The sequence below is a fragment of the Odontesthes bonariensis genome, chromosome 18 (genome assembly GCF_027942865.1).
Source record: "Odontesthes bonariensis isolate fOdoBon6 chromosome 18, fOdoBon6.hap1, whole genome shotgun sequence".
In the NCBI taxonomy this organism is placed as follows: Eukaryota; Metazoa; Chordata; class Actinopteri; order Atheriniformes; family Atherinopsidae; genus Odontesthes; species Odontesthes bonariensis.
In genome coordinates, this window is record NC_134523.1 from 26,223,482 (window position 1) to 26,480,020 (window position 256,539).

General features: G+C 42.7%; 5 protein-coding genes across 12 annotated transcripts; 1 reads left to right on the plus strand and 4 right to left on the minus strand.

Moving 5' to 3' along the window:
• The first annotated feature begins 958 nt into the window (after positions 1 to 958).
• On the plus strand, positions 959 to 44,749 carry LOC142367085 (zinc finger MYM-type protein 4-like). Of its 3 annotated transcripts, XM_075448997.1 has the most exons (30): positions 959 to 1,380; positions 2,577 to 3,447; positions 4,718 to 4,801; positions 5,617 to 5,825; positions 10,517 to 10,682; positions 13,231 to 13,428; positions 15,218 to 15,368; positions 15,455 to 15,528; positions 15,739 to 15,837; positions 19,361 to 19,593; positions 21,466 to 21,646; positions 23,225 to 23,419; positions 25,442 to 25,592; positions 25,777 to 25,892; positions 27,610 to 27,756; positions 27,854 to 28,004; positions 29,103 to 29,269; positions 29,921 to 30,056; positions 31,082 to 31,186; positions 32,419 to 32,456; positions 32,556 to 32,673; positions 32,810 to 32,934; positions 33,102 to 33,261; positions 33,588 to 33,859; positions 33,944 to 34,073; positions 35,023 to 35,174; positions 36,439 to 36,553; positions 36,637 to 36,885; positions 36,980 to 37,109; positions 44,111 to 44,749. In XM_075448997.1, exons 2-30 carry the CDS (start codon positions 3,160 to 3,162, stop codon positions 44,286 to 44,288), a joined length of 4,518 nt encoding a protein of 1,505 aa, XP_075305112.1. In that variant the 5' UTR covers positions 959 to 1,380; positions 2,577 to 3,159; the 3' UTR covers positions 44,289 to 44,749. The 3 variants fall into 3 exon arrangements, with proteins under 3 accessions (XP_075305112.1, XP_075305114.1, XP_075305113.1); XM_075448999.1 differs by lacking the exon at positions 2,577 to 3,447; XM_075448998.1 differs by lacking the exons at positions 959 to 1,380; positions 2,577 to 3,447; positions 4,718 to 4,801 and adding exons at positions 7,049 to 7,247; positions 8,036 to 8,225 and having other exon boundaries at positions 5,711 to 5,825.
• A 12,526-nt stretch (positions 44,750 to 57,275) lies between these two features.
• On the minus strand, positions 57,276 to 64,114 carry illr4 (immune-related, lectin-like receptor 4). The gene is made up of 8 exons (XM_075449704.1): positions 63,992 to 64,114; positions 63,010 to 63,070; positions 61,882 to 62,004; positions 60,527 to 60,604; positions 60,201 to 60,251; positions 59,851 to 60,002; positions 59,613 to 59,737; positions 57,276 to 57,679 (listed from the first exon to the last, which is right to left on the minus strand). The coding sequence occupies exons 2-8, from the start codon at positions 63,038 to 63,040 to the stop codon at positions 57,490 to 57,492; spliced, it is 750 nt and encodes a 249-aa protein (XP_075305819.1). The 5' UTR covers positions 63,041 to 63,070; positions 63,992 to 64,114; the 3' UTR covers positions 57,276 to 57,489.
• Positions 64,115 to 66,876: 2,762 nt separating this feature from the next.
• Positions 66,877 to 149,754, minus strand: LOC142367381 (uncharacterized). Its single transcript, XM_075449346.1, has 49 exons — positions 149,657 to 149,754; positions 148,290 to 148,410; positions 145,611 to 145,767; positions 145,294 to 145,486; positions 144,091 to 144,162; positions 141,887 to 141,979; positions 141,725 to 141,778; positions 137,641 to 139,546; positions 137,468 to 137,560; positions 135,213 to 135,326; positions 133,004 to 133,154; positions 132,529 to 132,721; positions 128,860 to 130,714; positions 127,912 to 127,962; positions 125,518 to 125,889; positions 125,331 to 125,401; positions 125,065 to 125,223; positions 117,841 to 118,001; positions 117,134 to 117,314; positions 116,333 to 116,527; positions 115,076 to 115,238; positions 114,069 to 114,118; positions 113,775 to 113,983; positions 109,792 to 109,957; positions 107,006 to 107,203; positions 98,424 to 98,574; positions 98,265 to 98,338; positions 97,956 to 98,054; positions 93,583 to 93,815; positions 91,551 to 91,731; positions 90,002 to 90,196; positions 86,199 to 86,349; positions 85,898 to 86,013; positions 83,974 to 84,120; positions 83,726 to 83,876; positions 82,069 to 82,235; positions 81,281 to 81,416; positions 80,150 to 80,254; positions 78,935 to 78,972; positions 78,718 to 78,835; positions 78,457 to 78,581; positions 78,129 to 78,288; positions 77,437 to 77,708; positions 77,223 to 77,352; positions 76,122 to 76,273; positions 75,300 to 75,414; positions 74,968 to 75,216; positions 74,744 to 74,873; positions 66,877 to 67,516 (listed from the first exon to the last, which is right to left on the minus strand). The coding sequence occupies exons 1-49, from the start codon at positions 149,693 to 149,695 to the stop codon at positions 67,339 to 67,341; spliced, it is 10,590 nt and encodes a 3,529-aa protein (XP_075305461.1). The 5' UTR covers positions 149,696 to 149,754; the 3' UTR covers positions 66,877 to 67,338.
• Positions 149,755 to 150,035: 281 nt separating this feature from the next.
• On the minus strand, positions 150,036 to 199,202 carry LOC142368134 (zinc finger MYM-type protein 4-like). Of its 5 annotated transcripts, none has more exons than XM_075450208.1 (27): positions 199,088 to 199,202; positions 185,824 to 186,469; positions 183,451 to 183,561; positions 183,071 to 183,147; positions 182,766 to 182,912; positions 175,966 to 176,198; positions 175,278 to 175,461; positions 173,605 to 173,808; positions 173,203 to 173,353; positions 173,004 to 173,119; positions 170,250 to 170,429; positions 167,186 to 167,336; positions 166,936 to 167,108; positions 166,716 to 166,860; positions 166,215 to 166,313; positions 166,086 to 166,123; positions 164,511 to 164,667; positions 164,071 to 164,183; positions 162,555 to 162,780; positions 160,426 to 160,668; positions 158,968 to 159,077; positions 158,705 to 158,882; positions 156,671 to 156,822; positions 155,511 to 155,625; positions 155,173 to 155,421; positions 153,342 to 153,471; positions 150,036 to 151,221 (listed from the first exon to the last, which is right to left on the minus strand). In XM_075450208.1, exons 1-27 carry the CDS (start codon positions 199,181 to 199,183, stop codon positions 150,975 to 150,977), a joined length of 4,671 nt encoding a protein of 1,556 aa, XP_075306323.1. In that variant the 5' UTR covers positions 199,184 to 199,202; the 3' UTR covers positions 150,036 to 150,974. The 5 variants fall into 5 exon arrangements, with proteins under 5 accessions (XP_075306323.1, XP_075306324.1, XP_075306321.1 ...); XM_075450209.1 differs by lacking the exon at positions 199,088 to 199,202 and adding an exon at positions 191,039 to 191,282; XM_075450206.1 differs by lacking the exon at positions 199,088 to 199,202 and adding an exon at positions 190,110 to 191,004 and having other exon boundaries at positions 182,766 to 182,888.
• A 31,451-nt stretch (positions 199,203 to 230,653) lies between these two features.
• sfpq (splicing factor proline/glutamine-rich) lies at positions 230,654 to 254,235 on the minus strand. 2 transcript variants are annotated; one of them, XM_075449154.1, is made up of 12 exons: positions 253,256 to 254,235; positions 252,259 to 252,447; positions 251,853 to 252,154; positions 251,675 to 251,770; positions 250,799 to 250,995; positions 250,569 to 250,653; positions 250,315 to 250,426; positions 250,157 to 250,205; positions 248,506 to 248,603; positions 232,628 to 232,676; positions 230,849 to 230,959; positions 230,654 to 230,761 (listed from the first exon to the last, which is right to left on the minus strand). In XM_075449154.1, the coding sequence occupies exons 1-10, from the start codon at positions 254,084 to 254,086 to the stop codon at positions 232,650 to 232,652; spliced, it is 1,986 nt and encodes a 661-aa protein (XP_075305269.1). In that variant the 5' UTR covers positions 254,087 to 254,235; the 3' UTR covers positions 230,654 to 230,761; positions 230,849 to 230,959; positions 232,628 to 232,649. The 2 variants fall into 2 exon arrangements, with proteins under 2 accessions (XP_075305269.1, XP_075305268.1); XM_075449153.1 differs by having other exon boundaries at positions 232,628 to 245,392.
• Between the last annotated feature and the right edge of the window lie 2,304 nt (positions 254,236 to 256,539).

Consider the following 256,539-nt stretch of genomic DNA (forward strand, 5'->3'; position numbering starts at 1 on the left):
GACACGCAGGAGGTGGATGAGTGGTCTTTTCTGTTTTGAGAGATGATGAAAAGTTTGGACTTCTGTCTTACTTTGCCTTTACTGGACATGTTATCATTACTGGACATTGGACAATGATAACAGCTGCACAACCTTCCACTGTTGTATAAAACCTGTTACAACATCTGCTTGTCCTTTGGTTAAACCTTCACTGTGAACACTTCAGCTGCTCATTCTGTGAATGACCTTTAATGTGATTATTGTTTCTAAGTACATAGTGTTTTCATTCAGTTTACTCATATTCTTTGAAGCCCGGTTATTATTTCATTAAATGCATTAGACGCCAAAACGGACCTTTTATTTTGAAAGTGCCTCTGTTCGAAAACATACTGAGTCGGTGTGAATTGTGAAAGTGCCTGGGTGCCGTCTGGTACAATATAAGATCAATATTGACACATACGGTTCCTTTTGTGGCAATGTGGATGAAACAATATGTCATTTATTTTGGGATTGCACCTACTCTCATGTCTTTTGGATTGACCAAAATAATTTCATAAACAACTAAATTTACAAACTGAATATCCAGCATGTTTTATTTGGTCTGACGTAAAATGAGGAAAGAAATCCAGGAAATTTTATATATCAACCCTCTATTAATATTTGCTGGATTTCATATTCATTGTACTAAATTTACAGAGTCCTGCCTCCAAACTTTATTGTATTTAAAGCACTCTTTTCATCCTTTTTAGGATCTTTGAAAAATTTTATAAATTCTGAAGCCAGCAAAACAAGAAGGTTATGTGAAGAATATAATTTAATTTGAATCCTATACCTAGAGCTCTTTTATTTCATTTATTTATTTTTCTTTCGCTTATTTTATTTATGGATCTCTAGTTTAAAATTGTGATCGCGAAAACAATAATAATGTCGCCTCTCTTGACGTCACACTCCCGCGCCACTAAGACTTGTTTTGCTAGCATAAATGCTAATCGACATTAGCTGAGCTCCTGGTTGTTCTGTGGTCAATTCACAAGTGTTAATTAATCTAAAAAGAATCTGAATCTAATCTAAAAGAAACGTACTTGTGTGCCTTATGTTGTCTTTGATAATAAGTGTGTTAAAGCTGCTTATTTGTTATAAAAATAATAGTTAAAAACTATGGCATACAGCTCTTTATCAGAGATTTAAAATGGGTTATGAAAACGTGATTTTCATGATTGCAATAGCTAAAGAATACATGATTTTAGTTTGTATAAAAAGAGGGATAGAAATGTTTTTTGCTTGTTTTCCTTTTTTAGCTCTTACTGTGAGTTCATGAGTGAATATGGTTCACTAAAATAAAACGCTATGAACCAGCAGTCAAGGCCTATGACCATCATCAGACAAAATCTACTGCTCATTGTAAGTAAAACCGATTTGTTCATTTCTTTGATCATGTGATGAGTGTGTTCATGTAAAAGTACCCAGTCTCCACGCACAGTCCAGTTTATATCTGGTTTATTGATTCGCAGTAACAAGATTAAACAAACTTAACATCAGCAGTTTACTTTGATGCGAACAAGCTGCAGGAAACTGAAACTTCTTAAGCCAACATCTGAATGATCCTCAGATATTTAAACGTTTAAAAGCTGCAAAAGTAATGAGAAGAATAAGAAGATGTCATCATGTCTGCTACTGGCATGGCACAGCTGGAGGAGGGCTGAAAAAAGCTTTCAACCAGAAGGTTGGTAGTTGGATCCACATGTTAAAGTGACCCCAAAGCAGGACCTGAACCCCAGCTGCCCCTGATATGTTCATTGGTGTGTGAGTGTGGAGAAAAACAGAGCTGCATACTGTATGTAGAGCGCATATATATGATAAGAAGCACTAAATGAGCGTTTATGAATGATAAAACACATTTAAAGCTCTTTGTAGAACCTAGTCAAGGTTAGAAAGGTGACATATACTGAAAATACTTTTGAAACTGGCCTAACGATGGGTATCAATATGTGTTTTAACTTTAGTTTTTTAGCACAATGATTTATTTTATTCTTTTTATTCTGTACTATTTTGCAGCAGACATTCGATCCTGTTGTATTGTACTGATGCTTTCAGTGCTCTGAGAAAACAAATCTGAATCAAAACATTATTCCCAGCAGAGTATTTTGCTTTTTTTTAATATTTGGAACTTTAAATGTCTGTACTGAGATTATTTGAAAGACTTCACACACATGAACTCCTACCAGATCCTGCTTCTTTCTCACAAATACTTTTGTGAGGCACATCGCAGAATTTATCAAACCAACACTTCAGGTTATCAGCTCCTGCTCGGTTCCCCATCCTCACACAGTCCTGTCCATCAGGACTTTCTGCACTGTTGTCGGGCTGGCCAGGAGCCCAAAACGTTAACTTAACACATGAAGAACAAAGAGCAGGTTGAATAGAAACGGGTGACTTTGATTCTGGAAATGGACTAAAATGTTTTCACAACAATCGAACCATGTGTCCAGAGGTGAGCGGTCCACCCACAACCATCTGCCTTCTTCCTCTGAGTCTGTCAGTCCGATCCAGAACCTGTCCTCATTTTCCTCCATTTTGTCTCTTACTCTAATCTCCAGGAATCTCTGAACAAGGAAAGTTGATGGAAGTGACTCTGTGAGACTTTTCTCTGCTGAGATGAAGAAACATACGTGATAAAATGAGACCTGCTCCTCCCTGCTGTTTATCTTCACCAGGTCCTTTACGTCGACATTCATCTCTGCTCTTTATCCTGGAATCTTTCATGGTGCTGAAATAATAGCACTTTCCTCCATGTCGCTCCCAGACTGCCTCAGCAGTCAGAGTTGAAAATCATTCAAAGAAAGAAAAAGGTTAAATCAGAAGTTAGTTCAAGTTTATTTAAAGGGGATAGAGAATCCAAATCATCTTTTTCACGTTTTTGGTGTTAGTTCTGAGTCTCCCCGCTCTGGGGAGTACACACGAAGTGCCAGCAAGTGTCAGAACCTCTGTTTCAAGTACTCCCCCTTTTTTTGAATTGCCGCCAGAAAATGGGCCAATCCGTGTTTGAGCATTAAGTGACGTATCTTTTGGCGCAATCGCCACCCCACACCCAAATCCACAGCCACCCCCTTTCAGACACGCCCCTTCAAAATGAATTATTTATAATGTTGTGCCCACCCATTCCCACCTGGAAGAGGAGCAATGGCGAGAAACAGAAACAGGTGTGCCTTCCAAGGCTGTGAAAGCGGACTACGATCGTTACATATTCTTCCCCCGGAAAGCAATGTTCGCGATCAATGGCTTTTATTTATATTTAACAGCATCCCCAGTACATACAACCGCCGACTTTTCCTTTGCTCTGCGCATTTCACGGAGGAAAGTTTCACAAACCTTGCACGATTCCGAGCAGGCTTCAGTCAGAATTTAATGCTCAGTAGAGGGTCAGTTCCGACTTTGCAACAAAGTCAACCCCAGCAATCAGTACAGCCTGTAAGTATCACATTTTATTTTGTTTTAAATGTGTGTTGTGCCATATTCCTGTTGTAAGAATTGCACGTTAGCTCTGGCTTGTTCATCTAAAGGGAATGAGCTAACCCCTTAGCAGCTAGCTATTTGCACTATTATGCAGGCGGTAAGTAAGGCTACCTTTACACGGAAACGATCTGAAACCAAAACGCAAAAGTGGCGTTTCGTTTTCACTTTTAAATCCGCATTTAGACGAGCGTTTTAGGGTGAAAATCTGCCTGCATACGGAAACGCAAAAGTGTGTGACGTTCCATATTTATCGATGCAGTAAACACGCCAGATGGCTCCCACCACTGTGAAGTCCTCCCAGGTCTCACCCATAGCTGTCTAGGTCGCCTGCTCTCTCTATGAACTTCAAGAATTTCGAGAACGTAGTTCATATTTTTGGTCTGTTCTTTACTACTCTCGCTCATCATTGCTGTTAACTGATGAAATGACTCTTGAACGTCAATTACCACGAGTTGAAAGTCCGCAGGGACGGACATGTTGATAGCCTACTGATGTGTTTCCCACGGTTTTCTGGCGCTTTTTTATGCTTGTCACGTCATTTCTATGTGACGAGAGACGCGGTTTTGCATTTTCATCTTTTACACGGTGGTGCGACAGTGGAGCGTTTTCAAGAATTCCACTCTGGAGGGCGGTTTCACTTTTTTGCGTTTTCATGCCCCCAAAACGCCGTTACCATCTAAACGATATATAGTGCATCCGCAAAAAGGTTTTGCGTTTTTAACCCGTTTTCGTTTCCGTGTAAAGTGCCCCTAAGCCTGCAAAGGCCAGCTTGCTTGTTTCAATGCATAACCTTTGGAGGTCACAGTAACCAAAGTAAAACAAAACAAATTAAGCCAAACTAAAATGTATTACTACACAATAGGAGGGGGCTTAGAGAAGCCATACGTTCTCGACTAAGTAACCTCGTAGCAGGTGGTTCAACGCTAAACTAGCAAAGATTCCGTATCAAACGTCTCTGTAGGAAGTTGAAGAAACGCACGGACGTGCCAACAACCATGTAGCAGCTACTTTAGTTGGTGACCACTTAGTTGGTGTGTTGGTGACTATCTGTCGGATCGTTTTTAATTATCATTATTATTTTGTGACTGGACTTTATGTCACAACCAGCCTCTGGCTGACTTCATGTTTGTGGGCGAGGAACAAGATTATCACTCAACAGCAATGTTGAAACAGAAACGTGATCTGTTAAATAAGTTAGTGAAGATTGCTGTCGTCTCGTTTTCAGAGTGCTGCGACGTATCCCTGGAATAGAAGGGATGCCTCAACCCAGACGGATTCGCTGGAAACATGTTTCATCCCGAACACAAAGGTAGCACGATGAACAGCAAAGCCTTTGAAATAATATAGATTTATTTTTGTATTTATTTTGCCTTGAGTATGAGTAAAGCATCATTAATAGTACAGTAATATAGCAACATGCTAATATTGCATAAATTACAGTACAAATATACAAAAACATATACCCTACCATTCAGAAACGTCTAACTGGAGTCGTAGCACTGGTTGTGGTTCTTCTTCTTCTTCTTCTTCTTCTTCCTCCTCCTCCTACTCCTGCTCCTCCTCCACTGATTCTGGCTCGTACATATAGGGCTGGATCCGCGAATGGGCCATGACTATTTTATATACCTTAATATTATTTTATCGTATCTTATATTATAGGATATCTAATTATTGGTAATTGCCAGTAACAGTCAACCTTACCACCAGGGAAAGTTAGCGGATACAGTAGGAGTACTTTCTTTTCAGTGAGAGCAAGGGCAGCCAATCAAGCAACGGCAACCGAATAGCGCCAACACCTACCTGCATTTCATAATGAGGTTGCCAGATAAGCTCCGAAACGACGCCAATAAGGGCAAACGACGCATTCTAAACCCAGCATAGTAACATAGCTGTTTCAGAGAGCCTTTTAGGGAGGTTCTGAGCCATTACAGACCCAACCAATTTATTTTGGGCTACATATCACATCACAGAACAAGGATTAATGCCCCATTCAACCTATCTCAGCTACTTTGGAGAAGAAAAGAAGCCTCCAGAAAACTGTTAGTACATTTCTGGAGCTGGAACAAAAAGCTGACATCACAGTTCATGAAGCGGACATCTAACCTCGTTGTGTTTGACACGCAGGACGCCGGAAACATCGGCTCATCCGTTGCCGAATCCAACAACGCACCGGCGCTCGTCATTTCCGACGCGGACGTTAAATGCTGCAGCTGCAGCAAAGACCTGCTGGAAGGCTGCCCGCTTTACCAGCTGCCCAGCTCCAAGGAGGTTTTCTGCTCCGAGGCGTGCGTCTCTGAAAGGGATCCCCACAAGAAATGTCACAACTGCTTTCAGTAAGCCCAGCATCTTTACAGGCTTCTTTTCTTTATTCAACTGACTACATTTGCCTTCTCCGTGGGGACAATTTGCAGATGTACGAAATCTTAAGGTTTGAAAGCTTGTTTTAGATGCCTTTCACCATGCAGAGTAATATATAGAAATATGAACTATGAATATGTTTCCCTTAACCCTCCTGTTGTCTTGCGGGTCAAAAGTGACCCACGACCATGTTTAGCTGTAGAAAAAACACCTTAAACTATCTTTTTCCAACTTGAAATCTTATGACTTTTCCTAAAGGGACCCCATCATTAGAAAAAGTCATACTTTATTTTTGTTTATGCTTCCATGTGGGCTTTACACCACTAGGGTACAAAGATTGTCTTATGGGTCATTTTTGACCCGTGAATTATAAAAACATTTAAACACCAGAAAAAAGTTCTTTTTTTTTTCCCCTTTCAATATAATTAATTCAGAAGTAATTACTTGACATTTATATAATAGCAATAATAAACCTTTATTATGTGAAAGAAAACTGAGAAAACAAGAAAACTGTTGGTCCAACTGACAGTTGGTTTGTGGTAAAAAAAAAAAAAAAAAAAGTGTAATCCTGAAAACTGGTGATTGTCTTTTTGTATTGTGTAACAAAAAATACATGATAAAAAATGTATTGAATTGAGTTGAATAGATAAATAACAGGTGGTTTCATCATACAAAATAGATTTTGGATAAATTGAGCTCTTTTCCAAAACGCGATAAACGTCAAATTAAAAAAAAAATGACTTTGTCACGTCATCCTGCTGCATACCGAGCCTACTCACTGCTCCATAAATGTTTCTAACCAAATTGCTACAAATCCCTGTTTAAACTGTACCGAAAGGTGTCATTTTACTCGTTTCGAATCACAGTGTGACATATCCTCTCAGCCAATCAGAGTGTTCGGTGAGCATTCCAGTCATGGCGGCGCACTGAGGATTGAGGTAAATCTTGTTGGTGTAAAAGAAATACATCGGACAAATGGATGTTTTGAATGTGGTTAACACTTTTGAAGCTGTTAAGCCCACACCAGGTGGAAGACGACGGGGTTTAAACAAAGACAATCATGAACGCCAACAAACTTAAGAAAATGCGCTACTCAGGTGGAGGACGAATTCCCGCCATTGGATGTACACACACCTCAGCTAAATGCTTTTGCCAAGCAGAGAGATTGACACCCGGTGACCTTGTCATGAATTTTCAGAAGTTTCATGACAAACCTAATAAAGTGGAACAGGACGGGGCACTTCTTCACCTGATGTCAGTATCTGAGGTAAAACGACAGCGTCAGAACGACGAAAACCGACAGAAGGAGAGGAATGTCACCGTAAAATACAGCCTGCTGTGTGATGAGCACCCCAACAAAGTGCCAGTTTGCAAGGCCACATTCCTGTCAGTTTTGGGTGAGTACAGTTTTCCTTTTTGGAATAGTTGAAATCCGTTTCGTATGCGATTTTCCTTTGTAGTTACACTGACGGGTGCGCACAGGTGCGTAGCACCGGTATAAAATTTACAGCTGGTGCGCAGTACCGATAAGACAATAGGTTTAATGCGGCCCAAAAACCCACATTTGAAAAAAGTAAGGTCTGCTATTTAAGTAGAAAACACATACAACCACACAATGCCAATTGAGACAAGTGTCCTCGTATGAAGAAACACCCAAAATAATCATGCAGTGACATAGATCTGTAGTGTACATGTTTATTTTGTTTGTTTATTGCTTGTTTGCGGGTGGGGGTGGGGGTTTGGAGCACCGGTAAGAAACAAAAACTACTTTCACCCCTGTACACAACCCTTTATTTGTGTAGTGGATGGCTGAAGCCATTTCTAGAAAAAACTTTGCTAACTGTGTGTAAGCTCAGGGGTGGAAGTTTTCATGTCTTACTGGTGCTACCTCAACCCATGTGTGTGTGTGTGTGTGTGTGTGTGTGTGTGTGTGTGTGTGTGTGTGCGCGCGCACATGCATGCATGCATGCGTGTGTGTGTGTCTCAAAAAAACTCAAAGGTTGCGAGACAATGCTCTAGACTACTTGGCTAAAACTAGGCTACTTGGAACATCAAGATGAGTGTTTTAAGTTGATTGTGTGCTGGGCTATGTTTATAGTGTGTGTAAAGATTGTGTATATATTTTGGTTTTACGTTGAAGTCGATCAAGTAAATTAATGAAGTTAATTCATTAATTTACCCTCAGGAATCAGCAAAGACCGGGCCTCCCGGGTTGCCCGTTATTATGCTGAGACTGCAGAGGCTCGTCCGGAGAGAAGAGGTGGTGCGAGAAACATCGATGGGAACGGCAATAGAACACAACTGATCATAAATCACATCAAGACCTTCACATGCAGGGCCAGCCACTATGGGCGGAGGGGAGCACCTGGGCGCAGGTATCTGCCAACTGACCTGAGAGTGCGCAAGATGCGCAAGCTCTTTGAGGCTGTAAACCACGCACACACAAGCTACTCCCTCTACTACTCTGTTTTTGCCAATAATTTCAATCTTGGCTTCAGCCACCCAGCAACAGATGCATGTTCTGATTGTGCCAAATACAAATTCAGAATCAAAGATCCGAATATGACCGAAGCAGAGAGGCAGATAGAATCTGCATCATTCATCTTGCGTTGTCGTAGAGCTCGTGTTTTCTATGATCTACTAGGCAGAGTTGCGAATGATTCTGTATCCGTCTGCTTTGATATGATGCAGAACCTGATCCTTCCAAAAACTCCAATAGGGCAGGCCTACTACTTTCGTCAGCTGTATCTCTACCTATTTGGTGTTATTAGACACCATGGAGAGAATAGTCACCAGCCAAAGGAGGATGTCCATCTGAATGTGTGGCAGGAAAATCAGAGTCCCAAGGACAGCAATATGATTGCATCTGCATTGAATGACTGCTTCACAGTTCGCCTTGCCAGTCAAATTCGCCGATCCAAGGGGCTTCGGCTCTTCAGTGACTCGTGCTATGGACAAAACAAAAATATGACCATGGTCTCCATGCTCATGGAGCTAAGGCAAACCTTCCCCAACCTTTGCATCGAGCACACATTTCCAGTCAGAGGGCACAGCTATCTCCCTGCAGACAGAGTTTTTGGCAGGATTGAGCAGAAACTCAGAAGGATCGACACAATTCTCCTGCCACAAGAATACCATGCCTTCCTGCAGCAGTTTGGAAATGTGTACGTTTACGGCACAGACCGGAAGGCTTTTGATTACAAGTCGGCTACAAAAGAGTGCGTGAAGGCGCAGAGAAGCTTCAAGATCAGTGAAGCACGCATGCTGGATTTGAGTACCAACAAGGTTTGCATGAAGGTGGCATACAATGGGGAGTACTGCTTCCACAGTGTGCTGAAACGGGGCAAACGGTGGGCTGACCTGAAACCTGCCATTCTTGCAAGCCAAACCACAGTGAAGGAAGCAAAGAAGACAGATGTGGTTGCACTCCTGAAAGCAATAGGTGTGTCTGAGGCAGTGAGCGCTTTTTATAGTGCTGCACTATCTGATGTGAATGAAAACGCTCACCAGAGTGACGAAGACCCAGAATAAATTCCTACAATGTAGTGAATGAATGTAATGCAGTATTAAATTTCATCTGTCTTGTTTTCTTACAAAGGTTATACACTTCAAGCAACGTTGCAACTTTTACAGGTTCAGTACTTTTGAATGGACTATTTAATGTATTATCAATGTTGATATTGTTATTTCATTACTTTTCATAATATTTAAGGTGACATTAATGGTTTCGCACTGAATATTGCACTAATTGGCCATTTGTATGTGTGTTATTTTTTACTGTGTCTCTTGTGGACAATCTTAATGAACTGTTTGTGTGTGCATGTGCGTGTGTGTGTTAGCATGCTTTAGTTTAGTAAATGTAATGGAGTATTACATTTAATCGGTTAGAAGGGGGGTAACTATGGGGGGTAGCTACCGAATATTGAATGTTTTTTTTTATCAATGTTAATATAATTTAATTACTTGTTATAGTATTTAAGATGGCACGTTCAATGTTTTGCACTGAAGATTCCACTAATTGACCATTTGTGTTATTTTTTTACGGTGGATAATCTTAAAACGTTAGATTTCAACATAAATTAATTTTCATTACTTCATTATTTACAAAACTTGATTTTATTACACGCTGTACAATGTGAGCTCATGATATTGTATGTTATCTTGTTTTAAAAACGGACTGAAAAAAATGAATGGTTTTATAAAATTTTGAGCAAAGAACACATGGTGGATATGTAGTGGAGAGTGGATATATAGCATTTTGAAAAGAAATATAATAAACTTTGGATTTATAATCATTAACATTCTAGTTTGATTTGTCAATTATTGCTGATGGTGTTCAGACTGACCCAAAAATGATTTTTAACTATATACTTGCAAAATATGTTGGTCTGGGTAAATAATTGTTCTTTATCTCAAAACAATCACAATGGATATATAGCGTTTTGGAAAAGAGCTCTTCGATTTAAAATTCAATTAAGTTGCTTTATTTTGGGGCTTTGGTAGGGCGGGTCATTTTTGACCCGTAGGACAAAGAGGAGTAAACAGAATGTTAAGAGTGCACAAGGGTTAAGATCAGAGGACTTTGCTGAGCTTCTGACCCATCCTGTGGAAAACAAACAGCCAACCTGGTTGTGGGTTTAATTCCTCCCTCTCTTCCCCTCTTCAGGTCAATAACGCGGCCTCAAAACATCATTCTGGCTCCGGTGGATGATTCAGGAACTAAGAGGGAGCTGTGCAGCCATGCGTGCCTCTCTTCTGTCGAAACCAAGAGGAAGATGGCTGCCGCGAAGCTGCTGCACGACGTGTGCAAAATATGCGCCAAACCCGGCCTGGTGAGGAAACTGGAAACTTGGCTGCGTGCTTTTTATGTGTTGGGTGATATCTTAAGATTTAGGGCCAGTTTATCTGTAGAGCTCAACTCAAAGTGCTTTACAGCTTCATAAAATCACAAGAAGGCAAATAAAATCATCTGCTGAGTGCAGATGAAACACTTTCAGGTGTCATATGCACAGCTAAATAGAACTGTTTTCAGCCTGGATTTAAACATCATCAGAGCTGAGGCCTGTCTCACATCTTCTGGAAGGCTGTTCCAGATGTTAGGAGCATAAAACTGAAACGCAGCCTCACCTTGTTTAGTCCTGACTCTGAGCACCAGCAGGAGTCCCCTCCCTGAGGTTCTCAGAGCCCGAGTTGGTTCATGTGGCTCTAACATATCAGAGATGTACTTTGGTGCTTGACCATGAAGAGACTTGTACACAAGCAGAGCTGTTTTAAAGTCTATTCTCTGAGCGACAGGAAGCCAGTGCAGAGACCTGAGCACTGGACTAATATGGTCGTATTTCCTGGTTCTGGTCAGGACTCGAGCAGCAGCGTTCTGGATGTACTGCAGCTGTCTTACAGCCCGTTTAGAGCCCAGTGAGCAGGCCGTTACAGTAGTCTAACCTGCTGGAGACAAACGCATGGATCAGTCTCTCTAAGTCTGGTTTAGACACTATTCCTTTGATTCTGGCAATGTTTTTTAGATGATAAAAAGCTGCTGATGTTACAGATTTAATGTGGCTGTTAAAGTTCAGGTCTGAGTCCAATATTACCCCGAGATTTCTAACCTGATATTGAGGTTTCAGAGAGAGCGTCTCAAGGTGACTTATGACACTTTCTCTTTGTTTCTGTGGGCCACAGATGATGATCTCAGTTTTCTCTGAGTTTATCTAACATTTAAAAGGCTAGATTGGACAAAAAATGTGTATTTGTTGCTTTCTTTTTGACAAATTCTGCAAAAACACTTCAGAATATGTAGCTTAGCATAAAAAAAGTAGATTCTGGAAGACGTTTACCAAACGGCTCCTCAGCGACAGGTCGGGGGGATCAAACAGGTGGAAACCAGATGGGTTCTGGAGCCAACAGCTAAACAAAACGAAACAAAACCTTATTATCAAAGCCTTTGTAAAAAGGAAAATGACAGTTTTAAAATCATTATTAGTCTGTTGAACCAACTCAATGACTTTTTAGCTCTTAAATGGGCCAAAAAAATTGAATATAAAGAAATGCTGTCAGTTTCAGTCCATGAAACGGTACCAGGACTGCAGCCAACGAGCTAAAAAATGGTCCATTACAGACTTAGGCTGATTTATCTGTGCATCCCTTTTTAAACCAATGAAATCACTGCACACACACACATATTTACCACAATTTTTGCCCATCTATCACAATCAATCTCTCCACCAAAGGTCCCTCTGCCAAATCATCTTTAACTGCTCATAGTCAGTTGCGAGAGAAGAAATAGCCATTTTATGAAATTGTGAGGCTTTTCGTTTTCTAAGTAGAAGTTTCATATAATCGCTCATCATATTATCAGTAATATTTTATGGCTTCGAGGTAATGCAACTCCTCATTTGCAAAAACTTCCTAAAGTTATCTTTTCCCACCAAATCAAATTTCTGCAACAGCTCATCATATGGCAAAAACACTCCGTCTCTAATGGTGCTTAAACCTCTGACGTGCCACTGGTTTCTTCCCAATGCATACATCAGGATTCTCCCACAATGATGAATATCTTTGTAGAGTATGTGTAAGTTTAAACATTGTATGTACTTTACTCCAGACATCCCTTGAATGTAGACGTATTGGATTTGTTTCATCCTCTGCAGCCTGCCTGTATCTTGCTATTTTAGCCATTTCAAAAGCTGAATAATACAATCTAAGATCTGGCAGGCCCAGCCCTCCTTTCTCTTTATGAGCACATAACTTTCTCAATTTGATTCGTGGTCTTTTCCCAGCCCATAGGAAACATTTTATAATATCATCCAGTTGTCTAAAGATGGTAGATGGTGTATTAATTGGTAACATCATTGCCACATAACTGAATTGTGGGACAATTATCATTTTCATAACATTGATTTTTTTTTTCTCCCCACAATGTCAATTTTAGTTTCCCCCACTTATCAAGGTTTATTTTCATCTTTTGAAGTAAAGGATTAAAGTTTAGTGCCACTATTTCATCTATATCCTCATGAAGTTTGATGCTAAGATACTTCATTCCCTGTCGTATCCATCTAAAATTTAACTTCTCCACCATGAAGCTCAGTTTTGAAATATATCTGAACACCTGTGGAGAAGCGGCTCAACCATAAAGACTCGATTTATTTACAGAATTTGTATTCTCAATGAAAAAAACATCTTAATTTCTATTGAAACTGCTTTCTTCATAAAGAGTTACTGGAACTCGAGCATGTATTTCAGTCTGAAGGGAAAAGTTTGACTTTTTACTGTTTTACTGGTTTGTAATACCACGAATAAACTTTTCTCTGAGCTTTAGATGCACAGACCATACAGTCAGAAAACTTCAGTTTGGAGGTTAACCTGCTCTCTTCTCGTCCTCAGTGCATCTTTAAAGTGATCGTGGACGGCGAAGGCCACGGACTCTGCAGCAGAGCCTGTTTAAGCCGGTACCAGGAGGTCCGCGGGTTTCCCAGCTGTGACGTCTGCGGCACCATCTGCCCCGACAACCGCCTCGTGGTGAACGTGGGGGACGGCAGTAAGACCATCTGCGGGGACAAATGTCTGGTGCAGTTCAAAGAGGTGCAGAAATAAAAGCTCCCGATCGTCTCTGGATCGTTGGTTTCTGGCTGCAGGCAGCATGAATCAGCAGCTTTGGATCAGTTTCCATGAACCGTTCATCATTTCTGCCAGAAGGCACGCGGGAGCAGGGTTAAGCACCAGTTTACATCTGATTTAAACTGCAGCATATCAGATGTGATGGCTTATTCATCCACAGCAATTTATCCACGTTTAAAAATATTTATTCATTGCCATCAAATGAAAACATGCTAATAATTTAGCCTAAATGTTAGCTTGAATTGGTAAACTTACTATTTTTATCTTTAATTTTATCCAATAAAGTGTCTGTTTGAGGAAGGTTAGTTTGATCTTATTTAAGTCGGCTTAAGAGAACTAAATAAATAAATGGATTATTAGTTTTTTTTTAAGAGGTAAATTATGTTTGAAACAGGATTAGTTTTGCCCCTAAGTAGTCCAACTTCCCCCGACTGTTATAGTTTAACGTTTCCTTCTTTGTCAACAGAACATTTTCGTATTGTATCGTACAAACGATACAGAACAGTCTAATAAATTTAAATAAATTAAATGAAATCTAATAAAGTCAGACCCTGGTCTGAGTCCTTCATGCGGCTCGTCCATTTATTACATTTTAAGACATCATTAGCACATCATTAGCCCATCCAGTGACCGATGCGGCCTGCATCAGAGGGACTAATGTCCCGAAGAAGAGAAGCGTCCTCTAAGACAAATAACCAGGGAATTAAGGGGATTTTACACCTCCGGGTACCTTCAACCTGGGTGTTAATTCTCAAATCTTATGGCTTTCCCTTAATATGTGCATTTAAGGCCCTTTAAGTCATTTTTTTATAATGAGAAGCTGTTTTTTTTTTTTTTTTTTCATTGAAGCTTTCTGATGATATAAAACACTGGTTTTCAAAGTGGGGGGCGCTAGGGGGGCCTCAGAATATTGGAGGGAAGATGAGGAAAAAAATGCAAAAATAAAATCTGATTTTTTTTTTAAACATCAAAAATAGTCACATTTTTTAATCAGTATTGTAAAATACAATTTATAATAATATATCATATCGAAATGTTATTTGCCATTCTTGTCTTTCTGATTGGCTGCCAGTCAAAACATCGTAGAACTGGCGGTTTGCGCCTGTTCTCAAGCTGCTCTGCTCCTCAAGCTAGCGTGTAGGTAGCTTAGCCAAAATGGACGGCCTAAGAACTGGCCAACTAAAATCAGAAAGTATGAGGCAGCAGACATTAAGTTTGGCTTTACAGCGTCCTCTGTCTGCCTCTCAAATGAGTGTTTAAAACCTTCGAAACTTCAGCGTCACTAGATGCAAAAACATCTGGGAGACTTCTTCAGACGTAAAGAAGAGCATTTAGTCAGGCAGTCTGCTGCATTCACACAACGAGCTTCTGTCTGTGAATAAAAGAAAGAAAATACCTTCTAAAAGTTGATGTTTCTTTACATTTGTAGCATTGTCAGTGGCTTGCAAAGGGGGTCCCCTACCAGAAGCTAATACTGTTCGGGGGGCTTTGGCATGGAAAAGTTTGGGAACCCCTGATCTAAACTGATACAAAACATCCTGAAGTTTGTTAAGAAGTTTCCATTTAACTTCCGACTCATTTCTAACCCTCGGTTTGTTTTCAAATCACAGTAAAGGTCAAAAATAAGAGCTGCGTGTCTGTATGAGATTCAGTTCACCGCTGATTAACTCATGTTGGTTTCCAAAGCATCAACAGCTGCCTGATGAGCATCTAAAGAGCTGATCTGGTGCCTGTTCTTAATCTGTTTTTGCAGAAAGTGGAGGCACATCAGCTCTGCCCGACGTGCCGCACGTCCCATCGGATGTCAGACATGGCTGAGAGTCGAAGCATCGAGGGCCCGTTGGACTTCTTCTGCAGCCACAGATGTCTGACGGCGCACAGAGCCCAGGCCTTCGCTGCGTCGGGTGTGTGTTCGTTTGTTTGATGTTGACCTGGATTATAGGTTGAATTTTCTAAAAGACTGATTTTTTTTTTTTTAACCGTGTTTTAGAAGAGAAGAGCCGCCCTTCATGTGAGGAGGATGACTTTAAAGATGTTAAACCACTGCTCCCGAGTCTGGAATGTGTGAGTATCGTCTGTAATCGCATCTTGGTAACTTCAGTCACTTCTGATCAGAGCATGAACATCTGTAGGGATGAATGGGATGCTCGGTGTAGCTGGTTTTATGCCTGATTAATAGAAACTGAGTGTTGAGTCAACGAGGATGATTAAAAGCTGTCTCTGGGCTCTCTGTTATAAAGCAAATAATCACCGGCGTTTTCACTCTTCTTCCAGATAAAGATAAAGGAGGAGCCGATCGATGAGGAGTACGCTAAGTGTGTCCCAGCCGCCGTACCCCAACAGCACCCCAAGGATGAGCCCAATGTGCCAAAGGTAGAACACACAACATGTGCTTTAGAAATTCATTTTAAATAACACGTTTCATATTTTAATTAGGGATCCGATCCGATATTTGTATCGGTACCGATATATATCTGTGACAATTGGCCGATCTTTTTTTTTTTTTTTTCCTCGTTCTTTCCAGCATTATGGCAGCAGAATTGTAATCTGAATAACACATTTGCTTTGCCAAGGGAAGCTTCAGCCTGAGCTTGAGAAATCTGCTTGAGCAGGTCACTGACACTCAGTGGGGTCACATGGCACTGAAAGGATCGGATTATTGGCTAAATTACAATCAGACTGAGTTATTAAGTGCATGTAGACACCTTAATCTGACAAGAAATTTGATCGGATCGGACCCCGAGATAACTTGGTTGAAAGTCAAATTAAACCTGCTTGTAGACGCTGAAGCACGTGGTGAATTAGACTTTGCGTTCTGCGCATGCTCCAGATGTTTTCCCGGGGTCGTGACCCGGAAGTCAAAGGAAACGATATTCCTGTTGTTGTTGTTGCCGTCAGAAACAAACAAACAACGCGATGGAGAATGCTCCGTTGGGCATCGAGTTTGTGCAACAAGCAGCTCATCACAGACCAAATGTAGAGGGACGTAGCTTCATCTTGCTCTGTGTTCTCCATCTTTCTCCAATGCCTGAGTTTGTTGTTGTTGTTGTTGGTGGTGAAGAGGTCAACAGGAAGTGGCTCTATTAGCAACAGTTGGAATGGGTACAGCGCCACCTATCATACCGGGGTATGACACGCTTTGTGCCTCTGATGCCATTCATACACCGCCATATATCCAAGGAGAATTACCCTTGCTCAACTTATTCTTGTTGTAATTCAGCCAATAATCTGATCCTTTCAGAGCCATGTGACCCCACTGAGTGTCAGTATGTGTGTGACTTAAGCCTCAACACAGCAAAATCTTGCTTTCTGCGCCCCCTAGTGGTGAAAAAACTTGTCAAGTTGGGACTACCTCTGATTTTTAGTTTTTTTTTAGTTTTTACCAAGCAAGAGAAAATGTACCGTATTGTTTTTTTTTTTCTCAATTTCAGCTCCTTTATTACATAATATTTTGTTTTACATTGAATTTTGAATCCCTAATTGCCCGGACTGAACCAGTTACACTTGTTATATTTTTATGGTTAAGATTGTTTTACTGGTGCACAATTGTTAAATAAATAAGTAATTCAGTACATTTATATCTGTTTTTTGTTTTTTAAGAAATAGGAAAGAAATGTTTAAGTCAAGTCTGATGTTGCCTCAAAGTCTGATCCCAGTCTTTTCCACACAATCAAATTTACCGTTTGTTACCTGTTTTTCTGTATCAGTATCGGATCGGCCGATACTAAACCTCAGATATCGTTGCATCCCTAATTTTAATTCAGAGCGCTTTTCAGTTACAGATGAAATATTTTAATGTGAGAAAATACATAACTACTGATGATACTGATGCTCAGCTGTGGTCTGCAGAACTTTGTCTTATGCAGTCTTAAGAGATCATACAGAATATTACTTTATTATCAAAGTTTGTTACTGAAAACGGAAAGAAAAATGTTTTAAAAGTGAAGTTTAGTGTCCCACAAGCTAACTGAATGTCTCTAAGAAAGAAAAAAAGCTACAAACTAAACTGAAGAACAACAGGAACACAACAGAATCTAATGCTGAGGAAGGAAGACTCAAACAAAATACCAGAACTTAAACAGGAACTGAACCAAACCACAACACAGAGATCAAAGCACGGCACTAAGAGTCAGCAAAGCAGAGCAAAGAGGAACTAAGAAACCAAAAGACAGAAAAAGAACAAAACCCACAGATCACGACAGGAGCGTGAGACATTATTTATTATTTTCACACAAGCCGACCGACGGAAATGAAAGTGTTCTGTAGTCAAAGCGAAAGGCGGTTCAGCAAAAATTAGTGTGGTTTTGACCAGGCGGTGTATTTGATGTGTGTGGTGCCTTTGACTGAAATAATATCTCTTTAGGCCGCTATGATTAAACATTCTTCAGAAAGCCCAGACATCCCCCTCCAGCTCCTCCTGGGGGATCCCGAGTCGTTCCCAGGCCAGATGGGATATATAATCCCTCCAGAGAGTTCTGGTTCTGACCCGGGGCCTCCTCCCAGGAGGCATCCTAACAGATGAACCACCTCAGCTGACTCCTTTCAATAGCCGCATTCCCACTGTAGCAACCTTCTGCAGTTCCTAGAACCTTTTCAGGAACGGGGCTGTTTTTTCCCGCATTCGGACATACAGGAACTCGGGACCATCGCCCTCAGTTCCTGGAACCATTTCAGCTCCTTCTCCTCAGCTGGGTCTGTTCTGGTTTCCATAGGAACACATCTGACGGAGGTGTTTGGTGGTTGGTAGCTCCGCCCCTTGTCATGTTGTCAGGCTGAAATGTTTCCTCATACGACACAGACACAACCTTGGCATGTTTAATAAGTTAAACTGACACGTTGTCCCCTTTGTCTGCGGCGCTCTGCTCTCCTTCCTTCATGAAACCAAGAAGTATGGCCTGCGCTCCATCCTTCGTCTCCTGACTCTCTCTGTGAGCTCTTCCAGCCTCCAAGTTAGACGCCCGATGTGATCGTCCATGATTAATATCACCATCATGCAGACCATGAACACGGTGGCTTCCCCGCTCTCCATGTTAGCTTCTTGGTGGTGTTTTTTTCTTCTCTCCTTACTTTTTTCGCGGGTTTTGTTTTGTTCTGTTTTATTGTTGAATGTGGCGCTAAAGTAACACGTCGCTGTCGCAGACGGTTGAGTCCCATCAGTCTCCATCAAGCAAACTGAAACAGTTCCCCTGGGGAAGGGCAGCTATCAGAACGGAATTCAAGGAGGACCGTTCTTTGAACTGCTCTGTACGAAAGCGGCTTATGTGGAAGAGCAGCGGCTCCACTCCGGATGGTGTAGCTCCTCCCCCTATCTCTAAGGCTCTCCAACTCACCATCACTGAGAACCAGATCCAGAGATACTGAAGCTCCTTCCCCTGAGGCAGAGACTCCTCCCCGACCCGGAGGGAGAACTCCACCTTCTTCAGGTTCAGACCCGCGGCCTCAGATCTGGAGGAGCTAACTTCCATCCCGGCTGCTTCACACTCAGCTGAATCGCTCCAGAGCAGCTGAAGGTCACGGCCTAAAGAAGCCAACAGAACCACATCATCTGCAAACAGCAGAGATGGAACCCTGAGGTTCCCAAACCAGACGCCCTCCTCCCCCCGACTACACCTCCAGATCCTGTCCATGAAACCACAAACAGGATCTGTGACCAGGAGCAGCCCTGATGGAGTCCAACAGGCTCCGTAAACCAGCTCCACTTGGTACCAAGAATGTGGGGAGGCTGAGTGTGATCCACCTGTACTTTAACAATAAGATAAAAAGTCTCTGAAACAAATACAGTGTAAATAAGCAAAGATATTATTCTTTGAACATAAAATATAAACAGATATTGTTGGTGCCGCTCAGCCGAAACTGTAAACATTTAAAATGTATTCTTGTGATCTGTTGTCATCAGGAGGATCTGAAGATCGACTCCGTCTTCTCTCTGATGGAGGACACAAAACCCACGGAGCCCACCTTCACCCAAATGGATCTACCTACGTCCTGCTCCACCTGCAAGGAGGTTCTGATGGACGGGAAGACGGTTTACCAGAGGAAAGGCCACCCGGACATATTCTGCTCCACCTCATGCCTGCTGAAATTCTACCAGATGAGATCCATGAAGAAGACGTGTCACTTCTGCCTGCAGTGAGTCGTGATGTCGTCACTTTGTCTGCAAAAAGACCAAAAATCTGCTCCAGTTCTTCAGATATCTTCCACTGTTGTTTTCTCACATCTCAAACTTACCCCACACATATTGAACTGTTACTTTTATGCATGTTTTACTTTATGTGACAGAAAAATTCCATGTTCGCCATCCGGTGTGTCGGCTAACGATCGGCTAACGTTGGTGGAGAGTGCAGAATCCCTAAAACTGCAGCAGCATATTGCAAAATGTTTATATTTATGTTTCTATATGACATATGTTATATGTTCTATATGTTATTTTATCCAAAAATTCTGCTTAATTCCCATAAATTCCCAAACTAAAGTCCCCCTGGAAAGTTTTTGGAGATTTATCGTGAACTTCCCCCCTATGTTGGCGGCTCTTTATTAAGCAACTTCTTGGTAATTGCTTTCTTACAAATCATCATCAAATCAAATTTATTTGTATAGCACATTTCATGTACAAAACAATTCAAAGTGCTTCACATAAAATAAAAGCATTGCAGCAGGGAGTGGAAGAAGCATTAAAAATACATAAAAGAATATAAAAAGAAACAAATAAAACAATTTAAATGAATTTAAAAACAAGCAACAGTCCAGATAAGTTCAAAGATATCGTGCAGATTTCATGCATAGACACATGAGAACAGAAATGTTTTTAACCTGGATTTAAAAATGTCTACATTTTTAACTACATTACAAACCACAGGTTGGTATTACAGTATAAGGAAGTACTCGACCCAAACATTTAGGTCAGATGCTTCCCTTTCCCGCTTAGTTTTAACGTGTGTAGTAGACGAGGTTTTAAACAGGAAAATCTTCTTAAAATAAGAGTTTCTTCTGAGATTTTCATGAATCCATAAAAACAATTTGAATTAAACCCATTTCAGTTCCTTCATCAATTCTTATATTTTCGTCAAAGTTGCAAACTCGTGAAGAAATCTTGTTTTTCTAAATCATGAGCTTCCAAAAGATACTGCACTGGAAAAAATGCCCCTCCAAAAATAAGTAAGAAAAACAACAAATACAAGACGTTTTTGCTTGAAATAAGCAAAAAGAAAATGCCAATGGAACTAGTGAAAATCAGCTTGTCAAGATTTCTTGAAATAAGATGTGATATTTATTACAGAACTTTAACATCAATTATCACAGTTATGCAGACGATACACAACTTTATGTGTCTCTGTCACCGGACGACTGCAGCCCAGCAGACGTACTGTGTCAGTGTCTGGAGGAAGTAAACACCTGGATGAGAGAGAATTTTCTACAATTAAATGAAGACCAAACTGAGATAATTCTGTTTGGTAGCAAAGAGAAGAGGGTCAGCGTTGGTAAATATCTTGAGACTCGGGACCTTACAATCACTGACCAAGTTGGTAACCTCGGAGTGTTGATAGACTCAGATCTGACTTTCAGCAGCCACATCAAAGCTGTCACCAAGGCAGCTTTTTACCATCTCAGAAACATCAACAGAATCAAAGGTTTCCTCTCCTAAACAGACCAGGAGAAACTCATCCATGCATTCATCTCCAGCAGACTCCATCACTGTAAAGAGCATTAAACATCTGCAGCTCATCCAGAACGCTGCTGCTGGAGTTTTAACCCGGACTAAGAGATCTGAACACATCACAGCAGCTTTAAAATCTTTACTCTGGCTTCCAGTCAGTCACAGAATAGATGTTAAAAGCCTGCTGATGGTTTACATCTGTGATATGTTCAGAGAATATAAAGCCAGCAGAGCTCTTAGATCCAAGGACTCAGGTCAGCTGGTCCAGTCCAGAGTCCAGACTAAACATGGAGAAGCAGCATTTAGCTGTTATGTAATCTTTAACTGATCCGTTCACGTCCTCTCAGGGTGATGACGCAGCCTCAGGTCGTCCTCCAGGCCCCTGTGGACAATGAGGGTACAATGGAAGACTTCTGCAGCCAGACCTGCTTGTCCTCCTTCAACTACAAGAGAAACATGTCCACGAAGATGCCCATCGATCCCGTTGCATCGCATTCACAGTGCAGCGTGTGCAGCAGATACTGCATCGTAAGCGCCGCAGCAGCAGTTTCACAGACACATCGTCATTAGGGCTGGGTAAAAAAATCGATTCAATCGATTTCATTTTAAATTTTGCAAAAGCGATTTGTAGGGCATGAGATCGTTTTTTTTTTAAAAATTTAATTTAATTTAATTTATTTTTTTTTTTCTTCCCATGAAGTTAACCCCAGTAGTCTCGTGCGTGATGCAACAGTGGCGCATTTACGTCCACTTGTCATTCAAGCGCACAAGCAGGTAAAACTCCGCTCAGCAGATGATATTGTCACTGCAAAAAGGAGCTGCCGAACACCAGATCATGTCAATGAGCTCCTTTTCCTGCACAAGAATCTCACAATTACCAAGTGAGAAAAAAGTCACAATAACAGGACTTGACTTTAGATCGTTTAAGTTTACTTTTAGTTTTGTTACCATTATTATTATTATCATTTTTGCACATTAAGAAACAATGCCTTAATGCAATTTGCAGTGATGGAATGTTGTAGTTCAAGTACACTTTCACTTGCAATTCCTTTAGAATTTTAAAATGGCACTTTTGAGACAGTTGTGTTCACAGCTGAAGTTTAAACTGTCCAATTCACAAGTTTGCACTTAAAACCTGTTGTTTATGGTGAAAATAATAGATAAAATAAACTACATTCGTATTTTGTAAAATGGTCTTCGGCCGGAAAAGGGTGGAATGCTCTCTCCGGGTCGGGAATGAGATCCTTCCCCAAGTGGAGGAGTTCAAGTATCTCGGGGTCTTGTTCACGAGAGAGGGACGAATGGAGCAGGAGATTGACAGACGGATCGGTGCGGCGTCTGCAGTGATGCGGCGTCTGCAGTGATGCGGCGTCTGCAGTGATGCGGGCTCTGCACCGGCCCGTCGTGGTGAAGAAGGAGCTGAGCCAGAAGGCGAAGCTCTCGATTTACCGGTCAATCTATGTTCCTACCCTCACCTATGGTCACGAGCTGTGGGTGGTGACCGAAAGAACGAGATCGCGAATACAAGCGGCCGAAATGAGTTTCCTCCGCAGGGTGTCTGGGCTCTCCCTTAGAGATAGGGTGAGAAGCTCGGTCATCCGGGAGGGGCTCGGAGTAGAACCGCTGCTCCTCCGCATCGAGAGGAGTCAGATGAGGTGGCTCGGGCATCTGGTGAGAATGCCTCCTGGACGCCTCCCTGGTGAGGTGTTCCGGGCCCGTCCCACTGGGAGGAGGTCCCGGGGAAGACCCAGGACACGTTGGAGAGACTATGTTTCTCGGCTGGCCTGGGAACGCCTCGGGGTCCCCCCAGAAGAGCTGGAGGAAGTGGCCGGGGACAGGGACATCTGGGTCTCTCTGCTCAAGCTGCTGCCCCCGCGACCCGATCCCCGGAGCAGCGGAAGATAATGGATGGATGGATGGATTTTGTAAAACAGTTGAGCCATTTTCATTATTTAAGAGCAGATTGAATTGAATCGAATCGAATTGAATCGTGATTAATCGATTCAGGACCTTATGAATCGAAATCGAATCGATTTAGATACCCAGCCCTAATCGTCATAAAAGCGTGATCCAGATTAACTGAAACGAGCCTCTGTCCTCCCGTAGAGCAAGCACGAAGTCATTCTGCAGGGCGTCGTCCACAAGCTCTGCAGCGACCCCTGTTTTCATCGTTTCTGCAAAATGAACGAGCTGTCGGTCTGTGAGAACTGCCGCTCCTGCTGCGACGGACGGCTCGAGATCATGATGGAGGGCGGCAACAAAACGCTGTGCAGCGAGGAGTGTCTGACCCAACTCAAGCAGGTGCGTGTTGAAGGTGGAAACGATGACTTCCAGCTTTCTGTGGAGCTCTCAAACTTATTTTCTTTAGAACAACACGGAACTATTTAAGGGATTTTTCTTTTAAAAACTCTTTATTTATAGTACAAAACATTGAACAATTACACATTCAAGGTCCGGGGGTGGTCAGTATTTTTGAAAGTCAGAATATCTTACACAACACGTTAAAACAGTTTCACTCATTGGGCCATTTCTGCCATCGTTTTTCACCCAGATCTTTTTGGAGTCGGATTGAGTCAGTCATTTGCTCCAGGACATGCAGTTGTTTTACAATGGCTGTGTTCGAAACCGCATACTACATACTGCATACTCATTGATCAGACAGTATGCAGAGCGTTTACCCACAATGCATTTCGCTCCTGCCCGAGCTGAAATCAGCCGGCCTGAAGCTGATTTCTCTTAAGCTCTCAACTCTGTAAACTTTAGCAACATTTGAAACATTTTCAGGCGAGAAAGTAGTCGTTTAGATCCCCAACGTGTTGAAAACCTGACAAAATACCGGCTATTTACAATTTTGTTCCCACGAATTCGGCGCTACTAAAGCTAGCCGCAGTAAGCAACGCACTTCCGGTTATTTTCACAAAATAATCTAATAATATCATAGGGAAAGTCATTACGATACAATTGGTGCTTTTGTTTTGAAAACAGGAAGTGAAGCTACCCTCGTTGTAGCTAGCTTGAAACTGCCGTTTTGATAGGAAATGACAATCGGCGACGTCACGTTACGTTGCATCTTGGGTAGTTTGAGTATGAGTAGTAACCTCATGATGCATACCCAACATTTCGGAGAATCTTGTATGCATTCGGGAAAAAAGTCAGTAGGAGTAGTAGGAGAAGTATGCGGTATCGAACACAGCCCAGGAGTTGGTGGAGGATGACTGTGTTTCCCAGGCTTTCAGCCACATGTTCAGCTCTTTTTCCCAACTCTGTTTCACATAGTCTGTTTTGTCCTTATTTAATGAGGTGATGCCGTGGTGTAACTTGCTTATAAAGGGCGGTTTATGGTCGGAAACCAGGTCGTCTGCGTGTGTGTCGCAGTTAACGCAGACATGCCCCCCCCTTACGCAGACACTCTTGTGCACCTCCCCAAAATTGTAACTCACCGCAGACAGCGCCGCAGATATCGTCGCAGGGAGGAGAGAAAGGAGCCCTCTGATTGGTCAACTCTACATCCGCTCTACACTATGCGTATTTCCGGTTTGCTAACCGGCTAATGGTGACGCTAACCGTGCTAACCGTGACGATTCTTTCGCCTCTCTGCCAGCTCCAGTAGTAGCAATATTTCTTCTATTTCTAGATCGATCAGATGAATCTCAATCAAAGTGCGCATTCGTCCAGTCGCCATTGTTGTTGAATGACCTCCGTAACCGGAAGAGAAACACGCCACCCACCACACCCACAATCCTAGCTTGTTCGTGATTGTCCTCTTGCGTTGTGGCGTGGAATTAACATAGCGCAGACCGCGCTTCAAAATTGGGCATAAATCACAAATAACTGCGTCATGTCTGCGACAAGCTCACTGCGACACACTGCTGCGAGAGTATACACGGCCCTTAAGTCCTTTAATATTCCCAGAGAGTTGTATGCATCCATAAGTATATGAATAACCGCTGGTGGCTCTGCTGGGTTACCGCTTTTCAGCTTTTTACTAAAATAATCACGAAACTGTAAGTACCTGTAAAAGTCTTGCCCACCCAATCCATACATTTGACTTAAATTGTTAAAGCTGTTAAGCTCCCATTTTTTAACAATTTTGCATACAGCAGTGACACCATAATAGGTCCATCGTTTATATCTATGATCTTTTAGTGCTGGTGTGAATTCAAGGTCATACGCTGGCCATCTAAGTTTCTGTTTTTGAAGTTTAAATTTTTTAAGAACTATTTAAGTGATTAAGATCCAGAAAATAAATTATTAAAAAACCATTAAAATGATATACCGGTATTTGTATATAAAACGATGTGTTATTTCTGTGCTTTTTGACAGAACATTCAAACACTGCAGCCGTGCACCATGTGCCGCACGGCGAAGCTCATGTCAGAGATGGTTGAACGTAAAACCAGCGAAAACGTGATCGAGCTCTTCTGCAGCAACAGCTGTGTGATGGCGTCCAAGATCCAGGCCATCAGTGCGTCGGGTACAGGACGATTTCAGAGTCGACACAGACGATCTTCAGCTTTTTACTTTAGTCTTCTGTGTCTCTTTCAGAGGCCTCCAAGTCTCTATTTTATCGGACTAAATATGATGCGAATCTCACTTGTTAGAAGACCTGAAATTTAAATCCAGTGAACTCTCTTCAAACCTCTCTTCCTCCTCCACAGGTGAACCGTTGAATTGCGACAACTGTGAGAAGACGACGCTCCCCGCCTGTCACCTCGCCATGGCAGACGCCTCCCTCAGAAACTTCTGTACTCTGACCTGTGCCATGGCGTTTAAGGTGACGAATCGTTTAGACTACGCAAGGTTGAAGTTGAAGGTTGAACTCTATTTTTGGTAGTTGAATTACAAAGTAAAATATAAATCAGCTGACAAACATGTAGAAAGCTGAAGAGAAGCAGAGAGGAAGGTGTGGTAGAAAAACCTTCAGAGCTCTCCATCAGTGGGTTGAGCTGTTGTTTCTGTAGCTTAGCAACAACTTTCGACACGCAGTGAGATGTTGAATGTATAATTATTTTTTTATTTTTTTTATTTTAGTATTATTGTTTTAAATTATATAGCTGTTGTATGTTGTTTAATTTATTCTTGTATTTTATTCTTTTAATTTTTTTAAATTATTTATTTTTATTTTATTTATTTATTTTTTTTGTGATCCTCCTCCTTTACTGTTACCGCTCTGTCTGCAGTCTCTGTGGCTGTGTTCGAAAAACTGCATACTATATACTACATACTTCCATTCTGCATACTGCATACTGATCAATCAAACAGTATGCAGAGCGTTTACCCACAATGCATTTCGCTCCTGCCCGAGCCGAAATCAGCCGGCCTGAAGCTAATTTCGCTTAAGCTCTAAACTCTGTAAACTTTAGCAACATTTGAAACATTTTCAGGCGAGAAAGTAGTCGTTTAGATCCCCAACGTGTTGAAAATCTGACAAAATACCGGCTGTTTACAATTTTGTTCCCACGAATTTGGCGCTACTAAAGCTAGCCGCAGTGAGCAACGCACTTCCGGTTATTTTCACAAAATAAAATACCCGTTGCCTTTTATCATAGGGAAAGTCATTACGATACAATTGGTGCTTTTGTTTTGAAAACAGGAAGTGAACCTACCCTCGTTGTAGCTAGCTTGAAACTGCCGTTTTGACAGGAAATGACGATTGGCGACATCACGCTACATTGCATCTTGGGTAGTTTGAGTATGATGCATACCCCACATTTCGGCGAATCTTGTATGCATCCGGGAACTTCTCGCATACTCAAACTCGCACATTTGGAAGTATGCGGTTTCGAACACAGCCCAGATAGTCTTAAAGCTGAGCAGAGAGCTGTTAGAGCTGTTCCTGCAGCCAGGTTTCTTCTCATCAGGGCTCCAAGCTCGTCCATTTTATCCACCAGTGATCTCATATTTCCCCTGATGATCAGGGGAAGAAATGCTTTAAACTTCCTCCTCCTTTCTCTCCATTTTGTTCCTGCTCTGCATCCCAGACGTCTCCTCTTCAACTTGTCTTGATTTGGGTTTATCATAAAACCACATGTTTAGATATTTCAGAGGAGACTCTGTACATGCGCCATCTCGCGTCAAAATGGAAGGAACAGCAGTTTTAAGGCGAGAACAAGTAAAAGTCATAAATTTGGTCTTTTTGTCTTATTTTTTTTTTAAGTTTAAGACCAATTTTAGATTCTAAATGAAAGCTGCAGTGACTGATGTGAAATTTTGTTTAAACAATCCTTTTTGGAAACTTAAGTATAAGTTTAAGAAACTCAAAAATGTCAATTAAAACCTTTAATTTCTCGGCCTCTGGTTGGATGAGTTGGTCTGTAGAAAGGAATCGTCCTCTGGGATTAAGAAATCGGGTTGGACTCCTCCTCTCTGTAAATATGAGCTGAGATCAAGTCCTTCCTGTTTTACAGACCTCCGCTGTGGGTAAAACCAGACAAAAGGATGAGAATCTCTGAAAGATGTTCCACATTTTTATTTCCTTTTCCCCCATTCAGGAGACACAGAAAGACTCGATCTCTGCTACCAACCCAGCAGGCGCCCACGACCAAACCCAGAGTGATTTTCACAAACCGACAGAGAAACTCTTGTGTCCTCAGTGTCAGAAAACCATAAAAACTGCACCCAAAGTCATCCAGAATAAGGTGCATTTGCGCTTTTATTTTACGAGGATTTGGTCTCTTAGTTGATCGTCTTTACCTGGTGAAACGTCGCTCAAAGTGTATCTGTGTTTGTGCGCAGGAGCAATTCCATTTTGTGTGCAGCCTGGCCTGTTCCCTGGAGTTTAGGAAGGTCAACAACATGATGGGCACGTGTGAACACTGCAACAACGCAAGAATCATCAACGAGGTGAAGAGGATCAACAACAAAGACTGCAGCTTCTGCAGTGACGGTAACGACTACTGGATTTTTCTGAGATTATTTCCCATCATGCACCTGGTGGAAACTCTTAAAACCAATGAAGTCGACAGATGAACAGCTTTTAGCCACAGCTGCATTTTTAACTGCAGATGAAACATTGTGACGTTGCCATAATGCAGTTAGTTTCTCCTCCTTTTGTTCGGTCCAACCGAACCGCACATTTTTTTTTTTCCTCATCGCCATGGTTACTAGTCTCAGCCACAGCTTCCCCTGCTTCCTGTTTGAACGTGACAACAGCGCACGTATTGGTTGAAAATGCAGAATCACAATAATATTAGCGCTGGGCAATGATTTAAAATTAATTAATTATTTAAAATTTAAAATGAATATAATTAATCACATGATTTCCCTGATTATTCACGATTAATTGCATTTGTACGCAAAATCCAAAAATTAATCCAAAAGTAGTGTATAGCTTTTAGCATTTAGTTTTATTTTAAATGTGCTGCCATATGAATGAAAGTGCCATAACATTTGTTGTGCAAACACACTTTTAACATCAGCATCTTTCTGTAGTTTTTATGTAGAAGCCTCGCTCCACTGTCTGTTTCCTTGAATGACTTGCTGCTATCAGTTGTGTGTTTTGCCTTTAAGTGATATTTTAGACTGGAACTACTACGCTGAGAAGACAATTCAACTTGGCTGTAAATACAGGAGTTTTTTTAATTTTTTTTTATTTTGAAATACGTGCTTTTATGTTGAAACAAGTGAAACAATAAGTAGCGCCGGTTAGCTCTGTGAGCTTCACACACAGACCGAGGAGCACCTGTAGTGGTGATGTTACCTGCTAGTTTCTTTTTATTTTAATGCATTAATGCGCAATAAAATAGTTATCGGCGTTAAATAATTAACAAGTTAACTCGTTATTATCGTGTTAACTCGCCCAGCCCTAAATAATATTAAACATGTCTGATTTTGTCGTAACTCACAAAACGCTCGAGATATTCCCCCGGACGTGTCTACAACTTCGTGCCGTGTGTGGCCAGCTCAGGACACTCAGGAAAATGTCTGCACAGTAAATTAAAATGTTTCTTTATTTTCATGAGAAAACTCCTTTTTCACCTCTCAGGGTGTAAGATGCTGTTTTATCGTGAGCTGGAGAAGAAGTCGGGGGAACGCTGTCATTCGTGCGCCTTCTGCCTCTCGGTCTCCAACGCTGTGGTGAAGGATGAAGGCGCCGAGGAAGACTTCTGCTCAGCAGACTGCCGCTCAGATTTCAAGATGCTTGTGAAACATGTAAGCACATTCTGACGTGCGCACACCCCACAGACCTCCTGCTTGCTCCAGATGGATTTTGTGTCATTTTTGAGAAGCAGATTCACTTTGGATTTATTAAAAATCTAGTTAAATTTAATTATAAAGCACATTTAAAGGCCAAAGTGCTTCACAGAGCAGAACATGCATTTAATACATCGAATGGATTCAAGAAAAGTATCAGCAGATGAATTGAAGAAGAAAATAACAGTTACCTGCCTCCGTATAAACAGACTTTTAAGCCGATTACCTGCAAAAAACTGCCGTTCCAAACAAGTCTAAGGACCTTAGAAAGTCTCGTTGGTCCTGCTTTTAGAATAAGTGGATTATCTTCTTTCCTAGATGCACTTACTGTAAGTCAGATATGACATTTTCTTTCATTTTTAACCATCTACGGAGACATGACGTACTTCAGGCTTGTTTTGCATCAGTTTGACCTACTAAGATTGCTTGAAATGAGTCTTTTTTTATCCTATTTTAAGGCTTTACCTGCTGTAATGACAAACAGTCTGAGCAGTTTGATTAAAATCCATTTTCACATTAACAAGCAACCAGAAATTAGCTTAAATGTTAGAGCCTTCTTGTGGTTCTGGGATCTGTGCTGACTCCTTTTCTGCTGTCTGCTCTCCTCAGGCGGCGAAGTGTGACGCCTGCAGTCACAAAGGGAGGCTGAAGCAGAGTCTTCCTCTGCTGGGAGACGTCAAACACTTCTGCAATTTGAAATGTCTTCTCCACTTCTGCAGCAAAAAGGTCCAAACGTTTGACTCAGGTGTGTTTGATCGCTCCTAAAAGCTCGTAAAAGTTTGGATTGTGTCAAAAATCTTCTGCTGAAATCTGATTAATATTTGCTGTTTAGAGAATTAACCTGCATGTTGAGACCATATTTCAGGTGATTTAAGTCTTATTAAGATGCAGTTCAGTTGGGCCGCAAATGACAAAATCTATTTTCAGAGGAGATACTGGAAAATAAATCAAATGTTCATATGAAATAATACTTTTAAATCATCATTAAAAAGCTCCTTTGAGTTGGGATTTTTTTTTTTATGAATCAGATCATATTTTCACGGACCGGCCTTTTAAGGTTAGAGCCGGATAAATACACCAAAGTAAAATGATACGACCAACACAAACACTGTGGTAGTTTGTAAATATAATAATAAACGTGAATCCACTGTGTAGTTCTATGTACCTTTTAGTTTTGAAGGCTTCATTGCCTCATTGGAGAGCCGGTCGCCGCATATGATGCATAGCGGGCATATTATGGTGTGTGGGAATCATCTGTCACCATAAATCCATATTCTAAGTAGGTCTCCTGGTTAAATGCAGCTTTCTTTTTCTTAGTGGTCATAGGCTCTTCTTCTGTCCCCTCACTGGGACTTTTCCCCTTTGCAAAGAAACTTTCCAAAGACGTCTGTTTTTTAGTCATTCTGCTAGCTTGTGGGTTTAATATTAGCGGTAATGTGTCATGTGACCGAGACGAGCATCTTGACACGAGTCAAGAGTGAGTCATAGACGGATGTAACGGAGAGAATTCGGTCATTTTTCAAAATAAAACATTGTTCAGACTCGGATATTAAATAAAACGAAAATAATGGAAGTTATTTATTCTTTCTGTGCGGCCCGGGACCAAACGACCCACAGACCGGCACCGGTATAGGACTCCAGAGGACTCTATAGCTTTTAGGGTCTCTGGTCTGCCAGAACATCTCGATTTTGGCTTCTTCTATGTTCTACCTGCTGTAAAAAATGTTCTGGGATCGGTCATCTAAATGACCGCTCTGTCTCTGCCTGCAGGGTCATCTTCTGGATGTGCAGGTCCACTGGACTCCTCGCCTGTCATCGCGAACGTCATCTCGCTGTCCAAGACTCTCGGTGGCTCAGCAAGCTCAGCACAGCTCGGTACAGAAACACACACAGCACCACGCTGCCATTATTCCACCTTAACATGATGCTGTAACAGGGAGGGCTGGTCGGTAGTTCACCTGCAGAAGCCAGAACCCGTCGAAAATATCCCATAGTGGAGCCCACAGCTCCACATGTTTGTGATGTTAAATGTTATCACACAACCGTTTTTATTTGTCAGTGTTTGTGTCTCCTATGCTACATTAAATCAGTCTTTGTTTGGTTCAGTGTGAACAACCAAAGCCGACAGCAGAGCTGGATCTCGGTTTAACCTCTAGAATAAATGGAAACTTCTCATAAAACCTGAGTAAATAACCTCCCAAATCTCTAGGTTGTCCTGGTTTACCTGTGAGAAACGTAATTTTCCATCCATCCATTCATCCATCCATCCATCCATCCATCCATCCATCCATCCATCCATCCATCCATCCATCCATCCATCCATCCATCCATTCATCCATCCCGGTGTTTTTGTGTGTTTAATGACTTAAACCCAATGAGATTCTACCTTTATTCCATCTGAAAAAAAAAGCTTTTTCTATAATGAAAAGGCTGAATGAACATCCTCCAGGCAGAGAGAGGGGGAACAACATGCAGCAAAGGGCCGTTCGATGCGGGACTCGAACCGGCTTTAGCGAGGACTATAGCCTCTGTACATGGGGCGCCTGCTCAACCCACTACGCCACGAACCACCCCTGTTTTATTATTTATTTTATTATTGTAAAGGTCTGTTGCTCACAGACTTTTATTTTGGAAAAGTCTGTTGCTGTCTGCTGCGGAACAGGAAAAGAAAGTAATCGGCGGATCCACCAAACCTGGAGAAGGGTACGGAACTTTTACTCGGCCATTTTCATTTTAAAGTTCTTCCAGACGGCGGAGTCGACAGAACCAAAGTCATCTGTAAACTCTACCAAGTTGAATTGTCTTCTAATACAAACGAAACAAAAGAGATGATGGTTGATGATGGTCTCCATCCAAGGTGAAGAGGTGGACGTAACTGAAAGAAACTGACTGCTCTGGAGTTGTTAAAAGAAGAAAGCTGCTGAATATTATGGGAAATACTGCCCATCCTCTGCTTCAAACAACAAAAGTGTGTTCAGTCAGAGGCTTCTTCAGTCAACCCTGCCCACAGTAATAACTCTACAGGATGAGTTTTATTTACATTGACTAAAGACTTTGTGGAATTACTAAAGTAATATTTGATTAAATCCAGTTCTGTGTCTCCACAGGAACTTTCACTGACATTCAAACCAGGGTCGTTGGACATGTGAGTTCACAGAGATGAGGCCTTAAACACAGTTTTAATTAAAAAGCTTCTGTTGAACTGTCTGTGAGAACAACAGCCTGGTTTCTGTTTGTCCTTCAGGCCAGTGTGCAGACGGTCTCCCAAGAACTGAAGAATAAATCTGTGCTCTGTGTCCCACTCGTCCACAACAAAGGAGTCTCCTGTGCTGTACGGACTGTTGAAACAGGGGTTCAAACAGGTGAAACACGCACCTGGTCAACCTCCTTTTGTGTTTAGTTACTTTGGATACCAACCAACATACACACAAGTCATGGTTCAAACCATTTTTTGTTGATTTTTATTGGAAATTGTGTTTGTTTTTTTGTTTTTTGAAGGAAATCTGAAGGAGAAAGGTCGTCATAGGGTGAAACTGGTGCCCGTCCCGGTGCCGGTGTACGTTCCTCTGCCCATGAACATGTACAGCCAGTTCACACCATGCCCTGTGGCCCTGCCCGTCCCGGTATGCAAAACACCACCGACATCAGCCTTTTCTCTTTGATTTATTCGTATGTTCAGGTTATACCATCAGAACATATCTTTGATTCAAAGACGGTTTTCTAAATCGTTCCTTTTTTTAATTATTTCTATCATCTGTCATCGATCATTTCAACATCCAAACTGCCAAAGCTGCCGGTTCCAGTGTTCCTCCCTGAGAGGCCGCGCAGCTCTGAGCCGGGGACGAAGGAGGAAACGCTTCCTGAATCCAAGGAGAAAGATGACGGGAACGAAAGGGAGGACGGACAGAAGGACGGAGAAGAGACTGAGGAACGATCTCCATCGCTTAAAGGTAATTATCTTTATGCGTTTAGCAGACGCTTTTATCCAAAGCGACTTACAAATGAGGATATAACATTACAGCTAACATCAAAGCTAGCAGTAAGCTACGTAGAAGGAGGTGATAGAGATGGAGGTAGGCTGATATTTGTAACTGAGTCTGAAATTATTCCCCTTTAAGGGGAAAGAAAACCTACCAGATAAAGAAGACAACAAGCTGAAGAATTGGTTTGTTTCATTTAAGAAATGTACAGACATACAAATACTGCGTGTTTAAAGCGCTGGATGCACATGCAGAGGGGGAGTATCCGTTGACATCGATCCTCTTTTCATTTTCAGCCCACGTCAGCAGCTACAGCGACGACTCGGCTACAGATCATCAGCCCGCTTCCAACAACCAGGAAGACTTCATTTCTGACATCAGTGTCGGCTCATTCAGTCGACCACAAGCTCACGAAATCCCCCCTCCAGATCCAGCACTGGCCAGTGATCGTCTCCCTGATCGCCCGCCTCCTTCGCCTCTTCCTGCTCAGCCGATGAGACGAGATCCTCAGAAAGCATCGAGTCCTGTGCCGAGACAAACTCAGGACAAAGGCCACAACGTGAACAAGGTAACAGCCGGACCGGTTCGCAGGTGTGGCTTCTGGTTTTTTGTGGAGTAATCTGAGCTCTCCTTTCTGTTGACGGGACGTCAGCTGCCGAAGAAAGCCGAAGAGAAGACGAAGCCCAGGAAGCACCACAGACTGAGCAGTCGGAGGGGAGTTGATGCCTGGAGGGAATGGATCAAGTGGAGAAAAGCCCAAACCAGCCTGGGCCTCGTTTCCTGTACGTTCTTCAGTTTTACCTTAAAGGGATAGTTTGCCTCTTTTGACATGAAGCTGTATGACATCCCATATTAGCAACATCATTTATGAACATTTTCTTACCCCCTGCTGCGTCCTGTGAGCCGAGTTCCAGCCGAGTTTTGGTGTTGATGAAGGTAGTCCGGCTAGTTGGCTGGGGTTTAAAAAATAAAGCGTCTTGCTTCTCAAAACAATATGCGTTCAACAGAGTAATACATTTGCATCACAAAATCATCCAGCCAGAAAAAAATCAGACCTCACAATCGTTTGCCGCTATTTTTGCCTCCCTTGATATCACTGCGTTCAGCCACCTGCCGACAGCCGCACCTGTTACGGTGTTTACTGCTCGGAAGCTGGGTCTACACAGTTTACACAGCAGGCATGCTCACAGGCTTTTATTTTGTAAAAGTCTGTTGCTGTCTGCTGCGTAACCGGAAAAGAAAGTAATCAGTGGATCCACCAAACATGGAGAAGGGTACGGAACTTTTACTTGGCCATTTTCATTTTAAAGTTCTTCCAGACGGCGGAGTCGACAGAAGAGCCGTAGTGATACGAAGGTAGAGAGAAAATAGGGCCAACCGATTGTGAGGTCTGACTTTTTCCTGGAGAACCATTTTGTGATGCAAATGTATTACTCTTTTGAACGCATGTTGTTTTGAGAAGCAAGACGCTTTATTTTTTAAACCCCAGCCAACTAGCCGGACTACTTTCGTCAACACCAAAACGAGGCTGGAACTCGGCTCACAGGACGCAGCAGGGGGTAAGAAGATGTTCATAAATGATGTTGCTAATATGGGATGTCATACAGCTTCATGTCAAAAGAGGCGAACTATCCCTTTAACCAAAGTCAGCCTGCTCAATCTGAAAAGGCATCGGGTCAGAAATGGTCTGCCACTTCCTCTAAAACTTCCTCCCTTCTCTCCATCTGTCAGCTCCTGCCGTGCAGTTAAAATCGGATCTTCTTCGGTGTTCTTCGTCCGCACTGAACGACGGTCTCTGCCTCTTCATCAATGAGGTGAAGCAGCTGCACGGAGAGCCGCATTCCCCCGACAGCCTGTTCTACCTCTGCCTCAGCATTCAGCAGGTACGACTGAACACACTCAGCATCTCTGCACATGTTCTTAGCTTTTCAGATCGGATTTTCATCCTGTCTGGGAACAATTTTTGGGCCGCAAACATGAACACCAGCACATGCACGGCATTAAGTCGCCTGATTTTTTTTTTTTTAAACTGTAAAATATCCAAATATTCACCCTGTTTCTGAAAAGATCATTTCCACTCGTGTATGTTTAAAAAAAAAACACTCAGCTTTAGTGACATCACAAAGTGTCAGAACTGTGTCCCATGTTTCCTTCTCCCACTGCTTTAATGGTATTCTGCTCTGCAGAGGGAGAAATATGCAGATCCCTTCCAATCTTTCTCTGAGGAACATTGTTTTTAACACATTTGTGGACAAACTGGAGATCCTCTGAACATCTTTGCTCCTCTCAGACTCAGCCTTTACCTCTTTACTAGCCTTAAATAGCCCTTTTTCCAACATTTTTGGAATGTGTTGCGGCCCTGAAATACAAAAATGGATGTTTATACACAAATTAAATGAAGCTGATGAGACATGAACATGAAATGTCTGAGTTCATGCAGCCTTTGATTAAATAAAAGGCAAAGTAAGGCTGTGTTCGAAACCACATACTACATAGTTCCATACTACATACTCATCGATCAGACAGTATGCAGAGCGTTTACCCACAATGCATTTCGCTCCTGCCCGAGCCGAAATCAGCCGGCCTGAAGCTGATTTCGCCTAAGCTCTAAACTCTGTAAACTTTAGCAACATTTGAAACATTTTCAGGCGAGAAAGTAGTCGTTTAGATCCCCAACGTGTTGAAAACCTGACAAAATACCGGCTATTTACAATTTTGTTCCCACGAATTCGGCGCTACTAAAGCTAGCCGCAGTTAGCAACACACTTCCGATTATTTTCACAAAAATAAAATACCCGTTGCCTTTTATCATGGGAAAGCCATTACGATACGATTGGTGCTTTTGTTTTGAAAACAGGAAGTGAAGCTACCCTCGTTGTAGCTAGCTTGAAACTGCCGTTTTGACAGGAAATGACGATCGGCGACGTCACATTACGTTGCATCTTGGGTAGTTTGAGAATGAGTAGTAACCTCATGATGCATACCCAACATTTCGGCGAATCTAGTATGCATCTGGGAAAAAAGTCAGTATGAGTAGTATGAGTAGTAGGAGAAGTATGCGAAGACAGCCTAAATGTAGGAATCACAGTTTTCAGTGTCGTACCCTCGTCACCATCTTTTGTTTCCCTGTTTTCTGTCTCTCTGTAGTATCTGTATGAAAACTGTCGGATGGAGAACATATTCAGCGATCGGATCTATCACAAGTTCAACGTAGAGTTCACAAAGATCCTGAAACAGTCCGGACCGTGTCTCACAGCCAGCGGTGAGCTGTTGTCCTGCATCTCTGGCTTTTTCCTGCCGCTGTTTTGTTGGCCACATTCATCGGTTCTCTGTTCTCTGCTGCAGGTTACATCTGCTCCTGCGTGGAGGAGGACTTCCTGTGGCAGTGTAAGCAGCTGGGGGAATACTCCCCTGTCACCATCCTCAACACTCTGCTCTTCTTCTGCTTTAAGTACTTCGGGCTGACGACAGTGGATCAGCACCGCCAGCTGTCATTTGCCCGCCTTAGGAGCTGCACCAAAACCAACGAGGACAACACCAAGACCACCGTCCTGCGCTTTTATCCGCCCACATCCTCAGACAACAAGGAGTCGGGTACCGGCTGAGTGTCACAATGAAAGATGAGACCCTTGTGTAGAGGTTATACGCATCACATTGGATCACATTTCACTTTGTTTGTGTTTTTCAGACGCTGAAGGCGTCCCGGCGAAGAAACCTAAATTAGATGAGCTCGGAGAGGATTTCCTGGAGATGACGGGGAACGCGGAGTACCTTCTGCGCTGTCCTGTCAGACTCTACGAGTTCTACCTCTCCAAGTGGTGAGTCTCTCACGGTTTGAGGTGTTTGTAATTTATGTTGAGTCACTCTGAGAATCAGCAGCGGTCCTGGCTAGATTTACGCCCTGGGCGAACCATCCCTTACCCAAAAAAGAAAGACTTCCCCGCCACCAACACAACAACATATTATATTATTTGTATTATTTTATCATATATAATCTTAAATAAAAAAGGTACAAAAAGATACCACATGTAGCTTACAAAATGCCATGTCAATATATATTAGAAATTATTTAAGTTATTTAATTCAGCATATAGCTCATAACAATCAAAATAATCCAGTCAGGACTTCTTGTTGTGTTGCAAACACAAACTGGACCAGGTTGCCTTTGGGTGAAATTAGCTGCATGACATGATGCCTCAATTCTAATTCTAGTTCAGCAAAACTAAGAATCAAACACAGTCGTGGCTAATAGCAACATGTTAGCAAGAGGCTAACAGATAGCCTATAGCCTACGTCACTCATAGAAATCTGCATCCCTTTATCTTTTGCCCTTTTGCCCGTTTCTCCTCTTCTTCTCTTTCTAAACTGGGCACCTGATGGCTTCTTTGGTCTTTCACCATGATGATGATCCATGATGACTCCACATTATTACCTTTGCTTTTCCCATTAACACCGTCCGTTCACCCGTCAATCAACCGAAGTCACGGAAACAAATTCACGTTGATGGCTGCACAGATTTTTTTTTAAACTTTTTTCAACATAACCCAATTAATTAAATGAAGGTTTATGGGTCTATGTTAATTTTAGGAATGAAATGCAGTTTGTTTGGATTGGAAGCAGTTTGTGTTGTGTGGCCTGGGATCAGTCTAACCCTACTGCCTCTTCTGACACACACAACCTGTATGACTCAGCAGCAAGGTGACGTGACAATGAGACTCCACTAACTTGACATGGAAATGAGCGGTAGTCTAGAAAACTGGCAAGTTTTTTTTTTTAAAGGCGTTTGTGCGTCCTGGGCGGTCGCCCACATTGCCCATAGCAAAAACCGGCCCTGCTGAGAATACTCTGCCTTCCAGTTGTCGTCTTCTTTAGCTTTTTGGGCCTACCTAACCTGTTTCAGCTCCATTTTGAGCATATTTTGTTGTATTTGTACACCTGGAACAGAAAAACACCTTGGCAGAAGTTGCCTGGGGAGATGTGGTGTCAGGGATAGATGGGATTGAGCCTGAGACGCTGAAAGCTCTGGACTGTGTGGGGCTGGAGTTGCAAACAGGATGGTGGTTTCCATTTTTAAGATGGAGGATCTGAGAATGTGATCCAACTGTAGGGGGATCCCAGGTGTTGGAGAGGAGGTTCTGACTAATTGTAGAACCTCAGATTCAGGAGGAGCAGTGCGGTTTTCTTCCAGGTCGTGTAACAGTGGAGCAGATATTTACTGAGGGGGTCATGGGTACCAGAGTGGCTTTATGGGCTGTTCAGTCCCCGTAGAACCAAAGTTAGAGCTGGTTCCACATTCTTGGTACCAAGTGGAGCTGGTTTACGGAGCGTGTTGGACACCGCCAGGGCTGGTTTTCATGGACAGGATCTGGAGTTGTAGTTGGGGAGAGGCAGGGCTCTAGAGTCGCACATGCGACCTATTTTCTCCAATGGTGCGCCTAAAAAAAAATCTCAGGTTACACCGGTGCAACCACCCGTTATAGGAAAAAAAAAAAAAAAAAAGTTTACGCGACTCTCTGTGGTTCAACAACAGACACAGACCCATATCTTGATCTAAACCAATCAGAGATAATGAAGGGCGGGACCCCCCTCCTGATTGGCCCGTGTACGTTTGAACACGTGCTTGCTAGTCAGACAGAGAGGTGATGAACCTCGGCTCGTCAGATAAACAGTGGATGTAGCCGCGAGTGATAAGATGAAAAGAACGATTGACAACTTTTTGGTTAAGTTAAGGCCTGATTCGTCCGAAAATAACCACAACCAATGCTCTGACACGGAGCCATCAACCTCCCACATTATGTCAGGCCCTGGTCCGGAGCTAGCATCAGATAATGAGCTAGCATCCGGAGCTAGCATCAGATAATGAGCCACATACGATCGACTCCGAGCCAGAACCAACTGAAATTAAAAGGGGTAAAGTGTATACATTTCTAAGAGAGTGGCTTGACCAGTTTAGCTCGCTAAAATACAGTAAAGCCGATAATGTAGTGCACTGCATTTACTGTAAAGTGTGGCAATAGTGCATTTGTGACTGGTTCTAATACATTTCGAATTGAAACGCTGAAAAAGTACAACGCATCTATGAAACACACTACCTGCTCAGTAATGTGCTGCCTGCCTTTCAGCGGCAGGCAGCAGCAAACACATCATCGGACGAGGCCGAGATGATAATCAAGTTGAACGTTGCCGACCATATTGCAAAAGTTCCCTTCACTAAGTTCAAGTCCAAAATAATTCTTCAGAAGAAAAATGGCTTGAACATAAACCCGACTTACAGCAATGTTGCGTGCGCGTAATTTATAGGAGTCATCGCAGATACATTGAAAAAAAGACGTCTGTGCTAATTGAACAGTGAGTACATGGCATTCCTGATCGTTCAGGAATGCGTCTTTGTGTACGACCGTATCTTGAGGAGAGGAAGACCGTTGAATATACTGATATATATATTTAACCCAACTACAGGAGTTGGCCATCCGAGGGGCATGTGACTGCAATGGAGGATAGTCCATAAGACATTGAGATGTTCAGTTTGAAGCCCTCAAAACACTTGCAATTTTAATTTAGATTTTCTTTTTATTTAATTTATCTTGAGATGTTTTAAGTTTAAATTTCAGGCCGGTGAAGCACTTTAAGCACCAACAACTTTTCAGTAAGTTAAGTTCAGTAAGTTTGTAGAATTGTGCTTCAAATAAAGAACTTTATTTTGACCAGATTGCTAGTTAATAGACATATATGGACAGCGATTTTAAAATAAATAAATAAAGTGAACCTGTAAAACTGCGGTGTTAAATGCAATGCGTTTGAAAATTTGGGTGCACCTAACTTTTGTGCTGGTGCACCTAAGAAAAAAAGTTAGGCGCACCAGTGCAACCAGTGCAAAAAGTTAGTCTAGAGCCCTGAGAGGAGGGCGTCTGGTTTGGGAACCTCAGGGTTAAATCTCTGCTGTTTGCAGATGATGTGGCTCTATTGGCTTCTTCAGGCGGTGACCTTCAGCTGCTCTGGAGCGGTTCAGCTTTACTGACATCTGCCATGGTCTTCCACGGAGGAAGTTAGAAGCATCTGAATGTCCTGATCATTTACTCACACAATCCACAGAGTTGCAGCCTTGGACATACTTCAGTTAATAATGCATGTATACTTAGAAAAAGTCGGTGGTCCGATTAACTAGCCAAGTATCCATGATTATTGAGGATAACCTAATTTATCTTTTGTCTCATGCAGGCAGGGATCTCCATGGATACAGAAAATTGTAATAACCTTTGATAAGAACTAGGGCTGGTCGAGTTAACTCGTTATTAGCCAGGGAGGGCTTCAGGCCCAGATGGAGTCTGTCCAAGGCTTCTGAGGGACTGTGCTGGTCAACTAGCAGTCCCTCTTCAGAGGCTCTTCAATATGAGCATTCAGATGGAAAAAGTCCCAGTACTGTGGAAAACTTCTTGTCTCATACCGGTGCCCAAATTAGGGCAACCGGTGGAGCTGAATGACTACAGGCTCTGACATCTCATATCATGAAGACCTTGGAGAGACTTCTTGTTCGTCGCATGAGATTGCAGGTTGCTGAGGCTCTTGACCCCCTCCAGTTTGCCTACCAGAAACACATAGGAGTGGAAGACGCGATTCTGTACATGTTGCATCGGGCATATGCTTATCTGGATGTGCCTGGTTCATATGTGAGAGTCATGTTCTTTGACTTCTCCAGTGCCTTCAACACCATACGGCCTCCCATACTGAAAGACAAGCTGCTCGGTATGGGTGTGGCCCCCTCCCTGACATCATGGATTATAGACTATTTGTCTGCCAGACCACAGTATGTCAGGATGGGGAAATGTGTTTCTGGAACACTGGAATGCAGTACTGGTGCTCCGCAGGGTACTGTTTTGGCTCCTTTTCTTTTCACCCTGTACACATCAGACTTCAGGTACAACTCAGAGTCCTGCCACATTCAGAAGTATTCTGATGATACGGCTGTTGTGGCATGTGTGCGCGGTGGACAGGAGGAGTAGTACAGGGACCTTGTGGAGGCCTTTACTGACTGGAGCAAAAATAACTGTTTGCTCCTGAACACCACCAAAACCAAAGAGCTGGTGGTGGACTTCAGGAGATCTAAAACTCCATACCAGTCAGTCTGCATTGATGGAGGGGAGATAGAGACTGTTCAGACCTGCAAATACCTGGGGGTGGTGCTGGATAATAAACTGGAGTGGTCTGCCATCATAGACGCAGTGTACAGGAGGGGCCAGAGCCGTCTCTTTCACAAACTTGTGAAAAAGGCTGGTTCTGTTGTAGGCAGAAGGCTGGACCCTCTCGGTGCTGTGGTGGAGCAACGGATGAGGAGGAAGTTAGATTCTGTGATGGAGAATAATAAACATCCTCTCCACAGCATCCTGACAGGACAGAGGAGATTGATTTTTATTTATTTATTTGTTTATTTTGCCATTTAGTCATTTATTATTATTTAGTTAGTAGTAGTATTATTATTGTTGTTTTATTGTTGTTAATTCAATCATTGTAAATATTTAAAAAATATATATAAAAATGTTGAGCTACTTGACGAATTTGAATTTCCCCCATTGGGGGATAAATAAAGTATTTTTCTATTCTATTCTATTATCGCGTTAACTTGTTAAATTTTTAACGCCGATAAATATTTTAGCGCGCATTGACGAAGGTTTTATTTATTTCTTAAAAATAATTTTTTTTAATAAAAAAAAAATTGAGGGGGGGGGGGGGGGTTTGTGCCTTTAATGGATAGGAAAGTGTCCAGAGAGACAGGAAGCAGGGGGCAGAGAGAGGGGGAACAACATGCAGCACAGGGCCGTCCGATGCGGGACTCGAACCGGGGCCAGCTGCAGTGAGGACTATAGCCTCTGTACATGGGGTGCCTGCTTAACCCACTACGCCACGAACCACCCCTGTTTTATTATTTATTCTATTATTGTAAAAGTCTGTTGCTCACAGGCTTTTATTTTGTAAAAGTCTGCTGCTGTCTGCTGTGGAACAGGAACTGAAAGTAATCGGCTGATCCACCAAACATGGAGAAGGGTACGGAACTTTTACTCGGCCATTTTCATTTTAAAGTTCTTCCAGACGGCGGAGTCGACAGAACCAAAGTCATCTGTAAACACTGCCAAGTTGAATTGTCTTCTCACCGTAGTAGTTCCAGTCTAAAATATCACTTAAAGGCAAAACACAAACCTGATAGCAGCAAGTCATTCAAGGAAACAGACAGTGGAGCGAGGCTTCTACATAAAAACTACATAAAGATGCTGATGTTAAAAGTGTGTTTGCACAACAAATGTTATGGCACTTTCATTCATATGGCAGCACATTTAAAATAACACTAAATGCTAAAAGCTATACACTACTTTTGGATTCAGTTTGGGATTTTGCGTACAAATGCGATTAATCGTGCTTAATCGGGGAAATCATGTGATTAATTAGATTAAATATTTTATTCGTTCCCCAGCCCTAATAAGAACTTTTACTTCTTTGTTTTTGGAATTAACATCACAGCTGTTCACCTGTTTAAAGGGGCACTAGGTAGCATTTTCACCTAAAATTATAGCCTTCAGGAGTTTACCAAAGGTTAAACAAGTCAATAGTAAGCGAATGAAGCCTGTCTCGCTCCCAACAGGGGTCTGTATGCTGAAAATCCCATATGTAACTTCTGCAGGAGCGACCCGCTTCTGAAGTGTCGTGATGTGCGAGAAGAGTCGTTTGTGTTTACGGCACTTAGCTAGGTACTGTATGCTAGCTGTAGTTGTAGCTATGTGTTCGCTTGCGTTGAAGAGCCAACACCAAGCGTTTCATATTCTGCCTTTCACAGACTGAATATGAAACGTTCGATGTTGGCACTTCCCATCTTTGTGAAATTTCTCCAAGCGTGATCTTGTTCATCTACCATAGTGACCTGCGTTTTAGATCGTGAAGAGACAGGTGATGACGGTGCTCTAATTCCTCCTGAGTTTGAGACGTAGCCTAGCTTCAGAAATACACGGACTGACCTGATTAGAATAAGAATAGCGTTTTGATCCGAACAAGAATTGTTATCTACAAATGAAAATTGATTCATTTGTGATTGTAATCGGAATAGTGTAGAGCTAGTCTGCGTTTATTGCGGCGTGTGTTGGTAGTGCCTGCGCACATCTGTCTCAGATGTAACTTTTGTAAGTGTCTGCTAATACAAAGGAATCACTCCACGAATACACCATGATGAGGGAAGAATCCCATTCAAGATCAGCAACAGTCCATCCATACATCCATTATCTTCCGCTTGTCCGGGGATCGGGTCGCGGGGGCAGCAGCCTGAGCAGAGAAACCCAGACGTCCCTGTCCCCGCGGCCACCTCCTCCAGCAACAGTATTATAGCAAATTATCTTGAGTTCTCTCTACAGAAAATCTCTGATTATAGTATCGTACGTGGGCAGTCTACACTTGTGAATCAGATGACCTAACTGTACTGACTAAATAACACAACGGCAGCATTCGCCACGATGTTTAGTTGGTGGGTGTGTACAGGTGGGCATTTTTACGACGGTGTAGAATTTCAGTTTGACCAATAGAGATCGCTATACTGCCGCTAAACTACCTTGTATCCCTTTAACACAAACATGATGAAGCTCAAAGACCATCTCATGCAGGTTTAACGATGTAACTGGAGACTCATCAAAATATGAATTCAGGGAATAGGAAGCATAACGTGTTTTTTGAGAGTCGTAACAAGACTAAAACACTATGTTTAAATACATACAGAGAATTATGAACAATTTAAAAATACTGCATGAAAACCTCTCAAACACTTTAAACTCTGTGTTTCATGCAGCTCCGAGTCGGTGAGGCAGAGCAGCGACCTGTTCTACCTTCAGCTGGATCACAGCTGCGTTCCCAGCAGCCCCGTGTGGTTCTCTCCCACCCCGCTGGATGACGTCACCATGGACGCCATGATCGTACGAATCCTCACCATCAGAGGGCTGCGGGTGGAGGACGTAGGCGACGTGTGATAGTCATCATAGTTTTTTTTGGATTTTTAATTTGGGCCTCGAGTTGCATTAGAAAAATGTGTCCTGGGTCAAAGAGAACAAACCCTTAACCCTCCTCAGCTGGCCTGAAACAGCTGTGCAGCATCTGTACAAACAGGTTTACAAACTTTACATCTCAGCCAGAAACAGGAGCAACTTATGGACAAAGTTAAGGAAATGAGCGTAAATTCTGAGTGAAATTATGTTCCATCTTGTCCTTTTTTATAGTTGATCAGGAATCTGCCTGAATATTTTTAGGCTTGAAATAAGTTTGAAATAAGTTGTTTTTTTTTACTGGCCAATGACAGAGTTTCTTCTTAAATTAGACGCGGGTGTGTTCTAGTTTACATTAACAGCTGCTTCTAATTTCTTTATTTCACTTCTGACTTAACTGAATGTTGTGATTTATATATTTTTTTCAAAATAAAATGATTTAAAAGCCCTTTTTGTCTTTTACTTTATTATGTGTTGCACCTGTTTAAATGTCTGGATATCTTCTCAGTGAAAGTCTTCGACTTAATTCTGATGATTTTCGACAGTGTGCTGACGTGTTTTTGTGAAACGGAAACTCCTCTAAACAGCTGATATCCAGCTCTCCTCTCAAAGTTCTAAAAGGTCTAAAAGATCATCATGGCGTCATCATCCAGTCAGAATAAGATGTTATTCTGCCTCAGATGTGAAGTGTGAAAGAAACTGATCATGCTGCTGTGAGGATTTCTTTGGTTAACGACCACGTGAACGTTCCTAGAAATGGACAATTTGTTAAAGTGGGGGTTTCTCCGCCAAAGAGTAAAAATATTTTTATTTTTAAAATACGAAATTAGCCCACATCCACCTGATCCTCCCCTCTGACTGTAGATTTGACCCTTAAATCATCATTTTCAGTTTAACATCACTCAAACTTCACAAGCTTTGAAGAATAACAGACAGAGAGAGAGAGAGGCTTTAATTACGCTTTTAAAGACTTTATCACATCTGTACACGTCTTAAAACATGTAAAATGCATGAAGTGAAAGAACGGACTGTTATCTGTTGAGTAACGCACATTTCCTAATATGGAAAGCCTTGTCGGAAAGGTGGGACGTTTGTATGTCGGAATGGCGGGACGTTTGTATGTCTTAATGGTGGGATGTTTGTATGTCGGAATGGTGGGACGTTTGTATGTCGGAATGGCGGGACGTTTGTATGTCGGAATGGCGGGACGTTTGCATATCGGAATGGCGGGACGTTTGTATGTCGGAATGGCGGGACGTTTGCATGTCGGAATGGTGGGACGTTTGTATGTCGGAATGGCGGGACGTTTGCATGTCGGAATGGCGGGACGTTTGTATGTCGGAATGGCGGGACGTTTGTATGTCGGAATGGCGGGACGTTTGTATGTCGGAATGGCGGGACGTTTGTTTGTCGGAATGGCGGGACGTTTGCATATCGGAATGGCGGGACGTTTGCATGTCGGAATGGCGGGACGTTTGCATGTCGGAATGGCGGGACGTTTGTATGTCGGAATGGCGGGACGTTGGTATGTCGGAATGACGGGAAGTCGGAATGGCGGGACGTTTGTATGTCGGAATGGCGGGACGTTTGTATGTCGGAATGACGGGAAGTCAGAATGGTGGGACGTTTGTATGTCGGAATGGCGGGACGTTTGCATGTCGGAATGGCGGGACGTTTGTATGTCGGAATGACGGGAAGTCGGAATGGCGGGACGTTTGTATGTCGGAATGACGGGAAGTCGGAATGGCGGGACGTTTGTATGTCGGAATGGCGGGATGTTAGTATGTCGGAATGACGGGAAGTCGGAATGGCGGGACGTTTGCATATCAGAATAGCGGGATGTCGGAATGGTGGGACGTTTGTATGTCAGAATGGCGGGACGTTTGCATATCGGAATAGCGGGATGTCGGAATGGCGGGAAGCCGGAATGGCGGGACGTTTGTATGTCGGAATAGCGGTATGTCGGAATGGCTGGACGTTTGTATGTCTTAATGGTGGGACATTTGTATGTCGGAATGGTGGGAAGTCGGAATGGTGGGAAGTCGGAATGGCGGGACGTTTGTATGTCGGAATGACGGGAAGTCAGAATGGCGGGACGTTTGTATGTCGGAATGGTGGGAAGTCGGAATGGCGGGACGTTTGTATGTCTTAATGGTGGGACGTTTGTATGTCGGAATGGAGGGACGTTTGCATATCGGAATAGCGGGATGTCGGAATGGTGGGAAGTCGGAATGACGGGAAGTCAGAATGGCGGGACGTTTGTATGTCGGAATGGTGGGAAGTCGGAATGGCGGGACGTTTGTATGTCGGAATGGTGGGAAGTCGGAATGGCGGGACGTTTGTATGTCTTAATGGTGGGACGTTTGTATGTCGGAATGGTGGGAAGTCGGAATGGAGGGACGTTTGTATATCAGAATGACGGGAAGTTGGAATGGTGGGACGTTTGTATGTCGGAATGGCGGGACGTTTGCATATCGGAATGGCGGAACGTTTGTATGTCGGAATGGCAGGAAGTCGGAATGATGGGACGTTTGTATGTCGGAATGGTGGGAAGTCTGAATGGCGGGACGTTTGTATGTCTTAATGGTGGGACGTTTGTATGTCGGAATGGTGGGAAGTCGGAATGGAGGGACGTTTGTATGTCGGAATGACGGGAAGTTGGAATGGTGGGACGTTTGTATGTCGGAATGACAGGAAATCGGAATGGCGGGACGTTTGTATGTCGGAATGGTGGGACGTTTGTATGTCGGAATGACGGGATGTTTGTATGTCGGAATGGTGGGACGTTTGTATGTCGGAATGACGGGAAATCGGAATGGCGGGACATTTGTATGTCGGAATGACTGGAAGTCGGAATGGCGGGACGTTTGTATGTCGGAATGGTGGGACGTTTGCATATCGGAATGGCGGGACGTTTGCATGTCGGAATGGTGGGACGTTTGTATGTCGGAATGACGGGAAATCGGAATGGTGGGACGTTTGTATGTCGGAATGGTGGGACATTTGCATATCGGAATGGCGGAACGTTTGTATGTCGGAATGACGGGAAGTCAGAATGGCGGGACGTTTGTATGTCGGAATGGCAGGAAGTCGGAATAGTGGGACGTTTGTATGTCAGAATGGTGGGACGTTTGTATGTCGGAATGGTGGGACGTTTGCATATCGGAATAGCGGGATGTCGGAATGGCGGGACGTTTGCATGTCGGAATGACGGGAAATCGGAATGGCGGGACGTTTGTATGTCGGAATGACTGGAAGTCGGAATGGTGGGACGTTTGTATGTCGGAATGACGGGAAGTCGGAATGGCGGGACGCTTGCATGTCGGAATAGTCGGAATGGCGGGACGTTTGTATGTCGGAATAGTCGGAATGGCGGGACCTTTTTAATGTCGGAATAGTCGGAATGGCGGGACGTTTGCATGTCGGAATTATCGGAATGGCGGGACGTTTGTATGTCGGAATAGCAGGAAGTCGGAATGGTGGGTCGTTTGTATGCCGGAATAGCAGGAAGTCGGAATGGTGGGTCGTTTGCATGCCGGAATAGCAGGAAGTCGGAATGGTGGGAAGTTTGCATGCCGGAATTGTCGGAATGGCGGGACATTTGCATGTCGGAATAGCAGGATGTCGGAATGGCGGGATGTCGGATTAGCGCAACGTTTGCATGTCGAAATGATAATTACTTGGTGACCTGAACCACAAATAGTTTTTTTGCACAACTACAACTGAAAGAAACCACAGCTCAACATGAACATTTTGTAAAGCAACGCAAACAGAGGCGGCTGGGACCACGTCCAACTTTTACCGGCACTTAGAGAGGAAGCATAGAGAAAGGTAAGCTAAGTGTAAGTGAGATTTAGTGAATACTAGCTAAACACGTTTGCTAACCATGTGTATATGCTTCAGGACACGGGTTTCATTTGTTTGCCGGTTATTTAACCCCTAGCTTGGCGCACTAGCATATTAGCACATTAGCTAATATGCAGTTAGCTAATGCAGTGTTAACTTTGTGTGAGAGTGAGGAGTCAGGACTTATTCCTACATTACGTTTTTTCTCTTGATAAAAATGAGGAAACGGGTGACGTAAAGCTATGTAGCTAATGTATATAGTTATGTTATTAAATGACGTAAACGATACTTGCCGCGCTCACTCTCCTGGATGAGAGTGAGTCAGCAGAGTAACTTTAATGCTCCACTTCTGTGAAGTTACACATTAAATATGCTTTGCCTGGCTATAAGCGTACACCACATACTTTAAGAATGCTAATTTTGGTGTTAAATACACAAACAAATATATAACTTTATATAGTCAAACACTAAAGCTTATGTGTGTAAGTGTTGTAAGTCTCTGACCTAACTGAAGAATGATATATTTACAGTATGTGCAGGTGGGGCCTGACACTTGTCATTACACCTCATTTGCCTTCAGACATGATGAGAGGTGTTTTCAGATTATTTGAAAGACTTCACACACATGAATTCCTACCAGATCCTGCTTCTTTCTCACAAATACTTTTGTGAGGCACAGCGCAAAATCTATCAAACCAACACTTCAGGTTATCAGCTCCTGCTCTGTTCCCCATCCTCACACAGTCCTGTCCATCAGGACTTTCTGCACTGTTGTCGGGCTGGCCAGGAGCCCAAAACGTTAACCTAACACATGAAGAACAAAGAGCAGGTTGAATAGAAACGGGTGACTTTGATTCTGGAAATGGACTAAAATGTTTTCACAACAATCGAACCATGTGTCCAGAGGTGAGCGGTCCACCCACAACCATCTGCCTTCTTCCTCTGAGTCTGTCAGTCCGATCCAGAACCTGTCCTCATTTTCCTCCATTTTGTCTCTTACTCTAATCTCCAGGAATCTCTGAACAGGGAAGATTGATGGAAATGAGTCTGTGAGACTTTTCTCTGCTGAGATGAAGAAACGTGAGGATGTGATAAAATGAGAGGGAACTTGAACCTGCAGCAGTGTTTCATACCTGCTCCTCCCTGCTGTTTATCTTCACCAGGTCTCCTCCTTTGCGTCGACATTCATCTCTGCTCTTTGTCCAGGAATTTTTCATGGTGCTGAAATAATAGCACTTTCCTCCATGTCGCTCCCAGACTGCTTCAGCATTCAGAGTTGAAAATCATTGAAAGAAAGAAAAAGGTTAAATCAGAAGTTAGTTCAGGTTAATTTAAAAGAAATAAACAAAAAATAGAATTCGTAATTAAAAAAGAAACATGCAGCAGCCTGATTTATGAATATAAACATTAAGATTGAAAGAAAGGCTCAACAATTGTAACGTCTGTTTTTTTCTTTGTAAATTTTAACATTCTTTCATTTTACATGACATGTAGCTGTTTCAGGATGATGTTTACATGTAGTTACGCTGTAGTAGGGCTGGGCGGTAAAACTATAACGCTTTATTGAGGAATAACTTTTCCTCACAAGCGATATGAAACATGGCCAATGTACTTTTCCATAGATTACATTCGTCCATTTTTCTTTTTAATTATTTTTTTTTGGGGCTTTTGTGCCTTTAATGGATAAGATAGTTCAGAGAAACAGGAAGCAGAGAGAGGGGGAACAACACGCAGCAAAGGGCCGTCCGATGTGGGACTCGAACCGGGGCCAGCTGCAGCGAGGACTATAGCCTCTTGTACATGGGGCGCCTGCTACCCACTACGCCACGGACCACCCCACATTTGTCCACCTTTTGACAGACAACACGAACAGCCAATGACAACAAGAGTTGCGCCATTCTGAACCAATCAGGTGGCTGGAATAGAGCCATGCCAGCAGCTAGTCGTGGCGTGTTTGTTTGTGCTGCTCCAGCCGTATAAAGAAAGAAAATGGCTGTGTTCGAAACCGTATACTTCTCCTACTACTTCCACTACTCATACTAACTTTTTGAGTTAGTATGCGAGTTTTAGTATGCGAGAAGTTCCCGGATGCATACTAGATTCTCCGAAATGTTGGGTATGCATCATGAGGTTACTACTCATACTCAAACTACCCAAGATGCAACATAACGTGACGTCGCCGATCGTCATTTCCTGTCAAAACGGCAGTTTCAAGCTAGCTACAACGAGGGTAGGTTCACTTCCTGTTTTCAAAACAAAAGCACCAATTGTATCGTAATGGCTTTCCCTATGAGAAAAGGCAACGGGTATTTTATTTTATGAAAATAACCGGAAGTGCGTTGCTCACTGCAGCTAGCTTTAGTAGCGCCGAATTCGTGGAAACAAAATTGTAAATAGCCGGTATTTTGTCAGGTTTTCAACACGTTGGGGATCTAAACGACTACTTTCTCGCCTGAAAATGTTTCAAATGTTGCTAAAGTTTACAGAGTTTAGAGCTTAAGCGAAATCAGCTTCAGGCCGGCTGATTTCGGCTCGGGCAGGAGCGAAATGTATTGTGGGTAAATGCTCTGCATACTGTCTGATCGATGAGTATGCAGTATGGAAGTATGTAGTTTGCAAGTATGTAGTATGTAGTATGCGGTTTCGAACTATGAGTGCTCCCTCTGAAGAAACGACGGAAGACGCAGCCCAAGACGTAAGGGATGACATCATTGATGACATTGTTGATAAGAAGGGCCCGAAAAGTTCGGTGGTGTGGAGGTATTTTGGTTTTTTAAAGGCCGACACCAAACAGAGTAGCGTGCACTGCTAATTATGTCGAGCACAGGTTCCAACAAAGACGGGGAATACCGCTAATCTGTTCCATCACCTGAAGCAGCGCCACCCGTCTGAGCACGGAGAATGCTAACTGTTACCAACACAGCCCGGAACAGGTCCTAACCTTCCCCTGATAACAGCGCCTGTGCAGCAGCAGCAGACCACAGAGTCTGCTTCATCCAGCGCCGTGTGACACAAAGTCTGAGAGACACCGTGATGTTACAGATGGAGCTTATTGTGCTGCTAAAGACATGCTGCCAATAAGCAGGGTGGAAAATAAGGGGTTCAAGTGGATGCTGAAAGTTATGGACCCGATATATATCAATATCGACTGATATAAAAAAAAAAAAAACACGACATTTGACTTTTGCCCATATCGCCCAGCCCTCGCTGTGGAAGTTGTGAGGCTACACAGTTTTGTTTTACCGGAACCTTTCATCAATAAAAAAAGAAGTTTATATCAGTAGGTTCGGGTTACGTTAACCTGGGTGAGTGAATCTACATCAACACATTGAAAACAGATCAGCATCTGTCATCTGCTGAATTTAACTGAAGCAGGTTGTAAACAATCCAGATTTCATCCAAAAAGAGTCACAAGTTGACGTGACGGCACTGAATGAGACTTTTAGACTGAACCTTGTGGAAAGTCTCACCTGAGAAATTCTTCCTCAAAGCTTCATTCTCCTCTTTCAGGGTTTGAAAGGTGTGATGGCTCTCCGAGAAAACCAAAGCTGATAAAGAAAAGACAGCAGTTAGCTCAGGTCACAGACTGATGGTGTTCACACAACTTTCATCACAGCGTGGGGCAACAAAAATGAAACATTTGGTCTTTATGCCAGATTTCAAGTGATTTATTATGTATCCGTCCATTCATCCATTCTCTGCCACTTATCTGGTTCCAGTTTTTGGGGGCAACAGTCTAAGCATAGATCTACTAGAGTTACTCAAGCCACCTTAACTGGTTCCTTTTGATGCAGAGGAGCAGCAACTCTACTCTAAACCCCCCCCCCCCCCCCCAAACAGTAGTTCATTTACAGTGAACAAAAAATCCATGAAATACACAAGAGCCTTCTGAACAAAAAAACAACAGCAAAAAGCCCAGATAAAAAGGGGGGGAACTAAAGAAAGCACAAAATTACTGATTACTGATCAGTAATCAAAATGACTGATTACTGATCAGTGGACTGAGCTCCTCACCTTTTCCCTAAGACTGAGCCCATCCAGCCTTAAGAGGAAGCTCATTTCTGCCACTTGCATTCATGATCCCATTCTTTTGGTCACACAGCTCATGATCATAGGTGAGATGGAACATTAGATCAATAGGTAAATCGACACCTTTGCTTAAAGCTCTCTTTTCACCACGACAGACCAGTACAGCATCCGCATCACTGCAGATGCTGCCCCAATCTATCATTCTGCTCCTTTCTACTCCCTCTCATGAACAAGACTCTGAGATACTTAAAGTCTTCCACTTAAGGGTAAGACTCACCAGCAAACAAGCCGGACTACTTTCGCCTTGACCAACACGGGACAAGAACTCGGCTCACAGGACACTGTCGGGGGTAAGTCAGTTTGAATGCACGACACTGGTTATGGTGATGCCATACAGACTCATGTCAAATATCCCGAACTATCCCTTTAAGGGTAAGACTCACCCTCAACCTGGAGTGGGCAGTCCATGCTGTTCTGAGACTTGGAGGTGCTAATTCTCATCCCTGATGTTTCACACTTTTTTGCAAATCGCCTCAGTGCCTCCTAGAGGTCTCCACTCGATAAAACCAACAAGACCTCATGACCTGTTAAAAGCAAAGCTGCAATCCTAAGCCGACCAAACAGGGAACCCTTCGACCCGTGGCTGTGCCTAGAAATTCTGTCTAACTTAATGTCCCTTTTTTGAAATATTGGTCAAGCCAATTGGTGGCACCTGATCCAACTCACCACCAGGAGATGATCAATTGACGGCTTAGCTTGTCTCTTCACCCAAGTGTCCAAGACATGATCAGAGGTCTGATGATATGATCAGCCTTCAGTCTGCAATCTAGGGTTTCCTGGTGCCAGGGGCACTCAGTCCAACAACAATACACGCCTCAAGTTCAGATGGGGCTGGCCATTCTTCCTTGTTCCCCTCATGAACATTCAAGTCCCCAAGTGGGACAACGTCCCCAGGTAGTGCTCTGTTACTCTCTCATCCACCAGGGAAAACTTAAACATTTGAGCGTACAAACGGGGCTATGAGTAAGCCAACATTTGCCTGCTGCCTCTCACCCAGGGTGACTCCAAAGATTAATAGGGTATTAATAAGCCCCTCTCCTGGAGATTTGTTCCAGAACTTCTGCTTTGCATCGAGGTGAGCCAGACTATATCCAGCCTGTTTCTCTCAATGTCCCACAAAGTTCAGGCTCCTTCCCCACCAGTGAAGTAATGGCCGATGTCCCAACAGCCAGTTTCAGCAGAGAGGGATCAAATTGCCAAGGCCTTCACCTTTGACTGCCACCTAGGGGTGTGTTTATGGGAATGTTTGACCATTCTTCCAGAAGTGCATTTGTGAGGTCATACACTGATGTTGGACGAGAAGGCCTGGCTCACAGTGTCCGCTCTAATTCATCCAAAGGTGTTTTATCAGGTTGAGGTCAGGACTCTGTGCAGGCCAGTCAAGTTCTTCCACACCAAACTCTCACATCCATGTCTTTGTAGACTCGTGTGTAGTTATGTTGGAGCAGGAAGGGGCCATCCCCAAACTGTTTCCCACAAACTGTTTCCACAAACTGTTTCCACAAACTGTTTCCCACAAACTGTTTCCCACAAACTGTTTCCCCAAACTGTTTCCACAAACTGTTTCCCCAAACTGTTTCCCCAAACTGTTTCCCCAAACTGTTTCCCCAAACTGTTTCCACAAACTGTTTCCACAAACTGTTTCCCCAAACTGTTTCCCCAAACTGTTTCCCCAAACTGTTTCCACAAACTGTTTCCACAAACTGTTTCCCCAAACTGTTTCCCCAAACTGTTTCCACAAACTGTTTCCACAAACTGTTTCCCCAAACTGTTTCCCCAAACTGTTTCCACAAACTGTTTCCCCAAACTGTTTCCCCAAACTGTTTCCACAAACTGTTTCCCCAAACTGTTTCCCCAAACTGTTTCCCCAAACTGTTTCCCCAAACTGTTTCCACAAACTGTTTCCACAAACTGTTTCCCCAAACTGTTTCCACAAACTGTTTCCCCAAACTGTTTCCCCAAACTGTTTCCTCAAACTGTTTCCACAAACTGTTTCCCCAAACTGCTTCCCCAAACTGCTTCCCCAAACTGTTTCCCCAAACTGTTTCCACAAACTGTTTCCCCAAACTGTTTCCCCAAACTGTTTCCCCAAACTGTTTCCTCAAACTGTTTCCACAAACTGTTTCCCCAAACTGCTTCCCCAAACTGTTTCCCCAAACTGTTTCCCCAAACTGTTTCCCCAAACTGTTTCCCCAAACTGTTTCCCCAAACTGTTTCCACAAACTGTTTCCACAAACTGTTTCCACAAACTGTTTCCCCAAACTGTTTCCACAAACTGTTTCCACAAACTGTTTCCACAAACTGTTTCCCCAAACTGTTTCCCCAAACTGTTTCCACAAACTGTTTCCACAAACTGTTTCCCCAAACTGTTTCCCCAAACTGTTTCCTCAAACTGTTTCCACAAACTGTTTCCCCAAACTGCTTCCCCAAACTGCTTCCCCAAACTGTTTCCCCAAACTGTTTCCACAAACTGTTTCCACAAACTGTTTCCCCAAACTGTTTCCCCAAACTGTTTCCTCAAACTGTTTCCACAAACTGTTTCCCCAAACTGCTTCCCCAAACTGCTTCCCCAAACTGTTTCCCCAAACTGTTTCCACAAACTGTTTCCCCAAACTGTTTCCCCAAACTGTTTCCCCAAACTGTTTCCCCAAACTGTTTCCCCAAACTGTTTCCCCAAACTGTTTCCCCAAACTGTTTCCACAAACTGTTTCAACAAACTGTTTCCCCAAACTGTTTCCCCAAACTGTTTCCCCAAACTGTTTCCCCAAACTGTTTCCCCAAACTGTTTCCACAAACTGTTTCCCCAAACTGTTTCCCCAAACTGTTTCCCCAAACTGTTTCCCCAAACTGTTTCCCCAAACTGTTTCCACAAACTGTTTCAACAAACTGTTTCCACAAACTGTTTCCCCAAACTGCTTCCCCAAACTGCTTCCCCAAACTGTTTCCCCAAACTGTTTCCTCAAACTGTTTCCACAAACTGTTTCCCTAAACTGTTTCCCCAAACTGTTTCCCCAAACTGTTTCCCCAAACTGTTTCCCCAAACTGTTTCCCCAAACTGTTTCCACAAACTGTTTCAACAAACTGTTTCCACAAACTGTTTCCCCAAACTGCTTCCCCAAACTGCTTCCCCAAACTGCTTCCCCAAACTGTTTCCACAAACTGTTTCCCCAAACTGTTTCCCCAAACTGTTTCCTCAAACTGTTTCCACAAACTGTTTCCCCAAACTGCTTCCCCAAACTGTTTCCCCAAACTGTTTCCCCAAACTGTTTCCACAAACTGTTTCCCCAAACTGTTTCCCCAAACTGTTTCCACAAACTGTTTCCCCAAACTGTTTCCCCAAACTGTTTCCACAAACTGTTTCCCCAAACTGTTTCCACAAACTGTTTCCCCAAACTGTTTCCCCAAACTGTTTCCCCAAACTGTTTCCACAAACTGTTTCCCCAAACTGTTTCCCCAAACTGTTTCCACAAACTGTTTCCCCCAAACTGTTTCCACAAACTGTTTCCACAAACTGTTTCCCCAAACTGTTTCCCCAAACTGTTTCCCCAAACTGTTTCCCCAAACTGTTTCCCCAAACTGTTTCCACAAACTGTTTCCCCAAACTGTTTCCACAAACTGTTTCCCCAAACTGTTTCCCCAAACTGTTTCCACAAACTGTTTCAACAAACTGTTTCCCAGAAACTGTTTCCCCAAACTGTTTCCACAAACTGTTTCCACAAACTGTTTCCCCAAACTGTTTCCCCAAACTGTTTCCCCAAACTGTTTCCACAAACTGTTTCCCCAAACTGTTTCCACAAACTGTTTCCACAAACTGTTTCCACAAACTGTTTCCACAAACTGTTTCCCCAAACTGTTTCCACAAACTGTTTCCACAAACTGTTTCCCCAAACTGTTTCCACAAACTGTTTCAACAAACTGTTTCCCCAAACTGTTTCCCCAAACTGTTTCCTCAAACTGTTTCCCCAAACTGCTTCCCCAAACTGCTTCCCCAAACTGTTTCCCCAAACTGTTTCCCCAAACTGTTTCCCCAAACTGTTTCCCCAAACTGTTTCCTCAAACTGTTTCCACAAACTGTTTCCCCAAACTGCTTCCCCAAACTGTTTCCCCAAACTGTTTCCCCAAACTGTTTCCACAAACTGTTTCCCCAAACTGTTTCCCCAAACTGTTTCCACAAACTGTTTCAACAAACTGTTTCCCCAAACTGTTTCCCCAAACTGTTTCCCCAAACTGTTTCCTCAAACTGTTTCCACAAACTGTTTCCCCAAACTGCTTCCACAAACTGTTTCCCCAAACTGTTTCCCCAAACTGTTTCCACAAACTGTTTCCCCAAACTGTTTCCCTAAACTGTTTCCACAAACTGTTTCCTCAAACTGTTTCCACAAACTGTTTCCACAAACTGTTTCCACAAACTGTTTCTCGAAACTGTTAGTTGGCATAAAGTGACAAAATGTAGTAAAATAAACACCTACGGGTGAAGTTTAGAGGTTTTGCATCAGACTGAAGACATGTTGTAGAATTAGAATAAAATACCAGAAACAAAATGCTTTTGTCTTTAGTGTCTAATTGAACTCTGCAGGAACTTATGATGATGTCTCAGATGTTCTTTGAGTATTTTGCAGACAGAAAAGCATCAAGACTCACCACGAACATGTCCTCGCTGCTCTTCAGACGCGTCAGGAAGAAATTCTGTGCGACGCCTTCGTGTTTCACAGTTTTGTGTTGAATGAACTTCCTGAAAAACTGATTATTTATAATCTTTATCAGTGAGGTCACAGATTATATATTATATATAATATATTTATATGTATTTATGATACTTTTTTTCATTTGCGTCCTGCTTAATATCAGTTTAATTCGTCTTTTTTCCTCTTTTTACCCACTTATTCTCTACAATTTGTGTTATTTCACATCAGGAATCTGCAACTTCTCAAACTACCAGGAAATAGTCCCCCAACTGTAATGTTTGAAACTCAAAAGAAGGAACAACAAAAAGCGTTTATGATCAAAAACAGTTTAATATATTTCACAGGTGACCCTGCTGTTGTAGCACAGAATAATGAGATGAATGAGAAAACAGATCAAACACAAAATATGATCAAAGCAGAAAGTTTCAGGATTCTTTCAACATGTTTGGAAGGAAACTTTAAATGTTTTTCCAAAAATCGCATCGCTGCACCTTCTGGATTCTGTGCCGAGTTTGTTTAATACTCTGAACTTTTCAAGGAAATTCATATTTTTATTTATATATTCATCATCATACTGATAAAGCCCATCTAGGTTTTGCTGCTTTCTCACAAATACTTTTGTGAGGTTTGTCACAGGACATATCAAACCAGCACCTCAGATCACCAGCTCCCCCTTTCTGCCCCATCCTCCCACAGTCCTCTCCTGCAGGATTGTTTCGTCTCCAGTTGTCCGGCTCGTTGAGGCTCCAAAAACTCAAACTAAGAGATAAAGAACAGAAGAAAAGGGTCAATAAAAACTGGTGACTTTGATTCTGGAATTGGACTAAAATGTTTTCACAACAATTAGTTTTTTTGTTTTGCAACACAGACAAACAAGAAAACTAATCTGTATCTAAAACCTAGAAATAACTCTGATGTTATGTCACAATTTAATATTGTTTATTTAAAAATCCCAGAGGAAATGGTTCGGCATCTGAAATCAACAGCTTGCACTCTGGACATAAATACCATCCGACTTTTTAAAAACTGTTTTTACCTCAGTAGAAAGCGATCTCCTACAAATAGTTAACAGCTCACTGGCATCAGGCATTTTCCCCAAGTCACTAAAGACAGCTGCCATTAAGCCACTCCCAAAGAAGAGAACTCTAGACGCCTCTATGATGAACAACTACAGACCTGTCTCTAATCTCTCTTTTATATCTAAGATTATTGAGAAAGTTGTATTTAACCAGCTCAACGACTTTCTGAATGAAAGTGGAAGTCTTGATAACTTTCAATCAGGCTTCAGACGTCATCACAGCACTGAAACAGCTCTGGTCAAAGTGTTAAACGACATCAGGTTGAATACTGATTCTGGTAATGTTTCAGTCCTGGTTCGGTTGGACCTCAGCGCTGCGTTTGATACTGTAGATCACAGAATCCTGTTGCACAGGCTGGAAAACTGGGTTGGACTTTCTGGAGCGGTCCTTAACTGGTTCAGGTCCTACTTAGAAGGCCGGAGTTATTTTGTTACAATTGGCAGCTATGAATCTGAGCGAGTGGCCATGACTTGTGGAGTCCCCCAGGGGTCAATTCTTGGACCTCTTCTGTTTAACTTGTATATGCTCCCTTTGGGTCAGATATTGCAGAACTTTAACATCAATTATCACAGTTATGCAGACGATACACAACTTTATGTGTCTCTGTCACCGGACGACTGCAGCCCAGCAGACGTACTGTGTCAGTGTCTGGAGGAAGTAAACACCTGGATGAGAGAGAAATTTCTACAATTAAATGAAGACCAAACTGAGATCATTCTGTTTGGGAGCAAAGAGAAGAGGGTCAGCGTTGGTAAATATCTTGAGACTCGGGCCCTTACAATCACTGACCCAGTTGGTAACCTCGGAGTGTTGATAGACTCAGATCTGACTTTCAGCAGCCACATCAAAGCTGTCACCAAGGCAGCTTTTTACCATCTCAGAAACATCAACAGAATTAAAGGTTTCCTCTCCCAAACAGACCAGGAGAAACTCATCCATGCATTCATCTCCAGCAGACTCCATCACTGTAAAGAGCATTAAACATTAAACATTACTGTAACGCTCTTTTAACTGGACTTCCCAAAAAGAGCATTAAACATCTGCAGCTCATCCAGAACGCTGCTGCTGGAGTTTTAACCCGGACTAAGAGATCTGAACACATCACAGCAGCTTTAAAATCTTTACTCTGGCTTCCAGTCAGTCACAAAATAGATGTTAAAAGCCTGCTGATGGTTTACATCTGTGATCTGTTCAGAGAATATAAAGCCAGCAGAGCTCTTAGATCCAAGGACTCAGGTCAGCTGGTCCAGTCCAGAGTCCAGACTAAACATGGAGAAGCAGCATTTAGCTGTTATGCTGCAAACAAGTGGAACAAACTGCCAGTGGAGATTAAACTTTCACCAAATGTAGACATTTTTAAATCCAGGTTAAAAACATTTCTGTTCTCATGTGTCTGCATGAAATCTGCACGCTTTCTTTGAACTTATCTGGACTGTTGCTTGTTTTTAAATTAATTTAAATGATTTTTTTTGTTTCTCTTTATATTCTTTTATGTATTTTTAATGCTTCTTCCACTCCCTGCTGCAATGCTTTTATTTTATGTAAAGCACTTTGAATTGTTTTGGACATGAAATGTGCTACAAATAAGTTTGCTTTGATTTGAACAATCGAACCTTGTGTCCAGAGGTGAGCGGTCCACCCACAACCATCTGCCTTCTTCCTCTGAGTCTGTCAGTCCGATCCAGAACCTGTCGTCATATTCCTCCATTTTTTCTCTCAGTCTGGCCTCCAGGAAAATCTGAACAGGGAACATTGATGGAAATGAGTCTGAGACTTTTCTCTGCTGAGATGGAGAAACATGAGGATGTGATAAAATGAGAGGGAACTTGAACCTGCAGCAGTGTTTCATACCTGGTCTTCCCTGCTGTTTATCTTCACCAGGTCTCCTCCTTTACGTCCACATTCAAGTCTGCTCTTTGTCCAGGAATATTTCATGGTGCTGAAATAATAGCACTTTCCTCCATGTTGCTCCCAGCTGTCCTCACACTCCAGAACTGGCTCATCTTCGAACAGATAACAGCAAAGACTTCACTGAGTCAGGTGGAAGAAATCAGAGTTCATGTTTGTGTGATTCGGAGGCAGCAGGAGGCGCCTTCTGTCCTGCAGCTGAAAACAAACTTCCTGAATCTGTCAGTCCATCAAAGTTTCTTTAACCATCATCAGAGGAAACGAATGTGAGAAAAACAAAATCCAGAACTCACTGGTTACTTGATCAGGCAGTCGACACGCAGGAGGTGGATGAGTGGTCTTTTCTGTTTTGAGAGATGATGAAAAGTTTGGACTTCTGTCTTATTTTTTTCCCCAGAAGCTCAGCAGAGAAACAACAGAAGTTTTGGATACTTTGGTCTCAGAAGTTGAGAACAAACATGAAGAGAAATAACTGAAAACACGTCGACATTAGTCGATTGCTGAATTAGAATAAAGAAGGTTGGAAACAGTCCAGATTTAATCCAAAAAGAGTCACAAGTTAAACTGACCCGATAGCAGTGAATGAGACTTTTAGACTGAACCTTGTGGAGATTCTCACCTGAGAGATTCTTCCTCAGAGCTTCATTCTCCTCTTTCAGGGTTTGAAAGGTGTGATGGCTCTCCAAGAAAACCAAAGCTGATAAAGAAAAGACAGCAGTTAGCTCAGGTCACAGACTGATGGTGTTCACGAAACTTTCATCACAGCGTGGGGCAACAAAAATGAAACATTCGGTCTTTATGCCAGATTTCAAGTGATTTATTACGTCTCCATCCATTCATCTACTCTCTGCCACTTATCTGGGTCCAGGCGGTCCTGGGTCTGCCTCGAGGCCTCCTCCCAGTGGGACATGTACCCAACACAATGCCAGGGAGGCATCTGGAAGGCATCCTGACCAGTTACTCAAGCCACCTTAACTGGTTCCTTTTGATGCAGAGGAGCAGCAAACCCCCCCCCCTTTACACTTGGCACAATGCAGTCAGACAAGAACTGTTGTCCTGGCAACTGCCAAACCCAGACTCCTCCATCAGATCGCCAGATGGAGAAGCCTGGTTGGTCCCTCCAGAGAACGCGTCTCCACTGCTCTAGAGTCCATTGGTGGCGGGCTTTACACCGCTGCATCCGACGCTTTGCATCGCACTTGGTGATGTGTGGCTTGGATGCAGTTGCCATGGAAACCCATTCCATGAGGCTCTCTACGCTCTGTTCTTCTGCTAATCTGAAGGCCACATGAAGTTTGGAGGTCTGTAGCGATTGACTCTGCAGAAAGTGGGCGACCTCTGCGCTCTATGAGCCTCGGCGTCCGCTGACCCCACTCTGTCATTTTATGTGTCCGACCACTTCCTGGCTGAGCTGCTGTCGTTCCCAATCGCTTCCACTCTGTTATAGCACCACTGACAGCTGACTGTGGAATATTTAGCAGCAAGGAAATTTCCCGACTGGACTTGTTGCACAGGTGGCATCCTATCATGGTACCATGCAGGAACTGACTGAGCTCCTGAGAGCGACCCATTATTTCCCAAATGTTTGTAGAAGCAGTCTGCTTGAATTTATACACCTGTGCCCACGGAAGTGACTGGAACACCTGAATTTAATTATTTGGATGAGTGAATAATATAGTGTAGCTCCTGGGATCTCTGAGCCACTCAAACCCTACCACCACAACACGACTGCAGTCCATAGAGAAGTTCTTAGGTGTTCACTGAAAAGAACACGAGTTACTAAAAAGTTCAATTAAATCTAAAATCACAAGAAACGTTATGTTCTGTTGTGTTTATCATCAGATAAACGTGTTCACTTGTATGCTCTCCTCCTCTCTACATTTGTTTTTATACCTAGAAACATTTTCCTGCTAATTTAATTCACAGTAAATCAGCCTCTTGTTCATTTGTAAAAATGAAGCAGTACGAACTCACAGAAACGGTAAATGACGAATAGAGCAGCTGCCAGCAGGAGACAGAGAACCAGCAGAGCCACTCTCTCTGATGCCAGCTTCCATCCTCTGTTTGGTTTTTCCTGTTGAGAGGCAGCCGCTTCACCTGAGAAGCGTTTAGAGGAGAATCACGCCAAAAATCAAGGGTTAATCTTTCTTAAATCTAACGTTATGGTTAAAACTAGCAAAGAAACAGGGATGTTGTCACTGTGGGACTCAGTTTATTTTACAACCACCCACTTCCACCTGCAGAAATGTTAAAACCAGCTGCTCCCACAAGGCTTTGCACATATGTGAAGTTAAATATCCCACGAAGACAGGCTCTGACCCAATTTAACCCCTGATCACAATTAGATTAAATTAAACAAATACACAAAACACTGCATTTCTGTTCTGATGACCGAAACTTTTGAATTGAGTCATTCACAGCAAACTTTGAGATGTCTGTTAAACTTCAACGAACCACTCTGCAGTTCACCAGCCTATGTGTGTCACCATGGACACAACATCTTATGAACCACGACACACTGTCGTGCAGTTGTGTGCAGACAGAAGAACATCGAAGTGTTTATCACTGTGCAGAATCTGGTTCCACTTTTAACTGATATCATATCTTTTCATGCTGATAACTGTGAAACAGGATGTTTGTTTGGCACTATCTGCATGATATTGCATCAAAGTTTGTTGCTTCCTCATTTTACTTCTTTGCCTCTTTTTGAAAACAAACTTTACGTTTATTTTCCTTCATTCTTAATTTGCTAAAACATAATGTGTTATTGTTCCATTTGCCAAACTTAAATCTAATAACGTAATGATGTATTATGACAGTAAATGGACTTAAATTTCAAACATTATTTCTCAGGGCCTGTTTGCCCATTTGAGGTGTCATTTTCTGTCGTGTGTGGTTGTTGTTCGTGTGATGAAGACCACTCAGATCTGAGTGCAGGTTCCTCTTCATCTTCCTGCTGATTTCCCACCTCTGACAGAGTCTGATAATGTGGTTTCCTTTTATTTATTGTGAGCTTTGACGTTAACTGTAATGTTATATCCTCATTTGTAAGTCGCTTTGGATAAAAGCGTCTGCTAAATGCATAAACATTAACGTTCGTACCTTCGGTGTATCTCTGTGGACGGATCATCATGCAGACACCTCAGAGTTAGTCCAACTTGATCTGAAACACAAACATATTTAAACCTTTCGGTATCAACTGAACCAGTTATCAAAAGCTTTTCAATTTTGTTTAAATTTCTGCTGAATAATGGTGAAAATATATGACAGAAAAATGTCAAATACTACACACACAGGGGGGGAAACTGGCAGACTTTTACTGAGGGAATATAAGGTTTAAAGATCCTCTGTTTGGCAAATTTATAGAGAAAACAAAGGCAACTTCTTTGCTGTTAAAAGCTACGTGTTCCTTATTTTTTTTACCACTTCACTTCCTTTCTAACCTTTTTTGGGCAATATTCGAGCTGTGTCAGACAACACCGGAGGTGGATATTAATAGGCTCCCACAAAACACTCAAACTTGAGTCAAAACTAATGGAATACTTGCTGTTTTATACATTTTTAGATTAATAAAGTAGCCGAGAATGAAAACCTTGAATATGTAATTTCTAAGGCTGAGATATGTTTTAACAGTCATCTTTCATCTTAAATTAAACCCTTTGAAATGTGACATTTTTTGTTTCTAAGTGATCAATTAAAAAAGTTTAATGTGAGACGCGACAGATGAACAGGGCGGGAAACCAAACTGATAGATATCACCGTAAAACTTCCAGCCGATTACTCACATTTTAAAACATATTCTGTTGTTTTAAAGTGTTCCGAAAGTCTGTTTAAAATACAACTGAAGTATTTTCTGATTAAATGTGCACTAATTGGCATAAAGTGACAAAGTGTAGTAAAATAAACACCTACTGGTGAATTTTAGAGGTTTTGCATCAGACTGAAGACATGTTGTAGAATCAGAATAAAATACCAGAAACAAAATGCTTTTGTCTTTAGTGTCTAATTGAACTCTGCAGGAACTTATGATGATGTCTCAGATGTTCTTTGAGTATTTTGCAGACAGAAAAGCATCAAGACTCACCACGAACGTGTCCTCGCTGCTCTTCAGACGCGTCAGGAAGAAATTCTGTGCGACGCCTTCGTGTTTCACAGTTTTGTGTTGAATGAACTTCCTGAAAAACTGATTATTTATAATCTTTGTCAGTGAGGTCACAGTTTATATTTTTGAAAACAAAGGCATGCAAACTTAGGAGGGTCTAAGGTGAAGAGAGTTGCAATTCAGTTTGTTCAAGAGGGGGAGAAAGTTAATAAGACGATAAGGAGGCACGGCAGCTTGGAGGATGCTTGTGATTGGGAGATGCAGGTAGATTTAGGAAATAAGCTTGTTGTTCCCCAGGAAATAGCCTCTACAAATCTAAGGCCTGATATAGTCTTGTGGTCCAGGAGTAGAATGAGAGTCTATTTCATAGAGCTGACTGTTCCCTGGTAGGAATTAGTAGCAGAAGCATATGAAAGGAAAAAGCTTAGGTATGTGGAGTTGGGGGCAGAAGCAGAGCAACGAGGATGGAAGCTTAGAATCTGTCCAGTGGAAGTAGGATGTAGAGGATTTGTTGCAAAGTCTGTTGTCTCATTGTTGAGGGAGCTGGGTGTAAGTGGACAGAGTGTGAGGAAAATAGTGAAGGAAATGTCAGATGAGGCAGTAAAGTCCAGTCAGTGGATTTGGATTAGTAGAAGCAATATCAGCTGAGGGACCAGCAGGGTGGGGGGCACTTAGGGTAAACAGACTTTTGGAAAAGCAAAGAAGTTCAAGATATTTAAAGGATAAGACCGGTTTTTTGACATTGGGCCCTTGATTTCACATTATAACATGATGTTCTACTCACCCCTGCTTGTTGTTGGTCATTTGGAGCTGTTCCGAAGATATTCGCGAGGCGTCTGGCTGCTCTCTTGAGATACTCGGCCATGAAACGGTTTCCTATGGGCAAGCTTATACAGGCACAAACTATGCTGTTTATAATTTATTAATTACTGTACACTAGCACTGATAACGTGGAGGTGCGTCGCTTACTTAAAAAAATCCGGGTTACTAATTTTGAATTTTAGTCGAATGAATAAATAGGCAGCAGGTCTGTGGGCTGTCTGTGGCAGTAGCACCACGAGGACGTCAGTAACACCCACTTTACGACAAAAAAAATCTAAATTACAGTAACCCGGATTTTTTTAAAGCTGCAGTCTGTAACTCTTTTTCAAGCATAATGCCTGGAACTGTCCGGGGATTCTGAAAGTAGTACATTAAATACCCCAATACAAAAAAAAATGAGTTCTCTAGGTCCCCTATATGTCCCGCTAGGTCCCTCCAAAGCCAGCAGGTTTGTTTACAAAATTGCAGACCGGACCGGTAAAAGGTAACCAATCAGGTTTACGAGCTGGGCTCTGCTGCCTGTCAATCACCGATTGTGCACGCGCGATACAAGGTAGGCTCGTCCCCACGCTTATTTATCTGGACTATTGAACTTCATTACGGGCTAGTCTACTTACTGTGTCTTCCATGATCGCAAATGACAGGTGAGTTGATGAATGAGGAGTCGTGTAAGCGCATCTGGCGTGCACGTCTACGTGCACGAGTTCTCATGTGTTTTGATGGGGCGGGACAGGAAGTTGAATAACTTTTTATTTTTCGGTTAAAAAATAAGCATTTCTTGCATTTTGCGACTACGGAGGTCACCGTTTTCAACTTCAAGCGTTCTGATAGATCATGTAAACTCTTAAAATGCCAAAAAGTAGGACTTTACATATGACAACAACAAATCCTGCAGACTGCAGCTTTAAGTAAGCGACGCACCTCCACGTTATCAGTGCTAATGTACAGTAATTAATAAATTATAAACAGCATAGTTTGTGCCTGTATAAGCTTGCCCATAGGAAACCGTTTCATGGCCGAATATCTCAAGAGAGCAGCCAGACGCCTCTCGAATATCTTCGGAACAGCTCCAAATTACCAACAACAAGCAGGGGTGAGTAGAACATCATGTTATAATGTGAAATCAAGGGCCCAATGTCAAAAAACCGGTCTTATCCTTTAAGTGGAGGGTGTGGCCCATGTGAGCATTCTGAAACCAGGCGGCCATTTTGGGTGAGTTGGCTTTGAGTGAGTTGTATAGGTTTGTTTTTACTGTCATTTTTAGTGATTATAGGACTGTTTAGGTGAGTTTGTCTGCTGAATCTGCTAGTGTGCCTTGTCCTGCCTCCACCTCTGGCACCCTCTATGCTTTCATTACCCCCTCCCAAACCAGGGTTTGCATCCCCACCCCGCTGTGACTGTGTAAACGTCCCGCCATTCCGACAAGTTTTTCCATATTAGGAAATGTGCGTTACTCAACAGATAACAGTCCCTTCTTCCAGTTCATGCATTTTACATGTTTTAAGACGTGTACAGATGTGATAAAGTCTTTAAAAGCGTAATTAAAGCCTCTCTCTCTCTGTCTGTTATTCTTCAAAGCTTGTGAAGTTTGAGTGATGTTAAACTGAAAATGATGATTTAAGGGTCAAATCTACAGTCAGAGGGGAGGATCAGGTGGATGTGGGCTAATTTCGTATTTTAAAAATAAAAATATTTTTACTCTTTGGCAGAGAAACCGCCACTTTAACAAATTGTCCATTTCTAGGAACGTTCACATGGTCGTTAACCAAAGAAATCCTCACAGCAGCATGATCAGTTTCTTTCACACTTCACATCTGAGGCAGAATAACATCTTATTCTGACTGGATGATGACGCCATGATGATCTTTTATACCTTTTAGAACTTTGAGAGGAGAGCTGGATATCAGCTGTTTAGAGGAGTTTCCGTTTCACAAAAACACGTCAGCACACTGTCGAAAATCATCAGAATTAAGTCGAAGACTTTCACTGAGAAGATATCCAGACATTTAAACAGGTGCAACACATAATAAAGTAAAAGACAAAAAGGGCTTTTAAATCATTTTATTTTGAAAAAAATATATAAATCACAACATTCAGTTAAGTCAGAAGTGAAATAAAGAAATTAGAAGCAGCTGTTAATGTAAACTAGAACACACCCGCGTCTAATTTAAGAAGAAACTCTGTCATTGGCCAGTTAAAAAAAACCAACTTATTTCAAACTTATTTCAAGCCTAAAAATATTCAGGCAGATTCCTGATCAACTATAAAAAAGGACAAGATGGAACATAATTTCACTCAGAATTTACGCTCATTTCCTTAACTTTGTCCATAAGTTGCTCCTGTTTCTGGCTGAGATGTAAAGTTTGTAAACCTGTTTGTACAGATGCTGCACAGCTGTTTCAGGCCAGCTGAGGAGGGTTAAGGGTTTGTTCTCTTTGACCCAGGACACATTTTTCTAATGCAACGCGAGGCCCAAATTACAAATCCAAAAAAAACTATGATGACTATCACACGTCGCCTACGTCCTCCACCCGCAGCCCTCTGATGGTGAGGATTCGTACGATCATGGCGTCCATGGTGACGTCATCCAGCGGGGTGGGAGAGAACCACACGGGGCTGCTGGGAACGCAGCTGTGATCCAGCTGAAGGTAGAACAGGTCGCTGCTCTGCCTCACCGACTCGGGGCTGCATGAAACACAGAGAGTTTAACGTGTTTGAGAGGTTTTCATGCAGTATTTTTAAATTGTTCATAATTCTCTGTATGTATTTAAACATAGTGTTTTAGTCTTGTTACGACTCTCAAAAAACACGTTATGCTTCCTATTCCCTGAGTTCATATTTTGATGAGTCTCCAGTTACATCGTTAAACCTGCATGAGATGGTCTTTGAGCTTCATCATGTTTGTGTTGAACAGGTGAACAGCTGTGATGTTAATTCCAAAAACAAAGAAGTAAAAGTTCTTATTAGGGCTGGGAAACAAATAAAATGTTTAATCAAATAAATCGCATGATTTCCCTGATTAATCACATTTGTACGCAAAATCCCAAACAGAATCCAAAAGTAGTGTATAGCTTTTAGCATTTAGTTTTATTGGGGGCCTAGCAGCGAAGCTGCGAAGGCACCCATTGTGTTAGTAGCTTTTCTTATTATTATCGATCTACTTTCTTCTGCAATTGAAGTCTATGGCAGCCCCATGAACGCTATGGTAAAAAGTTGTGAAATTTGGCACACGTAATCAGCCAAGTGCCAAAGCCAAAGTCAAGAATTTTCATGACCCAAGAGCTTACTCTCTAGCGCCACCAACACGCCAAAGTTCAAAGTGCATTCAGCCTAATAACTTTGGACAACTTGGTCCAAATTTCACAAATGAGGCATCGTTGGATTCCTTGGATCATGACGAGTCCAACGCATCCTATGACGTCAATTTGCGTATACTTAGATTTTCCGCCATTTTGAATTTTATCAAAAACCTTAAAAAAGCATTTCAGGTCACAGAGATTGTCCAATTATCACGAAACTTGGCACATAGACTCTTAAGACCAAGCCGCACAAAAGTTATCGTGTGGAATTTTTAATTAGGCTTCCATTTTTTCATAAAAGCCAATCAAACTCGAGGTTGACGCCCCCAAACCGGAAGTGAGGTCATATCTTGGCAACCATTTGATATTATGACGTCAAACTTCTAACACAGACTCAAGACCACTGCGGTAAGAGGCCCAAGAAGTTTGGTGACGATTGGGCAATAGGTGGCGCTATATGTAGCCAAAATGTCTTTTTGCTTATATCTTTGGACTCTTTGGTCCAAATGTCACAAATGAGGTACCAATGGAATCACTGGATAGAGACGGGGATAAAGCACCTCATGACGTCATCTGCGCCATCTTGGATTTTCCGCCATTTTGAATTTAATCAAAAACCTTCAAAACACATTTAAGGCCACGCCTATTGTCCAATCTCAACGGGACATGGCACATAGAATCTTCAGACCAAGCCACACATAACTTATCAGGTGGATTTTCTCATTTCGCTTCCGTTTGCCCGTGACAGCCAATCAAACTCTACGCCGACGCGCAAACGTGACATTTGGCAGAATCTCTGCGATCCATTGATGTATCGAGGCCAAACTTGCTGCATGGACTCAAGACGCATTCCTGAGCAGCCCAAGCCTTCCCTATTGTGCCAATCTGCTAGGCCCCCACATTGCTGCTTGCAACTATATTTGGGGGTCCTAGCAGCGAAGCTGCAGGAACCCATTGAGTTAGTAGCTTTTCCTATTATTATTAATCCGTTTCTGCTGCAATTGAAGTCTATGGCAGCCCCATGAACGCTATGGTAAAAAGTTGTGAAATTTGGCACACGTAATCAGCTAAGTGCCAAAGCTAATATCAAGAATTTTCATGCCCCAAGAGCTTACTCTCTAGCGCCACCAACACGCCAAAGTTCAAAGTGCATTCAGCCTAATAACTTTTGACTACTTGGTCCAAATTTCACATACAAGGTATCGTTGGAATCCTTGGATCATGACGAGTCCAACGCACCCTATGACGTCAATTTGCGTATGCCTAGATTTTCCGCCATTTTGAATTTTATCAAAAAGCTTAAAAAAGCATTTCAGGTCACAGAGATTGTCCAATTATCACGAAACTTGGCACATAGACTCTTAAGACCAAGCCGCACAAAAGTTATCGTGTGGAATTTTTAATTAGGCTTCCATTTTTCCATAAAAGCCAATCAAACTCGAGGTTGACGCCCCCAAACCGGAAGTGAGGTCATATCTTGGCAACCATTTGATATCATGACGTCAAACTTATAACACAGACTCAAGACTGCTAAGGTAAGAGGCCCAAGAAGTTTGGTGACGTTCGGCCTATAGGTGGCGCTATATGTAGCAAAAATACATTTTTGCTCATATCTTTGGACCCCTTGGTCCACATTTCACAAATGAGGTACCAGTAGAATCCCTGGATAAGGACGAGGTCAACAAACTTAATGACGTCATTTGCGCCATCTTGGATTGTCCGCCATTTTGAATTTAATCAAAAACCTTCAAAACGCATTTCAGGCCACTAAGATTGTCCAATCTCCACGAGACTTGGCACATAGAATCTTCAGACCAAGCCGCACATAAGTTATTATGTGGATTTTTTTTTTCACTTCCGTGTAACCGCGGCAGCCAATCAAACTCCATGCCGACGCGCAAATGGGACATTTGGCCGTATCTCTGCGATGCATTGATATATCGATGCCAAACTTGGTGCATGGACTCAAGACGCCTTCCTGAGCAGCCCAAGCCTTCCCTATTGTGCCATTCTGCTAGGACCCCCACATTGCTGCTTGCAGCTATATTTATTATTATTATTATTATTAATCCGTTTCTGCTGCAATTAAAGTCTATGGCAGCCCCATGAACGCTATGGTAAAAAGTTGTGAAATTTGGCACACGTAATCAGCCAAGTGCCAAAGCCAAAGTCAAGAAATTTCATGGCCCAAGAGCTTACTCTCTAGCGCCACCAACACGCCAAAGTTCAAAGTGCATTCAGCCTAATAACTTTGGACTACTTGGTCCAAATTTCACAAATGAGGCATCGTTGGAATCCTTGGATCATGACGAGTCCAACGCACCCTATGACGTCAATTTGCGTATACTTAGATTTTCCGCCATTTTGAATTTAATCAAAAAGCTTCAAAAAGCATTTCAGGTCACACAGATTGTCAAATTTTAATGAAACTTGGCACATAGACTCTTAAGACCAAGCCGCACAAAAGTTATCGTGTGGAATTTTTAATTAGGCTTCCGATTTTCCATAAAATCCAATCAAACTCGAGGTTGACGCCCCCAAACCGGAAGTGAGGTCATATCTTGGCAACCATTTGATGTTATGACGTCAAACTTATAACACAGACTCAAGACCAAGATGGTAAGAGGTCAACGAAGTTTGGTGATGTTTGGCCTATAGGTGGCGCTATATGTAGCAAAAATGCATTTTTGCTCATATCTTTGGACCCCTTCGTCCAAATGTCACAAATGAGGTACTGTTGGAATCCCTGGATACAGTCAAGGTCAACGCACCTCATGACGTCGTCTGCGCCATCTTGGATTTTCCGCCATTTTGAATTTAATCGAAAACCTACAAAAAGCATTTCAGGCCACTGAGATTGTCCAATCTCCACGGGACTTGGCACATACAATCTTCAGACCAAGCCGCACATAAGTTATCATGTGGATTATTTTATTTCACTTCTGTTTAACCGCGGCAGCCAATCAAACTCTACGCCGACACGCGAGTGGGACATTTGGCCGTATCTCTGCGATGCATTGATGTATCGATGCCAAACTTAGTGCATGGACTCACGACACCTTCCTGAGCATCCCAAGCCTTCCCTATTGGGCCATTCTGCTAGGACCCCCACATCGCTGCTTGCAGCTATATTTTTAAATGTGCTGCCATATGAATGAAAGTGCCATAACATTTGTTGTGCAAACACACTTTTAACATCAGCATCTTTCTGTAGTTTTTATGTAGAAGCCTCGCTCCACTGTCTGTTTCCTTGAATGACTTGCTGCTATCAGTTGTGTGTTTTGCCTTTAAGTGATATTTTAGACTGGAACTACTACGCTGAGAAGACAATTCAACTTGGCAGTGTTTACAGATGACTTTGGTTCTGTCGACTCCGCCGTCTGGAAGAACTTTAAAATGAAAATGGCCGAGTAAAAGTTCCGTACCCTTCTCCACGTTTGGTGGATCCGCCGATTACTTTCCTTTCCGGTTCCACAGCAGACAGCAACAGACTTTTACAAAATAAAAGCCTGTGAGCAACAGACTTTTACAAAATAAAAGCCTGTGAGCAACAGACTTTTACAATAATAAAATAAATAATAAATTAGGGGTGGTCCGTGGCGTAGTGGGTTAAGCAGGCGCCCCATGTACAGAGGCTATAGTCCTCGCTGCAGCTGGCTCCGGTTCGAGTCCTGCATCGGACGGCCCTGTGCTGCGTGTTGTTCCCCCTCTCTCTGCCCCCTGCTTCCTGTCTCTCTGAACTTTCCTATCCATTAAAGGCACAAAAGCCTTTTTTCTTAGGTGCACCAGCACAAAAGTTAGGTGCACCTAAATTTTCAAACGCATTGCATTTAACACCGCAGTTTTACAGGTTCACTTTATTTATATATTTAAAAATCGCTTTCCATATATGTCTATTAACTAGCAATCTGGTCAAAATAAAGTTCTTTATTTGAAGCACAATTCTACAAACTTACTGAACTTAACTTACTAAAAAAGTGTTGGTGCTTAAAGTGCTTCACTGGCCTGAAAACTTAAAACATCTCAAGATAAATTAAATAAAAAGAAAATCTAAATTAATATTGCAAGTGTTTTGAGGGCTTCAAACTGAACATCTCAATGTCTTATGGACTATCCTCCATTGCAGTCACATGCCCCTCGGATGGCCAACTCCTGTAGTTGGGTTGTGAAAGAATTTATGTACTTATGCTACGGGTATATATATATATATAACAAAGTATATGCTATATTCTACATGTTTTTTTATGAATTTTTTATGTTGTCGAGTTGTGAAATTATTTTATCAATGGAGAAATTGAGCAGCCTTGCTTTGTTGTCTACAGTAGTAGATCAACCCTCATCTTACTTTGAAGCTCCCAGATCAAGGAAGTGGCGTCGACGCAGCTTTAGCTGCAGAGAAGCTATCAGGCTTGTGTTGATAATAATAAACTCCTGGACTATTTTCAAACTTCCAAATGCATCGTTTGGTGAGTACAGACCATATTTGTACTACTGTAGAAGTTTGGTGTCATGGCATGTGATTTTAGTGTGGTAATTTTGGAGATACGGACCAGGATCCATTAACCCTTGTACGAAGCTATTCGGGATAACTCAGTAACTCAGCTGATGTTCAGCCAAGATCGAAAAAACTGCGGGTGGGCTACTTGGCTGGATATCACGGTTCAAATGACCCCAGGTTGAATCTACTCCGGAGTATCACTTTAACTTAACCAAAAAGTTGTCAATCGTTCTTTTCATCTTATCACCCGCGGCTACATCCACTGTTTATCTGACGAGCCGAGGTTCATCACCTCTCTGTCTGACTAGCAAGCACGTGTTCAAACGTACACGGGCCAATCAGGAGGGGGGTCCCGCCCTTCATTATCTCTGATTGGTTTAGATCAAGATATGGGTCTGTGTCTGTTGTTGAACCACAGAGAGTCGCGTAAACTTTTTTTTTTTTTTTTTCCTATAACGGGTGGTTGCACCGGTGTAACCTGAGATTTTTTTTTTTAGGCGCACCATTGGAGAAAATAGGTCGCATGTGCGACTCTAGAGCCCTGCCTCTCCCCAACTACAACTCCAGATCCTGTCCATGAAAACCAGCCCTGGCGGTGTCCAACACGCTCCGTAAACCAGCTCCACTTGGTACCAAGAATGTGGAACCAGCTCTAACTTTGGTTCTACGGGGACTGAACAGCCCATAAAGCCACTCTGGTACCCATGACCCCCTCAGTAAATATCTGCTCCACTGTTACACGACCTGGAAGAAAACCGCACTGCTCCTCCTGAATCTGAGGTTCTACAATTAGTCAGAACCTCCTCTCCAACACCTGGGATCCCCCTACAGTTGGATCACATTCTCAGATCCTCCATCTTAAAAATGGAAACCACCATCCTGTTTGCAACTCCAGCCCCACACAGTCCAGAGCTTTCAGCGTCTCAGGCTCAATCCCATCTATCCCTGACACCACATCTCCCCAGGCAACTTCTGCCAAGGTGTTTTTCTGTTCCAGGTGTACAAATACAACAAAATATGCTCAAAATGGAGCTGAAACAGGTTAGGTAGGCCCAAAAAGCTAAAGAAGACGACAACTGGAAGGCAGAGTATTCTCAGCAGGGCCGGTTTTTGCTATGGGCAATGTGGGCGACCGCCCAGGACGCACAAACGCCTTTAAAAAAACAAAACTTGCCAGTTTTCTAGACTACCGCTCATTTCCATGTCAAGTTAGTGGAGTCTCATTGTCACGTCACCTTGCTGCTGAGTCATACAGGTTGTGTGTGTCAGAAGAGGCAGTAGGGTTAGACTGATCCCAGGCCACACAACACAAACTGCTTCCAATCCAAACAAACTGCATTTCATTCCTAAAATTAACATAGACCCATAAACCTTCATTTAATTAATTGGGTTATGTTGAAAAAAGTTTAAAAAAAAATCTGTGCAGCCATCAACGTGAATTTGTTTCCGTGACTTCGGTTGATTGACGGGTGAACGGACGGTGTTAATGGGAAAAGCAAAGGTAATAATGTGGAGTCATCATGGATCATCATCATGGTGAAAGACCAAAGAAGCCATCAGGTGCCCAGTTTAGAAAGAGAAGAAGAGGAGAAACGGGCAAAAGGGCAAAAGATAAAGGGATGCAGATTTCTATGAGTGACGTAGGCTATAGGCTATCTGTTAGCCTCTTGCTAACATGTTGCTATTAGCCACGACTGTGTTTGATTCTTAGTTTTGCTGAACTAGAATTAGAATTGAGGCATCATGTCATGCAGCTAATTTCACCCAAAGGCAACCTGGTCCAGTTTGTGTTTGCAACACAACAAGAAGTCCTGACTGGATTATTTTGATTGTTATGAGCTATATGCTGAATTAAATAACTTAAATAATTTCTAATATATATTGACATGGCATTTTGTAAGCTACATGTGGTATCTTTTTGTACCTTTTTTATTTAAGATTATATATGATAAAATAATACAAATAATATAATATGTTGTTGTGTTGGTGGCGGGGAAGTCTTTCTTTTTTGGGTAAGGGATGGTTCGCCCAGGGCGTAAATCTAGCCAGGACCGCTGCTGATTCTCAGAGTGACTCAACATAAATTACAAACACCTCAAACCGTGAGAGACTCACCACTTGGAGAGGTAGAACTCGTAGAGTCTGACAGGACAGCGCAGAAGGTACTCCGCGTTCCCCGTCATCTCCAGGAAATCCTCTCCGAGCTCATCTAATTTAGGTTTCTTCGCCGGGACGCCTTCAGCGTCTGAAAAACACAAACAAAGTGAAATGTGATCCAATGTGATGCGTATAACCTCTACACAAGGGTCTCATCTTTCATTGTGACACTCAGCCGGTACCCGACTCCTTGTTGTCTGAGGATGTGGGCGGATAAAAGCGCAGGACGGTGGTCTTGGTGTTGTCCTCGTTGGTTTTGGTGCAGCTCCTAAGGCGGGCAAATGACAGCTGGCGGTGCTGATCCACTGTCGTCAGCCCGAAGTACTTAGAGCAGAAGAAGAGCAGAGTGTTGAGGATGGTGACAGGGGAGTACGCCCCCAGCTGCTTACACTGCCACAGGAAGTCCTCCTCCACACAGGAGCAGATGTAACCTGCAGCAGAGAACAGAGAACCGATGAATGTGGCCAACAAAACAGCGGCAGGAAAAAGCCAGAGATGCAGGACAACAGCTCACCGCTGGCTGTGAGACACGGTCCGGACTGTTTCAGGATCTTTGTGAACTCTACGTTGAACTTGTGATAGATCCGATCGCTGAATATGTTCTCCATCCGACAGTTTTCATACAGATACTACAGAGAGACAGAAAACAGGGAAACAAAAGATGGTGACGAGGGTACGACACTGAAAACTGTGATTCCTACATTTAGGCTGTGTTCGAAACCGCATACTTCTCCTACTACTCACTACTCATACTGACTTTTTTCCCAGATGCATACTAGATTCGCCGAAATGTTGGGTATGCATCATGAGGTTACTACTCATACTCAAACTACCCAAGATGCAACATAACGTGACGTCGCCGATCGTCATTTCCTGTCAAAACGGCAGTTTCAAGCTAGCAACAACGAGGGTAGGTTCACTTCCTGTTTTCAAAACAAAAGCACCAATTGTATCGTAATGGCTTTCCCTATGATAAAAGGTAACGGGTATTTTATTTTTGTGAAAATAACCGGAAGTGTGTTGCTAACTGCGGCTAGCTTTAGTAGCGCCGAATTCGTGAGAACAAAATTGTAAATAGCCGGTATTTTGTCAGGTTTTCAAAATGTTGGGGATCTAAACGACTACTTTCCCGCCTGGAAATGTTTCTTCTCAGAAAAAGGGTGAATATTTGGATTTAAAAAAAAAAATAAAAAAAATAAAAAAAAATCAGGCGACTTAATGCCGTGCATGTGCTGGTGTTCATGTTTGCGGCCCAAAAATTGTTCCCAGACAGGATGAAAATCCGATCTGAAAAGCTAAGAACATGTGCAGAGATGCTGAGTGTGTTCAGTCGTACCTGCTGAATGCTGAGGCAGAGGTAGAACAGGCTGTCGGGGGAATGCGGCTCTCCGTGCAGCTGCTTCACCTCATTGATGAAGAGGCAGAGACCGTCGTTCAGTGCGGACGAAGAACACCGAAGAAGATCCGATTTTAACTGCACGGCAGGAGCTGACAGATGGAGAGAAGGGAGGAAGTTTTAGAGGAAGTGGCAGACCATTTCTGACCCGATGCCTTTTCAGATTGAGCAGGCTGACTTTGGTTAAAGGGATAGTTCGCCTCTTTTGACATGAAGCTGTATGACATCCCATATTAGCAACATCATTTATGAACATCTTCTTACCCCCTGCTGCGTCCTGTGAGCCGAGTTCCAGCCTCGTTTTGGTGTTGACGAAAGTAGTCCGGCTAGTTGGCTGGGGTTTAAAAAATAAAGCGTCTTGCTTCTCAAAACAACATGCGTTCAAAAGAGTAATACATTTGCATCACAAAATGGTTCTCCAGGAAAAAGTCAGACCTCACAATCGGTTGGCCCTATTTTCTCTCTACCTTCGTATCACTACGGCTCTTCTGTCGACTCCGCCGTCTGGAAGAACTTTAAAATGAAAATGGCCAAGTAAAAGTTCCGTACCCTTCTCCATGTTTGGTGGATCCACTGATTACTTTCTTTTCCGGTTACGCAGCAGACAGCAACAGACTTTTACAAAATAAAAGCCTGTGAGCATGCCTGCTGTGTAAACTGTGTAGACCCAGCTTCCGAGCAGTAAACACCGTAACAGGTGCGGCTGTCGGCAGGTGGCTGAACGCAGTGATATCAAGGGAGGCAAAAATAGCGGCAAACGATTGTGAGGTCTGATTTTTTTCTGGCTGGATGATTTTGTGATGCAAATGTATTACTCTGTTGAACGCATATTGTTTTGAGAAGCAAGACGCTTTATTTTTTAAACCCCAGCCAACTAGCCGGACTACCTTCATCAACACCAAAACTCGGCTGGAACTCGGCTCACAGGACGCAGCAGGGGGTAAGAAAATGTTCATAAATGATGTTGCTAATATGGGATGTCATACAGCTTCATGTCAAAAGAGGCAAACTATCCCTTTAAGGTAAAACTGAAGAACGTACAGGAAACGAGGCCCAGGCTGGTTTGGGCTTTTCTCCACTTGATCCATTCCCTCCAGGCATCAACTCCCCTCCGACTGCTCAGTCTGTGGTGCTTCCTGGGCTTCGTCTTCTCTTCGGCTTTCTTCGGCAGCTGACGTCCCGTCAACAGAAAGGAGAGCTCAGATTACTCCACAAAAAACCAGAAGCCACACCTGCGAACCGGTCCGGCTGTTACCTTGTTCACGTTGTGGCCTTTGTCCTGAGTTTGTCTCGGCACAGGACTCGATGCTTTCTGAGGATCTCGTCTCATCGGCTGAGCAGGAAGAGGCGAAGGAGGCGGGCGATCAGGGAGACGATCACTGGCCAGTGCTGGATCTGGAGGGGGGATTTCGTGAGCTTGTGGTCGACTGAATGAGCCGACACTGATGTCAGAAATGAAGTCTTCCTGGTTGTTGGAAGCGGGCTGATGATCTGTAGCCGAGTCGTCGCTGTAGCTGCTGACGTGGGCTGAAAATGAAAAGAGGATCGATGTCAACGGATACTCCCCCTCTGCATGTGCATCCAGCGCTTTAAACACGCAGTATTTGTATGTCTGTACATTTCTTAAATGAAACAAACCAATTCTTCAGCTTGTTGTCTTCTTTATCTGGTAGGTTTTCTTTCCCCTTAAAGGGGAATGATTTCAGACTCAGTTACAAATATTTGGGCTGCAGAAGGACCCGATGTATGGAAGTTTTTCTGTGCCATCAGAGTTTGAATACGAATTTCTAATATTGAATTTTTACAGCATCAAAATCAGCCTACCTCCATCTCCATCACCTCCTTCTACGTAGCTTATTGCTAGCTTTGATGTTAGCTGTAATGTTATATCCTCATTTGTAAGTCGCTTTGGATAAAAGCGTCTGCTAAACGCATAAAGATAATTACCTTTAAGCGATGGAGATCGTTCCTCAGTCTCTTCTCCGTCCTTCTGTCCGTCCTCCCTTTCGTTCCCGTCATCTTTCTCCTTGGATTCAGGAAGCGTTTCCTCCTTCGTCCCCGGCTCAGAGCTGCGCGGCCTCTCAGGGAGGAACACTGGAACCGGCAGCTTTGGCAGTTTGGATGTTGAAATGATCGATGACAGATGATAGAAATAATTAAAAAAAAGGAACGATTTAGAAAACCGTCTTTGAATCAAAGATATGTTCTGATGGTATAACCTGAACATACGAATAAATCAAAGAGAAAAGGCTGATGTCGGTGGTGTTTTGCATACCGGGACGGGCAGGGCCACAGGGCATGGTGTGAACTGGCTGTACATGTTCATGGGCAGAGGAACGTACACCGGCACCGGGACGGGCACCAGTTTCACCCTATGACGACCTTTCTCCTTCAGATTTCCTTCAAAAAACAAAAAAACAAACACAATTTCCAATAAAAATCAACAAAAAATGGTTTGAACCATGACTTGTGTGTATGTTGGTTGGTATCCAAAGTAACTAAACACAAAAGGAGGTTGACCAGGTGCGTGTTTCACCTGTTTGAACCCCTGTTTCAACAGTCCGTACAGCACAGGAGACTCCTTTGTTGTGGACGAGTGGGACACAGAGCACAGATTTATTCTTCAGTTCTTGGGAGACCGTCTGCACACTGGCCTGAAGGACAAACAGAAACCAGGCTGTTGTTCTCACAGACAGTTCAACAGAAGCTTTTTAATTAAAACTGTGTTTAAGGCCTCATCTCTGTGAACTCACATGTCCAACGACCCTGGTTTGAATGTCAGTGAAAGTTCCTGTGGAGACACAGAACTGGATTTAATCAAATATTACTTTAGTAATTCCACAAAGTCTTTAGTCAATGTAAATAAAACTCATCCTGTAGAGTTATTACTGTGGGCAGGGTTGACTGAAGAAGCCTCTGACTGAACACACTTTTGTTGTTTGAAGCAGAGGATGGGCAGTATTTCCCATAATGTTCAGCAGCTTTCTTCTTTTAACAACTCCAGAGCAGTCAGTTTCTTTCAGTTACGTCCACCTCTTCACCTTGGATGGAGACCATCATCAACCATCATCTCTTTTGTTTCGTTTGTATTAGAAGACAATTCAACTTGGTAGAGTTTACAGATGACTTTGGTTCTGTCGACTCCGCCGTCTGGAAGAACTTTAAAATGAAAATGGCCGAGTAAAAGTTCCGTACCCTTCTCCAGGTTTGGTGGATCCGCCGATTACTTTCTTTTCCTGTTCCGCAGCAGACAGCAACAGACTTTTCCAAAATAAAATAAATAATAAAACAGGGGTGGTCCATGGCGTAGTGGATTGAGCAGGCGCCCCATGTACAGAGGCTATAGTCCTCGCTGCAGCCGGTTCGAGTCCCGCATCGGACGGCCCTTTGCTGCATGTTGTTCCCCCTCTCTCTGCCCCCCTGCTTCCTGTCTCTCTCCACTGTCCTATTCAATAAAGGCATAAAAAGCCCCAAAAAATACTTTAAAAAAAAAAGAAAGAAAAAAAGATGGGATTACTGTCCCTCCAGTTCCCTGTCTTTAGCCTCTTGTCCATTAATGAAACATTTAATAATACAGACAGACAGACAGACCTTTCGTGGAAAATTACGTTTCTCACAGGTAAACCAGGACAACCTAGAGATTTGGGAGGTTATTTACTCAGGTTTTATGAGAAGTTTCCATTTATTCTAGAGGTTAAACCGAGATCCAGCTCTGCTGTCGGCTTTGGTTGTTCACACTGAACCAAACAAAGACTGATTTAATGTAGCATAGGAGACACAAACACTGACAAATAAAAACGGTTGTGTGATAACATTTAACATCACAAACATGTGGAGCTGTGGGCTCCACTATGGGATATTTTCGACGGGTTCTGGCTTCTGCAGGTGAACTACCGACCAGCCCTCCCTGTTACAGCATCATGTTAAGGTGGAATAATGGCAGCGTGGTGCTGTGTGTGTTTCTGTACCGAGCTGTGCTGAGCTTGCTGAGCCACCGAGAGTCTTGGACAGCGAGATGACGTTCGCGATGACAGGCGAGGAGTCCAGTGGACCTGCACATCCAGAAGATGACCCTGCAGGCAGAGACAGAGCGGTCATTTAGATGACCGATCCCAGAACATTTTTTACAGCAGGTAGAACATAGAAGAAGCCAAAATCGAGATGTTCTGGCAGACCAGAGACCCTAAAAGCTATAGAGTCCTCTGGAGTCCTATACCGGTGCCGGTCTGTGGGTCGTTTGGTCCCGGGCCGCACAGAAAGAATAAATAACTTCCATTATTTTCGTTTTATTTAATATCCGAGTCTGAACAATGTTTTATTTTGAAAAATGACCGAATTCTCTCCGTTACATCCGTCTATGACTCACTCTTGACTCGTGTCAAGATGCTCGTCTCGGTCACACGACACATTAACGCTAATATTAAACCCACAAGCTAGCAGAATGACTAAAAAACAGACGTCTTTGGAAAGTTTCTTTGCAAAGGGGAAAAGTCCCAGTGAGGGGACAGAAGAAGAGCCTATGACCACTAAGAAAAAGAAAGCTGCATTTAACCAGGAGACCTACTTAGAATATGGATTTATGGTGACAGATGATTCCCACACACCATAATATGCCCGCTCAGCATCATATGCGGCGACCGGCTCTCCAATGAGGCAATGAAGCCTTCAAAACTAAAAGGTACATAGAACTACACAGTGGATTCACGTTTATTATTATATTTACAAACTACCACAGTGTTTGTGTTGGTCGTATCATTTTACTTTGGTGTATTTATCCGGCTCTAACCTTAAAAGGCCGGTCCGTGAAAATATGATCTGATTCATAAAAAAAAAAAATCCCAACTCAAAGGAGCTTTTTAATGATGATTTAAAAGTATTATTTCATATGAACATTTGATTTATTTTCCAGTATCTCCTTTGAAAATAGATTTTGTCATTTGCGGCCCAACTGAACTGCATCTTAATAAGACTTAAATCACCTGAAATATGGTCTCAACATGCAGGTTAATTCTCTAAACAGCAAATATTAATCAGATTTCAGCAGAAGATTTTTGACACAATCCAAACTTTTACGAGCTTTTAGGAGCGATCAAACACACCTGAGTCAAACGTTTGGACCTTTTTGCTGCAGAAGTGGAGAAGACATTTCAAATTGCAGAAGTGTTTGACGTCTCCCAGCAGAGGAAGACTCTGCTTCAGCCTCCCTTTGTGACTGCAGGCGTCACACTTCGCCGCCTGAGGAGAGCAGACAGCAGAAAAGGAGTCAGCACAGATCCCAGAACCACAAGAAGGCTCTAACATTTAAGCTAATTTCTGGTTGCTTGTTAATGTGAAAATGGATTTTAATCAAACTGCTCAGACTGTTTGTCATTACAGCAGGTACAGCCTTAAAATAGGATAAAAAAAAGACTCATTTCAAGCAATCTTAGTAGGTCAAACTGATGCAAAACAAGCCTGAAGTACGTCATGTCTCCGTAGATGGTTAAAAATGAAAGAAAATGTCATATCTGACTTACAGTAAGTGCATCTAGGAAAGAAGATAATCCACTTATTCTAAAAGCAGGACCAACGAGACTTTCTAAGGTCCTTAGACTTGTTTGGAACGGCAGTTTTTTGCAGGTAATCGGCTTAAAAGTCTGTTTATACGGAGGCAGGTAACTGTTATTTTCTTCTTCAATTCATCTGCTGATACTTTTCTTGAATCCATTCGATGTATTAAATGCATGTTCTGCTCTGTGAAGCACTTTGGCCTTTAAATGTGCTTTATAATTAAATTTAACTAGATTTTTAATAAATCCAAAGTGAATCTGCTTCTCAAAAATGACACAAAACCCATCTGGAGCAAGCAGGAGGTCTGTGGGGTGTGCGCACGTCAGAATGTGCTTACATGTTTCACAAGCATCTTGAAATCTGAGCGGCAGTCTGCTGAGCAGAAGTCTTCCTCGGCGCCTTCATCCTTCACCACAGCGTTGGAGACCGAGAGGCAGAAGGCGCACGAATGACAGCGTTCCCCCGACTTCTTCTCCAGCTCACGATAAAACAGCATCTTACACCCTGAGAGGTGAAAAACGAGAGTTTTCTCATGAAAATAAAGAAACATTTTAATTTACTGTGCAGACATTTTCCTGAGTGTCCTGAGCTGGCCACACACGGCACGAAGTTGTAGACACGTCCGGGGGAATATCTCGAGCGTTTTGTGAGTTACGACAAAATCAGACATGTTTAATATTATTTAGGGCTGGGCACGTTAACGCGATAATAACTTGTAACGAGTTAACTTGTTAATTATTTAACGCCGATAAATATTTTATTGTGCATTAATGCATTAAAATAAAAAGAAACTAGCAGGTAACATCACCACTACAGGTGCTCCTCGGTCTGTGTGTGAAGCTCACAGAGCTAACCGGCGCTACTTCCTGTTTCACTTGTTTCAACATAAAAGCACGTATTTCAAAATAATAAAAAAAATTAAAAAAACTCCTGTATTTACAGCCAAGTTGAATTGTCTTCTCAGCGTAGTAGTTCCAGTCTAAAATATCACTTAAAGGCAAAACACACAACTGATAGCAGCAAGTCATTCAAGGAAACAGACAGTGGAGCGAGGCTTCTACATAAAAACTACAGAAAGATGCTGATGTTAAAAGTGTGTTTGCACAACAAATGTTATGGCACTTTCATTCATATGGCAGCACATTTAAAATAAAACTAAATGCTAAAAGCTATACACTACTTTTGGATTAATTTTTGGATTTTGCATACAAATGCAATTAATCGTGAATAATCAGGGAAATCATGTGATTAATTATATTAAACATTTTAATTGTTGCCCAGCCCTAATATTATTGTGATTCTTCATTTTCAACCAATACGTGCGCTATTGTCATGTCCAAACAAGAAACAGGTAACCATGGCGATGAGGCAAAAAAATAAAAAAATAAATGTGCGGTTCGGTTGGACCGAACAAAAGGAAAAGCTAACTGTATTATGGCAACGGCACAATGTTTCATCTGCAGTTAAAAATGCAGCTGTGGCCAAAAGCTGCTCATTTGTCGACTTCATTGTTGTTACACTGGAAAAAATGCCCCTCCAAAAATAAGTAGAAAAACAACAAATAAAAGACGTTTTTGCTTGAAATAAGTTAAAAAAAATCTGCCAATGGAACTAGTGAAAATCGGCTTGTCAAAATTTCTTGAAATAAAATCTAATATTTATGACTTTTGAGATAAAAGTGATCTTGAAATTAGCTTGAAATCCTCTTCAAATTTAAAAAAAAGCTTGTTTCATATGAAATCCAACTCAAAACAATCTGTTTTCGAGACTTTTTCATTTAACAAGATATTCCAGATGTATTGTCTTCAAACAAGTCCCTATATCTGGCTGAAATGGTACTTGTTAGGCAGTTGTGTCTGATATTAAATGTAATGAGATATTTGGACTAGAAATGAGACAAATATACTTGGTAAGACTTGGATTTTTTTCCAGTGTAAGAGTTTCCACCAGGTGCATGATGGGAAATAATCTCAGAAAAATCCAGTAGTCGTTACCATCACTGCAGAAGCTGCAGTCTTTGTTGTTGATCCTCTTCACCTCGTTGATGATTCTTGCGTTCTTGCAGTGTTCACACGTGCCCATCATGTTGTTGACCTTCCTAAACTCCAGGGAACAGGCCAGGCTGCACACAAAATGGAATTGCTCCTGCGCACAAACACAGATGCACTTTGAGCGACGTTTCACCAGGTAAAGACGATCAACTGAGAGACCAAATCCTCGTAAAATAAAAGCGCAAATGCACCTTATTCTGGATGACTTTGGGTGCAGTTTTTATGGTTTTCTGACACTGAGGACACAAGAGTTTCTCTGTCGGTTTGTGAAAATCACTCTGGGTTTGGTCGTGGGCGCCTGCTGGGTTGGTAGCAGAGATCGAGTCTTTCTGTGTCTCCTGAATGGGGGAAAAGGAAATAAAAATGTGGAACATCTTTCAGATTCTCATCCTTTTGTCTGGTTTTACCCAAAGCGGTTTTAATTGACTTTTTTGGGTTTCTTAAACTTATATTTAAGTTTCCAAAAGGATTGTTTATACAAAACTTCACATCAGTCACTGAAGCTTTCATTTAGAATCTAAAATTGGTATTAAACTTTAAAAAAAAGAAAGAAAAAAAAGACCAAATTTATGACTTTTACTCATTCTCGCCTAAAAACTGCTGTTCCTTCCATTTTGACACGAGATGGCGCATGAACAGAGTCTCCTCTGAAATATCTAAACATGTGGTTTTATGATAAACCCAAATCAAGACAAGTTGAAGAGGAGACATCTGGGATGCAGAGCAGGAACAAAATGGAGAGAAAGGAGGAGGAAGCATTTCTTCCCCTGATCATCAGGGGAAATGTGAGATCACTGGTGGATAAAATGGACGAGCTTGGAGCCCTGATGAGAAGAAACCTGGCTGCAGGAACAGCTCTAACAGCTCTCTGCTGAAACCGCATACTTCTACTACTCCCACTACTCATACTAACTCTTTGAGTTTTAGTAAGCGAGAAGTTCCCGGATGCATACTAGATTCTCCTAAATGTTGGGTATGCATCATGAGGTTACTACTCATACTCAAACTACCCAAGATGCAACGTAACGTGACGTCGCCGATCGTCATTTCCTGTCAAAACGGCAGTTTCAAGCTAGCTACAACGAGGGTAGGTTCACTTCCTGTTTTCAAAACAAAAGCACCAATTGTACCGTAATGGCTTTCCCTATGATAAAAGGCAACGGGTATTTTATTTTGTGAAAATAACCGGAAGTGCGTTGCTCACTGCGGCTAGCTTTAGTAGCGCCGAATTCGTGGGAACAAAATTGTAAATAGCCGGTATTTTGTCAGGTTTTCAACACGTTGGGGATCTAAACGACTACTTTCTCACCTGAAAATGTTTCAAATGTTGCAAAAGTTTACAGAGTTTAGATCTTAAGCGAAATCAGCTTCAGGCCGGCTGATTTCGGCTCGGGCAGGAACGAAATGCATTGTGGGTAAACGCTCTGCATATTGTCTGATCGATGAGTATGCAGTATGGAAGTATGTAGTATGTAGTATGCGGTTTCGAACACAGCCAGACTGCAGACAGAGCGGTAACAGTAGAGAAGGAGGATCACAGAGCGTCTCTGCACCCCGGATGTTGAACTGCTGGCTGTGAGTTTCTGTCCATGTTGTCTACTGAGAGAGTTCACCTGAGTTACCTGCTGACGCTGTGTGTGACATCATCAGCTAAGTTCCAATCCATCCAATCCAATTTTATTTATAAAGGACTTTACAACAAACTCAGTTGACCAAAGTGCTGTACAGAAAAATAATTTAAAAATAAATAAATAAATAAATAATAATAATAATACTAATAAAAAAATAATAATTAAAACGTAATAAAAGAATAAATGAAAAGACATACAACAGCTATATAATTTAAAACAATAATAATACTAAAATAAATTAAAAAAATTATAATTATACATTCAACATCTCACATCGTGTCGAAAGTTGTTGCTAAGCTACAGAAACAACAGCTCAACCCACTGATGGAGAGCTCTGAAGGTTTTTCTACCACACCTTCCTCTCTGCTTCTCTTCAGCTTTCTACATGTTTGTCAGCTGATTTATATTTTACTTTGTAATTCAACTACCAAAAATAGAGTTCAACCTTCAACTTCAACCTTGCGTAGTCTAAACGATTCGTCACCTTAAACGCCATAGCACAGGTCAGAGTGCAGAAGTTTCTGATGGAGGTGTCTGCCATGGCGAGGTGACAGGCGGGGAGCGTCGTCTTCTCACAATTGTCACAATTCAACGGTTCACCTGTGGAGGAGGAAGAGAGGTTTGAAGAGAGTTCACTGGATTTAAATTTCAGGTCTTCTAACAAGTGAGAGCCGCATCTTATTTAGTCCGATAAATTAAGAGACTTGGAGGCCTCTGAAAGAGACACAGAAGACTAAAGTAAAAAGCTGAAGATCGTCGGTGTCGACTCTGAAATCGTCCTGTACCCGACGCACTGATGGCCTGGATCTTGGACGCCATCACACAGCTGTTGCTGCAGAAGAGCTCGATCACGTTTTCGCTGGTTTTACGTTCAACCATCTCTGACATGAGCTTCGCCGTGCGGCACATGGTGCACGGCTGCAGTGTTTGAATGTTCTGTCAAAAAGCACAGAAATAACACATCGTTTTATATTCAAATATGTCATTTTAATGGTTTTTTAATTATTTCTTTTCTGGATCTTAATCACTTAAATAGTTCTCAAAAAATTTAAACTTCAGGGGCGGGCGGTCAGGCGGTGGTGTAGTGGGTTAAGCAGCCGCCCCATGTACAGAGGCTACAACTGGCCCCGGTTCGACTCCCGCACCGAGCGGCCCTTTGCTGTGTGTCTTCCCCCTCTCTCTGCCCCCTGCTTCCTGTCTCTCTCCAACTGTCCTATCCATTAAAAGGCACAAAAAGCCCCCAAAAAATATTAATAAAATAAAATAAAATTTAAACTTCAAAAACAGAAACTTAGATGGCCAGCGTATGACCCTGAATTCACACCAGCACTAAAATATCATAGATATAAACGATGGACCTATTATGGTGTTACTGCTGTATGCAAAATTGTTAAAAAATGGGAGCTTAACAGCTTTAACAATTTATGTCAAATGTATAGATTGGGTGGGCAAGACTTTTACAGGTACTTACAGTTTCGTGATTATTTTACTAGAAAGCTGAAAAGCGGTTATTCATATATTCATGGATGCGAACAACTCTGGCAATATTAAAGGACTTATAAGCAAGTTGCACCACGGCATCACCTCATTAAATAAGGACAAAACAGACTATGGGAAACAGCGTTGGGAAAAAGAGCTGAACATGTGGCTGAAAGCCTGGGAAACAGTCATCCTCCACCAACTCCTGGGCTGTGTTTGAAACCGCATACTTCTCCTACTACTCATACTACTCATACTGACTTTTTCCCCAAATGCATACTAGATTCCCGAAATGTTGGGTATGCATCATGAGGTTACCACTCATACTCAAACTACCCAAGATGCAAAGTAACGTGACGTCGCCGATCGTCATTTCCTGTCAAAACGACAGTTTCAAGCTAGCTACAACGAGGGTAGGTTCACTTCCTGTTTTCAAAACAAAAGCACCAATTGTATGGTAATGGCTTTCCCTATGATAAAAGGCAACGGGTATTTTATTTTGTGAAAATAACCGGAAATGCATTGCTCACTGCGGCTAGCTTTAGTAGCGCCAAATTCGTGGGAACAAAATTGTAAATAGCCGGTATTTTGTCAGATTTTCAACACGTTGGGGATCTAAACAACTACTTTCTTGCCTGAAAATGTTTCAAATGTTGCTAAAGTTTACAGAGTTTAGAGCTTAAAGGCCTACAGAAAGCTGACACTACACCCAATACATAATGATAATACATACACAGAGGAACAATAATGATCATTGGACTCTACACCAAAACATTTCATAAACGCATGAAATTTGCGATTTTGAATTTGCCGCTTGGAAATCCTTCCTGGAATTCCAGACTGAGGGCGGGGCTTCCGTGTGACGTCACAGGTGCCATGGGTTTTCCTGGCTGCCGCTATTCCTGACACACCGCGGGATGCTTGCCCTGAAATCAGCCTCATCAAGAGCCCCGACCTTGATGATCGCTCTGCCGAGATTTCCACTCTCCACCTGGCGGAGAGTGTGTCCGCTCTCCGCCAGGTGGATTCCTGTCCGCACCGCAGGGAGCTGAACACGGCGGGATGGCTCCGGCTAATTTCACCAGAGAGGAGGCAGGCGAACAGGGAGACACAGACACAAGACCGCGGGTCTCTCTGCTTCCTCTGTCCCCGGTGGTGTGAGCTACTGGTGCTGAGGGCAACACACGCACTTCGTACATTTACTCGCAATAAAAATTGCACTGAACCCAACGTTTTATATTTCCAAGCGACGTCCCGCGGCACACATCGAAATTTGCCGTGAAGAAGCTGTCCAGGTCTGGCAAACTGCTGGCTTCGCTACTAGAACTACTGAGGGTTGTTCCAGCAGCTGGCACTCGCGACGTCACGCACCTGTCGTTCCAGTTTGCCAAATTCGAGGCAAATGTGGTGATAGTTTATTGGGCCATAAAAAAATTCCATGGTATATAAGGAATCGATCTGCTGTTTCATTTTTGTGCAAAAAAAAAAAAAAATATATAAAAAAAAAAAAAATCACCTTTCTGTAGGCCTTTAAGCGAAATCAGCTCTTCAGGCCGGCTGATTTCGGCTCGGACAGGAGCGAAATGCATTGTGGGTAAACGCTCTGCATACTGTCTGATCGATCAGTATGTAGTATGCGGTTTCGAACACAGCCCTGGACTTGGAGAGACTTCTGTTGGAAAAGCTTAATTTGTTTCTTTATAACTCCCAAACAGACTGGCACACAACTGGCCTGCTGGAGAGAATGTGCAGAGGTCTTTGCTGATCAGACCCATGTTTTTTTGGTCTTGCCCCCCCATCCAGATTTCCTGGAGGGAAGTGGCAAATATCATTTCAAAGGTTTTATGTTTCAATATAACTGCATCATTCCTAACTCTCCATCTTGGAAATATTCCAGATGGATTGAGTAAAGCTGATAATTATCTTCTTTGGGTCTTGCTTTTTACAATTTATTTATTACTTAATTCTATTTATAGAAACCCTGAGCCTGGTTTCAACCTTTATTTATTGTTCATTGCCTTGTGGAAAATATCTACTTTTCTCCTGTTCAGTGAGCATTTTGAGTACCTGCCATGTCTGCCTTTGTATTGTCTTGACCTGTCCTCTGTCAAATTAATGTCTGTTAATAAGGTGTGGGAGATGCCTTCTCCTATTCTCTGCAGAACAAATCTACCTACGGGTACTAATAAAGTCAACTGAACTGAACTGAACTGCTGGCAGCAAGTAAAAAGGCCATCACAAAATGTTGGCTCCAGAAAAATGCCCCCACTACAGATACTTTTGTTGACATTGTAAAAGAAACTGCATGTCCTGGAGCAAATGACTGACTCAATCCGACTCCAAAAAGATCTGGGTGAAAAACGATGGCAGAAATGGCCCAATGAGTGAGACTGTTTTAACGTGTTGTGTAAGATATTCTGACTTTCAAAAATACTGACCACCCCCGGACCTTGAATGTGTAATTGTTCAATGTTTTGTACTATAAATCACAGCAGCTTTAAAATCTTTACTCTGGCTTCCAGTCAGTCACAGAATAGATTTTAAAAGCCTGCTGATGGTTTACATCTGTGATATGTTCAGAGAATATAAAGCCAGCAGAGCTCTTAGATCCAAGGACTCAGGTCAGCTGGTCCAGTCCAGAGTCCAGACTAAACATGGAGAAGCAGCATTTAGCTGTTATGCTGCAAACAAGTGGAACAAACTGCCAGTGGAGATTAAACTTTCACCAAATGGAGACATTTTTAAATCCAGGTTAAAGACATTTCTTTTCTCATGTGTCTATGCATGAAATCTGCACGATATCTTTGAACTTATCTGGACGGTTGCTTGTTTTTAAATTCATTTAAATTATTTTATTTGTTTCTCTTTATATTCTTTTATGCATTTTAATGCTTCTTCCACTCCATGCTGCAATGCTTTTATTTTATGTGAAGCACTTTGAATTGTTCTGTACATGAAATGTGCTACAATTAATTTTGATGAATAAAGAGTTTAAATTATTATTATTATTTTTTTAAATCCCTTAAATAGTTCCGTGTTGTTCTAAAGAAAATAAGTTTGAGAGCTCCACAGAAAGCTGGAAGTCATCGTTTCCACCTTCAACACGCACCTGCTTGAGTTGGGTCAGACACTCCTCGCTGCACAGCGTTTTGTTGCCGCCCTCCATCGTGATCTCGAGCCGTCCGTCGCAGCAGGAGCGGCAGTTCTCACAGACCGACAGCTCGTTCATTTTGCAGAAACGATGAAAACAGGGGTCGCTGCAGAGCTTGTGGACAACGTCCTGCAGAATGACTTCGTGCTTGCTCTACGGGAGGACAGAGGCTCGTTTCAGTTAATCTGGATCACGCTTTTATGACGATTAGGGCTGGGTATCTAAATCGATTCGATTTCGATTCATAAGGTCCTGAATCGATTAATCACGATTCAATTCGATTCGATTCAATTCAATCTGCTCTTAAATAATGAAAATGGCTCAACTGTTTTACAAAATAATAATGTATTTTATTTCATCTATTATTTTCACCATAAACAACAGGTTTAAAGTGCAAACTTGTGAATTGGACAGTTTAAACTTCAGCTGTGAACACAACTGTCTCAAAAGTGCCATTTTAAAATTCTAAAAGGAATTGCAAGTGAAAGTGTGCTTGAACTACAACATTCCATTACTGCAAATTGCATTAAAGGTGGGGTATGAAATCTTGGAAAAAAAAGGTTCCTGCAAGCTATATATTTGAAAATACACAACCTTGCCTCTCCTTCAGCCCACCCCTCGAAACCACGCCTTCAAAACACATGAACGAATCACGAGTCTGTGAACGCAGGGGGGAGGGGTGAGGGGGACTGACGGGTGATTGGCATGTCAAAATCCAATAGAAGTAACTCTCATCATTACTTCTATTGGTCAGACATTTCCTCTTGCTACACCCTCTACAATGGACTAAAAGATTAATTTTTCCCCCAAACATTCTACTTTAGTGGGTGCAATGGGGTCGTGAGGAAGTTTTCAGACAATATGATAAAAAATGCTCCAGAAAACATCTCATATCCCACCTTTAAGGCATTGTTTCTTAATGTGCAAAAATGATAATAATAATAATGGTAACAAAACTAAAAGTAAACTTAAACGATCTAAAGTCAAGTCCTGTTATTGTGACTTTTTTCTCACTTGGTAATTGTGAGATTCTTGTGCAGGAAAAGGAGCTCATTGGCATGATCTGGTGTTCGGCAGCTCCTTTTTGCAGTGACAATATCATCTGCTGAGCGGAGTTTTACCTGCTTGTGCGCTTGAATGACAAGTGGACGTAAATGCGCCACTGTTGCATCACGCACGAGACTACTGGGGTTAACTTCATGGGAAGAAAAAAAATTAATAAATAAAATAAATTAAAAAAAAATTGATCTCATGCCCTACAAATCCATCCATCCATCCATCCATTATCTATACCGCTGAATCCGTCGATCGGGTCACGGGCGGGCTGGAGCCTATCCCAGCAGTCAATGGGCGAGAGGCGGGGTACACCCTGGACAGGCCGCCAGTCCATCGCAGGGCCACGCCCTACAAATCGCTTTTGTAAAATTTAAAATGAAATCGATTGAATCGATTTTTTTACCCAGCCCTAATGACGATGTGTCTGTGAAACTGCTGCTGCGGCGCTTACGATGCAGTATCTGCTGCACACGCTGCACTGTGAATGCGATGCAACGGGATCGATGGGCATCTTCGTGGACATGATTCTCTTGTAGTTGAAGGAGGACAAGCAGGTCTGGCTGCAGAAGTCTTCCATTGTACCCTCATTGTCCACAGGGGCCTGGAGGACGACCTGAGGCTGCGTCATCACCCTGAGAGGACGTGAACGGATCAGTTAAAGATTCACTGATGACTACATGGACTAAACATCTGGTTTCAGGAGTGCAGATCCTTAAAAACTGAGGCTCAAGTTTTCACACTGGAAAAAATCTAAGTCTTACCAAGTATATTTGTTTCATTTCTAGTCAAAATATCTCATTACACTTAATATAAGACACAACTGCCTAACAAGTACTATTTCAGCCAGATATAGGGACTTGTTTGAAGACAATACATCTGGAATATCTTGTTAAGTGAAAAAGTCTTGAAAACAAATTGTTTTGAGTCACGTATCATATGGAACTCATATTTTTTGACATTTGAAGAGGTTTTTATCTCAAAAGTCCTAAATATCACATCTTATTTCAAGAAATCTTGACAAGCCGATTTTCACTAGTTCCATTGGCAGATTTTTTTTTGCTTATTTCAAGCAAAAACGTCTTGTATTTGTTGTTTTTCTTACTTATTTTTGGAGGGGCGTTTTTTCCAGTGCAGTATCTTTTGGAAGCTCATGATTTAGAAAAACAAGATTTCTTCACAAGTTTGCAACTTTGACGAAAATATAAGAATTGATGAAGGAACTGAAATGGGTTTAATTCAAATTGTTTTTATGGATTCAGGAAAATCTCAGAAGAAACTCTTATTTTAAGAAGATTTTCCTGTTTAAAACCTCGTCTACTACACACGTTAAAACTAAGCGGGAAAGGGAAGCAAATAGAACCCGAACACAGGAAGAATGGATGGACTTATTACAATCCACAACCACCAGTTCTGGCCAGTAAAGAGAATTTTCATGGAAGAACATCATCGTCTTTTTCATTTCGCTGCTGGAAACAGTTCAACTCTGCAGTGGCTGACTACTGCCCTGTGATTACATATCATTGGCTGCAGATAGCGACTGAAAAAATGCCAATATCTGGCAGAGAGCTAAAGGATTGCATCTCGGTAAAATTAGCATCTGACCTAAATGTTTGGGTCGAGTACTTCCTTATAATACCAACATGCGGTTTGTAATGTAGTTAAAAATGCAGACATTTTTAAATCCAGGTTAAAAACATTTCTTTTCTCATGTGTCTATGCATGAAATCTGCACGATATCTTTGAACTTATCTGGACTGTTTTTAAATTCATTTAAATTATTTTATTTGTTTCTCTTTATATTCTTTTACGCATTTTTAATGCTTCTTACACTCCCTGCTGCAATGCTTTTATTTTATGTGAAGCACTTTGAATTGTTTTGTACATGAAATGTGCTACTAATAAATTTGATTTGATTTGATTAAAAGTGGAGTTTTAAAATATGTAAGTCCGACTGGAATCATATTCGATTTCACTGCTACGCAGATGACACCCAGCTCTACCTCTCAACCAAACCCAACTCCACACTCCCACCTTCGTTCCTCACGATGATGATTTGTAAGAAAGCAATTACCAAGAATTTGCTTAATAAAGAGCCGCCAACATAGGGGGGAAGTTCATGGTTAAATCTCCAGAAACTTTCCTGGGGAACTTTAGATTTCCATGGGAATTTATGGGAATTAAGCAGAATTTTTGGATAAAAGAAAAACTGTGTCGTATAGAAACATAAATATAAACATTTTGGAATATGCTGCTGCAGTTTTAGGGATTCTGCACTCTCCACCAGCGTTAGCCGATCGTTAGCCGACACACCGGATGGCGAACAAGGAATTTTTCTGTCACATAAAGTAAAACATGCATAAAAGTAACAGTTCAATATGTGTGGGGTAAGTTTGAGATGTGAGAAAACAACAGTGGAAGATATCTGAAGAACTGGAGCAGATTTTTGGTCTTTTTGCAGACAAAGTGACGACATCATGACTCACTGCAGGCAGAAGTGACACGTCTTCTTCATGGATCTCATCTGGTAGAATTTCAGCAGGCAGGAGGTGGAGCAGAATATGTCCGGGTGGCCTTTCCTCTGGTAAACCGTCTTCCCGTCCATCAGAACCTCCTTGCAGGTGGAGCAGGACGTAGGTAGATCCATTTGGGTGAAGGTGGGCTCCGTGGGTTTTGTGTCCTCCATCAGAGAGAAGACGGAGTCAATCTTCAGATCCTCCTGATGACAACAGATCAGAAGAATACATTTTAAATGTTTACAGTTTCAGCTGAGCGGCACCAACAATATCTGTTTATATTTTATGTTCAAAGAATAATATCTTTGCTTATTTACACTGTATTTGTTTCAGAGACTTTTTATCTTATTGTTAAAGTACAGGTGGATCACACTCAGCCTCCCCACATTCTTGGTACCAAGTGGAGCTGGTTTACGGAGCCTGTTGGACTCCATCAGGGCTGCTCCTGGTCACAGATCCTGTTTGTGGTTTCATGGACAGGATCTGGAGGTGTAGTCGGGGGGAGGAGGGCGTCTGGTTTGGGAACCTCAGGGTTCCATCTCTGCTGTTTGCAGATGATGTGGTTCCGTTGGCTTCTTTAGGCCGTGACCTTCAGCTTCTCTGGAGCGGTTCAGCTGAATGTGAAGCAGCCGGGATGGAAGTCAGCTCCTCCAGATCTGAGGCCGCGGGTCTGAACCTGAAGAAGGTGGAGTTCTCCCTCCAGGTCGGGGAGGAGTCTCTGCCTCAGGGGGAGGAGCTTCAGTATCTCTGGATCTGGTTCTCAGTGATGGTGAGTTGGAGCAAAAGATGGACAGATTGAGGCTACATCAGCAGTGGAAAGCTTTGCTCCAACCCTTACCTGTGGGCACAGATCTGGGTAGAGACCCAAAGAAGGAGGTCGTGGATACGAGCGGCTGAAATGAGTTTCCTTCAGAGGGGGGCGGGGCTCAGCCTTAGAGATAGGGGGAGGAGCTACACCATCCAGAGTGGAGCCGCTGCTCTTCCACATAAGCCGCTTTCGGACAGAGCAGTTCTAAGAACGGTCCTCCTTGAATTCCGTTCTGATAGCTGCCCTTCCCCAGGGGAACTGTTTCAGTTTGCTTGATGGAGACTGATGGGACTCAACCGTCTGCGACAGCGACGTGTTACTTTAGCGCCACATTCAACAATAAAACAGAACAAAACAAAACCCGCGAAAAAAGTAAGGAGAGAAGAAAAAAACACCAAGAAGCTAACATGGAGAGCGGGGAGGCCACCGTGTTCATGGTCTGCATGATGGTGATATTAATCATGGACGATCACATCAGGCGTCTAATATCGAGGCTGAAAGAGCTCACAGAGAGTCAGGAGAAGAAGGATGGAGCGCAGGCCATCCTTCTTGGTTTCATGAAGAAAGGAGAGCAGAGCACCGCAGACAAAGGGGACAACGTGTAAGTTTAACTTATTAAACACGCCAAGGTTGTGTCCATGTCGTATGAGGAAACATTTCAGCCTGACAACATGACAAGGGGCGGAGCTACCAACCACCAAACACCTCCGTCAGATGTGTTCCTATGGAAACCAGAACAGACCCAGCTGAGGAGAAGGAGCTGAAATGGTTCCAGGAACTGAGGGCGATGGCCCCGAGTTCCTGTATGTCTGAATGCGGGAAAAAACAGCCCCGTTCCTGAAAAGGTTCTAGGAACTGCAGAAGGTTCCTACAGTGGGAATGCGGCTATTGAAAGGAATCAGCTGAGGTGGTTCATCTGTTAGGATGCCTCCTGGGAGGAGGCCCCGGGTCAGAACCAGAACTCTCTGGAGGGATTATATATCCCATCTGGCCTGTGAACGACTCGGGATCCCCCAGGAGGAGCTGGAGGGGGATGTTTGTTTGAGTCTTCCTTCCTCAGCATTAGATTCTGTTGGGTTCCTGTTGTTCTTCAGTTTAGTTTAGTTTGTAGTTTTTTTTCTGTCTTAGAGACATTCAGTTAGCTTGTGGGACACTAAACTTCACTTTTAAAACATTTTTCTTTCCGTTTTCAGTAACAAACTTTGATAATAAAGTAATATTCTGTATGATCTCTTAAGACTGCATAAGACAAAGTTCTGCAGACCACAGCTGAGCATCAGTATCATCAGTAGTTATGTATTTTCTCACATTAAAATATTTCATCTGTAACTGAAAAGCGCTCTGAATTAAAATTAGGGATGCAACGATATCTGAGGTTTAGTATCGGCCGATCCGATACTGATACAGAAAAACAGGTAACAAACGGTAAATTTGATTGTGTGGAAAAAACTGGGATCAGACTTTGAGGCAACATCAGACTTGACTTAAACATTTCTCTCCTAGTTCTTAAAAAACAAAAAACAGATATAAATGTACTGAATTACTTATTTATTTAACAATTGTGCACCACTAAAACAATCTTTACCATAAAACTATAACAAGTGTAACTGGTTCAGTCCGGGCAAATAGGGATTCAAAATTCAATGTAAAACAAAATATTATGTAATAAAGGAGCTGAAATTGAGAAAAAAAAAAACAATACCGTATTTTCTGCACTATAGAGCGCACTGGGTTATAAGGCGCACTGTCAATGAATGGTCTATTTTTGATCTTTTTTCATATATAAAGCGCACCGGCCTATAAGGCGCATAAAGCTGTTACCTGGCAGTTCAGTGATGATTCGAAAACGAAACTTATAAAAAAAAAAAAAAAATCGGCTCGGCGCATGCGCAAAACCACAAAGTAGCAATTCTCGACAAGTAGCACAAATCGACTGAACACCGGCCTTCGTGAAAGCTCGGACCACAGTTGAGACTGATACCTTAGCCCAGGCATCCACGATCCATTGGCAGATAGTAGCGAAAGTCGCCCGGCGCTGTCTCCCTCCCTTGGTTAAAGTGTGATCGCCTTCTGTCATCCACTGCTCCCACGCAGCTCGCAGTTTAACTTTGAACGCCCTGTTGACACTGATATTCATGTCCTGTGCTAACGCTGTTGCCTTCAGTCGAATAGAGACTGTAGAGACGCTTCTACCCGCTGCTCTCTGTTCAATAACCCACTGTTCAATTTTTTTATTATTATGGTGAATCACAATATATATCACTCCGCTACGCTCATGACTACTGTAGCCGCAATGCTGCGGTGCGGCTTTGTAGTTTACCAAAGTCTTACTAAAACATTTTGACAGAGCGCCGTGTACCACACAAAATCGCTTCGGGGTCCGTAAGCTAACAAAAATAAATCCATATATAAAGCGCTCCGGGTTATAAGGCGCACTTTTGTTTTTTGAGAAAATTATAGGCTTTTAAGTGCGCCTTATGGTGGGGAAAATACGGTACATTTTCTCTTGCTTGGTAAAAACTAAAAAAAATAAAAAAATAAAAATCAGAAGTAGTCCCAACTTGACAAGTTTTTTCACCACTAGGGGGCGCAGAAAGCAAAATTTTGCTGTGTTGAGGCTTAAGTCACACACATACTGACACTCAGTGGGGTCACATGGCTCAGGATCAGATTATTGGCTAAATCACAATAAGAATGAGTTGAGCAAGGGTAATTCTCCTTGGATATATGGCGGTGAATAAATGGGATCAGAGGCACAAAGCGTGTCATACCCCGGTATGATAGGTGGTGCTGTACCCATTCCAACTGTTGCTAATAGAGCCACTTCCTGTTGACCTCTTCACCACCAACAACAACAACAAACTCAGGCATTGGAGAAGGATGGAGAACGCAGAGCACGATGAAGCTACGTCCCTCTACATTTGGTCGATGCCCAACGGAGCATTCTCCATCGCGTTGTTTGTTTCTTTCTGACGGCGACAACAACAGGAATATCGTCTCCTTTGACTTCCGGGTCACGACCCCGGGAAAACATCTGGAGCATGCGCAGAACGCAAAGTCTAATTCACCACGTGCTTCAGCGTCTACAAGCAGGTTTAGTGTGACTTTCAACCAAGTTATCTCGGGGTCTTAATCCGATCCAATTCTTAGTCTGATTAAGGTGTCTACATGAACTTAATAACTCAGTCTGATTGTAATTTAGCCAATAATCCGATCCTTTCAGTGCCATGTAACCCCACTGAGTGTCAGTGACCTGCTCAAGCAGATTTCTCAAGCTCAGGCTGAAGCTTCCCTTGGCAAAGCAAATGTGTTATTCAGATTACAATTCTGCTGCCATAATGCTGGAAAGAACGAGGGAAAAAAAAAAAAAAAAAAAAAAAAAAAAAAAAAAAAAAAAAAAGATCGGCCAATATGGATCGGCCCATTGTCACAGATATATTTCGGTACCGATACAAATAAGGGAATCGGATCCCTAATTAAAATATGAAACGTGTTATTTAAAATGAATTTCTAAAGCACATGTTGTGTGTTGTACCTTTGGCACATTGGGCTCATCCTTGGGGTGCTGTTGGGGTACGGCGGCTGGGACACACTCAGCGTACTCCTCATCGATCGGCTCCTCCTTTATCTTTATCTGGAAGAAGAGTGAAAACGCCGGTGATTATTTGCTTTATAACAGAGAGCCCAGAGACAGCTTTTAATCATCCTCCTTGACTCAACACTCAGTTTCTATGAATCAGGCATAAAACCAGCTACACCGAGCATCCCATTCATCCCTACAGATGTTCATGCTCTGATCAGAAGTGACTGAAGTTACCAAGATGGGATTACAGACGATACTCACACATTCCAGACTCGGGAGCAGTGGTTTAACATCTTTAAAGTCATCCTCCTCACATGAAGGGCGGCTCTTCTCTTCTAAAACACGGTTAAAAAAAAAAAATCAGTCTTTTAGAAAATTCAACCTATAATCCAGGTCAACATCAAACAAACGAACACACACCCGACGCAGCGAAGGCCTGGGCTCTGTGCGCCGTCAGACATCTGTGGCTGCAGAAGAAGTCCAACGGGCCCTCGATGCTTCGACTCTCAGCCATGTCTGACATCCGATGGGACGTGCGGCACGTCGGGCAGAGCTGATGTGCCTCCACTTTCTGCAAAAACAGATTAAGAACAGGCACCAGATCAGCTCTTTAGATGCTCATCAGGCAGCTGTTGATGCTTTGGAAACCAACATGAGTTAATCAGCGGTGAACTGAATCTCATACAGCTCTTATTTTTGACCTTTACTGTGATTTGAAAACAAACCGAGGGTTAGAAATGAGTCGGAAGTTAAATGAAAACTTCTTAAACTTCAGGATGTTTTGTATCAGTTTAGATCAGGGGTTCCCAAACTTTTCCATGCCAAAGCCCCCCAAACAGTATTAGCTTCTGGTAGGGGACCCCCTTTGCAAGCCACTGACAATGCTACAAATGTAAAGAAACATCAACTTTTAGAAGGTATTTTCTTTCTTTTATTCACAGACAGAAGCTCGTTGTGTGAATGCAGCAGACTGCCTGACTAAATGCTCTTCTTTACGTCTAAAGAAGTCTCCCAGATGTTTTTGCATCTAGTGACGCTGAAGTTTCGAAGGTTTTAAACACTCATTTGAGAGGCAGACGGAGGACGCTGTAAAGCCAAACTTAATGTCTGCTGCCTAACGGTGCGTTCACACCGGAATCATTCGCGCAACGTGATTACATACAAAGTCAATGCAAAGACGTGAATAGACGCGGATTCGAATCCGTGCGAGTTCAGAAAATCCAACTTTGGCGAAATATTCGCGTCAGACAGCCTATCAGCGTTGAGATTCTGGACAACACAGTGACATGGAGACAGATGGACAGGCGCTCCGCAGCTGAAATGGAGTCGGGTCTGGGTCAGTGACATCACCGCCTTCTCCAGGAGTTGCGTCTGGATGACGACCGCTTCCAGCGGTATTTCAGGCTCACCAGGACCCAGTTTGATGACCTGCTCGGGAGGATCGGTGCTGATCACCTGAAATCGGTGCCATGATCTCTCGGCAGCCTGCGCTCAACTACAGGCGCTCCGCAGCTGAAATGAAGCGCCTGTCGTTGGTGTCCTGCCGAGAGATCACGGCACCGATCCTCCCGAGCAGGTCATCAAACTGGGTCCTGGTGAGCCTGAAATACCGCTGGAAGCGGTCGTCATCCAGACGCAACTCCTGGAGAAGGCAGTGAAATTATCCGAGCTGAATGCATCTCCGGATGATGTCACTGATCCAGACACAACGGCGTGTGCGTTTCCCTCGAATCTCGGACTGCCAAAGCAGGTACAAGGACGCGATGGTACTTATATCAGCCATGGTTGATGAGAGAACGAAATGGATAGCCCCTTGAGCTATTCTCTCGTTTTTTACTCGCACAAGTAAATTCAATTACACCCGCGAGTAAGGCGGTGCGAATATTCGCACCGCGTCCGGTGCCATTTAGGCTAAGCTACCTACACGCTAGCTTGAGGAGCAGAGCAGCTTGAGAACAGGCGCAAACCGCCAGTTCTACGATGTTTTGACTGGCAGCCAATCAGAAAGACAAGAATGGTAAATAACATTTCGATATGATATATTATTATAAATTGTATTTTACAATACTGATTAAAAAAATGTGACTTTTTTATTTATAATGATGTTTAAAAAAATAAATCTAATTTTATTTTTGCATTTTTTCCTCATCTTCCCTCCAATTTTCTGAGGACCCCCTAGCGCCCCCCACTTTGAAAACCAGTGTTTTAGATAATCAGAAAGCTTCAATGAAAAAAAAAAAAACAGCTTCTCATTATAAAAAAAATGATTTAAAGGGCCTTAAATGCACATATTAAGGGAAAGCCATAAGATTAGAGAATTAACACCCAGGTTGAAGGTACCCGGAGGTGTAAAATCCCCTTAATTCCCTGGTTATTTGTCTTAGAGCAGTGGTTCCCAAACTGTGGTACGCATTTTTTTAATTTTTATTTATTAAGGCGTCACACTTTTATGGAGGACTGTTTTTGAAGGAGACTCCAGTTTTGTTATGAATGTTACATGAGTTAGGCCTGTTCATGTATTCTTAAAAAAAAAAAAGAGAAATATTACTTGTTTAAGTTAGATAACAAAGGAAGATTATTTTTGATTTAGTATTTATGCTATTTTGGTTAATTATTTATACTTCAAGAATTTTTTTTTATTCTTATGTTGAATTCAACTGAAGTTAAAAAAAAAAAAAAGAGAGAGAAAGCCTGATAATTTTATGTTCAAGTTAAGGATATTAAATAAAATGATTTTCATGTAATAACCACTTTGTTGCTCTACTTTTGGAGAATCATCGCACGCGTTGTATGTGTGAGGGGGTACTCGTGGTGTGACAAGAAGGCTCAGGGGGTACTCAGGCCAAAAAAGTTTGGGAAACACTGTCTTAAGGCTCTAGCATGGTTGCCGCGTCTGCTCGCGCGAGCAGTGTGGATGACGTCACGAGTTCGTGCCCGCCATAGGACCCTATATAGTGGCGCAAGTCGTTGCGCGCCAGTAGTTGCAATTTTCTCCGTCACAGAGGTGGCGCTGCTACGTGAAGGTTACCTCTACTCTACAACCACGAAAGTGGAGAAGAAAACAATGCCTCTGTCAAGAGCAGGAATACTGTAATTAATGATACTGCTGCAGTTTTCGGATCATTTTAATTTTTTAATTCAGTTAAAAGAGGTGAAGGTTTGAAGCCCCCGGTATCAACAGAGTCTCTGCCCTCTTCTTTGCCTTCACGTATCTGTCCCGTAGCTTCCTCCGCACATTCTTACAGAACTCTCCCTCTTTCCCCAAAGTTCTGCCCATCTCTGTCCACCAGTTTTGGGAGTTTACGTGCTCCCTGTGCTGTTTCACTGCAGTTTCGTACAGCTGCCTGTACAAACGCACCTCCTCACTGAGCCTGGTCTCACATCGGTCCATCCGGTTCGTTGTGCTCGGCGCCGCCAAGTTACAAAAATCGACTGGTGCACGACAACGCGCTGCGCCGTCTTTTCAAGGGAAGCGCCAGGCCTGAAACGTCATTTTGACGTCACGGTCCACCACCGCCGTGACAGACGCGGCAACCATGCTACCGCCTTTAGAGGACGCTTCTCTTCTTCGGGACATTAGTCCCTCTGATGCAGGCCGCATCGGTCACTAGATGGGCTAATGATGTGCTAATGATGTCTTAAAATGTACTAAATGGACGAGCCGCATGAAGGACTCAGACTGGGGTCTGACTTTATTAGATTTAATTTAATTTTCTTTTAATTTATTAGACTGTTCTGTATCGTTTGTACGATACAATACGAAAATGTTCTGTTGACAATAAAGGAAACGTTAAACTATAACAGTCGGGGGAAGTTGGACTACTTAGGGGCAAAACTAATCCTGTTTCAAACATAATTTACCTCTTAAAAAAAACCTAATAATCCATTTATTTATTTAGTTCTCTTAAGCCGACTTAAATAAGATCAAACTAACCTTCCTCAAACAGACACTTTATTGGATAAAATTAAAGATAAAAATAGTAAGTTTACCAATTCAAGCTAACATTTAGGCTAAATTATTAGCATGTTTTCATTTGATGGCAATGAATACATATTTTTAAACGTGGATAAATTGCTGTGGATGAATAAGCCATCACATCTGATATGCTGCAGTTTAAATCAGATGTAAACTGGTGCTTAAAGGGGAACTCCGGGGCATTTGAAGCGCATTTCCATTGCTTGAGGTTGTCAAATACTGATAGTAGGACACAGACAGGTGCAAATCTGCGCTCCCTGTGTGGAGATCGCGCTGTTCGCGCAGCCTGTCATGCGAGGCTAATACGTGGTGGCTAGGGGCAAGCGCTAACCCTTCCACGTAAAACAACAACTTGCACACTGCAGAAACGTCACACCACTTTATAAACCATCCGACAATAAAGTCACAAGCCCTACCATCAAAACCATATGCATGGTTCTCACATTACTGGCATGGGGACGTTACAAAACAACTTCATAATTCAAATTCAAATTCAAAAATACTTTATTTATCCCAGAGGGAAATTAAATGTTGATGTAGCTCAATTAAATCAAGGAGTTATTATAGATGCTGATGGCTGTGGGCAGGAAAGATTTCCTGTAGCGGTCCGTTTTGCATCCAAACTGAAGAAGCGTTTGACTGAAGAGACTCTGTTTTCCGATAACAGTCTCATGGAGAGGATGTTCAGGGTTGTCCATAATTCTCTTGATTTTATGCAAAATCCTTCTTTGCATTATTGTCTCCAGAGGTTCCACAGTCGTCCCCAGAACAGAACCAGCCTTCCTTATCAGGTTGTTGAGTCTTTTTAGGTCCCTGGTTCTGATACTGCTGCCCCAACAGATGACGCAAGAGGAAATGACGCTCTCAACAACAGACTTGTAGAAGATCTGCAACATCTTGTTGCAAACCTTGAAGGATCTTAGCTTCCTCAAGAAGTACAGTCTGCTCTGTCCTTTCTTGTAGATGGCTTCACTGTTGTGTCTCCAGTCCAGTCTGTTGTCCAGATGAACACCAAGGTATTTATATTCCTCAACCACCTTCACTTCTTCTCCCATGATGGAAACAGGGTTTGATCTGACCCTGTTTCTCCTGAAATCTACAATCATCTCCTTTGTTTTGTTAACATTCAAGATGAGATGATAGTTCCCACACCATGCCACAAAGCATTCCACCAGCTCTCTGTACTCAGCTTCTTGTCCATCTCTGATACACCCGACAACTGCAGAGTCATCTGAATATTTCTGTAGATGACAGGAGTCTGACTTATACTGGAAGTCTGAAGTGTACAGAGTGAAAAGGAATGGTGAGAGTACAGTCCCCTGTGGTGCTCCTGTGCTGCTGATCACCTGGTTAGACACACAATTCTTCAGTCTGACAAACTGTGGTCTATTTGTCAGGTAGTCATTAATCCAGGTGATTGTTGAGGCCTCCACTTGAGTCTTCTGGAGTTTCAGACGAAGCAGATCAGGCTGGATTGCGTTAAATGCACTGGAGAAATCAAAGAACATGATCCTCACAGTGCTGCCTGCTTTGTCCAGATGACAGTGGGTTTCTTGAAGCAGGTGTATGATAGCGTCTTCAACTCCAACTACATGGCGATAAGCAAACTGCAAGGGGTCCTGATATGTGCTGGTTTGCTTACACAGGTGGGTCAACAGGAGTCTCTCCAGGACATTCATGATGTGGGATGTCAGGGCAACAGGTCTGTAGTCATTGATGACTGAAGGGTGAGTTTTCTTTGGTACCGGAACCAGACAGGATGTCTTCCACAACAGTGGTACCTTCTCTTGGGTCAAGCTAAGGTTGAAAAGGTGTTGCAGAATCCCACAGAGCTGCTCTGCACAGGCCTTCAGGACTCGGGGGCTGACACCATCTGGACTTGCAGCCTTGTTCCGGTTCAGTCTCTCCAACTGCCTCTTCACCTGACTTCTAGAAACAGAAAAGTGAGAGGGGGAGGCAAAGGGGACAGCAGCATCTCCTGATTGGGTTGAAGACAAACTAGTGGAAGCAGAATAATCCATGACTGAGGTGGAGGTGGAGATGTTACAGGAAAGCTGTGAGTCAGAGGAGGGTGGGATGTCTCTTTGGCTGGGAACAGGAGGGGAGGATGGTGAGCTTGTTCCTGAACTGAACCTGTTGAAGAATGTGTTCAGCTCATTTGCTCTGTCCAGACTTCCATCCATCTGATCCTCCCTCTGCTTGAGGCCTGTGATCTTCTTCATTCCTGACCACACATCTCTGATATTGTTCCTCTGCAGTTTACTCTCAAGCTTCTTTCTATACACCTCCTTGCTCTCTCTGATCTTGACTTTGAGCTGCTTCTGTATACTCCTCAGTAACTCCCTGTCTCGCTCCCTAAAGGCTCTTTTTTTCTTGTTCAATAGTGCCTTTAGCTCACTGGTGATCCAGGGAAGCATCTCACTGTTCTGGTGGGGATGGTGTTGTCCACACAGAAGTTTATATAGTCAGTCACACACTCAGTCATGGCATTAATGTCCTCTCCATGTGGCTTACAAAGAGAAATCCAATCGGTTGCATCAAAACAACCCTGTAAGGCTTCTTCAGCTTCATGTGACCACTTTCTAACAGTCTTTTTTGTGACAGGTAGTCTCTGGACAAGGGGTTTATATGCTGAACAGAGAAAAACAAGGTTGTGATCTGATTTACCCAGGGGAGGTCTTGATTTCAAAATGTATGAATCCTTGACATTTGTGTAAAACAAATCCATCCATCCATCCATCCATCCATCCATCCATCCATCCATCATCTTCCGCTGGTCCGGGGATCGGGTCGCGGGGGCAGCAGCTTGAGCAAAGAGACCCAGACGTCCCTGTCCCCGGCCACTTCCTCCAGCTCTTCTGGGGGGACCCCGAGGCGTTCCCAGGCCAGCCGAGAGACATAGTCTCTCCAACGTGTCCTGGGTCTTCCCCGGGGCCTCCTCCCAGTGGGACGGGCCCGGAACACCTCACCGGGGAGGCGTCCAGGAGGCAGTCTCACTAGATGCCCGAGCCACCTCATCTGACTCCTCTCGATGCGGAGGAGCAGCGGTTCTACTCCGAGCCTCTCCCGGATGACCGAGCTTCTCACCCTATCTCTAAGGGAGAGCCCAGACACCCTGTGGAGGAAACTCATTTCGGCCGCTTGTATTCGCAATCTCGTTCTTTCGGTCACTACCCACAGCTCGTGACCATAGGTGAGGGTAGGAACATAGATTGACCGGTAAATCGAGAGCTTCGCCTTCTGGCTCAGCTCCTTCTTCACCACGACAGGCCGGTGCAGAGCCCGCATCACTGCAGACGCCGCACCGATCCGTCTGTCAATCTCCTGCTCCATTCGTCCCTCACTCGTGAACAAGACCCCGAGATACTTGAACTCCTCCACTTGGGGAAGGATCTCATTCCCGACCCGGAGGGCATTCCACCCTTTTCCGGCCGAGGACCATGGTCTCGGATTTGGAGGTGCTGATTACAAATCCAAAACAAATCCAATGTCTTGTTTTCTCTGGTAGAGCAGCTGACAAACTGTTGAAAAGTTGGCAGTGTAGCAGAGAGTGAGGCATGATTAAAATCACCAGATATTGCCACAAAAGAATTGAGGTGTTGTGTCTGTATCTTAGCAACAACGGAACTGATGACATCACATGCAGTGTCGGCAACAGCTGAGGGTGGAATGTAAACAGCCACCAAAACAACACTGGTGAACTTTCTTGGCAAATAATATGGACGAAAACTTACTGCCAATAGTTCAATGTCAGGACTGCAGAGACGACTCTTCACAGTAACATGTCCTGGGTGACACCATCTGTTGTTGACAAGCACTGCCAATCCACCCCCTTTCCTTTTCCTGCTACTCTTTAAATCTCGATCTGCTCGTACAGTCAGGAAGCCCGGCAGAGAGACGCTGGAGTCGGGGATATGATCCTGCAGCCATGTCTCAGTAAAACACATAATGCTACATTCCCGATATTCTTGCTGAGTCAAGGCTAGAAGTTCATCCAACTTGTTAGCTAACGATCTTACATTTCCCATGATGACGGATGGCAGAGATGGTTTGAACTTCTTCTTTCTTTCTCTCCTCTTTGCTCCTGCTCTGCATCCACGACGCCTCCTTTTCAATTCCAGTGGGATTTCTGGCTTCAGTTGTCGAATTATTTCTGCTTTTCCAATGTTAATCAGCTGCTCCCTGTTGTAAACCACCTTGTTGCTATGGTTATGCATCATAACAAAAGAGTAAAATATACAAAAGTATTGGGAAAAATTAATCCAGCTGCACAGCATCCAAGGCAGGAAGGAACAGTTGTCCAAAAAATGCAATTTCTTCCAAGAAAAAACAGGAATGAAATTTAGAAAAAAGAAAAATCTCAATGTGAGGTACAGAGCTACTCCAACGTGCTGCCACCCTCAGCAGCGCATTCTAGAACAACAATACATGCCCAGTAATATTGTTGTAATGTTTTAAATACTTGAACGCAGTTTTTCTAGAGAAGATAATTGCTTTGTATATGGGAGTATCGTCCATTGACTCTTTTGGGCTTTCACATGCGCGAGCGTACAACTAACCGGTGAGTTACATGCTGTTTATAAAGTTGTTTTGTAACGTCCCCATGCCAGTAATGTGAGAACCATGCATATGGTTTTGATGGTAAGGCTTGTGACTTTATTGTCGGATGGTTTATAAAGTGGTGTGACGTTTCTGCAGTGTGCAAGTTGTTGTTTTACGTAGAAGGGTTAGCGCTTGCCCCTAGCCACCACGTATTAGCCTCGCATGACAGGCTGCGCGAACAGCGCGATCTCCACACAGGGAGCGCAGATTTGCACCCGTCTGTGTCCTACTATCAGTATTTGACAACCTCTAGCAATGGGAATGCGCTTCAAATGCCCCGGAGTTCCCCTTTAACCCTGCTCCCGCGTGCCTTCTGGCAGAAATGATGAACGGTTCATGCAAACTGATCCAAAGCTGCTGATTCATGCTGCCTGCAGCCAGAAACCAACGATCCAGAGACGATCGGGAGCTTTTATTTCTGCACCTCTTTGAACTGCACCAGACATTCGTCCCCGCAGATGGTCTTACTGCCGTCCCCCACGTTCACCACGAGGCGGTTGTCGGGGCAGATGGTGCCGCAGACGTCACAGCTGGGAAACCCGCGGACCTCCTGGTACCGGTTTAAACAGGCTCTGCTGCAGAGTCCGTGGCCTTCGCCGTCCACGATCACTTTAAAGATGCACTGAGGACGAGAAGAGAGCAGGTTAACCTCCAAACTGAAGTTTTCTGACTGTATGGTCTGTGCATCTAAAGCTCAGAGAAAAGTGGGACAGATCCTTTTTATTCGTGGTATTAAAAACCAGTAAAACAGTAAAAAGTCAAACTTTTCCCTTCAGACTGAAATACATGCTCGAGTTCCAGTAACTCTTTATGAAGAAAGCAGTTTCAATAGAAATTAAGATGTTTTTTTCATTGAGAATACAAATTCTGTAAATAAATCGAGTCTTTATGGTTGAGCCGCTTCTCCACAGGTGTTCAGATATATTTCAAAACTGAGCTTCATGGTGGAGAAGTTAAATTTTAGATGGATACGACAGGGAATGAAGTATCTTAGCATCAAACTTCATGAGGATATAGATGAAATAGTGGCACTAAACTTTAATCCTTTACTTCAAAAGATGAAAATAAACCTTGATAAGTGGGGGGAACTAAAATTGACATTGTGGGGAGAAAAAAAAAAAAAAAAAAAAAAAAAAAAAAAAAAAAAAAAAAAAAAATCAATGTTATAAAAATGATAATTGCCCCACAATTCAGTTATGTGGCAATTATGTTACCAATTAATACACCATCTACCATCTTTGGACAACTGGATGATATTATAAAATGTTTCCTATGGGCTGGGAAAAGACCACGAATCAAATTGAGAAAGTTATGTGCTCATAAAGAGAAAGGAGGGCTGGGTCTGCCAGATCTTAGATTGTATTATTCAGCTTTTGAAATGGCTAAAACAGCAAGATACTGGCAGGCTGCAGAAGATGAAACAAATCCAATACTTCTACATTCAAGGGATGTCTGGAGTAAAGTACATACAATGTTTAAACTTACACATACTCTACAAAGATATTCATCATTGTGGGAGAATCCTGATGTATGCATTGGGAAGAAACCAGTGGCACGTCAGAGGTTTAAGCACCATTAGAGACGGAGTGTTTTTGCCATATGATGAGCTGTTGCAGAAATTTGATTTGGTGGGAAAAGATAACTTTAGGAAGTTTTTGCAAATGAGGAGTTGCATTACCTCGAAGCCATAAAATATGACTGATAATATGATGAGCGATTATATGAAACTTCTACTTAGAAAACGAAAAGCCTCACAATTTTATAAAATGGCTATTTCTTCTCTCACAACTAACTATGAGCAGTTAAAGATGATTTGGCAGAGGGACCTTTGGTGGAGAGATTGATTGTGATAGATGGGCAAAAATTGTGGTAAATATGTGTGTGTGTGTGCAGTGATTTCATTGGTTTAAAAAGGGATGCACAGATAAATCAGCCTAAGTCTGTAATGGACCATTTTTTAGCTCGTTGGCTGCAGTCCTGGTACCGTTTCATGGACTGAAACTGACAGCATTTCTTTATATTCAATTTTTTTGGCCCATTTAAGAGCTAAAAAGTCATTGAGTTGGTTCAACAGACTAATAATGATTTTAAAACTGTCATTTTCCTTTTTACAAAGGCTTTGATAATAAGGTTTTGTTTCGTTTTGTTTAGCTGTTGGCTCCAGAACCCATCTGGTTTCCACCTGTTTGATCCCCCCGACCTGTCGCTGAGGAGCCGTTTGGTAAACGTCTTCCAGAATCTACTTTTTTTATGCTAAGCTACATATTCTGAAGTATTTTTGCAGAATTTGTCAACAAGAAATCAACAAATACACATTTTTTGTCCAATCTAGCCTTTTAAATGTCAGATAAACTCAGAGAAAACTGAGATCATCATCTGTGGCCCACAGAAACAAAGAGAAAGTGTCATAAGTCACCTTGAGACGCTCTCTCTGAAACCTCATTATCAGGTTAGAAATCTCGGGGTAATATTGGACTCAGACCTGAACTTTAACAGCCACATTAAATCTGTAACATCAGCAGCTTTTTACCATCTAAAAAACATTGCCAGAATCAAAGGAATAGTGTCTAAACCAGACTTAGAGAGACTGATCCATGCGTTTGTCTCCAGCAGGTTAGACTACTGTAACGGCCTGCTCACTGGGCTCTCTAAACGGGCTGTAAGACAGCTGCAGTACATCCAGAACGCTGCTGCTCGAGTCCTGACTAGAACCAGGAAATACGACCATATTAGTCCAACGCTCAGGTCTCTGCACTGGCTTCCTGTCGCTCAGAGAATAGACTTTAAACGGCTCTGCTTGTGTACAAGTCTCTTCATGGTCTAGCACCAAAGTACATCTCTGACATGTTAGAGCCACATGAACCAACTCGGGCTCTGAGAACCTCAGGGAGGGGTCTCCTGCTGGTGCCCAGAGTCAGGACTAAACAAGGTGAGGCTGCGTTTCAGTTTTATGCTCCTAACATCTGGAAATGTGAGACAGGCCTCAACTCTGACAATGTTTAAATCCAGGCTGAAAACAGTTCTGTTTAGCTGTGCATATGACACCTGAAAGTGTTTCATCTGCACTCAGCAGATGATTTTATTTGCCTTCTTGTGATTTTATGAAGCTGTAAAGCACTTTGAGTTGAGCTCTACAGATAAACTGGCCCTAAATCTTAACATATCACCCAACACATAAAAAGCACGCAGCCAAGTTTCCAGTTTCCTCACCAGGCCGTGTTTGGCGCATATTTTGCACACGTCGTGCAGCAGCTTCGCGGCAGCCATCTTCCTCTTGGATTCGACAGAAGAGAGGCACGCATGGCTGCACAGCTCCCTCTTAGTTCCTGAATCATCCACCGGAGCCAGAATGATGTTTTGAGGCCGCGTTATTGACCTGAAGAGGGGAAGAGAGGGAGGAATTAAACCCACAACCAGGTTGGCTGTTTGTTTTCCACAGGATGGGTCAGAAGCTCAGCAAAGTCCTCTGATCTTAACCCATTTAGGCCTAAAACGCCTGGAAAAGAATGCCTGTAAAACCTATGGGCGATTTCAGAAAGACCCCCTAAAACCTGAAGTTTTTCTGGAAATTCAGCAATTGTGTCAACGCCTACTAAATGATTGATTTCTCAGCCTCTGTAGCAGATAGAAACAAAATTCAAAAAGTATTTGACAGCTTACACCTGTGGCTTTCTTTGGAAATTGAGTTTATTTAAATACACCTTCACGAAAATAGAAAATGTAAAGAGTAAAGTGCAGGAACAGCACTATTTTCTATTAAAAAAACAGTAATAAAATAAAATGTAATTTTATATTTAAATTATTTATTGTGACAGAGCGGCGAATACAGGTAAGACGTGTTACTGATGTCTTGTGTTAGCGGTTTTGGGTGAAGGCATTCAATAAATGCAATTGTGCGTTCCAGTTCAATATTTAGTTCCAAGATTACTTGTAGCCCCTCTTTTTCATTACTTCACGTGGCATCTTTTGGATTTCATTGTTTTGATAACATTGAATGCTCTCCTGTGTTAGTGTCTGCCTACACTTAGCCCCTCCTGTTCCTGCACCAAAGCATCTTTTGGATTTGTTTTTGTAACTGCTACAGCTTACACTAAAATGGTATGAAAATTGTATGCATGTCTAATTTATAGATGGTGCTTCAAGCAGAGCTCCCACCCCCAGGGCTGCTACCAAATCAAAAAATAAAGGTAGGCCTATGTAATTTTACATAAATCTGTGTAATAATAAATATGATTTTCATGGCAATTGTGTATAATACATGTATGTAATTTACAGGTCGTACATCAGGCAGAGCCTCCAAGCAGGGCACGGATACAGGGGGTTGGCGTCAGGACACTACACCTTACTTTAGCAAAACCATGTCAAGGAACCGATTCCTAATCATATGGAAGTTCCTCCATTTCAATAACAATGCAGAACAGAACCCTAATGACAAAATGTACAAGGTACGCCCTGTGTTAAATTACATAGTGGGAAAATTCAAAGAGCTGTACCAACCAAAGCAAAACATTTGCATTGATGAGGGGATGATGCTGTGGATTGGGCGGTTGGCGTTTAGGGTGTACAACCCTCAAAAGCCTGTAAAATACGGGATAAAAATCCTACATTTTGTGTGCCACAGGTTACTGTTTCAATATGCTGCCCTATGTCGGGGAAGCTAGTACCTTGACAGAGATTGTGTTCAAACTCCTGGATCGTCTGCCAGGTCACGGTTGCACATTGTTCATGGACAACTTTTATAATTCTGTTTCACTGTGTGAGCGTCTCCTGGAGGCAAAAACCAACGTCTGTGGCACACTGAGGGTGAATAGGGGGGAGCCCAAGGTCATCAGGGAGGTAATAAAGAATAGCTTGGAGGTTGGGGGGAGAATTATGCTGCACAATGACAGGGTGATGGTTACTGCATGGCAGGACAAAAGGGTGGTGAAGATGGTAACAACCTGCCACCAAGATAAAATGCAAAGAGTTGAGGTATGGCAGAGGGGGCAGAGGAACGAGGTTGAGCAGTTCAAGCCGGAGTGTGTGCTCCAACATGAATGGGGTGGACAAACTGGACCAAAACATTGCCTATTACCCCTTCAAGCGTAGAACACTGAACTGGTCCAAGAAATTTGTAGCCTACCTGTTCCAGGTTTGCATATTCAATGCATTTGTCCTTTACAGAGCCAGGTACCCAGGAAAGTGTAAAACTCTCTTGGAGTTCACACGCAGGGTCGTGAAGTCCTGGACAGTGAAGCAGAGGGTGGAAGAGCATGGGGAAGGGGAGCAGATGCAGGAGGAGGTTGAGGAGGAGGGTGCAGGTGGGGGTGTTGAGGAAGCTGGGGACTTGGATGAAGGCAGGCATACACCAAGAGCTCCGTATAATTGTGACCCAGAGAGCAGGGCTAGATGGTGCCCTACCCAAGCACATACTTGTACGGCTGCCGGGAAAACTGAGAAGGAAGTGTAGGGTCTTGTACGTAGAGGCCAGAGGAGTGAGACGAGACTGTGTTGCAAGGCCTGTAGTGTTCCCTTGCATCCGGGGCAGTGTTTCACAGACTACCACACTAGGAGGACTTATATGTAGGGGTGGATGAAGACGCACACACAGCTGCTAAAAGTGTTTTTTTTTTTTTTTTGTGAAAGGTTTACATGGAGTGTATAGTGTTTACATGTGTCTGCTCTGCTGTAGACACACACACAGAGAGAGACTAGAAGCTCTACAGTTATGACTGAAATGTTTACAGTGTTTTTCTAATGATGTTTTGCCTTTAGTTGTGCCCTGCTGGGGGGTGGGGGTGGGGGGCACGCACTTTACCTTTGAAAAAATGTTTATTGTGTTATGTTTATATATGTTTATGTATCTGCTACAGCTTACATGTAAATGAACTGTTCAGTTTTCCAAGAATCTTTACATGGTTGTAGTAATAAATTTGTATTTTTATATTTATAAAAAAATGTTGTCAGTGTTATTTTTGGTGCATTATACAATAGGATGACTTTTCATGGTGTTTGAGATGACACTGAAGCAAAAATAATTATGATCGAAGACATGTTCTGCTTGAAATGTTGCTTGTCACAAAAAGCCGATTTTCTCAGCTTTTGGTCAGAAATCAGCATTTTTAGTGATGCCCACCCATGTTCTGGAGACAATTACTAAAGAATGGAAATAGGTAGAAAACAAATGCTTTTTTCTGATGATAAAGGAAAGTCTGAAGTTTCTTTTGGTATGTTTGTTTTTGACATGGACATAGAACTCAATTTTCTATGGGTCTTGAAAAAACCCTCAAATGCTGAAAAAATCCTGGCACTGGGATGTTCTGAATTTGAAAATGGCTGGCACTCAATGAGTTAAATGTTTTTATAATTCATGGGTCAAAAATTACCTACAAGACAATCTTTGTACCCTGGTGGTGTCCAGCCCACATGGAAGCATAAACAAAAATAAGGTATGACTTTTTCTAATGATGGGGTCCCTTTAGGAAAAGTCATAAGATTTCAAGTTGGAAAAAGATAGTTTAAGGTATTTTTTCTACAGCTAAACATGGTCGTGGGTCACTTTTGACCCGCAAGACAACAGGAGGGATAATGGTGCGTTCACACCGGAATCGTTCGCGCGACGTGATTACATACAAAGTCAATGCAAAGACGCGAATAGACACGGATTCGAGCCGGCGGCGCAATGAGGCGAATGCCGCCGCGCGAGTGAAAAGATGCGAATCCACGCGACAGTGACGTGGAGAAAGATGGACAGGCGCTCCGCAGCTGAAATGGAGTCGTGTCTGTGACATGCAGATGGGACTGCAGATGGAAATTAGCTTCTAAGCTACAATCTGGTGCAGGTCATCTCTTTACTTTGCAATTAATGTACTTTGCACATGGTCCCTGACTAAATAAAATAAAAAAAATAAAATCACCGCCTTCTCCAGGATTTGCGTCTGGATGACGACCGCTTCCAGCGGTATTTCAGGCTCACCAGGACCCAGTTTGATTACCTGCTCGGGAGGATCGGTGCCGTGATCACCTGAAATCGGTGCCTGAAGATCACGGCACCGCAGCTCCATTTCAGCTGCGGTGCGCCTCTGCATGGTGAAAGGCATCTAAAACAAGCTTTCAAAGCTTAAGATTTCGTACATCTGCAAATTGTCCCCACGGAGAAGGCGAATGTAGTCAATTGAATAAAGAAAAGAAGCCTGTAAAGATGCTGGGCTTACTGAAAGCAGTTGTGACATTTCTTGTGGGGATCCCTTTCAGAGACGCACGCCTCGGAGCAGAAAACCTCCTTGGAGCTGGGCAGCTGGTAAAGCGGGCAGCCTTCCAGCAGGTCTTTGCTGCAGCTGCAGCATTTAACGTCCGCGTCGGAAATGACGAGCGCCGGCGCGTTGTTGGATTCGGCGTCGGATGAGCCGATGTTTCCGGCGTCCTGCGTGTCAAACACAACGAGGTTAGATGTCCGCTTCATGAACTGTGATGTCAGCTTTTTGCTCCAGCTCCAGAAACGTACTCACAGTTTTCTGGAGGCTCCTTTTCTTCTCCAAAGTAGCTGAGATTGTGTTTTCTGACATATGAAATAAGAAAAAGACACAATTAGCTCTGTAGTGGCCATTTGTCCATAAAAAACACATTCAACCAAACAAAATCAAAAGGCCACTGATGCACCATGGGGGATGTGGTTTAATGCAGGCAAAAGAAGATGAATGTCCAAAAATGAATTCCTGCGTTTTCTGATGATTTATTTCCAAACAATAAAACAAACAAAAGAACAAAGAAAGCCATGCCTGCTGCTCTCTCCTTTTCCCTGTTAAAAAAACCATTGGCACACCCAGGTGCATGCTGGTACTCCAGGTGCCCAGTGTGACCCAATTAGCAAATTATTCTAAACAAATAACTAACAAAGAATATCTAAAAAATCTAATCTAAATAAAGCACTGAAATTAATCAAATGAAGTTACTCATAATTAGCAAATTAAATTTACAACTAGAACCGAAAAACAAAAACTAACCTTACAAATAGCTCCTACAAGCTCCATAACACACACAAACACAGCGTGAACGAACTCATCTACAAATCTTTGGTTTGCCATCTTCTGGTTTTCCTTTCGGTCTCCTAATTTCCTGCTTCGTTTAGTTTGGTGACTCGTGTCCTTCTGTTCACCTCAGCTAGTTTTACAGCTTCCCTTCTCACACCTGCTGTTCATTCTGGCATCACTTCCCTCTGTTACATCCTCCTGATTTCCCTTTTGCTCCTCTTTAGTTCAGTGATGTCTTCTGCCTCCCTCTGTAAGTCCTGCATCCTGGGTCCAAACCTCAGTAAAACTCAAATCCTGACACCTTAAAGGCCTCTTGCTTTACACTCACTGCTTTTAAGTGAGAGCAGCCTAACAGTGAAGAGCAGGTCGAATAAAAAAATTGAAATGATTGATTTAAATGGAAGTTAGGGGGGGAAACATCTCGTTATTTATGAATGATGAGAGTGAAAAAAAAGATCCCTGTTAACAAACACTTTGTCCAGTACCTTGAGGCTTGTGCAGAAAAAAACTATGAAGCAGCTTGTAAGACGACACGCAGCATCGATTACAGAAGAGCTGCACTATGTTGTCGCTGCTCCTGAAGTCGACCATGGCTGACACAGGCTGAGAGGAGCGGCACTGCGTGCACCGGAAGGACGTCCTGATACCCTGCAGGACAGAAAAACAAGAAGTCTGGGTGTCTTTATACAGGGACAGGTCCTTTAAACACACAACGATGCAGTGAATCTTCACTTTAGATTCTGCAGCAGTGGGATGAACAGACAGAAGGTCGTTAAATTAAACACAGACAGTTCACATTTCTACGTTAAAAAAAAAAAGACTCTTTCGGTCCTCACCAGGGCTTAAAACACATATCACACTGAGTCATTATCTATTGAACAAAAACTGAGACAAAACACAGAAACAGTGTGTGAGTAACTAAGTGAACCCTGATCCAGCAGCTTCAGCAGCAGTGAGCTGAGGTAATAGTTTCCTGTGGGACGTTATCAGTCTCTCTCATGGTTGTGGAGGAATCTGAAGGTCCCACCACAGCATCTCAGTCAGGCTGACGTCTGGACTCTGACTGGACCGTTGCAACACCTCGATTCTTCTCTTCTTCACACATTCTGCTGTAGATCTGCTGCTGTGTTTGGGATCTTTGTCCTGTTGATGAGCCAGTTTCAGCCCAGCTTTAGCTGTCAGACAGACGGCCTCACATCTGACTCTAGAACACTTTGGTATCCAGAGGAGTTCATGGTGGACTCAATGGCTGCAAGGTGCCCAGGTCCTGTGGCTGCGGAACCAGCCCAGATCATCAGCCCTCCACCACCGTGCTTGACAGCTGGTGTGAGGTGTTTGTGCTGATATGCTGTGTTTGGTTTCCTCCAAACGTGCTGCTGTGCATTATGAGCAAACATCTCCACTTTGGTCTGGTCTGTCCAGAGGACAATGGTCCAGAAGTCTTGTTGTTTGTTCAGATGCAGCTTTGCAAACCTAAGCTGTGCTGCCATGTTCTTTTTAGAGAGAAGAGGCTTTCTCCTGCAGCCCTTCCACACAAGCCATACTTGTTCAGCCTGTTTCTAACTGTGCTGTCATGACCTTTAACCTTTAACATGCTGACTGAGGCCTGCAGAGTCTGAGATGTAGCTCTTGGGTTTTTTGACCTTGGGGTGACCTTGCTGGGACGTCCACTCCTAGGTAGACTAAAGGAAAAATGGCACCCCTTCGTATATATGTAATCTTTAACTTGGATATTTCCTCACCTCCTTAAACTCCTCCAGACATTCTGGGCCACAGATGGTTTTGGAGCCGCAGTCCAGCTTCAGGATCAACGGCTTTTGGCAGCAGATGGAGCTGCAGTTCTCGCAGACACCCACGTTGTCCCTGCAGAAACTATCCAAGCAGTCCTGGCTGCAGAAGCTGTGCACAGCCTCGTCTAGGCTCAACTCAAGCGTTGTCTGCAGAAGACAAATGTGAAGCAGATGTATCAACAGGCTCCTGAATAAATCAAGATCTTTGTTAAAGGGATAGTTCGCCTCTTTTGACATGAAGCTGTATGACATCCCATATCAGCAACATCATTTATGAACATTTTCTTACCCCCTGCTGCGTCCTGTGAGCCGAGTTCCAGCCTCGTTTTGGTGTTGATGAAGGTAGTCCGGCTAGTTGGCTGGGGTTTAAAAAATAAAGCGTTTCGCTTCTCAAAACAATATGCTACACAATACGGTCTACACAGCAGGCAGTGATACGAAGGGAGAGAAAATAGGGCCAAGCGATTGTGAGGTCTGACTTTTTCCTGGAGAACGATTTTGTGATGCAAATGTATTACTCTTTTGAACGCATATTGTTTTGAAAAGCAAAACGCTTTAATTTTTTACACCCCAGCCAACTAGCCGGAACTACTTTCATCAACACCAAAACGAGGCTGGAACTTGGCTCACAGGACGCAGCAGGGGGTAAGAAAATGTTCATAAATGATGTTGCTAATATGGGATGTCATACAGCTTCATGTCAAAAGAGGCGAACCATCCCTTTAAAGTTGAAGGTAAGTGAATGGGTCTCACAGTGCAGGTTTGGTCGCACACCCTGCAGAGCGGAGGCGTCTGGGTGGACGACTGCTGCCGTGTTTGAACGGACCGAGTCTTTGACTTGAAAGAGCACAAGCAGGCTGGACTGCAGAAGTCCTTCATCGTTCCTTTCAGGTCCACAACAGCCATGATGAGGTCCAGAGGCTGCGAGATCTTCCTGATGGAACAAGGAGGGCAGAGGAGAAACACTCAAAGCATGAGCGCTATCATTCGTTCTTTGTTAACTTCAGGCTAACAAACAAAGGTTTCGACGGGTCATCTGAAACTTCTTCTGCACCAAACACACCCATCATGACTGGAGAAGTATGGAAATCTTTGCAGGAATAACACAGTTGCTGCAGAGAAAACTGTTCAGGTGACAGATTCACATGAATCAAAAGAAGAAAAGATTGATCTACATTCTAAAGGGCAAATAAAACACCTCAAAGCTGATGAAGATATGTGCAAACGGGCTTAAACTCAACAAAAGGTTTTTACCGCCTCATTCCTTTCAGCCCTTTTCAGAACACAGATCACCATCAGTTCACTGAGGTGTGCGACAGTTTACTGAATAATGAAATAAATCAGAATAAGTGGGAGCCTGCAGACTCAGGCGGAGCACAACGCACTTAGAAAAGCTTCTAGGAGACACACTAAAACCCCAGAGGGGCATTCTGTGGAGAGGGGAAGCTTCTCAGACTTACTTCAGACAGTAAAAACACGTTCTCGTGGCTGCTTTGCTCAGAGGGAACATCTCAAACAGGCAGTTTTTGGAGCAGAAGACGTCTGTGAAGCCCTTCTTCTGGTAGCCAGTGTGTCCCTTCGTCATACTCTTTTTGCATAGGGAGCAGCTCATGTGCACCGCCTCACATGCAAGAAAAGACAAGAAGTAAGAAATGTTATGTCTGGAAACGTTTATGGTTGGGTTGGTCCGAACCACTGAGGTGCGCAGACACTAGCAGTCGCTTAACCTACGGTAGCCTAATTAGAGCAGAAATTGTAGTCACTACATCAGGACTACCTTTCAAGTAGGGGTGCGCGATCTGACGATATAAAACCGTGACAGGCGAGGAAGAGATGAGAATCGCAGGCAATCTACCAAATTAGAGAAATCGTGTAGATCGCCTTTGCCAATCAGCACAATGATTTTTTATTTTGTTTTAATGCTGGTTCCCCCCGATGCGGCAGACGTAGGGCGTCCTTAACCTAACCGACCAATTATAGCGAACTGTGCGTCGTGACACTTTCTTACACGCCTCCATGTTGTGTTTGTAAAAACTTAGAAAACGCATGGAGAGCCATGGCTGAAAGCCAAGCCGATGAGCTGGTGAAGAAGAGGAAATCCACCTCTGTAATTTGGAATTGGTTCGGGTTTTCTGCTACCCTAACCCACTGCTGCTGGTCCACATCAGGAATGGGAGAAACTCACGGCCAGCAGCAGCACTCTCGTGTCGGATGAGGAAACCGCTAGCTCGTAAGCTAACTACAGTGCAAGAGAAAAAGGATGCACCTCGACCGTGACAAACATTACACAGTTGAAAAGTATTCCTTTAGGGCGCTCTGGTGATGGCAGTGCGTGACTGTGGCTGCAGTAAATGAACATGCAGTGTTGCTCATCTGTTGCTAAATGGCATCATGAGGTGGAGTCAAGTCGTCATCAGTGGTTCGTTTTTCTATTTCCGGTTGCTTCACTCTCACTGTGTCAGATGTCATCAATTAGATCATTATTTTTCATCTTGAATTGGGTTACAGGTGAATTACAATGTGTTGATTGCCAAATTCTTTCTTTTACTTCTTAGCTCTTCTGTGGTTCAGCATGTCGACTTAACTCTACTGTAATTGGTCTTTTTTTTTTTTTTGGATGGAAGATCGTGATAAAAAAAAAAAAAAATCGAAATCGCGATTTTATGCAAAAAAAAAATCGTGAAACAACATTTTTCCATATCGCCCACCCCTACTTTCAAGTGTACATCAAAACCTAAAATATTCTTTTTGCTTACAAAACGTATAAGTTCCCAACTTATTTTGCAATGTGGGCACGTATTTGCAGTGCTAACATTAGTGAGTATGGCTGCTGGCATCTCCAGTCTCTACACCAAGTAACTTTCTCAATGTCGCCTTGCATTGTACAACAGTAACACTGCCAAAGTATTTCCCATAGTACACATTGCCAACATGTTATGAAAAACAACTGTAATAAACGCCGGTGGGTAATTTCATGAAAATTGCAATGGACTTTTTACCCCCACAAACACTGTCCTGTTTGGTAAATGATTCTCCACCCGCTTATGAGCAACCCAGTGTTGACATAAGGGGAGCGATTTATAACCAAGTTTTCTAGACAAAAAGGTTTACATGCTATAATATACAACAAAAACAAAGATTTCTGAGTGGCTGCAGTCCTAGTGACAATGGGGTCAGTCTGGCAGGCAGCATCCCTGGTCCGGGATGTCTGGACGTGAGCACTTGATGTGCTGGCCAGTGAAGAGAGAACAGTGACACTCATTGAGATTTTCAAATACATAATGCACTACATGCTGACACCCCCTGCCCCACATAGGCAGACAGGTTAATGGCCCATCAAATTCACGTCTCATCATGTACTGCAGAGTGGGAAGACTCGTTCTTTTGTCCCTCATGGAGTCAAATGTAAGCATTAACACCCTAATCACACCCATCACTCCAGGCTGTTGTAGACAATAGCTTTGTCCACAATGTCTAGTAAAACTCAAACACATACAAGTTATGGCCACACAAAAACAAAATGCATGGCATAAGATTATGATCCCTATTATTTAGGTTGTCATAAGTTGTATGTAGGAGGGCAATGTGTGTAATTGTACTGATGGCAGCACAGTCCACTGACAACAGCAAGTGTCTGCACTCTGCATGCAGTCAATGTAACATGAATGTCCTCATATTAGTGATAGTGATGGCATGTACACTATACATACTTTCTGTTATCCGTGTATGTAACCATATCGCTAACACAAGACTTCTCCCTAGGGGTGCGTTAGTAAACTCAACCTGATGCAGACAGAGAGCACACATCTCGGTTCGAAAGCCGAGCATTACACTCGTGATAAACTGACGAGTCTATGTTCGAGGGTAGTCAGCAAACGTTTGCTAAACATCCCTACCCTTCACCTAGCCACAACACCCGATCGCGTATCCCACACGAAAGACACACACATTGCTACCCTTGCAACATAACTCACGTTGTCTTCTTGCACTCTGAGAACACCTAGAACCATCATTCTAGGTGTGGATAGGGGAGTAGTTATAACTACCCAGATAGACTTTTCAATGCAGAAACGACTCGACGTAAAAAAAAAACAAACAAACAAAAAAAAAACTAAAAGGTCACCAAACCGTAACAAAGGCTTACAAAATATAAGGTCACCAATCGAAAGAAAGGCTTATAAAATATGAATTGTTTTCGTCGGGCGTCATTTTCCGTGTAACAGACAAGTGTCTAGCCGCAGAACATGCCAATAACTAGACTTGCTTACCTAAGTATTCATGCTTTATGTAGTCCCCTACACGTAAGATACTTGGTCAAAAAACAAATGTCTTGTTTTACAACCAATTTTCCAAATCTAACCAGTTTAACAGAGTATTGGTTTTGTAGCGCAGTGTAGGTTTCATGGATAAATACCTCCACAGCTAATGTTGGCTAGTTAGCTGGCACCCATAAAGTAGCTAGCGGCTACAAATAATTATGACTTACTTCACCGGTGTGGGTAGCTGATGGACCGGCAAGGCTTGGCACTGATCCAGGCTTCAACTTCAGGTGTAGGGCAAAACCTGCCCTGTACTGTCCCAAGTTGTGAAAGCATTCCTCTGTGAAATGTTTCGCGCACACATTGATGCTCTTTGGGACATGCATGGGCACCTGTCCCGCGTAAATGAAATTAAGCCATTCCATTGTCAAAGGGTCAGAGGATGGAAGCGCAAACAGACTCTTCTCTTCATCTTCACATCCTGGCACAGTACATTTTGCATGGTAAAGTCGTTTGGAAGCCATTGCTATATCTTCTGTCTTCAGTCGTAACTGGCGAGTCTTCTTCTTCTTCTTCTTCTTCTTCTTCTTTGGCGAGTCTTGGTCTACTCCACATGAGTTGGGCGGGCAAGGTAATGCAGGTGTGGGTGGAGACAGAGGGCGTGGCGGAGAGAGGGCGTAGGGATTTTTGATTAGCTCATCCTGGCATGACGTCAAACCAGGGGCCGTGAATCACTGCGCCACTTGGACGGGCTCTTTTCAAAACATGGAGGAAATGCTGTACTGCTTAGTGAACACATTTCGCTATTTCTACCCACTGGAGTGACTTAAGGAGGCTAGAGGCAGTGGCGATTCTAGAGATTTATTCATGGGGTGGTAGAGGGGTGGCAATTTTTTTTAGGAAGCCCATCGTACTTTGTACTTTATATGAGCCCATATACAACAGTTTTTTCAACACCCAAGTGTGATAAATTCAATATTTGGTCTACATACATGACCATTCCACTTTTTAGTATATTAAAACAGTGTTTACCTTGGGATTATTGTAGCAGCAGAAATGTTTCCCCCCCATTAACAATAACAAAATATGTATATCAACTGATTGCTATTCAGTATCAAATTTACAGAAGCTGTATGTGACGATTGCTGTGCTGTGCAGCAAATCTCTTAACAAACTCATCCAAATCAAATTTTTTTGCACGTTTAGACTCAATCTCAATCTGAGAATTGCTAAACCTGCAGGTCTGTTCTCAGACGTAGTTGAACGCAGTTGATTTTTGATGAGTTTAAGAGCTGAAAAACTCTTGTATGGTTCCAAAAAACACGGAAATTCTACTAGTCTTAGCCACCACTAGCATATTAGCCAACGCCAACTAGCAGACTTTTTAAGAACGGTTCATAGAACAAAAATGATATGAAATGCCACAACTTCAATTGGTTTCAGCTCAATATGTCAAAGGCTAGCCAGTAGCTAGCTAGTTATCAACGTTTTTCAGTTAGGTAGCGCCAGCTATCTAGTTACCGAACTGGCTTGAAAAGCTATCTTGTGGCTAACCGTGACATGAGGTCAAACGTAGCTAGTGGTTATCTGGAGATTTTCTTGTGCAAATCCGTTTCATGAATGAGACCCGAACTGGCTTGAAAATAATAATAATAATAATACTGTAGTGACTTCACGGAGGCTCTGAGACCGGCGGTTGCCGAACTGCTCTTAAGTTTTACACTGGCAGTACAATCACAGACCACGGGTGACTCTCAGTCCTGCTCCGCAACCAACCCCAGGAGAGCACCAGACCTGCCCACGCCCACTCCTCTCCCCCAACCAGCCCACACCTGAGTGACATGACCTGCGGTCCAGTGATTGACAGGGAGAGGAGGAAACAAGCCAGTCCGTGTGCTTTTACCTTAATTCTGGGTCGTTACAATACTTTTATTTTGTACAGCGCCTTCCATCTATGAGGAATTATAAACGTTTCGAAACCATATTACACTTTGATGAATGTATCATGATTTTGTGTGAATGACAATTTATTTTCGCTGCGTTTGAACAACAGGATTACGATATACATTTGTGGTCAAACAGGGGCGTAGCACCAAATTTGGGGCCCCAGGAACAACCACTACCATGCATATTTGAACCAACATCGACCCTATGTTAGGCTTTTGGGACACTTGTATAGGCTAATAGTTATTATGAAAATAAATACATTTAAGACAAATATTGCTTCTATATCACAATTATGTGGTAGCCAACAAAATGAGAGACTATTTTTTAATTATTTGACTTCGGCTGCTATCACAGTGGTATGCAACGGAATGGGATAATCAGTTACTGTAGGCTGTCATTTTTACATTTGGGCTCACCTTTCTTGGGAAAGAAATCAGTCAGCAGTTGTTTTCCTTAATTTTGTTTCCTCTGTCTCTCTTGCCTTTCTTTTCTTTTCTGAAAGCCTGATTTTTTTTTTGGATGACATCTTTCATGTGCCAGCTGCTGCTTTAATGCCTAATAATGAAGTGAGTGAAATTTATTGCGCATGTACGATCAAAAGTCCGCCAGAAGGCGGACTAAACCAATGCGCACTGATAATGAGGGTGTCTGATATAGATTATAGCCTATTTGCAGGCTGGGATATACATTTCAACAGATGTATATCCAGAGAACATTGGATTTGCATAAATTACCAACATATATTGACATTATTTAAAAAATGATTTTTAAAAAATGAAAGAAGAAGAAAATTTCCCTTAGGGCCCCCCCTGTAGGCTGGACCCTGTGAAGCAGTCTGACTTTTCCCCCCTGTTCGACCCCGCTGTGGTCAAATATGTACCGCATGTTTAGCTATGGGTGGGTGAAGTCACACTCTGAAGTAGACCTGCGCTGTGGGTTACAGGGGGCTGGTGACCGTGATCTGGACTTCACTTCAATGATTCACTCCAACTTTACTTAAACTATAGTTGTTACTTCTTCAAATGGGTTGAAGACACGGACAAGAGGCTCCTCACTGTCAAAATCACCACAACTTCAGAGTCCGGCTTACTTCAAACGTTCACTTCATGTGCTAGGTTTCGACATACAGCAGGATAAATTAGCTGCTAGCCTACTGCTGTCTGTATCCTACTCATGAAAGTACCCAACTTTCGAGAAACGTATGCTGCTCCTGTCCTGAACGGTTTCATATTCAATTTATCCTGTTAGCAACAACAACAAAAGAAACTGACTAACTGGTTTACAGGCTGCGGTTTTAGCTAAAACGTGTGCCCTCCTCTAGTCTTGTGCCCTCGTCTTTTAGCTGTTCCTCTTACATAAAGTTTGCTGAATAAAGTTCCCCTGCACACTCAGAGCAAATTACGACATAAATCATTATTTTACCATACCTTATTGTAAGAATCCGATAAATCTAGTTAATGGATGCGGTCTCTCTGATCCTGTTTCGCGGGAGCTGCAGGTGACAGGCAGTGTTCATCTCGCGTTGGCTCTACTGAGCAGGGTTGCCAGATGTTGAACGATAAAATAAGCCATAGCCGCCCAGACCTGCATGGTCACTCGAAAAACTGATCAGAAATCAGCTCTCTGCAGCATCAGTCTGACCATTATTGTGTTAGTTCAAAATGTAAAACTGATCCGTCAGCCAGCCATCACCATTGACTGACAGCGTTTCTCTTGTTTGTTGTGTGGACGAACTTGATCAATTACCTATCAGATCTAGGGTGGCCATCGGGGTGACCAATGACATTTCAGTGGTGGCCCTGGCCTTCCTTGGCCACTATCTAAAATCGCCTTTGGCTAGAGGAACTAATTTTAAGGCTAAAAAACACTCTGAGAGTGAAATTTTCATGCCATGGGAACTTTAAGTATTAATTAAGGCTTAATGGTGTTTCCTAAAGGGGGCTCTGTTAAACCTGGCACCACAGCCCGCTTAAACCACTGTCACATTGACCGCAGAGCACTAGCTCCTTTAGCCAGCGCGAGATGCAGGCACAATGGATCGGTTTTTAATTTACAAAAATGAGTAAAAACCAGCACAAAAACCATGCTCATCCTGAATGTCTCACTATGATTACAACAACAAACTACAAATACAACATGAAGAAAGTCAAGGACATGCACGCCAGCTTCCGCTCATTGAAAATGTATTGGCCGTGTCTTTTTTTGTGGGATGTTTTATATTTAGAAATGCATATTTGCAAAAGGGGACTTTAGTATGTTGTCGTAAAAGTGGCTCTTCCCTTGATTTTGCTCTGCCAATGTGGCTCTTGTGAAAACAATAGTGAGTATCGCTGCTATAAGCTATAAACCCAACAGCTACTTTTCACGTCTTGTGATCTCCAACACGAACTTCCGGCTGTAAAATGAAGCTGTTAACAACGAGCCCAGAGCCTGAGTTCCCTCGTTGTGGTGAAACAGGGTCTCAGAGAGCGTCCCCACCTTTGCTGCACAGCTTGGCTTGTTTGCGGCCTCTGTGGAGGCGGCAGGAGCCGCTTCACGCCGGTCCCCCTCAGCAACATCCGCCAGCTGATCCTCCACCGGCGGCTTATCACTCAAAGATGACAGCTGGGAAATGTGATGCGATTCCAGCAGCTTCTCCTGAGTTTAAACAACAACAAAAGAGGCTGTAAGGAAAGTCGATTGGTTTATTCTCCATCATCATTTCCTGCACATATAAGGTGCAAACACAGGACTGAAGTACTCACAATGTTCAGCTTTGGGATCACTATCTTCACTTCTTTCATCCCCCTTAAAGCTGCTGAGAAGTCGGTCTTTTCTACAGATGATGACAGCGTGTTAGTTTGTTGCTGTTGGTCCAAAGATGAGGCGACAAATATCTGCAGAACTTTTCTGTTCCACCTGATGTGCTCTGGTGTTTCTGGTTTCTCTTACCTATCCTCAAAGAGGAAGAGGATGCAGCACCGTCCTCCTCCATCCAGTCATCCTCTTCTTCATCGTCTCCGTCTGAATCTTCCCGCTCCGCAGTCTCACGGCCGCCGCTACCCTCCTCAGGATTACCCGACTCCCCGTTTGCCTCGTTATCCTCGTTTCTCACATCATCATCATCTGTGTCTATGTCCATGTTGAAGTCAACACTCATGTCATCATTATGATCACTGAAATAAATCTGGGATTCGTTCTCTTTGCTACATGACGGCGTCTCCTCAGGAGTGTTCGCCGCATCATTCGTCTCATCGGCCGGCTCGCCGTCACTCCTCTTCCTGCTTCTTCTGGAGGAAGAACCTTTTCCTTTCTTCGTAGCACCTGGAGGAAACCAGGACAGGAGTGTGAAACAGCATCTACGCTAAAGTTTTATTCCTTCGTTGCTGCTGTTTTTTTTTTTTTTTTAGACGGTGTGGAACTACTCGTATTCCTCATTCAGTCTAAAAATCTTATAAAAGACACTTTTTTTCTCCCTTTCAAATTATCACTACTTTTAAAATTATCATTATTATTTTTTTTCTAAATTATGTTCAGTTATTTATCTTTATTTAATTTTCACTTCAAATCTGTGTAATTGGTCCAATGTTTTATTAGTTTTAATTTATTGACTGTTGATTTTGCTAAGATGTTGTGCAGCTGTAAACAGAGGGAAAACATGTACATGAAAGGAAATTTGACTTGTCATGTTACCATTATGAAAAAATGAATAAAAATTAAATTATAAAAAAGACACTTTTATTCATTCTTTAGCTACTGGTGAAAGATCAGCTGGAAGGACTTGTGGGTGACGGCGCCGAGAAGGACAAGCTTCCTCATTCTATGATGTCCCCTCCTATCCCCGAAAAACCTCCATCGTGCCCCTTGTGTTCAACGCCAGCTTCATTCCTGCACGTCCTCTTTCAGGGATGATACACAACTAACACTTTAAAGGGATAGTTTGCCTCTTTTGACATGAAGCTGTATGACATCCCATATCAGCAACATCATTTATGAACATTTTCTTACCCCCTGCTGCGTCCTGTGAGCCGAGTTCCAGCCTCGTTTTGGTGTTGATGAAGGTAGTCCGGCTAGTTGGCTGGGGTTTAAAAAATAAAGCGTTCTGCTTCCCAAAACAATATGCGTTCAACAGAGTAAAGGCCTCAGTATGCTTCTCCGTAGTCCGTCTTTTCAAAGTTCTCCGTCGGGAGGTCGGATACGCAAGGCAGTTCACCTCCCGATCAGTAGGCGTCACTACGTTAAACGACCCAATCTGGCGACGTCTATGGCGTAAGTTGTTGATTGATTGTTCACCTTCCGGCTCCGTTCCACTCCTCACAGTGAACGATGGCGACCGAGAGAGAGAGACTGTTGTTGGAGTTGGAGCTTGTTGATTTTGAAATGCAAATACTTTTGTTGACCGGCACACAGTAAACTCTTTCAAAAACGGCGGTGTTGTTGTTCTGAGAGGAAGGAGCAAAACCGGAAAAGTGATTCCGGAAATGATGTTGTTAGCCGACCAATCACAACCCTTGCGGTCTCCGTCGCCTCGACGGATAGATAGATAGATAGGAACTTTGGCCGAGGCACGCAAGCTACGGAGAGCGTCTCCGGGAGGGTAGGCGACCATAAATCAGCCTTAATACATTTGCATTACAAAATCGTTCTCCAGGAAAAAGTCAGACCTCACAATCGCTTGGACCTATTTTCTCTCCCTTCGTATCACTGCAAGCTGCCGCCTGCCGACAGTCGCGCCTGTTACAGTGTTTGCTGCTCAGAAGCAGGGGACTGCTCGGTCTACTTTTTCCTGGAGAACGATTTTGTGATGCAAATGTATTACTCTTTTGAACACGCATATTGTTTTGAGAAGCAAAACACTTTATTTTTTAAACCCCAGCCAACTAGCCGGACTACTTTCGTCGACACCAAAACGAGGCTGGAACTCTGCTCACAGGACGCAGCAGGGGGTAAGAAAATGTTCATAAATGATATTGCTGATATGGGATGTCATACAGCTTCATGTCAAAAGAGGCAAACTATCCCTTTAATAAGTACGTGGTCCAGTGGAAGCTCGACTCAGGGAAGACGATGCTTTGCATGGTTAACATCATCTCTTTGAGCTATTTTTCCATCAATCTTTACATAAACTGATAAATTAGATGACGTTTATATCCACTCGGATGTGTTTTTAGCTGTGAAAGTGGCTTTTTTTAAAGCTGAAAACAGCTTCCAGCTGTGGCTAAAAGCAAAAATGAGAGTGAACCAAACTAAAAGAGAAGAAAGCTCCTCAGAGGGTCATCTTAAGAGAAAAGGTAAGAGATATCATCAGCTTCAGCCCCAATGAAAATGACAGAAATGTGTGTTAACCTTCACATTGTGCATCGTCAGCTTTCTGCTCCCTCACCGGATCCAGCACATCTCCACAGAAAGAAGGAAAGGAAAACACAGTGTGAATCTAAAGAATCTCCTACATACAACAACTCAGATGCACATTAAATGAATCTAAACTCAGTTAAATTTAAACACGAACAAAGTTTCCAAGATTGTTCAAGTTTAGCTCATTTTTTTCATGTCTCAGTGGGATTTTAAACCAATTAAAAGCAATCTGCAGCCGTTTTACAGAGAAAGCAGACGGGTTGAACGCAGACTGAGTTAGATACAGATTTCTAGGTTTGACTCCCGAAGTTAAACACCATTTCCCACTGAGGAGTTTTTGAGTTTTAGATCAGTTTCTCCTCTGAGCAGCCGTCCATATGCGGCTCTTTGTGCCTGCTTTATCGGGTCAGAAGGTCCCAGATGTGATGTTTGAGCTGCATGTGGATGGCTGCAGAGGAGCTCCATGAACCATAACAGCCAACAGCAACTGTGCACAATCGAAAACACTCCATAATTATATGCAAGGCCGAAGACTACATGACATCTGGAGAATTAAAAACCCTAATAAAAAGGGAATACTCATGTTATTCAAATTCATTTAAAACTCATTCCCGAATTTACTATTTTCTTATATCTAAGGAGTTACTGCCTCAGGTTAAAAACTGTTGGTGTAATAGCATTGTAATTAGTAATCACGCAGCAGTGTCTATGGAAGTCCAATTGGGTCAAATTGAACACTATACAAAATGATGGAGATTACCAGTGTTTTTGTTGAAAGATCTATAGATATGTTTTTCGAATTAAACAAATGTGAAACCACAGCCAGTGTTAGATGGGAAGCTTTTAAAACTGTGCACAATCAGGTTTGGAAAGCAATAATTAGCCTTAAACACGGATGTAAATAAGGCTGGTTCGAGGGCAGAAGAGAAGCCAACATACCTGGAAAGTTGATTTCCTCCAGAGATTTTCCCTGGAAAACCTCTAGAGATTCGGTCTCCAGTGCCGACAGGAGCTCTAAGATCTTCGCGACGTCCGCGGCGGCCTCTGGCATCTGGTAGTACTCCCTGTCGGTCCGGATGTCGCGATCCAAAAGTTTGGCCAGCTGGCCGAGCTCATCGTTGCCGAGGACGAGAATCTGGAAAATTCTCTGCATGTGATAACGAAAATACACGGACTTGAGCCCCTCCTGGCCCGACGCCCCGCACAGTTTCACGAAGGTGTGGACGCAGCAGGGTCCGTTCCAGGTCGCCGTTCCTGAACGCGAGGCCAGAAGCTTGGCGAATACGTAGGGATTATCCACTGGCACGCCACAGGCTTCTCTCTTCTCCACGAGCACGGCCACAGCAGCAAGCAGGTCAGGAGTCAGCATGGCAGCAACCTTTTTGCCACTTTTGGAGACGACACTGATCTTCACGGTTCTGTTGGACAGAATTTGCTCAAACTGCGACTGGACAGCGTCGGTGGCGGTGCCTTCCTGAGGCCCGGTTTCATCCCTCTCCTGGAACAACTGGTCAGCAGCGGCGGCGGCGGCTTCCTGAGGCCCGGTTTCATCCCTCTTCTGGAACGACTGGACGGTCATTTTCGAAACGTCAACATTTCCGTTCAAGATGGACAAATAAGCGATGATGCCTCTGAGCAGCGCAGAGTAGACGGGCGGGCTCTGAAACATGCTCAGGCTGCTGGTGGCGGACGCCACCGTCTGCTGGATGTACCGGTGGAGAAGCTGCACGTCCAGGATGAAGCCGATGGTTGGCTGGCTGGCTATGTTCAGTGGCAGTGGCGTGTTCGAGGGCCACTCTTTGGCACACAGGTTGATAAAAGCCTTCGCCTCCTGCACCGTCTCTCCGTCAGCCTCCTCATTCAGAGCTCTGGCGTATTTGATGTCAGCCATCTTCTTCAGGGAGTTGCCCATTTTCAGCGCCAGCCTCTTCACGGCCTTTTCCTCTTTGTTTGCGCCCGCGAGCGTCCGGAGAGTTTCAACAACACTGCTGAAGTTCTGGGGTTTCAAAGCCTCCTCAAAGCTGAGTATGGACTTTTCCTGCAGCTTCACCAGAACCCTTCCCATCACCCTGAGCTTCTGGTTGATGTCTGAACTCCTGGACCTGCCCTCGCCTGCGCAGTGCAGATACTGAGCCAGCAGCAGGAGGTAGGAATCCTTTAGAACCACAGAGCCAATCTCATCCTTCTTCAGCTTCCTCTGCATCTTCCTCACTCCAGACGACATGTTTTGGGGGTTTATGACCCCCAGTGCGACCAAACTCAGGATCTGCGTTTTGTAAACCGGAGGAGTGTCGGCGGGCTTTGCCGGACACCCCTGGATGTGTTGCCATAATCGGTGGCGCCTGAATATGTGCTTACAGTAGATGCAGACGGCAGATGTTTTCAGCGTGGGCTTGTCCACTTTGCTCCTGGATTTCAGCCGACCTTTGCGAGCCTTCAACACCTCCTGGTTGTGTTTGTGGTTTCCTCTGCTCCGTAACTCCTCCAGAGCCTTCTTTCGGTCCTTGCTGTTTCGCCGTAATTTAAACGCCGCGGCGATGTCCGGCTCCTCCCTTCTGTGGGTGAAGAGGTGGCGAGAGACTTTGGTCTGAGGCTTCCCACAGACGTAGCAGTAATTCCTCTTGGTGCAGGAGGGAACCTGGACCGATGTGCCGGAGTCGGAGGCGTCGGAGCTGGAGTCGTCCTGCCGGGTGCACGACGCGTCCACCGGCTGCTCGGACTCTGAGAAGTTGCTGAGCTCCTCATCAGAGACGTTCTCATCACCGCACAAGTCCGCACAGCTCGACTCCTCAAACTGAAATGATGAAAAACGCAGTTTTAAACACTGAAAAACAACGTTTCTGTGAGCTCAGAGCTCAACGTATCAGAGGCTGTTGTGCATGGGAGCATGTTTTCAAGCTAAACTGTTCAAAATGTCCACGTTGTCCAGAAGCTCTCACTTCTTTATAGATCATAAAAACATGAAATAGTTCACTGAAACGTGTAAACATGAATGTAAATACTAGGGCTGGGCGAATTAACTCGTTACTTTCGCGTTAACACATTAATTACTTAACGCCGATAAATATTTTATCGCGCATTAACGCATGTTTTATTTATTTTTAAATAAAATAAATAAATAACATTTTTGAGGGCTTTTGTGCCTTTAATGGATAGGAAAGTTCAGAGAGACAGGAAGCAGGGGGCAGAGAGAGGGGGAATAACATGCAGCACAGAGCCGTCCGATGCGGGACTCGAACCGGGGCCAGCTGCAGCGAGGACTATAGCCTCTGTACATGGGGCGCCTGCTCAGCCCACTACGCCACGGACCACCCCTGTTTTATTATTTATTTTATTTTGTAAAAGGCTGTTGCTCACAGGCTTTAATATTGTAAAAGTCTGTTGCTCTGTTTTACAGGTGTAGCAGCTGGTTGTCGGATTTTTCATTGTTTTTTAAGTTCGTCTCTTCATGTTTCTGTTCTTTTTTTCTCTTCTTCGCTTTCTCTCTCTCTCTCTGTCCCCCGGTCCAGTTCGGCACTACTATCATATCATGTTAAATATTGTAACAAAAATAAATAAATAAAAATGAGGAGTTGATGGGTGTCAAGGGGAGATTTACATTCATAAAACTTCCCTTGGCATGGCAAATGTGTTTAGCATAAACGGTATTCAGATTACAATTCTGCTGCCATAATGCTGGACAGGACAAGGGAAAAAAAAAAGTCTGTTGCTCACTGGCTTTTATTCTGTAAAAGTCTGTTGCTCACAGGCTTTTATTATTGTAAGTCTGTTGCTCACAGGCCTTTATTCTGTAAAAGTCTGTTGCTCACAGGCTTTTATTTTGTAAAAGTCTGTTGCTCACAGGCTTTTATTTTGTAAAAGTCTGTTGCTGTCTGCTGCGGAACCGGAAAAGAAAGTAATCGGCGGATCCACCAAACATGGAGAAGGGTACGGAACTTTTACTCGGCCATTTTCATTTGAAAGTTCTTCCAGAGTCGACAGAACCAAAGTCATCTGTAAACACTGCCAAGTTGAATTGTCTTCTCAGCGTAGTAGTTCCAGTCTAAAATATCACTTAAAGGCAAAACACACAACTGATAGCAGCAAGTCATTCAAGGAAACAGACAGTGGAGCGAGGCTTCTACAGAAAAACTACAGAAAGATGCTGATGTTAAAAGTGTGTTTGCACAACAAATGTTATGGCACTTTCATTCATATGGCAGCACATTTAAAATAAAACTAAATGCTAAAAGCTATACACTACTTTTTTTCATTTTTGGATTTTGCGTACAAATGCGATTAATCATGATTAATCAGGGAAATCATGTGATTAATTATATTAAACATTTAATCGTTGCCCAGCCCTAGTAAATACAGTATAAAAGGCTTCACCGTGCCTGTTTATCTCATAGCTGCACATCTGCAGCAAATGAGCAGCCTGGTCTAAACGGCGGCTTCTGTGAGGAGGAACCTGTTCAAACGGATTTAAATCTGTGAGCTGGGCTCAGTAAAGCGGGTCCTCATTCTGTGGTTTGTTTAGTTGGATTGTTTCCCACCTTGTTTTAGACTCTGAAGCTTCTACAGTTCACTTAGTTTTTCCACATCGTTGAATAAAAATAAAAGAAAAACCTTTGAGCGCCACGGGTACACGGCGCTCCCGTAGCTGTAGGTTATTTCCTGTCCTGCAGATATTTTCCTCCATGCAAACAGGCACAGATGCGGTTTCCCGTCATAAACCATCTTCATCAGTTTGCAGTTGGGGTTCACGTGGTCGTCATTCACGAGTCTCCCGAGGCTGCCGTCGTCTGCCGAAGCGTCGACGCTACGAGACGAATGAAACCAAAGATAGAGGCCGATGATGATGGTGCTAAATCAGAACTACGGATATTCAAACTGTGCAATATAAATTCTATTTCATTTGTTAGTTTGCATTCTTTTTTCAAAATTAATGTAAAAGTTCAGTTTCAGTCGATTTGGCTGAAAATGACGACAAATATCCAAAGAACAGAAGTAAGAAATCTAATCAGACTCGTTGTTAAAGGTTTTTTTATTCAACACGAGCCAATAAAAATGATTTCAAACGAAGAATAAGCAACAAACTCACCGCCAGTTCGTTCCGCTCAGCGAAAAGTCAAACAGATAACCGTTCAAAGCGTCTCTCTTTCTCTGCGTCTCTTCACGGCGAAAAATATTCCCCCGATACTCGACAACGAAGGAGGACGGTTCGATGGATTCAGTGGTGAACACTCCTCTTCCTGGAGAAGCAGACAGAGGTCTCAGGGATAGTTTCTGAACCTAAAAACGCATCCTGACTCAGAGGGATGCAGGAAAACTGCTCCATGCATTTGTTACTTCAAGATTAGACTCCTGTAATTCTTTATTATTGGGCTGTCCCACAGATTCTATGTAAAGTTCTGATGAGAACTAACAGCAGAGATCATATTTCTCCAGTTTTAGCTTCTCTTCATTGGCTCCCTGTTAAATTCAGAATAGAATTTAAGATTCTTCTCCTTACATATAAAGCTCTTAATGACCGAGCTCCATCATATCTTAAAGATCTCACAGTTGGACATTTTCCCAACAGAGCACTTCGCTCCCAAACTGCAGGTTTACACTGGAAAAGATCAAAGACTTACCAAGTTTATTTGTCTCATTTCTAGTCAAAATATCTCATTACATTTAATATAAGACACAACTGCCTAACAAGTGCTATTTCAGCCAGATATAGGGACTTGTTTGAAGACCATACATCTGGAATATCTTGTTAAGTGAAAAAGTCTTGAAAACAAATTGTTTTGAGTCGGATTTCATATGAAACAAGCTTTTTTTGACATTTGAAGAGGTTTTTAAGCTAATTTCAAGATCACTTTTATCTCAAAAGTCCCAAATATCACATCTTATTTCAAGAAATATTGACAAGCCGATTTTCACTAGTTCCATTGGCAGATTTGGTTGCTTATTTCAAGCAAAAACGTCTCGTATTTGTTGTTTTTCTTCCTTATTTTTGGAGGGGCATTTTTTCCAGTGTACTTGAGGTTCCCAGAGTTTTTAAAAGCAGAATGGGAGGCAGAGCCTTCAGTTATCAGGCCCCTCTCTGTGGAACCAGCTGCCAGTTTGGCTTCAGGAAGCAGACACCCTCTTTACCTTTCAGAGGGGCTTAAAACTTTCCTTTCTGATAAAGCTTATAGTTGGGGATGCCTCGGTTTAATTTACCCAAAACTTCTCAGCTCAGAGTAGGGCTGTCGCGGTGAGGGAATTCCCACCGCGGTGACTCATAGCCGCTCAACAGCGCGGTATGAGGTGATATCGCATTTTTGTTCATTAGGCTACTTTCCACGACATGCAATGTTAGATGAAAATCGAGCGCATAATCCGTCTTTTTTCCCAGCGATTCTGACATTTCACTTTGCTTTGCCTGTCATTTACTCGCTCACAGACCAACATAGCGGAGATCAAGCAGCGCGTACCCCAGTTCTGCAACATTGTTGCCAGTGCCACATGGCAAATATCAACATTGTTGCAGACCTGCGCACGTTTCGTTTAGGAATGACGGAGAAAAACGAAGCAGATCAGCGCAGCAGTTGAGCTCACGTGTCCGGGATACAGTTTTTTTTTAACAGACTGCCGCCGACCAACCAACCCCGGCACATTTTTTAAACTTTTTTTTTTTTTTTTAATAGTTTCACCTACACAGTTTTGTTGAAATGATCAGGTATTTCCCAACAGCAAATGTGCACACCAAGCTGTGGTTCTGTGGAAGCTAGTTTATTGTTGATATTAGACGGTCGCATTTACAACGTTAAACATGGATAATAAGGAAAGATTCAAAGCCATAAAGTGTCTGGACTAGGCAGAGGAGTAAAGCCGAGATAAAGGTAGGCCACTGCATTTTATTTTAACTTCTATTGCTACAACACTGAGTAGGCATATTCTTGTAATATCAGCTGCCGAGGGAGAATGAGACCACAACGAGTAGCATGCAGACGTGTGTGCGTGTGCGGTGCCTATATGCAAAGATGACGACAGAAACACGGCACCTCGCTGTGTTAATGTGTTTCTCCTGCCTTGAGGGGAATATACAATGTATCATTATTACTGTGCTGGCTTTAAAAAGTATCAGTTCTGTCAGTCGCTTTGTATCTACTGTGCAGTCTTAAAAACTCGTTCAGTTTCTCGAGTTGTTCTGCGCGCGCAAGCGGGCGTGCGGTGGTGGCGGGGGCCTGGACACGCACCCCGGAGGTCCTTTCAGCACCGTGGTGATTGCATTTTGCGGTTATCGCGACAGCCCTAGCTCAGAGAAACACAAAACAAACCTTTAAAAGAGTCAATAAACTTCTCCTGGAGGAAGGGTTTGTCCCTGCGAGCCTTGATGTGCTCCAGAGCGTCCTGCACAGGAGTCAGAAGTCTGTCCTGCTGGTCCACGTCATCTGGAGAGTCCAAAAGTAGTGACAATTAAAAACAAGAACAAGTGTGACATCGTGTTTACACATAAACCAGCGTTTCATCCAATGTTTTAACCCTGCGCCTGTCAGTCAGAGCACCAACCAACATGAAACAGACTGCAGCTGAGCTGCGATCGAGCTCAACAATTGAAGGAGACGTATTCAGCTCTTTTTAACAGTTTAACACAACTTTCTGAGGTCTCATTTAGATGTATGACACAGGCTTTGGTCAGCAGCCACTCAGAGTTGGAGGTGGAGTCAACTTAAAGAGTGACGTACTTTGGAGGTGAAAATCAGAACAGCCCGTTAAATAGCCGCTTTCGGACAGACCGTTCTAAGAAAGTAGTTATCAGAACTACCCTCCTCGAATTTCGTTCTGATAACTATCCTTCCCCAGCGGAACTGTTTCAGTCTGCATTCGCACATGAGTCGGGACCTGATAGGGACTGATGCGCCGCGCGCAGCCGTCTGCTTCAGTGACGTGTTAGCCGTTAGCCGTTTAGCGCTACATTCAAACACAAAACAAAACGGCAAAAGTAAGGAGAGTAGAAAAAACACCACCAAGAAGCTAATATGGAGAGCGGGGAGGCCACTGTGTTTATGGTCTGCATGATGGTGATATTAATCATGGACAATCACATCAGGCGTCTAATATCGAGGCTGGAAAAGCTCACAGAGAGAGTCAGGAGATACTTTTTTATTTCATGAAGGAAGAAAGGAGAGCAGAGCTCTGCAGACAAATGAGACCAGTGTAAGTTTAACTTATTAAACACCCGCCGGTTGTGTCCGTGTATGAGTAAACATTTCAGCCGTGATAGCATGACAAGGGGCGTAGCTACCGACCACCACACACCTCCGTCAGATCGTTCTATAGAACCATGAAAAGACCCGACCTCGGAGAAGGAGCTAAATAGTTATAGGAACTAAGGGAGAAAGCCCTGAGTTCCTGTATGTCCGAACACAGGAGAAAACGGCTCCGCGGATTAAAAGGTTATTAGAACTGCCAAAGGTTCCTACAGTCCGAAAGCGGCTATTGAGGAACTTTCAAACAAAGGGGAAATAAATGACAACAGGGACAACATCTTGTTCAGGGAATCGGGACTCTTCTGGATCTTTGATCATGTTTCACTCCCATAATAAATGCAGTTTGTGGACCAAAAACCTCCAAAAAAGGTTCATTTTTAGGGCTGGGCGAGTTAACTTGTTATTATCGCGTTAACTTGTTAATTATTAATAAAATATAAATAAATATTTTATCGCGCATTAACGCAGGTTTTATTATTTATTTTATTACTGTAAAAGTCTGCTGCTCACAGGCTTTTATTTTGTAAAAGTCTGCTGCTCACAGGCTTTTATTTTGTAAAAGTCTGCTGCTCACAGGCTTTTATTTTGTAAAAGTCTGTTGCTCACAGGCTTTTATTTTGTAAAAGTCTGCTGCTCACAGGCTTTTATTTTGTAAAAGTGTGTTGCTGTCTGCTGCCGAACCGGAAAAGAAAGTAATCGGCAGATCCACCAAACATGGAGAAGGGTACGGAACTTTTACTCAGCCATTTTCATTTTAAAGTTCTTCCAGACGGCGGAGTCGACAGAACCAAAGTCATCTGTAAACACTGCCAAGTTGAATTGTCTTCTCACCGTAGTAGTTCCAGTCTAAAATATCACTTAAAGGCAAAACACACAACTGATAGCAGCAAGTCATTCAAGGAAACAGACAGTGGAGCGAGGCTTCTACATAAAAACTACAGAAAGATGCTGATGTTAAAAGTGTGTTTGCACAACAAATGTTATGGCACTTTCATTCATATGGCAGCACATTTAAAATAAAACTAAATGCTAAAAGCTATACACTACTTTTGGATTCATTTTTGGATTCTGCGTACAAATGTGATTAATCGTGATTAATCAGGGAAATTATGCGATTAATTAGATTAAAAATTTTAATCGTTGCCCAGCCCTAATATTTACACATTGCTTCTCTACGGCGACTAAACCCTGTTTAGCCTTCCATTATTAAATTTTATATTAAATAAATATAATAAATAAAATATACAATATATATATAAAATATAATAAATAAATAATATAAATTTCATTAAATTATTAAATATACTTATTTTACAACATACCGCTTTGTAGAGGCAGAACATCTGGCTCCTCATTGTCCTCTTCAGCATCAGCATCTCCAGGGCTGTTCTGCTCCACATCTGGCTCCAGTTTATCTTGAATAAGAGGCAGAACAGAACAGTTATTCACCGATTTATTCCCCATCAGACCGGCGTGCGTCTCAGAGGACACTCACCCTCAATCTCAACCTCCTCCAGAGACTTTCCTTTGAATCCTTCCAGAGAACCCTTTTCCATCGCCAGGAGGAGTTTGGCGATCTTAGCGAGTTCAACAGCTGCCTCGGGCGACCGGTAATAGTCGCGGTCAGCCCGGATGTCGTGGCTCAGCAGTTTGGCGAGGTGATCCAGCTCGTCGTTCTCCAGGTGTAGGATCTGGAAAATCCTCGCCGTGTGTTTGTGGAGGTGCGCCGACACGAGATGCTCCGGGTCCTTGGCGTGGCACAGAGTGGAAAACGACCTGATGCACTCACCTCCGTGCAGGTGGCTTTCAGCGGAAGAGTCGGGCTTAGCAAACAGGAAGGGATTGTCCTTGTGCACGCCACACGCCGTCCTCTTTCCGATGAGCAGCGTCAACGCGCTGACGAGCTGAGAGGTCAGCAGAACGGCGACGCTCCGGCCGCTCCGGCCCAGGATGTTGATCCTGATGAAGTGTTTGGACAACACCTGCACGGAGTCGTCCCTCTCCTGGAAACACTTCAGGGTCATTTTGGAAATCTCGGGCGAACGTTTGCTCAAAACCGACGCCTGTGCAAGCGTGACGCTGCAGAGCGCGCTGTAGGCCTCGGGGCTGCCGCACGCCTTCAGGCTTTCAGCGGCGGAGGCCGACGACCCTTCCAGGTATCCGTAGAAAGCCTGGACATCCCGTGTGAATGGGATCGTGGACGGGCTGCTCACCTTTCGTCTCCTCAGAGGAGCGACTTCAGGGCCGAGTCCAGCCCACTCCTTCTCACACAGCTCCACAAACGCGCTTGCCTCGCCGTTCTTCCCGTTTTTCTCCTTTTCGGCCTCTCTGAGGACGATGCCGCCCAGTGTTTTCAGCGATTGCCCCATCCTGGAGGCCAGATTTGGCTTCATGTACCTCTGCGAGGTGTAATCGAACCCAGCCAGCTTTTTCACGCAGCTGGCCACTTTTTTGAAGTTTTTCGGTTGGATCACGTCTTCAAAGTTTATGATGGTCTTCTGGTGCAGCTCCAGCAGGAGACTCCCCATGTCCCTCAGCTTCTGTCGGACGTAATCGAGCTCGCTTGGATCGCTCCCGCGCTCCTCAGACAGACTCTTTGCCAGCTGGACCAGCAGGAAATCATTCTGAACCACGAGAGCAACCTTATCCCGTCTCATCGTTGAAAGAATCTTCTTCACAGCGGGCGGAATTTGTTCAGAAAACTCTGTCTCCTCCAGAGAAATCTCCCCCAACATCCCCGTCCAGCCTGATGTTGCGGACTCTGATGTTTTCTTGGCACATTTGCACATTTCCACATCCTTATACATGGCTTTACAGTACAGGCAGTGCACGTATCTTTCCACTCTATCGTCCCCGGCCGTCGGGCGTTTGCTCTTCAAAACCTCCTGGTTGTGCTTGTAATTTCCTTTGTTTCGTAGTTTCTGGAGCACCGTCTTGCGTTGAGCGGAGCTTTTGGGGAATGAAAAGGCCTCGGCGATGTCGGGCTCTTCATCGATGTGCTTTAAAAGATGGCGAGCGAGTTTAGTTACTCCTTTCCCACAGACGTAACAGTAATTTCTGGAAGTGAAAGACGTGTCTTTGCCATTTGGTTCGTTGGCTTTGGATTGTTCATCTGAGTCCTGCTCATCAGGAGATTCGTCCTCATCCTCCTCCTCCTCCTCATCCTCCTCCTCCTCATCCTCATCCTCCTCCTCCTCATCCTCCTCCTCCTCATCCTCCTCCTCCTCCTCATCCTCCTCCTGCAGCTGCTGCCCAGATGTTTCAGGCTTCTCTCCAGAAGAAAACATCTCTGAAACCTGTGGACTGTCCTGAATAGTGCAGCGACTTGGTCTAGCTACCTGCTTTTCGTCATCACAGCTGGAGTTGGAGTCCTCACAGTAGGAGGTTATCATGGCCTTGGCCTGAAAACACAAGAAAATCTCATTCATGAACACAAGAACTGAAATGAGTGACTTGTTTGCTTCTGTTCTGTATATATACCAATTTGTTACACTTCCGTTCGGGTTGTTCGGGGCCCCAGCCACGTTCCAACGCCTAATGGACTGGGTGCTGCGCCCGCATGCTGCATATGCTGCCGCCTATCTGGATGACGTTATCATCCACAGCAACAGCTGGGCGGAGCATGTGCAGCAGGTGGCCGCGGTGCTCGAGTCACTGAGGCAGGCGCGGCTCACGGCCAACCCGAAGAAGTGTGCAGTTGGACGGAGGGAGGTACGGTATCTGGGGTACCACTTGGGCGGCGGGCAGGTGCGTCCACAGGTCGACAAGACAGCACCGATTGCAGCCTGCCCGAGGCCCAAGACAAAAAAGGAGGTGAGGCGGTTTTTGGGGCTGGCTGGTTACTACCGGCGTTTTATTCCCAACTTCGCCGAGCCGACCAACCCTTTGACTGACCTCACCCGAAAAGGTGCCTCAGATCCGGTCCAGTGGACGGAGTCGGGCGGTGGAGGTATGTGGAGGGGGCGTGGTGTATCAGGTGCAGAGGACAGTGGGAGGGGAGATGACTGGCACACCTGCACAGTGTCAGCTAATCATTCTCCCCTTTATTAGTAACGTGCAGGTCTGGGCAGAGATGGATGACCGTGAGACGAGGAACGAGGGACCGCAGCGTGTGGAAGCCAGGGACACGGAGGAACCTGCGAGCATTTCCTATCGTCTGTCTCTTGAGCCTCAGTCATCCTAAATAAAATACGTCAAAAGTCAGAAGTGGTCTCTGTGTGTGCTGGGAGAACTCACGGTGGCAACGAACCCTGCCACAACGCCCCTTCAAGTTCAGTATTTACCAAAAAGGTAAACGGAGCCGGTAAACAGTCGTGAGATCGATTGGGTTTAAAGCTGAGAAGAGAAGTGATGCACAGGCAGAATTTACAGGAAACGGTGACAAACATCACGTCTGATGCTCACTGATAGAAACATTAGTCTGTGAACAATTTAATCTGACAAATGTAGAAGAGAATGCTAAATATCTCATGATAGATACTGTGTACCCACAGTATGAAGTAAAGTACTGCCTTTAAATACCTCACGGGTTTGATGAAAATGTTCTACACTGAGTTGATGATGAAATACTAATACTAAAACTAATTCACAAGATTTAAAGTTTCTTAAAAATGCCCAAAAGGTCCAAAATGGTGAAAAATAAGTTTAGGAGAGCTTAAAGGCGGTTGGTACCGGCTGTAACTGGCTGAAACTAGTTGGAACTGGCTGGAACCGGCTGGAACCGGCTGGAACCGTCTCGGTCCGGTCTGAGATGTTGGCTGATAGTCAAAGCAGTAGGGAAGTAGTATCAGGTAGTATTTCTTTAAGAAATTCTGGCTTAACCAGAAATTGAGTGAATAAAAGCCTGTACAACGCAACTGTAAAATCATTCTATTTCCCCTCAGGAAGGTGATGTATTATCTATTTTATAGAAATAATATATATGATCACAACAAAAACAGTCTGGAAGTTGGTGGTGAGGTAAAGATACCTTCCCCTTTTCTTAAAATAAGGGGTGATTTTATGACCAAAAATGGCACAAAAAGTGGAGAAAAAGCTTGAAAAATTAACAAAAACTGTATAGTTCTGATTAGGGCTGAATCTGATTAAATGATTTAAGCTCTAAAAGTAGAAATCTTTATGATTTTTAGAGCACTTTTTCTGAAGGAACCCATTTGGGTCTGAAGTGTACTTTTTCTGGGGGGAAATAAAGGGCGGGGCTTAACCAGATACTGAGTGAATAAAAGCCTGTACACAACTGTAAAAAAAAAAATCATTATTTTTTTTCCCACGAAAAGGCTCGACTTTATTCCTTTTTACTTGAGTAAACTCTACTGTGTCAAACTTTTCTCGTCTCGAGCGCCTTTCTGACTTTGATGCTTTTTGAAGGTGTTTTTTTAAAGTGTTGGAGTCCTGAGCCAAACTCCGGCCCAGGTCGGGACTCTGTCTTCCCAACACGACTTTCAGTTTTATTGGGAAAGTAAACAGTCCAGTTTACTGTGTTTTTTCTTCTTCTTTAGAGGTGCAGAAGCTAGCAGTCCTACAGTAACAACTGAAGTACGAAAGTGACGAACGAAGACCTTTTCTTATGGTTTACATACCCTTCTGCTCCTTGGTGTTGATGAAGATGAATAACTTAATCCAAAAATGGACTTCTGTAAAGGCCATATGAGACAAAAAGAATGAAGCTCAACATTAATATTTTTCATTTATTACCCAGCAAAATGTTCTAATAAAGAACGTGGGGAGACTAACATGCTTACATTAGTTTCTCTTCTAATTGTTTTTCTGTTGCTGCGTCTTCGTGTTTTGCTGGAGTTGGAGTCCTCACAGTAGGAGGTTATCATGGCCTTGGCCTGAAAACACAAGAAAATCTCATTCATTAACACAAGAACAGAAATGAGCGACTTGTTTGCTTCTGTTCTGTAAAGAGATTTAAGGAAAAGTTTCAGATGGAAAACCTCTAACCTGTAAAACCTTATTTTTACTCTGGATAGCATCACCCCAGAGTCCAGAAGAACCACAACCAACCTTTGAGCCGTTTGTGACCAAGATGTCTTTAACTCACAACTAAAACCCGTCTGTAAAACTGCCGTCTGTTCACCTGCATAATACTGTAACATGTAAAGAGTGACGCGGACCACCCATTTATTGGTTAAAAACTGGAATAGGTCAGTGTTTCCCAGCCCTGCCTCAAGGCAAACAGGTCAGCTCTTCAGCTCTTTGAGCTCTGCAGAGGTCACACTTATTGCTGAATATATTAGAGATAAAACGAGTTGGTGGGATGAGAAGCCAAGTTTTAAAGTCTCTGTAATTAACTCTATTTACAAACTAATTAAATAGAAGTGGAAGGACGCCCCTTCAAGTTCAGTATTTACCAAAAAGGTGAATGGAGCCGGTAAACAGTCGTGAGCTCGATTGGGTTTAAAGCTGAGAAGAGAAGTGATGCACAGGCAGAATTTACAGGAAACGGTGACAAACATCACGTCTGATGCTCACTGATAGAAACATTAGTCTGTGAACAATTTAATCTGACAAATGTAGAAGAGAATGCTAAATATCTCATGATAGATACTGTGTACCCACAGTATGAAGTAAAGTACTGCCTTTAAATACCTCACGGGTTTGATGAAAATGTTCTACACTGAGTTGATGATGAAATACTAATACTAAAACTAATTCACAAGATTTAAAGTTTCTTAAAAATTAAGCCAGATCTGGTCCAAAACGGTGAAAAATAAGTTTAGAAGAGCTTAAAGGCGGATGGTACCGGCTGGTACCCTCTGGAACCGGCTGTAACTGGCTGGAAACTCCTGGAACTGGCTGGAACCGGCTGGAACTGGCTGGAACCGGCTGGAACTGGCTGGAACTGGCTGGAACCCGATGGTACAGGCTGGAACCCGATGGAACTGGCTGTAACCGGCATGAACTGGCTGGAACCGGATGGAACCGAAAGGAACCAGATGGAACCGGCTTGAACTGGCTGTAACTGGATGGAACTGGCTGGAACCGGCTTGAACTGGCTTTAACCGGATGGAACCGGCTTGAACTGGCTGTAACCGGATGAAAACGGCTTGAACTGGCTGTAACTGGCTGAAACTAGTTGGAACTGGCTGGAACCGGCTGGAACCGTCTCGGTCCGGTCTGAGATGTTGGCTGATAGTCAAAGCAGTAGGGAAGTAGTATCAGGTAGTATTTCTTTAAGAAATTCTGGCTTAACCAGAAATTGAGTGAATAAAAGCCTGTACAATGCAACTGTAAAATCATTCTATTTCCCCTCAGGAAGGTGATGTATTATCTATTTTATAGAAATAATATATATGATCACAACAAAAACAGTCTGGAAGTTGGTAGTGAGGTAAAGATACCTTCCCCTTTTCTTAAAATAAGGGGTGATTTTATGACCAAAAATGGCACAAAAAGTGGAGAAAAAGCTTGAAAAATTAACAAAAACTTTATAGTTCTGATTAGGGCTGAATCTGATTAAATGATTTAAGCTCTAAAAGTAGAAATCTTTATGATTTTTAGAGCACTTTTTCTGAAGGAACCCATTTGGGTCTGAAGTGTGTTTTTTCTGGGGGGAAATAAAGGGCGGGGCTTAACCAGATACTGAGTGAATAAAAGCCTGTACACAACTGTAAAATCATTATTTTTTCCCACGAAAAGGCTCGATTTTATTCCTTTTTACCTGAATAAACTATTGTGTCAAACTTTTCTCGTCTCGAGCGCCTTTCTGACTTTGATGCTTTTTGAAGGTGTTTTTTTAAAGTGTTGGAGTCCTGAGCCAAACTCCGGCCCAGGTCGGGACTCTGTCTTCCCAACACGACTTTCAGTTTTATTGGAAAAGTAAACAGTCCAGTTTACTGTGTTTTTTCTTCTTCTTTAGAGGTGCAGAAGCTAGCAGTCCTACAGTAACAACTGAAGTACGAAAGTGACGAACGAAGACCTTTTCTTATGGTTTACATACCCTTCTGCTCCTTGGTGTTGATGAAGATGAATTAAAGTCTGCGTCTGAAGGACTTAATCCAAAAATGGACTCCTGTAAAGGCCATATGAGACAAAAAGAAATGAAGCTCAACATTAATATTTTTAATTTATTACCCAGCAAAATGTTCTAATAAATAATTTGTGGACAGACTAACATGTTTACATTAGTTTCTGTTCTAATTGTTTTGATGTTGCTGTGTCTTCGTGTTTTGGTCAATTCTGGGTGTTTTAAACTGAACTGTTTTATGAATTAATTTGTAGTTTTTTCCTGCATAAACCTTTTGTAATTAAACAATAACTGAGTATCTGACACCATTTTTACATGGATATATAATCTTAATGCTTCTGATGTCTCTGCACAATAAAGTTATTACCTCAGGCTACAAGAATAAAGAAACTAAACACACCTAATAATAATAATAATAATTCGACTTTTTTGTCGTACAAAAAGGATCCAGTGCGACTCATTTCAATCAAGTGAACATTACAAACATTTATTTTTTTAATCAAGATTGTTCAAAACTATTCTAAGATACCATTAAAATCTATTAAAGTTTAAATCAGTTTAACATTAAAGAAATTACGGGAGGGGGGGGGGCAGTTTAGGGCCACATTTGACCGTTTTGAGGACAAGCTTGTAGAGGATTTTTTTTTATTTTTTATTATTTTATTCATTATTTTATTTGATTATTTATTTTTTACACCACTTATCTTACTTACTTTTCTGCAACATTTTTTTTTTTTAAATGTTCAGTGATTAGCTGCAGAGATCAGTATCAATTTGGAGACATCGAAAGACGGAGGAAAATGTTTGAGACGCGTTGTGGGGACGGTGTTATTTCTGCTCTGAATCAGCTGGTGGATGCCTCCGGTACAACATGGGATTAAGAAATAATTATATTTCCGGTCTTAAACTAATGTCTTCTGCTCTAAATCTTCTCTATAATGAAGGTTATTATGTTAAATTTGTGTTGAAATAGTCTCAGAGGGATGTTCATCCACTCTCTGGTTATTTTAGAGAATGCAGTCTTTGTATTTGTGCAATGAATCAGCAACTTTCAGCCAGTTTTAACAAGCATTAAAACCACTCTGTGGCACAGCTGTTGCCTTAGGCTGCCATATCCGTAACTAAGTGCACCTAAAAACCTGCAGCTGGGTGTTCCTCCGAATAATTCAAACATACCTCTGAGCGCCATGAGTAATGAGAGTCCCCATAGTTGTACGTTATCTCTTCACCTGGAGAGATTTCCTTTATTGCAAACAGGCACAAGTGTGGCGTCCCCTCACAAACAATCTTTTTCATTTCACAGTTTGGACTCATGTGGTCATCATTCACAAGTCTGCCGAGAGTCCAATCCTCTTTAGAAGCATCAACGCTGCAAGAGCAAAATCATCGGTTTGTAGAGCAAATGCATTTCACCGTGCAGTTTTCTGTTGGAAAATGTTAAGAAACTAAACAGATACTTTACAATAAAAGCCAAAAACAAGCAGATAACGCACCACCACTCTGCTCCACTCCATGAGAACTCATACAGGAAGCCATCGAGAGTATCTCCACGTCTGCTCTTGGTCCGTGTGCCTCGAGCGAAGATGTTCCCACGATATTCAACAACAAATGTGGACGGTTTAATGGTTTTCTGGGTGAACACACCTCTCCCTAGAGAAGGAAAGACATAAAAGCACTTTCTGTAAACAGCGATGTAGGTTGTTGTTTAACCAGTCAGAGCTGGTGTCAATTGTGTCATAATTTCACCTGAAAAATACATATTCTGACTGCATTTAAATCATAAATCAACCCTTCATATCCACCGAGTAATGGTCACAGTGGCAGAATTCCAGGAATTTTCAAAGTTGGAAAGTTTTCATGGGAATTACCAGGAATTTATAAAAATTTATAGGAATTAATGGTAATAAACTGGAAGGGTTGGGAAATTAGAAATAGTTGGTAAAATATATATTGTAGTATTATCTTGGTTAAAATACCCCCTCCGTGCTATTAAATCAAAATCTATTCATTCAGGTAAACCAGATATGCTAAATGTAAGCTAGCTAGGACCAGTTTATTAAAGAGGACGTCTGTCAACTTATTCAGCAGCAAAAAATGCCATGATGGAAAGTCTTTGTTTATGTGTAAATTTTGTGGAAAGAAAAATAAGAAATGTCACAAAAATGCTCAAATCATGCAACAGATAGAGTTAAACTAATTAATCTGAATTTTTAAAGTTTTGCTCACGTGTTTTTTGATTGTTTGCATTAATGTCTGCTCCTGATTAAACAAAATGTTAATATTTATGTTTCTATTCGTCACATTTTCTGTCAATCATCCAAACTAGATTACGAGATATAAACTAAGTATGTTAACAGCAGGGCTCTCAAGTCTCACGCAATGAGCGTGAGACACACGCATTTCAACAAGTTCACACGCTCACACGCCACACATGCCATTTCTCACGCTGAGAAATTATCAACTTCGTCGCACAGAAATTCTAATGTCGTATACTATAAACGAGTCAATGACAGGTTACTGTGTGCTCCTACAGCTCAGAACTATAGCTCTGGTACAGCTGTCTTGATTTAGCAACCCATCGGCAAATCACAAAATAGAATTTCTCAGCCAATCAGAAAACAGAATTTCTAGTTGCTGGGTGAGGTCTGAAATAGCTTTCAGCTGCAAGCACGCGTGCAGAAGTTGTAGACGAGCTGGAGGTGGAAGAGAACCGTCAGGATCATCAGCAGGTCATATCTTCATTTATTTGAATCTTTTATTAGTTACTGTAGTTTCCCTGCTCTTTGTAAAAGACCAATACCTGCCGATTAAAGTGTTCGTTGGAGTAGTAGGCCTAAATATTCAGCACACACCCTTTGACATGAGCAACTTAATGAAAAATGAAAAATATGTAGGAGTGTAATTAGGCTTCCGTGGTTAATTTTTTTCAAAGGTGACTGGTATGAGCAGATTCCCAATAAGGCTATCTACAATTGCCAAACTGGTATTAGTTCTGCCGCACTGAAATGCTGATGCAGAGAGGGTTTTTTCCATGGTGGGGCTCAATAAAACCAAGACCGGGAACACGTTGGCTCTGAATAGAACTCTGTCATCCATCATGATTGTGAAAATGGCTGACATTGAGCCACAGTGCTTTAAATGGGAGCCCCCAGTATCAGTCATCAAGCATCAAAATCTGCCACAAACACTTACAACAACACTCATAAATTTTTTTTGTTTGTTAAGACTTTGCATACCTAAAACAATTTATTTTAAAATATAGCAGAATTTAGTGTAAAAGGTAAGATTTGTGATTTTGGTATAAATAAAACAATTTCTTTGTTCTTTAAGTAGCTAGTTTATGGCGATGGGATACTGCAAGGGACCAGCACCCCCCCCCAAAAAAAAAAAACGAAAGAAACCCCAGCGCGCACACGGCCTGGCCCCTGCCCCGCCCAAATCTCACTCCAAGCTAACTTGAAAACTTGAGAACCCTGTAACAGCACATTTAAAAAGAGAAATAAAGTCTAATTATTGTCTTAGCTCGACTGAAATATAGAAGAAATCATGGTACCAGGGATGTCAAATGATTGAAATATTTATTTGTGATTAATCGTCTCATTTAACGCATGAATTATCGCAAAATAATCACACTTTTAAAATAGTTTTTTCCACAATGAGAAAAAAAAGTGAAGTATTTTTTTTTTTTGCATTTTTTCATGTTTTTGAAGCAAAATAATAAGAATTGATGCTTTTTCACAGATAGTTGAGGTGGCACTTTATGATAAAAGTGAAATTTTGAAAAAGTAACACATGCTTTCTTTTAGCTTTAAATACTTAAACCAAGTTTTACAGATGGTTGAAGTAGGATACTCCACAGTTTCTCTCTGAGCTTTGACCCGGAAGAGACAGAATAAGCAAGCACACACAAGTAGAAGTTAGCAACAATTGTTTTTGTCAATTCTTCTGGTTTGGGATGTAAAAGGTAAACTGGAAAGAGCCCAAAAATAACACGCTGATAGGGAGCGTATCGCCACCTATCGAAGCCGAGTTGGACATACTTCAGTGAAACGATCCTCCTGCTAGGATTTTGGGACAAAAACACTCATATTAAATAGCCTGTTTGAGCTACAACATTAGTTTGACTTAACCTGCGTATCCAAACGTACATATATCAGAAACATACTGCCAACCTTTAAAAGTGTTGATAAAACGCTGCTCCAGGATAGCTTTGTCTCTGCAACCAACAATATGTTGCAGGGCATCTTGAGCAGGAGTCAGGTGCCTCCTCGGCCTTTCCATGACAGCTGGAAACTTTTTAGAAGAATAAAAATGGCTGATTTAGGGATAAGCTCAGAACACTGATTTGATATATACACAGCAGAGGTTTTATCTGTGAGAAAGGTTTGTCACAAGGTCTTCAATTAAGGTTAAGTAAGCATGAGACATATTACTCTGTGCTCTTATTTAACTAAGAATGAGACAAAACATGGAAGCAGTGTATGAAGGACTAAGGGCTGCAGGAGAAAGCCTCCTCTCTCTAAAAAGAACATGGCAGCACAGCTTAGGTTTGCAAAGCTGCATCTGAACAAACCACAAGACTTCTGGAACAATGTCCTTTGGACAGACCAGACCAAAGCGGAGATGTTTGCTCAGAATGCACAGCAGCACGTTTGGAGGAAACCAAACACAGCATATCAGCAGAAACACCTCACACCAGCTGTCAAGCACGGTGGTGGAGGGCTGATGATCTGGGCTGGTTCTGCAGCCACAGGACCTGGGCACCTTGCAGCCATTGAGTCCACCATGAACTCCTCTGGATACCAAAGAAGAGTGAGCCAAGATTCCTCCTCAACCATGAGAGAGACTGATAACGTCCCACAGGAAACCATTACTTCACCTTCCTGCTGCTACAAGCTGCTGGATCAGGGGTTCACTTAGTTTCTCACACACTGCTTCTGTGTTTTCTCTGTTTTTATTCAATAAATAATAAAATACTGTAATATGTCACGTGTTGTTGTCCATGTGAGGTATTATTTACCTCCGTTTAAGATCTGGTGAGAACCAGATACTTTTTTCATATGTCAAACAAATATGAAAGAGGATTAATTTAGATGTTCTGTAGAGTATCTTGTAACAACAGTGGTCAAATACACACATACATCTACAAACTGAACAACCTAATGCCATGCAATAAAAGTACAATATATCCTTCTGAGTTGTTGAAAAGTTAAAGAAGAAAGCTTTAATTCAAATACAAGTATTTTATACTTTGTATTAGTAACATCCCACAAGTTGAAGACAAAAATATTCATGAATATAACCAACAAGTCCTGCTTACTCTGCAAATCACTGCTGAACCAACCATTAAATTGAGATAAAGCTGCAGTTATATTTGGTGCTTATTTAGTGCAGCTGCAGACATGCCTTGTTAGCATGCTAATCCTAACTAGCATAAAGTGTAAAAACAAGTGCTGGTTTGCAGACGGTTTAGCCTCTCACTTCCGCTGAATAACGCCATTAAATGTGTACATCGTTTTTCACACTGAGCAACATTTACCTGCGTATCAATATCCCCACGAAGAAGCAGAAAAAGCATGCATTTCAGATGAAGCTAACGCTGTTAGCAGCCATCTTCATTTCTATTCGTCCATTGCGAGAACACATAAGTCCGACCAATTGGCGGCTGCTACGTCATTAGCTGACTTCCGGATCTCAAATCAGGGGCCGCGTTCGATTCGGCAGCAGCAGAGGTGAATGTGTTTATGAGGACGTTCGGGGGACAGACGACGTTAGAACAAAAATATCCGGATTTTCCTGCTAAAAAGTAGCCAAGTTAATATATTTTAATAATTATAAACTAATATATATAGCCAATATATATATTTTTTAAATGCTGTGACGCACACACTCAATAACGAACCGTCGAGTCTCACTGGTTCACAGGGTTTTGAGGCGTTTATTCAAAAATAACATATAAAAGAAAACAGCCGGCCTTGGCAGCCATCCTCTGGAGGAAAGGTGGTTTAAGATACACATGAAGGGACAGCAGTCATCTCCTCTTACGTCAAACCGGCGTCCGATTCCGCAAAAAATGGATTTCTGGAAGGTCTTTGGATGAAACAGCATTCTAAGACAGACTCAAGAAACAGTAAAAACTTGTGTTTAACAGTGACTTCAGTTACGATTTAAGGTATTTTCTGTGCCATGAACCGGACGCTGGTGTGGAGAATTTGTCCATTCATATCAGAGATGATCGAGGAGATTTAGAAAGAAGTTTTAATGTGTCATGTTGGAAACAAACAAACAAACAAAAAAAAAAAAAAAAAAAAAAAAAAAAATCAAACAGAAATGTTGCTCTGTCACCAAAAGCATGATCTGCTCAAGGGGACCTCTGGAAAACACAGATTTATGATCATCAGTGTTTAAACCATCTCTGGGATTCTCTAAAACCTCTGAGATTACGCTGAAATAATCCTCAAAGTACAACAACTGTGCAAAAGTACTGAGTTTTAAAGATTTGCCCATCAACATGACAGTTAATGGCTTCCATCAGAGAGGTTCACCATCTCTTCCAGTGTGGATTTCTTTCTTTCCGTCCGTCTTCTTCATACATGGAGGGACAACGAAAGTTTCCACAAGAGGCGACCACAAAACATGGAGGATCAGAGTGTCCTGGGGCAGCAGGTACCACTCTGGGAGGAGCTCAGCCGGCCATACTGGGAGCTGCGCGACTCCCGGTTTACAAAGTGTGACTTTATCTGCAGTTCATCACACTGTTGCCTCAGACTTTTAATGGATCGTTTCAGCTTATTTACAAACATTTACACAACACTGAGAGAAAAAAAAAGAAAAGAAAAAAAAAGGTCACTTCGGAATCACTCTGAATCCTCATCTCCATCCACGTCGGGTAAATACGGCGGGTCCTGGGAGGCCTGTTTCTCCACCCCGCCATCTTTCTTGGTCCTGATGTGCAGCTCTCTGACGGTGAGGATGCGGGTGAGCATGGCCTCCATGGTGGAGTCGTCCAGAGGGGTGGAGGAGAACCACAGTGGGCTGTTGGGGACGCAGCAGCGCTCCGGGTGAAGGTAGAACATGTTGGTGCGCTGCTTCACCGACTCCGAGCTGAACGGAAGACGATAAAAAGCACAGTGACCAACAGACCAGACCAATGAGCACCAGCAGCTTCTTCTTAAATTACCGTAAGTTGGACGGAGGAAAGAAACTGGTCAAAGAAGGTTCATGGCATTAAATCAATCTTTATTTAACTAAAGTCTTAAAGGGATAGTTTGCCTCTTTTGACATGAAGCTGTATGACATCCCATATTAGCAACATCATTTATGAACATTTTCTTACCCCCTGCTGCGTCCTGTGAGCCGAGTTCCAGCCTCGTTTTGGTGTTGACGAAGGTAGTCCGGCTAGTTGGCTGGGGTTTAAAAAATAAAGCGTCTTGCTTCTCAAAACAATATGCGTTCAAAAGAGTAATACATTTGCATCACAAAATCGTTCTCCAGGAAAAAGTCAGGCTCACAATCTCTTGGCCCCGCCTGCCGACAGCCGCGCCTGTTACGGTGTTTGCTGCTCGGTCTGCTCGGTCTACACAGCAGGCAGTGATACAAAGGGAGAGAAAATAGGGCCAAGCGATTGTGAGGTCTGACTTTTTCCTGGGGAATGATTTTGTGATGCAAATGTATTACTCTTTTGAACGCATATCGTTTTGAGAAGCAAAACGCTTTATTTTTTAAACCCCAGCCAACTAGCCGGACTACTTTCGTCAACACCAAAACGAGGCTGGAACTCGGCTCACAGGACGCAGCAGGGGGTAAGAAAATGTTCATAAATGATGTTGCTGATATGGGATGTCATACAGCTTCATGTCAAAAGAGGCGAACTATCCCTTTAAGGCAAGACACGGCAGGCAAAAACAGTGATTTTTCATGCAGTGGGCCAGTCTACTCCTTCAATATGTGCTCTTTCAACCTGCTGTAAAGAAAATGTTGAAAACACAAATTAAAATGTTTATTTTGTTACATTTTGTTTACTTGCGGCAGTACGTTTCGCCCGAATTTACCAAAAAGTTAGCATTCCAACGCGCCATGCCGAGCTTCGTTCGTTTACTGAAGTCTGTCATGACCGGTATCATTGGAAAGCGCTAAGTCTCCTGCACAATGATATGTCACCCAAATAACGGCACTTCCTTTCTACCAGCAACCAATCGTGAATGTCTAAAGGTGTCTAATGACAAAATCTCATTGGCTGCTGCTCTTTTCTGCTTACGTGATTCGCTCAGACGCATCATGTGGTGGACTCTCCGAAAATGCCCCATGACACCACAACTTTCAAAGAGAAGAAAGCAACAATTGCGCTTTGCAAGATGCAATAAAAGAAAATCTATTAGATGAGCTGATGAACCATCAGGAAGCAGCAAACCTGACCGAAAACTGTCGTTAGGAAACCGAGGGAAGTTAATGTCAGAGGCTGGTCATACATGTCGCATGTCTCAATGAATTGATATGCAATCTTTTATTGTATTGCATTGAGCTTGTACTCTTTATAAATAAGATTATTTTATTCAATATTAGTATTACTAAGGGCATGAGCATTTATTTTGTTTTCGAGCAATTGTTTCCAATACAAATGTATTAAATTCCCGTATTTAAATCTTTAAATGCCGTTTTCTCAAAATCAGTTTTTTGTATTTTTCCAGTATCAATATCTCAGCATATGGAGCACCTACTAACAACAAACTTTCCAGTTATACACTTAGCAGTATTCTGAAGATATTTACAGAAGGATTTGTTGATAAATCATTTTTGGCCTGACTTATTTTGACGACATAATCAAAAAATATGGCGAAAATCGATGTTTTTCAGGCTATGGTCGGTGTATTTTGATTTCCTAGGAAATGGAAGCAGATACCCTGAAATCCCTCTGTAATTTTCTTTTAATTTTGTGTGTAAACAAAATGAAAAAAGAATTTTGGACCTGGCTTTATCATGTTCAGATTTATCTTCAGGAAATATATGCAAATTTGCGCATATTTAATGAGATACTGCCTAATTTGCGTAATTAAACATACAAATTTCTAAAACTTGTAATACACTTTTTTTTTCATACTTGTATAAGTAATCAACTGAGGAAGTTTCATTGTGATATTTATTATTTTAATAATATTACCCTATTCACCTGTAGTGTCTCGCCTTAAATGCATCTTTTAAAGCCGCAGCCACTGGATTTCACTCACCACTTGGAGAGGTAAAACTCATAAAGTCTGACGGGACATCGGAGAGGATTCTCTGTGTTCTCCATCATCTCCAGGATGTCTTCTTTACTCTCCTCCTCTTTGCGCCTCTTCGCTGGAACGGCATCTGGATCTGAAAAGGACACGAACGTTTGATTCAAAACACTGAAGCAGAGACGAGTAATCACCTGAATGTAGATGTAAACGCACGCAATAACACAGATCCAGTGATGACATAACACGCAGGGCCTTGTTGTAGCAACGCTGACAATATTATTTATTTATTATTATTATTATTATTATCAGTTAGTAGTAGTATTTTTATTAGAATTGGTATTATTGTTGTTGTTAATACACAATCATTGTAAATATTAATAATTTTTTGAGGTACTTGACTAATTTGAATTTCCCCCATTGGGGGATGAATAAAGTATTTTTCTATTCTATATCGGCATCATGTTTTCCACATTTCTGAAGCGTAACATTATGTATGACGTATGTTTTCACATAAATTGTGGGGAATAAGGTTTTCAATCAGGGTGAAAATATTTAAATCCATTCAACGTTTGGGTTGAACAAATCAAAACAAGAAGTATTAGACCAACAACAGGTGCAATGCGTTGTCTTTTTAGGAATTAGTTGACAGTTTGAGTTTCTTTAAAGGCGACATTTTCTGTAAAAATTCCTGTTCCTTGGAGCAGATATTAGAGTGTCTGAACTCCCCAAAAACACAACCCTGGTATCTATTTAGTTCCTCATTTAAGGAGCCGTCACTCCTTAAGTTGGCTCCGCCTCCTCTGCTAAGCCCCGCCCAATCACATCCCCCCCTGCTGGACGGATGAAGCCAGCTTCTGGTGGAACTGTTCTGCTGTCAGCTGCACTGAGGAGCATGCATCTTCCATCCAGCAGCAGGCCCAGAGGATAAACTCTATCTGAGGCTAATGTTCCAGCAGAGTTAGCTAAAGACTGTGGATGAACTCTATCTGAGGCTAATGTTCCAGCAGAGTTAGCTAAAGACTGTGGATGTGCAGCAGGCACTTTTCATCCCACTGTTTCAACAACTTGGTCCAGTTCAACGCTGGACTGAAGAAGCTGAGCCACAAAGAGGGATCAGTTCCAACTCTCAGAGCCTGAACTTCAGAGCAGGGAAATGGAAGCATCTGAGAAATAACTCCTCATGGTTTATTTACTAGATTATTTTCTCCTTTAGCAGCAGCTAACGCTAACAGCTTAGCTAATGAAGGTGACGTACACCAGCTTCTAAGGAGTTATTGCTGTTCCTTCCTGAAAGATGAACATCATTGTTTCCACATTACTTTGTTAGCTGAAGCTTTCTAGCTAACGCTAACAGCTTAGCTAATGAAAATGACGTACACCAGCTTCTAAGGAGTTATTGCTGTTACTTTCTGAAACATTATTGTTCCCAAATTACTTTGTTAGCTGAAGCTTTCTAGCTGAACGGTTCCGTTCTGTAACTCACCAACCTGCAGCTGTGTGGATAAGGTGTGTTGGAAACACAACACCGGTCCTCTCCTCACTCTCTGTGTGTTAGCGTTACATTATTGGCATGTTTCTGATAAAGATGTAGGTCTCCGAGTACAACTGTTTAATGAGGTTAATATATCCAAAATATTTAAACGCAGTAATTAACGGTACACATGCATTACTACGAGTTACGCTGTGTACATCTCCAGCTTGGTCCATTACTGTTGATGAGGAAGCATCATTTGCTAGCATCTGCTGCTAGCTTACAGCTAATCTGTACACTGGGGACGGTAATTTGTAAAATTATTATTGTCACCACACGACAGCTTCTACATTTAGACTTAGGTACCTGATTCTGCCTCGTTTATGGAAATGGGCGGGTAGAAGCGCATGAAGGTGGTCTTGGTGTTGTTCGGGTTGGTTTTGGTGCAGCGCATGACGTGTGCAAACGACAGCTGGCGGTGCTGCTCCACCGTGGTGAAGCCGAAATACTTGCAGCAGAAGAAGAGGAGAGTGTTGAGGAGGACGATGGGCGAGTACGCCCCCAGCTGTTTACAGTCCCACAGAAACCCCTCCTCCACACGAGAATGGATGTAACCTGCAGAGGACAACGCGGGAGCAGCCATTAATCCCAATAAAGAAGTCAGTTTGTGTGAAGCAGAAGCTGAAACCGAACGAGCGACTCACCACTGGCTGTGACTGCGGGTTTGAATCCTCTCAGCATGTTGGTGAACTCCGTGGAGAACTTTCCGTAGAAGCGATCCATGAAGATGTTCTCCACCCGACCGTTTTCAAACAGATACTACAGAGAAACGAAGGGTCACAGCCTCAGAACGAGCAGTGAAAACAACTAGTTTATGGCTCCAGTTTAAGCCGTCCGATGCTCTACTTTCAGCTGGACTTCATCCAGGGATGGAAACCAGAGACGGGGACTCGAGTCACTGTGACTTGGACTCGAGTCACTGTGACTTGGACTCGAGTCGCTGTTTTGATGACTTGTGACTTGACTTGACAAATAATAAAAGACTTGAGACTCGACTCAGACTTGGAAGTTAAAAACTCGGCACTTGACTTGACTTGAGACACGATGACTTGAATGACTTGAGCGTTAAGCATCTAGCATAACTTCGAACTTTGTTCGTCATTTGAAGATCCATTCTGACCAGTAAGTGCTTGTCAAATTAGCTACTTTTATCCTGTTAGCCTAGTCGGTAGTTAGCTAACGTTGGCTTGATATGATACGGGGTGGACAGGTTGACCACATTTGCCAATGATGTTTACTGACAGTTACTTATATCTTTGTCTTTTCACTTTATTAAGATCAGATTCTGCAGGTAAAATTGCAATAATAAGGTGACTTGACTTTGACCTGTTACAAGGTTAATCCTAAAAAATTACTTGAGACTTGAAAGCTAAGACTCGAGACTTGCACATGTGTGACTTGGTCCCATCTCTATGGTGAGTGGATGCGTTGCTGGCGCTGCCCGTTCGTTTCGCCATGATAAGGGGCGTCTCTTAACTCCTAACTCCTCCGCACTGTTGTTAGCTAGCTAACCTGCATGGCGCGTATGGGCAGGGCACATATGAAAGCACCATCAATGCTCTGATTGGCTGCATAGCGTAAGTAAACCGTATTGTATCATTGGCTGAACACCTGTCACTCACTGCGTTACATTGAAAAATGGTACAGAAAAACCCATTATCGGTCTAATTAATTAGATTAGGTCTAGTATTAGATATTAATTAATATGTTGATGGTGAATTTTATTTGATGCGCTGCATTGACTTTCTTTTGCGCTGAGAAATGAGCAGCTTAGAGGGAACATTGAATGAGACGTGCGTCTTGCCTGTTGGATGCCGAGGCAGAGGTAGAAGAGGCTGTCGGGGGAGTACGGCTCTCCGTTAGGTCGCTTCACCTCAGTGATGAAACAACACAGGCCGTAGCTGAGCTCCGCCGTGGTGCAGCGCAGGATGTCCTCCTTCAGCTCCAGAGGACGAGCTGAGGTCAGGAGGTAAAAACACAATCAGCGGCTTGAAATTGAACGCATAAGAACCTGGACCCATTTCTACTTAAATGAAAATGAAGGGGGTCATAACACAGACTAAATAGAACATATTTCTAACATATTTTTCAAAATGCCACCCCACACTGTCAGAGATCTGTAATGTGACATATACGTCACATTGGGCGTTAACCCTTGTGCGGTCTTAACATTGTGTTTACTCCCCTTGTCCGATGGGTCAAAAATGACCCGCCCTACCAAAGCCCCAAAATAAAGCAACTTACTTCTGAATTAATTATATTGAAAGGGGAAAAAAACAAAACGGTGAACTTTTTATAATCCACGGGTCAAAAATGACCCATAAGACAATCTTTGTACCCTGGTGGTGTAAAGCCCACATGGAGACATAAACAAATATAAAGTATGACTTTTTCTAATGATGGGGTCCCTTTAGGAAAAGTCATAAGATTTCAAGATGGAAAAGGATAGTTTAAGGTATTTTTTCTACAGCTAAACATGGTTGTGGGTCACTTTTGACCCGCAAGACAACAGGAGGGTTAAAGTGATACTCCGGAGTAGATTCACCCTAGGGTCATTTGAACCGTGATATACAGCCAAGTAGCCCACCCCCAGTTTTTTCGATATTGGCTGAACATCAGCTGAGTTACTGAGTTATCCCGAATAGCTTCGTACAAGGGTTAATGGATCCTGGTCCTTATCTCCAAAATTACCACACTAAAATCACATGCCATGACACCAAACTTCTACATTAGTACAAATATGGTCTGTACTCACCAAACGATGCATTTGGAAGTTTGAAAATAGTCCAGGAGTTTATTATTATCAACACAAGCCTGATAGCTTCTCTGCAGCTAAAGCTGCGTCGACGTCACTTCAGAGAGCTGGGAGCTTCAAAGTAAGATGAGGGTTGATCTACTACTGTGGACAACAAAGTATATGCTATATTCTACATGTTTTTTTATGAATTTTTATGTTGTAGAGTTGTGAAATTATTTTATCAATGGAGAAATTGAGCAGCCTTGCTTTGTTGTCTACAGTAGTAGATCAACCCTCATCTTACTTTGAAGCTCCCAGATCAAGGAAGTGACGTCGACGCAGCTTTAGCTGCAGAGAAGCTATCAGGCTTGTGTTGATAATAATAAACTCCTGGACTATGTACAAACTTCCAAATGCATCGTTTGGTGAGTACAGACCATATTTGTACTACTGTAGAAGTTTGGTGTCATGGCATGTGATTTTAGTGTGGTAATTTTGGAGATACGGACCAGGATCCATTAGCGCTTGTACGAAGCTATTCGGGATAACTCAGTAACTCAGCTGATGTTCAGCCAATATCGAAAAAACTGGGGGTGGGCTACTTGGCTGGATATCACGGTTCAAATGACCCCAGGTTGAATCTACTCCGGAGTATCGCTTTAAGAAACTGGATAATTTCTCCATCAAGGATTATTATGGGGGACATAAAACAGACTATATAGAACACATTTCTGACATTTTTCTCAAAATAACACTCCCTAGTGTCAAAGATGTGTCAATGGGTGTTAAATGGTTTGAATCTTTCCTTTAGCAAAAACAAGCCATTTAAATTTAGCTAGCTCTGCCCGTAGTGGTAACCTGGCACACAGACATCTTGGAAATGTTATTATGGGAAGACTAAATCACATGACCTGTCACATGACCCACCAGGATGTTAAGTATCGGTCACTCTGGCAATTCATGAGTTGAAATCAAGGATAAAGTTTTTCATGGAATTTTCCAGAACATTTAAAGGGGCGTGTGCCACCTGTGTCACGGTGGGTTCTTATGGGTTAAAAGAAGAGTCGCAGTGAAAGCTGACATCACATGGATCAGACTCACAGCCGAAGCGCGGCTGCTCCGTATTGGGCTGCGTTTGCCTCCACTGGATCCACCGCTTCCACGCGTCCACGCCGTACTGACTCTTCAGTCTGAGGATCTCCGGGGGCGCCGTCTTCTTGGAGGAGGCTCTCTGAGAAGTGGTTTCAGCAGCTTTGGACGACCGCTGCGGCTTCCGACCCTGAGACGGAAAGAGAGACGCTGTGTCATGACATGATCGGGGCGTCAGCGCGCCGGCTCGTCACAGTTCGGAGGCGAGCGGTTACCCTCTTGTCGCGGGCTTTCCTGTGAGTCTGTCGCCGGCGTTGAGCTGCGGGCAGAGGACTCGGAGGTTTGCCGCCCTGCTCTCTCAGCTTGGACATCGACTCCAGAGTTTCTGGCATTGACAAAACACAAAAAAAACACATTAGAAGTGGAGCCCAAAGAAGCGTTTCAGAGGGGGCGGAGTCTCTTAACCCTTGAAGAAAAAACACATTCTGACAAAAGCTTAACAATTGAAATGAACAAATTAAGAATGTCGTCAGGACTAGTTTTTTCCAGCTGCGTCTCCTGGCCAAAGTTAAAATGTTTTTAAGTCCTCATGACCTTGAGAAAGCCATCCATGCCCTAATAAGTTCAAGGTCAGACTATTGCAATGCGCTTTATGTCTGCGTCTCCCAGTCTTCTCTCAGTCGCCTTCAGCTGGTGCAGAACGCTGCTGCCCGTCTTTTGACTAACACTAACAGACGTGTGCACATCACTCCTGTTCTTAACTCCCTCCATCGGCTTCCTGTCCTTTATAGAACTGATTTTAAACTTTTAATGTTTGTTTTTAAAGCTCTTAACAGCCTCGCCCCATCGTATTTATCTGAGCTTTTAACAGTCCTGGTAGAGCTCTGAGGTCAACAGATCAGTTTCTGCTGGAAGTGCCCAGGTCAGAATGCAAACCCTGGGGTGAGCGAGCCTTTTCCCAAAGCTGCCCCCAGGCTCTGGAATAAGCCCCCTGTCCAGCTGCGTCTTATTTCTGACCTGGGCCTCTTCACATCTAGGCTAAAAACCTGCTTATTTAGGATGGCTTTAATACCCAGTAGCATGATGAAACTTTTATCTTATTTTATCTTATTGATTTTGTTGTATTTTATTGTTTCACTGTTCTTTTATTGTTTTTACTTATTCTTCTCTTTATTTATTACCTGCTGTAAAGCACTTTGGTACACCGTAAGGATCGTCTGTATAGGGCTGTTTAAATAAAATACATTTACATTTAATGTAAAGTGTCCAGAAATCATCGGTTAAGAAGAGGGACAACAACTCAGCGGGCTCAGCATCAAATCTGTCTCCAGCCACATTCAGACACCCTCCCGTCCCCCATCCACATCCACCTTTTCCCCGTCATTATGACCTCGTCGACCCGTTTCCTGATGCGTCCCCCTCTGAATCTTCAGCAAAGACCTGAACCAAAAACCTTCTCTTGTTGAACACTTTTATTCACACTTAGCAGCACGATGGCCGTCACAGATACGACCTTTTATCTAATTCACGTCCTCATTAATTTACACAAAAACGCTGAATGGGAAGACTTTAATTTGGGAGTATAATTCAAATGAAACATGTCCGCCACCTGGTGATAGTGAGTAGAAACAAAGGGGTTGATAAGTGATGGCATCCTTCAGCTTAAAGTTTAAATGTGGATAAAAGGAGATAAAAATCAAATAATCGATTATTTTTCCATCTCTGGTTCTCACCGATGGTGTAGTCGGCCTCGATGTCCATGGGAGGAGGTCCTGGAGGCGGGCCTGGGGGCGGGGCTTCAGAGATAGGCTCGCTGGGAACGCCCACAGGAACGTCGAGAATCTGGTTGAGCTTCTCGGAGGCGTACGGCTGGCTCGGCAACTTGAGCCCCGTGTCAGAGGAGGCGTCCTCCCAGTTGTTGAGGAAACTGGCCAAGTCGTCCGTATCCAGGTCGTCGCTATAGTTACTGATGTGGTCTGAACAACAAACAGGAGAGGAGCTGAAACACTTGGAAAGGAAACGTCCAATAAGGGTGTCAAAAACATTCATTATAGGAGCAAAGACCTTTGCATTCAGACTTATATTGTGGCTCATCTTACATACCAAGTGAGAGTGTGATGTGATGTAAAAGTGGAATTAAACAACACAGGTTCAGATATCCGAGCATAATTACCTCGTATTTGAATAATTGTGGTTTCCTGCGCTTTGATTGGCTGCACGAATGCCAGCAGAAATGAACCTGGTCTCACATTTTTCAGCTCTTTTGTTCTTGTTTTTAAAAACGCACCCGGTGCGGAAGTTTTGGTGCACGTGAAAAATCTGCTTTCTAAATACAAACTGCGGTTCGGGGTCACTTCCCATCTGTGGCCATGTTTCACAAAGCTTAAAGGGGAAGTTCATTTTTTTAAACCTGGACCTTATTTCTGGCATTAAATACGTTTATCTTCTCACCGATAACAGTTTGGTGAAAGTCGGAAGATATTTAGATCACTGGAGATCGGCGTATATCCATTAGCTATTGTATGGATGGATGGAATGTGCATTTTTGACCGATTCCATGTCTTATGTGATCGAACTCGTCCTACAGATTTCATGCTACAGACTTCAAACTTGGCCAAGATACTCTTAAGACATGGGGGGAAAAAAATCATGGAGAAACTTTTTCAAAACTTAAAGGCCGTGGCGACGCCTCAAAGTTCGATTACTCACCATCACTCGACACAACTCCCACATACATTATCCAATCTGTCCCAAACTTCATACGGTGAATGCTGGACTCAGCCTGAACGCGTACATATTATCATAGTGACATCCACCTATAGCGCCACCTGCTGGTGGTTGGAAACGTCTTTTTGTTCTTTTTTTTTTTTTTACACATCTCAAATTTGATCGAACTCTTCCTACATATTTAATGGTAACAGCTCCAAACTTGTCCAGGTTACTCTTAAGACATGGGGGGAAAAAAAATCATTGAGAAACTTTTCCAAACTCTGAACGGTGTGGGCGTGGCCAGGCGGTGAAAATCATGTGATGGCGTTTGTGGTTTGAAAGCCTCATCATCACCGCAAAGTCATGAAACTTGGCACACACGTCCACCCTGTCGACTTTGTACGTATGTAAAGGGTATCGTGTGTGGGCGGAGCAAAATGGCTCATTGGCGCCCCCTAGAATTTTTTTTAAAAACCCCTCCGCATTGGGGTTATTATGTGCTCGTACGTACGCAGAGGGTATCGTGCGTGTGGGCAGAGCTGCGCAACTACGACGTCCAGCGCATGCCCCAACGTACGCACATCTTGGTCCTTCATACAGCTGCTTGCAGCTTTCTAGTCTGTCTTTATTTCATCAATACTTTAAGACCAATGAATGAATGAACGCGTACTATTGCACTGTTTGCTCGGAGCTGCCGTGCTGTTGTTATCAGGGGCTATCGGGGGCTTTCTACACACACGTCTACTGGGATGACGTCATCAACAGACGTCGTGGAGGCCTCATTCACTCCGGTAGGGACGTCCATCGTACTCAAAGTCGTCATCAAAATCTGATAAATATTCTGCCATGTTGCACAAAACTAGCAGTAACAAACTCTGAAGTTAGCCGACCGTCACAGAGCACGGAGTGAATAAGCTGTGCTGCAGCGGTGATGACGTCATCCCAGTAGACGCATGTAGAAAGAACAATAAACGACACATTAAGTTGGACTTTGTGCTGTTTTTATGTCTTTATGATGAATAAAACCACCCAGTTTTTATTACTTACTGGATGTTATTTCAAGTTTTTCCTCCTCCTGGAAAGATTAGAGCCTGATAACACAAGTTAAAGTCCAAAGTGTTCAAAGTACCAGCTGTAAGGAGTCCTTTCTTACCATCTGCAGCAGGTAACTCTGGTCTCTCTGCCTCTTTGCTCGGTGGCTTTTCTTTCCGTGCGTCCTGCTTGTTGCTCTTCTCGTCCTGTTCTGCCACCATCTCGGCCATGAGGATGAGCTCCGCCTCGAACGGATCCGACGGGATCTTCTGCTTGATCTCCTGGATGGTTTCCACGATGCGCTCGGCGCTGTCCATCGTCACGGGGAGAAACATCGGCACCGGCAGCTGGGAGAGGAAAGATGGGAAGTGTTAGCTGCTCAGAAATGTATTTTATTTTAAATGTCAGCTCAGGGACGAAGTTTTTTTTTCGATGCTTGGTCCTTTCCTCCTCTCTGTATCGGGCCTTAAAATATGGAAGTTTTTCTGTGCCATCAGAGTTTGAATATGAATTTCTAATATTGAATTTTTACAGCATTAAAATCAGACTTTAATTTGAAAAACCAACAGTGTAAAAAATTTTTTTTTTCCAAAAACAAAAATCTGTGGAAAAAAATTCAACTTAAAAAAATTCTGTGGAAAAAGAAGCAGACTCAACATCCGGGTAAACAGGGAGAAGCAATCGATCCCTGTTCTCAATTCATCCAACGGCAGCCAAGTTACGCTCCATTGGACAGATCAGCCATGTCCACCAACAGGTGATGGTGCTTTGGTGAGTGAGTTTACTTTATTTACCATTTGTGTTGTAAAATTGAGTTATAGATATTACTCAATATCTATTGACCTGATCTGTCCAATAGAGCGTTACTCGATTGGCTGCCGTTGGATGAATTGAGAACAGGGATCGATTGCTTCTCCCTGTTTACCCGGATGTTGAGTCTGGTTCTTTTTCCACTGAATTTTGTTTTTAGATGTTGAATTTTTTTTAAGTTGAATTTTTTTACACTGATTTTTGTTTTTAGAAATAGATTTCTTTTTTTACACTGTTGGTTTTTAAAATTCAAAGTCTGATTTTGATGCTGTAAAAATTCAATATTAGAAATTTCGTATTCAATCTCTGATGGCACAGAAAAACTTCCATATTAAAACACCCTGAAATGAAAACAGACTGTTTAACCTACACGTTAATGTGGATGTTACAACTCATGGCTTATTCTGCTGTGTGTGATTGCAGGGTTCGATTTATCGAGCCGTGCTGACGCCCGTTCAGGATTGGCATCCTGAATTATGACCTCGTCGACCTTTCATTCATCTGGTTGTAATAGTATTGCCGGCTTTTGGTGGAGGACACTCCTTCTGCATTTGTGCCGCTTGCCCTTAAAACTCTAAAGAATCTTTTTTATGCTGCTTTTTGAATCACGAGGAAAAACTAAACCAAAAAGTTGCTCATATTCTAATAATGATCTGATTTTACTTTAAGCACATGAGCGTACGATCGGACAAGTTTTACGGGTCCAAACTGCTCATTTACATCTCAATCAGATGAAGCCTTTCTGAAAAAGGACAGTAAAAAGCAGGAAAATCAGTTCAGATGGTTATCAGCCATCATTCTCCTGGTGGTTTCTGGGTAATACGTACAGGCAGCGGCAGGCCCACGGGTTTGGGGGTATACTGGCTGTACATGTTCATGGGTACAGGAAGGTAAACCGGCACAGGAACCGGCAGGATCATGAATTTTGGGAAAACATCATCTATAGACACAAAAAAAAGAAAGTTTAGCAGCTTAATCCTTAATTATCGTCTTTGTAGTTTATTTAAATGAATAAAGGTTGAAAAGGATTTGCAAATCAATGATTTCTGAGTGAAGTCCAAACTTCACTGAAACTGTCAGAGCCACAAACTGCTATTAAGTGTAGAAAACAGTACATTTTAAACCATTTTTAAACACCCGAGTCTCTATTAAAACACTAAAAAAAGCTAAAAAAGACTTGCATGAAGGATGGTATGAATGTAAAGTGGAGTTATTAAGAGAAGTGACGTGTTGCTACAGAAGAACTGAGCTGGGGTGTCGCTTTTACCTGTCTGCACCTCAACATCAACCGTCTGCGTTTTGCAGGAGACGCCTTTGTTCTGCATCAGCGGTCGACACATCAGAGCCTTGTTCTTCAGGATTTTTTGGCCGGGTGGAGGATGATGAGGAGGATGAGGCTTCGCCGTCTCCGTCTGGATGCTGATCTGAAAAACAGACAACACAAGCATCATCAAACACAATCAGAACACATTTAAAAAAAGGAATACAAGCATTTTATAAAAAGCTGTATAAAAAAAACAAAACAAAACAAAAAAAAACTGTTGATAAGATAAATAACAAGAGCTTAAAATGTTAAAAGGTTAAAGTCAACCTGGAAAAGCCTGAATATACACCACCTGGCCATTCACACACCCATCCAAATAATTAAATTCCGTGGCCACAGGTGTATGAATCCAAGCACCTCGGCATGCAGACTGCTTCTACAAACATCTGTGGAAGAATGGGTCGCTCTCAGGAGCTCGGTGAACTCCAGCGTGGTCCCCTGACAGGACGCCACCTGTGACAGAGCGGGGTCAGCGGACGCCGAGGCTCATAGAGCGCAGAGGTCACCGACTTTCTGCAGAGTCGGTCGATACACACCTCCAAACTTCATGTGGCCTTCAGATTAGCTCAAGAACAGCGCGTAGAGAGAGCTTCTTTGAATGGGTTTCCATGGCAACTGCATCCAAGCCGCACATCACCAAGTGCGATTCAAAGCGTCGGACGCAGCGGTGTAAACCACGCTGCCGCTGGACTCTAGAGCAGCGGAGACGCTTTCTTTGGAGGGACCAATCAGGCTTCTCCATCTGACAATCTGATGGAGGAGTCTGGGTTTGGCTGTTGCCAGGGGGACGGTGCTTGTCTGGCTGCATTGTGCCAAAGTGTAAAGTTTGGTGGAGGAGGGATCATGGTGTGGGGTTGTTCTTCAGGAGCTGGGCTCGGCCTCTTAGTTCCAGTGAAAGGAACTCTGAATGCTTCAGCAGACCAAGAGATTTTGGACAATTTCATGCTCCCAGCTTTGGGGAAACAGTTTGGGGTAAACAAGTTTAGAACACCCAATAGAACACCTTTGGGATGAATTAGGTCGGAGACTGTGAGCCAGGCCTTCTGGAAGAATGGTCAAAAACTCCCATAAACACTCCTAAACCTTGTGGAAAGCTTTCCCAGAAGAGTTGAAGCTGTTATAGCTGCAAAGGGTGAGCTGACGCCATATTAAACCCTCTGGATTAAGAATGGCAGGTCACTGAAGTTCATATGTGTTTAAAGGCTGATGAGCCGATACTTTTGGGAATTATTGTTTAAAAACACACAAAATTAATTACCAGATAATCAGCTGGGAACGACCACAGAGATCAGTCATTTTACTCTGCTACTGATGCAGATCTGACACCTTTAAATAACTAATTTTTATCATCTCAACCCCAAAAATCAGGATCAACAGGGACTCTTCAGTATCTGTGTACATGTAGTGTAGTTTTGGAACAAACTTTTAATCTCCCGTTTTATTCCAGCTTAATTTAGTCCTTTTGAACAACTAACTTTAATTTGCTGCATCTACAAACGTTGAAAGTTAAAAACTTACATGTGTAGAGTTCTTTGACTGGAAGTTAGAAGTCGTACCTGTGGAGACAAAACAAAGTATGAATCTTTTAGAACGGCTGCAGAGAGAAAGGCGCGGCAGGTTTTTCTTTTCTTATTTCATGTTTTGTACTTTGCTGCGCTGGTCTGTCAGAGGCGTTGGGTTTTCCACCCGGCGGGCCTGCCAGCGACATGACGTTGGCGATGACAGGTGTGGCCTCCCCTGAAACAGCTTTAACCGAAACACAGAAACACTGTCAGATTTCTCAGAAGAAAACTTTTCCATCCTTTAGATTTAGAAGCAAAAGCATTTTATCGGCTTTTCTAGCTTCAAATTTCCTGATGTGGGCTCATCTTGCTGTCCATGTTGACTTAAAGTGGGAAGGACATGAGCCATACAGCTATCCAATCAAAAGCTGCTCCCCAATCAATCATTTCAAGTTATCAGAGAGAAATATTGTACAGATGTGGGTGTAACAGTTTAGATCTGTCGGCTCCAGGGCTGGATTTAGCCATTTTTGGGCCACTCGAACCAAAAAAAAAGATTTGAAAAAAAAAAAAAAAAAAAAGTGACGATGCAAACAACTAATTCAAAAGTTGGTGAAGTGACGGGAAAAAGCGGAACGACTCAAACCTTTTGGCAGCTTTCCCTGCGTCGCCACCTTATCGCTGCAGAACTTCAGCAGGCAGGTGAGGCCACAGAAGTGTTTGACCTCTCCGAGCATGGGAAGGCTCTGCTTCAGTTTCCCTTTACGCCCGCAGCTGTCGCACTTCGCCACCTGAGAGAAAAACGGCGGGTCAGCGTCAAGATCGTAACGCGGAAACCTTCGTGAGCTTCGGCGCGGCTCGCTTACATGGCAGAAGAGCATTGTGTATTTGGACCGGCACTCCTCGGAGCAGAACTCCTCGATGGAACCTCCGTACTGAGCCGTCAGCAGTTTCTTTGACACGCAGTGGCAGTAAACGCAGGAATGGCAGTGTTTCCCCCAGTTTTTACTCAGCTCGTGTCTGAACAGCAGTTTGCAGCCTGAAAACAGAAACCGGTTCACACACAGAGTCCAAACGACTCGGTTCTGACGCCACGCGGCTCATTCGCCTCCTTACCGTCGCTGCAGAAGTAGCAGTCTTTGTTGTTGATCCTCTTGGCCTCCCTGGTGATCTTTTCGATCTTGCAGTACTCGCACAGGCTGGTCACAGAGTGGGCTTTCTTGTACTCGTTCGCACAGTCGGTCGTACACAGAAAAATCATCTTGTCCTGCAGACAGACGGAGTAGAAATGATCCGTAAAAAAGTCAAACTGCTCACACATCCGTGTTTTCTCGTGATTAAATCCTTCGGTTTTCTTTTTCGCCAAATGAAATCCTTCATGTCTTTAATTTGTTGAATACAGTTAAAATGAAAAAAAAAAAACAGAAGTCTGTAAGAAGTCATAACAAAATATACATTCTCCAAAATTACGACAAATCTGAGTCAACATCCAGACTAACTTCTTTCACTCGGAGCACTGTAGACCCCCAACTGAAAATTTTAGGGGCAAACACCGTAAATCAATATACTAACCAAATATTCACATTTCTACTAATTTTCCCTGTATTACTCATAAATACCTTGATAATAGATGAAGAAATTATAATGTGCTGTTTCCAATTCGGTGTCACATTTTATTGTGCAAATTTGAAGATGCAACATAGAAAGTAAACCGACAGCAATAAGCCGTTATTCCTTTGAAGATCGAGCTGGCTTTTGAATTTGGTGAAGGGCAGTTCCTCCTTAGCTGCCTCATCTGCGCTGTGATTTACAGCGTCTCGTCTTCTAAAAGCAACCGGCAGTGGAGTTGCTTTTTCATTGGTTAACATGTCTCGGCGTACTCGTGCTTGAGGCTAACATTGTGTTTCACCAGTGTGTCACGTTTAAACTGTGAAGTGCCTGCACTGAGAGTTAAGGCTCTAGCATGGTTGCTGCGTCTGCTAGCGCGAGCGGTGTTGATGACGTCACGATTTCGTGCCCGCCATGTATAGTGGTGCAAGCAGCGCAAGTCGTTGCGCCAGTAGTTGCGCCAGTAGTTGCAATTTTCTCCGTCACAGAGGTGGCGCTGCCAGGTGAAGGTTACCTCTACTCTACAACCACGAAAGTGGAGAGGAAAACAATGCAGCTGTCAAGAGCAGGAACACTGTAATTAATGATACTGCTGCAGTTTTCGGATCATTTTAATTTTTTAATTCAGTTAATAGAGGTGAAGGTCTGAAGCCCCCGGCATCAACAGAGTCTCTGCCCTCTTCTTTGCCTTCACGTATCTGTCCCGTAGCTTCTTCCACACATTCTTACAGAACTCTCCCTCTTTCCCCAAAGTTCTGCCCATCTCTGTGCACCAGTTTGGGGAGTTTACGTGCTCCCTGTACTGTTTCCCTGCAGTTTCGTACAGCTGTCTGTACAAACGCACCTCCTACCTGGTCTCACAACGGTCCATCTGGTTCGTTGTGCTCGGCGCCGCCAAGTTACAAAAATCGACTGGTGCACGACAACGCGCTGCGCCGTCTTTTCAAGGCAAGCGCCAGGCCTGAAACGTCATGTTGACGTTACGGTCCGCCACCGCCGTGACAGACGCGGCAACCATGCTAGCGCCTTTAGTCTCCTTACGTTACCTAAACCAACTGAATTTTCGCAGCCACTTCGCGAAAATTTTGGGTTTGGACCTTTTTCGCCACACAAACCTCCGACTCTGAATCATCATCATCATCATCCAACTGTGACACTGTAGACTGCGGCACTGGCACACTAGCCGCAGGTCTGAAGAACAAATCAATAGTTCGCTTGCTCATTCCAAACGCACACAGGTTGTGATGTGAAATCTTTCCCTTTCACCTTCCACAGTAAATGTAAATGTCCAGAAAAAGTCAGACCTCACAATCGCTTGGCCCTATTTTCTCTCCCTTCGTATCACTGCCTGCTGTGTAGACCGAAGTGCAGACCGAGCAGTCCCCTGCTTCCGAGCAGCAAACACTGTAACAGGCGCGGCTGTCGGCAGGCGGCAGCAGGCAGTGATACGAAGGGAGAGAAAATGGGGCCAAGCGATTGTGAGGTCTGACTTTTTCCTGGATGAACGATTTTGTGATGCAAATCTATTACTCTTTTGAACGCATATTGTTTTGAGAAGCAAGACGCTTTATTTTTTAAACCCCAGCCAACTAGCCGGACTACCTTCTTCAACACCAAAACGAGGCTGGAACTCGGCTCACAGGACGCAGCAGGGGGTAAGAAAATGTTCATAAATGATGTTGCTAATATGGGATGTCATACAGCTTCATGTCAAAAGAGGCGAACTATCCCTTTAACTGTAGGACCCTCCCGCTCCACTTACAGTATCCTTCTCACAATCATTGGCTTACGGATTCAATGAAGTGCCCCTTCCACATTTAACTGGTTAAAAAAAATTTTAAAATCTGCACGAGCAGATGTGAAATTCAGTCGCACACACTTAAATTTTGGTTGCGAAATGCGAGCCCTGTCTGGAGCCTTGACGTCTCTCACTTCAACTCAAGCAAATATAAAAAAAAAAAAAACAATTGTTCCTAAAACCAAAAGATTAACTAAAACAACACAAACTCCTTTGGGAACAAAGTTTATCTTGTTCTTAAACATTCATCTTCAACATATTTACACTCTTTAGCTCGTATGTCTGAACGCATGTTTAGTCGCTTTCCAGATTTACAACTTTTCGCCTTAAACTCATAAATTTCTGACCCCATAAAGACTCCACAAAGAGACGCTGTTAAACCGACAGTTTACACAGACGACAGGCTTCCTTCTCTGGTTTTGATTCAGAAAAGATGAACAATTCAGTCAAGAAAAATAAAAAAAGATCAGTTTTTAAACATGACTCAGCAGCTGTTTTCTGTCCCTAGAAATGATATAATAAGATATACAAGTAATTCCTGAAGATTTCTCTCTTTTCTGTTGTATATGTCCACCACAGCAGTTGTTTGTTTCCTATTGGGACAACTACTTCTTCTACTAATTTACGTAGCTTGTAGCGCCCCCTCTGGTGTTACTGTGCAGACGTGTTTAGCAGCCGTGTCACGGCTTTCAGCTTTTTCTCTTCAGGTTTAAGACTAATTTCTAAGCTGATCAGCACCTTCAGAGTTACTCTCGTGTAAAAACTCACACTTACTTTGATCTGAATGAGCTCAGGTTTAGACACGATGTTTTGGGAACACTGGAAGCAGTTCAGTTTCGATGATTCCTTCGTGTCTGGTGCTGGTTGGTGGGGAGAGACGGCCTGGCTCTGAGAAGATCCAAGTGGCAACTTGGTAAAAACATTCAGCTGCGTCTGGTTCTTCTTGAACTTTTCCTGTGGAGCAGATAATTCCTGATTAGGAACCACAAAAAGGTGCAGAGTTAATAGTGACTTTTCTTTTTTTTCTCCCTCTTGTTAAAGAAAAGAATTGAGGAATGACAAGAAATTAATTTCCAAATGATCTGAAAGCAGCTCCGGAGGGGGTTTGGTTTCCCAGAGCCACCATATTTACGTCTCTTTGGTACACGATTGAACCATAGTTCAGACCACGGGGCAGCGGCAGCCTCGATTTCCCTTTAATTGATGTCCAACCATCACCAGTGTCATCATTGAGTGAAATAAGTATTTGATCCTCAAGCAAAAACACGACTTCGTACTTTGTGGAGATTAGGGCTGAGCAATTTTTTTTTTTTTTTTTTTTTTTTTTTTTTTTTTTTTTTTTTTTTTTTTTTTTTAAAATCGATATATATCGATATTTTGTTTCCCGATTAAGTATCGATTTTTAAGCCGCGAGTATCGATTTAAAAAATAATAATAAAGCAAACTTTATTGAAAAGTCAGACGTTACAATTAGTGAAAACACAGAACATTAATACAATACAATGCCGGGTGGCGGGGGGAGTCACATCATACAAAACAGTGATAAATTAGTTCATAAAATTAATCATACAAAGTGCACAGCTCTCATGTTTGTGACATGTTTGTTTGTTTGTTTGTCTGGCTGTGTTGTCCTGTGGAAAAAAATCTAAATCTTACCAAGTATATTTGTCTCATTGAGTATCTCATTACACTTAATATAAGACACAATTGCCTAACAAGTACCATTTCAGACAGATATAGGGACTAGTTTTAATAAAATACATCTTGAATATCTTGTTAAGTGAAAAAGTCTTGTATTTGTTGTTTTTCTTACTTATTTTTGGAGGGGCATTTTTTCCAGTGCAGTAAAATCAGCGACGATTTATGTCAAATCACACTGTCCCTTTTTTTCCCCCCAGAAAATTATGTAAGTGTATCAAATCGTAGGCTGAATATCCCATATCGTATTGTGAGATTAGTGTATCGCTACAGCCCCAGCGGAGAAACCCTTGTTTGGGAGCGCGGCAGTAAGACGTTTCTTATAGTCGGTCACCAGGTTCTGCACATGGCTCAGGAGGGATTTTGGCCCTTTTCTCTTTATAGAAACTCTCGAAAGCCTTTAGGTTTCTAGGCTGGACTTTCACGTGCCCATCCATGACCCATCTTCAGGTGTTCTGGCAGAGGGAAGGAGGTTCTCGTCCAAGATTTTAACGGTAAACGGCTCACGGCCCTCTTCAAAGGGTTGAAGACGTCCTGTACCCTTAGAGCGCTTTCACACCAGGATAGTCCGGGGGTCCCGGATCGACTGGGCAGAGAATGCCCAGTAATTTGGTTCGGTTCACTTTCACGGTGCACCGGCACAAAGCTACAACAGCAGCACCGCCCCAAAACGAGCACCGACACCGACGGAGAAAAGCACGAAGAAGAAGAAGAAGAAACCATCAACCATTAACAGAAATCCATCCTCTTCAGCCGGCTCGTTCACAACAAAAATCGAAGAATGGAGCAACGTCCCATTTATGAGTTTCTTTGATTTTACCTTTGGCTGCAAAAATGGCCGAAGAAGTAGCTGTAACATACAGATAAAATTAAACCCAATGTGATTTTACTGTTTGTTTACACCATGATGCAGCCATGGTTTGTGGGAGGCTGTCCGCCATCGGTGCCACAGGATGTTCAGAGGTCTCCTGAGGTGATGGTGGGTTGTGAGAGGAAACAGGCAAATGAGAACCTTGTCGGGGTTGTGGGCATCCACTCCGCCGGTGGGGCGTGTGATTGGGCAAGGATCTAGACTAACTTTTTGCATTGGTACGCCTAACTTTTTTTCTTAGGTGTACCAGCACAAAAGTTAGGTGCACCCAAATTTTCAACCGCATTACATTTCACAGGTTTATTTATTTATTTTAAAATCGGTGTCCATATAGGCAATATTGACTTGTAAATGATTAACTAGCAATCTGGTCAAAACAAAGTTCTTTATTTGAAGCACAATTCTACAAACTTACTGAAAAAGTGTTGGTGCTTAAAGTGCTTCACTGATCTGAAATTTAAACTTAAAACACCTCAAGATAAATGAAATAAAACGAAAATCTAAATTAAAATTGCAAGTGTTTTAAGGGCTTCAAACTGAACATCTCATGGCTCAATGTCTTATGGACTATCCTCCATTGCAGTCACATGCCCCTCGGATGATTGGTTTAGACCACGATATGGGTCTACAGGGAGACTTTCAGAGTCTCGTAGACTTTTTTGTTTGTTTTGTTTTTCCTCGAACGGGTGGTTGCACCGCTGCGACCTCAGATTTTTTTTAGTCGCACCATTGAGAAAATAGGTCGCACTCTAGAGCCCTGTTGGGGCAACAACGCTCTTGCAAAATTCTCCATCATGCGCAGTAACAGCTGGCTGTTGGCCTGCTTCTTGCTGCATTTGAATAAAGTTTTCAAACGCGGCTTTCTCCTCCTCGTGCCGGAGGAGAGACCGACCCCCAAAAAAGCCATTTTAAGGTTTGAGCTGTGAGTAAAATATCTGACGAGTCTTTTAAGTGATTACCTGAAAGGACATGACGCACGGCATGGAGCAGAAGTTCCTGATGGAGGTGTCCGACATGGCCAGGTGGTAGGACGGGACGGTGGTTTTACCGCAGCTGTCACAGTTCAACCGCGCACCTGTGGAGAGGCATCACGCTCCGTAAGATAAAGAAATAAAGAGACGTTAACGTTCGGGGGTCGAATCTTCTGTCCTGAGGTACCTGAGGAACTGACAGACTGGACCTTGTAGGCCATCACACAGCTGCTGCTGCAGAACAGGTTCACCGTGTCGTCGACGTTCTTGTTGTCGACCATCTGCGCCACCAAGTGGACGGTGCGGCACATCGTGCACGGCTGAGTTATCTTGGTTTTCTGCGCAGAAACAAAAGCAATAAAAGAAGAAAGAATCATCATAAAACCGGTGACAAACAGAGCGGAAAGCTTTGATTTTTAATTTAAATCAGCCAAACTTTGACCACTTATTTTCTCCTCGAATTGCACCACAATATGTTCTAAAGCTCAAAACTCTTCGTGTCAGATTAACTACTGACAGGAAAAGGACCTGAAACCAGCCAGAACTGCTATAATAAGTCAAATTAAAAGATAAATAAGTATGCTCGTACATCTTTGTATTTTTCCAAACAGTTGTTGTCGCACAACGTTTTGCTGGCTCCCTCCATCTTCAGCATCAGCGGCTTGGTGTGGCAGTACGAGCCGCAGTTGGCGCAGCCGGCCATCAGCAGGTTGTTTACGGAGCGGAAACGGTTGAAGCAGGCGTCGCTGCACATCTTGTGCACGGCGCCGTTCAGGATCACCTCGTGTTTGCTCTGCGGGGAGATGACGACAGAGAGATAAAAAAAACCAAAAAAAGCATCTGAAACAAAAGACTGGACATCAGAGCTCAAACACGATAAAACTGATAACAGATAAAAGTGTTGATGTTTCAGAAAGAAACTGAAAAAACTAAAAGGATAAAAGCTTTCTGTCGCGTTTACCAAAGAACTAAATACAGCTGCAATTAATCATGAATTCTGCAGAACGTACGAGGATGATCCCACATCACTGACCGAACAGAAACCGTCAAACAGCCCTCATTGCTTTATATATTTCCATGAAAACAGGATATAGTTGCAGATTTAATGAAACATGGATATAAATACAGTAAATGAGGCAGAAACAGAGCTTTAAAGTGAATATCTGCTCTGAACTCCTTTCTCCTCCAACACAGCCTGAACCCTCTCAGACGAGCTTTCTGTCCTTTCTTTAAGGAGTCTTCAGGAATAGTTCTCCAGGCTTCTTGAAGGACATCCCAAAGCTCTTCTTTGGATGTGGGCTGCCTTTTGTTCCGTTCTCTGCCAACATGATCCCACACTGCTTCAGTAATGTTGAGCTCCGGGCTCTGGGGAGGATTCATCCCTCCATCAGACCTGCTGCCACTGATTTTCAGCCCACTTCTTGAGTCCTTTGGCACAGCTCAGCCTTTTCTCCCTGTTTCCCTTCCTGAAGAACGGCTTCCTGACAGCCACCCTTCCATGGAGCCCATTTCTGATGAGGCTTGGGCCAACAGCAGATGGATCAGCTGAAGCTCCAGATGCATCTCTCAGCTCCTGTGTCAGGTCTTTGCTGGATTTTTTCCTCTTTCTTAAGGACATCACTTTCAGATCCTGTTCATCTGCTGTAGATAGTTCTTTAGGCCTGACACTTCTTCTTCTGTCCTCCACCTGTCCAGTTTCCTCAAATGTTTTAAGGACACACTGCACACCATGCTGAGATATGCCAAGTTTTCAGCTAACAGCTCTTTGGGAATCACCTTGTTGCTGCAGAAATCCTGTTTTCTGTCTGTCAGACTGTGTTATCTTTGCTGTTTTTCACACATGCAGCTTAAGAAATGGGAACAAATGATGTGTCTCTGTGACAGGCTGCTGGGAACAAAGTGCCTAAAGATCCAGTTTAAAATGGCTTCTTTGCTGAGTTGCCTGTTCTGTGTGGACACAACACTGGTTCATCCCTTGAGTTAGGAGCCTTTTTCCTGCCTGAATGATTCATAGGTCAGAGTTAAGTGGCTAAACAAAGAAAAAACACATTAATCTGAAGATGCTCAGGTACAAGGATGGAAAATTCAGCTTCAGAAAGCTGGAGAACTGTTGTTTGAGACACTTTACAGATTACAGGAAGTCTGGCTGCTTGGAGGGAAAATACAAAGAAATGAGTTCTGGATCAACAACTCACAGAAAGTTTCACTGTGAACATCGTGAAAAGGAAATAATAATTAGTTACTGCCTTCTGTTGGACTCACAATGCTGCATCTTGTGCAAATGCTGCAGGGAGACTGCGTCTGTGACGTTTCCATGGATACAACTGGCATCCTGTAGCTGGTTTTCCTCAAGTTGAAGGAGGTCAGGCAGCTTTGGCTGCAGAACTCCTTCATGATTCCTTTGGCATCCGGAGCCAGAATGACGTCCTGCGGCCGAAATATCAATCTGAGGGAACAAAGAGACCAAACTTTGACACATTTCCGTTCTTCACACACTGGAAAAAATGCCCCTCCAAAAATAAGTAAGAAAAACAACAAATAAAGACGTTTTTGCTTGAAATAAGCAAATAAATCTGCCAATGGAACTAGTGAAAATCGGCTTGTTAAGATTTCTTGAAATAAGATGTGATATTTAGGACTTTTGAGATAAAAGTGATCTTGAAATTAGCTTAAAAACCTCTTCAAATGTAAAAAAAAAAAGCTTGTTTCATGTGAAATCCGACTCAAAACAATTTGTTTTCAAGACTTTTTCATTTAACAAGATATTCCAGATGTATTGTCTTCAAACAAGTCCCTATATCTGGCTGAAATGGTACTTGTTAGGCAGTTGTGTTTGACATTAAGTGTAATGAGATATTTTGACTAGAAATGAGACAAATATCCTTGGTAAGACTTTGATTTTTTCCAGTGCAGATCCGATTACAGCTCAACCCTTCACCGTTGAACTCACTTCTGGCAGTTGTGGCACACCTTAGTGGCGCCTCTGGTTGCGGGGAGCGACGTGGTGAGGCAGGCGGTGGAGCAGAACAGGGCCGGGGAGCCTTTCCTCTGGAACGCCGTCTGGCCTTTCAGGAGGCTCTTCTTACAGTGGGAGCAGGACATGTGCAGCGACGGGGAGCTGAGGCTCGGCTGCGCCTGACCGCCTGGAGTCACCGAGAACACCGCCCCGATCCTCAAGTCCTCCTTTAAAGGAGAAAACACTGGACTCAGTTCGTTATTCCCAACACATTCTCTTTGAATGGAACAGCACAGGATTGTGGGTTTTTTAACATTTACACGACAGGTTTTATGCCGTGTGTCACCTGAACAGCAGAATGTGGCCCAACAGAGCAAAGGGAGGCGTTCTGTTACTCCAGAACTGACTTGGATGAGTTGCACGGATGACAAAATGAATCCAGAAACAGTCACAAACGTGTGAATATCCACCAAGAGACAAAACTGACAGAATAATTCCTCAGGGAGCAACAAAGTCACCAACCCAGCAGTTACTTCGTCCTCATTTGTGATGGTTCTTTTGGTTAATTACACAAAATCTGTCAAATGGGGCTTAATGAAACTTTGTGGAGAGTTTGAACACGAACAAAAGAAGAAGACGGTAAGAAAGAACTCTCATTCTTTTTATCTTTGGCTTCAACCGAAGCTGCTCAGCTCAGGGAAAAAGTCCAGAAATGAGATGACTGATAAATAAATGCTGTGATTCACCTCAGATAATACCGTGACGCGTTGTTGCCACCTCGCTCCACAAGAAGATGGAGGCAGCTCCTCTTCAGTCATCTCTGGGATATTTGATCATAGCTGACGGTCAGTCAGTATTTTCATCATCACTGAGCTGTCGTACAGAAACCTTAACCCTCTAGACCCCAACAGAATTTTACAACAGTGCTCCAGATTCCTGGGAATTCCGAAAGAAATGGGCAATTTGAGAAACATTTCAAATAACCAAGAATAACTTGAAAACTAATGACAAGTGTTCATTGTAAGTTTCTTTCTATTTAAAGATTGGAAATGGCTCTTTCAAATGATATGCGATCCATTAGGAATTATTCATTCATGTATTCCATAGACGACCATTGAACTGTATCAAAAAGGATATTTTGAGACTGAACAAATATTCACTCCTCGTTTTAACTTGAAATGGATAGTTATAGTACTATAGGCATATTTAAGTATTATTTTGACGGTAAACAAGTCATCTTTGAGTCATCAATTGAGAGAGAAACAGCTAGCTAGCCCTCTCCATAGCACTGCCTGAAACGTGGTATACATGTTATAAAGTTAGCACGAATAGCTAAACCTATCAACTATCGTCTGTGACAAGCACGGATGAAAACTGTGGTTTAGATTAGTGTATATATTAAAAATGATTAGGGAAAGTGAGTTTATATTTGTCAATAACAAGTTTAATTAATTTAAAAGATCAGAGTCATAGCTTTTTTATTGTATGCAATGTAATATTTATGTTATTCCTCAGTTGAATTCTGAACAAAAGAGAAGTGCAGATACCGTATGTCCTAACAAGCACAAAAATAAAACTTACAAAAAGGTGAGTTTCCCATATAATTCTACATGTTATAATATAATTTAACAGTCTACTATTTAATTTAACTTTAGTTAAATTTTCGAGATGTTGAAAACCTATATATACAAATATTTTAACGGCTGAAGATTGAACCAAACCTTGAAACAGAGCTTGTACATTTTCATAGGTCTACAGCATCCCATGAAACTCATGAAAACAGGATCCTGTTTTACACAATGGGACAACACAAGTGGAGCACCCAAACGATGTCTCCACACATCTCCCACTTTCAGCTCTTCTGCCTCCTCTCTTGCAACTGACACAGCCCCTTTTTCGTCCCGAAAAACGCACAAGGTCATGCCCCGCCTTCAAGTTCCTTGTCACAATTCTCTCCACTGTGCCAGATGCAAGACCCTTTGCCCCTCTCGTTTTGGTACTAAACCCATCACAGAGCTCATGGATGAGCATCAACTTATAGGCCTTTAGTGACCAGGACTTCCTATTTTTGGGAAGTGGCTTCTGTTGGAGCACCCACACTGTATATGCATTTACAACAGCAATGTTCAACATGCCCCAAAACACATACTTCCACCACTTCCTGCCAGTGCGCCCAACATTATAGTAGCTCTTCATTTGATCCATGTGATCCACTCCCCCCATTTTACTATTGTAGTCCATGACCATATTTGGGACAGTTATGGTGTCGTCTGGCTGAAATTTGGTCCGGGGCTTGCATGTATCTTCCCCAGAGTTGTTCGTACACACCATAAACACATCCCTCTTGTCACGCCAGCGACAAACTATCATCTCTCCATTGCTAACCTTCCTGCTGTCACCAACCATAAGCACATCTTCTAAAATGGCCTCAGGGAAACCCCTCATTGTTTTACGGATTGTGCCACAATAATATGTTTTGTGTTTCAGCAGATCAATGACTAAGGGAAAAGAGGAAAAGAAATTGTCAGCATATACATGGTAGTTACACCCCAGATAGCCCCTCATCAGCTGCATGACAACCCTGTGTGCAAGGCCCCTCCCACCAGCTTCATCACCATCCTTCCCTGTATGGAGGTGAAAAGCTAAGCAATAACCGGTGAAAGCATCACATAAACACCATATTTTTATGCCCCATTTTACTGGGTTTTTTGGCATGTATTGCTTCCAACTAAGCCGCCCATCAGATTTTATTATGGCCTCGTCAACTGAAAGTGCTGACCAGGGAGACAACATCTTTGGGAAGTTTTGCTGCAGTGTTTCAATGAAGGGCCTGACCTTGAACAGCTTATCGTTTGCAGCTTGCTGGTCATTGGTGGTGACATCGCGATACTGCATGAAGCGGCAAAGCTGTTCAAAACGGTTCCTGGACATCCTGTTGGCTATATAAGGAACACGCAGACACTCATCTGTGCTCCAGAAATCGGTTACGGATGGCAAACTATGGATACCCATCAGAATGTTAAACCCCACAAAGGCCCTAATCTCCTCCTCAAAAGTGTCGAACCAGGATGAAGGGAGGTTGTTTAGACCAGCATAGGTGTTAGTATGCATCACTAAGTTAGAGAAAAATGCAACACCTAGCAGTTGTAAAAGTATGTCCAGCACCCCAGCTACATGTGATGTAAGTCCTGGCTGGACTGGAAGGGGCCTGATGGTGGGAGCAGACACAGTGTCAGTCCATACAATTTCCAGAGAATCGCTTTCCCCTCTTCCTCTCCCTCTGCTTCCTCCTCTCCCTCTTCCTCCTCTTCCTCTGCCTCTGCCTCTTCCTCTGCCTCCTCTCCCTCTGCTTCCTCCACTCAACCTTGGCGGTTCCTCCTCCTCATCCTCCTCTCCTTCATCTTCATCATTCTCATCGTGGGATTCAGCGTCACTGCTCTCACACACCAAATCCATCTAAAACAAAAAACCACTAACAGGGAAAGGGCTCCGAAAGCAATGCTGCATTGTACAAAGCAAGCAAGGTCAGGTCTTCATACCATTTTTAAGTATTACTAAAAACCAACCATGTGAATGTGACACATATGGCTATTCGGAACGACCTCAGTAATAATAAAATGAAAGTAAAGTGAATGTAATGAAATTTGTTTTTAATTGGAATTCAGTGTAATTTCCCCCCTCACCCCCTGCCATACACACACACACACACATGCCTACATGTAATGTAAAGCGACATTGGGTATCTTGAAAAGCGCTACATAAAACTAAGTTATTATTGTTATTATTATTATTATAGACGATAGGCTATAATGCAGAGAAATAGGGGCAGCTATTTGGTAACCTTCCTCAGAGAAAAAAGTTTGGGCCCACTTCAGAACTTCACTACAGTACCATGACAAGACTACCACAAACCATTTTCCACAAAATGTATTAAGTATTTCAAATACGTTTGCACAACTACATTTATAAGATCGAGTTGATCATAGTCTAACTCTGGCAACCTAAATGCTGGGGCTATCACTTGGTGGACGAATGATGGTGACAGGTCCGGTTTGACATTCTCGCATTATAATATAATCAGGCACGACATCACTTGAAATGTTTGTTGATAGGCGCCTTACATAAACCGGGAAATATGTGTAGGCTACTTAGAGTATACCAGGCAGGTAGTTACATTACCAGTAGCAAACAAGGAGTTGAAAAAATCTACAGTTTCGTTAGACATTTCCTCTCCGGAGTTCAGCGTTTCGAGTTGCTCTTGCTAGCACTGTCACTGGATTACATCGCTACAATAAGGAAGGACTTGGATTTGGAAATGACTACTACTATTACTACCATTTCGGGATCTTCAATGGTAACCAACAGATAAGGTAATGATCATCATCATCATCATCTTTGCTTTATTATCTCTTAGTTTAGGTGTAGTCTGTAGTATGCTCTGTTGAAGGACACTAACCGGCAAGCTCGCAAATAACTAACGATAAATCATCTGGAGTTAGCATGGCTAATCAAAACGGCTGTAGGTGACAAGGTTGGCCACTACGTCTCAAATTTAGGTTGTATATCTATCTAAATCACATTTACAACTTGCGTTAGTGTCACTGAAATCCGAGTCGGACAAATTGCGAACCGGTGCAAATTGCCAACGTCTCTGCCAAGGTAAACATCCGCGGTCTTTTCGGAGCGGTCATTTTCTTGATATTGATTGTCTTCTTGAATTGAGTGGCTGAGGTAATCAAGTGATAATAAACGAAGCTGGTAGCTACAAAGTAATACTTGGCACACTGCGGCGGGAAACATTGGAGCTAGGGTTGGTAATAAATAATCGATGATCGATTATTTGTTTGTAAGAATTTATTCGACTAAAATTCTAAGCCTAATAAATAATCGTTCCAGTCGCGCGCATTATGAGAACAGCTATAACTTCCGGTATCTTGCGCAACAACAGACGAGCAGTGATGAAGCGGGCTAGGAGAAATGAAATTTCTCTCAAAAAGACGATAAAGTCCAATGTAATTATTGTGACGCCCTGTTTACCTACCATAGTGCAACGTCTCCACTAATATATCATCTGAAAAATGTACATCCGAACGTTAATTCCGGCGCAGCCAAACATTCAGGCTACACTAGCTAGGAGGATGTGTGATGACAAGCGAGCGAACGAAATCACCAAACGCATAGTGAATATGATTGTGAAAGATATGTTGCCTTTAAGTGTGGCTGACGGCGAGGGTTTTCGGGAACTTATGGGATTTATTGAGCCAGGATACCGTATTCCATCCTGAAAAATGTTCACCAACCGCTTGGAGCAACAGTATGCTGAGAAGAAGGCCGAGTTAAAAGAGAAACTAGCTTCTGCCGACGTCGCTTTGACCACTGACTGCTGGACTGCTTTGACTACGGAGAGCTACATTACAGTGACATGCCACTACATTGAGGAAGACTGGAAAGTGAATTCGGCAGTCCTTCTCACAGAGAGTTTTTCAGGCAGGCAGTTGTTTATTAGTCTACTGTTGTTTGTTAGCCCATTTCTTACCTTACTGTAGCCTGTAAGGTACCTAAATCTCACCAATACGTTGGCACGACAGTCAGTTATAACAGTTCAGTGATATAATATGGCAATAAGCCAGGTTTTGATATCATTATTGTATATTTATGTCCAGTTTGATGACCGTCAATTTCGTTCATAGCCTACGGTAACGTAGTCTAAGTTAAAACTCAATTGTCAAATAGGCTAATTGCTGCCAGCGTTGAGCTGAAGTTTAACAGAATACAGTCATTAGACCGTGTTATTTCTTAATGTCATTATTTTCCAATGTTATTATTATTTTCATTTTTCAAAGGTCTAGTCTAGGCTGTAGCCTACTTTTTTTTCAAAGTAATCAGGCAGTGATGCGTTTGCATAGCGTACTTGTTAAAAATCCATCGAATGCCATAATGCACTGTGATAAACTAAAGTTAACTACTAAATGGCATATTTTCTTAATAAATCCATTTTTGATAAATCAGTCCTGTCGTGTGCGTTTTTTGACCTTAATTTGTGTGGGGGTGACGGTGAAGGCAAAATCATGTCGATGGCTCTGAGCGGGGACAAGTGACGTCATGCTTTAGTGAATAATCGATTAATTGTTTGATAACGTTATCAATATTCGAACATGAAAATTCCTGAAAAGTCGCAACCCTAATTGGAACAATAATTGAATACAAACATATATATTTTAATACAACAATCTGTTCATTAAGCTGTTGTGAACTAGTGAAGTGTGTAGTTACAGTTCAGCAACATCATTTTCCCGTAGTAAGACGGGTATTTTCATGCCGGCCGGCGACGGCCGCTATGGGGTCTAGAGGGTTAATGAAACTTTGTGGAGAGTTTGAACACGAACAAAAGAAGAAGACGGTAAGAAAGAACTCTCATTCTTTTTATCTTTGGCTTCAACCGCAGCTGCTCAGCTCAGGGAAAAAGTCCAGAAATGAGATGACTGATAGATAAATGCTGTGATTCACCTCAGATAATTCCTCTTCAGTCATCTCTGGGATATTTGATCATATCGGTCAGTCAGTATTTTCATCATCACTGAGCTGTCGTACAGAAACTGATCTTATAACTTAACGTCACATCTTCTAAATCAAATCGACAGAACGAGGTCGTATGACAGAAGTCGGGACCAATCGGCGTCCTGCACTCCGATGTTCAGGCGGTTCACCGAGCGCGTTGACAGAAGCTTCATGCAACCACCTGCTGAGTCCGAACCTTTGTGTGTTTTAAGAGCTTTGAACAAAGCGCCTCTCACCTTCGCCGGCTCGTCTTTGACGCTCGCCGTCGCTGTGGAGGATATCAGCGCCTGCTCGTACTCCTCGTCCACCGGCTCATCCTTCACTTTGGCCAGAGGCGGAGAAGGAGACGACTTGATTGGCTGGGAAACGACACGCAGCTTATCCTTTGAAGGTAAAAGTGTGCTTTAATGCAGGACTCGTGTTTAAGTGCCAAGAAAGTGAAAGAAAATCTAGGGTTTGCCCAATCTGAAGGTCATTAAAGTCAGAAATGTACAAAGTAAGAGAAAGAAAGTTCTTGTTCTTTCATCTCGCTCAAACTTACCGCGTCTAATCTCGGTATCGACAGCTTGACCACTTTCATCCCGTTCAACAGGGCTGCAGGTGATGAGCTGTCTCTTCCTGCAGGAGCAGCAAATCAAGCCGTTTAAAAGTCGATAAAAGCATGAAAACCTTCACAGGAGCAGTGATACTGGACTGTAAACTAAATTTAACGACCTTCTGACAGCGTAATGATGAGGTTTGATAATGTTTTGATGTTTAAAGTATTTCACCACTGACTCCCAGAGGAAAAAAAACACGAAAAAATTCAAGGTTAATTTGCTGTTTTAGCTCTTTTACTGAGTTTCATAAAACTCAAAGTTGGTAAAAAACTGCACAATTTCAACTGTGAAAGCTTTTGACTCGAGCTCCGGGGTCACCCACCTGTGCTCGCCGTGGCTACAGACGAAGGAGACGAGCAGGACCGCATCAAATCTGACGCCGTCGGTTTCACATCAGCTTCCTCCTCAATGGCGTTACTCTCAGGCGCCGAGACTGAGGGAAAGCATAGGGAAAAAGCGTCAAATGTAAACGTATCATCCTTTATTTTAGGCTTTATTACTCCACGAGCAGAAGAAAAATTATAAAAGAAACCAACAGAAACACTGAAGGAGGACATGAGACAGATCGTCCGGTAAACAAATGGCAGCCTTTGTAAACACAAGCTGCTCCTCAGTGCAGGAAAAGAAGCTTCATGTTTCCCTCCCTGAGTTCCCAAAGCTGTTAAGTGGCCATAAAGTTGGTCAAAACTCTTTAATCTGCAGGAAATTAAATGAACGACAAATGACCTGTGTCCTCAGCTGGATCACCAACCCTGATAAACAGCTTCCGATCACATTAAAACGTACGTTTTTAGACCGAGAGAGAAAGCTCGTGGACAGGATGGCAGGGGCCAGATTCCCCAGAGAATTGGACCCTTTTTGGGGCAGATTCTGCAAGTAAACTAACATCCAGCCGTCTGTTTATTATTCCAGAGTCAGAAGCAGTGAGCTTCATCTGTCCCTGTAAGGATAAAAATAAGAACTGGAATACGATCGATGGCCTCCTGCCGCTATGACACACACAGACAAAAACATCAGTTTTAGTCACTCTTTTCTGTATGTTGAATATTGAGAATTTTAAAAAGTGCCACAAACAACGTGGCTGAGCACATCTGGAGAAGAACAAGCACCTGAAATGTTCACAAGTTTGATTTTTTAACGTCATACATGAGCAGATGTTCGGATGTTTTCTCTGATTGGGAGTTTTTTTAGAGAACCGTCACTTTCTGAACGCAGATTCATCCATCTTTGTGCAGACCAAACAAAAGAGAAGCGAAAACCTGAGAGAGGAAATGAGCTAAAAACGGCAAAGCAACTGAATAAGAAGTTTTTTTAAGAGTCTTTCAGACAGAGATGAACGCCATCGACCTCCTCTCCACGTTGAGAAATTATAAGGAAGCTCCTGAATCTGAAACAACGAGCTGATATGAAGCTTTTCTCCAGAGCCGCGTTCACATCTGGCTTCGTTCCGCACAGCTGGAACCGACAAGAGCGCTATATATATATATATATATATATATATATATATATATATATATATATATATATATATATATATTGTATGTATATTGTATGTATATACACACATATCCAACGGAACAATTTTTTACAAGTTTTATGTACATTTATGTGCAGGAGTCCACACGCATATAGTCAAAGAGGTTATTGCTGCTCAGCACACAAACAATACACAAAACTGAAAATGAAGCTTCTCTTCAGAGTGAACCAAAGGCCAAAATGATTAAACAAAACAAACTAGATTTTAAAGGTTTGGGGCTAGTGGTGGTCAAGGTGTGGTACACACCATTTTGTAGGAAATATTTAATTTCTTCGTAAAAGCTGTCCATAGCTGCTGCCGATCACCGAAACACCAAGAAAAAAAAAAAACTCTCCGACGTATAGCGCCTAGTTACAGTTACTATGGCTACTACAGCCAATCACAATGTACTCCCATTCAAGCGTACATTGTGTAACGTAATCAGCAGACGTCAGAACCCGAGCCGATCTGGTACCTACACCGACCATGTTCACGACATGGAGGCAGAAACAGGACAGTGGTCATGTGATCGGTCATGTGATCAGTTATGTGAGTAACTCGTTCTCTTCCCTGATAAACTTTGAAAGTTTTCCTTAAATTCTGCAGTTTTCATCAACATTTCAGAATGCACAATTTCAAAAAGCACATAAAAAAGAGACTTTAACTTACAGTTTACAATGCGTCCAATGTAAACTGTGCAGACCGAAGAGCAGACCGAGCAGTCCTCTGCATCCGAACAGTAAACACCGTAACGGGTGCAGCTATCGCTAGGTGGCTGAACGCATTGATATCCAAGGAGGCAAAATTAGCGGCAAGCGATGTGAGGTCTGACTTTTTCATGCACAACGATTTTGTGATGCGAATGTATTACTCTTTTGAACGCATATTGTTTTGAGAAGCAAAACGCTTTATTTTTTAAACCCCAGCCAACTAGCCGGACTACCTTCATCAACACCAAAACGAGGCTGGAACTCGGCTCACAGGACGCAGCAGGGGGTAAGAAAATGTTCATAAATGATGTTGCTAATATGGGATGTCATACAGCTTCATGTCAAAAGAGGCAAACTATCTCTTTAACCAGGTTAACCATGTTGGACCAGGTTAAACCACCGTGTTGGACCAAGTTAACCGGGTTAAACGGATTGAAGCCCAGCTCCTCTCGGTGGGTTTTTACTGTACCTGTATTTGAGTCGGCGGGTGAACTGTTGCTCTCCGTATCCAAACCACTCGGCTCCTCTTCTTTCATCTGAGCCTCCTGCTCCATCTGATCCACGGTACCGATGTCCATCATCTCGTCGAGGTCGTTCGCCGTGGAGACGCCATGCGAGCAGCTGACAGATGGCGTCTCCTCCGGTGCGCCGCCGTCGTCCTCCTCCTCGGTGTCCTCCTCGGCGTCCTCACCTCCTCCGTCGGGCATTTTCTGTTCCACGACCTCATTAAGATCCGAAGCCGTGTTCTCGCTGACGTCCGGTCCTGCAGAACTGACCTCCGAGCTTTCGTCCATCTCTGCTTCGTCTTCCACTTTCACCACAAACGCATCCTCAGTCGTCCCCTCAGGATCCTCTTTTTCCCGCTTGGACGCTGAGAGCGTCTCCTCTGTGGGAACAGTCTGCGAGGAGGATTCAGACTTATCAGGTTCACTTATTTCCTGTTGCGTTTCTTTACTTTCAATCTCGTTATCAGAAGCAAAGACGTTGCTATCCTCCCATCCCAGCTCGGAGCTCATGGGGGAAGCGCCAAGCACAGGTTCCGTCTCTCCAACATCCACCGATGCTCCTGGATCTGAAACAGCATCCATGAACTGTCCGTCTGTCCCCTCTGTCGCCTGTGCATGATGACATGAAACAGTTCACAAGGTAAAAAGACAGTTTAACATTGCTTTGTTTGAGTGTGCGACATTTCAAACAAAGCGATCTTTGACAGACTTGAAGAACCAGACCCAAGAAATCGGGACCGGTTTGATCGAACATGAGATCTCAATGTTTTACACAGATACATATTTGTGTGACAAGCTCATAAAAATCTTTGTGGAAACATGACAAGCTGTTTAAGCACTCGGTGCGCTACTTGAACGTGAAAAAACAACGACCCCCGTTAGTTCTCCTTTTCAACACAACTGTTGTTTTATGTAAAGATGTAAATATCTTTTCAGGTCTGAAAATCCAGTAAAAGCCAGGCTCCGACCTCTTTCCCCCTTAAACACAAAAACCACAACATAACATGGACTTTCAGTACATTTCTTCACTATAAATGTCACGAGAAATAAAAACAGAGAAAGAATTACGATGAGGAGAAGTTTTAAAAGGAAACCCCCGGCTGATGATCAATGTTTTTAACAGCTGTATGAAAACTACATTAATTTCTCAAAATATCTTAGGCTGTGTTCGAAACCGCCTACTGCATACTACATACTTATTGATCAGACAGTATGCAGAGTGTTTACCCACAATGCATTTCACTCCTGCCCGAGCCGAAATCTGCAGGCCTGAAGCTGATTTCGCTTAAGCTCTAAACTCTCTAAACTTTAGCAACATTTGAAACATTTTCAGGCGAGAAAGTAGTCGTTTAGATCCCCAACGTGTTGAAAACCTGACAAAATTCTATGTTTTTTTCTTATTGAATTAAAGCAATACTTGCTCACAATTAAACCTTCAACTCATCATAAAGCAAAAACAACAATATGGGCTTGTTCCCAACTTGGGATTATGGACAAACTGTTGTCCTAAATCTTTGTGTTTTTTGGGGGTTTTTTTTACACGAGACTCCTTGGCACATATGTCAGTTTGTTCAATAGTTTTCTTTTTGCAAGAGTTTTGTGATTGTCATTCTCTTATTATTATTATTCTTATCCTTATGCTCCCCTTGGCTGGCTTTTTTTTTTTTTGATGTTATGTACACATTTATATGTCGTTATTAGGGCTGACGGCAAATAATCGATTGGTCGTTGGTCGACCAAAAAAATTACCAGTCGACCAAATTCCATTGGTTGATTGGTCGCAGGGAAAAAAAAAAAAGCCGCGTCTCGTCAAAGGGCTTCCGGGACTTTTAATTTGAAGGGCGTGACAAAGGAAGACGTCAAACAAATCAAAACGGTAAATTCGTGTCACAAGGACAGAACGATCAGCGTCCTGGGGTAACGTCCAAGGAGTTCGTTGCGCAGGGCACACTTTGCAGCTGTGCATCAATGCAGCTCTTAAGAAAGATCCCATTTGCCGTGTCATAGCAGCTGCCGGCCCAGACGTCTTGTTGGACATTTTAAGAAAAGTGCCAAGGCTACAGCGGCTCTCACTGAAAAACAAATACAACAGAACTTCGTTGAACACAAACTCATCCAGGATGTCTCCACGAGACGGAACTCCACTCACTGCATGTTGGAGCGCCTTCTGGAACAGAGGTGGCCGGTCACCGCTGTACTTTCCGACCCCGTTACCACACACAGATCACGGCCGCGCTGTCATCCTCGCGCAGCAACAGGTGTCTTTTCATGTTTATGAGCATGGGCAGCGTGGCAGAGAGAGATGCATTAACATCTTGTGAAACCAACTCGGTAAGTGTGACCATCGGCTTCAGCACCGACACTATGTCTTCTGTTATCCTCCATTGGACCGTGGTGAGATCCAAATCGCGGTCAGAATGTTCAAAGTCCGCCTGTCTTTCTGATTATTTTTGTGACACATTCAGAATGTCAAAATCTGATATAATTTGCCCGTGTAAAGAGAGGGCAGACTTGAAGCACCCGGCTTGTGCGCTTGTAAAATTCTGCTTGTCAGCCAATGGTCACTAACGTCGGGTTTTTTCTCATTCTCCGACTGAGAGAAGAACTGAGCAGTCAATTGATTTTTGTGTAGGCTATAGGCCTAGTGTTTAGATGAACCAGGAAACATTTTGTTAGTCACATAAGGTTACTCCCGGCCTTAGTGGCAAATGCGCATAGATGCGGCAGCCGGGCATTAAAGGTATTTTCAACATTAAGCCTCTTTTCTGAGTCGTCTGCAATGTTTTAGAACCCCCCTCACCGCTTTTTTGATGTTTACTGCTGTCTCCGGTATTTGCCTAATTTTGATTCTTCTCAACCTGCTTCAGAACAGCAAGTCATGCGCATGTCTACAAAGGTCCGTTCGCCACGAAATTTGATATGGATTACCAGTGCACACCAGTAACCACTCCGGTGAGTTGATTATTTTGAAAACGAACGTTTATGGTGCTTTTACGGACCTTTGTAGACATGCGCATGACTTGCCGTTCTGAAGCAGGTTGAGAAGAATCAAAATTAGGACGACTCAGAAAAGAGGCTTAATGTTGAAAATACCGGAGTTCTCCTTTAAAGGTAAATGTTTTTTGTTTTTTTTGGGGGGGGGAGGGGGGCGATTAGTCGATTAATAGGAGTAAATGACGACCACTGGTCGACCAACAAAATCCTTGGTCGTGGACAGCCAGTCGTTATTCTTCTTTGTTGCAAATAAAGTTCTTGAATTGCGACTTTTAAAGAAATACCAATTCTGTGACTTTTTTTTTAACAGCACATTGTAGTATAAGGCAATTATTAGCGCATATGTATGCCTATTAATCTTCACAGTCGGGGTTCACTGGTAATATGACATTGAGTCATTTGTTGCACACAATGGTTCATGATAGCCTGATACCGTTAGCTTCTAAACATGTGCTAAACAAGTGTTCTTACCTGCGGTGCTGGCACAGCACCACTCTTCAAAACACGTATCTTCTTCTGTCCTGGGCGTGTAGAGACATAATCGTCCTTGCTGAATTGTGCACTACACACACGAAACTTTTTCATCCTCGCCCCAGGGATTCCCAAATTATAGCATATAGCCTGAAGCCAAAGTTTCCTTACAGGAATGTCCATTATGGGAAATTTGTGAAATGTAAACGGTGGCAGGTTTTTGTTACTACAGCCCGGAAAATCACAAGTCCGAACCATTTTTATATATCTTCCGGTATAACAATATACTTATCACAAGCTAACTCTGGCAGCGGTCTCATCCGAGAAGTAAACACCGTGAAACAGGTGATGGAAAGGTGCGCGGCGGGCGGCAGCGCGTAGTAATACCAACGGTTTTGTGATGCAAATGTTTTACTCTTTTGAACGCATGTGGTTTTGAGAAGCAAAACGCTTTTTTTTGTGTGACCCCAGCAAACTAGCCTGACTACCATCGTCAACACCAAAACGAGGCTGGAACTAGATACTGCAACTATGGGATGCCATACAGCTTCATGTCAAAAGAGGCGAACTATCCCTTTAATAGATTTGGTGTTTACACCACAGGGGATTTATTTTGTGACGCTATCAAACTGTATAAACTTCAGAGACTAAAACCAGGTGTGACATAATACAACAGAACAAACTCATGAATAGAATTCAATTTAAACAGGTTTCTAAAAAACCATCAATATTTATGGTTTGGCAGATGCTTTCAGCCAAAAAAAAATAATCTTCCGTGGCTTACCCCAATGTCTTCCTCGTCTTGCGTAGGACCCAAGAGCGTCGGTACAACTGTCCTTCTCAAATACAACTTTTTTGGAGACTGTACTCTGTCCCTTTGCCTTGTCGACTGTACATAGTCCTCAAATAGAAAGTGCAAGGCGCAAACACGATGGTCAGCTTCTTGCAGAACATTTACGGGTGTATTCGTGTCGAAGCCGAGAAAAGAGAGCCACAACTTTAAACGTGCAGGATCCCGGATCGGAAGTCTATGGCAGCTCCTTCTCCCTGGAACTTTTCCACAGCCCCTCACTGCACAAACTCGTCCCATGTTCGCAAAAAAAATATTTACAAAGACTAAGAAAGAATACAAAGAAATAATACGACAACAAAAAAAGAAATAATACTGCTCATTTCTCTCGCGAGATTTGGGAACTCGTTAACAACCTAACTTTACAACAAGGCTAGTTTAAGCACAATCACAGCAGATGTGCAGGTATAAGACAAACAACTATGGCACAACATGTGCAAAACCCCCCACAAATGAGCAATTACATATGTGCTTAGGCAATATTTAGTGTTATTTTCCGTGTTTTCTTACAACGCGACATAAGTTAGCATGCTACATGCTACAGCATGAAGTGGCTGCACAAACTACAGCGGTCCGGAGTTAGTTTGCAGATTACAGATCTGCTTCTCTTGTCTGAGCCACTTTATTTGGTTTGGCCGCGAAGATTGCGTGTTAGTTCCAGGATCTGCAAGTAAACAAAAGGACAACGAGCTCACCGCCTGCTAGGCTAACGCTAGCCCGCACACTGCTTCTCTGTGAGTGTTAGCTCACCTTTACATCAGCTAACAACAAACAGCTTGACTAATTTACTCATCTGTCTGCTGGATTTCTTGTGTAAATGTAAATAAAAGACCGTGCAGCCATGACAGCGTGAGGAAATTTACCGCGCCAGCAGCTTGGACGGATGGCACTTCATTGGTGGCCTGATGCTGGTGTCCGCCGTTGGTTTCAGTTGTCGCCATGTTTGCATCAAAATCAAGATGGTCAGAGTTCCCAAAAAATACGGAATGGAGTCCTTTTTAGTAGTCTATAAAACCGTAAAAATACTTTCCATACATCCCTTTACAACATATTTTGCAGCCAGTCGTCTTATTCGTCTCTGACTTTAAGAAACGACGCTTTAGCGCCCCCAGCTGGATCGGAGGGTGGATTGGATTTTCCTGAAATGGTGTCATGCCGCTCCAAAATTACTTCCCTAACTCTACTGTTTTAGTTTTTTTTTTATAAAGATCAACAACAAGACACGAAACCATTTGTTTACCAGCTGAATATTGACTTTGTGAAATACACTCCCAAATAGCTGCCATCTCCCCAGGTTCTTTACCTGACATCATCCCCTTATCATCAACGGTGGTGGAAATGTGCTAGTTTTCTTCAGCCAGTCATCTTTCTGTTTCATCCAACCATCCACAGTCCATGAATGCTTCTCTTCAGCCCGCTGTGGCCTGTTTTTTTTTTCTCTTTAGGTTTAACTTTGACTTTTCTGGATGAAAATCCCATTTCCTTCAGCTGGTTTCTTACAGTTCGCTCACCAACACCGACTCCTACTTCTATCCATCAGTTTTCATTTGCATTTGTACGTTTCCTCTTTAAATCTGTTCATATTTAGAATTTTGAGTTACCAAAAATGTCTGACTTATTAGCTCTAAACGTTTACTCCCTCTAAATTTGTGGTTTCTAACATGAGAAAGAGGAGAAAATGTTCACTTTGTATCCTCTGAGACAGTTTCTGTTAAAAGTTATTCTTTTCTTTTTCTCCGTCACTGGTCGAAATGGGCTTCTGTAAATCAAACATGAACAACATGAATTCAAAGCTTCTTCTTGATCAGAAAATTTTTCACCGTCACATTCCCCGGTTTTAACACATTTTTCAAACTTGTGAGACTAAAACAGAATCTTTACCATTTCTTCTTTTAAAGACCACCTTTCTCTTCATGTTGAATTGTGGATTTAATCTCTGCTTAACTTTTGTGATTTTCTTTGAATTTCTGTCTTCCGTTTTGCTTCTTTTAACTCTGATATGAGCTGGAATCCATCCTAAGATCAACATACCTTCTGATATTCGCTGGAGGAATTCGTCAGTTTGTTTGGGTTAAATGTCGTTAATCGTTTCGTATTTTGTTAAATTTTTCTCCGTTCATATGTAAATGTTTATGTCCGTGATCCTGTGTGACCCAGATTCTTTCCCTCCGGATCTCCCTTTTCCCAGAAATGAACACGTTTCTGGGGCAAAATGTGCAAATCAACCTCACAAAAACAGCTAAAGACCTTGTGAAGATGTGTCTGAAACCGATAAAATAATATCATAATCAAGCCTCCATAAAAAAAAGTCAGACAAGGAGACAAAGATGCAAATTTTTTTAGAGACATGAAACTATAACTTAAGGTAAAGTTACGTTTTTTTTGTTTGTTTTTGTTTTTTTAAACCTGGGGGGTATTCCTAGAAAGTAGCTAAAGAAAGCCAGGCTATAGCCGGAAAGCGTCGCTTGAACTCGCGCCATCTCCCATTTAAAGGGGAACTCCGGGGCATTTGAAGCGCATTCCCATTGCTAGAGGTTGTCAAATACTGACAGTAGGACACAGACCGGTGCAAATCGGCGCTCCCTGTGCTGCGATTGCGCTGTTTGCGCAGCCTGTCATGGTAGCCAAATCCGTGGTCAATGGGCAAATTCTAAACCTTCCACGTAAAACAACAACTTGCACACTGCAGAAACGTCACACCACTTTATAAACCATCCGACAATAAAGTCACAAGCCTTACCATCAAAACCATATGCATGGTTCTCACATTACTGGCATGGGGACGTTACAAAACAACTTTATAAACAGCATGTAACTCACCGGTTGTTGGTATGCTCGCGCATGTGAAAGCCCAAAGGAGTCAATGGACGATACTCCCATATCCAAAGCAATTATCTTCTCTAGAAAAACTGCGTTCAAGTATTTAAAACATTACAACAATATTACTGGGCATGTATTGTTGTAATGTTTTAAATACTTGAACGCAGTTTTTCTAGAGAAGATAATTGTTTTGTATATGGGAGTATTGTCCAGTTCATGCAACGTGTTAGAAATGTGTTTTTTACGTTTATATTCAGTGGGGTGCCATGACCTAAACATGTGGAAAGTTATAAATCATCTCTGTCTATTTAGCCTTCTTACACTTGCTCTGACTTAAACTGCTACTGTGTCAATGCTAAATTATGAAAAGAAGTTCTAACTCAAAGGTCACAACAATAAGGATCAAAGGAAATATGTGTCCCTGTACAGGTCCCTCACTGTGTCAGGAGAAACTGAGTCCTTTCAGGCACTAGAACTCAATGAAGAAAAGACTTGAGCCTGAAAAGTTGTCCACAAGACAAAATGTATAAAATATGAAGTATACTATTAATTTAAGATGGCTCTGTCAGAAGTCAGCCATGGTGCCTGAGAACTTTAAGCAATGAACCTGTATTTAATTTGGCCAAAGGTCATTTCTATCCGTGCCCTTGTTTTAGCATGTGCATGGTGGAATGTCCTCTCCGCCCTTGTTCCTGGATCAGGATATGGCGTGAGGAGGTACGGCCAGCATGCATAGTCTCTGTCCCCAAGCAGGACACCATTGAACTCTCCTGCAGAATAAGAGAAATGTTGGATGGATATACATGTGTTAAGACTTGGCAATTTGATGCAATTTGTGCCTTATATGGCTATCTATAATAAAGTATGACGAGCACTTTAAATTCCTTAAGATGACCTCTACACCTGACCTCTCATTACATTACCAAAATTCTGCCTATGCTACACCTTACTTCAAAAGTACACTCCTTCAGGTAAGTAAAATTCTTGCACCTTGTGCAAACCTCTGTGCCAGTGAGGATGCTCGGAAGATCCTAGAATCATGAACTGATCCCGGCCAATTAGCCTCAATGTTGGAAATGAAATGACCTCCGTCACAGATCATCTGTATGCTCGGAGGATAGGAGTCAATGATGAGCTTTCACAGGGCATAAATGTAACATTGCTCAGCATTACTCAAAGGGGTTGATGTGGTATTTTTCAAAGTGAGAAATCCAGTTCAGAGTCTATGGACAATTATCCCCAAGTGTACCTGTACATTTAGGATATGGAAAAATGTTCGGTTTACATAGTCAGCCTCCACGGGTCCAGCAGGGGCCTGGACAATGTGACAATGTTTAAATCCAGACTGAAAACAGTTCTATTTAGATGTGCATAAGACACCTGAAAGTATTTATCTGCACTCTTCACTTTTAAATTAATTAATTAATTAATGATTTTTTTGGAATGATTTTATTGCCTTCTTGTGATTTTATGTAGCTGTAAAGCACTTTGAATTGCCTTGTGTACGAATTTTGATCTACAAATTGCCTTGCCTTGGATGCGTACATGGGTACAGTGTAGTGCACCGATAACATTAGGGAAGCCTGAGGGAGATGATTAACTTAATGCAAATACTTAATTCAGTAGGTTGTTTTACATTATCGGATACTGTAAATGTGAAGCAGCAGCCTGAAAGGACAGAGGTCCGTCCGTCCGTCCGTCCGTCCGTCCCCCCAATACTGACACTCTCCCTCTGTTCAAGTCTTAACTCAAAACCCATCCGTTTAACTTTGCTTACCTCCATTTATTGCTCCGTTCTGTGTATTTTTAATATGGTATGATGTTTTAATTCCTGCGTTTTATCTAATATCTTGTTTGTACAGTGTCCTTGACTGTTTTGAAAGGAGCTTTCAATAATTTGTATCATTAACATTATTACCTGTCCCCCATTTTTCTGAGTCGGGTCCTACGTGGGTGTAGATCGGATGTTTGTTAGGTATTGATTAGTTTTAATGAATACCATGTTCTCTCTCATTTAATTCCATGTTCAATACGTGTGTATAGTTGCGTTTCTTTAGTTGCACTGGCACCGACTGATTGATTTTTCGAGACAGTGAAAGTGGTGATATGATAACCACAGTTTTTGTTTCGTTTTTTAGACAAGACATGAGTTGCGGGAGCGCAGAATTCTAGGTGAACATTTCTTTCCGGAGTCTGTTTCAGCCGTTCGGACATTTTTTGAGATGCAGCTAAGCTAAGCCTCAACTTTAGCCTGCCCGGTAGCAGGCTAGTTCAGCAGCATAAATTACCATGGTTACTCAGCGGGCGTTCAAATAAGCCACCTTTATGGAACGGAACTCTCGCTAAATTTAGCCAGAAGTAGCGAAATAAGCCAGGCTTTCCGCTAAGCCAGCTTCTAGGAATACCCCCCTGGACCTTATTTCTAGCTGAATATACGTTCATTTACTCATTGATAACGTTTTGAAGTCGTTCGGACGCTATTTACACTACACTGCAATGCAGCCTCTAAATAAGGCACGAAACTCCTTTCACCAATACTTTAATACGAATCGCCAGTACTATTCCCCCTGTAATCTTTCAATATTTATTTTTCTATAAAAGATAGCCCACACTGCAATAATTTATTTTCTTTCAATTTTTACGATATGTGGAGGTGTGAATATGTGAAGTAAAAAAAAAAAAACACAAACTGTTTACTTTTGAGTATGTCATTGTTCTGTCTATGTGACAAGTTTAAATATATTTAAAACATTTTTTTAAAACTATTCCCCCTGTGAGTTCAGAGTTGCTTGTTGTTGTTATGGGGGGGGCTTTCTACACACGCGTCAACTGGGATGACGTTATCAACGCGCGCCGCTGCAGCACAGCTCATTCACTCCCTGCTCTGTGACAGTCGGCTGTCTTTACACGGAGTTTGCTGCTGCTGGTTTTGTGCAACATGGCAGAATATTTATCGGATTTTGAGGATGTGGACGACTTTTAATACGATGGACTTCTTTACCGTTTTGAGCCAGAGTACACGGATGAGGAGCTCCCGGAAAGGAGGCTGTAGAACAACAACAAACAGTCCGCGAATCAATGAATGCATTACCTCCGCTGTGTCTGTTGTGCCTTCTACAACCATCGGGATGGCATTCTTCCTGAGGATCACACGCCGTCCTTTCACGCCTTCTTTCTGTGGCTTTGGGGGGGAAAAGTCTTCCGGAGCGAAGTGAGCGCCGCAAACCCGATGATCCGCACGCTTTAACGCTTCCACTGCGGTACCCGGGTCCATTTTTAGCGCAACTAGCCAGCGCTTCAGTAAATGCAGGTCGTGCAAAGGAAGCCTGTGGAAGCTGAACTTTATCCAATTAGTCATTTTGTTTGGACAATTTGGAAATACGCAAAAACGAACAATGTTGCCAGCAGCAGTAGCAAATTCCTTGTAAAGATAGTCGATGCTACGGCGGCGTGGGTCGATGACGTCATTAGACAAGTGTGTAGAACGCAACGGCGCCCGGTTCCACCAGTCGCACATATATCTGGGTGGGTGTTGCTCCCCAATCCTGCCATAAACTCGATCCCGTTTCAATTATTCCCGCCCTATGACGATGAATGACACATAAACCAATGAAAAATGACAACTCTTCTATTTTAATTCAAATCAAACAAGCACACCAATCAAATACATGCATTATGTACAGCACAGCCAATTACATTGTTTCATTATGGTCACCTCCTCTTCCTACACATCCACAAAGACTTGAACTGATATAGCCTGGATCTCAGCAAAATACTCCACAACTTCTGCTTTGTGGGTGAGCGAAGGGGGGGATTACTTTGGTCAAATCTGAGGAGAAGAATATGCCAATTAAACTCATTAAATCCTGTAAACCAGTGTTTCTCAATTCCGGTCCTCAAGTGCCACTGCCCTGCATGTTTTCAATGTTTCCCTCCTCCAGCACACCTGATTCAAATGATCAACTCAGTGCAGTGGCCTGATCAGGAGCCATTCATTTGAATCGGGTGTGCTGGAAGAGGGAAACATCGAAAACATGCAGGGCAGTGGTACTTGAGGACCGGAATTGAGAAACACTGCTGTAAACAGCTCCAAACTACACAAATGGCACATGTTAATGTTGCTCTAGCCTTATAATGTATTATTGTTGTGTTACAAGCGTTTTAGAAATAAATATTTTCAGTTATTTTAAAAAAAAAAAAAAAGAGTGTTCTTAATTGGCTTCTCACCTGCCTTTCTGCCCGTTGCTCCGCATCTGCTGTCCACGTGAGTAGCGCATGCTGTGGTGACGTCAGTGACTGCTTGTTATCCAGTTTATGAAATTTATTATTGAAATGAGGGATCGTTCTTTGTGTTATTTTCTCTCAAAGTAAAATTTGTTGTTAACCACATAACTTGAATCGTTTTCTTGACTCGCCATCTCCCGTGTAAGAAGACTGGGCTACTCTTTTATTTACTCGTTTAGGTCAGAGATCACGTGACTTGGCAGCATACACGTGATCCAGGAGTTCACGTGCACAGTGGAAAATGAGGCTGTGTTCGAAACCGCATACTTCTCCTACTGCTCCTGCTACTCATACTAACTTTTTGAGTTAGAAGTTCCCGGATGCATACTAAGCCCCTTTCACACTGCGACCCGCTATCTTAGCGGGTCCAAATTGCACCTTCGACCCGCGTCGAGGAATGTGAACGCTTGGCGTGTTGGTGACCCGTGTCGCCTGAAGCCGAGTTCAGGGGGCGTTGCCTAGTGGCAGAGCGTCATACGCAACACATAAAATGCTGGGCGTGTACAATGACGTAGGCACAAGCCATGCGCCGGAGGTAGGGTGAAATACACCTGTCTGCATCAAATTTTTCAAACAAACGATGGCGGGACACCTTGAGAACTCATTTTTGCAATGCAGTTCATGGAGATGTTACTTTACGGTGCGTCTTGCTGCGTGGGAAACCGCGCTCTCCCATCTTTCTCGCCAGCCCTTCCAGCAGAGGTCCATCTTTCACCGTCCCCGAAATGTGGCGGAAAATAACGTCCTCTGCTCGGGGGCTGAGGAGCTCGCGGACCTCCTTGTCTCACCAGTTGGCCATATTAAAAAATGTCTCCAACTTGATGTAGGCTAAAACAGAGTAAAACTTGTCCTCACCTGTCGCTGTTGTTCTGAATCAGCTGTCCATTCTGTCTTTTAAACTCCTCACGTCACGCCCACGTCCGACCCGCGTCGATTGTGTTCACATCAAACTCGGCTCGGCAAAAAGACTAGGGTCCGACGCGGGTCGAAAGGCGAGTCGAGTTGACGCGGCAGCCCGGGTCGGCAGTGTGAACACAACAGCGGACACGCTAAATTCGCGAATTAAACGCGGGTTATTCGGCAGTGTGAAAGGGGCTCTAGATTCGCCGAAATGTTATGTATCAAAAGTGAAACCCAATTTTTGTGCTTTCATGATAGAACTCCAGATGTATTTCAAGTCAATTTCCTCCTCTAATAACAAGAAAGCTATCAAAACTACAAATCTAGTCTCCCACTTTGAAATCTTTAACTCAGTGTAATCCTCATTGTTCATGTCCCCTGGTATATTCTCTCTCTCTATCTTTCTCTCTCTCTCCATTTATTATTTAAACTACTTATGTAAGTATTTATTTTGGTATGCTTATTTGTTCCTCATTTATTATTAATGATACTTGTCATGTTTTTGCACTGTTTTTGTATATTGTAAAGCAAAATAAAGTTGTATTGAAAAAGAAAAAAAAGTATGAGGTTACTACTCGTACTCAAATTACCCAAGATGCAACGTAATGTGACGTCACCCATCGTCATTTCCTTGCCGCGAACAGGAAATATGGAGACGCAACAATACAAATGTGATTTATTTATAATTATATGAAATAATGAATGCTATGAAATAACTATATTGTTTATAATGGGATGCATTTAACTTATTTATTTATTAAACTTTATTAAATAATTCAATTCACAACGACTTTGTTGCTCAATGATGCACATTTTTCACTCCACTTTTCAGGCAGTGGGGTATGTTATATTGCGTTGTTCCATTAGCTAGCTGTCTTTAGATTTATAGGGAAACAAAGTAAACTTACATCTGAGAGCAATCCTAAGTCCATTGCGAGCATGATGTACCGAAGGCGGCGGGCCGACCTTCGTCTCAGAGCGGACCAAACTCTCCGCGAAGGCATTTGAACGGTTAAATTCAAAAACGGCACGAGAGCAGTCAAAACTGCAGTTTCAAGCTAGCTGCAGCGAGGGTAGGGTCACTTCCTGTTTTCAAAACAAAAGCACCAATTGTATCGTAATGGCTTTCCCTGTGATAAAAGGCAACGGGTATTTTATTTTGTGAAAATAACCGGAAGTGCTTTGCTCACTGCGGCTAGCTTTAGTAGCGCCGAATTCGTCGAACAAAATCGTAAATAGCCGGTATTTTTTCAGATTTTCAACACGTTGGGGATCTAAATTACTACTTTATCGCATGAAAATGTTTAAATATTGCTAAAGTTTACAGAGTTGATAGCTTAAGCGAAATCAGCTTCAGGCCGGCTGATTTCGGCTCGGGCAGGAGCGAAATGCATTGTGGGTAAATGCTCTGCATACTGTCTGATCTATGAGTATGCTGAATGAAAGTATGCAGTTTTCAAGTATGTATTATGTACAGTGGCGGCTCCTGACATTTTTTTTAGGTAGTGCAATTTCCCCCCGTTATGTCCATAATTACCATAAAAGTCCATAGGACTGAGGTATATTTGTCTAGGTAGCAAGACCATTTTCCTAACTTGTTTGTGCCTATAAATTCAGATATCAGATATCAATTTTAGGCAATATCTCTTTTGTCCACTAGATGGCAACACTGAACTAGTTAAAAGTGTCAAACTAGGGATTCCATTGTGAAACCTTCAAAGCAAAACATTTGTCAGTTAATAATTTGCCAATCAGTTAATATTACACCTTAACCATTATTAATTATTTTCCTCATATTGTTCCAGGATTCTATGAAATAAGTAAACACATAAGCTCTTAATGATAAGATTCATTCAATTTTCATTCTAAAGAATATAATTAAAATGACAGCATATAAATCCAAGTCAAGTGTTTATTGAAGTTTTGGAAAATATGACTTAGAAAAGCATAACCAATTGTCAAACATGGTTAAGTGCAGCTTACTTATGTGAGATTTCTCTCTTTTTTTAAATATAATACTGCACCATTAACAATGAATGTTTCATTATACATTCTGCTATTATTGTCAACATTATATAAAAGATTTCAATCATTACAAGTCAATGACTGAGCACAAAAGGTTAAGTTATTTAGCTACATCAAATACTACCTGGAAAAATACCAGGGTTGGTGGAGCCCTGGGTTTCATCTTTGCCTCGCAAGGCTAGCTCGAAAGTCCCGCAAAATTCTTCCAAACTTCCTTCTCCGCATTAGTACGACAACTAAAGGGTACTTCTTTCAGAGACACTACCGTATAGTTGCACTCGACACTCGCCATCTTCTTCGTAGAATGTTCATGGTCCCGCGCAACAGACATATGACGAAAGCACGTCGTTTGTGCGAGCACATAAACCCTATTAACTTTAATTGTAGACCTTTTTTGATCGTGTCAGCAGACCATTTTGTCCCCCGTGTACTTGCTTGGCTAAGTTTGTAAAGCTGATTTGTGTTGAAGACTCCTGAAATATTTGCTTCAAGTTGTTTTCTCTGCCTGATAACCTTCCATTTCTCTTTCCTTTCTTTAACAAGAGCCCGCTGGAGTGAGGATACCTGGTTCTTCAAGATGTTCAGTTGTTCTTTGTCCCAGTTTGTAGTGTCCTCGCTGACATTCTCCCTGCCCGCTGTCTCCCTGCTGACCGTCTCACTGCTAGCTGTCTCCCCGCTTACAGCCTTATCAGTGCATGCATTGTCCATCAGATCGAACTGGTCATGGTCAACTTGAATATCTGAAAAAGAATCAGAAGAAAATTTAATTAAATTTATTAGTTTATTTGACAGGGACAATACAATCAGACATAGTTACAAATCAAAGCTTGTAGCTGATGTGATGCATATAGAGTATAGCAACAAGTGCTAATTTACAACTCCTGTCCCTGGTTAGGCTTTTCTATGCTGACACAAAACCTAAAATGAACCTAAAATAGAAACCTAAAAATAAACCTAAAATAGACATTAATTTAGATAAGAACATTAATCTATAAATACAACAGTGCAGTTCAAACTTTCATCTCATTCATTCACTCTCACATTTTTACAAGTGAGTACAGTTTTGGTTTGTTTTAAGCCAACATTTAAGTTTAAAGGTGAACAATTTAAACTCACTGATGGACTTAATATCTGTGGGCAGTGAGTTCCAGAGTTTACAGCTTTTGTAAGAAAAGGCCGACTGTCCAAACGATGTTCTGCACTTAGGGATTGTACAGTTGTGGTGAAAAGAACACACACACTCGTTAAATGTGGAAACATGTATGCAAGCTAACTAGACATGGGTTGAATTGGACACTATCAATTCAGTATTGTTTTCAGACTGCACAGAGAGTGAGAAAGATTTAATGGTATAATATCAGTCATGGTCAGACTTCACGTTTGCAATCGTAAATATTAGTAAAATGAATAATAATGGTGTCAATAATTATTTTGATTAGCCAAAAGCATTGTCACTTTTAGTGGAAATAAATACCTACATATAAAATAAAGCAAGAATTTATAACATCCAATAAATTGATATTTATGTGCATGTTACATTAACTTTGTAGCTGCATTTTGCACTCCTGTCCTTATGGGGATACCTCATTTTCAAATAGACTAACTTCAATCAGTTCTCACTTTGAACACCTTGAACATATTTACCCGTTTGAACTTCAAGAGATGTATGGCTTTCCGTAGAACAATAGGAACTGTCAACATGTATGTGTTCCTGTGCACCAGGACACAGTTCATCTTCTGTCCTGCTGCGCTTGGTGGGTCTCTCGGGGCACTCTGGTGGTGTGAAGATGAACTTGGTTGGGACGGCATTCGGTTTGAGTCTCCTCAGGCCATCTGCTCTGCCACTCTCATACTGTTTTTCATCAAAGTGATCCTAAAAGGAAAATGGCAGTTACTTTTTAATGGAGGTAAATGAATTGCAGATAAAAGAAAAATGCAAATCTGCCTTTATCTTGTATTCTTAACCAGACATCTCTTATTTCACAAACACATGCATGAATAAAACTCTCATTTTAATCAAACTCTCACGAATGCCAAGCTTCGCTGCAGCATCTCGGCTTGCTGCCCGGTGTCAACTCGTTACATTAGCTAGCGAGGCAGAAGCATAGGGCAGAAGCAGACGTCCAGAAAGGAATCAAGGGAGTAAAAAGTAAAATAGCTACACGTAGTTTTAAAATTATTTTTGCACATGTTTACATTCATAAAATGGCCAAAAATGAACATTATAAGCGGATTTCTGGATTACTATAAACAAATTATTTAAACAGCATTTGTATAGAAATGATTCTGTCCCAAGCCTTTTGATCTATATAAGCGGTTGATTACTGTATCCGTGACCACTATAAGCGGTTTCCACTGTATACAGATGAAGAGTTGTTGGCACAAGATGCAGCGAGGATGGCTCAAACCAATGATCCAGAAACGGGAGCTGCTGCTAGGTCACGCATTGGGAGACATGGTGGTGCAGATGTGGACATTGTATTGCACTGACCACAGAGGAAGACACTATGTGCTGCATGGATTGGGATCTCTTACGGCGCGATCCAGATGGGTCACAGAGCAGCGAGTGTTTCACCCAGACAGAGAGGTTCCCCCACATGCTGTACCGGGACGTCTTGGAAGCCTTCTTTTATGTACCAAGAATCAATTGGAAAAAACATCCTAGACCGAATGGGGAAAATCAATATAGTCTGACTCATAACAGTGTGTGACATGGCCACACTGTTCTGATGCATGCTACATTTTGTTTGTGTGCTGAGTAATAGACAACAACTTGACGACGATTAGACAATAATCGGACAACTTGGGGGATGGGCTAGTAATAGTAGGTACATCAGCTGAGCCTTTAGCACACACATCAGACATCCCCTCCTCCGTCACCTTTGCCTACAGAGGCTATCTCAACATCTCCGCAATAACACGAACATGTTTACAGCACAACCAAATTATGAAATGCACACAAACAGTACAGAACCTTTGATTTTTCAATACCATACGCAGAACTCTGTAGATAATCATGCATTTTGTATTAGATAAGCCCCAAAAGCATATCTACTCCACCAGAGTTGTGCGTAAACGAGTTCAAAAGAACGCGTTCATTGAACACGCTCATTTTTTCGTGAACGTTGCACTGAACGCAACACATTTTTTTAATAAAGAACTTGGACATGAATTAGTTCACATTATGTGTCATGGACGACAGACATCACTGTAAATGAACGTTGGAATTTGTTTTCCATTGAAAACTGAGTGACATCTGTTTTCTCTTTTGAAACGCAACGAGAGAAAGTTCCTCCCTCCTGTATCCTCGCTGGTGCCGCTTAAATCATGTATCACCAGAGAGAGAGAGAGAGAGAGAGAGAGAGAGAGAGAGAGAGAGAGAGAGAGAGAGAGAGAGAGAGAGAGAGATGCAATAAAAAAAAAAGGCAAATGGGTAAAAAGAGGATAATAAGAATAATCAGTCCTGGGAAAGAGCCAGAGTCGGGGAAAGGAGAATTAAGTGGCAGTGAAATGGATGACATGGATTCACACCAGGCAAGTAGTAAAACAACGCAAGGACAAAGCAGTGGAACAGTGGAGGCGAGGCCCAGCGAAGGACAGGTAAGACCCACACAAGACAGAGAGGAAGCGAATATTGAGGTTAAAGTCATCTTAAGGTTTGGGGAACAGGGAGGGCTTAAAACCATGAATCCAGTAATTTTGACAAATGTATTAAAGGATAAGACCGGTTTTTTGACATTGGGCCCTTGATTTCACATTATAACATGATGTTCTACTCACCCCTGCTTGTTGTTGGTCATTTGGAGCTGTTCCGAAGATATTCGCGAGGCGTCTGGCGGCTCTCTTGAGATATTCGGCCATGAAACGGTTTCCTATGGGCAAGCTTATACAGGCACAAACTATGCTGTTTATAATTTATTAATTACTCTACACTAGCACTGATAACGTGGAGGTGCGTCGCTTACTTAAAAAAATCCGGGTTACTAATTTTGAATTTTAGCCGAAAGAATAAATAGGCAGCAGGTCTGTGGGCTGTCTGTGGTAGTAGCACCACGAGGACGTCAGTAACACCCACTTTACGACAAAAAAAAATCAAAATTACAGTAACCCGGATTTTTTTAAGTAAGCGACGCACCTCCACGTTATCAGTGCTAATGTACAGTAATTAATAAATTATAAACAGCATAGTTTGTGCCTGTATAAGCTTGCCCATAGGAAACCGTTTCATGGCTGAATATCTCAAGAGAGCAGCCAGACGCCTCTCGAATATCTTCGGAACAGCTCCAAATGTTCAACAACAAGCAGGGGTGAGTAGAACATCATGTTATAATGTGAAATCAAGGGCCCAATGTCAAAAAACCGGTCTTATCCTTTAAAGAAAGAGGTGGGGGATATCATCCGAGGAGTAGTGTTAAATGATGGAAATTTGCTGGTGATATGCAGAGATAAGATGCAAGGCGAGCGTGCAATTGGTCTGAAGACAATAGAGCAACGCAAAGTGGTTAGTACAAGCTATGTGGGAGTGCGTGGCCGACTGCTTAAAGGGGTGATATGGGGAGTTCCACTGGAGATGTCCATGTTGGAGGTGGAGGCCAACCTACAGGGAGGTAGGCTGAGAGGGGTGAAACGTATGCAAGTTTTTTGTGAAGGTGTGAGGAGAGATTATGAAGGTGTCCTGCTGGAATTTGAGGAAGATGTACTGCCATCGAGGGTGTTTTTGGGTCTGATAAGCTATACTGTGCGTGAATATGTGCCCAGGCCGGTAAGGTGCTATAAATGCCAGAGGTTTGGGCACATAGCAAAAATGTGTAATGGAAAGCGCCGGTGCGCAAAATGCAGAAAGGACCATGAATATTCTGAATGCGCGCGTGTGAAGCCGGTGTGTTGCAACTGTGGAGGGGATCGTAGTGTGGCCTTTAGGGGGTGCGAAGAATTAAAAAGGCAGAAGGAGATACAACAGGTGAGAGCACAGCGGATGATCACATATGCGGCGGCGGCTAAGATGGTTAAGCCAGTCAGAGGGGGTGGAGAAGTGACTGAGCGTAGCCAAGGACTCAGGACAGAACCTGATAAGTTACAACAGGAGATCTTAGTCGACTTAAAGAAGTTAGTTACGTTTGTGGTGGCGGTCGTTAACTCAACTATGGAAGTGAAATCTAAAGGCCGGCGCACATCGTTACGATTCGTGTACGATTTTGTCGGCCCGATGACTTCGCATGGGAATCGTAAAGGTGTGCGGTAGCAGCCGACAGATGATTTTGTCGTTTGTCGTTTCATCGGATCAAATCAAACATGTTTGATATTTCCGTACGGATTTTCCTTGTGCCGAATACAATCGTATGTGTGTGCGGTCTCTGTTCCGATGTCATCGCGCAGGATTATTTAAACAGCCAATGGGAATAGCGCACTTAGTCACGTTGGCCGACTACGACACAAACATGGCTGCCTCCAGTTTGAAAGTCACGTGATTTGTGGCTTCCTATTTCGGTCATGTGATAACATTCGGTCCAAAAAAATCGTAGGTTCGCAAGTGTGTGCGGTGGACGTGCGAGCGTGTCAAATACGGTCCGAATGTTATGCCGATCACCCGACAAACGATGCAACGATGACATCGTAAAGGTGTGTGCCGGCCTTTAGTCAGAAAGGACACAAATAATAGTGAAAGCTGCGATGTGTAACCTGGGGCTGAAGGATTTGACGTGGGAAGAGGTAAGTAAGGAGTTGTATTATCAGGCTAGATCAGAGAAGCCAGGTGGATAGGTGTTTCATGTTCTTTGTTCTTCAATGGAACGCTAGGAGCCTGCTCGCTAACGGGCAGGAGTTTAACACACTGACTCCCAAGTCACGTAAAACTACGTTTTTACTGCCCATGAGTTGGCTCCCAAATGGTAAAAATACGATTTTACGGTTTTTTTATGGATTCTGAATCTATACATTCTAATGCACATTCTGTGTGATTTTTGTAATTATGTGATGAACAGAACTGACATAGATGGCAGTCAAAAACTGGTGTCATCATCTGGACATTTTGATCATTACGCCAATGGCTTTGCGTCAACTCAAGAACAATTTTGATAACGCTGCATTGATTGTTGTGCATTTCCGCATTTTGTCCAATCGCACGTGTCGGTTTCCAGAGGGTGGCGGTAAAGTAACATAAACAAACAACAAGAAGGAGAAGAAGACACGCGACAAGTCAGGAGGCGGTCTTATGAACAGGTTAGCTTAGCTTAGCTTTGCAACATGCCGCGATCACGCTTGGAGGGAAAGGGAAGCCGATATCTCAGTTTGTTGTTGATTTTGGTGGATACCCGCCTTGGTTTAGCTAAGGATAGCTCGCTAATGGCGGCACCTAGAGACACGCAGTTTTGACCCACAAAGAGTTTAAAGTCTCAGCTTTCAAACGAGCCATAACATGATTCAGTGGCCCTATCACATAATATGCTGTGACTGTACAAAAAACGTCAAAAAATGGTTTAGAACGCTGGGATTCTTCGACATAATTCCGTAAACACCGCCGGTATTCAATGTGTTAAGAAATTTATTGATGATTTACCTCATAAACCGGATGTGGTGTGTGTCCAGGAGACATGGTTGCGGCCGAACTTGGATTTTAGAATTAGTGGATATGTGGCTGTTAGGTGTGACAGGGAAGAAGGGGGTGGTGGACGGTGTGCCTCGTTTATAAAGGAGGGTGTCTCATTCAAAGAAGTAGGTATAGGTAAGGATCAAGAGTATGTTTCAGTGGAGGTTTGGACAGAAGAGGGTAAGTTAAGTGTTATTAATTACTACAACCCATGTAATGCTCTGGATTTGAATAAACTATTGGCTATTGAGGGTATTGGGGATAGCAGGGTGGTATTATGTGGTGACTTTAACGCACATGGCACTTTATGGGGGGCCACTAGAGACGAGCCGAATGGGAATGTGATGGAACAGTTAATGGAGGAGAAAGGTCTGGTCTGCCTTAATGATGGGCGAGGAACCAGAATTGATGTGTGCACTGGAAATACTTCAGCTTTAGATTTAACGTTGGTGAGTAGCAACATTGCAAGTTTCTGTGAATGGGAGGTGAGGGAGGATTCAACGGTGGGTAGTGACCATTTTCCAGTAGAAAGTAGACTTTTACTGGGGGGGATTGTAACTCAGGGAGGTATTGGTAACAGGTGGATATTTGGTAAGGCTAACTGGAACCTTTTTCAATATGTTGCTGAAATGGAGATAGGGGTAGGGGAGGTTTGGGGTGCAATCAAAAGTATGAGGGGGATTCGTAGAGAACGACAATACCCTGTCCTTAAATTACAAGAGGAAGTTGCAGTGGCTGATGAAGAAAAGGCTGAAATGATAGCCAAGGCCCTGGTTAAAATACACAGCTCTGATAATCTGACAGTCTTGGGCAAGCATGGACGGGAGGAGACAAAAGCGGCTTACCCAGATGTACTTAGATGGAGGGAAGGAAATGGGGGTACAATAGATGCCCTGTTTACCCGTGTGGAGGTGGAAAGGGCTATAGGGAGGTCTGGTAACTCAGCTCAAGGTAAAGATAATGGGCCTCATGCAAGAACATTTTCGTATTTTTATTCTAAATTTCTCTTACTTTTTTCGTAAGAAGGTCTCGTACGAACACGCCACGTCAGATTCAACAAACGCTCTTAACTTCGGGAAAAGTGTGTAAACGACCTGCGTAAATGATGAATCACACCTATGCGTATCTAAGTTCACGTGCACGAGGATAGTAGATTTGCATACTCCACGCCCAAAATTATACCATATAAGGCTGTGCTTCCCCGCTCCTGTGCCATGAAGTGTTGAGTGTTGAGTCATGAGAATGGCATCAAGGCGCAAAAAGAACAACGTTACGGGCTTTGAGATGGAAGTTCTGCTTTCAGAGATCCAAAAAGGAAAATCTGTCATTTTTAGCAGTGTCAGCAGTGGAATTACGGGACCTGCTAAAGCGAAGAAATGGGAAGCAATTAGGAGTGCTGTTAATACCATGTCACCGAAATAAAAAAATAAATGGTTTGATATGAAAATGGCTTAAAAAAAAAGTCTCGCCATGGGTAGGCGATCGATGACTGCAACTAAAGCTGTGCAATCAGTTGTTGCCTCATCATGATGGCTATTTGATGGGGTGGTTAATGAGGGGGGGGGGTCTTCTGGCACCACACCTTCTGGTCTGCCTGGGCTGGTTCAGGTGGAGACCCTCGTTCATGGCAATATTGCGCCATGAACGAGGTATCGAGACACACCCACCTGGCCTTCAGCTCAGTGCGCTCCACGACAGCACGGGTGTTTTGATGCGTATATGTGTCTCATGCTCCAATTATGATTGGCAGTCCAGCCACGGCATGAAAGTCCCTCTTAATCTTAATACTTGTTGGACAGCGGTGTATGGGAATTTGATGTACCATGGGTAATAAACTGATGAGAGTTTTGATGACCAAGGGGAGCGCACGACTCACAGAGGACTGGGACACCCCCGATCTGTCTCCAATCTCCCTCTGAAAGGTTCCAGTGGCCAAAAATCCAAGGGTGCTGAGGACCTGGACATGTGGTGGAATTGGGTTTGATCGGCGTGTTTTTCTCTGGAGTTGTGGCTCTAGCAAGCTGCATATTTGTAGCAGCACAGTCCTTGGGAATCTTAATCGCGATGTCAGCCATTTGTCTGTCCCCACACGGTCTCTTCCAAGAGCCTGACGCACTAAGGCGTCCAAAAGTAGCAAGACAGCCGCTGGTTACGCTTCCCATTGACCTTGTTATATACAGTCAAATTAACTTTCAATTAGTGCATAATTTAAGTCAAACAGAATAATGTCAGCATAATTATGGGGTATAATGTATATTTATTTATGTTTTCTTCAAAGTAATTGAATATACAATCCATTAGTCAAGCAAACTTGATTTGAATAACAGCTGACAATTTTACGAAACTCCTACGACAGGTCTGGATCACTCGTAAATTCTGTTCGTACCTGAAAGAAATACGAAAAGATTGGTGAATGCGCAAATTCTCTTAAATCACTCGTACGGACGATTTAAAGGGGAACTCCGGGGCATTTGAAGCGCAATCCCATTGCTAGAGGTTGTCAAATACTGACAGTAGGACACAGGCTGGTGCAAATCGGCGCTCCCTGTGCGGCGATTGCGCTGTTTGCGCAGCCTGTCATGCTAGCCAAATACGTGGTGGCCAATGGGCAAATTCTAAACCTTCCACGTAAAACAACAACTTGCACACTGCAGAAACGTCACACCACTTTATAAACCATCCGACAATAAAGTCACAAGCCTTACCATCAAAACCATATGCATGGTTCTTACATTACTGGCATGGGGACGTTACAAAACAACTTTATAAACAGCATGTCACTTACCGGTTGTTGGTATGCGCGCGCATGTGAAAGCCCAAAACAGTCAATGGACGATACTCCCATATACAAAGCAATTATCTTCTCTAGAAAAACTGCGTTCAAGTATTTAAAACATTACAACAATACATGCCCAGTAATACCAAGTTAAGGAATTTAAATTATTAGGTGTATGGATGGATTCTAAGTTGATATGGAGAACTCACATTTCGCACACGGTCACAAAATGTAAGGAAGTCTTAAATGTGATGTGGTGTCTACGGGGGATGGATTGGGGGGCCAGTAAATCAGCTTTGAAAAGGATCTATATAGTGTTGATTAGGTCTGTACTGGATTATGGATGTGTGGTTTATGACTCAGCAGCAATATCGACTATAAAAAGTTGGAGGTGATTCAGGCGCAAGCACTGAGGCTGTGCTGCGGTGCTTTTAAGACTTCCCCTGTAGCAGCCCTTCAGGTAGAGGTGGGTGAAATGCCCCTAGCATGGAGAGGTAATAGGCTTGCAGAATTGATGCCTTTCACTCAGATGCGGTTTTCCCCTCTGTGTGGCGTTGTCTGTAACTCCTCCATGGCTGTTTCCATCCGTTACTGTGGACTTCAGTACCCTGGATAGGGTGAGGTCACGCAAGCCACCCACTGACGTAATTCAGCTTGTGGAGGAGAGGTTAAGGCTACGTGCCCACGACAACGGTAACGACAGATAAACGTAGAACATTTCGACAGATGTGCCTATCTTGCACACGGCGACGGCGTTTTTAGGAGTTCAAAACGGAGAAAACACAAACGCCCTCCAGAGTGGAGATCTTTTAGATCATAGGAGACGATCATAGGAGACGATCATAGGAGACGATACCAGCATATATTGGACATTATTAACGCACCGGAGGAGACACGACGAAGTGAGAAACGAGTGTGGACGAGGCCAGGGAGAAGCTCCGAATGGTGGGATAACTTCGTGAATGATGTGGTGGACGAGCAAGCGTGGTACGAGAATTTCCGCATGACCAAAGACTCCCTTTATGCCCTGACTGACCTACTTCGTCCTCACATCGAGGGTCAATGGACAAATATGAGACAGCCAGTGCCGGCTCTGAAGAAGGTGGCATGTACACTGTACTACCTAAGCGATGAGGGGCGCCTCCGCAAAACCGCAAATTCATTTGGCCTGGGGAGATCTACAAATGTCAAGAATCATAAGAGACACGTGCCGTGCAATTATGGTTCATCTCGGACCCAAATATATCAAGCTGCCATTCACTGTCCCGGATACTGAGGAGCTAGTGGCTGGGTTCCTAGAAGACCATGGGATGCCCCAGTGTCTAGAAGCAGTAGACGGGACACACATTGACATCAAACAGCCGCCTGTGAGCGCCACTGATTACATCAACAGGAAGAGAAGACACTCGCTGAACGTCCAAGCTGTATGTGACCACAAGTACAGGTAAGGCTACAGGCAGTTTATCACTCCAAAGACATCAGCTATACACCACCATCACTCACTTGGGCACAGAGCAGTCTGTCCCATCCAGTATACACCAATATACATGTAGTCTATATTAATAGGCCTACAGTACCATATTGACACAACATTTAGCTATATTTACACACCCATTCATTAATCTCTTTTTGTTAGAAATTTACAAGTTGTGTGGGTTTTCTCTTAAAAAAAAAACTGAAGTCATGATGCTTCATTTGTGTTGCAGATTCATGGATGTGGTGGTGAAATGGCCAGGTAGTGTGCATAATGCCCGGATATTCGCCAACTCGAAAGTCAACAGTCATTTGAAGACTGGGAAGATTCCCTCACTGGAGAAGCAGATAGTGGAGGATGAGGAAGCCATCCCCATCTTCCTGTTGGGAGACCCAGCCTATCCCCTCCTCCCATACCTGATGAAGGAATATTCAAATGGAGGCGCAACCCCTTCTGAGCAGTACTTTGGCCTCTCCCTATGCAAGGCTCGTATGGTCATAGAGTGTGCATTCGGTCGCCTCAAGGCCAGGTTCGCCTGCCTGAAGCGACAAATGGACATAAATCTCAGTGACCTGCCTACTGTGCCTGTTTATGCCTGTTTTGTCCTCAACAACTACTGTGAGGCTTGCCACGAGACCGTAAATCAACATGCACAAGAGGAAGCCATGCAAAGGGAGCGGGACCCGCAACCTCCCACACAGAGGAACAATTATACCACAGACTACAACAAGGCAGGTGGAAAGCGGGTGAGGAGAGTCCTCACCATGTATCTGGACCCATAACATGTTCTTTTAAAATCAGCTTGTTTGCCAAAGTAAAACAGTTACTGGTGACACCTGTGTTTATGTTTATGCACATTATTTTTTTTGTGTTGATATTGTTTTGTGTTCATGACTTATGAACTGTGTTCAGTCTTCCAGAACTTGTCATGTTATGTTTTGTGTTGTGTTCTGTGTTCATGACTTTATGTACTCGTTCTCAGTAATTACAACAGGTAATGAATAAAACCCTTTTTTGTCAAAATAACCTGCATTCATTTACTATGATTATGATTACTATGTTTAGTGGTTCTGCAATATGACAACTGTTTAAACGTCATATCTCCTATGATTTCAGTTGTAACACTTTCTGTGTAACTACATAGAATTAGCAGACATGATGACAAATGAGGACCACAAGGGGGAGCATTCTGTTAGTAACTGATTGTCCAGTAGATGTTATTGACCTGTCAAAATGAGGTGTGCAAGACTTTTCTCAATAACACATGCAAATCAGGGGGGAAATAAAGTATGTTACTTTGTTTAAACATAAATACAGAAAACATAAACCCACAAAAAAAATGTATATAGTGCAAATGACCGTTTTACCAAGGTGCAACGCAACATAAAAAACCTTTTTATGTCAAATATTCAGGACATAAAGTGCATGTGAACATCATGCAAAGACAGCCATAAACCAAATATACAGTAACACTACAGAAATAGAAATATACATTACACTCGAAAATCGGCCACATGAGGTGGCATCAACGGCAACAACGTTGAACACCCCCCCCCCCCCCCCCCCCAGAACAAGCATCATTTGACAGTATGTAAGCACGGCTAGGCTACTTACAATGAAAGAAGATCAACCTGGTCTTCTTCCTCAGTGGTTTCTGAAACCAGCTGGTGTGTGTAGGAGGCGGCCCTGGGTGGTTGTGGTAAGTATGGGTTATAGGAGGGCATGCGTGGTTCTTGTGGTATGTATTGGTAGGAGGAGGGCATGGCAGGTGGTAAGTATGAGCTTGAGGCCATGGGCTGTGGGTATGTGGGCGCGTTGTGTGAGAAAGCCATGTTTAGTCTGTATGAGGGTGAGGTGAAATGTCTCACAAGAGTTTCAAAAGACTGGCTCATCCTGATTTGGGCAGTCACTAATGCATCCATCCTGGAACTGTGTTCCCTTTCCGCATTCTCCATGATGTCGGCAATCCTCTTTTTAATTTGGAGGTCTTCATGGTGTTCATCGCTCCGCACTTTCTTCTGCAGCCTGCTTGTCTTGTAGCTGTTGAGTTTGGCCTACAAAATAACAGACCAAAGCAAACATTAGTGGACTTATAATAGTTCATCTGTCCTTGTCCTGTACAACATGCATGCACAATCCACCTTCATGACAATATTACAATATCTTAATGAAAATATTTCAATACTTCTGTGTCCAAAACAGAGCAATGTCCAAGTGCTAAGTTGTAGGTCTTGTATGCAATTTCGGTTGTGTGCAAAAGATTGTCTTTAGGCCCACTGCAGCAATGCTGTAGGCGTTTGCTCTCTCGCTCTGTGTGTGTGTGTGTGTGTGTGTGTGTGTGTGTGTGTGTTAATGCGATTTCAAATATTGTGCCATTGTCAGTTACAGACCAATAGGGATACCAATAAAGTGGGCTACACTTCACTTGAATTGTGTCAAAACGGTAGGACTGGAACATTGTGACATCCAAACCATTTCAACATCCAAACAATAACGAGTGTAATTGTGCATCTGGCAAGCACAACTGTCACAAACAATATTTTTACTCACTGTCATTATAAAAAAAAAAAAAAAAACCACACACACACACACACACACACACACATTACCCGGAACAGGACAGGAGCCCCTTACATTGCCATGATGTTTGGGGCTAACACTAGCGTCAAACACATAGTTTTACCTGAAGTAAGTGTCTCCTCCTCGCAAGAGTTTCTCCGCCCGGCTCCGAAGATGAGGTGTCCTCCTGCACCGATTCTTCTGCTAGTGCTTCTGCTAGTTCTACACCGCCCGGCTCTGCTGCCCCATCATCATTTACGTCTGCCGTTTCGACACCATGCTCTACCGTTGTGGAGGCAGGGGTGGTACCCCAAATTTCATCACATAGTTCAAAAAACAAAGACACCACCCTCCCGTGCCCACTACGGCGCTGGGTGTCCACAGCCTGCCAATATTTTATCCGCACGGCTTTAATTTTCGTTGCAACATGAACTTTGCTAACCTGGTCCTTAGTATGAGGGTACTTTGGGTCGTTAAGTGGGTAGTTCTCCATGAACGACTCCCATATCTCACTATATTTATTTTGGACACTCTCCCAATCCACATTATCCACTGCCTTCCTGGCTTTGTAGTTCAGTGTCGTGTTCAGGAGCAACTGGACCTGAACATGCAGCGAAAAAATAAATTACAGAGAATAGTGAATATGGCCACAAAGATCATAGGACAGCAGCAAAAGCATTTAAGTGTGATGTATGATGAACAGATTTTGAACAAAACCAGGAAAATCATAAATGACCCCTCCCATCCTCTCCACAGTGAATTCGAACTCCTACCCTCTGGGAAGCGTTTTAGGGTCCCCAATGCTAATAAAAACATTTTTAAGAACTCCTTTGTCCCTAAAGGAATAAGGGCGATAAATAACATAGGAATTCACACTTAATCCACCCCCCAGTCCTTTATTGGTGTAATTATTTATTTATTTATTAGTGTATTCCCTATATTTACTACTCATCAGCTATTTTATTCTTTTAAATACTCTACTGAGTGCTAATGTACTTTCATATTAACTTAGTATTTTAAATTTGTATTTTATAACTTCTGTTCTCCTCTTTTGCTTTGTACAAATGCAGTGCTTGAATGCTTGTGTATTGTGAAATTATTGTCTTAAATGTTTATATGTCTATGGTGAAACTGAAGACATGTGCAGATAAATTGTGGAGGAAAAAAACGGACATCTGCGTTTATGCTTCAGAGCGTTGTCGTGGCCACGTAGCCTAAGACTCGTTTATGGCTCCTATATTTCTGTATTCACAGACGGTTCAAAGGACCCCATATTCTTTTATGTATTTTTAATGCTTCTTGCACTCCCTGCTGCAATGCTTTTATTTTACGTAAAGCACTTTGAACTGTTTGTACATGAAATGTACTATACAAATAAATTTGATTTGATTTGAAGTTGGGTTGCACAGGCTTCGCTTATGTCATCCCATCTCTGCATGTTTCTGTTAAAAAGAGGACACCAGATAATCTAGCAGTCTTTACAGTGGAGTTGTTGGCAATTTTAGCAGCCCTTCAGTGGCTAGAGAGTGCCAACATAAAGGAGGTAATCATATGCTCTGATTCAAGCTCCGCGCTAGAAGCTATCAAATCCTTCAGGTCTACTAGTAGACAAGATTTAATTGTTGAGACCTTTGAGAGCCTTTATAGGCAACATCGTAACACGCAAGTCTCAATTATGTGGGTCCCAGCCCACAGGGGTATTGAGGGTAACGAGGAAGCTGATCAGATGGCTAAGAAAGCAGTGGTGGCAGACGGTCCATTTATGGACGTCGCTGTCAGTAGAAAGTAAGTCACTTATTAAAGATTATTTTATCAAGGAATGGCAGGGAAATTGGGAAAGGGCTATGAAGGGGAGGCATCTGTTTATTTTTCAGAAAACTGGGTTTAAAGGGAAGGACAGGAATCAGAGGTACAAAGGAGGAGAGAGTAATCACTCGACTCAGAATAGGTCACACTTGTTTAAATAAGAATCTTCACCTCGTAGGGAAGCACCCATCAGGCCTCTGTGAGCATTGCAGGGAGCCAGAATCAGTGGAACATGCATTACTTCATTGTGGTAAATATCTACTTCAGAGGAGACAAATTCTCCAAGAGATTAGGAGTCAGGGTAAGACAATCAGTCTAGTAATTTTTTTCACTTGTGTTAGACAAAGTATGTTTTTCACTTATCTAAAAGAAACAGGCTTATTTGACAGAATCTGAATTGGTTATGCACATTCACACACGCACACATGCACACACATCAGACATACACGTTACCCTCCACAAAGACTACAGACTAATAACCCTTTTCCACCGAACATTTTTGTACCAGTACAGCTCTACACGGTCCCACTCTACCCTGATCGGGAGCTTTTCCACTGTGCTGTCCACTGATTGGTCAGGTGAAATTACGTCATTCACGCAACAAAGCTCGGGGAGCTTTAAATAATCACCCGCCATGTATGAAAACACACCTGCGAGAGCAACAGAGAATAAACAGAATTGCGAAGATGGAAGACCAGAGAAGGAAAGCCAGCCCATGGACAGTGAGCGAGGTGCAGACCTTTCTGTGTGTGGTGGCCGAGGACCGCATACAGAAGGAACTGGACGGAGCGACACGAAATGAGAAGGTGTTCCAGGAGAAAGTGTTCAGCCAAGTTGATAGCTAGCCGTGGCTATCACCGGAATTCTCAGCAGTGCCGAGACAAGCTGAAGAGTGATTACCGGCAGGTAAAGGACCACAACAGCCGGAGTGGGTCAAACCGAAAGACATGGAAGTGGTTCGACCAAATGGACGGCATTTACGGTCACAGCCCGGCGAACCGGATACGGCGACGTCTTTATTGGAGGCGATGGAAAATGGTATGTGTTGTTCTTATCCCCTTGGTGCAACGCTTAACAAATGCATGTTTTATATCGTAACAAATACATGTTTAGTCTTTAACTTGTGTAAAAAGTTACACAGGTGTCTCATGTAAGTTGTTCTGAGTGAGCTAGCAAACAACGCTGTTTTTGTAGGCTTTTGTAGGTCTCACCTATGCGGTTACGTGTATGCGTTTCGTATGTTCACACTTTTTATGTTTTTCCGCTCACGACTCGGTTTGTGCAGCCGATCAGTGTTCGGTTGCTGAGGTCAGCGAAGATCCTCCAACCCTGCAGGCTTCAGAATCAACACTTGCATCGCAATCTGCAGCTGAGGCAACAGCTGCTAACTGCATTCTACCGGCAGCAACACAGACGCCTGTATCTGAGACAACTCCTGCTGTTTCCTTTTGTACTGTCTTTTTTAATAAAGAGCTTGGTTTAACTAAACAATATGGATTGTCAACTGCATTACACATTACACTCCATCGTTGTGTTTACTTTTGACTAACCACAGCGTGACACTTTGTAGTCACCTGAAACCGACGTCACGTTAGTGGTGGACGGGCCGACTCCGCCCACTTCCAGGTCGCGGTTTGGGTGGAAAAGGAAATGTTACTGGTGCCGTGTAGTGTCGCGCTATATCGAACCGAGTAGAGTAGGGCTAGCCATAGACATATTATAGGTAGACGCCCCTTTCGTCTCTGAGTCGCGTTAAATGTCGCCGCCATCTTGCTAGGGGGTCAGTTGCGTCAAGATCGCCGGTCTGTATCGGGGCAAGCTGTCAGTGTGTCGGTAAAAGAGCAGTTTGTCCGGGCTGAAATTGGCTCAGATGATGTGTTTCTGCTCAAGGAGCACATTCAGGACACACAGTTTGGTATAGACAACCACCACTTGTCACTGTTGTCATTGGTTGTGTCCACATTTCACAAACTCAGGCTGCACCACATAGCCAAACTCAGTACACTGGAATTAGAGTGGCAACAGCCGAAAAAGGCTTAGCAAAACTACACTTTTTAAAGGGTTCTAGCTCCAAGATACAAGCCTAGACACAAGCTTATTTATACAAATATATACATACATATTTAAATTATTATATTATATTTTATATTACTATATGTGTATTAGAATTAAACTATTGAAATATTATGGTATTTATTTATAATAGCAGCAGGTGTTTTGATGTTTGTTTACATTCGTCTTCTGTATCAGAAGTTTTTGTTTGGGAAATTAATTTTTATTGTCAATTGCACTGTTGCTTGTGAAAATCTTATGAGCATGATTGTATATATATATATATATATATATATATATATATATATATATGTACACACATATGTTATTCCATCACACATAATACTGAGTCATTATATTATATTATGGTATTTATATTAGACGATTTAAATATTTTGAGATATGTATACTTTACTGCTATAGAAATATAGAAAGCTGCAGCTGTTTTGATGTTTGTTCACCATTGTCTTTTTTTGTAATGTTGGTTTGTCAAATTACTGTTTATTGTCAATTATTCTGTTCAAGGTGGTTTCTCAATGCACATATTCGAAACGCAACTACATAAAACAGACTGACTGCCAGTGTCTCACTATTTGATTTGTAGGCTATTTCTCTTAATGGTGGTCAATATTTAGTAGCTAAAGAAGCACCATTTTGATCGTTTAGATTTGTGCACGAGCTGTGGGAGTACAAGAAAAGTGAGCGTCTATCAGCGATTATTATAGACATATGCACATGTGTGGAGGTTAGAGCCTAATTAGCAAGATTCAAAGATTCAAACATTGAGACAAATCTTTTGGGGGGGGTACTCCACGTAGATCATACACCCTTGAATGTAAAAACGACTCAGTGAAATCGGTTGCAAAATGTAAGACAATCGTGATTTTTATCCAGAAAAAACGATGCTCCCGGCAACTTGCGCTTGTTTGACAGACCTCTGGTCCAAATGACCCCCCTAGCAATATGGCGGCGACGTTTTACGTCAATAGCTGCTAATTTTCTAACTAGCATAAGGTTAGCATAAGGCTTGACTAACTTCAAACTTAATTAATTTCTTAAGCGGTGTCAGGAGTTTTTGAGAGCATGGTATATATTAATGCTATTATGACTTTATTTTTTTAACAGAGAAAAAAAAAGACTGTCCCTAACAAAACACGGAGAAATCTGTCGCTTTCCAGTTCTTCCTTCTGACCTTAATCTCCCATAATTTCCTCCGTTTTTTGTCACGGGGGAAACGGTGTAGTTGTTTCCCCTGACCCGGTCTTACACTACAGCCATATGCACCGCAGCTTAGCATTATATTGGCATAACAACTAATAATAATTTAAAAATGTATTTGAAGTGTTCTGATATAGCTCACTGTGGGGATCGCTGTATGAAATATGAATATTGGTACCAAACATGGCGTCCACGAAACACGTGACCAGCCCAGAACCAATCAGCATAGCGGGTTAGCTCAAACGTTCGAACCCATAGTTGGCCAAACTCTCTCTATATACGGCTCTGAGTTAAAAGTGTCAAATTAGGGAAGTTACATTGTGAAACCTTCAAAGCAAAACATTTGCCTATTAGTTAATATTACACCTTAACCATTATTTATTTAAAAAAAAAAAAAAAAAACTCTTCATACTGTAGATTTGTACATAGCGAATGTTTATTCACTATTTTTATTTTATTTTATTTTATATTTATTTTATTTGCTTGTTTTTACTTTAATTGTTTTCATAACTTTTACTGTATGCTGCTGCAACAAAACAATTTCCCAAATTGGGATGAATAAAGTATTTATTTATCTATCTATTGTTCCAGGATTCTATGAAATAAGTAAACACATAAGCTCTTATTGATAAGATTCATTCAATTTTCATTCTAAAGAATATAATTAAAATGACAACATATAAATCCAAGTCAAGTGTTTATTGAAGTTTTGGAAAATATGACTTAGAAAAGCATAACCAATTGTCAAACATGGTTAAGTGCAGCTTACTTATGTGAGATTTCTCTCTTTTTTTAAATATAATACTGCACCATTAACAATGAATGTGTCATTATACATTCTGCTATTATTGTCAACATTATATAAAAGATTTAAATCATTACAAGTCAATGACTGAGCACAAAAGGTTAAGTTATTTAGCTACATCAAATACTACCTGGAAAAATACCAGGGTTGGTGGAGCCCTGGGTTTCATCTTTGCCTCGCAAGGCTAGCTCGAAAGTCCCGCAAAATTCTTCCAAACTTCCTTCTCCGCATTAGTACGACGACTAAAGGGTACTTCTTTCAGAGACACTACCGTATAGTTGCACTCGACACTCGCCATCTTCTTCGTAGAATGTTCATGGTCCCGCGCAACAGACATATGACGAAAGCACGTCGTTTGTGCGAGCACATAAACCCTCATAGAAAATGTATTGGGAGCAGGATTTTTGAAAAAAACTGACGTACCATTCATGTCAATGGGAGATTTCTGGCGCAAATTCGACCCTGACAGAAATCGCCTCAAATGGGCGTGGCAACACCAGGCGCAACATTAATCTGATTGGACAATGACTGTATTCGAAACCGCCTACTACATACTTCCATACTGCATACTCATCGAACAGACAGTATGCAGAGCATTTACCCACAATGCATTTCGCTCCTGCCCGAGCCGAAATCAGCCGGCCTGAAGCTGATTTCGCTTAAGCTGTAAACTCTGTAAACTTTAGCAACATTTGAAACATTTTCAGGCGAGAAAGTAGTCATTTAGATCCCCAACGTGTTGAAAATCTGACAAAATTGACTATTTACAATTTTTTTCCCGAAGAAATCGGCGCTACTAAAGCTAGCCGCAGGGAGCAACGCACTTCCGGTTATTTTCACAAAATAAAATACCCGTTGCCTTTTATCATAGGGAAAGCCATTACGATACAATTGGTGCTTTTGTTTTGAAAACAGGAAGTGAACCTACCCTCGTTGTAGCTAATTTGAAACTGCCGTTTTGACAGGAAATGACGATCGGCGACGTCACGTTACGTTGCATCTTGGGTAGTTTGAGTATGAGTAGTAACCTCATGATGCATACCCAACATTTCAGAGAATCTAGTATGCATCCGGGAACTTCTCGCTTACTCAAACTCGCATACTAACTCAAAGTTAGTATGAGTAGTAGCAGAAGTAGGAGAAGTATGCGGTTTTGAACACAGCCAAGGATGCAATTTTTTTTTTTTTTTGAGACATGAAACTATAACTGAACTATTCGGCCATAATGTTCAACAGTATATTTGGAGGAAAAAGGGGGAAACTTGTAGGCCCCAGAACATCGTCTCAGATGTGAGGTACGGGGGTGGCAGCATCATGCTGTGGAGCTCCTTTGCTGCAGGACGGAGTGATGCAGCTCAGAGAACAGTCTTCCAGACGGACAACGACCCCAATCTGTGGGAACTCCAGCATGTGAGAATGTGGAAGGAAACCCAAAACATCGACCCAAGTGATTTAAACACTGAGAAAGTGGAAGTAAATCTCTATTAAATATGATCTCTGTCTTTATTTCACTGAAAGTTGGGAGATCCAAACTGAAGCGTCTGCAAACTTCTGGTTTAAACTGCATTTGGTCCAACTTCTCCGGAGAAAAGATGCTCCCGGTTTGTCAAAAGTCAGAAGACATGAACAGTTTAGCATCAAGCTACATTTGGTACGTTTTAAATATAGTCTGGAGGCATGAAAAGTAAAGTTTTTTTTTGTCGTTTCTGCTACAGAAAAAGCTTGACAGACAGTGAGAGAAAAAGTTTTTTGTTTGATTCTGACATTTGAAGCTTTTATCACCAGATATCGTCATGCACTCATGGACAAAGTGGCAAAAAGGGAGCAGACGCTGGTATTTAATTGCTGGATTTGTGTTATAACGTCGTCCGTTCTGAACCCGCCGCAGAGCGTCCCACAGGTGCAGTTCTGGTACTGGGTGATCATGTTTGTTTGGTCCGGTTCTGATGAATGTGCGTCTGCATGGATCTGGATTTGTGTGTCGAGTTGTTGGTGAGCTGAAAATCTCTCTAATCTGAACAAGTCACTGCAGCTCCGGAGCTAAAAGCCACACAGTAAGGTCGTGTTCTGTCTACTGCCGCTTTGCTTCCCGCCGGAGCTTCAGGGAGGTCATTTTGCTGTCCAGCTCGTCCATGAAGCCTTCGTCCACGGACTCGCAGTCCGCCTCCTGCGCCTCAGCTTCGCTGGGCAGAAACACGTGAAGCTGAGTGCGAGCCGGCTGGCTGCAGCTCAGAAGACACGGCCTCCCCACCACAGACAGCGGCTCGCCCTGAGACGAAGAGTTACGCCGCTGCGCCGCCGAAGGCCGGAGGGCGCCTCGCACCGTCTCCGAGCTCAGCGCCGGGTTGTGGGAGTGTCGCCTCACCGGTGGAGGCCGGAGGCCGGGCTGGATGGCGTGGGAGAAGTGGATGTAGGCCGGTCGGCTGCAGCTCTGGAGCTGCTGGTTCTGCTGCTGCTCAGACGGCCGGCGGGCGTGGCGGGGGAGCAGGGCGGAGGACTTGGTAAGCGAGGACGGAGGTGGAGGTTGTTTTTGTAAAGCACTGGAGCGACGGGTGCCGGAGAATCCCTCTAAAAGGATGTTCTCACCCGGAGTGAGGAGGGACGGTTCGCTGAAGCTGAGGAGACAGAAGAAGAAGAAATGACCCTCAGCCTCAAAACAATCTGGACTTATTTTAACAAGTTCTTTCAAATTCTGCCAGTTATTTACAATTTACTGCACGTGGACAGTTTATTAACAGTTTAAAATAAGAGAAAAGACGTCGCAGTTATCCTGAATAAACTCGGCTGCATTGGACTGGTGTTCAACAACAGATTTTGCAGGTTAAATTTGACATTTCAAAACATATTTACATGAACGTTTTTGAGTCTTTAGCCGCATTCCCACTGTAGGAATCTTCTGCAGTTCCTCGAACCTTTTCAGGAACGGGGCTGTTTTTTCCCGCATTCAGACATACAGGAACTCGGGACCATCGCCCTCAGTTCCTGGAACCATTTCAGCTCCTTCTCCTCAGCTGGGTCTGTTCTGGTTTCCATAGGAACACATCTGACGGAGGTGTTTGGTGGTTGGTAGCTCCGCCCCTTGTCATGTTGTCAGGCTGAAATGTTTTCTCATACGACACGGACACAACCTTGGCGTGTTTAATAAGTTAAACCTCCCCGTTGTCTCCTTTGTCTGCGGCGCTCTGCTCTCCTTCCTTCATGAAACCAAGAAGTATGGCCTGCGCTCCATCCTTCGTCTCCTGACTCTCTCTAGCCCCTTTCACACTGCCGAATAACCCGCGTTTAATTCGCGAATTTAGCGTGTCCGCTGTTGTGTTCACACTGCCGACCCGGGCTGCCGCGTCAACTCGACTCGCCTTTCGACCCGCGTCGGACCCTAGTCTTTTTGCCGAGCCGAGTTTGATGTGAACACAATCGACGCGGGTCTGACGCGGGTCGGACGTGGGCGTGCCGTGAGGAGTTTAAAAGACAGAATGGACAGCTGATTCAGAACAACAGCGACAGGTGAGGACAAGTTTTACTCTGTTTTAGCCTACATCAAGTTCGAGACATTTTTTAATATGGCCAACTGGGGAGACAAGGAGGTCCGCGAGCTCCTCAGCCCCCGAGCAGAGGACGTTATTTACCGCCACATTTCGGGGACGGTGAAAGATGGACCTCTGCTGGAAGGGCTGGCGAGAAAGATGGGAGAGCGCGGTTTCCCACGCAGCAAGACGCACCGTAAAGTAACATCTCCATGAACTGCATTGTAAAAATGAGTTCTCAAGGTGTCCCGCCATCGTTTGTTTGAAAAATTTGATGCAGACAGGTGTATTTCACCCTAGCTCCGACGCATGGCTTGTGCCTACGTCATTGTACACGCCCAGCATTTTATGTGTTTCGTGTGACGCTCTGCCACTAGGCAACTCCCCCTGAACTCGGCTTCAGGCGACACGGGTCACCCTGACACGCCAAGCGTTCACATTGCTCGCCGCGGGTCGGAGGTGCAATTTGGACCCGCTAAGATAGCGGGTCGCAGTGTGAAAGGGGCTTCTGTGAGCTCTTCCAGCCTCCAAGTTAGACGCCTGATGCGTTCGTCCATGATTAATATCACCATCATGCAGACCATGAACACGGTGGCCTCCCCGCTCTCCATGTTAGCTTCTTGGTGTTTTCTTCTTCTCTCCTTACTTTTACCGGGTTTTGTTTTGTTCTGTTTTGTTGTTGAATGTGGCGCTAAAGTAACACGTCGCTGTCGCAGACGGCTGCGTCCCATCAGTCCCCATCAAGGTCCGACTCATGTGGGAATGCAAACTGAAACCGTTCCGCTGGGGAAGGGCAGCTATCAGAACGGAATTTGAGGAGGACCGTTCTTAGTACGGCTCTGTCCGAATGCGGCTATTTTCTCTGAAAGTGCAAAAACGGGCTAAAACTTGGAAACTGCGTAACAGGCTGGAACCGGTTTGGTCCGGCCTAAACATGTGACACCATTACCTCAAGAGGGAAGGAATCGAGACGTTGAACAAAAACCAATCAGAGAAAAGTATTGGGGGGCGGTCGGTGGCGTAGTGGGTTAAGCGGCCGTTAAGGCCCTCGCTGCAGCTGGCCCTGGTTTGAGTCCCGCACCGAGTGGCCCTTTGCTGTATGTCTCCCCCCTCTCTCTGCCCCCTGCTTCCTGTCTCTCTCCAACTGTCCTATAATTAAAGGCATAAAAAGCCCCAAAAAATATAAAAAAATAAAAAAAAAGAGAAGTATTGGGTGGGATCTCATTGTTGCCGGGAAGAAGAGAGGGTTTTGTTTTTTTAACCAATGAAAAGGCGGGGCCTGAACCAGAAATTGAGTGAATAAAAGCCTTTTCTGGAAAAAGATCAATTCGAATGCACTGGATTTCTGACTTTAATAAAAACTTAAAAGAAACCGTTTTTCCTGCCAGTAACGCTGTAATGAGGCATTTTTGATAAATGTTCATGTAAAAGTCCAATCCTCTACAATTTTTATACAAACACTAACTGTGACTTTAATTAGGAGAAAGTCACAAAGGACTTCTTCAAAAGAGCTGGTCGTCCTCCAGGTATCAGAAACGTCTGTCCAACGGCTGCTGAGGTACTTCTGGATCAGAGAGGTGACCCGGCCAACTGACACACATCAGAACTTCCTCATCATTTATTTGCCGGTTATTCAAAACCTGCTCTGCCTGGGCGAGCAGAGGCCGCCATCGAATACTCCGCCGGGCGGCAGTTGTTGTGTGTTTGTGCATCACTCGGGTTTCTCCCTCCTGTGAGCAAACTCAGCGAGGCACCAGGCGGCAGATCAGTTTCCACAGCTGAGATTTATGGCACACTTTTACCTGGTTACCCCAGGTGGGTGTGGGGGGGGGGGGGCAGAAGTGGCCGACTTACGGTAGCCGTCCACTGTTCCGGCACGTCAACTTAACTCGCCTAGTCTCGCCGTGTTGCTACTACAGTGGGTGTGTACAGAGGGGCGTGTAGAATGGCTCCGGGGGAAGGTAAATAACTTGTGATTTTAACCAACCGAAGTTTCTCCCTCTAAAAATTTGAGTTTTGGAGGGAAATTAATGTGTATAAATCGTCAGCAATGGAACATTATTTCATATTGCACCATGGATCCGGATCTGCGAGCGAGGAGAGCTGCTATTGTGCTGCTGCTGCTGCGACACAGGAGAACACATGATCTACTGTCATTGGATAAAGCACTCCGTCTGCCGTGGCAAATTTGCATAAACTTCGAGCGAGCCCAACTTTTTGACGTGCCGCAGGTCCCCCGCTCGCCGTGCCGGAATCCCAGCATGCTTTGCGAGCACGGCGACAAAGATCGGCCGGATTTCATTGAAAATGAACTGAATGCGTTGGATACGGCTTGACGTGCCGGAACAGTGGACGGCTACCGTTAGAGCCTTCAAACCGTGGCTTTGTGGCCGAAGAGTCCAGACAAGCACCACAAAGAAGAGCCAGGACTGCTGAGCAGCTGGAATATCAGGCAGGAATGGGACGACATTCCTCCCCCAAAAGGTCCAGCGGCTGGTCTCCTCGGCTCCAGATGTTTGCAGATGTTGTTAAAGGGATAGTTCGCCTCTTTTGACATGAAGATGTATGACATCCCATATTAGCAACATCATTTATGAACATTTTCTTACCCCCTGCTGCGTCCTGTGAGCTGAGTTCCAGACTCATTTTGGCGTTGACGAAGGTAGTCCGGCTAGTTGGCTGGGGTTTAAAAAATAAAGCGTTTTGCCTCTCAAAACAATATTCAAAAGAGTAATACATTTGCATCACAAAATCGTTCTCCAGGAAAAAGTCAGACCTCACAATCGCTTGGCTCTATTTTCTCTCCCTTCATATCACTGCCTGCTGTGTAGACCGCGCAGCAAACACCGTAACAGGCGCGGCTGTCTGCAGCAGGCAGTGAAAATAGGGCCAAGCGATTGTGAGGTCTGACTTTTTCCTGGAGAACAATTTTATGATGCAAATGTATTACTCTTTTGAACGCATATTGTTTTGAGAAGCAAAACGCTTTATTTTTTAAACCCCAGCCAACTAACCGGACTACTTTCATCAACGCCAAAACGAGGCTGGAACTCGGCTCACAGGACGCAGCAGGGGGTAAGAAAATGTTCATAAATGATATTGCTAATATGGGATGTCATACAGCTTCATGTCAAAAGAGGCGAACTATCCCTTTAAAAGAAGAGGGGAAGCTACAACAGTGGGAAACACGGACCTGTCCACACGTTTTTTAATCAGATGGGCCATGAAGGTCTTTTTGTTTAAACCTACTTTTAAGTCAGTAAAATGGGGATGAATGTGTCCGCCCATCTTCAGATGCTGGAAACACTGGTGTTTGCTCACTTTACCCCTGTTTGAACAGTTTGAACTCCCCTGGACTTGGAGAGAGAAAAGTTGAGACATCGTTGTGTTAAACCTTAGTGGTTTATTGTCCGATCTCTGCTACATGAACACATCTTTGTGTGCATTTCAGGGACTGAGACGTCCTTCAAAATGTTTGGAAGAGAATGATTTCCAGGAGAACAGAGGGGCAGGAAAGGGAAAGAGGTCAGAGGTTACCGAAACGAGACAAGATGGCTGATGACCTTTAACCTTATGTTAATCTGTGACCAGTCAGCTGGTTTTCTTTGTTCAGCTTCCTGTCGAGTTCACTCAGTTTTCTATTGTATGGATTCATCTTTGGGACTTTGTTCCATGTTTCTCATTGTTTTTGGTGGACCAGCTCATTGACGTGTGCGTCTCAGACCCAAAACTGGAGATGCTCCAGTTGGACGCAAACGGGAGTCTGTTGTTGCTTACGTTCCTGTCGTATTTTCTTTGCTTTCTTTCTGCTATGGAACCATCCGCACGCAACATCTAAACTTTAATTAAAAAACAACAATTTGATCAACTTACCAACAGTCAAATATGACATTAAAGGTGACATATTACAGAAGAATCCCTTCTTCCTGTTCCTGGGAGCAGATATCAGGGCGTCTAAAGTCACCAAAACACAACCCTGGTATTTATTTAGTTCCTCGTTTAAGGAGCCGTTAAGTTGACTCCGCCTCCTCTGCTAAGCCCCGCCCACTCACATCCACCCTGCTGGACGGATGAAGCCAGCTTCTGGTGGAAATGTTCTGCTGTCAGCTGCTCTGAGGAGCATGCATCTTCCATCCAGCAGCAGCCTCAGAGGATATCAGAGCCCACTATCTGAGGCTAATGTTCCAGCAGAGTTAGCTAAAGACTTTAGCAGCAGCTAATGCTAACAGCTTAGCTAATGAAGGTGACGTACACCGGCTTCTAAGGTGTTATTGCTGCTCCTTTCTGAAAGATGAACATTATTGTTCCACCATTACTTTGTTAGCTGAAGCTTTCTAGCTGAACGGTTCCGTTCTGTAAGTCATCAACCTGCAGCTGTGTGGATAAGGTGTGTTTCCAACACAACACCGGTCCTCTCCTCACTCTCGGTGTGCTAACGTTACATTATTGGCATGTTTCTGATAAAGATGTAGGTTTCCCAGTTCAATTGTTTAATGAGGTTAATATATCCAAAATGTTTAAACACAGTAATTAACGGTACACATGCATTACTACGAGTTACGCTGCGTACATCTCCGGCTTGGTCCATCACTGTTGATGAGGAAGCATCGTTTGTTAGCATCTGCTGCTAGCTTGGTTACACTGGGGAGGAATGAGTAGCTGCTGACCTCATCAAAAGGGTGGAGTTGGTGGAGTTGAGCACTTGAAAACAGGCTGAGACAGAGAGCCACTGTGCTTAAACCAACAGGTATAGAAAATTGTGCCAAATTATTATTATTTTTTTTTAAAAAGGCAGAAAAAAAACCTAATTTGTATCATTTCAGGATCATTTAATCTGCTTAAATTTGGTTTCTCATATTTGTAAAACAGTCTTTGTCACTTTTGTTTAGATTGTAAAATATATCAAGTTAAAAAAACTAAGAATTTTTTCTTTTTCTGTGTGTAAAAGCAGCAAATCATCATTCATCAAAATAGCTTCTGATTGACCTCAATTTGTTTAAGTTTTAAATGGTACTCATTCAATTTAGACTTTATATTAAATAACTTGTTTACTCGTTTATTTGTTTCTCTTTATATTCTTTTATGTATTTTTAATGCTTCTTCCACTCCCTGCTGTAATGCTTTTATTTTATGTAAAGCAGATGTGCTATACAAATTAATTTGATTTGATTTGATACTGCAGATTAAGATTTAATATTTCAATAATTTGACTCCTGAATGAATCAGACGGCATTAAACAGTAAATTAAGAAGTAAAAAGTTAAACTGCCTCCACCAGGCGGCTCTGACGGAGGTGGTTTATACCTGAGTCGAGCCATGCTGCTCCGCCTGCGCGGCGCAACCACCAGAGACGGCAGTCTCAGGGGGGCTCTGCCTCTGCCTCTGGCCGCGGAGGGTGGAGGCTGCACGGAGCCGGTGAGCAGGTAGGTCCGCTCCAAAGCTCTGCTCCTCTGGACGGATCCACGGTGCCAAGACCCGCCGAGCTCCAAGCCGATGACGGCTGTGGGAGGAGCGGCTCCACCTGTCCCGCTCATCTGTCCACGGAGGAGAGTTTACCCGAAGAGACTCTCAGAATTCACCGGCAACATGGTGGTGATCAGCAGGTGGATGTGCACAGGACTGAGCTGCTCCACCCGCAGCCAGCGAGCATCATCAATGATGTACGACCATTAATGATGCAAAGCTGGAGCCGGTCAGGTGGACACCACTTACTTCACCCCCCTCCATTCTCCCTGCTCCCTCCTCTGGGGCTCAGCTTTCAGGTGAGGGAACAGCTGGTCAGAGCTCCAGGAAACTCTGACCCAGTTATTCTGACCCAAACAGCAGAGATCCCTCATCGGGTCCTGGTCACCCAAATCATCAGACTATCACATCACTTCCACCTTTACTTAATTACATTCGTTACTTTGGAGAGAATGCAGAATATAATCAATTAATAAACTTATTTGAAGTCTTATTAAAGTGAAGCCACCCAGAGTTTCCTGGGAGCTTCATCCAGCTTCATCTACCTGCTCGCTGCTGATCAGAAGCTTTTAAACAGCTGCTCTCTGAACACGGCGCCTTTCCTCTGCAGAAAGCATATTTTCCCCCCAAACTGCATGAAAACTTGCTTCACTAGATAAATCTGTTCTTGCACAACATGCTGCTGATGAATGAATGCAACTCGGTTTGCAGAAAATAAAGAGAATTCGACGTTAGAATGAACGCTGCAGCAGGGTTTTAAACCACTGTGTCCTGGACCAGGTGATTCCATCATCATTTCACTGCTTCATAACCACAAATAATGGCTTTAAACCAGTAAAAAACAGACTATAACGTCTAAAGAACAACTAGAAATGACTTTTATATTCACATCTTAATGGATATTATTACTGCGCCTGCCTTATGTGACACTAAACCTGCAGGAACACTGAATCATGCTGCAAAAAGGTCCCCAAAAAACCCACAAATCAAGAATTATCAAGGATTTTAAACTAGTTACGTTTATAAATCAAAGTGCTAAACACAGTTTTTTTGTATTGGTCTTTGTGGTAAATTAAGTATTCAAAAGGTAAGATGATGATTGGAGAATTTAAAGTGGTTAAACAGCACTTTTATTTTTAAAGTGAAGTTTTGTTGCATCGGTCATCTTCAGTAAACATTCAGCCTGTTAGAAGGCTGCAAACAGTCTCCGCCCACAAATCAAGGATCGTCCAATCATCTTACAGCTTTAAATTTAAAATTAATCAAAGTAATCTATTAATCTATTTAATAGCAAAAGTCACAGCACCCCTCCTGAATGAGCTGTGTTTTCATATTTAATGAAGTCACAACCTGGAGGATAAAATAATTCAAATGTCTTAAAGTTTATGGAATTTCTTATTTCCAGAAAGATTATTATTATTATTATTTTTTTAAATGCAACAAAAACGAAAAAATAAATAAAATCTGTTTATTGGTTTTAACCTTTAACTGGAATAATTTATAATAAAAGAAAAAATTTTAAAATTAAACACAAACAGGAAGTTAAATATATTTTACTTTATTTGCATATAAAAAGTTATTAGATGCTAGTTTTTAAAATCATTAATTCACAGCTGCTTTAATATAACAAATTGTTTTACTCCTACTGCTCAAATGAAACGATTTTACATAAATTTTCATTTTAAAGGGCTTTTTGGACTATTTAACATTTAGTTTTTTTCTTTTTGCAAAATCTTAAACTTTAGTTTGATTTATTGATCCGTTTTTACTGTGTTAACCGACTCAAAAACAAAGCTTCTGCACATTCAGGTGTTTGGGCGCCATGTTGAGAACCTCACAGACCTTCGGGTGCGTTTTACTTCCAGGCCGCGGCTCGGCTCAGACGACACGAACCCGATCCACATCGTCTCGTGCCGGCGAGCTCCTTCGGATCGTCTTACGGTGCCCGGACTGGACCTCCTCCGGGGTTGACAGCCAACACTCGGGATACAAGAGTGTTCCAGCATCGGAAACCCTGCACCTTTAGCCTCAACTGTAACTGGACTGCAGGCGGCGAGGCAGGCGGGTCGGTGGCGCTTCAGCTGCTCAGAAACGGTTTCAGAAAATCGTCACCAGATGAAGAACCGACAGGCTCGAACTGCTTTAGTTCAAATGTGTTAAACAGTCAAAGAAAAATCAAAACAAAACTCTGGTTTGTATCGTTTATTCTCATTAAAACAAAGAGAAAGCAGCGGCGGCGTCCTATGGCTGGCGGCGGCGCCCTCTGCAGGACGCGCCCAGGCGCTTCATCACCACCTGCGGAACAACACAGATCGTCTCGCTCAGATCTCATTCGGAGGTTTTCAGCCTCGTCTTTAAGCCGATAAATGTTGGCTCGCTCACATTTTACATCCATGTGACAGTTGAACTGCGAACTCGTGAACACGGCGGCGATCCGGGCGTCACGGCGACGGGTCTCCTGCGGCTCTGGTATTTTCTCAGTCTTCATTTTACCTGCAGAAACAGAAACGAAGAACAGGACCGCCGTTACTCGACTGAGAAACAGCTGATGCAGTCCAGATCCGGACAGTATTCAGATCCGTTCATCATAAACGGACCAGCACCGGGTCGCCGGGTCGAAACAGAACCGGGTCTCAGTCAAGCAGGACATAAACTACACGACTTTAAGTCTCAGTTTTCAGTGTGAGAATGAAGAATCTCAGAGTTGTGGTGCTCCCGTGATGAGAAAACTCATTCCATGCTTATTTAAGGCGGCCTTTCTAACATTGTGGAGTTACAACATCGAGCTGCTGACCGACGGCGCTTCCAAACAGGAAGCTGCGGCACAGAGGAACCGAACAAAAGGAGGAGAAACCAACTTCATTATGACAACAGCAGGAATGTTTCCACCATGTTTCATCTGCACCTAAAGATGCAGCTGTGGCTAAAAGCTGCTCATCATCTGACTTCATTTCCACCAGGTGCATGATGGGAAATAATCTCAAAAATCTAGTTGTGGTTTTAAAATGGTGACGCGGTAAGAACTTTAGTCAGAGACTTGAAACTAAGGCTGTGTTCGAAACCGCATACTTCTACTACTGCCACTACTCCTACTAACTTTAACTTTTTTTTTTTTTTAAAGTTCCCGGATGCATTCTAGATTCTCCGAAATGTTGGGTATGCATCATGAGGTTACTACTCATACTCAAACTACCCAAGATGCAACGTAACGTGATCGTCGCCGATCGTCATTTCCTGTCAAAACGGCAGTTTCAAGCTAGCTACATCCTGGGTAGGTTTACTTCCTGTTTTCAAAACAAAAGCACCAATTGTATCGTAATGGCTTTCCCTATGATAAAAGGCAACGGGTATTTTATTTTGTGAAAATAACCGGAAGTGCGTTGCTCACTGCGGCTAGCTTTAGTAGCGCCAAATTCGTGGGAACAAAATTGTAAATAGCCGGTATTTTGTCAGGTTTTCAACACGTTGGGGATCTAAACGACTACTTTCTCGAATGAAAATATTTCAAATGTTGCTAAAGTTTACAGAGTTTAGAGCTTAAGAGAAATCGGCTTCAGGCCGGCTGATTTCGGCTCGGGCAGGAGCGAAATGCATACTGATCGATGATTATGTAGTATGGAAGCATGTAGTATGTAGTAGACGGTTTCGAACACAGTCATTGTCTTTAAAGGGAGGAAACGTGAACACGTTTACATTTTTTACATCTATTCTGGTCACAGCTCTTAACGGCCTCGCCCCATCGTATTTATCTGAGCTTTTAACAGTCCTGGTAGAGCTCTGAGGTCAACAGATCAGTTTCTGCTGGAAGTGCCCAGGTCAGAATGCAAACCCTGGGGTGAGCGAGCCTTTTCCCAAAGCTGCCCCCAGGCTCTGGAATAAGCCCCCCGTCCAGCTGCGTCTTATTTCTGACCTGGGCCTCTTCAGATCTAGGCTAAAAACCTACTTATTTAGGATGGCTTTAATACCCAGTAGCATGATGACACTTTTATATTAATCGATTTTGTTGTATTTTATTGCTTTCACTGTTCTTTTATTGTTTTTACTTCTTCTTCTCTTTATTTATTACCTGCTGTAAAGCACTTTGGTACACCGTAAGGATTGTCTGTAAAGGGCTGTATAAGTAAAGTACATTTACATCTCACATTCAGACGGCGGTCTTACCGTGGTTGTTTGGAGCCGACTCTCAGCCTCCTGCCATCGGTCGGCGCTCCTGCGGCGAGAAACAAACAATGAGAGTCGGGCAGTGGGTCGGGCTGCAGAGTCACTTTAAAGCCATCACGGTCAGAGGTTACCACTCTTATACCAGAATGAGCTGAACGTGTTTGTGCAGGAAATGACTGGATACTCAAAGAGAAAAAACAGAGCTATGAGGTTATGTGGACATGCATTACGTGTTAATGTGTGTCAGCGTGATGAGAGGTACACGTGTTGCATGAGCTGTATGTTATCGGGTCACATCTCGGTACCCCTGAGGTGGATTCAGATTTTAGAAACTGCAGAGACGAAGACACAAATTTGTGACAACAGCGTTCAAATGTGTTGGAAGTCGTCAGCAGGCGGGAAAGATGATTCTGGAGCAACTTGTGAAGGTCGACTTCATAGTGACACATCGGGGTTTTACTGCGGTACTGACGCACACAGAGCTACACCGTAACCCGGCACAGAGGAACGTGCTCAGGCTCAGACTTTGGGCCCTTTTAGACGGGACCACGGCAGAACAAAAGGATCATTCTGGCATCACACTCAGACAGGAAGAACGTAACATGTTGGCCAATCAAAGCGGAGTAATGTGTTAGAAAATGGATCACAGTGCAGACGGATACATCGGCAGCCTCCGGGGTCCTCGGACCGCGAGGGGAACCCTTCACAACTCAGACAACTCCCATGAAAAGTTTCTGAGAAAATCCGACCGGTCGCCAGTAGAACTCATCATTTATGTGTAAAAATAAAAGAAAAACAAACTGATGTACTGAGAGGAGACAGAGGACAACAAACAGAGCTATGACTGACTCTTCCTGCAACAAACAGGGACTTCTGCTCAGCTGGACTCCAAAAAAAGGTTTAATCTGCTTTTAAAAAGATGTTAAAGCACCAGCAAATGATCAAAGATCTGCTCGTTATGCACCGGAGCGTCACTGCGGTTAAGCTCTGGTTTACTGAAAAATCAGGTCTTTCTCTGCCGACTGCATCAATCTGTGTGGAGCTTAGTGGGCCGTTCAGTCTGCCCGAACAGAAATAAACGTGTTGGTCAACAGAGAAAGAAAAAAAATAAATAAATAAAAAAAATCCAAAAATATAAACAAACTGCCGTCAAACACACAAAGTCAGAGTAACTATGGAGGATGTGGTGAAAGGATCAGAGTACAGAGCAGCATTTTTCCTTCCTTTTACAGTCCCACCCGAGTCATTTCCCCCTTTAACACCGAACACATTCCCACCCAGAACCACCACGGTCACCGTTTACAGTTTCACACACACCTGACAGGTAGAACCAGAAGGGAGAGGTGCAAACAAAACCCAACAACTTTTATCATGATCATTTCAGTCAGAAATAAACTGTTTGCACTGCAGTAGATTTACAAATGTTCACTGAACCGGTCCAACAACAGTTAGAAAAAGCCGCTTTTTCTTTCTTCTTATCTTAACAGCAGAGCAGAAGCTCAGAGTGAAATGTTCTGAACAGACTAAAGTCAGAGAGTCCAGACACATAAATGCCTCTAAATTCAGGGTCATTTTGGTAAAGAACCAGACCCAGAGAGTAGGAAAGGTTTGGTGAGAAGGCTGCAACATTTTACAGATCTTAAAGATGTTGCTCAAACTGTTTGGCGGCTGTATAAAAGCTGCTGCTGCGTTCCAATTCACTGTGAGTGTCGGGTCTGAATACAGAGCACATACGCAGGTCTATAGATGCAGATTCACCGTGTTGGACAGAAAAATAAAGGAAACCCCTCCTGGAGGTCTAAGTGTGAGTCGACCTTCATCCTGACAGAAGCAGACGTCATCGTTCTTCAGTTAAACTGCTTAAATTCACCGGAACTCTTACATGTTTGGTCAGAGGTTTAATTTCAAACAAATTTCAGCTATTTTCCCATAATTCTACCAACCTGATACCTTTGTATTGTTAAAAACTATTGAACTTTATGTTCAGTGAAGTTTAAACACTCTTTTTATTATCTTTGCTGCACTGTGCAGGGGAATAAAGGGACAATCTGAAGTCTAACCGCGTGTTAACTCACACATACAACCACCTGGCTTTAGTTTAATGATCCTTTTCTCCTGAATACAGAACAGCATCATGTGGCGACTCTTATTGGTGATCAAGTATCCAATAACCCAACAAGTTCAACTAATTCTGACTCCATTATATCTGCCCACAGTAAAAAAAAAAAGGGCAGGATGAAGCTTTGCTGCAGCATTAACCCATAAGAACCCACCGTGACACAGGTGGCACACGCCCTTTAAATGTTCTGGAAAATTCCATGAAAAACTTTATCCTTGATTTCAACTCATGAATTAACAGAGTGACCCATACTTAACATCCTGGTGGGTCATGTGACAGGTCATGTGATTTAGTCTTCCCATAATAACATTTCCAAGATGTCTGTGTGCCAGGTTACCACTACGGGCAGAGCTAGCTAAATTTAAATGGCTTGTTTTTGCTAAAGGAAAGATTCAAACCATTTTACACCCATTGACACATCTTTGACACTAGGGAGTGTTATTTTTGAGAAAAATGACAAAAATGTGTTCTATATAGTCTGTTTTATGTCCCCCATAATTTTCCTTGATGGAGAAATTATCCAGGTTCTAAACGCCCAATGTGACAGTGGGGGGTGGCATTTTGGAAAAAAAAAAATGTCAGAAATGTGTTCTATGTGGTCTATGTGGTTCTATTTAGTCTGTGTTATGACCCCCTTAATTTTTATCTAAGTAGAAATGGGTCCAGGTTCTTGTGGGTTAAAGTGGAAAAACACTTGGTGTGAGCACAGAACCTGCCTGTTTTCATATCTAATCACAAGTTAAATATGACAAAATGTTTCCAGTAAAAGAAGAAGTCGGCACAGGATGCACAAAGGAAAAGAAAACGACTAACACGTCTGGTTGTCCCAGCGTTCCTGGAGTCGTGAAGGTAAAAATCACAGCGGAACAGCTTCCACACGCCGGCACCAGCGGCTCCGCCGTTCGGTTATTTTGTTGCACGCACACAGAAGCCAAAAGTACCACAGACACACTCACACTGTAAGAGCTACACACAGCTTCCACACACAAAAAGGTTCAACAACAGAGTTCTGCACTGTGATGCCATTCTTTGAAAGTGTGATGCCAGAAGCCCTGCACGAGTCACTGAGCAGCGACAGAGAGCACAGAGAGAAGTTAAGGGACAACGGTTCATCTTGTGTCAGAAACATGGATGGGACACTTACCTTGCTCGTTCAGCGGATCTGTGTAAGCATACCTCTGGCTGCAGTGCAAACAAGTCCAGGCTTTACTGTCCACTGACTTCTGCAGAACTACTCATCGTCAATGTAACCCAACTGCAGAGAAGAGCATCTACTGAGGACTGGGGGCAGCCCGTCTTTGACAGGCTGGCTGACAGCAGCTAACGCACCTCATGTACTCCAAGACAAACACTCAACCACACAGACACAGCAAACGTAAGGTGCGTGGGGGCTCCTGCCTCGGGATGGTTTTTACACATGCTGGGGGGGGGTTCATCTTGTAGGAGTGTACCGGTACACAAAGTTCAGAGCTGTGTAGATGCTCAGTCTTTGGTGTGGACGTTAGCCGTTGACCCAGGTTCACAAACCCTGGAAATTACCAGAAAATTTTTACGGCCAGGCCCGCTAACCCTGGTTTATCTGCCATCATTACCCTGGTTTGTTTCTATTTTAAAAAGGAAAAGTGAGGGTTCCTTCAACAATTAAGTTCAGGGGGGCGCCACGCTGCCACGTGAACCCGGGAGACTTCTTAATCATGAGCTACGACAGCGTTTCTCAGCGTCTCCTCCCACGCTACGAGCTCCTCGGTGCAGCACAAACAGCTCAGTCAGAAGCCCCCAAAAATCTGGTTTCACGCATAATTATCTGTCCACAACTAAGTTCATGAACCGTTACACCCCTGACAAAAACGGGGGTCCCCCCCCATCCAGACACTCCATCACAGAAAGGTAAACTTTAAGAATTAAACAGCTTGGATAAATAGGGTCATTGTTACAGCTTTAAGTTTCATTTCTACTCAGTGATGGCGGGTGAGAGTGTGTCTGCTGCTGGACATCAGTCGCACAGTTAATGTCACTGAGTGTAAAAACTTCTGCTTGTAAGCATCGAGACTTCAGGCCTCCGTCGTTTTTATTTCTACATTACGTGTCGTCCACCACAGATGAACAAATCCATGACAGTAAGTCCAAATATTCACATGGAAACATGTTAGAAAGTGGTTGCTTTAAAATGTGTTAAAAGACAGAACTATGACTGTGGAGTTGGACGGTTTCGTTTTGGACTTTTTGGATTTTCTGTTCAGGTGGTTTTTCCAGAGCTGGTCTGAAATCAGAGCTCCATGACGCAGTGGAGTGAGGATTTAAAGGTGAGGCCCTCCCCCCCCCCAATGCTTGGGAGGTGATCAACCACAACAGTTCATTATATACCGGCTTCACACCAGGAGCGTTACGGCTTTTAACAGATGAGAGCGTCCACACCGGCTGAGTAAAAACATCCGTTGGTCTTCATATCCGCAACAATTTACTTTCCACTGCAGTTTCAGTGTGCAGCAAACATCTCATTAAAACATTAAAAGTACTGCTTACCTGTTTGCGATGACGATTTATGATCAGAAATGATCTTCAGCTAATTTCAGAAGTTGCACGTTACAGCTCTCAAGTTACAGCTGGGCAACGTTAGCACCTTCAGATCTATCATAGAGGTCTTAAAAAAGGTATTTATGGGCATTATTAGAGGTTTAAAAACAGATGTGCAGGCAGCTGCTGCGCTGCAGGAGGAGTCGGTCGTCTGGTTCCAAACATACGGCCACGACGCAGCAGCTCAGCACACCTGCCACATTCCCGGTGTGAAGCCGGGTGGCTGATCTGAGCGAGTCGCTCCATGTAGCTGCATCTCTGATCATTAGCTAACTGTTCTGGAAGTCCATGCAGCTGCATATCTGATTATTAGCTAAATGTTCTGGAAGCAGATGCAGCTGCATATCTGATTATTAGCTAAATGTTCTGGAAGTCCATGCAGCTGCATATCTGATTATTAGCTAAATGTTCTGGAAGCAGATGCAGCTGCATATCTGATTATTAGCTAAATGTTCTGGAAGCAGATGCAGCTGCGTATCTGATTATTAGCTAAATGTTCTGGAAGTCCATGCAGCTGCATATCTGATTATTAGCTAAATGTTCTGGAAGCAGATGCAGCTGCGTATCTGATTATTAGCTAACTGTTCTGGAAGTCCATGCAGCTGCATATCTGATTATTAGCTAAATGTTCTGGAAGCAGATGCAGCTGCGTATCTGATCATTAGCTAAATGTTCTGGCGGTCCATGTAGCTGCGTCTCTGATCATTAGCTAACTGTTCTGGATGCAGCTGCGTATCTGATTATTAGCTAAATGTTATGGAAGCAGATGCAGCTGCACATCTGATCATTAGCTAAATGTTCTGGAAGCAGATGCAGCTGCACATCTGACTATTAGCCAACTGTTCTGAAAGCAGATGTAGCTGCGTATCTGATCATTAGCTAAATGTTCTGGAAGCAGATGCAGCTGCGTATCTGATCATTAGCCAAATGTTCTGGAAGCAGATGCAGCTGCGTATCTGATCATTAGCTAACTGTTCTGGAAGCAGATGCAGCTGCGTATCTGATCATTAGCTAAATGTTCTGGAAGCAGCTGTAGCTGCGTATCTGATCATTAGCTAAATGTTCTGGAAGCAGATGTAGCTGCGTATCTGATCATTAGCCAAATGTTCTGGAAGCAGATGCAGCTGCGTATCTGATCATTAGCTAACTGTTCTGGAAGCAGAGGTAGCTGCGTATCTGATCATTAGCTAAATGTTCTGGAAGCAGATGTAGCTGCGTATCTGATCATTAGCTAACTGTTCTGGAAGCAGATGCAGCTGCACGTATCTGATCATTAGCTAACTGTTCTGGAAGCAGATGCAGCTGCACATCTGATCATTAGCTAACTGTCCATCTTTCATAGACACCAGAATTTGCAGAACATGGCTGTTTACTTGTATGACTGTGGGAATAATTAGAAGAAGAAATGGTCAAGTTAGCGACCTCATACTATGGCTGCGTACACAGTGGAGCTGCACCTGACGGGTTAATTTAGTTAAAAGCTGACAGTATGGTCAGAGAGCTTAACTGAAGCTAAAAGAGTAACAACGGTCAGTGAGACACGGATTTCTTTCAGAGTCGAGGATCATCTCCAACACCAAACTCACTTCTCAGGTGGTAATTTTCAGAGAGCTGGAGGTACAGACATGTCGCTGACTGCAGATTCTCCCTCACTCTGAAATGTAATCTCAGCTGGATCATCCACCATCTGAGTCAAAGTTTCACAGTTTAATAACATCAATAACTCACTCAATTCAATCCAAATAGTTAGTTTAAAAAAAGCTACATTTCCTTTAAGCTGGACTGCGACTCATTTTCTTTTGACTTTAAAAGGGAAAATTTATTTACTTGGCTTAGTTTGAATCACTCGTGTTTGACGGAGTGGTTAATAAGAGAAAGTCAAGGTTTAAATTTTAGATCTAGGTCACAATGAGAGGATGCAGGACATCTCGACCCTGTTGGATGTACTGGGCGAGGCAGAGAACAAAATAAAAAGGTAAGCACCCATTAGTTCAATCACAGCGTGTGAACATCTGCAATTATGGTTGTCAGTACGACAAATGTTGACTAAACATGTCTAAGAACAGAAAACTTTGGCCAGAGTTTCATGTTAAAAAAAAAAAAAAAAAAAAAAAAAAAAAGGCCAATCAGAGGACAACAGGAGCCACGAGAGAGAGCGACAGGAGCTGAAACTGCTGGTTTCAGGCAGAGGAGGAAGTGCTGCTCAATTATGACAAGATTCCTGTCTGATAAATACAAAAGAGCCTAAAACTATAAAGGAAAGGAGCTCTGGAGTTACAACAAAATGGCAGAAAGCAGCACAATTAGCATTTAATTTTGATTATATTGCTTTCATTATGGCCAGAAGCCAAATTTGTGAAATAAACTACTTAAAATTCAATTAGATAAGATTAAAAATGGCTGTTTTAAATGTTGATTAAATTCATTCTGTTGTGGAGTCTCAAAATAAGCTTATATATAAAAGAAAAAAAAAAAGGTCCAGTTCATGAGCGTTAGCCTAATTTTGCTTCGGCAGTACTGTTATTTAGGGTGAAAAAAAGACTGAACCTTCAGCTACAGTCAAAGATTTAAAGCCTCCATGAACACAAATCATCTTTTCAAAATCTGGTCCTCCACCGTGACGCTAACAAAACCGCTCCAAGAGAAGCTAAAGAGTTTGAATTTCTTGGTTCGGAAAGTTCCTTTTCTTAGTCCCAACATCTTAAAAGATGGTCAAACCTGTTAAGGAAAAACAAATTGTATACAACACCAACACACAGACATAACATTACAAGATTTAAATTTATACTTTGGTCAATGAGACGAGTTCAGACTAACGTGCATGATGGTTCCTTCTGGAGTCAGTCTAAGCTAAAACAAAACATATATTCATATTTTCTAGTTAAATTTTTTTAAAAAAGGATGTTTCGTTACCTTCAAACAAAGCTTTTTCTGTTTAAACATACCTGCTTGCCATGGCGTCTCTTCCTACTTTACGACAAAAACTCATTTCATTCAGGATCTTCAAGCACAAAACTGCCCAAACAACCAGTTTATTAAAAGGTAACCGCAGTCGGTGCTGCGCTGCTAAACTTCACAACATGAAGAGCTTCAGGAAAAACAGGAGAAGAGTTCAGAAATGGCAACTTTGCTTCTTCTGGTTCAGGTCTATCAGTAAAACAGCACCGTTCCATCAGAGCTTTGATGCTGGGGGGGAACCAGGGTGATTTCCTTTCCCACAAAGGGAGTAAATTGTGTTATTTAAAGGAGCCATGGCATGAAATTTTCACTTTTTACGGTTGTTTAACATTAATATGAGTTCCCCTAGCCTGCCTGCGGTGGCTAAAAATGACGATAGACCGAAACCATGCAATGGAAATTATTCTCCGCCTTTGGTAATGTGACCATGCAGATGGCCTGATCGGAAAGCTGCCTCATGTGACGTCGAGGTTATTTACCCCCAGAGCCCATATATGGCTATGCCAAGACTGACATGCCCCCCCACAGCTCTTTGGCCAAATTAACCCTGGATCAGTACCAACTATCTTTGGCCCAACTACACACCTCGGACAAGTAAGTAATTTAACGCTCTATAATTGTGTTGCTTTCCTGTATGTACAGTATAGTTACATAGCTTGTTACCACAAGAAAGTGTCTGTATCGTTAGCTATGCAGCTAATAGCATCTGCAAGCTATTATATCTGCCAACTGGGCTGTTGGAGGTGTTTGCATGCCCATGAGATGGTTAGCTCGCTCATTTTAGACCAAAACCCCCTACTTCAAGCTTCCCGAAGAACAATGAATCCGCAAATTCAGTGCATTTCATCAGGATAATGATTCATTCATGGTTCCAGAGTCCAAACGGTCAGTCTGTCTTTGTCGTTAGCTCTGCAGCTAATAGCTCGGTCACTGTCGCTAATGTAACGGTAACTAGCATGAGGTATGCAAGTGGACACCTCATTTACTGTAACGCGAGTGTTGTGTACTTATTTGTTGTTTTGATAGCCGTCCTGCTGTTGGTGTTATGGCGCGCACGATATCTGCCTTTCCCCTGATTGAAATGACTCGCGCTACGTGCATCTTTGCAAACCAGAGCAATCAGCTGAGAAAGTCAAAATCCTCACTCCTGCTTTCCCCTTCACGCACGCCTTTTTGTCGTCTTGCTGTGTCTTGTGTAGCACTTGCTTGATGTTTGACTGTGTTAGGAAAGTTGTTCACCTACTAGTTCGTCATATTGTCAAAGTAAGCTCATTTTAACAGGTTTCGCTAGTTTTAGTCGCTAGCATCTTTGCCTCGCCTCTCTCCTCCTAATTTGCATTTAAAGCTGCAGACCCTAAACAGCTCATTCTGAGGATCCTAAGGAAAGCTCATTTTTGGGACTGGCTATAATTCTGCACCAAGGCAGAATTTTGGGGAAAAAACTGCCTATAAAATATATAAAAGCCTCCATTTATTTTCATGCCATGGCTCCTTTAACTAAAGAGAGTAAAGGATATCCCTCCAACTCTCACTTCAATGGCTGCAGAATCTATTAAAATCTGCTCAAAATAAAAAAAAAAGTGCCTAAATTTAGAGAAAACAAAGAGGAAACTTCTGGCTTTAAGTGATAAAAACCACAGCAGACTCCCAACATGTGGCCACGTTAGAAATAAGTTATGTTCTTACCATAAAAAAATAATATTTACCTGAGTTTTACCTGTGCGGGTTCAAACTGTGGGAGGTGACAAAGGTTCTACTGCATGAAGAAAACTACAGACCTGCATTAGTCAGACTTGACCTGACCACAAACTACCATCCATCCCGGTTTAAATCCCGAGCACAATGTGAAACTCACTAAAGTCTCTTCCACAAGTCCAGCGTTTGCGTTTCTTAGCGAAAGCATTCCTGTGTTCACGCTACATCGCCACAACTTACTCCACAGTCCAAACTCTTTAAAGCTGGTCAGACCTGTTAAAAGGAAAAAAATAAAAATGTAGACAACACAAACACACGTAACATTTGAGAGGAAAACCCTCTGAATATCCGTTACTATGACGACATGAATCCGAGGACAGGCGTCCCTCCGTTTTGGCCTTTTTCTGCGTGGTTATCCGATGCCACGAGATGGAGAGGAGACCCTCTGGATCAAACTGTTACCATTTAATTAGATTTAGTGTGGCATACATTAGCAGGTGATCAATAAGTCTTTAGTGTGATGACTGACACACTGCCTCGTCTTTGCAGTTTTTTAATATTTAGTTAAACGTTAAAGAAAAAATACTCAGGATACAACCCTTCATAGAGTTCACTGAGTGATAGCCAAGAAATAGACGAGCAGAAACCAATTTACTGGTCCGTCTTCAACACAAAAAACACCAAATTTAAGATTATAAAAAGAAAATGAATCATCAAAAATCAAATAAAAATATGACTTTATGAAGAAGTCCAAAACTACCAATAAAAGCTGAACAAGATGAGGCTTCAGGACACATTTAATGAAATGTGGTTAATCTCAGGATTACAACATTACTTACACTCACTTTTCAGGCTGCGCCTCGGCACCAAACAACTGATTAAAAAGGTCTCAGAGGATGCTGAAAATACTGCTCAGGGAGTACAGACATCTTTTGTTGAGCAGAAAAAAATGTGAAATCAGACAAAGAGCAGAACTAACTTAAAGTAAAAGCCTAAACAACATTGAATTAATTCAAAGTTTTACCCATGAGCTGAATCAGAATCAACCTATTAGTCATGGAAGTTCACTTGGTGACAGTTTCTGGATGTGCAATATCAAAATATCAAGTGTTGCGTTTTCTTTCAGTAGTTTGTGGATTCTTATAATCCATCTAAAAATTGGCCGTGTGCTGAAAAGCTAATAAAATGCTGGTTCTGTAGAAAGAAACCCCATTAATGACATCCTGTTTGCTGTCAAAGGTACCAGCACCCTTTCAAAGATGGCCGACTACAAAAGAGATGCTGAGGGAGCTTCTCGGCGCCATGTGGCTGGTTTACACACATTATTTCTGTGAAACAGATTCAGAACATAAAAAATAAGCAGCACAGTCTATTGATGAATCCCACTCAAGTTTGAGCACCATCTGACCCGTTCAAAAACCTGGAAACTCAAGGTAACCCAAGCCACGGTTAAACAGAGTCCGGGTTACACGTTTTCTGTCAGGATCAACACAAACAAGTAAAATAAAATGTGTGTAGGTTGATTATTCTTCTGCTTTTCCAACTACATTTACCAGTTAACAAGCAGAGCGAGTGTGAGACTGATCAGAAAAGGCAAAAGTACAATTATTCTTAAAAGATCTCAAATTAGACTTTTTTTTTATTATTATTTTTTTAGAGAGATTAACCATTTGTTGGTGGTTTTTTGGTAAACGTAAAGCGGACCGTCTTCATCCGGAGAAGACATCCAAGGCATTTTAGCTTTAGCTCCTCAGTCATTCCTTCAAATCTGACCCTCAAGTCCAAAATAAATCGTTGAGTCATGATATGGACCTTCAAGCTTTCACTTTAGCATCTACCTTCTAAGTTTCAGTCAAACAAGTGATACCGACTACGTTTACATGCAGGACAGGAAGGCAAAAATCAGTCAGGAAGTAGGTGCCAAGAAGCTAATGGATAGCAGAAGACCTGTTTCCACCTGGCCGACACATACTGAGGGGGGGGTGGCATCTGACCCCGACCATGAGCCTGTCAGAACAGGTAAGTCAAGCTAGTTACAGCTCAACTTGGCCATTTAACCGACCGCCGTCCGTGTCCCAGCATACGTGCACAGGAGAGGATCCGAGAAACCGTGACGCCGTAAACTTTGTGAGGAAACCTTCCAGACTTCCTCTGTGGGAGATCGTGGTACATGCAAGTACGGCTGAAGTCACCGCACAGACGACATCTAAGCTGTGGTAATTAAAAAAATAAAAATCCCGATTTTATTAGAGCAGAGCGGCAGTCTGGAAATGCTTCAAGTGATTTTCAGCCCCAGTTTCTGACTTTAAGACAAAAGAAACAGGAAAACTTTACTGAACGTACAAAGCTGAACGCATCCATTAAGGAGTGAATCTGGCTTCAATATCGCATGATTTCAGTTGGTTTAAATGTGATTAAACGGTAGTTAATCTTTCTCTCTTTTCTGTGTACACTGAACTGCATGTGAACGTAGTCAACTCCTCAAAACGTGGACACACTTCTGTGATCCGTGCACGCGTTTGTGAGGAGACGATTGTTGGAGAAACAGTCATAAACTAATCCAGTCTTTAAGGTTCTATGTGTGGTACAGCTGCTGTCCTGAAGCATCACTTTACACCGATAATAGAAAGAACGAAGACATCAACTCGGAGGGAGTAGTTCTACTTATTAACAGACAGAACAGGTTTCACAATGATGTCCAACATTAAAGAGTCTCGCATTCTCAATATCTACCAACACCGCAGCACTTCATTAGAAATTAACATGAACGACGGATGTCAATCATCTGAATCTGATGGAAATGAATCAAAGACGCGAAGGACAGGGATTCCTTTTGGAGACGCAGGACTGAAAGACGACACATAGAACCCTAAAAGACTCAAAGTGGTTTCCAAAATGAAAAAGTTCAGCTTTAGGAAATAATGTTAAAAGTGTGTCCTGATGGAACCAGTTTGTCTTTATTATTGTACATGCTTTAACTCCAAATGTGTGGCACAAAACACAGCCATGGGAGGTTCAAAAGGTTACAGTTATCACTTCACGGCGACTCACAGAGCATAATACATCGAGAACGAAAAAGATACATGGTCTGAAAGAACAACTGGATCACACCAGGGTGACCCCGCTTTCCTCACTAAGGACAATACAAAATAAAAAAATGAAAATATTGACTAAGTCATAAAATGAGTAAATTGCCTGGCTAAAACGATGCAACATTTTCAACTTAAATACCACAAATGTGACTCAAAATGTTCTTGTAGGAGAATCTATACAAAATGGTGCTGCTGGAGGCATCAAAGAGCAGCGTTTTAAAAACGGGGTTTCTTAAGAGGACCATCAAACTCCTCGCGGACCCTGCCGAACCCGGCGGTACCAGGACCCATGCCCCTCGGAGCGCCCTGGGCGAAGCGCTCATTGCGCTGTGGGGGGTCAGATAGGAGGGGGAATAAGTTATGGGATGGCGTCAGTGCGCGAGCACAAAGTTCATGTCCATGTGGAGGTGCATTAAAAAAAAATAAAAAAAAATAAAAAAATATGTATGGTTTGTTTTATCGTGAGCAGGTTTACAAAACAACCAGCAGGAGACACATCCGAAGAAACGGTTCGTTCCAATAGAAGGTCCACAGGTGCCACAGGTTACATACGGAAAAGGAAGAGAGGGTAATGCTTTCGTTAGTCAGTGCCTACCTAGCATGGTCCTTGATCCAGTGCATGCCAACACTATCCTAAAGGCCGGATTGTTCATCGGGCCGAACATCAGTTAACGCTACATCTACGTGTTGCTTTTCATTTATATATGGCAGCCAGTAACAAAATATGAGAATAAATACATTTATTCACAATTCGTTTCAGCCGGCATTAGTATTTCTCTCGAAATGTATAAAAATAATAGGAATAATGCAACTGAAACTCAAACTGACTTTGATAAACTCTTAAAATTTGATGCAATTGTGTAAAATTTGTCATGAAAGTGTAGAAAATGGCCAACCAGCCATTGGGAAACCTATGATGTGAAGGCATCGACAGAAACGGGACAAATACTTCCAAATAAGAAGGTAAGCAATGGACTGTAAGAACTATAGGCTTTACTGGAGTTTGTGGAACCAATAGTGGGGAAAGTCCACATGAAAAGCCAAAAAAAATCTGAAGGAAACCAGCTCCGACTAATAAAACGAGGCCTAAAAAACAAACAAAATTAAGCTCAGAACATCAGCTCGACTTCATTTTTAATTAAGAGTATTAAAAGTTGTCAAAGTGGATCTAATCTACATTATTCTTAGTAACTTTGGAGATGCACCGATTTAAAAAAAAAAAAAAAGAGAGAGATTCTGATCTTTCAAAGAACTATTAAATGAAAGCAACCTTCCGGATATCAATTAACGAAGAGCACCAGCTTACACACTGGAAAAAAATCTAAATCTTACCAAGTATATTTGTCTCATTGAGTATCTCATTACACTTGATATAAGACACAATTGCCTAACAAGTACCATTTCAGCCAGATATTGGGACTTGTTTTGAGTCATATTTCACATGAAACAAGCTTCTTTTTTTTTTACATTTGAAGAGGTTTTTAAGCTAATTTCAAGATCACTTTTATCTCAAAAGTCCCAAATATCACATCTTATTTCAAGAAATCTTGACAAGCCGATTTTCACTAGTTCCATTGGCAGATTTTTTGCTTATTTCAAGCAAAAATGTCTTGTATTTGCTGTTTTTTTACTTATTTTTGGAGGGGCATTTTTTTCCAGTGCAGGATGTTCTCTTAAATCTTTCCTGATTGATATATCTCACTATAAAGTGCTGTGTTGGTGGACAAAGTGTTTCTACACCAACAAAATCCAACACAAAGTTAAATTGTATCCAACATGACAGTTAAAAACAAGCAGCCGCTGTGCTGCATAAACAGTTCCTGTGTACACGTGTAAAAAGGCAGTGAAATAAACTGTAAATCTTTAGAGGATCTAACCCCTGACCTCCATGTTTGCTCTGGCAGGAACTGAAGGTACAGCAGAGACATTTTTAACCCACATTTACCCAACATTCGACAGTGCAGATAGTGTTCGAATGCTTTTAATCCTGCTTGTTTCCTCCTACATCTTAAAGCTCATCGCCGAGCGATTCATTGGACTAATTTGGCTTCTTCTTTAGACGAAATACACGACACAAACATGGATTGTTTTGTACATTTCTGGTGCCTCTGAGCTGAATTTAACTGTGTGCTTAAGGAACAGCCTCCATTTAGCACAGCTGTTGTCCACTAAAGAGCTTAAGCAACTAAATTCAGTGATTGTTGGTAAACAATTTAACACCACGACGCTGCTGGTGCGGCTGCGGGGTGAATGCTTATGTCATGATGAACCCTTCAGCCCAGAGACGGTTTAATTTGACCCAGAATGCACAGAATCGGTGCATCTCAAAGCTACACGACTGAACTGCGCGTTCATTCTACTTCACATGAGCGAAGACATTAAAAAAAAAAAAAAAAAAAAAAGTGAGTGGCAATTTTAAAAGATACAAAAATCAACATTACCAACATGTTTAAAGTGGCAGGGAAATAAAAACCACAGCCTTTCATTTAAAAAGAAAAAGCTTTCTGTAAACATCTCCACAGTGCTTTAAACTCAAACGTGCACCACTTTTGTTTGAGGAGCTGAAACATAAATACTTTAGATTCTGAAATCCAGAAACAAACCTGCTAAAAATTCTACCAAGAAAACATGATTCAGTCCAACGTTCGGGTAAATTATCTTAAGAACAAATAGCCACAAATACAGCTCCGGCCCCCATCAATTAATGCTTGAGGATGACAAATTTATTCAGATGGAAATTAAAGGTTTCATACCGTCACACTGCACTAAAAGCATCAGAAACGCTCAGTTGCAATGAACATAATGTAAAAGGTGTAGACGTTGAAGTACAGCCTGACTTCAGGTCTTTTTAAAATAAAAAAAAGGTGCATTACACCAGATTCCACACTTCCACCCAAAAATACACGGAGCCTGTTTTCCTGTTCAAATAAATGGTGCATGAGAGTGAAGGCATAGTTTATAACAGTTGGGAACAAAAAAAAGAAACACTGGTATACACCACTCTGCTGTCAGTCAGGAGAAAAGTGCCTGTCCAGCTCACAAGAGACAGGGCTTGCAATAGCACTCTACTACACAGACGCCATCATCAGAGTGAGCAGATCGACAGAGGTTTGTCTACAGCTGTCAGAAACACACTGAGGAGCGGCGTCTGATGGTTTAGTGCAGCCTGACGGTTTTTGTAGGTGGAGTAAGACTAGGTTTGAGGGTAACTGAGGGGGCGTGGCTTGCCACTGAAACGTTATCAGGCCGTACATCTGACTCATTCAACAACCAGCAAACTTTCCAAAGACAGCTGTGAATGAACCCACTCGTACCCTCCCCATCTTGCTCGGCCTGCCGGCCTTCCGTGTTTAAAAGCAGCTGGGAGTCTTCCCCGCCGAAAGGAAAGCCAAAACATGAACTACATTCACTACTGATCTTCCCAAAGTGGGATACGTTACCATTTCGTTGTTCAGGCCCCCAGAAGAGGATCCCATTCCCTGCTGATTCTCAAAGCCAATTCCTGCGAACTTCTGGTTGGCTCCACCAAAGGACATGTCTAACAAAAACACAGCAAGTCAAGGACGCGTACGGCACTGGAAGCACATCAAGCAAACACCAAAGGTGCTCCACAGTAAGCCCATTTAAATTAGATTTACATTAGGGCTGGGCAACGATTAAAATATTTAATCTAATTAATCACGATTTCCCTGATTAATCACGATTAATCGCATTTGTACGCAAAATCCAAAAATGAATCCAAAAGTAGTGTATAGCTTTTAGCATTTAGTTTTATTTTAAATGTGCTGCCATATGAATGAAAGTGCCATAACATTTGTTGTGCAAACACACTTTTAACATCAGCATCTTTCTGTAGTTTTTATGTAGAAGCCTCGCTCCACTGTCCGTTTCCTTGAGCGACTTGCTGCTATCAGTTGTGTGTTTTGCCTTTAAGGGATATTTTAGACTGGAACTACTACGGTGAGAAGACAATTCAACTTGGCTGTAAATGCAGGAGTTTTTTTTTAATTTATTTTGAAATGCGTGCTTTTATGTTGAAATAAGTATAACAGGAAGTAGCGCCGGTTAGCTACACACATAAAACCTGCGTTAATACTCAATAAAATATTTATCGACGTTGAATAATTAACAAGTTAACTCGCCCAGCCCTAATATACATACATGTTGCCTCACTCATTTTGTACAGATCAGATGCCTGTCTGGTGGTTTTTAGATGCAAGTTGTGGCTCCATAGTGAGGGAGAAGCAGTGGTATTATTTAGCCCCCAGTGACAGATGCAAATAAAATAAAAGTTCATCTTAACCCTTCTGTGGCTGCGTCACACGTTTTATTGATTCTTCAACAACTGAATCACAAACAGAAATTATTTTTATATAAATTAAGTTTTTCTTTTAATGTAAAATATATCTTTCGTGTTTGTGGTGGGGTTTGGGATTTACAGTTTTCCATCTGTCAACAAAGGCAGCATGCACACCTTCTCTCACTGGTGGATTTAACTGTCCTTCGTTCTCTAAACCAATGAGAACCCCAGATATTCACCACTTTCTATCAAAACGGGCTCCCATTGGACAAAAAAAAAAAAAGAAGCCGTTTTTCTATCAATTTGAATAGATTTACGTGCACTGAAGCTCTCTCTTGCGCCAACTTCTTTCTTTCTGCTCTTATTTGCAGTCATTTCATTAAGTTTATATGTGACGTAATAATTATTCAGTGAGTTACAAAAACTCATCCTAGTTTCATTTTCATCTTGATTATGAATTAATTTGGTCATTTCTTATATGTTGCACTGCTTCCGCTTGTATACTGTATATTACAGATATACTGTGTATATCTTTAATCTCAAAGTTTAAATTCACACAGTAAACATTTGTACATTTTCATCTTTTTCCAAAACAAAATCTCTTAAAGTTCTTCAGCTTTAAGGCCAAATATTTCTCCGTGATTATTCCGACCATTTTTAAATCGTTGTGATGTAACACGTGGCCATCCGGTTATATGAAATGCCTTAAAGGGTGATGATGAGCAGATAATTATATTACAGACTCCTGTAAAGGTTGAATACAGAAATAAAATTTAAATAAATAAACTTACCACCCATTCCCAAAGCTCCACCAGCATGCATTCTCATTTCTCTGTCCCTCTGTAATTATTAGACCATAAAATACTTTGGTTAAGTTCGGCCAAACAAATATCAGCCATCTCTGTTTATTGACTTGTGTCGTAAGAACTCAGCGTGAAGTTGAACTCACATCAATGAAGTTGCCCATCCTGTAGTTCTCCTCGCGCTGGCGCCGCATCTGTTCTTCCATCTCCCTCTTCCGAAGCATCTCCTCTTCTCGTCTGCGTCGTTCTTCCTCTTGTCTGTTTTTCAGAAAAAGACGTCAAGATCCAGAAGAACGATTTAAACGTCTCAGGTAGGTTAAAGTCATACTGCCGGACGAGTAAGGTATGTGCTCTGCATTAACCGTGATGTAGACCACAGAGCGATGATGAATTAAAGTACCTGAGCTGCATTTCCTTCCTCTTCTGCATCTCTTGGCTGTGCACCTCCTCCATGCGCCTCAGCTCCTCCTGTCGTCTCAGCAGTTCTGCAGGAAAACATTAAATATCTGCGTTAAAATCATGGAAACTGAGCAATTCGGTGTCCATGAACAACATGTTTTCATTAATAACAACATTAAACAGCTAAAGGCATCCAACTCATCCAAACAGGCCAGTGACAACAAAACACACCTTGCCGGAGCATATTGGCCTGATGCTCGTGGTAAGCATCCTCCATCTCACTCTCCAGCTTCTCTCGGGCTTCGAGCATGTTCTTCTCCACCTGCTGCCTCTGCTGCTTCTCCATTTCATCGAGGGACTTCCAACGTTTGGAGTACTCAAACTCAAAAGTGCCTGGACGTGCAAAGCGAGGGGGCTGCTCACGCTCCCTAAATGATTCATGGGATATGGAATGTTAGGCCAACATAACATAACTTGTATGGGGTGTTTAAAACACAATCACACGCGCATGAGTGCTTCCAACAGTCCCGATTGGGTAAACTTTTCCAAATTCCATATTTTTCTCCCATATACTGCCGTGAAAAGGTTCTCGTTAATGAATACAAAATCCAGACTGAAAACATCTTCTTTTCTCTGGCTTTCTACGAGTTGAGGTTTTAATGTGGTTAATGTGCTATACAAATAAATTTTGAATTGAATACCAGCTGTGCTTACACCACCTTCTGACTACATGATTCATTGGTCTAATCAAGTATTTAATATGCAATTAAAGCAGATAAACATTAAGTTAAAGAGGTTTCTGTTATGAGGCCAGCATCTTATCTATTCCAACTAATTTATATTAGTTTGGTTGTTTGTTTTTCATATCAATTGAATTTTTCTACCAAAGAATTTTTTTTTTCTGATTAATTTAATATAGTTTGGCTAAGAAAAGCCATCATCCCCCATGGCTAATCTAAAATCATCTAATCAATGTATTGAGTTGCATTACAATGAAAATATATCATAGTTGTTAGGCCATTTAATCACCCATCTGTAGCTTTAATTAATTGGCTCTTATGTAATGTAAACTGTATGAAATAATTAAGATAAAATTGACATGCTTACGCTTGATATCTGGGATTCTTTTGTGCCAATTTCTCTGGCAGACCATCTTCACAATCATACTGCTCCAGAGGCTCAACAACAACAGGACGAGGCGACCTAAAACAACAATCAATTGAAAATAAGATGTCAAGAGATCTTTTTACAATCGTCCACATCTACACTGACAAAACTAACTTACGTGGTGAGGAGGAAGACGCCATCGTTGCAACGATCCAGGGCCTTCTTGGCAGCTGACCTCGAAGCAAACTCAACAATGCCCCTGCCAGCGGAGCGGCCGCGATCATCGACAACAACGACGGACCTCTCAACCATCCCGAACTGTGAGAAAGCTTCCTCTAACAGCTCATTGGACACAAATGGAGACAGATTCTTCACAGACAGCGCTGCAGAGTGTGTAGCAAACCGAACACGCAAAGGTCTGCCTTTTATTGGAGTGTCATCCAGCTCTGCTTTAGCAATCTCTGCCAGCGCTCTGGACTCCTGCAACAGAACAGAATACAGTGATCAGAGGAAGGTGTCCAAGCTGTAACACACAGCTGATCTGGTTAGATAAACTGATTTAGAAAAGGCATGTCATGTCTTACCAGGCGGATGAAACCAAAGCCTTTGCCTTTGTTGATGAAGACCTCAGAGGGCTCTCCATATTTTGAGAACATCCTCCTGAAATCGTCCTCTGAGATATCATTGGGCAGATTACCAACAAACAAACGGCACCTCTGTGTGTAGGACTTCTCCCCGGGCTTCAACAGCATGGATAATGTTGCCATGAATGCCTGTTGAACAACAAAACTGAAACTTAGCTTGAGAATATCTTGCCACAAAAACAAACAAACAAAAGCACTTAAAAACACTAAAGGATTAAAGATACAATGTATTATGTCAAAGTCAAGTTTCCCCACAATTATGTTGTTTTCTTCCAGACATAATAATTCCATTGTGTCCACCTATTATACATTGGGTTTATTTATTTCATTAGCAGTTTGTTAATGTTCTTATTGACGAATGAAAATAATCTTGCTGAATTAATTCATCTTTTTCCTTTAAAGCAATTGTTTTAAATGTGCGACTTACTCACAATCAATATATCACAAAGTAAAATGATCCATGTTATGAAAGCATATTATTTTTAATTAAAGAAATAATTATTTTTAAGTGAAACGTGGGTTCTCACCACCCATCCCCCACATGCTTTGTGTGCCGACAATTTTTTTTTTTTTAGAGAGATATATATATTTAGTTTGCGTCACAACACATTGACAGCCCTTGAGTAAAGTTAAACAATAGTCAAAAGTAATACACTAAAAAGAAGTCAATACTAAATATACTATCTGTAAATTGCGCCATCGTCCATAAGATGGCTGCCGACCAAAGCCAACAAGATACGGATGCGTTGAGTTTATTCACCACGACTGCCGCCGTAGGCTACTGCAGAAAGCTACCGCTATCACACAAGCGATATCGACTAACTCCGTCCGCATGGGATGCACTGCACATGATATCGAACGCACTGTTCGTGTTAGCTAACAGTTGCTGTCGACGCGATTACGCCGGAGAAAATGGGTAAAAAGTAATAAAACTGACCTTCTCTTGGCTCATTTCTGACTCCGCTGCACCGCTGTCTTCATGTTTCGATGGATTGGAGGATGATCTGTTGCCTTGTGGGGGCCCTCCTCCCCTGTGGCCTTGTTGGGGACCGGGCCTTTGGCCCTGATTATAACCGGACTTCTGGCCCTGCTGGAAACCTGGTCTTTGGCCCTGCTGGGGACTAGGCTTCGGGCTCTGCTGGGGAGCAGGCTTCTGTCCATGCTGGGGTCCAGGTTTCGGTGCCTGTTGGGGACTAGGCTTAGGGGCCTGCTGGGCAACGGGCTTGGGGCTCTGCTGGGGGGGTTGCTGCTTCTGCTGCTGTCCGTTAGCATTTCCAGCCGGACTCTTGAGCTGCTGGTTCTGGTTTGCCTGGTTGGGCTGAGGGGTGGTCACGTTTGGCTTTGGCGGCGGTGACTGGATCTTCGGCTGAGGCGCAGGGGTGCTCGGCTTCTGTGGTTCCTGCTCCTGCTGTGCCGGTTTCGGCTGCTCCTGTTGGGGCTGTGGCGGTGTCGGTTTCTGCTGCTCCTGCTGCATCGGGCCTTTCATCGTGAGGGCCGGGCCGGGGCTAGGTGCGGGAATGATGGGCATCGATTGATTCTGTTGCGACTTCTGTGGACTGTTCTGTGGTCCTTGGTTCTGCGGTTTGTTGAAGTTGTTATTATTATTGTGTCCCCTCCGATTTTGGTTGACATTCTGGAAAGGATGGTTCCTGAAATGAGGGTTTGGCATTAACCCACCACGCATCGGGCCACCGGGCCCTCCTCCACCTCTTCGGGGTTGGAAATTATTCATTCCAAGACCGCCACGATTATTGTGAAATCGAGACATTGATCCTTTGATCGACGAGTATTATTATTAAATTTAAATTATTACTATTAAAGGTTTGCTGCGTTAAAATCGTCTCTCACAGCTTTTTGGAAGACCTCAAAATGGCGACCAACGGCTGGGCACTAGCGTTCCTTTCTTTCTGGGGAAGAAACAACAAACTCCACCCTGCTCCTCCCGACGCCGCTGATTGGTTCACTGCTTAGGAGGCGGAGTCAGTGTTGTTTTTTAAAGGCGTCAATCATTGCCCCAGTAATCTCTGAACATCTCTACATCTTTAACATTAGAACACATTGGTGAATAATTAATCAGGTTACAAACCCGTTTACAGAGGTTACCTCATATTTAAAATGTTGACCTTAATTACCAGGAGAATAAATGTGCTTCCTATCATTTCTCTGGTGTGACCTTGTGGGTACTTAGTCTGCAGGGCTCCGGTTAACATGGATACAAACAGGAACCCAACATATATTTTAAAAACAATGTGTAATTGCAGCCAACTGTACAATAACTGCATTTATTTGTTCTCACTTCCGTCCTTAGATAGCTCAACAAGTATTAAAGGTATGCTACTATAATTTTTACTGAGGGGTTTCAGTCCAGTTTCCTTACTATTAAAGGGCATTTTTTACTTTTTCCTGTTGCATCTGCTCCTCTTTATTTAATGCATTTGACTTATTGTTTGTCAAAACTTAAAATGACTTAAAAAGCTATCTTCAATCTCCTCCTTGCATCATATAATTAATTTCTGGTATTACAGAAAACCTCGTGCTTTAAGTTTCATTGGAAAGCTAAACAAACAAAGATGGTTCATATGTTAGATACCACAAAGCAGCCACTGTTTGCCATGATGGAGGTTTTACATGCTTTTAGAAGTATTTCAAATGACTTTTTTACAGGAAAAGCTTCCAATTAATAGATGAGCCGGGTCAATTAAAAGGTAACTTGGTTTGAGACCATCAGTCGTTACTGGTTAAAGAACTCAGCTGTGGTTAAGGCAACTATAATGAGAACAACTCTAAGAAAATAGATGTTAGTTCCAGAGGAGTAACTGATTAGAAATCACAATCAGTAATTAACACCAGCTCAGATCAGAGCCCACAAAAATCATTGAATGATTTCACCAACTGCGTTATCCCCACTGTGAGGCACGGAGGAGGAGCTATGATGACCTGGGGTTGAGCTGCTTTGAGATCGAGGCGTTTTCTTTTGAAAAAACACTTTTAAAACGTGCTTTTGGCTGAATTTTGATGGAGAAACTTCTTGCAGCCGTTTCATGATTGTAATTATAAAATGTGTGAATACGCGCATGCATACCTGCAGTCGCTCACCTTTCCCTCCGTAAAGCTCCTTGAAACCGTTTTAAACATCTTCAGATAAATTAAATGCACATATAGCACCTCTATGAGCTTTGTACTTGCAGAACTGACTTGTTTTCAGATCCATATTTGCACATTTTATCTGTAATTGTAGATTTTGTACTTGTTTTCACACATTTAAAAGTGATGAAAAACTCATATCGAACATAAAAACTCATCTTTATCTGTACGAAGCAAAATTAATCTTAGATTTAAAACAATTTGTTCTTTCACTTGAGTTTTTCTTGCTTAACGCTACATCATATTTCAAACTTTTGAGGGTTTGAGTGTCACTTTGTAGTGTAGAAAACCATAAAAACAAAAGAAAACCCTTCATTTAGTTTGTGTGAATTGTACATCCAGGAAAAAGAAAGACAGTCAACTCAAAAAGTTTTTTTTTCTATTTTTTTTTCTTTTTGGAGGTGGGGAGGAAGGGGATGGGGGGTGTCATTTATTCTGCAAACAGGTGTTCTGGAAACAATACCTGGAGAGACCAGCAGTCTCTCCTCATTATAAACAGACACATTAAAGGATGAGATGACAACAGTGACAAAAGACAACAAATCGAACATAAAAAATACTAAACAATTATAACCCAGGAAAAAGAACACGAGACGACGGGAAACTCTGAAAAACAGAAAAACTCAAAAGGCTGCGACTAGAGGAGATGAGACATTCATCGACTGGTCGACAACAATCAAAACAGACGTCGTTCACCCCTTTTTAAATGTTTTTGTGTCTTTAAATCAGGTTTGAGAACAGCAGAACAGGTAATCATGTTGAGAGCAAAACTAACATTCTCAAAGGAAAAAAGGAAAAACACCCGATATATATTTATATATTATTGTTATTATAATTATTAAACGCACACGACTCCTCCGTCACGCTCCCACGTTCAAAGATTCACGTTATGTTGTGTCAGCCTTCGGTCATGTTGGAGCAGCTTCTCGCCGAAGCCCTCCCTTTGTGAACAGTAATGGTTTAATCTTTAAATCTGACCGTCTGTGTTCCGTTATGAGGTTACAGCAGGGAGCCAAAGGAGGGAGCTGAGAACATGGTGCCAAAGATGTGGAGGAAACGGGTTTCTCCAGAGTTCGA

What these genes read in the sequence shown, in the direction of transcription:
- LOC142367085 (XM_075448997.1), top strand. Translation starts at nt 3,160, where the DNA reads ATGGCGAGAAACAGAAACAGGTGTGCCTTCCAAGGCTGTGAAAGCGGA. An exon ending in TATGCGCCAAACCCGGCCTG is followed by an intron (nt 10,683 to 13,230) that starts GTGAGGAAACTG and finishes TCTCGTCCTCAG; the next exon opens with TGCATCTTTAAAGTGATCGT. An exon ending in CCAAAGTCATCCAGAATAAG is followed by an intron (nt 27,757 to 27,853) that starts GTGCATTTGCGC and finishes GTTTGTGCGCAG; the next exon opens with GAGCAATTCCATTTTGTGTG.
- illr4 (XM_075449704.1), bottom strand. Translation starts at nt 63,040, where the DNA reads ATGATGATCCGTCCACAGAGATACACCGAAG. An exon ending in TAAACAGCAGGGAAGACCAG is followed by an intron (nt 59,738 to 59,850) that starts GTATGAAACACT and finishes TTCCCTGTTCAG; the next exon opens with ATTTTCCTGGAGGCCAGACT. An exon ending in CGCTCACCTCTGGACACAAG is followed by an intron (nt 57,680 to 59,612) that starts GTTCGATTGTTC and finishes TTTATCTCTTAG; the next exon opens with TTTGAGTTTTTGGAGCCTCA.
- LOC142367381 (XM_075449346.1), bottom strand. Translation starts at nt 149,695, where the DNA reads ATGCTTTTTCTGCTTCTTCGTGGGGATATTGATACGCAG. An exon ending in AGCAAGCTCAGCACAGCTCG is followed by an intron (nt 78,973 to 80,149) that starts GTACAGAAACAC and finishes GTGTCTCCACAG; the next exon opens with GAACTTTCACTGACATTCAA. An exon ending in ACCGTGTCTCACAGCCAGCG is followed by an intron (nt 75,217 to 75,299) that starts GTGAGCTGTTGT and finishes TCTCTGCTGCAG; the next exon opens with GTTACATCTGCTCCTGTGTG.
- LOC142368134 (XM_075450205.1), bottom strand. Translation starts at nt 190,415, where the DNA reads ATGGGACGAGTTTGTGCAGTGAGGGGCTGTGGAAAAGTTCCAGGGAGA. An exon ending in TGACAGACCAGCGCAGCAAA is followed by an intron (nt 166,124 to 166,214) that starts GTACAAAACATG and finishes TTGTCTCCACAG; the next exon opens with GTACGACTTCTAACTTCCAG. An exon ending in GGAAAGCCCGCGACAAGAGG is followed by an intron (nt 158,883 to 158,967) that starts GTAACCGCTCGC and finishes TTTCCGTCTCAG; the next exon opens with GGTCGGAAGCCGCAGCGGTC.
- sfpq (XM_075449153.1), bottom strand. Translation starts at nt 254,086, where the DNA reads ATGTCTCGATTTCACAATAATCGTGGCGGTCTTGGAATGAATAATTTC. An exon ending in GGCGTCTTCCTCCTCACCAC is followed by an intron (nt 251,771 to 251,852) that starts GTAAGTTAGTTT and finishes TTGTTGTTTTAG; the next exon opens with GTCGCCTCGTCCTGTTGTTG. An exon ending in TGGAGCTTTGGGAATGGGTG is followed by an intron (nt 248,604 to 250,156) that starts GTAAGTTTATTT and finishes TGTTTTTGTTAG; the next exon opens with ACATGTCCTTTGGTGGAGCC.